This window comes from Salmo salar, chromosome ssa10, assembly GCF_905237065.1.
Source record: "Salmo salar chromosome ssa10, Ssal_v3.1, whole genome shotgun sequence".
Lineage (NCBI taxonomy): Eukaryota > Metazoa > Chordata > Actinopteri > Salmoniformes > Salmonidae > Salmo > Salmo salar.
Genome location: NC_059451.1, coordinates 23,572,170 through 23,860,527, shown reverse-complemented (window position 1 = coordinate 23,860,527; position 288,358 = coordinate 23,572,170). Strand labels below are relative to the sequence as shown.

At 44.0% G+C, this 288,358-nt stretch overlaps 5 protein-coding genes and 1 long non-coding RNA gene across 16 annotated transcripts in view; 2 read left to right on the top strand and 4 right to left on the bottom strand.

Annotated features, from left to right (window-relative positions):
• rgl1 (ral guanine nucleotide dissociation stimulator-like 1) overlaps positions 1–34,176 on the top strand; it is a 37,681-nt gene extending 3,505 nt beyond the window's left edge. Inside the window, exons 1-17 of one of the 2 annotated variants that reach the window (XM_045687538.1) lie at positions 15,224–15,460; positions 17,624–17,734; positions 20,723–20,931; positions 21,240–21,314; positions 21,496–21,689; positions 27,552–27,685; positions 28,213–28,532; positions 28,645–28,729; positions 28,858–28,947; positions 29,087–29,173; positions 29,379–29,411; positions 29,525–29,646; positions 29,781–29,870; positions 30,113–30,299; positions 30,514–30,762; positions 30,871–30,985; positions 31,078–34,176. In XM_045687538.1, the coding sequence (XP_045543494.1) occupies positions 15,416–15,460; positions 17,624–17,734; positions 20,723–20,931; positions 21,240–21,314; positions 21,496–21,689; positions 27,552–27,685; positions 28,213–28,532; positions 28,645–28,729; positions 28,858–28,947; positions 29,087–29,173; positions 29,379–29,411; positions 29,525–29,646; positions 29,781–29,870; positions 30,113–30,299; positions 30,514–30,762; positions 30,871–30,985; positions 31,078–31,265 (2,334 nt within the window). In that variant the 5' untranslated portion in view covers positions 15,224–15,415 and the 3' untranslated portion in view covers positions 31,266–34,176. Of the gene's footprint in view, positions 1–15,223; positions 15,461–17,623; positions 17,735–20,722; positions 20,932–21,239; positions 21,315–21,495; positions 21,690–27,551; positions 27,686–28,212; positions 28,533–28,644; positions 28,730–28,857; positions 28,948–29,086; positions 29,174–29,378; positions 29,412–29,524; positions 29,647–29,780; positions 29,871–30,112; positions 30,300–30,513; positions 30,763–30,870; positions 30,986–31,077 lie in introns of those variants that run through there. The other variant, XM_045687537.1, reaches the window with a different exon arrangement.
• A 13,256-nt stretch (positions 34,177–47,432) lies between these two features.
• On the bottom strand, positions 47,433–53,046 carry LOC106613821 (alpha/beta hydrolase domain-containing protein 17A-like). 3 transcript variants are annotated; one of them, XM_014216467.2, is made up of 5 exons: positions 52,861–53,046; positions 51,532–51,908; positions 49,705–49,899; positions 49,127–49,306; positions 47,433–48,127 (listed from the first exon to the last, which is right to left on the bottom strand). In XM_014216467.2, exons 2-5 carry the CDS (start codon positions 51,900–51,902, stop codon positions 47,902–47,904), a joined length of 972 nt encoding a protein of 323 aa, XP_014071942.1. In that variant the 5' UTR covers positions 51,903–51,908; positions 52,861–53,046; the 3' UTR covers positions 47,433–47,901. The 3 variants fall into 3 exon arrangements, with proteins under 3 accessions (XP_014071942.1, XP_014071941.1, XP_014071940.1); XM_014216466.2 differs by having other exon boundaries at positions 51,532–51,905; positions 52,106–53,036; XM_014216465.2 differs by having other exon boundaries at positions 52,106–53,034.
• A 14,902-nt stretch (positions 53,047–67,948) lies between these two features.
• LOC106613819 (AN1-type zinc finger protein 5) lies at positions 67,949–78,301 on the bottom strand. Of its 2 annotated transcripts, none has more exons than XM_014216463.2 (6): positions 78,149–78,301; positions 73,659–73,863; positions 73,341–73,455; positions 73,015–73,133; positions 72,724–72,828; positions 67,949–70,011 (listed from the first exon to the last, which is right to left on the bottom strand). In XM_014216463.2, exons 2-6 carry the CDS (start codon positions 73,816–73,818, stop codon positions 69,863–69,865), a joined length of 648 nt encoding a protein of 215 aa, XP_014071938.1. In that variant the 5' UTR covers positions 73,819–73,863; positions 78,149–78,301; the 3' UTR covers positions 67,949–69,862. The 2 variants fall into 2 exon arrangements, with proteins under 2 accessions (XP_014071938.1, XP_014071939.1); XM_014216464.2 differs by having other exon boundaries at positions 73,668–73,863.
• A 275-nt stretch (positions 78,302–78,576) lies between these two features.
• On the bottom strand, positions 78,577–91,517 carry plin3 (perilipin 3). 4 transcript variants are annotated; one of them, XM_014216462.2, is made up of 8 exons: positions 91,262–91,517; positions 83,180–83,284; positions 82,685–82,880; positions 82,473–82,552; positions 82,058–82,334; positions 79,881–80,227; positions 79,542–79,760; positions 78,577–79,374 (listed from the first exon to the last, which is right to left on the bottom strand). In XM_014216462.2, the coding sequence occupies exons 2-8, from the start codon at positions 83,246–83,248 to the stop codon at positions 79,234–79,236; spliced, it is 1,329 nt and encodes a 442-aa protein (XP_014071937.1). In that variant the 5' UTR covers positions 83,249–83,284; positions 91,262–91,517; the 3' UTR covers positions 78,577–79,233. The 4 variants fall into 4 exon arrangements, with proteins under 4 accessions (XP_014071937.1, XP_014071935.1, XP_014071936.1 ...); XM_014216460.2 differs by having other exon boundaries at positions 91,334–91,510; XM_014216461.2 differs by lacking the exon at positions 91,262–91,517 and adding an exon at positions 90,575–90,715.
• A 19,420-nt stretch (positions 91,518–110,937) lies between these two features.
• On the top strand, positions 110,938–246,672 carry sema6bb (sema domain, transmembrane domain (TM), and cytoplasmic domain, (semaphorin) 6Bb). Of its 4 annotated transcripts, none has more exons than XM_014216459.2 (17): positions 110,938–111,815; positions 173,840–173,966; positions 175,001–175,115; positions 178,750–178,810; positions 178,946–179,008; positions 193,238–193,336; positions 195,485–195,575; positions 195,944–196,063; positions 196,578–196,666; positions 197,441–197,652; positions 204,731–204,862; positions 205,913–206,062; positions 206,893–207,072; positions 208,655–208,795; positions 210,003–210,080; positions 213,008–213,066; positions 241,181–246,672. In XM_014216459.2, exons 2-17 carry the CDS (start codon positions 173,861–173,863, stop codon positions 242,047–242,049), a joined length of 2,565 nt encoding a protein of 854 aa, XP_014071934.2. In that variant the 5' UTR covers positions 110,938–111,815; positions 173,840–173,860; the 3' UTR covers positions 242,050–246,672. The 4 variants fall into 4 exon arrangements, with proteins under 4 accessions (XP_014071934.2, XP_014071933.2, XP_014071932.2 ...); XM_014216458.2 differs by having other exon boundaries at positions 197,435–197,652; XM_014216457.2 differs by having other exon boundaries at positions 196,578–196,681.
• A 4,304-nt stretch (positions 246,673–250,976) lies between these two features.
• Positions 250,977–252,692, bottom strand: LOC123724392 (uncharacterized). The gene is made up of 2 exons (XR_006756920.1): positions 252,335–252,692; positions 250,977–252,044 (listed from the first exon to the last, which is right to left on the bottom strand). It is a non-coding gene; the product is annotated as an uncharacterized lncRNA (long non-coding RNA).
• Between the last annotated feature and the right edge of the window lie 35,666 nt (positions 252,693–288,358).

Genomic DNA, 288,358 nt, shown 5'->3' with positions numbered 1-288,358 from the left:
TCTGTAAAAACACTGCCATTCAACAAACCTCCCATTGCTACAGTCCGGGGAAGGAAACTGACACTTGATTGTCCTAAATAGAACTGTCTTTCTGTGTTGACCCAAAAGTACAGAAAAAGGCTGACTCCTCCAGTCACATAATTTACCAATTTACCAATTGTGCTAGTATGTGTTTTTTTTTGCGTTATTTGTAACTTATTTTGTACATAATGGTTCTGCCACCGTATTTTATGGTAAAAAAGAGCTTCTGGATATCAGGACAGTGATCACTCACCTCGGATTAGACAAAGATTTTTTCTTCAACAAGCAGGATGTACTTCAGACACCCGACAAGGCCGAAATCCCCGTCATTGGCAAGAGAGCGACAGCAGGTACAGAGGACACATGGCGGGGTGCCTTGTAAGGATACGCCGACGGCGAATGGGAAATCTGCCTTTACTATCAGTATTACTTGCAAACGTACAATCAATGGACAATAAATTAGATGAGGTACGATCACGAATATCCTACAAACGGGACATCAAATACTGTAATATTTTATGTTTCACCGAATTGTTGCTGAATGACGACATGGATATTCAGCTGGTGGGATATACGCTGCACCAGCAAGAAAGAACAGCACACTCCGGTATGACGAGGGGGCGGTCTGTGCATATTTGTTAACAACAGCCGCTCACCCAGAGGCGGCGCTCCAATTGGCCAGGGACTTTAATGCAGGGAAACTTAAATCCGTTTTACCTCATTCCTATCAGCATGTTAAATGCGCATCCAGAGGGAAAATAAATTCTAGATCACCTTTACTCCAAACACAGAGACACGTACAAAGCTCTCCCTTGCCCTCAATTTGGCAAATCTGACCATAATTCTATCTTCCTGATTCCTGCTTACAAGCTAAAATGAAAGCAGGAAGCACCAGTGACTTGGTCTATAAAAAAAGTGGTCAGATGAAGCAGATGCTATACTACAGGACTGTTTTGCTAGCACAGACTGGAATATGTTTTGGGATTCTTCCGATGGCAATGAGGAGTACACCACATCAGTCACCGGCTTCATCAATAAGTGCATCGAGGACGTCGTCCCCACGGTGACTGTACGTACATACCTCAACCAGAAGCCATGGATTACAGGCAACATTCGCACTGAGCTAAAGGGTAGAGCTGCCGCTTTCAAGGTGCGGGAAGCTTATAAGAAATCCTGCTATGCCCTCCGACGAACCATCAAACAGGCAAAGCCCCAATACAAAACTAAGATTGAATCGTACTACGCTGGCTCTGACGCTTGTCTTATGTGGCAGGGCCTGCAAACTATTTCAGACTACAAAGGGAAGCACAGCCGCGAGCTGCCCAGTGACACGAGCCTACCAGACGAGCTAAATCACTTCTATGCTCGCTTCGAGGCAAGCAACACTGAGGCATGCATGAGAGCATCAGTTGTTCCGGACGACTGTGTGATCACGCTCTCCGTAGTTGACGTGAGTAAGACCTTTAAACAGGTCAACATTCACAAGGCCGCTGGGCCAGACGGATTAACAGGACGTGTGCTCCAGGCATGTGCTGACCAACTGGCAGGTGTCTTCACTGAGATTTTCAATGTCCCTGATTGAGTCTGTAATACCAACATGTTTCAAGCAGACCACCATAGTCCCTGTGCCCAAGAACACTAAGGTAACCTGCCTAAATGACTACAGACCCGTAGCACTCACATCTGTAGCCATGAAGTACTTTGAAAGGCTGGTCATGGTTCACATTAACAACATTATCCCAGAAACCGTAGACCCACTGTAACGGTCGTCGTGGTGGATGGACCAAGGCGCAGCGGGTTGAGTGCTCATATTCACTTTATTAGAACACTTAAGAACAAAACAAGAAAAACAAAACAAACGACAAACAGTCGTGCAGGTAACACACAGCTATGCAACGAACAACCTCCCACAAAACCCCATGAAAACAAACTCCTAATTATAGGACCTTCAATCAGAAGCAACGATAACCAGCTGCTTCCAATTGAAAGTCCAACCCCAATAAACTAAACATAGAAATACAATAGACTAGACAGAACATAGAAATATACTAACATAGAACAATTACAAAAAAAACGGAATACATAAACCAAACACCCCTCTACATACACACACAACCCGAACCATATAAAACAAATACCCCCTGCCACGTCCTGACCAAACTACAATAACAAATAACCCCTATACTGGTCAGGACGTGACAGTACCCCCCCCCCCCCCCCAAAGGTGCAGACCCCGGATGCACCTCACACAAAAAAAACAAAATAACCCCCCAAAACAAAATAAATCCCAAAATTACATGGGAGGGAAGGGCGGGTGGCCACCATGCTCCTACACCATGCTCCTACAACACCCCCCTTTCCCCAATACTCCCCCCTCAGGAGGTGGCTCAGGAGCTGGACGCAGACCCCGCTCCACCCCTGGCTCACTCCACTCACACAATGTCTCTACAGCGATGTCCCTCTCCGTCGACCCCGGACTGTAGAGCGACTCTAGGAGCTCTGGACTGTAGGGCGACTCACTCGGTTCCGGACTGTAGGCAGACTCACTCGGTTCCGGACTGTAGGCAGACTCACTCAGTTCTGGACTGCACACTGTTGCCGGATACTCTGGACGGGGCACTGTCGTCGGACACTCTGGACGGGGCACTGTCTTCAGGAGCTCGAGACTGGGCTGACGTACTGGAAGCCTGATGCGTGTGGCTGGTAGTGGAGGTACCAGCCTGGAGACACGCACCTCAGGGCTAGTGCGGGGAGCCGGAACAGGCCGAGTTGGAAAGGGCTGACGCACTGGAAGCCTGATGCGTGGGGCTGGTAGTGGAGGTACCAGCCTGGAGACACGCACCTCAGGGCTAGTGCGGAGAGCAGGAACAGGCCGAGTTGGACTGGGCTGACGCACTGGAGGCCTGGTGCGTGGTGTTGGTATTGGACATGCCGGACTAGGGATTCGCACCTCAGGACCAGCACGAGAAGCAGGAACTGGAAACACCGGGCCATGGGTAAGCAATGGAGGTCTGGAGCGCACCTCTTGCACAACCCGTCCTGGCTGGATGGTAATAGCAGCCCTGCACGAGCAGAGTGCTGGTACAGGGCGAACTGGGCTGTGCAGAGGCCTGATGGTTGCCGTGCGTAGAGCAGGCGTAGGGTTGCCTGGGCCTAGGAGGCGCACTGGTGGCCAGATGCGCTGTGCAGGCATCCTCCTTCCAGGCTGGATGCCTACTCTAGCACGGCACTTGCGAGGGGCTGGGATCGCTCGCACTGGACTGTGCGTGCGCATGGGCGATATCGTGCGCACTACAGCATACTTTGGCACTCTTCGCTCCAAATGCTTCCCATAATAAGCACGGGGAGCTGGCTTAGGGCTCACCCTTGGCCCAGCCAAACTACCCGTGTGCCCCCCCCCCAAAACAGTTCTTGGGGGTGCCTCTCGTGCTTCCCCATCGGCGCGTACAATGCCTCATACCGGCGCCGTTCCGCCTTGGCTGCCTCTATCTCCTCCAGTGGGCGACGGTATTCCCCGGCCTGATGCCAAGGTCCAGCCCCGTCCAGAATTTCCTTCCATGTCCAGGTTTCCAGATAGTACATATAATTCTTCACCTGCTGCTCCTTCCCCCGCTGCTTGGTCCGTGGTAGGTGGGAGGTTCTGTAGCGGTCGTCGTGGTGGATGGACCAAGGCGCAGCGGTTTGATTGCTCATATTCACTTTATTAGAACACTTAAGAACAAAACATGAAAAACAAGCCGAACGACAAACAGTCGTGCAGGCAACACACAGCTATGCAACGAACAACCTCCCACAAAACCCCATGAAAACAAACTCCTAATTATAGGACCTTCAATCAGAAGCAACGATAACCAGCTGCTTCCAATTGAAGGTCCAACCCCAATAAACTAAACATAGAAATACAATAGACTAGACAGAACATAGAAATATACTAACATAGAACAATTACAAAAAAAAACGGAATACATAAACCAAACACCCCTCTACATACACACACACAACCCGAACCATATAAAACAAATACCCCCTGCCACGTCCTGACCAAACTACAATAACAAATAACCCCTATACTGGTCAGGACGTGACACCCACTCCAATTTGCATACCGCCCAAACAGATCCACAGATGATGCAATCTCTATTGCACTCCACACTGCCCTTTCCCACCTGGACAAAAGGAACACCTACGTGAGAATGCTATTCATTGACTACAGCTCAGCGTTCAACACCATAGTGGCCTCAAAGCTCATCACTAAGCTAAGAATCCTGGGACTAAACACCTCCCTCTGCAACTAGATCCTGGACTTCCTGATGGGCCGCCCCCAGGTGGTAAGGGTAGGTAGCAACACATCTACCACGCTGATCCTCAACACTGGAGCCCCTCAGGGGTGCATGCTCAGTCCCCTCCTGTACTCCCTGTTCACCCATGTCTGCATGGCCAGGCACGACTCCAACACCATCATTAAGTTTGCAGACGACACAACAGTGGTAGGCCTGATCACCGACAACGACGAGACAGCCTATAGGGAGGAGGTCAGAGACCTGGCCGGGTGGTGCCAGAATAACAACCTATCCCTCAACGTAATCAAGACAAAGGAGATGATTGTGGACTACAGGAAAAGGAGGACCGAGCACACCCCCATTCTCATCGACGGGGCTGTAGCGGAGCAGGTTGAGAGCTTCATGTTCCTTGGTGTCCACATCACCAACAAACTAGAATTGTCCAAACACACCAAGACAGTCGTGAAGAAGGCATGACAAAGCCTATTCCCCCTCAGGAAACTAAAAAGATTTGGCATGGGTCCTCAGATCCTCAAAAGGTTCTACAGCTGCAACATTGAGAGCATCCTGACTGGTTGCGTCACTGCCTGGTACGGCAACTGCTCGGCCTCCGACCGCAAGACACTACAGAGGGTAGTACATCACTGGGGCTAAGCTGCCTGCCATCCAGGACCTCTACACTAGGCGGTATCAGAGGAAGGCCCTAAGAATTGTCAAAGACTCCTGTCACCTCAGTCATAGACTGTTCTCTCTGCTACCGCATGGCAAGTGGTACCGGAGTGTCAAGTCTAGGACCAAAAGGCTTCTCAACAGCTTTTACCCCCAAGCCAAAAGGCTCCTGAACAGGTAATCAAATGGCTACCCGGACTATTTACAATGTGTGTGTCGTGTCGTGTGTCCCCCCCATCCCCCCCCATGCTACTGCTACTCTCTGTTTATCATATATGCATATTCACTTTAACTATATCTACATGTACATATTACCTCAATTAGCCTGACTAACCGGTGCTTGTCTATAGCCTCGCTACTGTATATAGCCTCGCTATTGTATATAGCCTCGCTACTGTATATAGCCTCGCTACTGTTATTTTTCACTGTCTTTTTACTGTTTTTATTTCTTTACTTATCTATTGTTTACCTAATACCTATTTTTTACTTAAAAATTGCACTGTTGGTTAGAGCCTGTAAGTAAGCATTTCACTGTATTCACCTGTTGTATTCGGCGCACGTGACAAATACATTTTGATTTGATTTGATTTTATATATTGCAGACCCATTTACTAAATATATTTTCTTCAAAGTACACCTCTTTGTTGGCATCCTATTAATTTCACACTCTTGGGTAGCATCTTGCAAGTCTAGCTAGCTGCTCCATGGTTCACACTGTATTATGGGTCCTGGATTAATTGGGGCATAGAGAAGTTGTGTAGAGTCAATAGTCTGGCTATTGTCCCTGTCATCCTCCAGTCCAGGCCTGGGCATCACACATCACACCAGAGGGTCAGATCACTCAACTGGGGCAGAAACTCATCAGACCATAGGGGCACAAGGCAATATGGTGCCCCCCTACTGGTGACACAATTCTGAGTGGTTTTGATACTGTAGCAGCTGTGTGTGCATGTGTGAGGGGGGGTCGATGTTGATCACACACATTTGGATGGGCTTCAGGCTGCGGATGATAGTGGTACAGTGGCTGTAGGCTGTGTAAGCACACTAACCTTTTTTAAATCAAATAGATGTACTAAATCATGCACACGCAAACAAAACCTGGACTGCACACCACAAAAACCCCAGCCCCTGGCAGCTTGTGCAAGAGGACTGCGGTAAACAATGTGAGCCCCCCCCCTCCCCACAACACCCCAGCCTGATCCCAGTCATGTGTCCCAGCTTACTGCGTGTTCTGCCTGAGCAGGCAGACTGTGTGTGTGTGTGTGTGTGTGTGTGTGTGTGTGTGTGTGTGTGTGTGTGTGTGTGTGTGTGTGTGTGTGTGTGTGTGTGTGTGTGTGTGTGTGGAGGAGAGGGTAGAGAGGGGGCCGATGTCCAAGTGGGCAGTGCAGGGTGGTGTACTCAGGACAGTTATTAATATGAATGGTCAGCACTAGTGCAATCTGGCATGTCAGCATCTCACCCACTTGTAGTCTGAACCCTCAGGCCATAAAATGTTTGCAGATCTAGCGTGTCCATTTCTAGGTTTTCAATATAGAACGGAGTGAGTGGTTCTATGCATCCGTGGGTGTTCATCTCAGCAGAATTGTAGTGCTACAGTAGCTATGAGAAACAGATGGCTCTGACTGTAACAGGAGGCCAGACAGGCAGACCCACACTTCTTAATTAGGGCTTATAGGCAGGGGGTCAGGGGTGGGGATGGAGGGCTACTGGGGATACCCCAAGTTACCGTAATGTCTATAAGACATGGCAGTACAGTGTGAGTCATCATAAAACACAGCCTAGAACTGAGGATTATCCTTGTTTTGGTGCCGAGGGCGGCTCAAGCCTATTGACCCCAGATGAACACTGTGGAACACTCCGGATCAGCCTGTAATATTGCCTCTCGGAAAGCTTTGGATAGGCCTATAAGTTGCCTTTAGGCACATATCTAGGATCAGCTTAGGTGGGGGAAAATGTAAAACTGACCTCAGTATCTAGGAGCAATTTCATCTTACTCTTCTCTGGGCAGTTCTAGGATCAATCTGTATAAGCCATGATGTAATGTTGTCGGTGCTCCCAAAGACCTCTGTAAGACACTGCAGCCCCAGCTGGTGGCCATCCAGAGGGAGGGGATGGGCTCTCAGTGTCTTAGTGGGGTTTACTGGCAGTGGTGATGATGTCATTCCTCTGGAGTCTGGCCGGCTGTATGAATCACTATGCTAATGAGGCCAGGAGGCCACTGATAGAGCCTCACACAGGGCCTCACAGGGTAACAATGGATCAGAGACCTCTCCCTGACCGAGTCTGTAATACCTACATGTTTCAAACAGACCACCATAGCCCCTGCGCCCAAGAAAGCGAAGGTAACCTGCCTAAATTATTACCCCCCCCCCATAGCACTCACGTCAGTAGCCATTAAGTGCTTTGAAAGGCTGGTCATGGCTCACATCAACACCATCATGCCGGAAACCCTAGACCCACTCCAATTCGCATACCGCCCCAACAGATCCACAAATGACACAATCTCAATCGCACTCAAAACTGCCCTTTCCCACCTGGACAAAGGGAATGCTGTTTATTGACTACAGCTCAGCGTTCAACACCATAGTGCCCACAAAGCTCATCACTAAGCTAAGGACCCTGGGACTAAACACCTCCCTCTGCAACTGGATCCTGGACTTCCTGACGGGCCGCCCCCAGGTGGTAAGGGTAGGCAACAACACATCTGCCACGCTGATCCTCAACACAGGGGCCCCTCAGGGGTGCATGCTTAGTCCCCTCCTGTACTCCCTGTTCACCCACGACTGCGTGGCCAGGCACGACTCCAACACCATCATTAAGTTTGCTGATGACACAACAGTGGTAGGCCTGATCACCGACAATGATGAGGCAGCCTATAGGGAGGAGGTCAGAGACCTGGCCGTGTGGTGCCAGGACAACAACCTCTCCCTCAACGTGAGGAAGACAAAGGAGCTGATCGTGGACTATAGGGGGGCCAAGCTTCTTGCCATCCAGGACCTATATACCAGGCGTAGTCAGAGGAAGGCCCAAAAAAATTATCACAGACTCCAGTCACCCGAATCACAGACTGTTCTCTCTGCGACCGCACGGCAAGCGGTACCGGAGCACCAAGTCTACATTTACCCCCCCGGGAAATAGCCTCATTTTTAGTACATTATATTTAGTACATATTTTCTTAACTCTATTCATTGAACACCTGTTGTATTCGGCGCATGTGACAAATACAATTTGATTTGATTTTGAGGAGGAAAGAGGAGGAGAGAAGAAGACGGGAGAGAAAGGGGGGAGAGAAAAATGAGAGGTGAGGCGAGAAACATGCACTACAGGGAGATTGGGGGAGACAAGAAGAGGGGGGAAACATGGAAAAGGGGGGGGGGCAACTCAAGAAGATAGGAAAATAGTGGAGAAACATGAGGGAGAGAGCGAAGGAGAGGGTAGAAACATGGAGGAGAGATATGAAGAGAGAGGAGGAACATGAGCAAGAGAGTGGAAACTGTAATCTGCATGGCTGAGAGGTCACAAGATCTGTTGGACCAGTTCCTGACCTGTTAGTGGGCACTGACTGTGCCCTTTTTTAAATGTATTTTTTTATTTCACCTTTATTTAACCAGGTAGGCTAGTTGAGAACAAGTTCTCATTTACAACTGCGACCTGGCCAAGATAAAGCAAAGCAGTGCGACACAAACAACAACACGGAGTTACACATGGAATAAACAAGCATACAGTCAATAACACAATAGAAAAAAAAGAAAGTCTATATACAGTGTGTGCAAATGGCGTGAGGAGGTAAGGCAATAAATAGGCCATAGTAGCGAAGTAATTACAATTTAGCAAATTAACACTGGAGTGATAGATGTCCAGATGATGATGTGCAAGTAGAACTACTGGTGTGCAAAAGAGCAAAAAAGTAAATAAAAACAATATGCGGATGAGGTAGGTAGAGTGGATGGGCTATTTACAGATGGGTTATGTACAGCTGCAGCGATCGGTTAGCTGCTCAGATAGCTGATGTTTAAAGTTAGTGAGGGAAATATAAGTCTCCAGCTTCAGCGATTTTTGCAATTTGTTCCAGTCATTGGCAGCAGAGAACTGGAAGGAAAGGCGGCCAAAGGAGGTGTTGGCTTTGGGGATGACCAGTGAGATATACCTGCTGGAGCGTGTGCTACGGGTGGGTGTTGCTATGGTGACCAGTGAGCTGAGATAAGGCAGAGCTTTACCTAGCAGACTTATAGATGACCTGGAGCCAGTGGGTCTGGCGACGAATATGTAGCAAGGGCCAGCCGACTAGAGCATACAGGTTGCAGTGGTGGGTGGTATAAGGGGCTTTGGTGACAAAACGGATGGCACTGTGATAGACTGCATCCAGTTTGCTGAGTAGAGTGTTGGAAGCTATTTTGTAAATGACATCGCCGAAGTCGAGGATCGGTAGGATAGTCAGTTTTACGAGGGTATGTTTGGCAGCGTAAGTGAAGGAGGCTTTGTTGCGAAATAGGAAGCCGATTCTAGATTTAATTTTGGATTGGAGATGTTTAATATGAGTCTGGGAGGAGAGTTTACAGTCTAGCCAGACACCTAGGTATTTATAGTTGTCCACATATTCTAAGTCAGAACCGTCCAGAGTAGTGACGCTAGTCGGGCGGGCAGGTGCGGGCAGCGAACGGTTGAAAAGCATGCATTTGGTTTTACTAGCGTTTAAGAGCAGTTGGAGGCCACGGAAGGAGTGTTGTATGGCATTGAAGCTCGTTTGGAGGTTAGTTAACACAGTGTCCAAAGAAGGGCCAGATGTATACAGAATGGTGTCGTCTGCGTAGAGGTGGATCAGAGATTCACCCGCAGCAAGAGCTTGGCCTTGGGCAAGGAGCATGACATTTAAAGCTGCAATATGTAACTTCTTGGGAGACCTGACCAAACTCATATAGAAATTTGAGTTGTAGATCTGTCATTCTCATTGAAAGCAAGTCTACGAGGCGGTATATCTGTTCTATGTGCGCTATTTATACGATTCCTATTCTTAAGTTTTGTTTTTGAGTCTTTTACTTTCTATTTTGTACACCAGCTTCAAACAACTGAAAATACAATATTTTTGGTTATAGAAAATATATTTCACAGCAGTTTAGATGGTACAATGATTCTCTACACTATGCAATGCCAATGAAATTAGGGGAACTATTCAAATTTTAGCAACCAGGAAATGGCGGAGCAATTTCTGCATTTTGCACCTTTAACTTTGATTGCTCAGCTTTTAGGTTTTACAAAGCTATAGAAGATCATAAAGTCATAAAAACAACCAACTCCTCTGGCGTTGTGGCTCCTGCACGTTGCATCGGATAAATTCACCATCTTACATATATACCACTCCCTACTGGATAGTGTGGTAAAAACACAAACACAGGCACACACACACACACACACACTGATCTGCATGCGCGGACAGTGTAAATTACACACAGACACATATAGCAGGACACATGGCCCACCCACACACAGGCACAAAGTGTACCTGCCATAACGTAGTCACAATAGTGACAGTAGTAGTGGGAGTAGAGGCTTCGGGGAAGTGATCCCTCCCTGTGTCTCACAGACAGACAGACAGACCGGCATTGGATGCTGACAGGACCTTCCTAGTACTGCTTGTTATGTAATGATGCAATGACAGAGTTTCCACTGGAATCTCTGGCTCTAACAGCTGCCAATACCTTAATAGTGAGGATGAATCTTATTTTTTGCTCATATCAGGCTAATGAAAGGCCATCCTTGTAAATAAGAATTAGTTCTTAACTGACTTGCCTAGTTAAATAAAGGTTCAACTTAAAATTTCCATCCAGCTTGATGTACAAAATATAGTAATTATTCCTAAATTCCCTCTGAATTCCACTAATTATTGTTTTGGTTTAATCTCTTCTGGCTTAAATGGCTTCTTCTGGCTTAAATGGCTTCTCTATGAGCTCTATGAACTCTTTATGACACGAGCACATGCGCTTACACACACGCACACAATCATACACACACACACACAGCTCTGACAACATCCACTAAACAGTACAGTACACTTTCTCTGACAATGACCTCTTGATCCTCTTCACTTAACCAGAGCAGCTTCAAACCATCCTGAACAGTCTGGCTGTCTGATCTGCAAAACCCTCTTGGCTCTGAGATGGATAGTTAGATCCCTATAGTGCTGTACTGAGTGTCTCCTCTCTTCTCTTCTCTTCTCTTCTCTTCTCGGCTCTTCTCTTCTCTCTGTAAGTGAGTGTTCTGATGCAATCCTGTCCCCTTGATGTAGAGTTTTATGGTTCCTGTACTTTTCTTTTCATCTCCTGTCCTGTCCTCTCCTGTCCTGTCCTCTCCTGTCCCATCCTCTCCCGTCCTCTCCTGTCCTCTCCTGTCCTATACTCTCCTCTCCTGTCCTGTCCTGTCCTGTCCTGTCCTCTCCTCTCCTCTCCTCTACTCTCCTGTCCCTCTGTAGCAGTAGTAGTGTTTTATGGCTCTAGCCCTGCCAGCCCCACCCGTCATGTATGAGGACAGCAGGCTCTGTGGAGTCGGGAGGCTGCAGGCAGGAAGTGGGAGATTTCCTGGAATGTGCCTTTTTCCCCACAGTGGTGCAACAACAGCACCGTGCTCCTCCTGTTTTTGTCCGGCTCCACTCCGCGCTGCAGCTCCCTGTCCTGGTTTTGTTGAGACAGAGGGGAAGATGGGGGGGGGGTAGACAGGGGTCCCCCAGAGGGAAGGCTGGCAGCCGGGGGTCCAGGGGTCCAGCCAGGGGGAGAGCTGACCCTTCTGTGCAGTCCCCCAGTCTGTGCTATGATATTGGAGATATATTTTATCCCAGAACTCAGGAAGAACAGCACCCCTCCTCCGGCCCCCCAGACAAACAAACCTCCTTTTCCATAGAGACATGCTCCAGACTATAAGATCTGTTGGAGCAGCAGTAGGATCTTAGTACTGTAAATCAACCAGATATATGGCTTTATTTAGTATCCCCAGCAGCTGTGCCAACACAAACAGTCTCTTATTTAATCTGAACAGTGCAGCACCAAACTCCGTAGATTGCACCAAAGATCTTAGCCCTCTCTCTGCATCCCAAACCAACTCCTTGTGAAATGGGAGATGTGTGCACATCGGTCCAGTAGAGTTGAGCTGTGCCTGTCACATTTGTCAGAAGGAGTATTGTCGCACAGAAGGATGACATCACTCACCTCTGAGAGCAGCACAACAGTCCCGGGGGGAGAGCCAGGGGTCACAACCTTTCCCACTGCCTGTTAATGCTTCCCAGAGCCCTGGAGACTGATGTGGATGGTGGGGCAAGCCAGCCTGGGAACTGGCCTCCAGCCAGGCTACACAGGGCTTCCCTGGACCCCTGGCCCTCCAGGCAGGCAGCCTCTGGCCTCTGGCCCGGCCTGCAGCCAACCTGGACTGGGCTGTTTGGGGAGCAGTGACACCATGGCTGGCCTGTACGTCTGTGGGCACCGACTGACACTGTGTGTGACGTTTGGTGTGATGCTGTGTGACGTTGTGTGTTACATGGGCCTGTGTATGAGAGTCAGAGGACACGGGTCAAGGCATGGCCAGCCTACTCTCCTACAGAGGGCTTCCATTGTCCACTGGAAGTCTAGTCCTACTGGTGCAGTACATGACTCACAGTACATTGTGTGGGCCTTGGTGGCTGAAGTTATTACATGAGACATACTGTTATTGATCATCCTAATGACTTCATAATAACTCTCTAAATGTTTGACCACCTGCTGATTTCTATCTCTCCACTGACAGTGGTTGACAGTGGTGGAAAAAGTACTCACTTGTCATACTGGAGTAAAAGTAAAGATAACTTAATAGAAAATGACTCAAGTAAAAGTGAAAGTCACCCAGTAAAATACTACTTGAGTAAAAGTCTAAAAGTATTTGGTTTTAAATATACTTAAGTATCAAAAGTACATGTAATTGCTAAAATATACTTACGTATCAAAAGTCAAAGTAAAAAGTATAAATCATTTCACATTTTTATTATTTTTTACAATGTATGAATAGCCAGGGGCAGCTCCAAGCATTTGTGTTTAGTGAGTCTGGCAGATCAGAGGCAGTAGGGATGACCAGGGATGTTCTCTTGATAAGTGTGTGAATTGGATCATTTTCCTGTCCTGTTAAGCATTCGAAATGTAATGAGTACTTTGATTGTCTGGGAAAATGTATGGAGTAAAAAGTACATTATTTTCTTTAGGAATGTAGTGGAGTAAAAGTAAAAATTGTAAAAAATATAAATAGTAAAGTACAGATATCCCAAAAAACGACTTAAATAGCACTTTAAAGTGTTTTTACTTAAGTACATTTAAATTTACATTACATTTAAGTCATTTAGCAGACGCTCTTATCCAGAGCGACTTACAAATTGGTGCATTCACCTTATGATATCCAGTGGAACAACCACTTTACAATAGTGCATCTAAATCTTTTAAGGGGGGGGGTTACAAGGATTACTTTATCCTATCCTAGGTATTCCTTAAAGAGGTGGGGTTTCAGGTGTCTCCGGAAGGTGGTGATTGACTCCGCTGTCCTGGCGTCGTGAGGGAGCTTGTTCCACCATTGGGGTGCCAGAGCAGCGAACAGTTTTGACTGGGCTGAGCGGGAACTGTGCTTCCTCAGAGGTAGGGGGGCCAGCAGTCCAGAGGTGGATGAACACAGTGCCCTTGTTTGGGTGTAGGGCCTGATCAGAGCCTGAAGGTATGGAGGTGCCGTTCCCTTCACAGCTCTGTAGGCAATCACCATGGTCTTGTAGCGGATGCGAGCTTCAACTGGAAGCCAGTGGAGAGAGTGGAGGAGCGGGGTGACGTGAGAGAATTTGGGAAGGTTGAACACCAGACGGGCTGCGGCGTTCTGGATGAGTTGTAGGGGTTTAATGGCACAGGCAGGGAGCCCAGCCAACAGCGAGTTGCAGTAATCCAGACGGGAGATGACAAGTGCCTGGATTAGGACCTGCGCCGCTTCCTGTGTGAGGCAGGGTCGTACTCTGCGAATGTTGTAGAGCATGAACCTACAGGATCGGGTCACCACCTTGATGTTAGTGGAGAACGACAGGGTGTTGTCCAGGATCACGCCAAGGTTCTTAGCACTCTGGGAGGAGGACACAAGGGAGTTGTCAACCGTGATGGCGAGATCATGGAACGGGCAGTCCTTCCCCGGGAGGAAGAGCAGCTCCGTCTTGCCGAGGTTCAGCTTGAGGTGGTGATCCGTCATCCACACTGATATGTCTGACAGACATGCAGAGATGCGATTCGCCGCCTGGTTATCAGAAGGGGGAAAGGAGAAGATTAATTGTGTGTCGTCTGCATAGCAATGATAGGAGAGACCATGTGAGGATATGACAGAGCCAAGTGACTTGGTGTATAGCGAGAATAGGAGAGGGCCTAGAACAGAGCCTTGGGGGACACCAGTGGTGAGAGCGCATGGTGCGGAGACAGATTCTCGCCACGCCACCTGGTAGGAGCAACCTGTCAGGTAGGACGCAATCCAAGCGTGGGCCGCGCCGGAGATGCCCAACTCGGAGAGGGTGGAGAGGAGGATCTGATGGTTCACAGTATCAAAGGCAGCAGATAGGTCTAGAAGGATGAGAGCAGAGGACTTTACACCACTGGTGGTTGACTATGTGTACAAATACATAAACAGTGGAACAGTTGTTAACTATTCTCACACACACACCCTATTCACATAAACAATACACAGTCGTGACTGCATCTCCAGCCTTCTAGTATTGTCTCACTGGAACAAGGACTATCTGGTTTAAAGGGCCAATCCTTAGTTGAAACAATAACAAAGCGTTACCCCACCTCTGTTTTGGTTAAAAGCTAAAGGGTGGGCCTGGAGAAATGTAACCACTCATATTCATGGCCAGAGCTAGGACTGACCATCCAAGATATACACATTATAGTTTCAAGCATGTTTTGGGGTTTCTGATGGCGTTTGATAGTTGAACTAAGCTCATGAGGCAATTATAAATTATATTCTTCAATAATCAATATGTATATATTATTAATGAAAGTCCAAAAATGGATGAAGGAACTTCAGATTGACCCTTTAAGCTTTACACACAAGCATGCATGCGTAATATCAACGAAAATCTCGACGGGCACTAAAATACTATCTTAAATTTACTGTCAGATTGTATCTTTCACATAATGTTCTTCCTGAAAATGAAAAATCTAAAGAAAATGGTAACGGGATGGGTTATTGGGAGGACCGCGAGTGCAGTGGGCGGAGCTCAGCCATTCAACAGGGGGCTGAGGAAGAGGGGAGATTGAAAGAGAGGAGGACGACACAGACAAGAGAGCTGTGACGGATTGTGTAGTGAAGAAAATATTTTACAGAGCAGGACCGCACCGTATGTCGCTGGGGACTGGAAACATGTATTGCCTGGGTTGATTGTTTATACCGTGTTCTGATGCAGTCCCCGGATCATGAGGGAAGCGCTGACCATGAGATTCGCCTGCAAAGCTAAGATGGTAAAAAGAAGTTCCGCTGTTTCCGTGCTGCAGACTGTTGCTTTTGTGGTTTGAGAGTCAGCTTTCAGAGAGGCTGGAGAGGGAGGGGGTATGCTTGGGAAAGTAGCGGATAAAGGAAAGAAAGAGGGGGGGCGGCGGGGGATGAATTTGAACATTGAGTTTTAATTGTTTTCTCTCCCTCAACGCTCTCGTGGTGCACTTTAAATGGTCTGTATCGCCTGCGCGTAAACGTTCTGCGTAAAGACGCGGCCGCGCTATGGAAATGTAACTAGTGTCCGAATAAATATGATACCATTCGTTTTTACCCATAGAAATGAAAAACTTTTGTCTCTGAGCCGAGAGTGAAATGGTAGAACAATTGCCTTGGCCCTGGGGCGTGAGCTCCTTTCACGGGTCCCTGCAGCTGCGTCTGGAGCAAGCACAAAGCCTACGGATCAGCCCAAAGACTTGACACCGTTGTTGTTATCTTGAGCGTATTGTTTTCACTTGGCTCAACACTAGTGTTCTGTGATGTCAGCAGAAGCGGGTCGGAGACAGACTGTTATTTGCCCGAGTAAATAGTCAATTCTGTAGTCGGCATCCTTCTCCGCTGATTTGGAGCATCCTTCCAAACTGAAGCCTGTCCAGCAATTATGAAATTGGAGTTAGTAAACAAGCCATCTTCTGTTTATATCCTGGAGTCATTTATATGCCATGTAGTCTCTAAACTCATTCCTATTCACAACCATGTTTATCTCAGCTTTTGTATTATAGGCCTATTAGATGACACACTGAGCTGGGTCCTTTTAGAGGCTAAAATGTCCCCTGTGACAGAATAACTTGTTTGATCTCTCTTTTTATAACTCCCACCCGGGGCCTTTGGTACACCATAAGCTCCAACTTGGTCCACAAAGCAGGCAGGCCTTTAAACCCCAGTCTGAAAAACATTTCTGCCTGGCACAAAGAGCAGGCTCTGTGCAAACTGTGGACTCAGCAGGCTGGGCCACAGAGCAGAAATACCTCCTGCTATTGTTTTGGAGTGGACTGGACTGCATAACTCACTGAGTGAAGTATTTATCTCGCAGGCAGAGAGGCAGCACTGTACAGGAAACGGATGGAAAATACAGACCTTCTGGCCTGTTTTATCTCCTGCACTCAGTTACTCCACTGTGGCCCTCTTTCTCTCTCTATACCAGAGCCCATTGCCACCCCACACTGTTAATCAGTGCCTGACTGATTGTTTGGGGTGGGTTCCCTGCATGGCCCTCTGTGCTGTGTTTTTGTTAGAACCCAAACATCCACCCACAACAGTCCCGGGCTAAGTGCCACTGGCCTTAAGAGCTGGCGTTTTAAGCCTGTTAACGGCCAGCCGTAACCTTTGACTCTAGCTGCCACCACTCTGTCTGGGGAGGGAGTGGATATTGCCATTGTCCTGTTATGGCAGCGGTGGAAAGTGAGAGTTTGGACTTGCTGGAGTGCTTCTGTCCTCTAAACAGCTCCTCTTTATGGGATTGAAATTCGATCTGGTCACCGTTACACTGCATGTGGCTGCCTTCCTTGACTGGGCAGATTTGAGTGAACTGCAGTTCTGTGTGTGCTCTGCATAGCTGAGAGGCAATATGGATTCAGAGCCAGAGAGTAGACTACATTGTGTGTGTGTGTGGAGCAGTGAGCAGTACATGTACTGTATTTCCACCAGTTCCAGGCTCTGGGAGGGAGGCTTCAGGTTGAGCCAGTCTCAGACAAGCAGGCGATCTTTTATTGTCTTTAGTCTACAGACAGTTCTCAGCTTTAGCGCTCATCTCCTGCGCTCCAGTGGCCCTCTCCAGCTCTGACCTCCGCTCTCAGAGAGGGCGAAAGGTATGGGGGTGAGGGAGACAGTCTCTCCTACTCAGTGGCACTCAGCTCAGTATGGGTTTCATTCTCTATCTCTTTCGCTCTGTCCTTGAGTCATAACAAAACTCCTCCTCTTTTGTTTCTAGACACACTTCTTTTTAAATGTGATACATTTTGCTACAGTTTTGGTTTGTTCAGCTTTGTTGTGGTCCTGTGTTCTAGAGGAGGGTTTGTCTGTGTGTCAACAGCTCAGTACGGAAATAAATGTATGAAATGTATGCATTCATAAGTCGCTCTGGATAAGAGCATCTGCTAAATGACTAAAATGTAATTATGTCTCTCCCACAGAGCTCGGTGCAGGACTGGGGGGAGGAAGTGGAGGAGGGAGCAATATACAACGTGACACTGAAGAGGGTCCAGATTCAGCAGGCTGCCAACAAGGGAGCAAGATGGCTGGGGGTGAGTGGACCACTCTGCTCTTTCACTACAACACACTGGTTGAAAGCACGCAAACTTGAGAACTTGTGAGAGACTTTATCAGGCTCAAACAATAACCCTGATCAATGCATTATATCTATAAACAGATTGAATCTTTCCATTGGAGAATTGATTATATAATCACTAGTTAACATGGCAACATAGGACAGATTGAATCACTTTGCAATTATATAAGTCTATAGTTCTTTGTGAAAGGAGAGGGTTACAATAATAGTTTCGTGGATAGAGCTTGTCTGTTTCATTGTAAGATATGCAGTAATGTCAATTTGCAATCACTGGGTGTTTTAACGTTTAAACTGTTGAATTCTCCCATTTTTGCCAACACCCTGCGCAGGCCATATAAAAACCTTTACACAAATAGCCTACTCAACTGTTTGTCAAAGTCATGTGATTTCCTGATTTACCAGTTCCATAGAGAGAGAGTACTCTGGTGCCCAAAAGCCTGTTTTAGCACTGGCAGCGCCATTGAGGACTTTTACAATTTTGAAGTAGTCAACTGGGAGGGACTTCCTATGGGTTAAGGAAGAATCACAAAATTCCATCCACATCATCAAGAGGGATCAGCCAATGAATTATACTCATGAATTATAATCAATTATACTCACATTCCATAACTGCAGGTGGCAGTAAAATGCCAACCTTGGCTTTATACCTGTTCAAACGGCACATTCCAGGTGGCAGTATGCACCCTTTCAGTTTGTATACCAACTCATAGAAGTAGCAGAATAAGAAAATGTACTACTTCAAAATGGAGATGGCCACAATGCCAATGCTCTAACAGATGCCATAATGAAACAGGTGCAATGTTGCGTCCTCTAATTATCTCTGTCTGGTTCTAATTAGGTCATTCCATGTCATTTCAGCAAGCCTTGACAACCACCATCTCAGATTATTCTGAAATTGTTTCTGTAGTTAGAAACAGATAAGATAAGCATTCCGGAAACATTATTTTGTTGAAATATAATTTGATCTCTGATAAATGAAGCTAATTGATTGCATCTAAATTGTCCATTTTAATTTATAGGATTAATGTAATATTCTATAATTATAGTACCTAACATCTGATTTGGACCAAACCTTTTTCTAACAATGAGTTAGACATGAGGAATCCAAAGAAGTGGTCAAAAGCCATCCACGGACGCCCAACACCCCACGCCAATCTCACCCCAACAACAAGTATATAGTATCAGTTCTCTGTTTGACAACTAGTATGGAGCTCAGAGTATTGTTTTTTTCCATCCTATGTAATGTATTCTCAGTGAATTTGTCCCACCCCGCCTGTTCAGACAAATGAGTCATTAAAGTCACTGTTTAAAATGCAAACTTTTTTGAATGTTTGTCACAAATCCAATGCAAGTCAATGGTACTTATGTTAGCATTTTCTTGCAAATCATCCTAAAGTATCTAGCAATAGATTGTGTAACTCAAGGATATTGCTTACAGATTTTTGGGATATGAATTGCAGAAATGCTAATATAGTTACCATTGACTTGCATTGGATTTGTGCCACAAATGCCAAAAAGCAACCAAAGCATGGGTTGCTGTCATACCTGGCCCAAAGACTGCTTACAGGGTAAGAACACAATATAATGTGTGTATGTAATGTATGTAATGTATGTATGTATGTATGTACGTATGTATGTAAATGTTGTGATTTGGGTGAACTATCCCTTTAACAATGGGGGATTCTTAAAAAAAAAAAGCCTAATAGCAGGAACAGCACCATCTAGTGGTCAGAACCTGGTATTATCAGGATGTAGGATGGGACATACACCCAACAACTTCAATTACTAATTTCTCTCCACAGGGGAAAGAAACCATCACCAAATTCACTGAGAAGTCATGACATAGGATTAAGAAACAATACTCTGAGCTGCAGTGGCATACTACTTGTCAAACATAGAGAATTGATACAACAGGCTATTGACCACCTCTTTTGAGTCCTCATGTCTTACACATTGTTAGAAAAAAGTTAGGTCCAAATAGGTTGGGTACTATAATTTTTGAATATTGAATATTATATGAATCCTATAAATTAAAATGGTCAATTTGTGTGCAATCAATCAGCTTCATTTCTCAGGGAACAAATTATATTTAAAAAAAAAATAATTTAGCAGGAATGCTAATCATATGTGTCTAACAACAATCTGAGATGGTGGGTGTTGAAATTGTCTTTCTTGTGCTTTTTGAAGTGGAACGACCCAACTGCCACCACAATTCTTCTTTCCCTGCATGTTGCATCCTGTAAAAGCAAAGCATATGGATGAGAACAACTACCCCACATTATCATATGGCAGTATACATTTAGAGTGCTTGTTTATTGTAGCCCCTGAGTGGGAGGGAGTGGGAGTTCTGTATATGCGAATGTATGAGTAAGCTAGTGAAAACAAGACTATTGTCTGTTCTGTTGATTGTCTCTTTGTGGTTGTTGGTGATTGTAATCCCTTCATTTCTTTAGTGGCAAAGCAAGATGATGTAAACAGCGAGCCACACTGGCGCTTTGTTTACTGTTGTGGCACTGCCCATGGAGTGCCATCTGAAGAAATGCTATACAAATGTGAATGTATATGTTTGGTACTTGACAGTCAGTACATTTGTGGTGAGATTTTGCCGGAGAGCAGTACTGACTTTGAGAGTGGAGAGCTACTGTGAGTTGAACTGAGTCTGCTGTCCTCTTTGCCTCCCTCTCTTAGCCAGAGGACAGGGTGGAGGAGGGGTGCTCCACTCCGTGATTAGAAGCAGATTGGAGAGTTTCCTGTTTTAGTGAGCTAGCAGCACCAAATATCTCTCTTCTAATTCTTGTCCCAGCAGACACAATACTCATACCCATCTGCTTAAGAATTAAATATAGGGTGCCTTTGTCTCAACACCTCTGTCTCTCCCTCCATTTCTCTCCCCCGTTCTCATCATTCTAATATCCTTGGTTCTTTCAATCTTGTCTGATCACAGGCGGAGGGGGACCGGCTGCCCCCTGGCCACACAGTGAGCCAGCTGGAAACCTGTAAGATCCGGAGTATCCGGGCGGGAACGCTGGAACGGCTGGTGGAGACCCTGCTGACGGCGTTTGGGGACAATGACCTCACTTACACCAGCATCTTCCTGTCCACGTACCGCGCCTTCGCCAGCACACACACCGTGCTGCAGCTGCTGTTGGACAAGTACGTCTGGGTCTGGGGGCTGTAGTGTACAGCAGAGGCTGGCAAGTCCTGGTCCTGGTGGGCCCAAGTGTGTTCAGGCTTTTCTCCCAGCCATAGTGCTATAAGACCTGGTTCAAATAATTTAGCTAATCAACATGGTTTTTATGAGGTCAATTGTATGTATAAGTGATGGGCTGTGACACACTGTGACTGAAGAACACTACCGCTCTACATTGAGAGGCTAAGGAAACTTATTGGTCTCACTTCTTTTACAGACTGATGGTAGACATTGGTGCTGAAATGTTATTTTCTCTTGTTTTCTTTCTCAGATATGGAATTCCAGAGGATAGTGAAGGACAGATGGAGCGATGTAGACCCTCTGAAACCAAAGGAGCCGTTCGAACGTAAGATTTCTCAACATCTCCTACTTTCTTAGTCTGTCTGTCTTTGCTTACTTTCCATATGGATTCAACCCGAGTTGTTACTGTGTAGCTCCTCAGTCTGCCTTTCCCTCTGTCAGCAGCAGCTTGCTCCCAGCAGGCTTCCTTGACTTTATCTCTGCTCCCCTTCCCTCCTCACCCTCAGTGCCCTGGCCTCCATCCTTCGAGTCTGGCTGGACCAGTGTCCAGAGGACTTCCAGGAGCCTCCATCTTACCCCTGCCTCCACAGAGTCATGGCCTATCTACAGAGGGCCCTGCCTGGATCGGAGCCCATTCGTAGAGCCCAGAGTCTACTGGGGCAGCTACAAGCCGAGGCCAGTCTGGATCCAGACTCCGAGGGTGGGTGAAGAGTCTAAGATATCTAGTTAATTAGTACTCTATCCTCCCTCAATTCTTTAGTCTTTTTATCTATGTCTCTATCCCTCTCCTTCATTTCTCTCTATTTCTATCTCCACCTCTTTCTCTCCATTGGGCGTGTGTGAGACACACTTGACCCTCTTCTCATGCATTGAAAAAAGTAGGCCTGCTGCTTTCATTTTCTGATGAATACAGTGTATGTTCAGTGTGTTAACTTTTCAATTGTGCCTCCAAATCGGTGCATATGCACCTGCAATTCTACAGTTGAAGTCGGAAGTTTACATACACCTTAGACATATACATTTAAATTCAGTTTTTTCACAATTCCTGACATTTAATCCCAGTAAAACTTCCCTGTCTTAGGTCAGTTAGGATCACCACTTTATTTCAAGAATGTGAAATGTCAGAATAATAGTAGAGAGAATTATTTATTTCAGCTTTTATTTCTTTCATCACATTCCCAGTGGGTCAGAAGTTTACATACACTCAATTAGTATTTGGTAGCATTGCCTTTAAAATGTTTAACTTGGGTCAAACGGTTTTGGGTAGCCTTCCACAAGCTTCCCACAATAAATTGGGTGAATTTTGGCCCATTCCTCCTGACAGAGCTCGTGTAACTGAGTGAGGTTTGTAGGCCTCCTTGCTTGCACACGCTTTTTCAGTTCTGCCCACAAATTTTCTATAGGATTGAGGTCAGGGCTTGTGATGGCCACTCCAATACCTTGACTTTGTTGTCAAGCGCCCCCTCAACATGATGCTGCCACCCCTGTGCTTCACAGTTGGGATGGTGTTCTTCGGCTTGCAAGCCTCCCCCTTTTTCCTCCAAACATAACAATGGTCATTATGGCCAAACAGTTCTATTATTGTTTCATCACACCAGAGGACATTTCTCCAAAAAGTATATTTTTCCTCATGTGCAGTTGCAAACAGTAGGCTGGCTTTTTTATGGCGGTTTTGGAGCAGTGGCTTCTTCCTAGCCGAGCGGCCTTTCAGATTATGTCGATATAGGACTCGTTTTACTGTGGATATAGATACTTTTGTACCTGTTTCCTCCAGCATCTTCACAAGGTCCTTTGCTGCTGTTCTGGGATTGATTTGCACTTTTCGCACCAAAGTTCGTTCATCTCTAGGAGACAGAAGACGTCTCCTTCCTGAGCGGTATGACGGCTGCGTGGTCCCATGGTGTTTATACTTGCGTACTATTGTTTGTACAGATGAACGTGGTACCTCCAGGCGTTTGGAAATTGCTCCCAAGGATGAACCAGACTATTGGAGGTCTACATTTTATTTTCTGAGGTCCTGGCTGATTTCTTTTGAGTTTCCCATGATGTCAAGCAAAGAGGCACTGAGTCTGAAGGTACTCCTTGAAATGCATCCACAGGTACACCTCCAATTGACTCAAATTATGTCAATTAGCCTATCAGAAGCTTCTAAAGCCATTACATCATTTTCTGGAATTTTCCAAGCTGTTTAAAGGCACAGTCAGCTTAGTGTATGTAAGCTTCTGACCCACTGGAATTGTGATGCAGTGAATTATAAGTGAAATAATCTGTCTGTAAACAATTGTTGGAAAAATTACTTGTGTCATGCACAAAGTAGATGTCCTAACAAACTTGCCAGAACTATAGTTTGTTAACAAGAAATGTGTGGAGTTGTTGAAAAACAAGTTTTTATGACTCCAACCTAAATGTATGTAAACTTCCGACTTCAACTGTATATCATAAGCGTTGTAACTGCAGCACCTTCACCCGGGAGATCCATAATTTTCCTACCACCACATTGTGAACTGCAGCAGATTGAAGCTTGTGATTGGTTTAGTGAGGGTCCAGGACCAAGCCGATTGGATGCGCGTTGGTTAAAAAAAAATGTCCCTCACGATTAGCGTGGAGCAGCCTTTCTATTGGGGCACCACGGCAGACTGGACAGGCACGTTTGTTCTCCGCTGATCAAAGTTTGTGAACAACATTTTCAGAACTGCAGCATGGCAAATGGTAGCTCTGTTTTCTACACATAATTGTCAACAAGTGAATTTTCTGTCACTCCTGTCACAGAATGTTTCCTTTTGACAGCATGTGATAATATAGCTTAGCCTACTATAGTGATTGAATCCACCACTTGCATGAGCCCAAATCCATATGCTACATTATTTACTTTGTTTGGTCGTTAGCGATTTAGCACACGGTTCATTAGGCTGTAACAATGAAAAGGCGGCGTTCAGCAGGAATCTTGGTAAGGTGACTTGATTTGTATGTATTATAAACATTATTTTGCACAAATAAATTGTGAACCCAAATGTGTAAATGATTGTTGTGGGGGGACAACAATACATTGAAAGATAATTTGGGTTTGGTGTAGGGGCGGATTTAAGCTATGTCCTCTTGTCTTCAGGAGATTTTAATCTCCGTTTTAATTTATTTTGACTTTTACAATAGCTGCTGTAAGTCATTAGAACAATTACCATCCCCTACAATGGGCTAAAAATGATGAGACTGCGCTATATTGAAATGCCCCTTGCCTCAAATATTCTGTTTTGTCATTTTAGTATTGTGCACAAGATGGTAGACACAAATGGAAAAGATCTTGCCTATGTAGAATAAGATGATAGCAAGGTTTTGCAAATCAGCCTTATCCACCTGAAGATTGATATTCATGAGCTTTTTCTTGAATGTGGGGTACTGTGCAGAAATCAAATGAAGTCACGTTAATATATTGAAACCCCCAGTTTTTGGGAAACATAGATCAGGGGTGGCCAACCCCCTTGGAGTGATACTTCTAGGCAGGATTTTCTATGGTCCTATTTTAAAGGGATAGTTCACCCAAATGAATGACATATTTACATGTTTGTTTCTTATGGAGTGGTTAGTGGTTAGCCACTGCCGCCAACCATTGATATTAGCGTTTTCTTTTCTTTTTTTGGTATTTTTCACCCCTTTTTTTCTCCCCAATTTTGTGGTATCCAATTTGTCTCATCGCTGCAACTCCCGTACAGACTCGGGAGAGGCGAAGGTCGAGAGCGATGCGTCCTCCGAAACACAACCCAACCAAGCCACACTGCTTCTTGACACAATGCCATCCAACCCAGAAGCCAGCCGCACCAATGTGTCGGCGGAAACACAGTACACCTGGTGACCGTGTCAGCGTGCACTGCGCCCGGCCCGACACAGGAGTTGCTAGTGCGCGATGAGACAAGGATATCCCTGCCGGCCAAACCTGGACGACGCTGGGCCAATTGTGCGCCGCCCCATGGGCCTCCCGGTTGCGGCCGGCTGCGACAGAGCCTGGACTCGAACCCAGAATCTCTAGTGGCACAGCTAGCACTGCGATGCACTCAGGAGGCGAGTATTAGCATTTTCTAACCAAACACCAATGTAAGTCAATGTTACCCAGCTAGCATACTCTAAATTCCATGCCCAAATAATCTCAAAGTAACTTCAAACCAAGTCATCGGGTTTTGAGTGTGTATTTGTGGACTACAGGAAAATGAGGGCCAAGCATGCCCCCATTCTCATCGACGGGGCTGTAGTGGAGAAGGTCAAGAGCTTCAAGTTCCTTGGTGTCACATCAACAACAAACCATCATGGTGCAAACACGCCAAGACAGTCTTGAAGAGGGCACGACAACCCCTATTCCCCCTCAGGAGACAAAGATTTGGCATGGGTCCTCAGATACTCAAAGTTCTACAGCTGCACCATCGAGAGCATCCTGACTGGTTGCATCACCGCCTGGTATGGCAACTGCTCGACATCTGACCGGAAGGCGCTACAGAGGGTAGTGCTTATGTCTCAGTACATCACTGGGGCCAAGCTTCCTGCCATCCAGGACCTTTATACCAGGCAGTGTCAGAGGAAGGCACAAAAAATTGCCAAAGACTCCAACCACACTAGTCATAGACTGTTCTCTCTGCTACCGCATGGCAAGCAGTACCGGAGTGCCAAGTCTATGTCCAAAAGGCTCCTTAACAGCTTCTACTCCCAAGCCATAAGACTGCTTGACAGCTAATCAAATGGTTACCCGGTCTATTTGCATTGACACCCAACCCTTTTTTTGTTGCTGCTGCTACTCACTGTTTATTATCTATGCATAGTCATTTTACCTCTACATACATGTACATAAACTCAGCAAAAAAATAAACGCTCCTTTTTCAGGACCCTGTCTTTCAAAGATAATTTGTAAAAATCCAAATAACTTCACAGATCTTCATTGTAAAGGGTTTAAACACTGTTTCCCATGCTTGTTCAATGAACCATAAACAATTAATGAACATGCACCTGTAGGACGGTCATTAAGACACTAACAGATAACAGCTTAAGCAATTAAGGTCACAGTTATGAAAACGTAGGACACTAAAGAGGCCTTTCTACTGACTCTGAAAAACACCAAAAGAAAGATGCCCAGGGTCCCTGCTCATCGGCGTGAATTTGCCTTAGGCATGCTGCAAGGAGGCATGAGGACTGCAGATGTGGCCAGGGCAATAAATTGCAATGTCCGTACTGTGAGACGCCTAAGACAGGGAGACAGGACGGACAACTGATCATCCTCGCAGTGGCAGACCACGTGTAACAACACCTGCACAGGATCGATATATCCGAACATCACACCTGTGGGACGGGTACAGGATGGCAACAAAAACTGCCCGAGTTACACCAGGAACGCACAATCCCTCCATCGGTGCTCATTGGCTGAGAGAGGCTGGACTGAGGGGTTGAGGCCTGTTGTAAGGCAGGTCGTCACTAGACATCACTGGCAACAACGTCGCTTATGGGCACAAACTCACCTTCACTGGACCAGACAATGAGTCGCGGTTTTGTCTCACCAGGGGTGATGGTCGGAATCGCTTTTATTGTCGAGGGAATGAGCGCTACACCGAGGCCTGTACTCTGGAGCGAGATCGATTTGGAGGTGGAGGGTCCGTCATGGTCTGGGGCGGCGTGTCACAGCATCATTGGACTGTGCCTGCAATGACAACAAGCGATCTCAATGCTGTGCATTATAAGGTAGACGACATCCTCCCCCATGTGGTACCCTTCCAGCAGGCTCATCCTGACATGACCTTCCAGCATTGCAATGCCACCAGCCATACTGCTCGTTCTGTGCGTGATTTCCTGCAAGACAGGAATGTCAGTGTTCTGCCATGGCCAGCGACGAGCCCGGATCTCAATATCATTGAGCACGCCTGGGACCTGTTGGATCAGAGGGTGAGGGCTAGGACCACTCCCCCCAGAAATGTCTGGGAACTTGCAGGTGCCTTGGTGGAAGAGTGGGGTAACATCTCACAGCAAGAACTGGCAAATCTGGTGCAGTCCATGAGGAGGAGATGCACTGCAGTACTTAATGCAGCTGGTGACTTTTTTTTTTCTTTTCTTTTTTTGCTGAGTTTATTACCTCAATGACCTCGACTAACCTGTACCCCCGTACATTGACTCGGTACCGGTACCCCCTGTGTGTGTGTGTATGTATCCTCGTTATTTTGTTACTTTTCTTTCTTTATTTAGTAAATATTTTCTTAACTCTTATGTTAACTGCATTGTTGGTTAAGTACTTTGCAAGTAAGCATTTCACGGTAAGGTCTACACCTGTTGTATTTGGTGCATGTGACAATGATTAGATTTTTTTTCAAACTGTACGAGAATCTTGAATAATAATAAAAAAATAACAATTATTCCACCCTGGTCATGGGCCTAAGCCATATGAAAATATGTAGAAATGCAGGAAATGAACTTTAACCACGGCTATGGGTTGGAGCCAATGACATTCACGAAAGGAGATCGCACTCCAAGCTATCTCCAAAAGTTGGCAGCCCTGCCATTATGAATGAAATCATTTGATCATTTCTCCTCTTGGTAGGTTTCTCTGGCGGTTTCCATGGCAACAGCTCCTTCTGCCTGGGTGAGGATGAGGAAGTGGAGATCGAGGTCCAGGAAGACTTCCTGTCATTTGATGCAGATTTGGTGGCTGAGCAGCTAACCTATATGGATGCGGTAAGAGAGGCTGAGGGAGGCTGGGTGGGAGTATGGGCTGCCAATGTATTTGAACAATATAGGATAAATATACATTTTAAAGTAACTGTCCAGTATTACCATATTTCTATGAAATACGAAATATAAATAATTATAATACGAGTGAAGTAGTTTTCCTTGTTAAAAATGCTAATTAAGTAGGTTATAAATCAGCTTTTCTGTGTTGTGATGGTGTGTGCGGACCCCCAAAAAATATTAATGAGAGTAGACCGCTGATTTGGCCAGCTCAACCAATGAGCCAACATGACTTCATGTTCTATGAGGAAATAGCAAGCATTTTTATGATACAATTTTTGAGGTGAGTTTTTATTTAAGTGTTTTTGTTTTTTGTTTTTTTTGCCAATTTATGCTTTGGCCACATACGATATAGGTCAACAACAATATTTTGGTATGCGTTAACAGAATAACTTTTTTGAAAGTAATATTTTCACTGGACAGTTACTTTAAAAGTTTGAATGCTAATAGTCTCATTGTTTGTCTGTTTCCAGTTGTTGTTCAAGAAGGTGGTTCCTCACCACTGCCTGGGCTCCATCTGGTCCCAGAGGGATAAGAAGCAAAACAAGCACAGTGCTTCCACCATCCGTGCCACCATCACCCAGTTCAATGCTGTGGCAGCATGTGTGGTCAGCACCATACTGCACCGACGCCAGATCCGCCCGCACCTCAGGGCACGGGTCATCCAGCGCTGGATAGACATCGCTCAGGAGTGTCGCATGCGTAAGAACTTCTCCTCGTTGCACGCCATCGTATCTGCACTGCAGTCCAACCCACTCTACAGACTGAAGAGGGCCTGGTCCTGCGTGCACAAGTGGGTCTTTCACAAGCTGAATGCATATGAACTGATCAGTCACTCACAACTCATGTGATAGAGTTCTTATGCATTCCCAATTAGTTCTAACCTTTCTCTGTCATTTCCACAGAGACGGCATCTCTACGTTCGAGGAACTATCAGACATCTTCTCAGATCACAACAACTACCTGACTAGCCGAGAGCTGCTAATGAGGGTGAGACTCTGCACTGGGAATGCCTGCATACCAGACATTGTGGATGTTGAGGAAGTGGTTAATTGATGATGAATTGATTGATTTTAGTAGTGATTTGATATTTACACAATCTACTCTTTCCCCTACAGGAGGGCACCTCTAAGTTTGCCAATCTGGAAGGCTGTGCTAAGGAGCACCAGAAACGCATTCACAAACGACTCCAGCTGCAGAAGGAAATGGTGAGCAATGGAGCAAGTTACAAGCCACTATGAGTTTGCGGCCCTGTTTGTTTCCATTTCAGGAAGGGGGTAAAAGTGAGTAGCTTAGCTGTGCCTGCTGAGTGGTATGTTTTAACCTATGCTTTGTCTCTCCTCCCAGGGTGCCATGCAGGGGACGATACCTTACTTGGGCACCTTCCTGACAGACCTGACCATGTTAGATACTGCTCTGCCAGACCTAGTAGAGGTGAGCCTTACTATCATCCTACTCACTCCTTCTGTTTGGTTGTAGAGACTTGTATGTTGTGACCACTGTTTGCAACTACAGCATGAGTTTCCATGAGTATGTGAGGAATTAGTTTGGCAGTTTTTGGAGAAGTCCACTGCTGTTTGTCTAGCCAGCCCCGCGTGGGATGAGAGTTCAGTCTTTCAGTGTCCTGTGTCTTCTGCAGGGTGGGCTCATCAACTTTGAAAAGAGGCGAAGGGTGAGTGTCATTTTCAACCTGTTCTAAACCACTAATTAGGTGATTAGGAAAAGTCATTAATGTTGGTAGTGTCAGCTCAATTGACATGATTGACATTGATCTCTCTCTTGCAGGAGTTTGAGGTGATAGCTCAGATCAAGCTGCTGCAGTCTGCGTGTAACAGCTACTGTCTGAGTGCTGACTCTGCCTTCCTGCGCTGGTTCAAGAGCCAGCCCCAGCACAGCGAGGAGGAGAGGTACAAACATCATCAGTCATTCACACTATATATCACCACCACATCAGCTCTTGCTATCCTCTCTTTTTGATTGATTCTCAGGCTAAGTGGACTGGTAGCAGTGATGTCATGATTCTTTTCGGTTTCTCTTGCAGCTATGCTATGTCTTGTGACATTGAAGGAGTAGGAGACAGCAGTCCTACTTCACCCAAACCTCGCAAGAGCATGGTCAAGAGACTTAGCCTGTAAGCACACTCTAGAGGAATTCTAACATATACTGTACTTGATATTTTGACTTACAATACATCTACCCTGAATAATATAGACATTATTGTAATGGTGTAGAATTCTACAATCAGTTGTGGAGCCTTTGCCGTAATATTGATGTTTTAACAGAATTCCATTAAATCATTGTTTATATTAGATCTGACAGATGTTGGTCCTTTTTGTTTTGTGATGTTTTTTTGTTGACTTTTTTCTCTGTCAGACTGTTTCTGGGTGGAGACTCCTCGGCAGTGAGTTCCCCGGTGAGGGAAACACCTCGGTCGCCCCCTACTGGCAGCTCTGGGGAGAGCATGGACTCAGTAAGTGTGTCGTCTAGTGACTCCAGCCCTTCAGAAAGCGAGGGCATGGCCATGACACCTATACACACCTCCGACACTCAGCAGAACAAGGTATGGCACTAAGATACTTCACTTTTTTTTGCCTTGATACATTTTGTTGTATTTAGTTGGTGGGGGTTTTGCACAAGCCCTATTGTTTTATTTTCTTTCTATTCTGTATTTTGTTTACCAATGTGTGCAAATAAAGTTATAATTCTATCCAAAAGGTTGGCAATATGAAGGTCGAATATGTGCTAATTACTGTGCATCATCTGTGTCTCTCCAGTTGTCCGAGTCTTCTTCCTGTACTTCTCTGCACTCCATGGACACCACCTCATCCTCAGCCAGTGTTCCAGTGACCCCGGCCTCTCCCTCTCTCCCTGGGCCACCCTGCATGCACCGTCGCTCTGTCTCCCTGACACCCATGTCCCCCTCCTCCCCCCTGCCCCCGGCCTACAACACCCAGGCCCAGGACGCCTGCATCATCAGAGTCAGCCTGGAGCAGGGCAATGGCAACCTCTACAAGAGCATCCTGGTACGTCTCATGTTAAGATGTGAGATTATGAAAAAGGTGTTTCAAAAGTGACGATTCATCCTGATTTTGATTTAATTTTCATATTAAAATATGTTGTTTCCTCCCCAGTTGACGAGTCAGGATAAGACTCCAGCAGTGATCTCTAGAGCTGTGACCAAACACAACCTGGAGAGTGAGCCTGGGGAGGGATACGAGCTGGTGCAGGTCATCTCTGACGAGAGAGGTACAACATTCTCCCTGACACTCTTTTTAGCCTTTGAGTTGTGATGATAATGTGAAAAAGTCATTTAAAAAAATAAAAACGTCCTTTTTCAGAGCTGGTGATTCCAGACAACGCCAATGTCTTTTACGCCATGAACACCTCAGCCAATTTTGACTTCCTGCTGCGTGTGCGAGGCACCGCGGGGAGGCCGGTCCAGCTGAGAAGTCGCTGCGCCTCCACACTCCCCCGCGCCCAGCAGCGCTCCAGCCTGTCTCTGCGCCTCAGCAAGGTCACACTGTGACTCCCAGGACAGGGGCACAAGGACTGGAGGGACCACAGACTGGAGGGGGTGGGAGACTGAGAAGGACCAGGCATGTGGGAGTGAGTTGAAGTCAATGAGACTCTGAGTACCCTATTCCCAAAACCCCTGTCCCCAATCGGACCCCACCTCTCAGTGCCCACATACATCCCCCAACTCCAGAAGCAGCCTGTGGCCTTCCAATCCCTGTCCCTGCCACCCCACCCCCCTATGGACTATTATGGATGTGTAGTGGGACTTCAGTGCCATATAGAATATAGATGCCTTTGGCAGAGCGAGACAGTGCCCCCCCCCCCAACCCTCCGCTCTCCACATGAAGAGGTTTTGCACACGCAGGAGGAGTGACTCCTGCCCTCCATCAGTATTCAGCTTTTTTATCAACTCTCTTCTTTCCTGTGATGCCTGTTATGTTTCCCATTCGGAGGGAGATGGGAAGGAGAGTGAGACTGCGATGTCCAGTCCTGTTGCCTTTATTATTGATGATGAACTCCTGTGTCAGTGTTAATCTGGGTGACTGATTGACAGGAGCTGTGTGATGTCAATATCTTTCTTCTTTTGTTTCCTTCACCTCATTATGTGCACTGTGTGTAACACACCGGACTGCGCCTCTAATATTCTGAGCTGTGTGACGAATACCATTATAGAGGCATTCTGATAGGTTCCTACTTGGTTTTAACAAGTCCTTTCCTTTTGAAATTGCTTAGCTGTCCTATCTCATCTGTAGGGTGTAGTGACACATAGGATGGGTCTCTATGTGAGGCCCAGATTGAGCGGCCTGCCGCGCTGATTAGCAGTCCTGATAGAGATGCACTTGTTGGTGGCTAGGTGACGTCAGGAGGTGGGAAATAGGTGGAATGAGTGACCTGGTCTTCTTCTTTTCACTTCTGCACAAAATGAAGTATAGTTTTGTTTTCCTCTGATTTGTTTTTTACAGTGCAGAATAAAAAAGTATATGTATCAAACTTGGAGAGGATTCCAAAGGAGAATGATCTTAAATTATATGTGAATTCAGATTGTCAGAAAAAAGCCAGTGCCAGATTTGCTGTGCTGCATTTGGAATCGTGACAGAGGGACAGACTCCCGCTCTAGTGCTCAGTGGGTGCACATTACATTAATGAGTACTGGGGCTTATTCAGGAGGGTGCAGGGTTAAGGTCTATCCGCTGAACACTCCGTCACTTATCATGTGCACTTGGGTGGAGTCAGATTTTTTTAGAGCAGCACCTTTTGTCAACATGATACCCTCGCCGGTCCATATGTTCCTAGACCCCCGATTTTATAAACATTCACAAGGCTGCAATAGCAGAGATTTTCTTGTCTTCCCATTTGTGATAAAACAAAGAATCACATTGAAAACTACCACTGTTGGCTAATTTAAAAGAAAACCAACTGCATTTTTGAATAATAGCTAAATGTAATGAACGTTTCGGTTTGTTTTACGTTACCTCATTTTGTGCCTGCCAGTTGGCTGTAGGCTAAAAACAGCAAGCAAGCTAGCCTTTCCATCTTCCCACATCTTCCCAATTTATAATTAAATAAATTCCCTGGCAAATATTCTTATACTTGCCAGTGTAACCTACAACATTATTCCAGTTTAATCTGCTGCTTGAATGTATTCGCTCCCATATCAGCTAAAAATAGAATGTCATCCTTTTTGCTCATGGAGAAAAAGCACATGGCTAGCAGCTATTTTACCATTTAGAAATAGCCTTAAATCAAGTAATTACTTCTAAACAAAATATGTTTTGTGGGGGGATTCAAATAAGGCTATAATGTTTGGTTTGTTTGAACAGTCGCTGAGATTATATTTAGTTATCAATGCACAATAGGCTACTTTAGTTCATAGCATCAGATCACTTTTGTTTTCACGGATTTATAGCAAAACTGGTGCTTATTTCTAGAGCAAATTGATCATGTAGAGTTAATTATTTAGTGAAACCAGTGGTGTAGCGAAGGGTAAATGTTTTGCGGGAAAATTAATTGAACGTATAAGGAGCTTTACTTTTCACTGCAACCCCACTTTTTTTACCACTACATCAGTGTGTGAAACAACTGTGCCAAAAGAGAAAGGAACAAAATCAAATTTTTGGGGGGTTCAATTTCAACCAAGTGAGTTTGGTTGTAAAATACAGCCTCATTATCTACACAACAGTGCCCCCACCCTCACAAAAGGAATAATATGTTGCATTTCAACATTTTTGTGGAGAAAATCGGCGTAGCAAGCGACTAGGCAGGCTTACGTACTACAAGGAGCCGCCCATTTTTGTGGTGAAAAAACGACATTCAAGTACTGCGTTGCGCTCCGTTTGCGTAAACGTTCAGATGGAAATTGTCATTCAGAATAGGCAGTCATGTCTGCTCTTACAACATTCTCAACATTGTAGCCCCCTGTGCACCGAGCCTCAGCCAATCACTCACTCCCAATAGTTTGAGTCACAGACGATATGAAAAAAAAAAAAATCACACCATCCCACACTATGACACTAACTCAGTTCCTCCTGAGCCCAGGCCTCTACACACACACACACCTCCCACTTTAACAGAAACCCATACCGGTTCCCACACACTGCCTAACCAGCATTAACACCACCACCCCATCTGTCACACACACACACACACACAATGCTCTCCCTACTGTGCCATAAATACCTATTCTCTCCTTGCACACGGTGGTTATGGCTATAACACTCGTTCTCTAATACTGACATTCTGGCCATCTCACTGAGCGCAATGTACTGGTCTGTTATTGGTCATACTAAAGGCTGGGCAAGGTTTACTCTGTGGTCGATTTCCTCCTATCTTGATTCTCATTCAGCACTTGTGATTTTTCTCATGAACTTTGTGTACTTCTTCACTGCCAAAGAATTCTCTACCTAAATAAATTATTATCATTACTATGATTGTCTTTTTGTTTGACCTTGAACAAAAAAGATTTCCAGAGTTGAACGATAGTTCAAATTATTATTCTGGTACAAACTATTAATGGGTTATTACTCTGTAAATACCATTTAACAATATACTTGGTCATTTCTTTACCATAAAATGTTAGAATGAGATGACAAGTAACTATGAAGTCCTGTAAAGCTAGTGTACCATATCATTTGTAAATCGTTTAAGACATTTCTACTGACTTCAATGCGGTCATGACCTCTCCTCTCGAAGCTACGTCCTGCTCATGTGCAATTTCATAGAAATTCATTGACAAATGTGTTTTAAAGGATTTTGAGCAAATTATTTAACCCTAAGAAAATATACATAAATACCCTAGAGCCAAGTCGATAAAGAGTATACATGGAAATCTAATACGCAATATTTTTGTTTGTCGTCAGCGAATAAGATAATTCAGTGAACATATTTTCATTGTTGAGATCACCTCCATGAAAAATAAATATGCTTATTTTGAAATCAGTTGGATATGTTCAGAAATACAATACCAGTCAAACGTTTGGACACACATACTGATTTCAAGGGTTTTTCTTTATTTTTGACTATTTTCTACATTTGTATAATAAGTGAAGACATCAAAACTATGTAATAACACATGGAATCATGTAGTAACCCAAAAAGTTTTAAATCTATATTTTATAGGGTGTGCAAAGCTGTCATCAAGGCAAAGGGTGGCTACTTAGAAGAATCTAAAATATATTTTGATTTAACACTATTTTTGTTACTACATGATTCCATATGTGTTATTTCATGGTTTTGCAACAGTAAAAAGTGAGACATTTGCAGATGTGCACTTGAGCAAGGCACTTAACCCTAATTGTTCCTGTACGTCACCCTGGGTAAGAGTGTCGGCTAAATGACTAAAATGTAAATAATGGTGCTCTGCAAAACAAACGTTAGAGGTGCATGCTGCCCCCTAGTATACTGGGGTTTGTGGTCAATCACAGCTTATAGACTTTCGAATAAAAGAAAACAAACATTAAAAAAAAAAATCTTACCTAATCATGTGCTACTAAGACCATACAAAAGATCCCTACTAACTTATAACATTTGGCCTCACCTCTACCCAATGGGGCATGAATATAAATTGTATCTTGTTTTAAAGCCCTCTTGGCTACTTGGTCTTCAATTAAATGTCCTCCCACACCTGAATGGGCTGGGACCCAGTAGCACTACTACACCCAGTCTCTCAATTCTCCATAGCAGAGTTAATGCTTCCAATAGTAGATCACTCCTATTAGAGTTACCAGAAGATAAACTACACAGTACAAAGAATCTAAGCTAGAGAGCCACTACCATTGGCAACAGTCAGCAGAGTGTACAGATGGTCCATCTGTTTGTCTTTTCTACATATCTGCACATCAAATTCAGGAATGTAAACTCCTGCTCCTGTGTCCACTATCAGGATCCTAGGAACCATCTGTAAAAACTGGTAAATAAGCATACAATCTTCTAATGTAATTTTCAACCAGTTCTCTTATCAGGTATTCACAAACTGGGCTATGTGTACCCTTGGGTATGCGCAATGCCGTTGGGGGTATGCCAAATAAAAATATGATTAACATTTTAAAAAGTATATATTTTTTTGTTTTGTTTAAAAAAAAATCTTCACATTCAAACAGTCCATTGTATATTTTCCAACGGGACTATACATTTGGGTGAGGTTTTTTTCTCGCCTGAGTAGCCTCGTTTCACTGCCAAAAATAACATTTAAACCATCTAGTGTTCAGCGAAATAACAACACAATGTCAAATACAGGTAGCCTAGTCAAATAATTAACATCCAATCACATTAACCGTTATTCTCTCGCAGGAATTCCACTAACGGTCCGTATGTAGCCAAACATAGCTCCTGCTCATTCTGTTTGCTCGAAAATGGTTAAAAAAGTAAGGCCCGCATCCATAGAGACACATACCAGCTCTAGTGGTAGTATTGCTACTACCAGCAGTACTGCACCTGTCAACAACACAAGTTGGTCTGCTTCCACGAGCACAACCACTGCTAGCATCAGTAATTCTACATTTGTTGTTAGCCCAGCTAGCATGGACACTGACAGTTGTGAATCTGATGCAGCCGAAGAGCTACTGCCCCCTTACCCGGGAAAGCACCGAACAGACAGGGACATTGGACCATCGAAGAGGCGCAAATATGAGAACTACATTGAATTGGGGTTCAATTATACTGGGAGTAGTGCCTTTCCTCCGCCACAGTATGTTGTATGTGCAAAAGTACTATCTCACAGCTCAATGAAACCTTCACTCTTGCGCAGACATTTAGAAACAAATCATGGCAATTTGACAAATAAGCCACAGGAGTTTTTTGAGCGAGAATTAAGACGACTTTCGAGTAGTAAGACATGTATAAAAGCAACAGATACCATTAATAAGAAGTGGCTAGAAGTGTCTTATATGGTGAGCTACCGAGTGGCTAGGACAGGCAGGCACCCTACTATTGTGGAGGACTTAATTCTTCCTGCTGCCACGGATGTGGCTGGAACAATGCTGGGGGAAAAGGCCCAAAAAACTATACAGACATTGACTTCATCAAACAACACTGTTTCACGACGCACCAGTGACATGGCAGGAGATGTTTTGAAACAATTACTGCTTTGCCTACAAGCCAGTGAATTCTATGCGTTACAGCTGGATGAGTCAACAGACGTGGCGGGCCTGGCACAGCTCCTGGGATATGTCCGTTACGTTTATGGGGGGTCAATTAAGGAAGACATCCTCTTCTGCAAACTACTGGAAACCAGGACAAGAGGAGAGAATATTTTTCAAGTACTGGGCAGCTTTGTGACATCAAATGGACTTTGGTGGTCAAGATGTGTTGGTATCTGTACTGATGGCGCAAAAGCCATGACAGGGAGACATAGTGGAGTGGTAACGCGCGTGCAAGCAGTTGCTCCCGACGCCACTTTGGTACACTGCAGCTTTCACAGAGAGGCTCTTGCTGCCAAGGGAATGCCTGACAGCTTGAAAGACGTTTTGGACACTACAGTTAAAATAGTTAACTTAATTAAAGACCCCTGACCTCTTGTGTATTTTCTGCACTATGCAATGATATGGGCAGCGACCATGTAACGCTTTTACAACATTCAGAAGTACGCTGGTTATCAAGGGGCAAAGCATTGACACATTTTTTTTTAAATTGAGAGTTCAAGTTTAAAGTTTTCTTTACTGGCCATAATTTTCACTTGTCTGACCGCTTGCATGATGACGAGTTTCTCACACGACTGGCCTATCTGGGTGATGTTTTTTCCTCGCCTGAATGATGTGAATCTAGGATTACAGGGACTCTCCGCAACTAAATTCAATGTGCGGGACAAAATTGAGGCTATGATTAAGAAGTTGGAGCTCTTCTCTGTCTGCATTTACAAGGACAACACACAGGTCTTTCCATCGTTGTATGATTTTTTTGTTTGCAAATGAACTCAAGCTTACGGACAATGTCAAATGTGATATAGCGAAGCACCTGAGTGAGTTGGGTGTGCAATTACGCAGGTACTTTCCCAAAACAGATGACACAAACAACTGGATTCGTTATCCCTTTCATGCTCTGCCTCCAGTCCACTTACCGATATCTGAACAGGAGAGACGCATCGAAATTGCAACAAGTGGTTCTGTGAAAATTGAATTTAATCAGAAGCCACTGCCAGATTTCTGGATTGGACTGCGCTCAGAGTATCCTGCCTTGGCAAATTGCGCTGTTACGACACTGATGTCCTTTGCAACCACGTACCTATGTGAGTGTGGATTCTCGGCCCTCACTAGCATGAAAACTAAATACAGGCAAAGACTGTGTTTGGAAAATGATTTAAGACTGAGACTCACGCCAATACAACCCAACATTGCAGAGTTATGTGCATCCTTTCAAGCACACCCTTTTCATGAACCTGTGGTGAGTTATTCACGATTTTTGATTAACAAATAAGGTTTTATATGTAAGATGGTTAAATAATGAGCAAAATGATTGATTATATTATTATTTGTGCCCTGGTCCTATAAGAGCTCTTTGTCACTTCCCATGAGCCGGGTTGTGACGACAACTCACACTCCTTATGTTTAAGAAATGTATCCTATAGTGTGTGTGGCAGGCTTACAATGATGGCAAAAAAACTACATTTGAGAGTGCGCTGACCCTGGTGCTAGAGGGGGTACACAGCTGGAGGTTGAATGTTTGAAGGGGTACGGGACTATAAAAAGTTTAGGAACCACTGATTTCTGACCAATCTTTTCTCTTATCCACCAAGGTTAAATCAATAACAGATGCCAGGAGTAACCACAGAGGGACATCCCCTATAACCACAGAAGGCCCCACCTCCAACTCCCTCATTCCTCAGCAAGCTTTTCAACTATGCAACCAGATCCACTGCCTTGTTGACTAGCGTACTCCTAACGTTTGTCTAGAACAGTGGTATTCAGTCGGGATCGCGGGGTAACGGCAGTGGGATCGTCCAAAAATAAATAAGAGTAAAGATTCTTGTATGGGACAATATACAAATGTTTTTGAGAAAGATAATTGAAAAATAACATTTTATTGAGTAAATATATTTATTGGTTTCTTTCCATTTTGAAAATGTAATGAATTGGTTATTTGTTGATGTAAAAATCAAAATGTACCGATTTTAAGGTTGTGTCGTTAGATTTGGGAAGGGGTCGCGAGATATTCTTGCGAGAAAATGGGGTCCCCTGAAATTCTGGTGAAAAAAATTGTGTCCCTGCTGAAAAAGTTGGAATAGCACTGATCTAGAACAATACCAGTGGGATGGCCAATCTCACAGCCTTTCAGTCTTGGGTGATTCTGGAACTTCGAGCACTTTGTCTTTCAGAAATGAAAACTTATTCAAACACCATTTTACCAGTATTGTACTTCTCTTTGATTTGTCTAGAAACTAAATCTGATAATGGCTGCAATCATACTATTCAGGAATTTATATATTTTAGTAATTTTTCCCAGACAGCCATAGACAAATATAATTTCCATCACGTCATTAAACATCCATTTTAGTTGAAAATCAAATATCATACAATTGATTTATAATGGATATGTTATACATTTGTACATGAACTTGTATTGAATATTATTTGAAGTGATTTTTAAGGTTTTCCTAATATTGATAATTCAACACAACGCCTGAATGTAGAAACTTTCCTTGGTGACAGCTGAAAACATTTATTTATCATGAAAAATAATATATTTCAATCCAACCTTTTTGTGAGATTACAATAACAACTGTATGATTTCCATATCTAAAACAAATAAATGTATGTAAATTATACATACGGTACTCATTTACCTAAAAAATATGGATTGTGATGGAAATGACAAGGTGTGGTGGAAATGACATCTATGTAAAAAAAACTAAGTAATCAACATGAAAACAAAGTGAAGTGCCTGGATTTCACTGGTGTATTTACACAGGTAGTTCTCTGCAAAGTCAATATGCACAATGATCTCCTCTTTCAGCAGATTCTCTTTTAATTCTCTGTTTGGAGTATTGGTGTCGAATGTTGTACACGTGTTTCCCCAACTTATCTTTCAATCCTTTGGAGAAGTCCTCCAATAGAATCTGCAGTGTGCCACATACCTTTTCTTTTACTGTCAAATGTACAGTGAACTTCTCCATGTTTCCCTCTCTCTCTTCTCTCTCTCTTCAGCTTTGTTTTTCCACTCAAACCACCATGTCTGCTCACCAGCATCAACGGTAGATCTTTTAAGCTCTTTTGCTTGGCAAAGGGAGCACTCTGTGTACATGCACTCTTTCTTCAGGTTCTCACAGCACAAAGACTCAATAAGGTTCTCATTGTTGCTGCAGCTGATCACTTTGTGATGCTGTAGTTTGTCCACCATGAACTGGAGGTTGGCGTGGGTTTTGCAGAGGCATGTCTCCCTATCCTGGACTGCTGGCTTGACAACCCAAAAAGGACGTATTTTGCACAATTCACTGTAGGAAATTACAATTTCTGAATATTCCCTCTTAAACTTCTGATAAAGGTTCTGAATTGTGCCATTCAAGAAGCGCTTCTGCTTTTCTTTTTTGTTCCTCGTTAGTGTGTCCTTTTTCCCTGTTGTTGCTCTACTGTTGACATCACGTTCATTGAATCTAGTGATTTTCTCTTCTGTGGCTGTGCTAATTATGTTACACTGATTTTTCCTGGAGTATTTAAGATTTGTTGGCCTGTTTTCATTTGCCCTCATTGCTTTTGCTGAAAATCCAAATTCTCTGTTTGCGGCTTTGACCAGACCATACTTTCTCAGGATGTTGCCTCTGAGCATTTTTGAAGCCACTTGTTTGTCCTTGGCACTGCAAAAAAAAATTATACTTTTGTTTTAACTCTGCAATGATGGCATTTTGAAACAATAAAATCCTTCTCAAGTTCTTTGGATTTCCCTTCATTTGGTGTTTTGTCTTTGTCTTTGGGGAATCTTGTCTCTCCATTTTGTTCATCTGTCGATCATACCTTTTTTTGTATTTCTCAGCTTTCCGTAAAGCATTATCAAGTTTGACATTTGTCATAATAAGATCTCTGTATGCTTTTGAGCGACCTCTTCCAACCTTTTTCCTTCCAGCAAGTATTAGACTTCTCATTCCTGTTGCAGACGATGAGGAAGGGGTATCAGGGCGTACATCAGGGCAGGTAAGTTAGGGGCAGGTATGATGGCCTCATGTTCTGGCTGCAGGTCATCTGGTGACTGAGGTGGTGTGTTGCCTGATAGGTAGGTCTCCATTGCAACTGTTCTCTTTAAAGTCTGTCTTCTATTCCGTTGGTTGCATTTCCGTTGCCATCTCTTGTTTCTTTGTTCTCGCTTTGTGAGCTCAGAGATAGATTTCACTTCTCCCTTCTCTTTTTTCTTCGTATCTCTCCCTGTCTTTTTGCAGATGTTCCTGGTATTGTATAGGATCTTTTTATTTTTTATATATATATGTATGTCTGTGACCTCTGTGCTGTTTTATGCGGCATCTTCAAAAAATAAAGACAAATACTACTTAGTTTTCAACTTGTGCACACCTTGGAGCATTTTGTAGATTAAATCAATTTATAACATGATTAAATAAGCCTAAAGTAAAAAAGAAAATAAAGTTAAAATGAATAAGATAATCGATTTTTGTCGTTTCCACCACACTTAAGTTTGTGATGGAAATGACTGTGATGGAAATGACACTTCTACAGTTTCTGGAGACAATTGTCAGACTGCTTAGCATGCTTTGGTTAGTATTACAGCTAGCACATCGTTTACACTAAATATATAAAATATTTCAAAAAATCAAAGGTTCTACCACATATTAAAGAAATTATAGCCTGTTTGGAAATGACTGACAATTAAAATATTCTCTACACAAGCAATATTTACCTCGATTTTTCTTCAACTTCTGGACATCACATCTGGAACAACTGTCCACTGTAGCCATGTGCTTCAGTGTCACAATATGTTTCCATGGTAACTAAATTAACATTCTCTTGAAAAAACTTTATTAATAAGGAATTTGTCCTCAGTGGTGGAAATGATACCACTCCCAAAGGACCGGTATATTTTGTGTAAAAAAAAATATAAAGGGCATACTCACAATAAATATTGATATAGATTTTATTTAATTGACTCTTTCTGTAGTACATAATATTATATAATGTGTAATTATTAATGTTTTCTCATAGAAAAACATAGTAGAAGCTTAAAAGTCTGAGTCTGGGAATAGGGCAAAATAGTGAATTTGAGGTGTAAAATGCATCTGAAAAGTAGCTAAAATACTTGATAGAGAGGTGTTTAAATAAGTATGGGGTGATTCCAGTGGGAACTTAACATACAAATATTTGTATTTGTTTTATTTTTTATAAAAATAAAAAAAAAGATTGACGCGAGGACATAGAAGTGCCCGTGGTTGCAGAATCCCCCTCTTACCCAATATGCTAGTGACAGTTTTCTATCACATGTCCAAAGGCATTTCACCTGCCTCAACTAGTAAGGCACTTACAGGTCTTGATTTGAATGATGATGAGTGATAAAGATATAGACGCACAAATATCATCCCCCTCCCACCCCAAAATGCTAATCTCCCCTGTTAGTGTAATGGTGAGAGGTTAGCATGTCTTGGGGTATGATATTTGTGCGTCTAACTTTCTCACTCATCATTATTCGCGATTGATTCAGGACTATCTGCAATCAAGGAAATGTTTAGAAACATATTCTATTCTTATTTACAATAAAAGTGACTCTAAAATGACACAATACATTATTTACCGTTAATTTCTATTGGCCACAAAATAATCTGAAACACAACCTTAAACAAACAGCAAATGTCACAAGCTTGATGAAATCATTGCGTGCTAGGAATATGGGACCAAATACTAAACTTGTGACCACTTTAATACACATAAGTGAATTTGTCCCAATACTTTTGGTCCCCTAAAATGGGGGGGGACTATGCATAAAAAGTATTGTAATTTCTAAATGGTTCACCCGATATGGATGACAATACCCAAATTAAAGCTGTCAGTCTGCAGTTTAGCCTCATAATAATTGTAGAATTTGACATCCAAAGTGCTGGACTACAGAGGCAGAACAACAACAAAATGATCACTGAATAATTACAGAGGGCACTGTATACAATGTTGTCCTACGTCATACTTCCGGGTCTTGTCCCCTAATCTTTTGAATTGGCTTGACGATTATGTCATCAAATTTGTGAAAACAAGGTAATTTAAGATATATACAATTATATTCCTGTTTGAGGAATTTACTTCTGCCAAATAAACTTTTTTCCTATTGTATACCATTCAAAAAGCCTACAAAAGTTCAAAAACTACAAGGCTATTTCCTGGAAAACGACACATCACTTTAAAAAATACATCTGATGTGCCCTGCAACAGGGTCGGCTGTGGCTCAATAATTTTAACTTGAGTCCACAATCCTTTCCTCATGTCCTTTCCTCCATGAGCGCTGATCTGGCAGAATATGCCAGGTGGCAGCAAGATGGTCTATTCGGCCATCAGTATCAGTGACATTAATGGAAAATATTGAGGCACAGCCTATATGGACTTAATAAAATTACAAACATCTTGCATTAATTTATGTAAAGAATGTATGAACAGTTCTGACTGCTCTGTCTAGCAAAAAGGACACACTTGCTATTTGCAATAGTAGTAGCAGTACTATTACTAGTAGCAACCTGCTAGTTGCATGTCTAAGTTAACATGGATGCATGGATTGTCCATGTAGACTGTATAAGTGCAAGGTGGTGACAGTGGGTGTGATTGTACTGCTACAGTGGGTCACTCAGTCTCTAACTTCCTATTGTGCTGTTTGCAGCCTGGCAGAAGGGGAGTGCTGTTGCATCTGCCTTAATCTCTGTGCCAAACGATAAGCGCATTTGTGGGAGAGAGACTGTGTGCTCATGTATGTAGCCCATTGAGAAGAGTTGGGAGAAGTGTGCGTGTGTGTGTGTGTTTGTTTGCGGGAAGGGGGAGCAGCGCTTAAGTCCCATCTGGCAGTGCTACATCCCCCTACTCTTCATCCTAGCCTGCGAAGAGAGGTTGGACAGACTGAAAGGGCTTGTACTACAAAAATAAAACAGACAGATTATTTTAATATTTTTGTCACAGATAAATAGCTAAGCCTATTTTTATGGGCTCCCCATTCCCCAATACAATGCCCTGTCACCTGGTCACCCACCAGCCGTATATGTATAGCATCTGGTAGACTAGTCCTCTGAAACCTGATCCAACACTCATTCTGTTCTTTCTTCAGAGCATGCCAAAGCTGAATCACAGAGATGAAAGGGAAACTGGTGAATAGAGTGGACTTTACCTTTCATTTACAGAGAGCTGTGCTACACCAATGGGGTAAACATCATAGAAATTAAGTCAGACATGGAAGTCAAATTTGATCAATTCATTATTTTATTTTCTAAGATGTTTTTTTTGGGGGGGGGGGTGAGGAAAACAACATTTTAAACTAAATATAACAAAGTTGTAAATAAACAATGCATAACTGGATACAATAACATACCAACCCCCATCATCCACTTGGATCCTAACCCTCAGCAAAAAAATAAACAATCAGCAAACAATGTAATATAGTAAATACATTTGAATAAAAAATACATTTCTATAACTTAGTTTCTTAAAACAAAAGCTCTGAATGTGTGTCTGGAACTCCCAATACTCGAAGTACAGTCCATCATCTGCTACACACACTCCTATCTCAGGCCACCCAGACACACAAATCTGCTGTATTGCTTGTATTCTCCATACAATCGTCCATAATAGGGAGTAAACACGCTTAAGCTGTCCCAAACCAAACTATAAGCAGCTTGAACAAGAGCATATCCTGGCTGATTCAGGGCGTACAACTTTTGTTCCCTAACTGTTTATGTGGTGATGGACAATAAACCCAAGTACTATGGGTGATGAAGGACTTTCTTTGGTTCTGATGAACATACCAATATAAGAGCTATGCTTTGTTCAAGACAGAACATTTACTGTTAAAATTTGGTTGCTGTGTACAAGTAATCCTGACTCCCCCAAAACCCAATCCAAACAAAGGACCTCCACTATCTTGTGAGTGGTGGTGGACCCTGTATGCCAGAGAAGTTGGGCATTCGGTCGACGTTCACACCATCGGTCAGAAATTGTGGAATCTTAAGTCTGTCTGAAATAGTGTGGCAACAGTAGGAAGTGAGTGAAAAGGGCTAGTTGGAGCTGAAAAGGGAGCCTGCTGGAAATAAACCTAGTGAATAACAAATTAGAGCACATCCTATTCCATAGCTCTACTAGTGTTATAATGAAGTGTTATTACCCCTAAAATGAAGCAAAAGAGCAACCAATCAAACATGCAACATGACACCAGCAGAGAGTACTGTACATCACTGGATCCATTCCACTGTACAGCGTAAAATAACATGTGACTGTTACATTTCCCCTCAAACTAAGCAGCATTAATGTATACAATGGATGTGGAGGGTTTGACCCTTTTCAATCCATTTGATTCTTATCTTTAGCAGCAAGTTCAGTTAATACTCCATCCACCCAACCAGCTTAATCTCAACTGACCTGACCCAATTTACTATGCGAATGGCCATTACCAGCATAAGCCTTGTAATTTACAATGATTTTGTGTTTTTAGAGGGATGAAATAACTAAAGTGAAATTGAATATGTACAACTCTGTAAATCACTTACAAAGATGTTAAAAAGCCTTTGGAAAACATCCCATATAGAAACCCAGTAAGAGGTGAATTGAGTTCCGTGTGAGTAAAGACCAACTAATGCCTCCTTAACTCAGAGAACGTGGCAGGACTTAGTTTGTGTTCTAAAGGTAAACTCACATGTCCATAACATCAATTGCAGTACAACTACTGTAGAATATGGATCAGGGAGTGAAACATGAGAGTGGTTGCCGAGTTAGAAATCAATCACGTCTTAAAGAGATGTTAGCGACTTAATGATGCTTTTGAAACAATTAATTTGGCAGAGAGGTTTTGGACTTTAGCCAAAGCAATATTCAGCAACTTTTTTTAAATGATTCTTGCTCTAATCACTTTTTAGATTAAAATTAAACCATGCTTAATAATTATAAAAACTTAAAAGATGTATGTCTATTGAAAGAAATGATTCATAGACATGGACTATTAATCGGACAGCTTAATTGTAAATGAGACAGAGAGGAGAGAGGAAGAGAGAGGAAGAGACAGGAGGAGAGAAAGAAGAGAGGAGAGAGAGCAAAGAAAAAAAGATTCCACATGAAACATTAGCAACTAACCTGCTTTCAAATAGGACACAGTTATACTCATACGTCAACACCACAGGATTTATAAAGTAGTGGCTCAGTGTCATCGTTGTGTTAGAAAAGAGAAATACACACATTCCCCATCCAAATTAAATACCAAAATGTCAGTGCTCAAAACAGACTTTCATTACTCAATGATTTGCCCATGTTAGGGTTGTTAGTTAAAATTCAATCATGTGTAAACATCTCAGAAGAGGATAAACAGTACATGTGTTTAAAACACCTAGCCTGTTTGAGGTTGTTTTTGCCTGGGGTAATAGAGAGGGGCTTTAGACAGACAGTAATAAAACAGGCAGAAGGTAGAGAGCCCTCCATGCCTGGGGTAATAGAGAGGGGCTTTAGACAGACAGAAATAAAACAGGCAGAAGGTAGAGAGCCCTCCATGCCTGGGGTAATAGAGAGGGGCTTTAGAGAGACAGAAATAAAACAGGCAGAAGGTAGAGAGCCCTCCATGCCTGGGGTAATAGAGAGGGGCTTTAGACAGACAGTAATAAAACAGGCAGAAGGTAGAGAGCCCTCCATGCCTGGGGTAATAGAGAGGGGCTTTAGACAGACAGTAATAAAACAGGCAGAAGGTAGAGAGCCCTCCATGCCTGGGGTAATAGAGAGGGGCTTTAGACAGACAGTAATAAAACAGGCAGAAGGTAGAGAGCCCTCCATGCCTGGGGTAATAGAGAGGGGCTTTAGAGAGACAGAAATAAAACAGGCAGAAGGTAGAGAGCCCTCCATGCCTGGGGTAATAGAGAGGGGCTTTAGACAGACAGTAATAAAACAGGCAGAAGGTAGAGAGCCCTCCATGCCTGGGGTAATAGAGAGGGGCTTTAGAGAGACAGAAATAAAACAGGCAGAAGGTAGAGAGCCCTCCATGCCTGGGGTAATAGAGAGGGGCTTTAGACAGACAGTAATAAAACAGGCAGAAGGTAGAGAGCCCTCCATGCCTGGGGTAATAGAGAGGGGCTTTAGACAGACAGTAATAAAACAGGCAGAAGGTAGAGAGCCCTCCATGCCTGGGGTAATAGAGAGGGGCTTTAGACAGACAGTAATAAAACAGGCAGAAGGTAGAGAGCCCTCCATGCCTGGGGTAATAGAGAGGGGCTTTAGACAGACAGTAATAAAACAGGCAGAAGGTAGAGAGCCCTCCATGCCTGGGGTAATAGAGAGGGGCTTTAGACAGACAGTAATAAAACAGGCAGAAGGTAGAGAGCCCTCCATGCCTGGGGTAATAGAGAGGGGCTTTAGACAGACAGTAATAAAACAGGCAGAAGGTAGAGAGCCCTCCATGCCTGGGGTAATAGAGAGGGGCTTTAGACAGACAGTAATAAAACAGGCAGAAGGTAGAGAGCCCTCCATGCCTGGGGTAATAGAGAGGGGCTTTAGACAGACAGTAATAAAACAGGCAGAAGGTAGAGAGCCCTCCATGCCTGGGGTAATAGAGAGGGGCTTTAGACAGACAGTAATAAAACAGGCAGAAGGTAGAGAGCCCTCCATGCCTGGGGTAATAGAGAGGGGCTTTAGACAGACAGTAATAAAACAGGCAGAAGGTAGAGAGCCCTCCATGCCTGGGGTAATAGAGAGGGGCTTTAGACAGACAGTAATAAAACAGGCAGAAGGTAGAGAGCCCTCCATGCCTGGGTAAATTCTTGCACTGTCCAAGGGGCGGGAGGTGGACTAGATTCTCTGACCAGGATTAATGACAGGTGACAGAGACAGAAAAATAGGAAAACAACTAAAAGACAGGGCTGCCGAGCATCCAGACAAAGTCGCCCCAAAAGGTGAAGGATCATTCATTCTGAGAGCCCAGCCATCCATTCCTCCTGACCCACTTAGACCCAGGGGAACAGAGGGGAACCAGAGGAGGGTTGGAGCCTGGAGGCGGTGTGGGGCTGTTCAGGCGTGCTGTGCGGCCAGCTCCTGGCCAATGAAGCGGCGCAGGCGCTCCAGGTACTGGCTGTACAGTTCGATGTCGTTGTGTCCCGCCCCCTCCACCCAAAGTGGCTCCACGGCCTTGGGACAGCGCTCGAACAGAGCCAGACCGTGGGAGAAGTCGATCACCTCGTCCTCAGTCCCGTGGATGATCAGCACCGGTGACGTGATCTTAGACACCTTCTCAATGCTGACAGAGACACAATGGGCAAAGAAGTTAGTGACTGGGGATAAGGGAAGCAAAGGTAGTCCCTAGACGGCAATGTACGATAGGAATTATGTAACAACATTGTTATAACTAATGGGCAAGTATGTTCTTAAAGAGTAACCGTGGATAGAAAGCATTGTACAGTCTGTTCTAGCATGGCCAGTTAGTGCAAAATGCCCTGCAGCTGTGAGCACTGAGCAGCAACTGTTCTCTAACAGGTAGAGGGACAAACAGGACAGGAAGGGGAGAATAATGAGAACACAATCCTGCTGCATGTAAATGCATCTCCCAGATCAACTCCATCTGCTAGTTCAGATGGAAGAGAAAACTTTCAGTCCTCCATCCCCCACATAACAGCAAATACAGATCTGAACCAAGCTAGTATCACATCACTTGGAGTCCACTCTGACTAGATGGAGTATTGAGTATGGGAGCTGAGTGTTGTGTGGGCTGGGGAGTGCCAACTGGGCAACAGGCACAGGAGAACTCAGGAGGGTGGAGGAGAACACCGGAGGCTTTCACCACAGATAAGAGGCATCCCCAGCTCCCTCCCCACCACCTACTCTACTCCCACACTGCACTGCCTGGTACTGGAACTGGACTGTAATGGAATCCTATTCAGTGAACCAGCATGTGATCCTAATGGTTCAGATACCACACGACCACATTTGACATAATAACGGGTGATGATATGACAAATGACTGGAGGAGTCAGTGTTTCTGACACCTGCTTATGATCTGATGCAGAGCGAGAGATGACTCAGTTATGTAGTAAGGCTGATTCCCCAGGGAGGGAGGGAGGAGGGAGAGAGGCTGAATAATAGAATACGTGGAAGCTATGAAAGAGATTGCAGCTCTTCTTTTAGTTGGACAGAAATATTTTGCCACTGACATTTCTAGTTCTATAATGATCTGCTAATCTTGACAAGTCTGCAATGATGTGAAGATGGAGACAAGAGGAAGGTGTGGTAGATGACTCACTTGGGAAAAGCATCAAAGCAGTAGGTCTTCTTGGTGTCTGGGAAGGCCACCCGCATGCCAGAGGTGAGGGGGGAGTGGAGCACCACAGCGGCACACTCATACCGTGATGCCAGGTCGACCGTGGGAACGGTGCCAATGCTTTGCCCATACAGGATTATGTTCTCTGGGCTGATGCCATATCTGATCACAACCAGGAAGAGAGTGGAATAAAATACAATAATGTCAAGGAAATGCTTGTAGTGGCAAACGATTTGAACATAAATCACTCCTATGAAACCTAAACTGTGATAATATGGAATGATAATATATATTTTTATCACATAGATCCAGGAGTTGACGGGTAACAAATGTCTGCAAACATGGCACGCCTAATACAAAAACCAGCTGTAGCCCCATATCTCTAACATCCAGCCAAGGGCAGCCGTTGATAGCAAAGCATCCCATCAATCTAATGAGACAGTCCATTAGCTGCATGAGCCCTTCCTGGTGTGAAATTACTCCACCCACACCACCCCTCCTCCTCTCTCTGTAAGGTGACATCTCCCACACTGACTGCGTTGTGGCGGTGCCGTATGTACCGTGTGCGCAGGGCCTGCCAGGCGGCTTCAATGTCAGCGTAGAGGTTCTTCTCGGAAGGCTTGCCCGTGCTGACACCGTAGCCGGAGTAGTCGTAGGAGAAGATGTTGCAGTTGATGCGTGTGCCCAGGCCGATATAGAAGCTGCTCATCTGGCCCATGTCCACCGCGTTGCCATGGGAGAACAGCACTGTAAACCTGGTGAGAGAGGCCACAGAGCAACGACTAGGTTAAAAAGATGGATGCTACCATAGCCGCAGGAAGATGTTTTGAGTTGAGGGTGCAACCAAAAGCCAAAGCCAATGAAAAGAGGGGAGACACAAAGATTGAACAATATTAGGATGAAATATAAATAGGCTACAGTACTACAGGCTACTTAATAAACTATCGAGTGGCACCGACCCAATGATGAAGATAGCATAGGCTACTCACCGGTGATGGCTAATATTCCTATGCTAAAGATGTAGAGTTGTTGTGAAAACATTTGGTAGTTTCTATAGACAGATTAGTCTACTATTTTCAGCAGTAGGCATTTGCTTTATAAACTATGTTTTTCCCACGATTGTATTTAGAAATGTGCAAAAGGCAGATTATAGCTGTTCACTTGCAGCCACAACCACAAAAATAGAATCCATAGAACGGAGGTTCGGATTCAAGTCATGACTGGCAACCATTGTGAGTGTACCCATGAGTTTACCAGTCAAATTGCCAGGGTTAGAGATTCCAAAGCCATTCTATAGATTATATTTCTATGGCTGCATAGCAACAAGTACTAGGCGCTGTCTGCCCAAATTGCGGCTCTCTGGTGTTTTGAATGATTTTGTTGATGTCTGTAGGCTACAGACAGAAGTAATTAGACTATATAATTTTGGCAAATGCATTTAAATTTATCAGAGGGCGCTGCAGCACCACCAACACCCCTATTTCCTGCGGCTATGGACTCTACCTGGTATTTTTACCTATCCTAACCTGTATTGTGTGAACAGCAGATTTCCATTGAAACCTCAGGAATTACCTCTTTGCATGGGACATGAATGTGCTGTATAAGGTAAATTGGTTATGGCCACAGACTTAAGAGAGGACTAGTTCACTAAGTTTGAATCAGGTCTTCTTGCTTGTTCTGTACTACATGAATAATAGGGTTGCTATAACCCAGGCATTATCCATGTGCTTTATATTCATGAATGTGAGCTGTGCTCCCTAAAGCAACTGGATACTCTCTATTCTTTAAATAGACTGGGCCTCTCCCATACAGTAAGGTATATCTTTGCTCTTGGGCGTTTTGCTCAAAATGTGACCCTGAACAAGGAAGACGATATTACATTGCATGCGTGACACTGATATTACTGAAGTGTAATAAGACCCAGTCCATGTCTTTGCAAAGCAATTTAGTTGATTACTGAACGCCACAACTAGAGAAACAATTTTGCTACCTGAAGTCATACAATATGAAGACATACAGAGGTATAAACTCAGCAAACCAGACTATCAAAGACCAATTGACAAATCTGACAAGACCACAGGCAAACATTTTAGCATAAATTGGGGTAAGAATAAGTAGAATGGTATTTGTAGGTCAAAAGAGAAGGCCTAAACAAATGAATGCCGAAAGCAGGAAGAGGACAGATTTGAGATAGCCACACACAATGAGGATGCCAGTACAGGAAGTAAGGAAATAGGACACAAGGGAGTGGAAAAATAATGGCATTACAAAAAGACGAGAGGTAAAGGGGCAAGTTCATCAGAGGAAGCGGGACACATGGTCAGACAAAAAGACCTAAATGAGCCAAGGTACATGCACGTGCACACACACTGTTCTGCGCGACTAACCTGGCAGTGGGGGCACAGCGGATGTACATGCAGCCCACTCGATTGCCACGGCTGGAGCGGCTGAAGAACACTTCTGTAGCATCCAGCTCTCTCTGGGAGTACTGAAACTCAGCTCGTTCTGTCAGGTGGAGCTTCCATTTTCCCTCTGCAGGACCAGTGCTGCCTGAACCCCCTACAGCTGCTCCAGGTACCCCTCCCCTGGATCTCAGCCCCGCAGACCCTGCTGTCCCTGGTGCCGCAGACCCATCGAGGTCCGGCAAGAGGGAATATGTAGGCTCAGGAGGCAGGAAGGCAAGCTTGGCGGCAATACGGCTCGGACAGGGAGGGCAGCAGAACAGGCAGCATAGCTCACTGACAGATAGGCCATTCATTTTCTACTGTGGGGGCAAAGACGACATTGTATGTTGATCTGATTTCAAAACAAAGGAGTACAACAAAATGTGATATGCAAAGTTGTATTTACAATTACACTACTGTTCAAAATGTTCAGAAATACTATATGTAGTTATCGTCAATTCTAACTAACAATAAAACGAACACATTTAAGGTTAAAAAATAAAAAAGTTCTGCCTACCTGTGAGAGGATATTTGCAAAAAAATGAACTATAACACATGCAAAAATCAACAATTGATCCAAAGCCAACCCCTACTCTCCAAAGCAAAACATGAAAGTTTTCCTGTCAGCAAAAATCTAAAATTAAGACGGTTGTCTGAAAATGTTATTTTGAAAGTAGAATCAGGTGATTATGTAGTATAGCTGAAGTCCACATGAAATCCATATTTCCAAGTATTCTGTTATTATTGAGGTGTTTTCGTAGTGATCGACTTAATCATTGTTGGAGAGAATCGAATAAAGTTAACTTCAGCCAACACTGGGTATGGCTTCCTGTTAGCTAATGACTAGCTAACTAACTAATGAGCAACTGTGACTCTGGATAGCTGAGGCCCCCACTCTGTTTACATCTCATATCGCATAGCCTAACAGTAGCTTTACATCTCATTGCGCATAGGCCTAACGGTTTGTTGAGAAGTATTCCACTATAGTTAGCTGTAGCTGGCATCAACAATATTGACCTTCTACTGCTAGTACAGCCAAATGATTCAAAGCGTAAAGTCGTGCCTGCAACGGAATAAGTAAACACATCCCGGCAATGCTAATGACGACACACACAAACAATATTATTTTTAACTACAAAAACCAAACCCAAGCTTAATTTTCGACACATTTTCTATCGCTAAGTAGCCAGCTAACGTTAGCTAAATTAGGTCACAGAAATGTATCAGCTAAGCAGCTAGCATTGGGTGGCTAGCTAGTTTAGTTATCCAGACCTGAAAACACCAATTTTAGGAGGACAGTCATTTGTGGACACTGACGCAAATATATAGCCTGGGAACCAAAGAAAAAAAAACAAGCGTCACGAATATCCGTTTTGATAATCAAATCGGTTTTTAGTGGTTGAAATGATTAGCAGCTACTGTCATTTATTAATCCATTGGATGTGCAGTGTTTTTTCATCTCCGGAAATGACAGGGACAGGACGTGACGGAGAGGGCAGCTTCCAATGGATAAGCAGGGGGAACTTCGTAACGTTATCAAACAGATTACAATGTACAGTATAATTTTTAGACCTCAATAGATACACTCCATGAGCAATGTATCCCTATTGTTTCTCTAACTACCAGATCAGATGGGCTGATGACATGGGAATCACTTACCATGATATACAATCATGACATGTGAGTCACTTAATGTTCAATTTATTCAATTGTTTTTTTTAATCTCAAATTAATCCTCTTGTTGATTTAAATTAAAAAGTATTCCTGTGTGGAGTGACAATGTTATCTTTGTAAGATACAGTTTGCTTGTAAAGATCCATTGACTCATTCTTAGGACTTCATAAGGAACTGCCATGAATCAAGGTCTACTCTTGAAAACAGTAACCACACTTGAAGGAATGAAGGAAGCAAGAGGGCTTGGGAAAGGTTGGAGGAGGAGACTGACTAGCAGCTCTGGCATTCTTCTGGTGAGAAAATATTTCCTGTAGTGAGGTACAAAGGAGGGGGGAGGGGGGTTCTGGAGTTTTACCATTTCTCTGGAAAATAGTTGTCAGCATATTTTCACTATCTTTTGTTGTTGCATGGACCTCTTCCAGCACATAGAAGTTAGAAGTTATGTCTCCTAGGTGATATATGTATAGTAAATGCAACTCAACACACATAAAACAGATGAAAGGCAAGGTATTCGATCACCATTAATGGTTGAGTGTTCCATCTCCAAAACAGAAGTCACATCTATGAGGTAAATGACAGGAGTGGTCAGCATTGAAGTCACTAGACCCGGGCTTTGGTCTCAGCCCCGAGTCTTTTGCCCTGCTGGGATGGTGTAAAACAAGCTAGGCTACACTCCAAACATAAGCGCTGGCCTGCCATGCACTTTTAGTGTGTACTTTAGGAGGGGGAGTCAAAGTGATTTTCCAAAGTGATTTTTGATTCGTCCAAATAAATTATATTTTGGCGCACGCGGGCAACTGTTCATTCTCTGGGGGAGAGAGACAAAGATGAGAAGGAGAACCGGAGGTAAACTTTGTTAGCTTGCTATTATTATAGCCCATGAGGATGTTATTCAGAGTTATTGACCTCACAGTAAGCAAGATTTGAGTCATTCACATTTCAAGATGTTGACTCAAAAGCTGCACTGACAGATAACAATAAGCTAACTAACTTATGTGAGGGACTACCCAGTCTAGATAACATTAGAAGTGCTGCTTCATTAACAACCTAACACATTTTATGAGTAGGGTTTTGACAGTTCAGTTATAGATTAGATATCTGGACACTGAAACCAACTGCTGGAACTCTGTTCACCACCCGACAAAGTATCATTAACTTACCAATTATTGTCTAATCAATTACTGTCCAAATATGCTAAAAATGACTAATAAACTATCTAGTTAACTTAAGGCTAACATGACGTTAGCTACTTTTGGTAAAGGCAGCTCAATTAGCTAGCTATCTGTTGAAAAACCAAAGCTGGATAGCTGAGTTAATTTTTTTCTCAAATTAATTTATAGAAGATGGACATACGGAATTCCTTGAGAAAGAGGGCGAGGGATGCAGCTTATCAAACACAGACGGTTGTTGTATTTGCAGGAGTGGAGGAAGAGGAGAAGCGAGAGGCGTTACTCGCCCAAAATCTGTCTCTTCAACCTCACACACACAAATGGGGAAACAGCAAACTACTGTTCTAGGAGAATTCCATATTGAAATATTCCTGGCACAGAATAATTCTTTTTCGGGATAATTTTTTGGGGAACTGATGCTGTGAGACGGCTCTCAGCGCAAGATATTGTCTTTGGACTGCAATATTTTTCTTTGGCCTCTGTGTATTTGCTAACTCTTTGTGTGGTGTGAAATGCTGCTGAGGGATCAATGCTGGGTGACTGACAACTATGGAAACATGTGTGTTCATGGCCACACATTAAGATATAGCAAACTGGAGAGAGAGAGACACAGATGCATGTGAGCTTTCACATATTTCAACATGTTTTTTAGAAAATTATAGATTTGGAGTTAGATAAACTTGCATTTTTCAGGCAGGGACATTTGCAGGATGCTACCTTCCACAGCCTGGCAGTCCAACAAGTGGCAGGAGCCTTTGAAGCCCCCTCCCACTGTTCAAAGACCATTCACTGGCATTTTCTACAAGAAATCTTCTTCCAGAAATAAAAGCATCTCCCTACTCCCGTTGCATGCTGCACTGCTGCTTGGATTCCACCTGGCAATCTGTTCACCGTCTGCCCTGTCTCCCCCTCTCTGGTACAGGTACTCCCACCACACTCTCGAGCTTTCGCTCACCCCCAGCACACACGCACTGTTGGGGCGAGTGACTCTGAACTTACAATGGCTAGCCGCAAGTCGTTATATATTTGATTTTTTTCTTGTGCATTTTGCCATTTGCCTCATGACTCCTGCATACTTTGTTGACTACAAACTTTCTTTACCACACCGTGGGACAGACTGTTTGTTCCCACACTTGGGACTCTGACTCTCTATTGGTTACACAGACTTTTGGCCTCCCATCCTATTCTAACCACCTCTTGCTTTGTATTCATGTTACCTGATAAAATTGCTGTACAATGTGATCTTGTTGCCATCTGATGCACATTCAGATGTCATAAATCAGCACTGCAGAGCTCTTCCTGTCCTATGCCGTGCCTTGATTGTATTACTGTTGATGATATCAGGAAATGTGCATGTACACCCTGGCCCATCTACTGTTGCAAGCCCCAATTCTGACTTGTGCTCTGATATCTGCTTCACTGATTTCTGCTCTTGTAAAAGCCTGGGTTTTCTGCATGTTAACACTAGAAGCTTATTACCTAAAATGGATCAATTGAAAGTGTGGGTTCACAGCTCCAATCCAAATGTGTTGGTCAGTATTGAGACGTGGTTAAGGAAGAGTGTTCTGAATACTGATGTTAAACTTTCTGGTTATAACCTTGTTTGGCAAGACAGATCTTCCAAAGGTGGGGGAGTGGCAATCTTTACCAAGGATCACCTTCAGTGCTCGGTTGTCTCCACCAAGTCCGTCCCCAAACAATTTGATTTGCTGGTTTTAAGCATTAAACTTTCAAATAGCTCTTTGTTGACTGTTGCTGGGTGCTATCGTCCTCCATCAGCACCAGTCTGTATCCTACCTGCCCTAAGCTCTCTCCTGCCCCCCTTACATTAAGTCTGAATTTCTCCTGCTAGGTGACCTAAACTGGGACATGCTTAAACCACCTGACCAAGTCCTAAAGCAATGGGACTCCCTAAATCTTTCTCAGATTATTACCAATCCCACAAGGTATGACTCCAAACACTCATTCAGGCAAATGAGAAATAAGTGCACTAAATCTATCCGGAAGACCAAAGTTAGTTACTTTAAGGAGCAGTTCTCTTTCTGTGGGTCTAACCCCAAGAAGTTCTGGAAAACAGTTAAAGACTTGGAGAATAAACCCTCCTCCTCACAGCTGCCCATGTCCATTACTGTTGATGATGTGGTTGTTACTGACAAGAAGTACATGGCTGAGCTCTTTAATCACCACTTAATTAAGTCAGGATTCCTATTTGACTCAACCATGCCTCCTTGCCCATCCAACATTTCCTCATCTTCCACCCCTTCTTATGCGACTAGCCCCAACGCTTCTCCCTCTTTTTCCCCTGCCCCGCTGCAAAGGTTCTCCCTGCAGGCAGTCACTGAGTCCAAGGTGCTAAAGGAGCTCCTGAAACTTAACCCCAAAAAACCATCTGGGTCAGATGGTTAAGACCATTTCTTCTTTAAGGTTGCTGCCCCTATCATCACCAAGCCGGTCTCTCCTTTCTGGGGAGGTTCCCATTGCTTGGAAGGCAGACATGGTTTGTCCTTTATTTCAAAGGGGGAGATCAAGCTGATCCTAACTGTTATAGGTCTATTTCTATTTTGCCCTGTTTATCAAAAGTGTTGTAAAACTTGTCAATAATCAACTGACTGGCTTTCTTGATGTCTGTAGTATTCTCTCTGGTATGCAATCTGGTTTTCGCTCAGGTTATGGATGTGTCACTGCAAGGTCCTCAATGATGTCACCATTGCCCTTGATTCTAAGCAATGTTGTGCTGCTATTTACTGACTTGGCCAAAGCTTTTGATACGGTAGACCATTCCATTCTTGTGGGCCGGCTGAGGAATATTGGTGTCTCTGAGGGGTCTGTGAAGGCAGGGCTTTCTCCTATAGAGCTCAATTTTTATGGAATTGTCTGCCTACCCATGTGAGAGATGCAGACTCAGTCTCAACCTTTAAGTCTTTATTGAAGACTCATCTCTTCAGTAGGTCCTATGATTGAGTGTAGTCTGGCCCAGGAGTGTGAAGGTGAACGGAAAGGCACTGGAGCAACGAACCACCCTTGCTGTCTCTGCCTGGCCGGTTCCCCTCTCTCCACTGGGATTCTCTGCTTCTAATCCTATTACAGGGGCTGAGTCACTGGCTTACTGGTGCTCTTCCATGCCGTCCCTAGGAGGGGTGCGTCACTTAAGTTGGTTGAGTCACTGACGTGGTCTTCCTGTCTGGGTTGGCGCCCCCCTTGGGTTGTGCCGTGGCGGAGATCTTTGCGGAGATGAGTCTTCAATAAAGACTTAAAGGTTGAGACCAAGTCTGCGTCTCTCTATACTCGGCCTTGTCTCAGGATGGTAAGTTGGTGGTTGAAGATATCCCTCTAGTGGTGTGGGGGCTGTGCTTTGGCAAAGTGGGTCGGGTTATATCCTGCCTGTTTGTCCCTGTCCGGGGGTATCATCAGATGGGGCCACAGTGTCTCCTGACCCCTCCTGTCTCAGCCTCCAGTATTTATGCTGCAGTAGTTTGTGTCGGGGGGCTAGGGTCAGTCTGTTATATCTGGAGTATTTCTCCTGTCTTATCCGGTGTCCTGTGTGAATTTAAGTATGCTCTCTCTCTAATTCTCTCTTTCTCTCTCTCGGAGGACCTGAGCCCTAGGACCATGCCTCAGGACTACCTGGCATGATGACTCCTTGTTGTCCCCAGTCCACCTGGCCGTGCTGCTGCTCCAGTTTCAACTGTTCTGCCTGCGGCTATGGAACCCTGACCTGTTCACTGTGATTACTATTATTTGACCATGCTGGTCATTTATGAACATTTGAACATCTTGGCCATGTTCTGTTATAATCTCCACCCGGCACAGCCAGAAGAGGACTGGCCACCCCTCATAGCCTGGTTCCTCTCTAGGGTTCTTCCTAGGTTATGGCCTTTCTAGGGAGTTTTTCCTAGCCCCCGTACTTCTACACCTGCATTGCTTGCTGTTTGGGGTTTTAGGCTGGGTTTCTGTACAGCACTTTGATATCAGCTGATGTAAGAAAAGCTATATAAATACATTTGATTTGAATTTGGCCTGGTTTGCTAACTACCTCTCTCAAAGAGTGCAGTGTATAAAGTCCGAATATCTGCTGTCTCAGCCAATGCCTGTCACCAAGGGAGTACCACAAGGCTTGATCCTAGGCCCCACGCTCTTCTCAATTTACATCAACAACATAGCTCAGGCAGCAGGATGCTCTCTTGTCCATTTATACGCAGATGATAGTCTTATACTCAGCTGGCCCCTCCCCGGATGCTGTATTAAACGCTCTACAACAAAGCTTTCTTAGTGTCCAACAAGCTTTCTCTACCCTTAACCTTGTTCTGAACATCTCCAAATCAAAGGTAATGTGGTTTGGTAAGAAGAATGCTCTTCTCCCCAGAAGTGTGATTACTACCTCTGAGGGTTTAGAGCTTGAGGTAGTCACCTCATACAAGTACTTGGGAGTATGGCTAGACGGTACACTGTCCTTCTCTCAGCACATATCAAAGCTGCAGGCTAAAGTTAAATCTAGACTTGGTTTCCTCTATTGTAATCACTCTTTCACCCCAGCTGCCAAACTAAGCCTGATTCAGATGACCATCCTACCAATGCTAGATTACGGAGACATTTATAGATCGGCAAGTAAGGGTGTTCTCGAGCGGCTAGATGTGCTTTACCATTCGGCCATCAGATTTGCCACAAATGCTCCTTATAGGACACATCACTGCACTCTATACTCTTCTGTAAACTGGTCATCTTTATACCCGTCGCAAGACCCACTGATTAATGCTTATTTATAAAACCCTCTTAGGCCTCATTCCCCCCTATCTGAGATATCTACTGCAGCCCTCATCCTCCACATACAACACCCGTTCTGCCAGTCACATTCTGTTAAAGGTCCCCAAAGCACACACATCCATGTGTCGCTCGTCTTTTCAGTTCGCTGCAGCAGGTGACTGGAACGACCTGCAACAAACACTCAAACTGGACAGTTATCTCAATCTCTTCATTCAAAGACTCAATCATGGACACTCTTACTGATAGTTGTGGCTGCTTCGCCTGATGTATTGTCTCTGCCTTCTTGCCCTTTGTGCTGTTGTCTGTGCCCAATAATGTTGCTACCATGTTGTGTTGCTGCCTTGCTATGTTGTCTTATGTCTCTCTTTATGTAGTGTTGTGTTGTTTCTCTTATCGTGATGTGTGTTTTGTCCTATATATTTTTGTATTTTTAATCTCAGCCCCCGTTCCCGCAGGTCTTTTGCCTTTTGGTAGGCAGTCATTGTAAATAATAATTTGTTCTTAACTGACTTGCTTAGTTAAAGGTTCAATACATGTTTTTAAAGTGAATAGATTGTGTTTACAATAATTATTTAGCATCTTGCTAACATAGATGGTTGGCTGATGTCACGAAAACGATGTGCGCTGTTCTATGGGGCATAAGTCAGCCTGTTGTGATTCTGGATGGCCAGATTGCTAGCAAGAATGACACTGCCATGTGGGGAATCATAAATGGCTTATTTCAGCATGTTTCATGTTATTGATACCATGTCTTGTTTTGAGGTGTTTTGATTGATTTCATGTCAATGCCACTATTGCTAAAATTCACTAGGTAGCTAACCAAAAATGAACAATGTTGTTTCAAATACAAGTGGTCATTGTGCAAATGTATGTTTTCAATAAACATTGGAGACTAAATATGTGGCGGGTAAGACAGTTGAATGTTAATCAAGTTTAAGATTGAGAGAACTGCTTATCATTAAGGAATATAAATTATCCCAGATTTGACCGTTAGCTCAATCTAGGTAAAAAATGATTGGCCTGCTGTTCAAAGTGTGTGTGTATTGCTTCTGTGTGTGTTGGTCTGTTCAGAATACTCCGTATTGCTACGGCACTGATAGTATGCCATCTCTGTAATAATGTAGGAGATCCAGGAAAGCAGAACTTCAGACAGCAAGGAAGAGGGGAGCAGACAGGACAGAGTGAGTACGTAGAGAGAGGGGAGGCCCACACGTGAAAAACATGGCATATTCCTCTCAAGCCAGAGAAAGTAGTTATTGCTAAACTTTACCTCTCAAAAAAGAAAGATACCACTTCTGACATGTCCTGTGTGTATAAACTGTTAAACCCAGATATGTTGAAAAAAGACGTGCTGGCGCTCACCCAGAGAATTATTTTATGTAGAGGTGTTGACTAATGGCGATTAAACTATAAGCTATAAAAAAAAAAGTTGCACACTCTATATATACTGCTCAAAAAAATAAAGGGAACACTTAAACAACACAATGTAACTCCAAGTCAATCACACTTCTGTGAAATCAAACTGTCCACTTAGGAAGCAACACTGATTGACAATAAATTTCACATGCTGTTGTGCAAATGGAATAGACAACAGGTGGAAATTATAGGCAATTAGCAAGACACCCCCAATAAAGGAGTGGTTCTGCAGGTGGAGACCACAGACCACTTCTCAGTTCCTATGCTTCCTGGCTGATGTTTTGGTCACTTTTGAATGCTGGCGGTGCTTTCACTCTAGTGGTAGCATGAGACGGAGTCTACAACCCACACAAGTGGCTCAGGTAGTGCAGCTCATCCAGGATGGCACATCAATGCGTGCTGTGGCAAAAATGTTTGCTGTGTCTGTCAGCGTAGTGTCCAGAGCATGGAGGCGCTACCAGGAGACAGGCCAGTACATCAGGAGACGTGGAGGAGGCCGTAGGAGGGCAACAACCCAGCAGCAGGACTGCTACCTCCGCCTTTGTGCAAGGAGGAGCAGGAGGAGCACTGCCAGAGCCCTGCAAAATGACCTCCAGCAGGCCACAAATGTGCATGTCTCTGCTCAAACGGTCAGAAACAGCCTCCATGAGGGTGGTATGAGGGCCCGACGTCCACAGGTGGGGGTTGTGCTTACAGCCCAACACCGTGCAGGACGTTTGGCATTTGCCAGAGAACACCAAGATTGGCAAATTCGCCACTGGCGCCCTGTGCTCTTCACAGATGAAAGCAGGTTCACACTGAGCACGTGACAGACGTGACAGAGTCTGGAGACGCCATGGAGAACGTTCTGCTGCCTGCAACATCCTCCAGCATGACCGGTTTGGCGGTGGGTCAGTCATGGTGTGGGGTGGCATTTCTTTGGGGGGCCGCACAGCCCTCCATGTGGTCGCCAGAGGTAGCCTGACTGCCATTAGGTACCGAGATGAGATCCTCAGACCACTTGTGAGACCATATGCTGGTGCGGTTGGCCCTGGGTTCCTCCTAATGCAAGACAATGCTAGACCTCATGTGGCTGGAGTGTGTCAGCAGTTCCTGCAAGAGGAAGGCATTGATGCTATGGGCTGGCCCGCCTGTTCCCCAGACCTGAATCCAATTGAGCACATCTGGGACATCATGTCTCGCTCCATCCACCGACGCCACGTTGCACCACAGACTGTCCAGGAGTTGGCGGATGCTTTAGTCCAGGTCTGGGAGGAGATCCCTCAGGAGACCATCCACCACCTCATCAGGAGCATGCCCAGACGTTGTAGGGAGGTCATACAGGTACGTGGAGGCCACACACACTACTGAGCCTCATTTTGACTTGTTTTAAGGACATTACATCAAAGTTGGATCAGCCTGTAGTGTGGTTTTCCACTTTAATTTTGAGTGACTCCAAATCCAGACCTCCATGGGTTGATAAATTGGATTTCCATTGATTATTTTTGTGTGATTTTGTTGTCAGCACATTCAACTATGTAAAGAAAAAAGTATTTAATAAGATTATTTATTTCATTCAGATCTAGGATGTGTTGTTTAAGTGTTCCCTTTATTTTTTTGAGCCGTGTATAAACTCCTAGTAATTTATTGGGTAAATCAATGTTTCAGCATCACTGTGCCTTCTTCAGGGTAATGTCACGAATGCTTGAACCATGTTACATGTAATCTTTTGGTTCAACCATAATGCATAATAAGCATCATCAACAGGGGGAACATATTGGGTGTACACTGATGGGCTTTAGAAAGAATATAGCCATTTATAAGACTTGTTCATAAGAGAATTGTTCATAAGAAGACTGAGATCAAAGTAAACTCTCTTTTATGAACAAGTCGCTAATAATAATAATAATGCAAAATTATCGGAACAATTTGATATACTCATTCATTGCAGCTGCAGTGCTGGTTGTAGCGTGAGTGGACGTAGGGAGAACACACATTTTATGGCTTATAAAAGTGTTGAGCAAACAAAGGTACTCATAAAAACAATGTTTTTGCTTTATTTGTTGAGTCTCTCTCTAGTCGTGGTTTTAAAAGTTTTGACATTCAAGGTTTCTTTTTACCATCTATGGCTCAGAGAAACTTTGCACTGCAGAAAAGGGGATCTGAGCGGCGAGCTGTAGGCCAACAGCTGCACATTATTTGCTCTCTGGGCTGCTGAATCAAGTGCACCTCACCTACCGCCAACAGCGTGAAAGGAATACAAAAAATAAGAATGCAACACTTTATCATTGGGTTTTTTTACAGAAAAGTTTGGTGATCGACTAGGAATGCCTTGGAGATCGACCAGTCGGTGACCATTGGTGTAAACCCATGTCTCAGTTAAATGTAATCGACGTAACCCAAAAAAGCAATTATTTATCATGAGGGCCATAAATAATAACTAGTAATGATGCATATGCAAAGGTTAAAATCTCAACTTTCTGGTAAAAATAGTTATACATTTCTGAGGGATAGTCACTTGAGGACACAAGCTCAAGTACACAGTAAAAATGAAATATTTTATATTTCTTATCCAACAAAACAATGAAAATGGTTGGAAGTGACATATGCTTTTTAAATATAGCATAATCACATTTTAAAATGAATAACTAATATTTCACCTTAACTGTAAAATACATATGTATGTTTAGTGTTAAAGAAAATTTGAATATTTTCTAAAGGTCTCTCTTGATCAAAACGTCTGCCCCCATCACTGTTAATGTCTCACAGAGCTCTAGCTTGGCTTCCTGAACTCACCTTTCATCTGATTTTATTTAACTAGTCAAGTCAGTTACGAACAAATTCTTATTTACAAAACGCTGGGCCAATTGTGCGCCGCCCTATGGGACTCCCAATTTTGGCCGGTTGTGATACAGCCTGAATTCGCACCAGTGTGTCTTTAGTGACGCCTCTAGCACTGAGATGTATTGCCTTAGGCCGCTGCGCCACTCGGGAGCCCTCATATTAACCCTGTTCATCTATGACAAACGGAAAGTGTTTTGTTTAAAAATATGATCTATTTTAGGTTAATGACTATAAATCGATCTCTGAATGTCTACCATGATGAAACCACTCTACTGCTGCGCTACGATATAAGGATTGCAGGCATATGATTTGCCTGTGATGTAGGGTTCAGCCAGGAGTTTATGGACAGTCGGAAGAGCGAATTAAATGGTTGGAGGGGCATCCCAGCATGAAGTGGTTTCAGGTCTAACGTCCTACATCACACAGGCTCAGAAAAAAATACTGTTTCTGTGAGAACCAATTCAAGCCATTCCGATGTACGGTATCCACAGATCAATTTTTAAGAACATGTCGGTCAGACTTAATACAGGCTACTTACTGTATTAAGTGTTGTCCATTGAATACTGCAGGTGTTGGAAGGTAGTGATGTAATGTTTGACTTTTTATAGGATTAACCCTTCGAGAGGAAAGTCTGAACCCATGCGAGAAAAATGCTTTTGGCATTCCAGGGCTGCCTCTGCTTTACCAGATTTGTACTGCTTAACCTCAGTTGTACAAATAAATACAAAAAGTCAGTGTCAATTTAAAATAAACTGATTTTATTTTTTTATACTTCCTCTTACAGACCATACAGTCCTACATTTTAAAAACAAAAAATATATCTGTGTGACTGGTGAGCCAAAGGACTTCACTGCACTTCTGCAATTTCCTGCAGGACAGATCTACTACTTGGAACATTCTGGAACTCAATTATTGTCCACGCTATCATTTCTCATACATCAGTGAAATGAGTAAAGTACTTCACTGTCATTTATGGTTAATCAGTTCTGCAGTGACACATTGAGAAGATATTGCCAGATTTGGTCACTCATCGTCACGGATCAAAAGCTTTGTAGTAATGATCTCAAAATGCAGACAATGATTATGTTGTGCTACAAACAAGCTTCATGACATTGTTAAAAGGATCGTAGCCTTTTTTCCAATTTTTGCCTGAAATGACATTCAGGCAGTTAGATTTGGGTAGCTCAGGACTGGAAGCAAGGATATGCATATTCTTGATACCATTTGAATAGAAACACTTTAGGGTTCAAACTGTAGAATCAGTTCCTACATTTTAATATAAAAATTGATTTGATCAAACAAAACCACGCTATATTTTATCTCTGGGACCCTCAGGATGACAAAGCAGAGGAAGATTACTGAATCTAAGTACATTATTTACCTTCAGAGGTGAATGTATCAAATCAGTTGCCGTGATAAGTTTTGTTGTGCACTCTCCTCAAATAATAGCATGGTCTTTTTTCACTAATAGCTACTGTAAGTTGGACAGTGCAGTTAGATTAACAAGAATTGAAGCTTTCTGTCCATATAAGACATGTCTATGTCTTGAGCATGACGTTGTAAGTAACAAGGAAATTTCCCAACAGTCCTGCGGTGGGACACCGATCCTGTAGAGGTTTTAAAGTGCAACAGACTGAAATTGTAGTGGATGTTTTCGTAACATCAAGCGCCGATTCTGATCTGGTTAAGTTGATTCATTTACATACAATTGCAACGATCCAACAGGGGCTCCCGAGTGGCGCAGCACGTCTAAGGCACTAGACGTCCCAGTGCTAGAGGTGTCACTAGACACCCTGGTTCCATTCCAGGCTATATCACAACCGGCCATGATTGGGAGTCCCATAGGGCAGCGCACAATTAGCCCAGTGTCATCCGGGTCTGGCTTTGTTCTTAACTGGCTTGCCTAGTTAAATAAAGGTTAAATTAAAATAAATATTTTTAAGCCTAAAATAAACCCAGTGGACCCCACAAGGAAGGCTTCGTTTGGTCAATTCCAGAGCTAAAAATAGCTTGATAACCCTGTTGGTAACATTCAAACTGCTCACCTTTTTTAAATGCTGGGGTAGTTTGAGTATTCAAGGGAACTATCAACCTGCGAAGCATCACAATTGCAAAGAAGACAAATCAGCCAAACTGAAGGACAAGCCAACTCTGTTCCCTTGGCCTAAAACAGGGTATACTCATCAGGTAAACTCGAGACCACATCTCTGCCCTCTTTAAAGCCAGTTTACTGCATGCCCTTAAAACAGTAACATCACAATAGGGAATAAAACCTACAGCAAAGTAGTTTTTTTTATCTCAGACGGGAGTCTTGTCCATCATACGCATACCTCTTCTCAGGTGCCCTTCTTACATGGTATCACTGGCACTACACCATCTCCACTCAGATACTTTATATAGTGGGAACCTGAAGATCCAAGTGCCTAAATTCCAAATGAGAACCTAGAAGCCGCATCTCTTGCCACAGGGGCTTTGAGCTCCTGGCTTGGCTCAGCAACAGCCAACCTTGGTATTTGCATGCCAAGACTTTGAGCCATTTTAGACCTGTCCTTCACCAAGACGTTCTTTAACTGGCAACACTACACAGGCTAATGCTCCAATCACAGGTCCATCTAAATCCAGACCAGGCACCACATCCCCATAGGGATTTTTTTCTCTCTTAATCATATCACAAATCAACTTTTACCAGTTGAATGTTGACACACAAAATACTTTTGTATTACATTTGAGTTAAAAAAAAATAATATATATATATATATATATGCAAATAAAGGTGATATCATTAAATATGCTCATATTTGCATAAGACATACATTTTTCTGGACAATGGACGAAGTCCGAATAAATATTTTTGTTAAAGATTCCAGTTGTGGGTCTTGGCCAGAGCCGATTGTGGATAAATACTTTATCCATCTTTCTATCTGTAAAATAATAAAGACATGTACCTAAAAATGTATTTTTGGAACATTCTTCCAAATTAAAACTATTAACTAGAAAAAAGAATTCAAGACAGCACAAACAATTCCCTCTGGGCATGTCGGGAGAATATACACTATATTTACACAAAAGTATGTGGACACCACTTCAAATTAGTCGATTCGGCTATTTCAGCCACACCTGTTGCAGACAGGTGTATAAAATCAAGCACAATGCCATGCAATCTCCATAGACAAACATTGGCAATAGAATAATCCGTACTGAAGAGCTCGGTGACTTTCAACGTGGCGCCGTCATAGGATGCCACCTTTCCAACAAGTCAGTTCGTCACATTTCTGCCCTGGTCAACTGTAAGTGCTGTCATTGTGAAGTGGAAACGTCTAGGAGCAACAACTGCTCAGCCGTGAAGTGGTAGGCCACACAAGCTCACAGAACGGGACCGCCGAGTGCTGAAGCGTGTAAAAATCATCTGTCCTCGGTTGCGAAACTCAGTACTGAATTCTAAATTGCCTCTGGAAGCAACTTCAGCACAACTGTTAGTCGGGAGCTTCATGAAATGGGTTTCCATGGGCGAGCAACCACACACAAGCCTAAGATCACCATGGGCAATCCCAAGCGTCGGCTGGAGTGATGTAAAGCTCGTCGCCATTGGAAACGCACTCTCTGGCGTGATGAATCACGCTTCACCATCTGGCAGTCCGATGGACAAATCTAGGTTTGGCAGATGCCAGGAGAACACGAACTGCCCCAATGTATATTGCCAACAGGAATGGTTGGTGGATGAAGAATAATTGTCTAGGGCTGTTTTTCATGTTTCAGGCTAGGCCCCTTAGTTTCAGTGAAGGGAAATCTTAATGCTACAGCATACAATTACATTCTAGACAATTCTGTGCTTCTAATTTTGTGGAAGACCCTTTCCTGTTTCAGCATGACAATGCCCCCGTGCATAAAGCGAGGTCCATACAGAAACGGTTTGTCAAGATCAGGGTGGAAGAACTTCACTGCACAGAGCCCTGACCCCATCCAACACCTTTGGGATGAATTGGAATGCCAAATGCGAGCCAGGCCTAATCGCACGACCTCACTAACGCTAATGGCTGAATGGAAGCAAGACCTTGCAGCAATGTTCCAACATCTAGTGGAAGGTCTTCCCAGACAAGTAGAGGCTGTTATAGCAGCAAAGGGGGGGGGACGACCAACTCCATATTAATGCCCATGATTTTGGAATGAGATAGTCACAGATATCCACATATTTTTGGTCATGTAATGCATCTAAGGATAACCACAACATTTGGTGAACGCAGATGCTTCTGAAGCTGAGAAAAATGTGTTGGTGTGTGGGAAGAGTCTGACTTTCGGGAAATGACAGTTAAAAGGCAAATACACTGAATTAGGACTACCAAACGCCAAAAGTCTATTCAGACCCAATCACCAGCTCTTGAAAGTAAGTTGCTAAATGTAGTCCAGTTTGTAAATCTCTATGAAATGGGCTTTGAAATTAATGATGCATGTCCATTTTACAGTGGTTAAAATGAATAACAATTGATGTCAGTAGTATGACAAACTAAAGAAATTATACATTTTCAGCAAGTTTGAAATGGTTTACTTTGTGAAAATAGAAATAATGGACCAAAAATGCCAACAAATCTCAATCAGTAGATGCAAAAAATGTCATTTCAACCTGTGGTGCCTGGCGTCAAGTCCAGATTATTTCCTGTTCATATAAGAAAGCTCATTCAGTTCAGACTCTCTCTCAAAAGGGCATCGTTGTTTTGCCAAGTGTCACACTTGATGTTTTTCAGTATCTGCTTTTTTCCACACAATCTTTCTCAATGACATTCGCTGTGTTATGAAACAAAACAAAAGCATGAAGAATCGGAAATCAATGTTTGATTCACCTAAAAATGCAAAACTAATACTAATTATATGGAACCAACTAGTGTGACCAATCCTCAAAAACAACCACAGGGACACGAAGGCCCTTGCTGAGGATTGAGACGGTACCAGTACTTTGGACATAAGGGTTGTGTTTGGCTGTCTATTGATTCACCAAATGTGGGCAGTCAGGAGGAACAGGAAAGCAACCTAGAATTACACCGTTGAGAATAAATGCCATCCAGGGTGATTTTAGCCCTTTAACTAAATTTCACCCCCTGTTCGAAGACACAGGAAGTACCTGTGGGTGAAAGAAAATACAAGGAAAAGAAAGCAGTGCCACGGCAGATCTTTTAGGGTAGTTATGAAAACATTATTACACACACACACTAATATTTGGACTAATTGCCAACCAGTTCTGTTATCATTCAGCATATCAGCTGGTGGTTAAGGAACAAGGTGGCTCACTGTGTTGGCTTTATGGAACAGAAGAGGGCATTCAAGGAGAACACTACATTATGTTCTGCCTGGACTGGCAGAACATGCTTTATTCTCTGTAGCCAACCTGCAGAGAGAGATCAAGCTAAACTATAAAGACCCGGATGCTGAAGAAAACTGAGTAAGTTAACTTGCACATTCAATGTCTTATGCTCTGCAGTTGAAACTTTAATTGTTGTGCTTTGATTCCATAATAATGGAATTTTCTGCACGGTCCTAATCTGAACATATCAACAGGACTCCACTCCATCACACATCAGAAGTTGTATTTTTCAAATGGTTACATAAATCAGATGGAAATGCTCAAATATAATTGAAAAGGTTAAGTACAAATTAAATTATTTTCTGACATGCTGCCAATCCTCCAGTACAAACCAACCAAATTATATATATATAAAAAAAAAATAGAATGCAATCACAATTCAAGCTAACAATATATTAATATAGATCTTTTGATGTCATACACTCATAAAAACAATCTCAATCACTCATATATCGAGGCTCTTTCATGCACCCAATATCAGTAAGTCAAAGAACATTTCTTGAAAAAATGTTGCCATGTTGTGAACTATTCACCTAAGGGTCAGAAGGGAAAGAAAAGTTACAACAAAAAGGCCCATTTGACAGAAACTGAACAAGGGTTTTTCTCTGGGAGTAAATTCATCTGAAGCCCTCAAAAGATATTGCTGAAACACAGGAACTCACAGGATGATCTGAACTTGACCTCCTGATGTCCTTATCGGAGATGTAGCATGCTCTTAAACATGTTACTTCTGGCTCATTTTAACCACCACACGGGGGTAATATAAAAATTAACTCAAGTCCCCCCAAGTTAAGAAACAATAAAAAGGGTAAAAATGAAATGTCTTCCCGCCCCACAGTAGACTTCTAATGCCCACCAAACCCTACTGCACACACACACAGACCATCTCACCAGAGGCATTCACACTCAAGCAGTCACTCTAGGAGAGAGGGAGATGTTAATAAAGGAAGTGGCTGGGCAGGGGTTGTGACTCCGCCACCCCATCCACCTTATCCTACCATGATACAATTTTATCTGGTAATATTCCATGCCGCCATTGTTCCACAATTTGCACGTCAGAGACTTTTCTACTCAGTCCTCATAACTTCTGGATCTTCTCAGCCACCACGATAGGGTTCTCCTTGCGTATGCGTGCCGCGGCAGCACCTCGATAGTCGTAGGGACAGTCATGTTTGTCAGAGTAGCGGTGAACGGCGCAGAACAGGTTACCACAGCGACAAGCGAAGCCTAGTGAGTGAGGAGATGGACAAAGTTTTAAATTAAAATGGCTTCTTAACAAAGAGCAATTTCTCAAGCAAGTATTTTGCTAGGACTGTCTGGGAGTGGTTTGAGTAGAAAGGGGAAAACTGAACATGAGCTGTTACTGGTAGAGCGGTTTGGAATTCTTTATTGGTCTATTAACTAATTTACCACACAGTGATGTCAACATGGAAGGCCAAAACTCGCTCCCACCAAAACAGGCTGAAACTTCAGGCGGTCTTTTCAATCAGCTCTTACACTAAAAAGGGCATTATAACAATTTTCACAGTATTATTCAAACCTTAGTGTGGAAATACAGTACCAATCAAAAGGTTTGGACACACCTACTCATTCAAGGGTTCTTAATTTTTTTCCCATTTTCTACATTGTAAAATAGTGAAGACATCAAAACTATGAAATAACATACAGAATCATGTAGTAACCATTTTTTAACAAATCAAAATAATGTTTTCTATTTTAGATTCTTCAAAGTAGCTACCCTTTGCCTTGACAGCTTTGCACACTCTTAGCATTCTCTCAACCCGCTTCATGAAGAATGCTTTTCCAACAGTCTTGAAGGAGTTCCCACATATGCTGAGCACTTGTTGGCTGCTTTTCTCGGTTAAGCATTTATTTGGGCTGCAATCTGAGGTGCAGTTAACTCTAATGAACTTATCCTCTGCAGCAGAGGTAACTCTGGGTCTTCCTTTGCTGTGGCGGTCCTCGTGAGAGCCAATTTCATCATAGCACTTCATGGTTTTTGCAACTGCACATGAAGAAACTTTGAAAGATATTGAAATGTTCCGAACTGACTAAACTTCATGTATCAAAGTAATGATGGACTGTCATTTCTCTTAGCTTATTTGAGCTGTTCTTGCCATTACTTGGTCTTTTACCAAATAGGGCTATCTTCTGTAGACCACCCCTTCCATGTCTCAACACAACTGATTGGCTCAAACGCATGAAGGAAATAAATTCCACAAATTAACAAGGCACGACTGTTCATTTAAATGCATTCCCGGTGACTACCACATGAAGCTGGTTGAGAGAATGCCAAGAGTGTGCAAAGTTGTCATCAAGGCAAAGGGTGGCTACTTCGAAGAATCTCAAAATATATTTTGATACTTGATTCCATATGTGTTATTTCATACTTGATGTCTTTACTATTACTCTACAATGTAGAAAATAGTAAATATTAAGAAAAACCCTGGAATGAGTAAGTATGTCCAAACTTTTGAACGGTACATTCTAAAATTATATCAAACAATAGGTTTAGGCTACATTTCGGTATCAACTTTCATTGACGTAATAATATATATATATATTTTTTTTTTAAGAGTTCCGGTACGCCCCCCCAAAAATAACACTACATCACCGATTGTCATGCTCCGAAAAAGCTAAGTCAAAAGCAAGAAAGAAGCAAATTTAGGCAAGTGACTGGTTACGGCAAAGAGGCCAATATGGATTGTCAATTTTGCAGACAGAGCTCGAGGTAAGAACAGGTTTAAATAAGACTTGTAACATAACCCAGGAGACCAGCTAGCTTGTGTGTGTGTGTGAGTAGCTAGGTTTACACCCATTGGCGACAGATTTTCATGCAAATATTAAAACTACACGCATTTTCCCAACAGAGATGTATTTCCATCAAATTGACTTGTTGCAGATAAAAGGCTGTGAGTGATGACGTAGTGCACATAAATTCCCTTGTACCGAATAAAAAAAATACAAGTTAAATGGGTTTCCATCACATTTATTTCTACTAATGGTTTTCTCCCCCCAAAAATGTGCATTATATAGCGTGCCCTCTCTGGTCTTGGCACGTGCACTCTAGTTGTATCTGTGCGCTACTGGCTAGAGCGCACGTATAGCCTACATGAGATTATTATCGACAAAAGAGCAAGATTTTTATTTGTCAAACGGCAGCCAAGCATCGATGATCATGTCATCAGAATAAGACCCTTGATATTTATTGAAAAGGAACATCCAGCTCATCACCTTGCACTTTCACCACCCTGTGAAGTTCATCACTTATTTTATTTGTAGCCTCCTAATAAACTGCATGCTTTCCTGGTGAGTCGTAGTGGGGGACCACACAACATGACATTGCGTGACTCCACCTTTACTTCAATATGATGGTTATATCAATAATTGCTCATAAAAGTGTTTCCACCGGCATTTCTGGCCGAATACATTTTACCGACAAAAAGATCCCACCTTGTCTAGCGTATTTTGTTTTGTTGACTTTTGCAAAGTTCAGCAAAAAATGTTACGTTTCCATCAGGGCTGTCATAACATTATTTTTATCCAACATGTACTTTACTTGTATAAAAAAGGTTGGACGAAACATGGTTAGAGATGAACTTGTAATGTAGGTGAAGAGAACAATTTATTGCCCCGAGTAGCTGCTATTGGCTGATGGTGAGAAATGCCTCACATCTGCTCTGAGCATTGTTCACACTTCGCGACAATGGTCGATTTGAGGTAGAATATATTCAACATGTTAAATTATTGGGAATGCCCAAGTACACGGGAGCCTATTACAGCAATCAACCGCAAATCAAGTATGCGCTTACACTTTTACAAGCTGCAGCTCTAAGTTTTACTCCAATTTGAAAAATGTGCCAGGAGCCAATGAGGAGCCTGTAGATCAGACTAAAAACGTGTAGTGTCCAGCTGGCTTAAAACCCTCTTCAGTCTTACCCGTCAGGCCCACTTTCTTCCGGCAGGTGAAGCATCGGTTCTTCTTATTTTTGTCAGGGGTCTGATCACCATCAGACAAGGTCTGGGCTGCCTCCCCCACTGGCTCTGTTAAAATACAACATCTGACTGAACTTCAAAGATAGATACCCATATAAGACTGTTGCTGCAGTGTAGTTATGTATTACAAGACAAGGCAGGAGGCATGCCATATAACGTTACTGATGATATAGACATGGAAAACAGTTTGGAAACCAAGAAAGTATTGAGTTTCCCCCCCCCAGTTGTTCTAACCTGTGTTTTTGGATGTCCCCTCCTCTTCCCCATTAGCCTGGTCTGAGTCAGTGGCTCCAGTATCCTGGGAGATACTCATGGCTGTCATTTGCTGGGTTACTGGGCTGGGGGAGCTGGGACTAAAGACACACATACACACTCAGACCAATAATGAGTTGATCAACTGAAACCATAATCCAATATTCAGCCCAGGAGGAAGACTAGGGAACTCAAACACAATGATAAACCAAAGCCTCTTGAGCAACAGCTTACTGTCAATTGAATGGATTCCATTTAGCAGTCTGTGTGTTTGTTTGCAGAGACAAGCTGATTCTCTGTCAGCATACCTGGATGTCCTTTCCTTGGGCGGAGTGTCCCCTTCCGCGCTGGGTTCCGCTGTCTTGCGCTTCACCGACACACCAGCTGCTCCCGGGGACCCCACTGGCGATGAAGCAACCGAGCCTGTAGACAAACCACATGTTTATTGTTTGTGACTATGAATGACCTTTTACTTATGTTGAATGATGGCTTCAATGAACAAACAAAAAAAAAGTGGTTCACAAACTGATAAATCACTATTGCTTTATAATGCCAAGGTTTTGGTCGTGATTGCTACCTCCTTCTCCAGCCCCCCCCCATTTTGTGTCCCTCTCCCATCTTCCTACCTTTCTCACCTGGGGGGCTGGAACAGCCCACACCCTGTTGTCTCTGCAGGTGTTCCTTGTAGCAGACGGAGCACATGCCGTTGGTGCGGGGATTACCATAGAAACCGCAGCCCATAGTGCAAAGCATTGGCACTTGCGTCTGATTGGTCTCCTGAGCCATGCTCTCTGACAAAGGGAGGGGGGAGGGGGGGGGGACAGGATATTCCTGAAATGAGGTTGAAGAGTTAGTCAAACTAGTGGCCATTTGTTTACATGAACATTCTTAACAAACGGGCTAAAAGAGCTTGGAGACCAGTTTTGAGTGGTTCTGCTAAGAGTTAGTGGTTCTGCTAGGAGTAGGTACGAATGATTGATAAATGGTTTAGTTTATTAGAGATGATCTTGACAGTATTGGTCATGAGTGATCAATTTGTTAGATACAATACAAATAGCGTTTCTTGTTACTAGCAGGGAGGCTACCCAATCCAGAGGCTGTACTTACTCTGTTAAATTAGGTTTAGAATTTGACACCCATAACATACAGTAGCTTTCAAAACACAAAATCAACGTATTCACTTCACTTGAATGGTCAGATATCATTGACAGTGGGAAAACCAGTGGCTACAGTGCATTCGGAAAGAATTCAGAACCTTTAACTTTTTCCACTTTGTTACGTTACAGCCTTATTCTAAAATTGATTCAATTGTTTTTCTTTTCAATCTACACACAATACCCCATAATGACAAAGCAAACAGGCTTTTAGATTTTTTTTTGCAAATGTATAACCCCTCTCCCCCAGAACTATCACATTTACAAAAGTATTCAGACCCTTTACTCAGTACTTTGTTGAAGCAACTTTGGCAACGATTACAGCCTTGAGTCTGACGCTACAAGCTTGGCACGCCTATATTTGGGGAGTTTCTCCCATTCTTATCTGCAGATCCTCTCAAGTTCTGTCAGGTCTCTCCAGAGATGTTCGATCGGGTTCAAGTCCAGGCCACTCACGGTCATTGAGACTTGTCCCGAAGCCACTCCTGCTTGGTCCGGCTTTGTGCTTAGGGTCGTTGTCCTGTTGGAAGGTGAACCTTCGCCCCCAGCCTGAGGTCCTGAGCACTCTGGAGCTGGTTTTCATTAAGGATCTCTGTACTTTGCTCTGTTCATCTTTCCACTTGATCCTGACTAGTCTCCCAGTCCCTGCCGCTGAAAAAGATCCCCACAGCATGATGCTGCCACCACCATGCTTCACTGTAGGGATGGTGCCATGGTTCCCAAAGACATGACGCTTGGCATTCAGGACAAATAGTTCAATCTTGGTTTCGTCAGACCAGAGAATCTTGTTTTAGGTGCCTTTTGGCAAGCTCCAAGCGGACTGTTATGTGACTTTTACTGAGGAGTGGCTTCCGTCTGGCCACTCTACCATAAAGACCTAATTGCTGGAGTGTTGCAGAGATGGTTGTCCTTTTGGAAGGTTCTCCCATCTCCACAGAGGAACTCTGGAGCTTTCAGAGCGACCATTGGGTTCTTGGTCACCTGCCTGACCAAGGCCCTTCTCCTCTGATTGCTCAGTTTGGCTGGGTGGCCAGCCCTAGGAAAAGTCCTGGTGGTTCCAAACTTCTTCCATTTAAGAATGGAGACCACTGTGTTCTTGGGGACCTTCAATGCTGCAGAAATGTTTTGGTACCCTTCCCCAGATCTGTGCCCCGACACAATCCTGTCTCGGTGCTCTACGGATAATTCCTTCGACCTCATGGCTTGGTTTTTGCTCTGACATGCACCGTTAACTGTGGAACCTTATATAGACAGGTGTGTGCCTTTACAAATCATATCCAATCAATTGAATTTACCACAGGTGGATTCCAATCATGTTGTAGAAACAGCTCAAGGATGATCAAAGGAAACAGGATGCACCTGAGCTCAATATCAAATCCCATAGTGAAGGGTCTGAATACTTATGTAAATATGGTATTTCCGTTTTTGTATTCAAGACATTTGCACAAAATTATAAAACCCTGTTTTCGCTTCGTCATTATGGGATATTGTGTGTAGATTGATGAGGAACATTTTAATTTCACCAATTTGAGAATAAGGCTGGAACGTAACAAAATGTGGAGAAGGGGAAGGGGTCTGAATACTTTCCGAATGCACTGTACATATCGCAATACCCCTATTCATCTTGTATCGAATACAACCGACTTCTCCCTCATTTGTGTCTGTGTGTCAAAAAAGATACGTATCAATTAGCACTATTTGACGTGTCACATAAGCTTGTTGACCAATCAGGACCTAAATACACAATTTAACAAGTTCATACATTTTTTTACGTAGATATTACACAACCACTCGTATTTCATATGTCACAACGATTCATATGCTATGATGCTGGTAAAGTTGTTTCGGGCACCTACAGTGTTGTTCATTAAAAAAAACTTTAAAAAAAACCTTGCTAGCTCATGGATGAAACAATGTTCTTTCCAAAAAACGACAATCTCTTTCAGTAGCTATTGTTAGCTAGCTAACTATATAGCTAGGTGTCATCTAAAATAACCCTAATGTAAAAGACAGTTCTTAATGGTGTTCAGACCCATCTATGTGAAGCTAGCCACAATAAGGATTAGCCACAATAGTGGACTTTGCGGTTAGCCTTCAAAATAAGTGTAATTGAAAGTGATGCAAATGAATACAAATAGAACTATGCCATAATTGAATAGATCATGCTAAACGAGGTTGAAATATTATATTAAATAAATACACAATAATTTGTTAATTTGCCAAAAATCTGTTGAAATCACACTGGATGTATTAGACTGTAGAATTGCATTGGGGGCCATACTTATTTCACTGTACAGCCTTACCTATGGAGGGTGGATCAATGACATGGGGTACCAGTCTACTCAGTGACACCCAGAGAACATCAGCGTCGTAGCCCTTATTGTGGGACTCTGAAACAACATTTATTGTCAACCTATATGTATTGAACACTATTCCAGAGGAAAAACAATACCGCGTGGATGTTTTGGAGTCTGATAACAGGACGTTGGGGGGGGGAATACACTGGTTATTGAGTAGACTGCTATCCAATCCTTAGGTAAAGCTGTATAGTGCAATATGAATGTCAACACACAATAGGCTGACTGGGGAGGTGATTTCACAGTGTCGCTATTAGTGTTGTAGCTCTTATATTTGTGTAAAGTCTTCAGTTGTGTTCTGTGGGTGTCACCGAGTAGACATACAATTTCATTGATTCACATTCCAACCTTGTTTAACAGTATTCCAAATATGGCACGAGTCCACCAATTCTAACCTTCATCACTTTCAAAGAGGTACTTTTATTTTGAAGCGAAACCGCAAATTCCACTAGTGTGCCTAATCCTTATTGTGGCTACATTCACAACCATTAACCCAGTCTGGTTGAGCCTCATGAAGCAAACTGGCTGCTTATAAGGTTAGCTTTGGGCAACACGGTTTAGTAGCTGGCTATCTATTCATTTTCATGAACTGAAGTTCAATTTCAATAAGTGCACAACAATACTTACAAGGATTCCTAAATCATTTCTAAGAATAATGAAGATGACAGCAGTTTCTACTGGTCATTGTTTTCAGGCTGGTTGTATTGGTGCTAGCTAGGTACCAAGCTAAAGCTAACCCTCTACCCCAGAAGTTGTGGTCCAACACATTTTACAATTAAACGGTGTTATTTAACATGTCAAATTCTGTTATTTGACGTGTATCTTTGACACCCAAACGGCGTTCCATACTGTAATGTGCCAATTGAATCTGTTTACATTGTATGAACAAAACAAATGAGAAAAAAAGTCGGTGGTTGAATTCGCTACGTTTATTAAAAGTATGAATTTCAGCACACCGCGGAAGGACTGCAGTTCTACAGAACAAACATAGGTACAGGTAAGCGTCTTCAGAATTGACATTTTTACAAGAATCGACTGATGGTGACTTCCGGCGACCAGTTATCAAAACTCAACACTTCCTCCATAGCCCGAGTTGAGCGGTCCATAACTAGGTCTCGGACAAGCAAAATTGAAAACAAAATGTCTACATTATCTTGCCAACTAGTAAGCTAGCTAGACTTCTTGCCATATACTGACAATAATAAAAATAGCTCTGGCTGGTCAAATTAACTAGCTAAATTAGTAACTACAGCTGACTGTCATTAACCCAGGTCGGGTTTGGCTCAAAACAATTCCTTCCTCTCAGCTCATAACGACGCCAGCCAACAAATAACTTTAGCCTGCCCTAGAGACCTGCTAACGTTAGCTGATTGAAAACAAGGACAAGGGAAGTAATTTATGTCCTAGTTTACCTGGGTAAGGTCTGAAATGAATTAGACGGATTATCTTGCAAATATAAACACGACTTTCGCTTAAATCAAGTGGATAAAAACGAACGTTGCGTTAGCTGGCTAGCTATCATGAAGCTCTAAGCTAGTCAGAGAATGCATCGAATCGGTTTACATTAACGAAACCTTCTAATTTTTTACGACAGCAAAACAGTACCTGAAATACGAAGTGCTGCAGATGTCGACGACCTTGCTCTCCAGAATGTAGTAATAACCGTTCCCTTCTGTGCGCGCGGCCTCTTAACGAGCGCTAGCTCCCGACATTCGAAACAACGACCGTGACGTCATTGTAAGCCTTATTTTTCTCACATCTGCCAAATACAATAACATAAATAAGCGTGCTATAACCAAAATGCTTGTTAATGAGTCTTGTGACATTGAACATTGTTGTCAATATCAGCAATGACAACAGGGTTATAATAAGTTACAGGTTCTTGGAAACATGTTTGAGTTATAGGAATAAAGAAATGACAGCAAAGTACAACATAATTCTAAATATTCACTTGGCAGTATGAACTATAATGAGTGAAAGATGCAGGTAAATTAAATCCTATATAACTAAAATAATGGAATGGAAGCCCAGGACCAGAGCCAAAATGACTTTATTTAGCCTACTGTATCAGTACTCAAACAGCAAGACCCTGCTGGAGCTTACACATACAGCAGAGAGGACAGACAAATGTCACACCAATTTGTAAATTTGAGAGGACTAAAGATCAGTTGCATGTGAAGTTTATACTGCATTTCATACAGTTTCAGAAACAAAATTACTATTTGTTTTTAAATCGTTTCTCAACATTCACAGATTGGAGTGTGATCTAGACCCCAAATATGGCAGTTTTATGTTGTAGATTACCCTTATAACACAGCATTGTGATTTCCATATGTTACCGTCAGGTAGCCTAGTGCTTAGAGCGTTGGGCCAGTAACCGAAAGGTTGCTAGATCGAATCCCCGAGCTGACAAGGTAAAAAAAAAAAAGTTGTTCTGCCCCTAAACAAGACAGTTCCTAGGCCGCCATTATAAATAAATTGTTCTTAACTGACTTGCCTAGTTAAATCAAGTAAAATAATAATAAATACAAAAAAAAAAAATCTGCATATCTTATGGATGCGGGCAGTAAGTTCTTAGAAAGCACATTTACTGCACTGTACAAAAAGATGCAGGCATGCCAGGCCTCGGAGATGAAAAGCACAAGCCTTTTTGGAGTAATCTACTCCAACCTCTCAGTCCTCCTCTAATCCTAGTTCTGAGGGCCCCCCTTATCTGCAGCCCGCCCGCCCTCCCCCTTCTCTGTGATCTGAGGTGCAAAGGGTCCCACCAGCCAGTTGAGAGGAGTGTTATTGAGCAGATACTCTACGACACCATCCAGAGACTGTCGCACCTGTGAACATTTAAAATGTGTCAATCAACACAAATAACAGATAATTATGAATCACTCTGAGGTGATGATGTACAAACACTGTGTTGGTTGAAATATTGAGAACCCAACAGCTGGTGTATTCATAATGAATGCACACAGGAGAAATGGAGCAACAGAGTTTGGTATACCTGTGTTAGATGGTGACGGGTCTGCTCCAGGAGGGGGCGTGTGAGGGTGCTAGTGTTGCCCAGGGAGGAGTGCAGTTCTTCAGCCGCTTTCCGTGCATTTGACAGCTGGTCCTGGACAGCACCGGGTAAGCCCTGGGCGCTGGACACCACCCCAGAGCATGCAGACCGCAACTGGTCACTGAGACCACGCACCATCGAGAGGGTTCGCCACTCCAACAGCTACACAAACATAGGCATTTACAGTTATCTGTGGAAACTATAATACAGTGTTTATAAAGTTCCAAGTACATTCATTCACATGGCTACTTGGACAGAAAATACTAACGCAGGACTCCCTACCTCAGTCTGGTCTTTGGGAACATCCACCTCCCCCATATCTACCCCTCCATCTTTAGGCTGTTTCTCCTGCCACTCCTTCCAGCGCTGCAGCAGCTGCTCTGGTGCCCCTCCCAGCTGGTGGTTGGCAGTGGCCAGGGTGGAGCGGGCTTTCTCCAGCAGGTCCAGGGTGCTGGTGATCTGTGTCAAAGTTGCGTATGTGGCATCTCTGGCGTGTCGGGCTCTCACCAGGGACTGCTCCAGGGCCCGCTCCTGCACCTTGGAGGACAGCTTGCCCAGACGGACAAAGTAGCTAGAGCCCACCACTGGTGCAGGAGCCACCTCACCTGTTGCAGGCTCCGCCAAAGCAGCTGTATGCGGAAAAAATAACGATAATCTATAAACAATAATTCACAGTCTGAGATCAGAGCCATGGATTTTAGTGTCGCCTTGTCTACATATACAGTTGAAGTAGGAAGTTTTCATTACACCTTAGCCAAATACATTTAAACTCACTTTCACAATTTCTGACATTTAATCCTGGGGAAAAATTCCCTGTCTTAGGTCAGTTAGGATCACCACTTTATTTCAAGACTGTGAAATGTCAGTAATAGTAGAGAGAAATATTTATTTCAGCTTTTATTTCTTTCATCACATTCCCAGTGGGTCAGAAGTTTACATACACTCAATTAGTATTTGGTAGCATTGCCTTTAAAATTGTTTAACTTGGGTTAAACGGTTTTGGGTAGCCTACCACAAGCTTCCCACAATAAGTTGGATGAATTTTGGCCCATTCCTCCTGACAGAGCTGGAGTAACTGAGTCAGGTTTGTAGGCCTCCTTGCTCACACACGCTTTTTCAGTTCTGCCCACAAATGTTCTATAGGATTGAGGTCAGGGCTTTGTGATGGCCACTCCAATACCTTGACATTGTTGTCCTTAAGCCATTTTGCCACAACTTTAGAAGTATGCTTGGGGTCATTGTTCATTTGGAAGACCCATTTCAGACCAAGCTTTAACTTCCTGACTGATGTCTTGATGTTGCTTAAACATATCCACATCATTTTCCTTCCTCAACATGCCATCTATTTTGTGAAGTGCACCAGTCCTTCCTGCAGCAAAGCACCCCACAACATGATGCTGCCACCCCGTGCTTCACGGTTGGGATGGTGTTCTTCGGCTTACAAGCCTCCCCCTTTTTCCTCCAAACATAACGATGGTCATCAAGGCCACATTTTTTTATTTTTGTTTCATCAGACCAGAGGACATTTCTCCAAAAAGTACAATCTTCATCCCCATGTACAGTTGCAAACTGTAGTCTGGATTTTTTTATGGCGGGTTTGGAGCAGTGGCTTCTTCCTTGCTGAGCGGCCTTTCAGGTTATGTCGATATAGGACTCGTTTTACTGTGGCTTCACAAGGTCCTTTGCTGTTGTTCTAGGATTGACTTGCACTTTTCGCAGCAAAGTATGTTAATCTCTAGGAGACAGAACGCATCTCCTTCCTGAGCGGTATGCCGGCTGCGTGGTTCCATGGTGTTTATACTAATTATCGGTACTATTGTTTGTACAGATGAACGTTGTACCTTTAGGCGTTTGGAAATTGCTCCCAAGAATGAACCAGACTTGTGGAGGTCTACAATTTTTTTTCTGTGGTCTTGGCTGATTTCTTTTGATTTTCCCATGATGTAAAGCAAAGAGGCACCAAGTTTGAAGGTAGGGCTTGAAATACATCCACAGGTACACCTCCATTTGACTGAAATTATGTCAATTAGCCTATCAGAACCTTCTAAAGCCATGACATAATTTTCTGGAATTTTCCAAGCTGTTTAAAGGCACAGTCAACTTTGTGTATGTAAACTTCTGACCCACTGGAATTGTGATACAGTGAGTTATAAGTGAAATAATCTGTCTAAAACAGTTGTTGGAAGAATTACTTGCGTCATGAACAAAGTAGATGTCCTAACCAACTTGCCAGAACTATAGTTTAACAAGAAATTTGTGGAGTGGTTGAAAAACTAGTTTTAATGACTCCATCCTAAGTGTATGTAAACTTCCAACTTCAACTGTACATAGCTACACATAAATTAACCATCTTGCAGCTCTAGACCTGACTCAGCAGCACCCACACCAGGGATGGGTTCAATTCCATTTAAGTACAGTCAATTCAGAGGTTATTAGTTCATTTTGTCATTCATACTGACCCAGCTCTCTGTCGCTGAGAGGCAGGTTATGGTCCACCCAGTTCTCAGAGTGGCTGAGGGCCAGGCCCACCCCACTGCTGACCATCTGGCCCACACCGGTCACCATGAATGAGCTGAACAATCCACTGGCTGCTACTTGGGTCATCTCCACACCCCCGCACACTGCCGACATTACAGCCCCAGTCATGGTTTCCTTGGCCCCGGTTACAGCCCCAGTCATGGCCTCCTTTGTCCCGCTCACAGACTGGTACATCATGCCTATTGTATCTGAAACTAGCTGAGGGAGAAACAATTAAAAACCTGTTATGAATATACAAGGTATTACATCAAGTAAAGTGTTTTCTTGGGGACTTCAGTTGAATTGGATGCATGAGGAAGCATTGTTGACTAGTCAACACTAGATTTGGAGACTCACCTTATCAGCTGGCTGCTGGAGGATTTGTAGTTTTTCCATCTTGTCCAGTCCCATCATAGCATAATGATTCACCACAGAAACTGCAACAAATCATTCATTAACTCCGAATAAAAAAGTTATCCACTAAAATAAATGTTAAAAAATAATTATATATATATATATATTAGTTTTTTTGTGATGTCCGTCTGTGGTCACTACGCAGCAGAACTCACTCTGTGGCTCCAGTCTGTCCAGGAGTGGCTTGGAGCCGGTTGTGGCAGCTGCCCCAAGAGTGCGCACCCCGCTCTCAGCAGCCTCCATGAACCCTTTCAGCAGGGGCACGCTGTCCTTAGTGCTGCTGTAGGCGTTGGACACTACACCACACGCAGAGCTCACCAGGGGGATGCTGCCCACACGGGACACAACACTCTGGAAACAAAACACAATGGTTAGTATTTAGCCTGAGTTAGTAGAGGGGAAACAGCCTTTGTGTTGCCAATTTCAGCAATTGCATGTTGCATATTTTTGTTTGATTTGTACTGATCACTCAATCTGCACCTGGAGTTTTTTGGTGTACATGCACATATTATACTTGAGTGCTTGAATATTTCCAATTTATCCACTTGAGTGAAATACTGAATGCTGGTTTCAATGTTATTTGTGTATCAAACCCTTCATCAGAGCTGTGTTGTATGGTAAACTAATGTCATAGTCATGGTGCTCCTCACCCGCTGGTCTCCATTAGTTGGCTGGGCTGGGGCTGTACTGGGCTCATTAGTCTTCCCGCTGTCGGCCATTGTGCAGGATGTGTTTAAGGATGTTTCTTAAAATTTCTGACATGAAAAAGAGAAGATTCACCTCAAATTACATAGTTTATGAGACAGAACTTTTACTTGCTTCATAAGACAAATATTATTATGCAGCTGAACAGCAGTGAGGGGATTTATTGTGTTGTCCCTCCATCTATCCGTTTGTAGACAACCCAGTCATGTCTGCTTCATTTGTCATGCAACAGGATACAGCCGGGATAGAACTGGATAGGGCTGAATTATAGAACGATTCACGTCACTAGACAGAAGTTGGACTGAACAAGGATGCCCTGTCCCATCTGGACAAGAGGCATACCTATGTAAGAATGCTGTTCATTGACTATAGCTCAGCATTCAACACCATAGCTCATCATCAAGCTCGAGGCCCTGGGTCTGAACCCCACCCTGTGCAACTGGGTCCTGGACTTCCTGACGGGTCGCCTCCAGGTGGTGAAGGTAGGAAACAACACCTCTTCACTGATCCTCAACACTGAGGCCCCACAAGGGTGTGTGCTTAGCCCCCTCCTGTACTCCCTGTTTATCCACGACTGCGTGGCCAAGCATGGCTCCAACTCAATCATCAAGGCTTGATTACCAACAATGATGAGACAGCCTAAAGGGAGGAGGTGAGGGCTCTGGGAGAGTGGTGCCATGAAAATAACCTCACACTCAACATCAACAAAACGAAGGAGATGATCGGGGACTTCAGGAAACAGCACAGGGAGCACCCTATCCACATTGATGGGACCGTAGTGGAGAAGGTGGAAAGCTTCAAGTTCCTTGGCGTACACATCACTGACAAACTGAAATGGTCCACCCACACATACAGTGTGGTGAAGAAGGCACAACAGCGCCTCTTCAACCTCAGGAGGCTAAAGAAATTTGGCTTAACACCTAAAACTTTTACAGATGCATAATTGAGAGCATCCTGTCGACCTGTATCACCGCCTGGTATGGCAACTGCACCGCCCACAACCGCAAAGCTCTCCAGAGGGTGGTGCGGTCTGCCCAACGCATTACCGGGGGCAAACTTCCCACCATCCTGGACACCTACAGCACCCGATGCCATAGGAAGGCCAAAAAGATCAAGGACATCAACCACCAGAGCCACTGCCCAGCTATCACCCAGAAGGCGAGGTCAGTACAGGTGCATCAAAGCTGGGACCGAGAGACTGAAAAACAGCTATCATCCCAAGGCCGTCAGACTGCTAAACAGCCATCACTAACACAGAGGCGGCTGCCTATATACAAAGATTAGGAATCACTGGCCACTTTTAGAAATGAAACACTAACCACTTTAATAATGTCTCTGTTTCTTGCATTACTCATCTCATATGTGTAAATTGTACTCTATACTATTCTACAGTATCTTAGTCACTTTAATTATTTGTACATATTGCATCACCCATCTCATAGGTATATACTGTACTCTATACTATGCCACGGTATCTTAGTCCAATGCAGCTCTGACGTGTATGTATGTATATATATATATATATATAATGACCTTCTTGATCCTAATCAGTCAGGTTTCAAGACTGGGCATTCAACTGAGACTGCTCTTCTCTGTGTCACGGAGGCTCTCCGCACTGCTAAAGCTAACTCTCTCTCCTCTGCTCTCATACTTCTAGACCTATCTGCTGCCTTTGATACTGTGAACCATCAGATCCTCCTCTCCACCCTCTCCGAGTTGGGCATCTCCGGCGCGGCCCACGCTTGGATTGCGTCCTACCTGACAGGTCGCTCCTACCAGGTGGCGTGGCGAGAATCTGTCTCCGCACCATGCGCTCTCACCACTGGTGTCCCCCAGGGCTCTGTTCTAGGCCCTCTCCTATTCTCGCTATACACCAAGTCACTTGGCTCTGTCATATCCTCACATGGTCTCTCCTATCATTGCTATGCAGACGACACAAAATTAATCTTCTCCTTTCCCCCTTCTGATAACCAGGCGGCGAATCGCATCTCTGCATGTCTGTCAGACATATCAGTGTGGATGACGGATCACCAGCTCAAGCTGAACCTCGGCAAGACGGAGCTGCTCTTCCTCCCGGGGAAGGACTGCCCGTTCCATGATCTCGCCATCACGGTTGACAACTCCCTTGTGTCCTCCTCCCAGAGTGCTAAGAACCTTGGCGTGATCCTGGACAACACCCTGTCGTTCTCCACTAACATCAAGGCGGTGACCCGATCCTGTAGGTTCATGCTCTACAACATTCGCAGAGTACGACCCTGCCTCACACAGGAAGCGGCGCAGGTCCTAATCCAGGCACTTGTCATCTCCCGTCTGGATTACTGCAACTCGCTGTTGGCTGGGCTCCCTGCCTGTGCCATTAAACCCCTACAACTCATCCAGAACGCCGCAGCCCATCTGGTGTTCAACCTTCCCAAGTTCTCTCACGTCACCCCGCTCCTCCGCTCTCTCCACTGGCTTCCAGTTGAAGCTCGCATCCGCTACAAGACCATGGTGATTGCCTACGGAGCTGTGAAGGGAACGGCACCTCCATACCTTCAGGCTCTGATCAGGCCCTACACCCAAACAAGGGCACTGCGTTCATCCACCTCTGGACTGCTGGCCCCCCTACCTCTGAGGAAGCACAGTTCCCGCTCAGCCCAGTCAAAACTGTTCGCTGCTCTGGCACCCCAATGGTGGAACAAGGTCCCTCACGACGCCAGGACAGCGGAGTCAATCACCACCTTCCGGAGACACCTGAAACCCCACCTCTTTAAGGAATACCTAGGATAGGATAAAGTAATCCTTCTAACCCCCCCCCCATAAAATATTTAGATGCACTATTGTAAAGTGGTTGTTCCACTGGATATCATAAGGTGAATGCACCATTTTGTAAGTCGCTCTGGATAAGAGCGTCTGCTAAATGACTTAAATGTAAATGTACTTAATCTATTCCTTACTTAGATTTACGTGTATATGGTGTGAAACTTAGATATTACTGCACTGCCGGAGCTAGAAGCACAAGCATTTCGCTACACCTGCAATAACATCTGCTAAACACATGTATGCGACCAATAAAATATGATTTGGATGATTGAAGTCTTTCTGTTTCCAAATAAGGGACAGTACGTCTCCCACAGCCAAAATATATCATTATGATGGAGGCAGATACAATACTTGCTAATATTACAAACAGTAGCACTAGGAGCTCCTCCACTACACATTTGTCTGGGCCCTAGCTCTGTTCACTGCAGACCAAAGTTACTCATGTAGGCCATCAATTTGATGTTTGTTTTTATAATAATGATGTGGCATTTTGATCATGTGATTTTTCAGTACCTTAAACTAAATGCTTGGCAAAATTTTATTTTATGAAGATTCTGAAAAATGTTGGCAAAAATGTAAATTGGATGACATCACAATTGAACATTTAAATCCTGGAGAACTTAATGTCATGGTAATTCTTAATGTGATCGTTATTCAAATGTAAAATTGGATGACAACAATTGAATGTTTGGGCCAAGAATGCGCTGATTGTTTATTTCTGAACTCAGTTTTGGCGGTAACAAATTTGAAACCAAACTAGCTGGTACACAGATTACCGATTTGAATATATATATATATATATACATACATACATTCAGGTAATTGATCAGTGTGTACCATTGATGGGGCAGGGAGATCTTCCAGCAGGACCATCTACTTTCATCTATAATGCTAAGACCATTTTATTCCTCTGCGGAGGACAGGGCCATAGCTCATTTTTGTGTACTGCTCAATATTCCATGTAAAAAAAATGCTATGGTGATGCTGTTGCTTTGTCTAGTCTTAGGATTGTGGAATGGCAGTAAGTCATTGATGTGTCATTGAGACGTAATTGGTATACAATTACCACGTTTCCATCCAGTTTTTATACAAGTAAAGTCATACTGTAAAAAAAAACTGCTAAGATGGAAACTGGAAGTTTCAGTACAATTTTATAAACGCTGACAGATAGTTTGACGTGTTGGCATCTTTTTGTGTCAGTAAAATGTATTATGCGAGAAATGGCAGTGGAAACGCCTTTATGCGCAAATATTGATACACTACATAACCAAAAGTATGTGGACACATGCTCGTCGAACATCTCGTTCCAAAATCATGGGCATTAATATGGAGTTGGTCCCCCCTATGCTGCTATAACAGCCTCCACTCTTCTGGGAAGGCTTTCCACTAGATGTTGGAACATTGCTGCAGGGACAAGTTATTAGATGGGGTTGAGGTCAGGGTTCAGTGCAGGCCAGTCAAGTTCTTCCAAACGGATCTCAACAAACTATTTCTGTATGGACCTGGTTGTGCACGGGGGCATTGTCATGCTGAAACAGTAAAGGGCCTTCCCCAAACTGTTGCCACAAAGTTGGAAGCACGGAATGATCTAGAATGTCATTGTATGCTGTAGCGTTAGGACTTCCATTCACTGGACCTAAAGGGCCTAGCCCGAAACATGAAAAACAACTCCAAACCATTATTCCTCCTCCACCAAACTTTACAGTTGGCACTAGGCATTTGGGAAGGTAGCTTTGTCCGTCGGACTGCCAGATGGTGAAGCATGATTCATCACTCCAGAGAACTTGTTTCCACTGCTCCAGAGTCCAATGGCAGCGAGCTTTACACCACTCCAGCCCAGCCGACGCTTGGCATTGCGCATGGTGATCTTAGGCTTATGTGCGGCTGCTCGGCCATGGAAAACAATTTCATGAAGCTCCCGACGAACAGTTATTGTGCTGATGTTGCTTCCAGAGGCAGTTTGGAACTCGGTAGTGAGTGTTGCAACCAAGAACAGACCATTTTTACACGCTACAGCACTCTGCGGTCCCGTTCTGTGAGCTTGTGTGGCCTACCACTTCGCGGCTGAGCCATTTATGCTCCATGACGTTTCCACTTCACAGTAACATCACTTACAGTTGACCGGGGCAGCTCTAGCAGGGCAGAAATTTGACAAACTGACTTGTTGGAAAGGTGGCATCTTATGACAGTGCCACGTTGAAAGTCACCGAGTTCTTCAGTAAGGCCATTCTACTGCCAATGAAGATTGCATGGCTGTGTGCTTTATTTTATACGCCTATCAGCAACGGTGTTGCTAAAATTGCCAAATCCACTAATTTGAACGGGTGTCCACATACTTTTGTATATATAGTGTATAATAACCATCATATCGAAGTAAACTTGGAGTTACGTGATGTTATGGTGCGTGGTCCTTGTACTGCGACTCGGGAAACCACGCAGTTTGAGGCTACAGATTAAATGATGACTTCACAAAGTGGTTAAAGTGCATGGTAATCTTGATGCGCCTTTCCAATAAATATTGAGGGTCTTATTCTGGTGACATGATTATCGATGCTTGACTGCCATTTGACAAATACAAATATTCTCACTCTTAGTAATCTCATTTAGACTAGCCTACCCGCTGTATCTGCAAGCTGTTGGCTAGAGAGCACAAGCCAAGACCAGAGTATGACCAACAGTTAACACAACATTTTGTGTGACAAATCTATCAGTAAAGTTGAAAATGCAATGGAAACACATTGAACTTTAGATTTTTGTTTGGTACATGAAAACTTAAGTGAAAAGTATATTTTGTGTGCACTACATTCACACACTGATTTTTATCCACAACAAAAAATTCACATTTTTTTCATATTCGCATGGAAATCTGTCACCAATTGGATGGAAACCTAGCTATTGATGACAAAATCTTTGGATGTCACTATAGCCAATTGCCAAAGACAGTTGAAAACCGTATTCTGATGTCACCAAAATCTTAGATCTTCAAAGCAATTTGAAATCCCTACTGTCTAGATAAGTGTTTATTTTATTGCACATGGATGTGTCATTTTCAGGTCAAACCAATACTGTGGCAGCAACCAGCCCTGTGGCTCTGGTACTGGCCCTGTTCACCAGGCCTCACTGGTGGATCCCCTAACCTCTGTGGGACAGGCAAACTGCCACCCACCTCAGAGCAGGCCCCAAAGGTAAAGGAGACCCATCCAGACACCCATATCCGATATGTGGTCATCATGAAGGATCTTCCACATGCCTCCTCTCTCTCATCAGTCGTCTGAGCTCTCTAAAGGGTCTGAAGGTCCAGCCGGATGAGCCTCTGACACTGACCTACCTGGGAACGGTAAACCTCCCTCAGGCTCCTGACCAGGCCTTACCTCCACAGCAGCCCAAGAACAGCCCTCTGCTGAGCCCACTCAAGGCAGTTTCTGACATAGGGGAAGGAAGCAGTTGGACATCCCCAGCTCATGACCACAGCAGGCCCCTCTCCTGGTCCATGGCAGGCCCCTTCATTCAGTCACCCAGGGTGCTATAGCCAGGAGGAGTACTGGCAGAGGTGCATGCAGTACTACCAGCAGCTGTCTGACCAGAGAAGGTGGAAACACATGCTACTACATGGACATGAGCAGAGTTCCCCACTAGGGAGTTCTACATGTGCATTCTGATGCAGCTGCCTGCACTTGGCCATGCTGAGGATAGTGTGGCGGAGCCTTCTACCAGCAAGCAGCGTGGTAACACCACTTTAAATTATATTAAACTCGACATGGATGGTGGGGTATGCAAAAATGCATATACCCCACCAAAAATGGGTCAACCTTGAACAACTTTGTCTTGTATGTTTTTCCATATCAGGTAAAAAAAAATATCTATATACAAATTCTGAACACTTCTACAAGGGACAAATATGTATGGGAGGTTTCATTCAAATCAAAAAGTATTCTGTCAAAATGTGAATGAATTCAAATGGATTTACCCCTCTGTGTGTAACCCCTGAAGCCAGTAGAGCAGGCCTAGATGGCAGTAAGTTGGTATGCAAGCAATGACTGACTGTATGAAGAAAGACTTGGTCACAGCCATATAAATTAATGGTCCCAGCAGCCTACAACGTTCCAATTCCAGTCAAATCATTTACAGTTGACAGGTGAACGTAAGAAAAATACTACTTCACAAAGAAGCAAATAAGAGGTCTGAGGGCCCTAATGACAATTGGAAAATAAGCCATCTTTAAAAGTGTTTTGAAAAATTGGGCCATAGTTCTGCCGAACTTCACCCCACAAAAGGGATTTTCCCAGTACCGTAAAATGAATAGCTTCTCTGGTAGATGTGACCAACTAGCCTACAGTAGTTTGATTAACTTCTAACTAAATATACATTAAACAGGCACTTAGGCGGACATCTAAAATAACAGTAGAGTTTGTTAGCAAGCCTGGTCAAAGACGACGCTAGAAGGTTACAAGTTGTTATCCTAATGTTACCGCATGTTACAGCTCTGCATGCTTTTCTAAATATTAGTTTCCAGACAGGTTGTCAATTTAGTCACTGACCTCGCTGATAATAAAAATAATATATTTGGCATGCTCCTGTCCTCCGTTGACCTGGCTGTGAAGTTTAACCCAGACAGCCGTGTCCCGACTGAGCCCTGACAGCACACTTGGCAAAACATGGGCAGAGCAAAGGCGGGGTTGTCAAATTGTTCCTGAAAGTTAACCAATCACTGTAAACTGAAACGAAATTAGCTATACGCAATAGTTGCCAATGAATGTAGTTAGGTTACATGAAACCATGTAGCCTAACAATTACGATATCAATAGTTGTGCCTGTATGATTATATATTTTGGAATATCCAGCGTCATCTATAATGTCTGGATTTCTATTTATGTTAGTGTTGTGTTCATGTCATAATTGATGATGAGACTGATTATTGGTATAGGCTAATACATTTAGATTATAAATAGATGGGGAACACAACCTCACATTGCATCATCAGGTGTTGAAAAATGTCACACAAAAGTGAGTTTTAATGACTTCATAAAGCCTGGTAAAATCACAGAACATCTGTTGTGATTATTAGGCCTACCCTTCAATGCAATCAGGTGCCTCACATCTTCAATGAAATCTGGTTTAAGGGTCAATAAATGATTTAGACCTGGCAATATTTAATCATTTACATCTTGAAGACCCATAAACTGTTACCCTACAACGTTTACAAAAGTTGCAGTTGTGGTTCTTACCTCAATTCACGTTGTATGGTATTTTGTTCTATGCAAAGTAGCTGTATATATAATTTATGTTTTATAGCCTACCTGCAATAAATAGGAACATCGGCCAACCAAATATGTTACCCTATGTCTTGAAAGCTAATTGCCTATGGGGACGGTTTATTTTACGCCTGCTACATTTAGGTTAATGTTGACGCCTGATGAGCAGCTTTCAACCTGCCCCAATGACGGAAATCGCAAGGTGCAGGTAGGCTAAGTGCCTCGTTCATGTACTAGTCGGAACTAGGAAACTCGGACTTCCTTAATCGTTGAACGCGGCACGTGTATAACTACAACCAGTTAGTAAATCGGAAATGTCCGGCTTTCCTAGTTCTGATTAGCATGTAATCTTAGTAAATCAGTAAGTAATTTAAGTATTTGTTTTTATGACCGTGTTTTTCTTTCTGCTTATATTTTGTATGTATATGCTGATGTGTGTATTTTTAGTATTGTATGTAATTCAGCACTCATCTGTAAAAAAAGACCGTGATCTTAGTATGACTCCCTGATAAAATAAAGGTTAAAGTAAATCAAAATAAATACAATCTCTCGTGGAAAGTCTGACGTGGTAGACAACGTTTCGTATTTCTCATTTCTTCTTCTTCTTCTTCTCTTCCATGCCTAGAACCTAATCTAGTAGTTAAGGTGATATTTTGCTTCTGGGTTGCCGTGATTAAAATTCGAGCAAAGATGTGTATAACTTAACCAAGATAGACCACAGCATATCGTTTCCAATGGGAACAAATGAGTCATAGTGGGCAGAATAAGTAAGGAGGTGGGCAGAGCCAAGCACGAAATAGCGAGGTCCTATTTTCCTGTTCCAGTAAACATTTGCATATTTCCGTTAGGGAACGCCTACTCTGTTAAATGCGCGTGTGCAATAACTCAATTCGTCTTTGCACTCCAAAACAACGCGATTTTTTAACAAACCTTAGTCCACTCTGTTTAAAACAGATTCTAGTTATGGGAACAGAAAACTGTATTGAGATCAAATGTTTCATTGATGAGAAAAATTACAGAATGTCGGCCAAAATCCATCTCCTTTCATCATTTTCCTACCAAATTTGGTAGTGAGGTGAAACGCCAAGCGGATGCTTCACATTTATACATCTGGTGAAATATCTGTCTCATTGTTCTATCTGTGACGCAAGTAATAATTACTACAGCATCAAGAGTGGCTTTGTATTTCTGTATAATGCAGTGTAACTGCAATGGGTAGCTACACCTGAAGAGGGCAATCTTTACCCACAAAGAGAGGCCAAAGTGCTGCAGCCTCACTCACTGTATGTGGCTGAACCTCTGCAAGGTCTTTCAAGTCTGCTTGGCACCCATATTGAAGACTTGTTGAGAGGATCCTTTTTTATCAAATTATAACTACAAGTTCTATATTTATATTTTAGAACAAAGAGTAAATCCACTATGAAGCCGATGAAAGTGAAGGGCATGTGGATGCATTTATAAATGCAAGTGTGAGGCTTACAGAAAATGTATGGGATACATATGTAGGCTATCTCTATAAAATAAATCTAGTGAGGATTGTCCATAGGAAGATAAAAAGGATATTCATGATTCCCTGACATGTGGAGTTCATATGATATAAGCTCTTCCTATTGTTTTAAACGCTAGAACAATGTGTATCTCTGTTTGGCTGGCAGTGGTGTGTATCCATGGATGCCAAGAGAAGCCAGGCTTCCAATTTTTTTGTTGTTGCTTTCGTCTCTCTGTGTTTTCAGAATTTTCTTCAATTCGCAAGAGGCTTAATATAACTCACCGGAGAAAGTGTCCGAGCAAGAGAAACAGCACCCCTCTGTTTCTGTGTTTGTAAGCCATCTATCTGATGCTGTCTGGTCATAAAGAGTATGACATTGTTGCCGCCTGTAGCGTTGAATGCAAGGGAAGCCAGCGAGCATTTGGCCTCCCTTAATAAGAAAAAAAAATATATAAAATAATAGCCAATCAGAGTTGAGCTAAACTGAACGAGCTCAACTGTGAATAGTCCTGGCTCACCAACAAAATGTGTCAAGGGAAGCCAGTTTGGATTTGGCTTCACTCCTATCGCATCAAGAGAAATATGTAATTGACAGAAACAACTTGAATTGTTGCACCTCGCTGTGTTGTTGTCCTCCTGTGACTAGCTAGCTAGCTAGCTAAAATTGTCCCTTTTCTAAATTAGCCATGGATGGAGATAGGGATTTGGACTTCTGGATTTACTTAATTCTCCTTATTGGCCAATGATTATAACAGTGATCAAACCATAAATTCATACACTGTGCCCCTGGACTGAGAGGATGGACATTTAATATGTACAGTTGAAGTCAGAAGTTTACATACACTTAGGTTGGAGTCATTAAAACTTGTTTTAAACCACTCCACAAATTTCTTGTTAACAAACTATAGATTTGGCAAGTCGGTAGGACATCTACTTTGTGCATGACTGAAGTAATTTTTCCAACAATTGTTTACAGACAGATTATTTCACTTATAATTCACTGTATCCCAATTCCAGTGGGTCAGAAATTTACATACACTAAGTTGACTGTGCCTTTAAACAGCTTGGAAAATTCCAGAAAATGATGTAATGGCTTTAGATGCTTCTGATAGGCTAATTGACATCATTTGAGTCAATTGGAGGTATACCTGTGGATGTATTTCAAGGCCTACCTTCAAACTCAGTGCATCTTTGTTCACATCATGGGAAAATCAAAAGAAATCAGCCAAGACCTCAGAAAAAAAATTGTAGACCTCCACAAGTCTGGTTCATCCTTGGGAGCAATTTCCAAACTCCTGAAGGTACCACGTTCATCTGTACAAAAAATAGTACGCAAGTATAAACACCATGGGATCACGCAGCCGTCATACCGCTCAGGCAGGAGACGCGTTCTGTCTCTTAGAGATGAACGTACTTTGGTGCGAAAAGTGCAAATCAATCCCAGAACAACAGCAAAGGACCTTGTGAAGATGCTGGAGGAAACAGGTACAAAAGCATCTATATCCACAGTTAAACGAGTCCTATATCAACATAACTTGAAAGGCCGCTCAGCAAAAAAGAAGCCACTGCTCCAAACCCGCCATAAAAAAGCCAGACTACGGTTTGCAACTGCACATGGGGACAAAGATCGTACTTTTTGGAGAAATGTCCTCTGGTCTGATGAAACAAAAATAAAAAAATGTGGCCTTGATGACCATCGTTATGTTTGGAGGAAAAAGGGGGAGGCCGAGTGGCGCAGTGGTCTAAGGCACTGCATCTCAGTGCTAGAGGTGTCACTACAGACCCTGGTTCAATTCCAGGCTGTATTACAACCAGCTGTGATTAGGAGTCCCATAGGGCAGCCAGCGTCGTCCGGGTTTGGCCAGAGTAGGCGGTTATTGTAAATAAGAATTTGTTCTTAACTGACATGCCTCGTTAAATAAAAAAAATATATGTATTTAGCTTGACTAAATTGTTTTTGTTATCTTTTAGTTGTCACTGTATTAGACTAAGCATAGGTGATTTGATGATGTTGAAATTGTGCTGGAATAGTGGAGACAGCTCCTGTTTTCTTTGCGACTTGCGGTAACTCTACGTGGTTCTAAATTAATATTTGTTTAGTAGTCCGAAAATGTCATAAACATTAACTTACTTGACCCTGCTTTAGGTCATGTAACTGTTTGTTACATGCAATATGCTTTGTGGACTTAATTGGACAGAGGTTGCTCTCCGGTTTTGTAATGAAACAAATGTGTGGTTGAATTTATTCTGCCACTCTGTCTTCTCATTGTCTCGGCCTTAGGCCTATATATCACGGTTGCAAGGCATATGAACTAACAGGTTTTAGAGCAAACAATGCAATTATCACAACACAGGTTGTAATATGTTTTGTTTCTGGCTTGGCTTCCCCAGTGATTTTACCCACGCACGGCTACTGGTGGCTGGTAATATGTTATCTCAGCATGCCAGGCACAATCATTTCCATTACCATTATTTGTTATGCAGGATTCCATTTCCACAAAAACTCCTCCATTTCATTAGGAGATTCTAATCACGATAAAATATGACCCATTATAATTTTCATTATCTGCCCTTTTATATTTTCACAGCTATTAGGCCAAAATGCAGAGAGAGATTACTTTAATATTGCTATCAGAGATACTCTGAATGGCTTCCGCAGTTACATTTTGGTTCATGTTTGAAGTGAAATTAATTCTGTGGTTACATTTATAATCACCAACCCTTCTGAAAGTAAACATATTCACACAGCATGCAGACATATTAACAAATGAGAGATTAAACAAGTCTGGTAGCTGGAGAACAGTGGGGTGTCTGTGTTCCTACCCCTCTATCATATATATTTCACTTATTAGTTTGTGTGTTTTTGGAGAGTGTGGGGATTTATTGTTCCCCAGTGTCCCCCTACTTCCTCCTCCTTCAATTTCCCCAGACTGGGGTTACCAGCATGTGCCCCGGAGGCCCGTAGTGTCATCTGTTTCTGCTTAACTCTGACTCTGCTCCACTGGATCAATTGATTGTGGCCCAAATTGTTCTGGATATTGAGTAATTGAAGATTAGGAGATAACAACAAAATGACTGATCCCTTAGGACAATTAGAACTTTCCCTGTGTCTGAGAACATACCATTCTAGATGAGCAGACTAAATTGGCAACATAGCCAGGTTGCTAGGGTTGTATGGTGCAGCAGCTGTTAGTTTTATCAGCAAGATTGTATATTACTTTAGCATTACTGAACATGTCTGGGTCAAATTAACCAAGCCCAGGGTTTTAAAAATCTGATTTAGGATTCTATTTATTTTACCCAAACCCAATAAACTGACTAGTGATGAGGACACATCCACCATAAAGGTTTCAAGGAGGCCCAAACAGGTCGAATTTATAAACTTCTTTGCATTGGAAGATGAATTGGTCCAAGGGAGGCGTTGTGAGGTAATGTTAGTGTGATCACTCTGCAAAACAAAAATGCAGTAGAATTATAAAGTAATGATTCATGTTTACATAGAAAAACAGATGGTACAGGTGTGTCACACGAAGAACATAAAAAAATCCCCGCTTTATTAAACTTCTTGCATTTGAATTTTTTTGCAAATGCAACACTTCAATGTTGTTTCTAAGGTCAAAAGAGCTGCATCTTAAATCTATTTGAATGATTTACCATCTGTCCATTTTATGCCCATTTCAATTCAAGTCTGTTTAAGTAAGATCGACCCTCTACACACCATCAGCAGAAATCCTATTTTCAATGCACTGCAACATATTTTGGGCATCCTGGCTGCAACATCGGGTATCAGTAACATGGACCACACCATTATAAATCATCTCAAGGTTGAAACTTGATATGAGCTTTTTCCCTGGAAATTTATGGTGTAATAACACATTAATAAGGTGTAACCTTGGCTGAGCTGATGTAGGTCTTAGACATGAACAGGAACATAGCTCATGTGGAAGGGATATAGAGAGCAGAGGTTGACCATGCATCAGAGGTGGTCAAGTCAACCACACGCGTACTATACGGTTAGTATACTGTAGCCCTGCCTGCCTCCATCTACCCTTATCCTCTAAGAGAGTACAATATCTATTTTATATTTATATTTTTATATCTCCTGTTCCAATGAATGAATAAACATATTGATTACATCTCACCAATGATTCAATGTTTTTTGGGGGTTTAATGATGTGGCTTGTCAACGCGTCATGATAACTGAAACAGCTTTGAGGTTAGTGTGTCTAATACTCTCTTTCTCTTTCTAACGGCTTTTTTCCCTATTCTACTTTTGTACAATGTGTTCAGATTAAAAATCATGTCTTAGAAATAGTGGATGGAAAAACTGTCCTAATTATGTGCATCAGGGGGCATTCAAATTTGACATTTTCAAGAAGCATGAACTCATCCTTATTCTTTAAATATGAATACTCATCATAGTCATTAACTGTATTTGGCTCTGTGTGAGTGTACGTCTCTTGTATCTTTTCAGTTATAACCACAAAGGCCTCTGTTGAGGAAGTTGGAACAGCCTGAGACTTTAAATAAGCTACATCTTTTCCAGGTTGTACGATATTGACAATATGATTCTACTGAGTCTCTGTTGGCTCTTTAAAACAACAAACTAGAAAAGCCCCCAAAACAACATACAAAATGAAAAGTAACAAATAAGCTAGTTTCCTCCCTGGGAAACAATAGCCTCCTAATTGATGACTTTTCATCATGTCTGAAACACAGGCGAATGTTTATTCTAGTGGGATTATTTGGGCAGAGGGGGTTGCCAACGGCATAGAGGCAACAGCAGAGGTGCTGTGAACACGGGGGAGACGACTAGCCCTAAAATATTCATTGTCTGGCTGGGATATGACTGGATCTGTCCTGACAGTGATGGCCTACAACTGTGTTATCCCCAAACAAAGGACGGATGTGTTGCAGTACGCTGAGTGACTATAGCAAGGTGACGTACTGTAAAATAAATGGGGGGCTATGTCCAGAATGGGGTTAAAACGGCACCTATATTGGTCAGGAAGAAGTCTAAACCAGTCTAATTGGAATGAATGGCAGGTGGCATAATCCTGGTTTTACTTATGCAGGCAAATAAAACAAAGGCTTGTGATATATCAGGAATTGTGTAATATGATTGTCAACCTAAAATAGTCACATAATCATAAATACAGTTTATTCGGGTTTTATAAACATTTTCTGTATAAATAGCCTCTAAAATATATGTAAACAGACCATACATGTCTCAATTTAGTGTTCTTGGAAAGCTGAGAGTGCTATTATTGTAACGGGCGTCGTAAGGATTAGACCAAGGTGCAGCGGGAACGTGTATACTCATCTTCTTTAATAAATCAAAAGAAGGAAAAAACAAACAAATCACGGATACAAACCAACGACCGCCACTAACAGTCCTGTCAGGTGCACAGACACAAAACAGGAGACAACTACCCACAAATCCCATTACAAAAACACCCCTATACATAGGACCTTCAATCAGAGGCAACGAGGAACAGCTGCCTCCAATTGAAGGTCAATCAACAAACCCTAAACATAGAAGTAGAAAACTAGACTGAACATAGAAAAACACTAACCTAGAACATAGACCAAAAACACTCTAAACAAACACCCCTCTTACATAATACCATAGCCCAACAAACCCCGAACCACATAAAACAAACACCCCCTGCCACGTCCTGACCAAACTACAATAACAAATAACCCCTTTACTGGTCAGGACGTGACAATTATATGATACAATATCAGTACTTGTTGCATTTACAATTTGTCTGAAGTCTTATCATCTACTGACTTCAGCCAGTGTATGGCAGTGGATTGACTGCATCGTTTGAATGGAATGTTGTCATATTGGCAGTTAATTTTAAAATGTTATGGAATCATTCCTTTAAAACTGGATGGCTAGCTAGCTAACAAACATACAGTGCAGATAAATTCTTAAAATTAATTATTTTACACAATATCTTATCACAGCACTAGCAAACCATGGTTGACCAACTCCCTGACAAATATATCCAACCTTTATCCCATCATAGGAAGGTTCATGTCCATTCTATTATTCTAATTCCTAATTCTATCAGGGTGACTTCCAGGGGGACTCCAACACAATAACAACAACAACAACAAAAGTCCAGAGCCTGTGTGCCCCCCCCCCCCACGCGGGGGTTGTGTGGTATGCCAGTGGCCTTCTCCTCTTCCCCCTGTCCTGTCTTTCATCATCTCTTCCCCTGCTGCACGCTCCACTCAAACCATGGCTACCATCAGAGGCGTCATGCCCATAGGGGGCACAGGGGGGCATCCACCCCATTAGATTTGAAATATTTTACTTTTGAATTTTTATTTATTGGTGTTGTTGTTTCTCTGTAGTACTACTAGCCACCAGGCAATTTTATGAAGTTGGCTTTCGCTAGCCCAGATAGGTTCCCAACCGAATAACTATGTACAAAGAAGCCATTTCAAGCTATCAATCAAGTTAGAGTAGCTAGGTTGTCTAACTATCTCAGCTAGCATGCGTGTTGGCAAGACTGGTATCCTTTAAAAAAGCAAGCAGTTACTATATGTATTAAATAATACTCACATTCCTTCCAATCTGCAACCCAGATTTTAGCAGAGATGCAGAGAAGCATATTTGCATATACAGACAGCTCAAGGAGTATGCTTAGATATACAGAAAAATATATATATTTTTGACATAGAATTAAGCATAATGATCCTCACGTACTTTGTGCCCCCTCAGATTTTTTGGGGTGCATGACACCCCTGGCTACCATGACAATGCCCCTCTCAGAGAAATACCAAGTGGTCAGACATCAGAAAGCAGAGCACTTTTATCAGCTCTGGATGTCTACCAAGAGAAAATCACCAGTAATTGTGTTAGCATTAGTAAAGCTCAAGTTAATGGAGAATATATCCATTGGAAAGTGGGTCATTATACTTGTTGATTTAATTGGTGCATGTGCTCATAACTATGGGCAACAGTCAGGATAAGTAAAGGCTGTGCAATAGAAATGATGTATGAGAGTAGTGGACAATTCCCTTTTCTGTTTCTCTATGCTGTGTGTAAAGAAACATGGCAATGACATCTAGCCAATGACATGAAACTACTCACTTCACAGGTTTGTTTACGAAGCATGTGACTAATAAAATATAATTTGATTTCAACACCTTAGCTGCGTTGGCAGAAAGCGGGTGTTTCTGGTTTTCAGGGAAATAGTATTTTCAACCTAGTGGGGACTTTGCTCAGGCTTCTTTCTATGCCCGCTACGTTAGATTACAGTTTGAGTTTATTGGTTTCACAGAGGAAGCAGAACAAATCTAAAGTTTGACTGGATGACTTACTGTTCGTGTGACAGGGAAAGATATTTAGACTAGTGCGCAAGCCATGTTATTTGGGAGACATCTTTCAGCAGATTCATCAACTGCAATAAAACACTGTGCTTTCTCGACAAACCATTGCAGGACAAATGCTTGATAAGAGAGAAAGATAAGGTGCATAACTTGTGGGGGGCGGACAAGGGGAGGTGATCATGAAGCCCAATATGGTGACTGGCATATGGGGGAGTGGGTGTGTCGAAAGGAGTGGGTGCATGGAAAGAGAATCAGCTAATTGGGCGGATTTGTTGCCACTCAAGACTGTTTTGCGTGGCTGACTGGGCAGCATGACGAGTCGATAAGCCGGTGACCAGTGCACTGGTGTATAGACATGCCTGCTGACCTGAGGTGCTTCATACTGGGCAGCTGTATCATGGGGGTGTCACCGGCGATAGCTAATGTGGCCATTTTTTTCCCCTCCCATTATTTTATTTCAAGTAGGATAGGAGCCTACACAAGAAATAACTAATATTGATAACTATCTAGATGTGACCTTGATACATACATTGTCTATTTCTCAATGGGGAGGGCATGAATGGCAACACCAACGGGACACAGTGCCCTTCACTCCCACTTGCAAGAACTACTGTGGCACACTCAGCTCTCGGCCTGTCCAGAGTGTCCGGCCTCCTCATGCTCAGGTTCTTGTGCCTCCTCCTGAACATTTTCCAACACCTCTTCCCCACTGGTGAAATTGTCTCCCCTGGGTACTGAAACCTAGAATAGAATATAACTTAATTGTCCATCCAGAATGAAAATGTGTCTTTTGGCATCATCATACACATTCACATTTAAGGTCACACACATTGAGAACAATCAGTCCAGTATTCTGCATACACTAGCACATAAAACACCAAATGCCTGCACATTTTGTCTGCGTAATTCACCAGCCTCTGTCTGGTGAAGGGAAAGATACAGTACTGCACCAGAGAAGTTTCATCCTCTGGTGCAAGCAATGTGGATAGTCCACTACGACAACCATGGGTCACCCGGCCGCTCAGCCTGCCAGGGTCTGCCAAGGTACACCATGCACCTTGGCAGATAAAAAAAGAAAAACTGTTATTAGCAGAAGAAATTCACATGCCCGTGTTAATCTCCTCAAAACAAAAGAAGACTAACCTTGGCAGCCTGGGGGATAGCCATCCCTGCACCGCAATCCTCCGTGGCTGCTGCCTTTTTACTTTCTCCATGCTCCAGTGGGAAATACATTTTGCTAAATAACTTGGCATAATATACTCATTTTAGAAAGATAATTTCAATATGTATAAACATTTACAATTCAAAACTAAGGTATTGAAATTTGAAGATGAAAGGTTTCACAATAAACTGAAAGTATACTCACGTTTTTTGTTTGATGTTGTTATCTGTAATTAAAATTGCAGTCACAAATAGTTTAATATTGATGCATACATTGTAGCTAACATTTTACTAAGTACAGCCTCTATGTAGCTGTTGTAAGATGAAACATAACCAACACAGTGATAGGTGTCAAAAAGGTTAATGGTTCAAAGTTCATTCTTGCAGATTGTGCAAAACGCTTCAAATTTGAAACGGTAAAGCTTGACAACATTGCAGATTGTGCAAAACGCTTCAAATTTGAAACGGTAAAGCTTGACAATATATGATATGTATTATCTAACACTTAAAATTTATTTATTTATCATTACTAAACAGTCCTATCAACATTGAGCAAATAAGCTATCACCTTTAGCAAAACCGTTAGCTATAGTTTAGAGGTTAAAAGCTTGATATTAAATGATTTGTGGTCTGTCGCGCAAGTCGAATTTTATGATTTGCAGCGTGTCCCACAAAATGTCAATACATAACTTTTAAAAAACTCTCAAAACCTAACTTAACTTACATAAATTGTAATGACAATTGGTGGTCAGCTAGCTTGAAGGGTGTATTTAAAACTTCCATTATTATCCAGTCCATGAAAATTGTGTCCGAAGTTCAGGGGTGTCCGAAGTTGGGGGAAAATTAGTATGATTATGGCAGGGTTCAAAGACAGGCAATAGAGAGAGTGAGAGAGAGAGAGAGCACTGGTACCGCCCATCAGGGGTGGATGGGCTGGTCCATTTTTAGCCCAGTGTTCCTGTCTAACAATTTTTTTTGTTGTTGCACAAAATGATCATTATCTAGCTAATAATAGGGGGCTCAAGAAAAAAAATGGGCCGATGTGGAGACCTATATGAAATAAATGGCCCGGTATTTTTGAAATGCCAGGGCCAATTTCTGGTCCCAGTCCGCCCATGTAGAGGCAGGGAGAGGATGAACAGGTCATCAGTTGAGAACTTGATTTATAAGGCACTATCAGTTCAGGTCCTCATCTTTGCTGACTGTAGCCCAAGTGCTATAACAAATGTTGTTGCCTACATTCTGATTTAATTGATTGTCACCGCAGGGGTCAGAGACAGTAAAGAGAGAAAGGGCACTGCCATATTGAAGCAGGGAGAGGATGAAAAGGTCCTCAGGTGAGAATTTGAGTTATAAGGCAGTCTGATAGGGTACGTTGCACAGCTATTTACATCGCACACAGATTGGATCTATCGGTTCAGCTCCTCATCTTTGCTGACTGTAGCCCAAGTGCTATAACAAATTTTGTTGCCTACATTCTGATTTCATTTGGTTGTCATGTAGGTTGAAGACGTGGTTGCGCGCTACAATGACAAAAAGCAGATTGAACCATGTTGCCGTTTGTCATATCCACCAGGAGAAGCGGAATACCATAGATAGGAAAACATTATGCCAGAATGTTATTGCTGGTAGTGACAGGCGTAAACAGGTATTTGGTGCATTTAAGTGAATTGAGACTGAAGATCTGACCCCTCTCTGTACCACTATATGCCCACCTTTGTATAAGGTTGCAATAAATGTATGAATTAATACTCCAATTAAATTGTGTAACCAAGTAAGAATTTTCTGATCTCCGATTGCCTCGACTCCTGTTAAGTTAAACTGCAAAAGTGCATAAAGACGGCAGAATTCAGATATGGCGTCATTGTTTTAGCACCATCCACTGAGTTTAAAAACTACGGTCCACGATATGGTTCAATGTGCCAACAAGTCAGCACAGTCTACTTTTTATGCTTTTCAAATTGCCGGAATCTTGAATCTAAAATTGGGATCATTTATACTCTGCTAATGACCATACAAAAAAAGAGCAACAGAGAGCAATGTACAATACGGTGAGCAAAACGAGGAATTTGTGGTAAGTGCATGGGTGCCGCCATCTTTATGCACCTACGCTATTGGGAATAAGAAAGGAGTTATTCAAGACTATGTACGAGCCAAGGGTACAAAGATAGAAAAATGTGTTCTGACATTTAAATGTACTTAAAGGGGTGTGGTGGTGAACTTTCTGAACTGTTAAGAAGAACACAGTTTAAAGTAATATAGACAAATATTGGTATTTCATTTGTGATTGGGGTATATTGACCAAATTATTAGGACATTTTTGGATGCATTTTACATTCAAAATTTACCAGAAACAACCACAAAGCTATTAAAAATATATATACAGTATATATTACAGGGGGAATGCCCCAAACTACTCTAGAGAACCCATTGCTGCTGACCCTGAACCCCACAATATCCAACACAAAGTTACACCCTACATGATACATAACTTCACCAATGTCTGAGTGGTTTTGATTGGCTATTCCTTTATCAAACATGGCATCAGTTCACAAGGAGAGGTGGAGACACGCAGATTGAGACTTGAGATTTGTTACACCATATAATCCAATTGAACCTGATCACTTGAGCTTATTATATTTCAGTATCTTTGCCCATAGTTGAACTACTGTAGGTTTTTACATCTCTGAGGACAACGTGCTGTTAGTGCTCATACTACAAAATTGAGTAGGCCGATCTACATCGACAATAGCCAATGGACTATGCATCATTAACATCATATCCTTCGTCATGACACCTGCCCTATGGGTTCATTCATATCAGGCACATTCTGCAGCAGAACAATAATTACTGCTGTATTCAGTACTGATCTAGTTTTAGCATCTCCTCTTAGAGGAAGCCTGCACTGCATTGCCCTGCCCCTTCTCCCCACGTTGTTGAAAGATTAAAAAGCACAGTGTTCTCTTCGAAGGTCACGATTTTTGCTAAGCCATTTCATTTTCCCATCCCACTCAGCTCTGGTCTTATCTAGCGCAGGTCTACAGCGAGACACTGTGTGGGATGAAAGGGAGGAAGAACAAAACATGTTTTTGGTTTATTTATTGTCCGTTCCCCATCCTCCTCCATCCTTGACAAGAAAGCAAATAGACCAAATTAACAGAAGCTCAATTTTTCTGCTGAATTTGGCGCAAAGTTTCTTTGTCCTCATTTATTACTTTGAAAAAAGCTTAAGTCCAGTCCAGAGAATACCACAATAGACTGAAATTGCAAGTGTACTTGCCCCTTTTCAGAATGTTAGGAAATAAAATACACGCGCACAACACTTAGTAAAAAGTTTCCATGAAAGGCTGGCACACCAGAGCATATCCTTACAGCCATACTTTACATTTTAATTGATTTAAGTGTCCTCGGGTCACTGTAATATTTAAAGTGACTGGCCGTCATTCCAGTTTAATGGGATATTACCTTGTGGAGACCTTAGTTTAGGCTGCGATCCTATCCTCCTATTGAATCTGCTCTTCTCAGGTGTGCTGTGTCTGAGAGGAGAACTCATCACTATTCAGGCCCTGGCCCCAGCATTGCACTGCTTGAATAATGTTGCTGCTGCTTGCCCTGTCCTCCGGTGTGTGGGTGCAGTGATCCACTGGGCCGTTTTCTATAGTCCTACTAGGAAATATACTCTTAGAGGAAATGTAGCCTGTACTTTGTGTGGTACTTTGGCAGCTGCCTTTACATGGTCATGACACAAGTTGTTAATCAGGAAAACTAGTTGACTAATGGTACACTGTGCTTTTATAAAGTATTCATACCCCTTGACTTATTCCACATTTTGTTGTGTTACAGCCTGAATTCAAAATTGATTACAAAAAAGGTCTCACTCATCTACACACAATACCCCATAATGACAAAGTGAAAACTGTCAGGTATGAATGTACGACCCAGATGCAGACAACGTCGAATTAACAATGGTTTAATAATCCAAAAGGGGCAGGCAATAGACAGGTCAAGGCAGGCAGGGGTCAGTAAACCGGAGGTGGGGCAACGGTACCGAACGGCAGGAATGCTCAGAGTAGGTCAATAATCAAGGGGTGGGCAAAGGTACAGGTCGGCAGGCAGGCTCAGGGGCAGGCAGAGTGGTCAGGCAGGCAGGCTCAGAGTCAGGACAGGCAAGGGTCAAAACCAGGAGGGCGAGAAAAAGAGACTGGGAAAAGCAGGAACTGAGGCAAAAACGCTGGTTGACTTGACAAACAAGACGAACTGGCAACAGATGAACAGAGAACACAGGTATAAATTCACAAGGGATAATGGGTGACACCTGAAGGGGGTGGAGACAATCACAAAGACAGGTGAAACAGATCAGGGTGTGACAGTACCCCCCCCCCCACATGGGCACCACCTGGCGTCCTACCTGGGCGTATACCTGGATGTAGCAGGGACCCAGCACCTCTCCTCTGGGCCATAACCCTCCCAGTCAACCAGGTACTGGAAACCCCTGCCCTGTAGTCGAACACTCAGGAGGCTTCTCACTGTGTACACCAGATGGCCATCGATGACACGGGGAGGAGGGGTGGGCCTGGAAACAGAAGACAAAGGGCTGTGAGACACGGGCTTAATCCTAGACACATGGAAAGTAGGGTGAATACGGAGAGTACGAAGTAACAAAAGACAAACAGCGGTGGGGCTAATAACTCTAGAGATGGGGAACAGGCCGATGAAATGGGGGGGGGCAGGTCCCGGGTGGAGAGCTATACCCTCTGCCTGAGCCGATAGCAGGAGCAGGGGTCCGGTGGCGATCCGCTTGTCGCCTATACCTGGATGTGGTCTTCAACAGAGCGGCCCAGGCTCTCTTCCAGGTATGGTGACAACGGCGGATGAGCATCTGGGCAGAAGGATTGCTGACTTCCTCTTGCTCGGGGAAGAGCGGAGGCTGATATCCCAAGGAACACTCGAAGGGCGAGAGACCCATTGCAGAGCAAGGAAGGGTGTTGCGGGTGTACTCAACTCATACCAGTTGCTGACTCCAGGTGGTAGGGTTGGCAGAGACTAGGCAGCAAAGACTCGTCTCTAAGTCCTGGTTGGCTTGCTCCGACTGGCCATTGGATTGGGTGTGGAATCCGGAGGACAGGCTGGCCGACGACACAGTGAGCGTGCAGAACGCCTTTCAGAACCGGGACGAGAACTGCAGACCGCGGTTGAAGACCATGTCCACCGGGAGTCCGTGGATCCGGAAGACGTGCTGCGCCATAAGCTGGATCGTTTCCTTGGCCGAGTGTAGTTTGGGGAGAGGAATGAAGTGGGCAGCTTTGGAAAACTGGTCGACCACAGTCAGGATGGCAGTGTTGCCCTCAGACGGGGGGAGACCCGTGACGAAATCCAGGGATATATGGGACCAGGGACGGTGAGGGACAGGCAGTGGTTGGAGAAGACCAGCCGGAGCTTGACGAAGTGTCTTGTTCTGTGCGCAGACGGCAACAAACACGGCAACATCGGGAACCATAGTAGGCCACCAAAAGTGTTGTTGCATGAAGGCCAGGGTCCGACGAGAGCCCAGGTGTCAGGCAAGCCTGGAGGAATGGGCTCACTCCAGGACCGCGGAGCGGACAGCGTCCCCAATGTAGGTCTCCATAGCCTTGGTCTCTGGTCCCAACAGAGAGTACAGACCTCCGAGGTGTCGTGGTGCTAAGGAGAAGATCAATCCCGCAGTCATAGGGGCAGTGCGGCGGAAGGGATGTGGCCCGGGACTTTCTGAATACCTCCCAGAGGTCCAGGTACTCCGCAGGAATGGTGGAGAGGTCCGAGCCCCCAGGAAGACATCCCGGGGAAGGGTGCACTGACTTCAGACAATGGGCGGGGCAGAACGGACTCCAGCCCATGATAGCACCCATAGACCAGTTTATGAGGAGATTGTGTCACTGGAGTCAGGAGAATCCCAAAACCACTGGAATCTGGGGGGACTTGATGAGCAGGAATTGAATGGTCTCGCTGTGATTCCCTGACACACGTAGGTTGATGGGAGTGGTGTTATGGGTGACCTGACCTATAGAGCGCCCATTCAGCGCTCTAACATCCATGGGAATGGAGAGGGGCTGAGTGGGGATGTTCAGCTCGGAAGCCAGTGTGGTGTCCAAAAGCTCTCATCGGCCCCATAGTCAATGAGGACCCGGAGAGATTTGAGCTCGTTTCCCCACAGCAGAATGCCATGAAAAGGGGTGCGAGTAAGGGAAGCAGAAAAGTTCTCCATATGTCCCACCAGAGTACTCGCTCCTACCGTTGAGCTTGGTCTTTTACCAGGCAAGAGGACACAAAATGACCAAAAGTCCCACAATACAGACAGCTCCTTGTGTTGATTCTGTGTTGCCATTCCGCTGGCGATAGCCCAGCTCTGCCTAGTTGCATAGGCTCGAGAAACAATGCCTCGGCCGTCTTTGGTGACTCTCAAGGAAGGTCAGGAAACCTCGGGTGCTCTCGGCAACGGGACCATCGAGGACTTCGGGGATGTCTGAGGAATCCCTGGACGTGCGAGCGAAATCAAATTTCCTCTCCATCCGTCGTTCCCACAATCACCCATCGATGCGTATGGTCAAAGCGATGAGGGAGTCAAGAGCCATGGGTAACTTCCGAGTAGCAAGCTCGTCCTTAACCTCCTCCGAGACACCGTGCAGGAACATGTCGAACAGTGATTCCTGGTTCCACACACTCTCCGCTGCCAACGTGCTGAAATCCACCGCATAGTCGGCCAACCTGTGGGCGTCCTGCCGGAGCTGGATTAGCTTCCGGGCAGCTTCTCTCCCGGAGAACGGGGCATCAAAAACCTTCACCAAACCCCCGAACCCCTGCAGACTCATGCACATGGCCGGCTGTTCCCATACGGCGGCAGCCCAGGTGAGAGCCCTCCCAGACATCAGCAGGATGAGGTAGGCTATCTTGGAGCAATTCAAGGGGAAGGAGGATTGCTGAAGCTCAATTGAGGGCACACTGAGCTAAAAACGCCCCTCAGTAGCTTGGCTCTCGATTAAAGCATTCTGGTGGAGGTAAACGGGGCTGCCGGGAAGGTGGAGTTCGTACTAGTACTATCTGTACTAGCCAGTTCGTAGTATCCGGTATGAAGGCAAGACCCAGATGCAGACAGCGTCGAATTAACAATGGTTTAATAATCCAACAGGGGCAGGCAATAGACATGTCAAGGCAGGCAGGGGTCAGTAAACCGGAGGTGGGGCAACGGTACCAGACGGCAAGCAGGCTCAGGGTCAGCAGAGGTCAATAATCCAGAGTTGAGCAAATGTACAGGTCGGCAGGCAGGCTCAGATTCAGGACAGGCAAGGGCCAAACCAGGAGGGCGAGAAAAAGAAAGACTGGGAAAAGCAGGCGCTGAGGCAAAAATGCTGGTTGACATAACAAACAAGACGAACTGGCAACAGACGAACAGAGAACACAGGTATAAATACACAGGGGCTAAGGGGGAAGATGGGCGACACCTGGAGGAGGGTGGAAACAATCGCAAAGACAGGTGAAACAGATCAGGGTGTGACAGAAAACATGTCTTTAGACATTTTTGCTAATTTACTGAAGCACCTTTGACAGCGATTACAGCTGGGAGACTTTCTGGGTAAGTCTTTAAGAGCTTTCCACGCCTGGATTGTGCAACATTTGCCCATTATTATTTTCAAAATGCTTCAAGCTCTGTCAAATTGATTGTTGATCATTGCTAGACACCCATTTTCAGGTCTTGCCATAGATTTTTCAAGTATATTTAAGTCAAAACTATAACTCGGCCCCTCAGAAACCTTTTCACTGTCTTCTTGGTAAGCAACTCCTTTGGCCTTGTGATTTAGGTTATTGTCCTGCTGAAAGGTGAATTTGTCTCCTAGTGTCTGGTGGAAAGCAGGGTGAACCAAGTTTTCCTTTGGATTTTGCCTGTGCTTGGCTCTATTAAGTTTATTTTTTATCCTGAAAAACACTCCAGGCCTTAATGATTACAAGCATACCCATAACATGATGCACCCACCACTATGCTTGAAAATATGGAGAGTGATACTCAGTAATGTGCTGTATTGGATTTGCCCCAAACATAACACATTGTATTCAGGACATAAAGGTAATTTTTTTGCCACATTTTTGGCGGTATTACTTTAGTGCCTTGTTGCAAACAGGATGCATGTTTGGAATATTTTTATTCTGTACAGGCTTCCTTCTTTTCACTCTGTCAATTAGGTTAGTATTGTGGAGTAACTACAATGTTGTTGATCCATCCTTAGTTTTCTCCTATCACAGCCATTAAATTGTCATTGTTTTAAAGTCACCATTGGCCTCATGGTGAAATCCCTGAGTGGTTTCCATCCTCTCCGGCAACTGAGTTAGGAAGGATGCCTATAACTTTGTAGTGACTGGGTGTATTGATACACCACCCAAAGTGTAATTAATAACTTCTCCATCCTCAAAGGGATATTCAATGTATGCGTTTTTTTAAAACCCATCTACCAATATGTGCCCTTTGTGAGGCATTGGAAAACCTCATGGTCTTTGTGGTTGAATCGGTGTTTGAAATTCACTGTTCGACTGAGGGACCTTAAAGATAATTGTATGTGTGGGGTACAGAGATGAGGTAGTCCTTCAAAAATCACGTTAAACACTATTATTGACAACACTGTGAGTCCATGCAACTTATTATGTGACTTGTTAAGCACATTTTTACTGATTGACTCAAGACATTTCAGATTTTCATTTTTTAATAATTTGTAAAATTGTCAAACAACATAATTCCACTTTGACATTATGAGGTATTGTGTATAGGCCAATGACAACAATTCTAAATGTAATCTACTTTAAATTCAGACTATAATATAACCAAATGTGGGAAAAGTCAAGGGTGTGACTACTTTCTGTAGGCACTGTATGCCTATACTCAGCTGATCTAAACAATAGTTTGTATCATAACACTGTAGTTCGGTACTATAAGCTAACATCAGCTGTTTAATAGTGTATGTTAATATATTTGGCTAATGTCTATCTGATTTTTTGTACAAAACATGTGTGCTGCATTAACACCATCAAGAGATTATATGTTTGACCTAGGACACAAAGTGTTCTGTTAATTTTTTTTAACCTTTATTTAACTAGTCAGTTAAGAACAAACTCTTATTTTCAATGACGGGCTAGGAATAATGCTGTGCCTCCTGGGGCAGACCAACATATTTTTACCTTGTCAGCTCGGGGATTCGATCGTGCAACCTTTCGGTTACTAGTCCAACACTCTAACCACTAGGCTACTTGTACTTGTAATTTCGATGAATATCCTTAAAATGTTATAATTAATGGCTTTTGGAAAGTGGTAAATCGTATTATGCTATCCATGTGAGGATATTCATCGAGCATGATACAAAACAATATTTTCTATAGCGGGCTCTGGTAGATAGTTTAAAGACTCCAAAAGTCCCATCTGACTATTTGGAACAACTCATTCCTTATTGTTCTTCTGGAGTTACAAAGAGGCCCATGCCTAAAATGTATTGATATGATTTTTACTGTTTTATTTAAGAATAAAATAATTTGCCTAATTAAATATGATTATCTAGTAATCAATTCCATTCCAGTCACTGCGTAATTCTGCTTCAGGTTTTGGTATCGCCTCGTTTCTGTCCCTGTGGGTGACAGGAGGGAGCAGTAGCCAACTGAATAATCTGTATTCCACCGCTAGTAAAGAAACACCCTGTGATCTTCCTATCTTCACAAAGCTCCTGAGGGGTAAACTACAGAAAAAATACATATTTTTCATAAACTGATGAATGGGAATTTTCTACCCGCGGAATCCTGAAGCAGAAGCATACTGGAAAAGGGGCGCATACCAGACTGATGAACAGCCCTTTCTCTCAATGAGACCCGAAGTGAAAAGACGCAGTAATGAATGACAGTATATTGGCAAGAGCAGCAGCCGTGCGCAGCTACATCGAGCACAAAATAACTATTGTGGGGATAGATGATTGATAACGCAACTGCTATAGTGCAGGCCGGGAGAGCGAAACAGATGTAATTTTCTTATGCTACAGCTGGTTCAGTGCCACTGGGTGCTGCATGGATTGTTATTGCAATCAGTCCTTCTACATCAGCCACTGCTACCAGCAATCCCAAATTACTTAGGAATTCCGGACGGCTGTCTGAGGAGCAATATTGCTGCAGAGCTCAACGGGAATGCCATGTGTCGTGGCGCGACATAAGAACCGCTTTGTGGTGTCTTGTCCACCGGGACAGGTGGTGTTGTGTGTGCTGGGGGTTGGTGGGGGTATATGAATACACAACCCGAGAGAGAGTTGTTTTAGGGATGTCACGCCGCCGTACGGGATCAGTTTTTGCCAGAGACAGGTGCGACAGAGAGGAGTAGTAGTTTACAAACGACGTTGGGATTGGTGTTGACGAAAACCTCGGACCTGTCTATCTTCTTACATACTTGATATTAATCCAGGGGACATCATACTGTGGAGGCAAGAACTGTGTAATCGTCGCTTTCCGGGTGCACCTTTTACTCGACAATCAGCGGTAAGTGGGCAGAGCTGTCCAACGTTGGGGTCCGGTGGTTGAGGGTGGTGGTGTGCGCTATGGGACATTGCCTCTCCCGTAGCGCCATGCCGATGCTTTAGGGAATAATGGTGTTCTGAACATAATGAAATGTGATGCATTGTGATGGGTTTGAAAACGTCTCAAACGAATGTGGGGAACTTACTTGAAATTATACGGCATTTTCCCTCTGAGGGAGTGTCACCAGCCAGCCACACTTGTCGACACACATAATTTTGACAATTATAGGCTACAATTTTGTTCAATAGGCTAATATTACCTGGATTTTTCTAGCATTGTGTAGTTTCTTGATTTCATACTGCGTAGCTCCATGTCCAAGCCACATACATTTTTTGTTGTTGTAACAGACAGACAGCACGATTTATTGTTGACGACTATAAGAAGGTATGCTAATCTCTGACTTCCCTATATATTAGGAAAGTAACCGAGACTGACATTTTTTGCTATATTCAAAAGAATGTGCAATAGTAGGCTATGATAATGTATTTTCCCAACTAGCCTACCGATACAATGAATTGAACACTAAAACTGTATTATCATTATTGATTACATAAATGTAATCAAAAAATGTAAATGCACAAAATGACTCATTTTACTCTTCTTTCACACGAAGAGTTCAGTAGCTATGAGAGCAGCAGCCCTCTCTGTGACTGGTGTGTGTGTGTCTGTCTAGTGGCGCTGCTGGTGGTTGTGTATGCTGCGCTGTGATCCTGTCCAAGGCCCGGGTGTCCCTACACCCGTCCTCCCCTCGGACTCTTCTCTCTCCCTTTCCTTCTGTCCTTCTCTTTTTACAGCAGCTGCTGCTGCCTTTACAGTACACTGAGTTAGCCGGCTGGCTAGTGTCAAAATCAAATTCGCGTTTTTCTGAGTTGATGACACTGAGCTAGCTCCCCAAAGTTTCTTATTTTGGGAGAAAGCTGCAGGTTTTTGTTGTGCTCCCGGTTTCAAATTCAAATTGCCTTTGAGCTGCCTTTTGTTGGGTGCTGAGGTTTGTGACTGGAAAGGGAGAAAACTAAGTGAAGTCCCCAAGGGTCAGAGCATTCCAATAATGAGCCCAAGTGTGAGAGAGGAGAGCAGAGCATGAGAGAAAAGGGGGCTAGGGAGTGGAGACAGTTTTGTGAAAGCTAAGATATAGCCAAGGGAATAGCACAAGCCCTCCCCTCACTCTCATGTGTCAATCAGGCTCGAAGGACAAGGGGCTCTTTAATATCCCCTGAAAGCCCTCTCCCTGAATTCTGCCACAGGTTGCATACCTTACCTACCTTCTCTAACCTATACTCTCCTGATGCCCAGATGCTGGGCTGTTGTTCTACAGTCCCAGCCTCGTGCCGCTGTTTTCTTTGCCTGTGTGGAGAGAGAGAGAGAAATGGAGAGAAGAGAAAGAGAGTGGAGGGCTGCTGGCTGCATCTGGCTAATGATTCATCTGTTGGTGCTGTGTTGTGCTGTGTTGTGTTGCGTGCTGTGTTGTGTTGGTGCTGTGTGGTGTGGGGTGCTGTGTTGTGTTGCGTGCTGTGTTGTGTTGCGTGCTGTGTTGTGTTGCGTGCTGTGTGTTCTCCTGGCTAGGGAGTTTCTTTCCCACACCGCTCTCCCGGCTAATGCCTTCGACCTCCTCTTGTACACTCATCATCCTACTGGCACTCGTTACAGAATAAATATCACAAGGAATACATTAGGTGATAAGAACAGAGGAAACGCCTGTCTGATAAACGCTGTGATCTCCTCATTGTACTTTCATTTTTAATTTCCTCGAGCCGAGGAGGATGTATTAAATAAGAGCAAACAGACCCCTATCAGTAGGCCTATGGTAACTTTATACTCTCTCGCTGCTCCAAGGTGGTGCTGATTTCACTGTTTTTTGTGCGACGCTTTCCTATTCTCCAGTGCTCCTCACAGCTTAACAAACTGCCCAGTGAAGCTCAGCTAATCCCCAGCAAGCAGAGCACAGTGATTTATTATAAAGTTACTTAATTTGGAAAGATCCACAACTTCCCTCCCTTCTTCCCTCCCTGCACTCTGGGCCAAAGAACCCCTACTGCTCTCATTGTGGAATTCTCAACTAATTTGCAGGATCTGTCTGAGTGTGTATGTGAGAGAGAGGGGGACCGAGGAAGAAATAAAAAGAAAGGGAGAATATGTTTGTCACAGTCTGTTAGTTTTCCTGTGTGTGTGTGTGATTCAGTGCCGTCCAGGATTTGTTGAATGGGGGCCCTGTTAGCACCCTCTCCATTCTCTAACAGTTGTGCACGCCAGCACCCCCCAAAGCAAGTGTTGTGCCTACTGTGCTAAAATAACAGGTGCCCCTGTCCTGTTGCAGGAGGACTTAATCCTGTCCCCGCCACCCCCTCCTGGGGGTTACGTCACCTGGCCAGAGGAGCCCGATCACAGGCTCTGTGAGAGAGCTGGCGACATCTCCACCACCCTCTGACTGATTGCCTAACACCAATACAATTGAGCTGCCTGCCTGGGGCCCCAAGGCTAACCTGCTCTGCCGTCCCTCCCACTCCCTTTCACCCCCTCTCCCTCCACTGGACCTTGGTGTCAGGCCCTCCCAAGCAGTGTGGTCTCTCTGTGGGTTGTCACGAGAAGGACACTGCCCACTGGGACTGAATGGGACAAATTGACCGTAACAATGTTACCACTTAGCATGTGGAGTGGGGAGAAAGGGAAGGTGAAAGAGAGGCTTGGTGAGTGGCAGGCCGTGCTGCAGAGAGCAGCGCGAGGAGTGAACAGACAGGGCTCCTGTTGCATGAATCAGCAGTGCCTTGTATTATATCCATCTGACCTCGCCATTTACACCCAGCACACAGCAGCCCACCGCTGCTCCCGCTGTTTATGTTTGCCCAAGACTAGTACTGGGGTTGCTATGGCTGCAGGATAAACAGGTTAGCCGGTGACCTCTGGAGCCTTTATTCCCAGGGTCCAATGGGCTTGCAGGGTGGCGGCTGCCCCTGACCTGTGGAGAGGTGCGGCTGGAGCTGGCCAGGGGTCACCAAGCCACCCATTTAAAATGCAATAAGCCCTCTATCCCACAGGGACCGGCTCTGTCGTTTAATCACACTCTCCCTCTCTCTCATCACCCGCACTCTCCCTTTTATCTTCCATCTCTCCCTCCTCTAATAATTTGTATATCTAGTGCAATACCAAAGCAAGGCAGGAGGATAAATGAGTGAAGTTCAAAGAGAACGTCCCCTGAAATAGTCAATAATGAGAGCTCTTTCATTTTCCCTCAACAGCTTTCACATTGCTGCTCTCTTTCGTTTTTGAGTCATTTGTCTTCTGTTTTAATTTGCTGTCTGTGGACTCTGAAAAGTCTCTGAGAAGGTGAAGGGTATCTGTTACATAAGCCTGGGATGATGGAGGAGCACAATGCTACAGTCTCACTGAGGACTGACTAGGCTAGCTGTTGAATAAAGCTCCTCCTCCTCCTATATGGTTAATATATTACTTAGCCATGAAAATCATTCCATGCCTTTGGCGGGTTGATTTTCACGGACGGTTTGCTTGTCATTGAGGCGTTTTCACATGGCTCTCTCCCCTCGGTGCATGAGGCTGGTTGGTCGTGTTTGTGCGACCGCTGTGCTGACATCACCGTTGTAGCGTATAGAGGTTTGTTAACGAGGGGAGGGACTAATGAGGTGCCACCGCAAGGAGAGATGTGGACAGATTGGTCCCCCCTATACTCTCTACACGCACGCACGCACACAATGAGGGGGCTTGCAAGGAGCCTGGCTCTTTCTCATTGTGTTGGTGTTGACTAACAGGTCCTTGTTGTTGGATGTAGATAAAGTGGAAGTAATTGTACAGAGAAACAATGGCATGGACATCCTGAGTCACACTTCAAACATCACCAGCACAGTGTTAAGCTGTGGAAGTATGCTGTGGAATTATGCTGTGGAAGTATGCTGTGGAAGTATGCCCTGTAGGCCCACGGATAGGATGCTCCTCATTTATGTCAGCTTTGGGTTTTAGGGACTATATACTCAGATTGCTCTCTCCGATAGCTTTATGTTTGCTGAGAAACTGTGAGATTGTGCTTGTTTATCATTCTTTACCTAGAGACTCATCTTGCTGCTGTCAGTGTACTGTGGTTCTCTTCATTACCGGGCCGTTCTGTTCCTCTCTGCCTGCATTGCTGTATTTATGTTTCTCATGCACAGTGCCACTTGTTTTCTGCTTTGACGTAATTAATGGCTTACTGCATTCTGTGAACCAGGGGATCCAGTCATGCGTGAGGCAGTCATGTTGAAGAGACTCTGTACTGAGAGGAGGGCAGGGTGAGGGGGTGAGGCACGAGGAGGGACTAGTGCCAAGGCCTGGCTATACTATGTGATAGGTTAAGCCTAGCTAGGAGTGTGAGGTAATATTCTCAAAGACCCAGGGAGGGGCTGGATGGGAGGGGGATGGATGGGAGGGGGCTGACGGTCAGAGTCGGGGCAGGGGTGGAAGACCTGCAGGATTCCACTGGGTGGGCAAAGGCAGAATAGATTCTGGAGACCGCTTACTCAGATGAAATGGGCCCTCGAATGCACTAAATCCACGTTTCACAAGCACCAATTAATGTATGGAGCCGGCATCTCTTGTGTGAGGAATCAAAGGGGTCTGGCTGTGCTGAGCGTCTGCTCTGCCCCCTCTCTGTGGAGCTAGTCAGAGAGCCAGGGTCTGTGAGTCAGAGATGAGGGGATGATGAAAGGAGGATAGGGAACATGTGATGGAGGGATGGAGGGAAGAGAAGAGGGGCCCAGGGGCCATCTGGAGGCAACAGGTCTCAGGACAGTAGGCAGTCTTCAATCAGAGCATCTCATGGCCTGGGTTTGGGCCAGAGTCTGAGCCAGGGTCTCCCCCATCCAAGACCCCCTGTCTGATCCTCTCTTCTAACAGGCCACAATCTGTCACCTGAAATCCTCTATCAGCTCAAGTTGTGCAGTTAAGCGTTATTGATCGGAGAGCTGGTGGTCGACGGGACATGATAATTGTGGGAATTGACTGTGGATGTTTGATTATTAAATGGCATTAACACAATCTTTCCAGATGAGTGGTTTGGCTTATAGGTAGAAAATCAATCTGTGAGTGTTCTGCATGCTCAAAGAACAATTTATATGTGATTGAGAGGAATATGGCTGGTAATTTCCATCTGAAAAAACCCATGAGAACCAACATGTGAAGTTCATAGGAGCATGTCAAGTGAAAGCTAAGAGTCTATTTTTTGGGGACATGAAGGCATAGATACCTTTTTCAGCAATTTTCCATCTTAAAAATGAGGCGTAAATAATGCCCTTGATTTCTGGTCAAATAGATGGAAAAGGGGTCTTAGAAAGTCTTAAACGTTATTAGAAATACATAAAAACCCTATTGTTGAAGTAAAGACCACTGTCAACTAATATCAACACTTATATTTAGTTTTGGATCAATTATTTGAGTTCTGTAAGTTTAAGAAACATTACCTTGTAATTCCTATACCAAAAACCCACATTTTAAAGATATTTTCGAATTTCTCTCCCTCACGAGGAGAGAGGATATTGAAAGTTCACAGAAGTAACAAGTAAAGGTAGACCCACCAAGGACTTACAGTATTTTTACTGAAATACTTTTTGGTTTATGAATTATGACGTGATAAAAACTCGTAATTCTGTTCAGCTCATAACAGTTTTCTCTCTTTCTGTCATCTGGTGGTCAAAGCAAGAGTATGAAAACAGTCTGGACAACCACTCCCCCTCTCTCTCTGCCTCTCTCTTCTCTCTCTCCAGTTAATGTCACCTCTCTCTCTCTTACTGACACCTACCCATGAGCCCCATCTATTTCCATATGCTGTAGAGTACATTCGGAAAGTATATAGACCCCTACACTTTTTCACATTTTGTTACGTTACAGCCTTATTCTAAAATGTATTAAATAAATGTTTTTCCTCATCAATCTACACACAATACTCCATTTATAATTTTATTTAACCAGGTAGGCCAGTTGAGAACAAGTTCTCATTTACAACTGCGACCTGGCCAAGATAAAGCAAAGCAGTGCGACACAAACAACCACAGAGTTACACATGGAATAAACGAATGTACAGTCAATAACACAATAGAAAAGTCTATATGCAGTATGTGCAAACGGCGTGAGGAGGTAAGGCAATAAATAGGCCATAGTAGTGAAGTAATTACAATTTAGCAAATTAACACTGGAGTGATAGATGTGCAAGTAGAACTACTGGTGTGCAAAAAAGTAAATTAAAACAATATGGGGATGTGGTAGGTAGAGTGGATGGGCTATTTACAGATGGGCTATGTACATCTGCAGCAATCGGTAAGCTGCTCAGATAGCTGATGCTTAAAGTTAGTGAGGGAGATATATAAGTCTCCAACTTCAGTGATTTTTGCAATTCGTTCCAGTCATTGGCAGCAGAGAACTGGAAGGAAAGGCGTCCAACAGAGGTGTTGGCTTTGAGGATGACCAGTGAGATATACCTGCTGGAGCGCATGCTACGGGTGGGTGTTGCTATGGTGAGCAGTGAGCTGAGATAAGGCAGAGCTTTACCTAGCAAAGACTTATAGATGACCTGGAGCCAGTGGGTCTGGCGACAAATATGTAGCGAGGGCCAGCCGACAAGAGCATACAGATCGCAGTAGTGGGTGGTATATGGGGCTTTGGTGACAAAACGGATGGCACTGTGATTGACTGCATCCAGTTTGCTGAGTAGAGTTGGAGGCTATTTTGTAAATGACATCGCCGGAGTTGAGGATCGGTAGGATAGTCAGTTTTACGAGGGCATGTTTGGCAGCATGAGTGAAGGATGCTTTGTTGCGAAATAGGAAGCCAATTCTAGATTTAATTTTCGATTGGAGATGTTTAATATGAGTCTGGAAGGAGAGTTTACAGTCTAGCCAGACACCTAGGTATTGGTAGTTGTCCACATATTCTAAGTCAGAACCGTCCAGAATAGTGATGCTAGTCGAGCGGGCGGGTGCGGGCAGCGATCGGTTGAAAAGCAAGCATTTGGTTTTACTAGCGTTTAAGAGCAGTTGGAGGCCACGGAAGGAGTGTGTTGTATGGCATTGAAGCTCGTTTGGAGTTTAGTTAACAGTGTCCAAAGAAGGGCCAGATGTATACAGAATGGTGTCGTCTGCGTAGAGGTGGATCAGGGAATCACCCGCGGCAAGACCGACATTGTATGTATGTGTGTGTGTATATATATATATATATATATATATATATATATATATATATATATATATATATATATATATATAATGACAAAGCAAAAACAAGTTTTTAGAGATCTTTGCAAATGTATAATTCTTTTGAACCTTATTTACATATTATTCAGACCCTTTGCAATGATCATCTAAATTGAGCTCAGATGCATCCTATTTCCATTGATCATCCTTGAGATGTTTCTACAACTTGATTGGAGTCCATCTGTGGTAAATGCTATTGATTGGACATGATTTGGAAAGGCACACACCTGTCTTTATAAGGTCCCAAGGTTGACAGTGCATGTCAGAGCTCCGAGACAGGATTGTGTTGAGGCACAGATCTGGAGAAGGGTCCCAAAAAATCTCTGCAGCATTGAATGTCCCCAAGAACACACCAAGACTCTTCCTAGATCTGGCCGCCCGGCCAAACTGAGCAATCGGAGGAGAAGGGCCTTGGTCAGGGATGTGAACAAGAACCCGATGGTCACTCTGACAGAGCTCCAGAGTACCTCTGTGGAGATGGGAGAACCTTCCAGAAGGACAACCATCTCTGCAGCACTCCATCAATCAGGCCTTTATGGTACAGTGGCTAGATGGAAGCCACTCTTCAGTAAAAGGCACATGACAGCCCACTTGGAGTTTGCCAAAGGACAACTAAAGGACGCTCAGACCATGAGAAACAAAATTCTCTGGTCTGATGAAACCAAGATTGAACTCTTTGGCCTGAATGCCAAGCGTCACATCTGGAGGATCCCTGGCACCGCTCATCACCTGGCCAATACCATCCCTATGGTGAAGCGTCGTGGCAGCAGTGGGGATATTTTTCAGCGGCAGGTATCGAGGGAAAGATGAATAGAGCAAAGCACATTGTGATCCTTGATGAAAACCTGCTCCAGAGCGCTCAGGACCTCCGACTGGGGCGACGGCTCACCTTCCAACTGGGCAACGACCCTAAGCACACAGGTAAGTCAACGCAGGAGTGGCTTTGGGACAAGTCTTTGAATGTCCTTGAGTGGCCCAGCCAGAGCCCGGACTTGAACCCAATCGAACATCTCTGGAGAGACCTGAAAATAGCTGTGCTGTGATGCTCCCCATCCAACCTGACAGAGCTTGAGAGGATCTGCAGAGAAGAAAGGGAGAAACTCCCCAAATACAGGTGTGACAAGCTTGTAGTGTCATACACAAGAAGGCTCGAGGCTGTAATCACTGCCATAGGTGCTTCAACAAAGTACTGAGTAAAGGGCCTGAATACTTATGTAAATAGATATTTTTTACATTTATTTTTAATACATTTGCGAAGATTTATAGAAACCAGTTTTTGCTTTGTCATTATGGGGTATTGTGTGTAGATTGAGGGGGAAAAATTATTTAATACATTTTAGAACAAGGCTTTAACGTAACAAAATGTGAAAAAAGTAATGGTGTCTGAATACTTCATACTCATAATTATGCATATCTGCTTAGTACAGATCAGGGACCCATGATGTAATTCCGTTACTGCAATTCTGTTACCAGGTGTAAATCCACTTCACTTATATTTTTTCAAGCTCAATGTGTCATGTCATAGCTGACACCCCCTTCTTTCTGCAGACATCTATGAATCTCAATTCGGAGCAGATATTTTTGGAAACGTTTTTGGGAAACTTGGTCACATAAAAAAATTGAAGGAGATTTTTTTTCTGTAATTCTGTTAACCAACTTTACATCTGCACAGTTCTTCCAGTAAATGTTTTTTTATTTTTCAGAGTGCGCATCTGATTCACATGTCAGGGATGGCCATTTGAAGCTTGGCAGTTTTTTTGTTGTTTTTTTTACCTTTATTTAACTAGGCAAGTCAGTTAAGAACAAATTCTTATTTTCAATGACGGCCCTAACAGTCCTTATCGTCAGAATGGTACATCTACACCTCCGCTTGAGTAGTTTGACTTTGCAGCATGGGGAGTGAGTTCAGTTAGCTATGACAGTATTCACTTTATTTCAAAGCTGGTCGTACAATGCCATGGAATGATCTCTGCTTTGGACATTTCTCTATGAGGTAGTTTATTGGTGATTTGCTTTGGTCATCACTTCAATTGGTTTTTGGTGTGTTTTTTTTTATTATACTTTTTTTTTTTTTAAACCTTTAACTAGGCAAGTCAGTTAAGAACAAATTCTTATTTACAATGATGGCCTAGGAACAGTGGGTTAACTGCCTTGTTCAGGGGCAGAACAACAGATTTGTTTTACCTTGTCAGCTCAGGGATTCAATCTTGCAACCTTTCGGTTACTAGTCCAATGCTCTAACCACTAGGCTACCCGTCGCCCCCCCCCCTGTGTGTGTCGATAGCCTTGGTGTTTTGCCATCACGTGTGTGTGTGTGTGTGTGTGTGTGTGTATTTGTGTGTGTGTATTTGTGTTTTTGTTTGTTGGCGTGTGTGTACGTGCCTGTATAGGCGTATGTGTGTATACAGTCGTGGCCAAAAGTTTTGAGAATGACACAAATTTTAATTTCCACAAAGTTTGCTGCTTCAGTGTCTTTAGATATTTTTGTCAGATGTTACTATGGAATACTGAAGTATAATTATAAGCATTTCATAAGTGTCAAAGGATTTTGACAATTACATGAAGTTGATGCAAAGAGTCAATATTTGCAGTGTTGACCCTTCTTTTTCAAGACGTCTGCAATCCACCCTGGCATGCTGTCAATTAACTTCTGGGCCACATCCTGACTGATGGCAGCCCATTCTTGCTTAATCAATGCTTGGAGTTTGTCAGAATTTGTGGATTTGATTTTCTACCCGCTTCTTGAGGATTGACCACAAGTTCTCAATGGGATTCAGGTCTGGGGACTTTCCTGGCCATGGACACAAAATATTGATGTTTTGTCCCCCGAGCCACTTAGTTATCACTTTTGCCTTATGGCAAAGTGGTCCATCATGCTGGAAAAGGCATTGTTTGTCACCAAACTATTCCTGGATGGTTGGGAGAAGTTGCTCTCGGAGGATGTGTTGGTACCATTCTTTATTCATGGCTGTGTCCTTAGGAAAAATTGTGAGTGAGCCCACTCCCTTGGCTGAGAAGCAACCCTACACATGAATGGTCTCAGGATGCTTTACTGTTGGCATGACACAGAACTGATGGTAGCGCTCACCTTGTCTTCTCCGGACAAGCTTTTTTCCGGATGCCCCAAACAATCGGAAAGGGGGTTCATCAGAGAAAATGACTTTACCCCAGTCCTCAGCAGTCCAATCCCTGTACCTTTCGCAGAATATCAGTCTGTCCCTGATGTTTTACCTGGAGAGAAGTGGCTTCTTTGCTGCCCTTCTTGACACCAGGCCATCCTCCAAAAGTCTTCGCCTCACTGTGCGTGCAGATGCACTCACACCTGCCTGCTGCCATTCCTGAGCAAGCCCTGTACTGGTGGTGCCCCGATCCCGCAGCTGAATCAACTTTAGGAGATGGTCCTGGTGCTTGCTGGACTTTCTTGGACGCCCTGAAGCCTTCTTCACAACAATTGAACCGCTCTCCTTGAAGTTCTTGATGATCCGATAAATGGTTGATTTAGGTGCAATCTTACTGGCAGCAATATCCTTGCCTGTGAAGCCCTTTTTGTGCAAAGCAATGATGACGGCACGTGTTTCCTTGCAGATAACCATGACTGACAGAGGAAGAACAATGATTCTAAGCACCGCCCTCCTTTTGAAGCTTCCAGTCTGTTATTCGAACTCAATCAGCATGACAGAGTGATCTCCAGCCTTGTCCTCGTCAACACTCACACCTGTGTTAACGAGAGAATCACTGACATGATGTCAGCTGGTCCTTTTGTGGCAAGGCTGAAATGCAGTGGAAATGTTTTTTGGGGATTCAGCTCATTTCCATGGCAAAGAGGGACTTTGCAATTAATTGCAATTCATCTGATCACTCTTTATAACATTCTGGAGTATATGCAAATTGCCATCATACAAACTGAGGCAGCAGACTTTGTGAAAATGTATATTTGTGTCATTCTCAAAACTTTTGGCCACGACTGTGTATGTGACTATGTCTGTGACTATGTCTGTATGTAATGTATGTGTTACGATAATACTTCAGTGATTGCCCCATTCCTCCTGGTGATTTGCTGGTGATTGTGTGGTTGGTCTGTGAGTTCTGGAGCATGCCCAGCTAACTAGGAGACCGTTGGCTGGAGCTGTGTGTCTACTAGGCAGACAGCTCCTCTGCCATGTGACAGGCCTGGAAAATGGCCTTTCTCAGTAGCCTGCAGTGACACCGTTGCACTGCCCAGATTTCTCTGTTGTTTACCCCTTGCTTGTAGTCTAACCTTTTAAACAATTATATGCTTGCTTCATATAAATAGCATAGCTTGTCCCCTCTGTTTTGTTTCAATTCCGGCCTGGTCTATCTCTCTTAGTCATTGCTGTAGCCAAGGAAACTCAATCCCTGAGTCTAAACTAAAGAAATAATCAGTAGAGGCTGAAATGCCTGAGAACCCAGCTCTTACAGGCCTGTAGCCTGTAACCTGTCATAACTGCATGTTCCATGAAATTCTAAGGGCGGGGTAACAAGGGCACGGCAATGTCAGAGTTTTTCCATGTTCACTCAACTCAAGAAGAATAGCAACGAAAAGGGAATAGCAATGAAAATAATAAAATAGTATGTTGGTGTGGAAATTGTAAGCACATGTTGGCACAAAGAATGGCCCAATCATCCTAGAAATATGTAGCTGTAAACATTCTCAACTGCCCCCTTTACACCGCATGCTCCTGGCTTTTAGGGAATGAAACAGTTTTTGGCACTTTTTCTGTGTTGATGAATCTCAGTGAGAGTGTATATAATTGTGCTGCCCCGGGGTTGAGTGCTTAGTTTAAGTAACACTGGAGAGTGCTGTTACTGCCAATTGTTAAAGATGGCAGTTATTTTAGAATGGGTTTTTTATAGCCATTGGACAGTGGTGTTCCCCCCTCTTCTACTTTTTCTTTCGGCCCGGGCATTTCACCCGCTTGGTGCTTCTCACTGCTGTTGTCATCGGCACCATTAACGGTCTCAACAAAGTGGCTTTGAAGCTCCGCAAGGGCTCAGGGCCTTATAGAGGGACAGCTCGGAGGCTCCAGTGTTGCTCCTTCGTTCAGATTTCTGTCACCTCTTATACGATAAGGCCCTCAGGACAGCTGGGCCAATTACTCTCCCCCTGTACTCTCTCTTTCTCTCTCTCTCTCTCTCTCTCTCTCTCTCTCTCTCTCTCTCTCGATCTCTCCCCCTCCCTCTCTCATGCTGTGTGTGACCAGGTGAAACATTCCGCACTTTGAAATGGAATACTTTACAGTTGATACAGTAACATGCTTTGATAGTAACATACAGTATATCAATGTTGAAGACGGAACCTAAAACCAAAATAGGCCCTGAAGTCATGCTTTAAAATGACACACTAACACAGACATGGATCAGTTTTTTAAACGGATGTAGCAACTGTTATCATATTAACATTTTAACATATTAACATTTCTAGTTAAATATCTCTGCCATTTTTAAAGACATGCCCTCCTCTGTCCTTGACTTTTCCTAAATAAGTCTATTTAACACATGTATGTTGTAAGAATCTTTATATCACAAACATAATTTGTGTTATAAACAGTTTTAAGAGGACATGTCCTTTACTTTCCCAGAGTATCAAAAAGGGATTTTGTTAAATTCTCCTACAGTCACATACAAGTAAGATATTTTGATTTTTATATAATATCAGAAATAGCTCATTCTGATGTTTCCAAAACCCTTACCATTACCAAATTACCCTCGAAATTGCAGAGATGAGTTCTATTTGAAAATGACAGTTTTTTTCAAGAATAACCACTGTTCCACGCGCTCCACTGGTGAGCAAGCACGCGCTCCACAGGTACTCATGAAAATGCTATTGTTATTTTATTTTTTTAATCAAGTATTCTGATGTTATCCAAGACATGTATAAACACAACCTAAGAATAATTTTTTTGATAGGATATATGTGTAACGGTCGTCGTATGTAGTAGACCAAGGCGCAGTGGGTTGAGTGCTCATATTAAACTTTTATTTAACACTTAAATAACAAAAACAAGACAACAAACGACAGCTTGACAGTCTTACAGGCTAAACACAGCAGTGCAAAAACAACTTCCCACAAAAGACAGGTGAAAACAGGGCTACCTAAGTATGACTCCCAATCAGCAACAACAATGTACAGCTGTTCCTGATTGAGAGCCATACCAGGCCAACAAAGAAATACACAACATAGAAAACCCATAGAAATACCAAACATAGAACAATACCCCAAAACCCCGGCACACATAAAACAAACACCCCTCTTACATAAATGCATATCCCAACAAACCCCGAACCACATAAAACGAATACCCCCTGCCACGTCCTGACCCAACTACAATAACAAATAACCCCTTATACTGGTCAGGATGTGACAATATGAAATCTATTTATTAGACTGTTAGAGTTAAAATTGCTGCTCATTGGCTCCCTCAAGGCCTGGCTTTTTTAGTGTTAAGTGGATGCCTCGTGTGCATTTACTTGATTGTGTTTCAAATCCTAATCAGATGGTTAATTTACTGTCTTGGGGACATTTACCAGCTGGCAGTATGGAAAGCAGGTTGATCCTATCTTTTTATCCCTGCCTCCTTGTCTCCCAAGGATGTCTCTATGGTTTCCACACGCTCCGTTTTGTTTTGGGAGTCTACTCGTGCTAACAGAGCTGTCCGGGGGGTTTGGGGGGGTTAAATGTGTGGGCTGAATCAGCCATCAGCCCAGCGCTGAGCAGAAAAGGACATGCAAATCCCTGTGTCGGCAGCTGTGTAGAGCCCTTCATTAATATACTAACACTTCATTATTCCAGCGCAGCCCCAGCTTCACACCAGGACCAGCACCGTATCCACATAGTCCTAATGGCTGACCGACTGGCTGCCCTGCTGGCGGGGGATCGCCGTCCGCCCGAAAAACACCTTTATATATTTATATACTATATATTCGCTGCAAGGAATGTGGAAAAGCTGATTATGCTGGCTGCAATCTAATCGGTTTGTCTTTTACTGGGCTGTGCGTTGGCTGCATTGTTACGCTTGTTCCCTGCTGCTGATAAGGAATAATTGCTGGTGTGGCTGTGCTGGGCTCTTCATCGAGAGTTCACGCAGTATCCAGGCTCAAGCAGCCTCTGAGACGCTTTTTGTTCAAACGAAGAGTCTAAATATGAGTCTTTGTCTGCTCCACTGTTGCTGGAGGTTTTCCCATCGGATAATCCCTTTCTATTTTTTCACCTCGAATGAGACAGTGTCTCCTCTTCTCAGTCTGCGAAGGCGTGTCAGATTTCCAACAGCAGTGCTCAACCAAACAGGCTGGGCGTGTGTCTCTGTGTGTGTCTCCCCAGAGCCTCATCTGGGCCCTACTGTCTTACTCCAGGCTCTCCGTTAGTGTGTGTATGTTAATGAGTAACACCTCTGACCAGTGCAGCATGTCTGTTCCCACATTCCAGCCAGGGTCTCAGTCAGCTCTGCCCTCTACCTGGCCTGGCATGGGGGGGGACACCAGGACACTTCCCCTCGCTGTTCCGTTGCTCCGTGGCACTGTGCCCAGCATGGCCTTCCCGCCGCTGGTGCTAAGGTGCATTAATGAGTTACCATGCCCCCCCACCCCCTGTCACAGTGTGTGGCTTATTACCTCCCGACAGAACCCCCCCCTGACCCACATTATCCTTGCCTCCATTCACAGCAGCAAGGCAGGGAGCCCAACTAGAGCCCATTACTACTGCCAAGGAGACCCTGGGCCCAGACACACACACAGCCCAGGAACAAAAATAATTCTGCCACAGAAAAGGCCTTTATAGTGTTTGTGTGATATTGTGGATATTTGTCCTGAGGGAGAGTGTTGCTGTAAGCTTAAACTCCTGCTGTGGAAAAACATCTTAAAGCCATGCGTGCTCTGCTACTTGGTGCACTTTGTTGAACTGCTGACATTAACTCTCCCTGACTAAACCCTATGAGAGTAGGGCATACTCTGGGTGATCCTGCCCTGGAGTCTACAGTTGGTAAACAGAGTCTCAGTCTGAGCTCCATCCCAGCCGTAGTGGAGAGCAGGGTTAACATCAGGCTGATATTGTTATTTAGTCTGTCTGTACATCTCTCTGTATACAGAGAATTTGGTATTGTTGTGAGGTGTCGTGGGGAAGGAAAACCCACGGCATGATTGTTGTAAGGCTTACAGAGTTGCCAGCAAGACAGTAAATCCTCTGCATTCTATTATCATACTCATTAATGTGAATGATTATACACTCAAACCCAGTCAGGAGCCAGCTGCCAGAGGCAGGCAGGCCCACCAACCAACGCAGCGTTACTGGCCAAATAGTCTGGAAAATGAGAATGCCCAATCAAGGTTGAGTGACCTGTGTCAATATAGCTATCTCTCAGTCAGTAATTTATACTGCATTGGAATGTACATCTCCTGTTCTGATAGAGATACTTTGCCACCTCAAATAGCGGTTTGGTAGAATAGTGCATCTGCTTTAGCGCTTTGTTTCTATGGTTATCAGAGAAGTTAAAAGTAGATTGGCATGCTGTTCTTGTGATATGGTGTAATTAACCCTTCTCCTGACCTCGATGTAAAACATGCGTACAAAGAAGTCTATAAATGAGTTTTCTAGCCCACTATCTCTTAGCATACATCCTGTATGTGACAATGTGCCAATCAGGATGTGCCGCAGTAGGGTTGTAGCTCTAGAAGTTGAGTGACAGTATATTTAAGAATTAATATGAGTGTTGTGTTTGTTGCGTTCATTGTTTTTGTGGGTTTTGTGCCTTAGGGAGGAGGACGGTGCAACACCTCTGTCAACAGAGGTGTTTAACCCAGAAAAACAAATAAGGAAAATATTTTCCTGGTCTTCTCACTACTTCATTCATTTTGCTAAGTGATGTCACTGAAGAAAAGAGGGAACGTCATAAACATAACACTTTAAGAATGACTAAGCAATTTTAGTATAATTATCCCAGTGAGAAGCGTGTTTGTTTAAAATGCAGACTTCAGAGAGCGTGGAGAGAGGAGGACAGCAGAAAAACCCGAGAGCAATCACGTCGCCGAGCTACAGCGGTTATGTATTCCAATACAACCGGAACACAGCGTAAATAGCCTGTTATTTCAGGAAGTGTTTTCGTTTGTTCCGCTCAGAATAGCTTGGGAAATTGGTCTGGGACTGTCTATTGTGTCACATGTTTCAGTGTATATTTAATAGGAGCCCCTTAATATAGCGCACAACCCGATCCCCCATCCATTAGCAGGGCTGCTTAATATAGAGATCCAAACGCATCCTTTCAACCAGTCCAGAAACCCCCGTCCACCATCCCTCTTAATGTAATGGTGGGTGTCAGTGTGTGACATACAGCCAGGCTCTTTTACTGGGATATAATAGAACCACTCCTCTGGAAGGCTCAGTGCCCATGGCAAGACTTAGATAGACAGTTAGCCTGGCCAGATTAGCCCTGACAACCAGAGGACCCCCCCCCCCAACCAGTCCTACTATCACTGCCAATTATATAGATTGCATCAACAAACTCGGCCATGCTGCACTGAGCATCAATATCCAAGAGGAGTACCCAGGTCAATATCTGTGAATGAGAGGGGTAATGGCCTTCGACCCTGGTACAGTGTGCGTTCACTCGGAAGGAGAGTGGCCGAGCGAGCGTCTCAAAGTTTCTCCATGGGGACCTGGGGACGGCGCTGTGCTGAGTGGCTTTTTGAGTGTGTAAGAGAGTGCGTGTGTGTTTCCAGTCCAGCGGTCTGAGACCGGCCTGGGCCCGGGGGTTTGGCCTGCGGCCAAGCCAGAGATCCAGTTCCTCTGTAGTGTTCTGCCTGTGGGCCTCTACTGGGCAGGCCAGGGCAGGCAGGAGGAGCCTGGGACATCTCCAGAGTTATTTCCACTGCGGTGTAAGTGAGTTTGGAAGGATGTTGTGTACTGCATGCCAGGAAAGTAAAGAAATAAACGAGCCTAGAGTGAGGGTTTGAAGTGGGTCAGTGGAAGTTGGTTGGTTGGAGTGCCGAAGAAGTCTGTTTTCCAAGACCGAGGAGGAGAGGAAATGGAGGAGTTTGGAGTGCATAGTCGGAGGAGGAAGAGACAATGCTGGCCTGAGTTCAGATGAACCGTTACCCTGAGGAGCAAACACCATCAGCACAACATGAACGAGTGTTCCAGGAAGTAGGGAAAGAAGACGAGAGAGAGTTTTTTTTTACTGGGGTGTGTGTGTGTGTGTGTGTGCACTCACATGCATCTGTGTTTGTTTTTGTTCATGCTCATGTGTGTATTTGAATGTGTGTGTACTTACCCCCTCGCTGTTGCTTTTACAAAGTAATTTTGAGACCAGCAGCGGTCTCCAAAGTTCTGAGACGCTTGGGTGGTTTGATACAGTTTGGCATCAAGTGGAGCACAGACAAGCCCTGGAGACACCAGTTAGTTAATTAACCAAAAAATTACACTGATTCACCAGAGTGATAAACAGGAATAGGGGGAACTCTCACGCCCCCAACTCTCCTCCACCAGAGAGAGGGACTCCAAGTCAGTTCAGGCTATTTGCTCTTCCATCAGCAACAAAGGATGTTAAAAGTAGACATCTTATCTAGTATGAGGAGGTGATGCTGATTTCAGTAATACATCTTCCTTTGTTTCTGAAGTATGATAATTATGATACATCAGCCAATAATTTACTCCATTTATGTAACCTCTGTCCGTGATACATGTCCTCTTTTCATCTGATATAGCACATTTTCTATCATTTGTGGGCATTTGTGCATACCGTGAATTCAATGTCGACTGGCTGTGGATTTAGACTGGCTGTGTGTGTGTGTGCGCCACTCCATGTGTTGTGTGTGTGTGTGCAGCGTGGCAGGAAGATGTTGATGACTGCAGGTAAATAAGCATCACAGGGGGCTGAACAGACAGAGCATGCTGGGATCATGTAAAGTGCTGGTGGAAATGATTAACGTTCTCGCCGTCCCAGAAGAACCCTTGCCTCCTTTACTGTGCCTCATTTGCTGTGAATCCACTTTTGTAAGGGTGTTGGTAGGGAGGATAATTTGGGAAGAGGAGGTAGGGGGGTGTTTGATGACAACTCCCTCACTTCTCTCCCATGGCTGTCTGGCTCGCTCCCTCAGCGCAGACTGGGGTGTCTGGGAGACAAAGTGTACAGTGAGTCCACTTTGAGTGGTGAGAGACTTCCTGATGATGACGCTGGCTGACAACTATCCAAGTGAACAGAGAGAGGATGACCCTATGCCCTCCTTGCCCACTGGCTCCCTCACCCGAGCTGCTCTGTTCAGCCCATTTCTGCTACCTTATACTCTCTCTCCTCAGCCTTTGCTCTGTCTGGCCCATTGCCTTCATGCTGAAATGCTCAGTGCCTGCATGCGTGACTGTGCTCTGCCTCTGCCTATTGAAATATTTCCTTTATTAGAGTCTGCTCTGAAAAGTGTCCTTATATAAAAAAAAATATATATATATATTGTTGTTCATAGAGCTGCAATGATGGAACATAATAGCTGGCTGGCACCTACCTGTGCTCTGAGTGGAGCTGAAGTTAATGATACAGGGATTAGCTAATGAGATGATGAGGGAGATGATATGGATGTCCCATCCTGCGTATGTCCGGGGTTCCTGGTGATTAAATGTGGCATTATCATACAGGAAATCTTCAAAGCACTTATTCCAGAGCTCAAAACCGTGCATATTAGTATTCATAATTAATACATCACCATGTCATAAACCTGTTTATTTTTAGTGCTGACCTACAACATTATTAGAGGTACTGATGGACATCAGAGGGCTGTTCCAACATTTTGTACCTGGCCTGGCAGTCACTGTGAGAGGATTGCTTGGGAGAGTGTTCATGTGATTGTGTGGGATGCTGGACAGACAGTGGGTTACAGTATTTACCCTGGTCCTCAACCCACTCTGCACTGTTTCTGCTCACGCACTGAGCAGGGCCGGCCACTTCATTGAGCCCTGACAGCGAGCAGAACGCATTAGCTGAGACGCTTTACACACAGAAACCTAATCAGAGATTTCCTTACCTCATGCAATCAGAAGTGAGTAGTGGGACTGGCGTCTAGTGGGTTCTGCACATACTATGCACGCAATGGCTCTCACTGTAGGCATACACTGAGTGAAAAAGAACACAAAGAACTTTAACGTCATGGCAGTTGAATGGCCTGATTTCAATACTGCTTGAGGAATACCTTGTACTGCACTTGTACTGCAAGTGTCCCAGTCAACCAAACCACCCCTCAAATGAAATGTACTGTAAATTGTGTGGTTGGATAATGAGATCTACTGAGCTTACATTCTATTCAGGTCTTTACAGCCCTCCTCTGTCACAGGGCTCCCAGTCCAGCTCTTTAAAAACACATTGGAGAGCCGCGGTGAATTAGTTTATAGCCTTTTCTCTCACAGCATTAACCAACGCCATACTCATCACTGGAGGAGAAGCATACTGCTGACTGCAAAGCTGCAGCCTCTCTGAGCTTTTTCATTTAACTTCTGTCCCCCTGTAAACAGTGTAAACACAGAGGAGCATCTGCCATCTCCTGACAGACCACTTACATGCCCCCCCACATGAAGTGTTTCCTTAGGTAAGAGACATCACTGAGCAGTAACTGTGCTCAGGGTGGAAGCCACGGCTTATGGACGAATTGTGTATTTACTACTATACTGATGTGGCCTGGTAGCCAGCCACCAGATCTGGCAGTGCTTTAGCCAACTGTCGTTTCATGGAACTAAAGCACGGTCGGATCCGGCTATTGGGCTATTACTGATGTCCTCGCTCCAGTCATAGATTGTGTGCTCAGTGTGCCAAATTGTGCATCAGATCAATGCATTTGTGAAAATACAGAGAGACAGTAAATAAGGTTGACGGAGAAAACACATGATAAGAATGCTATCAAGGATTGCAATTTTATTATGGTAGGCAAATATGGCCCTCCCAGGCCTGCTTGTACTTTCTCAGAGGCCTCAGCAGTCGTAATCAACCTATCAGATGGGTCCTCTGGCCCAAATCTCTTCACTTACCAGACAGCATGTTGGGCTGCCTCCCTGCAGAAAAGTGCATTTGTTCCCTGACAATTATGTGGACTTTGCTGAATGTAAATGAACATGTTATGCTGTGGAAGGACTGAGCAATGTGAGAGACAGAATAAAGCCCCAACATTTTTGGGCGGAGAGGCGTCTCCATCCCTCTATCATGCTATTCTTCTGTTTGCTGAGTATGTTTCCTTTCACTCAGATCATTCTTTCCCTCCACTCTCCCTCCTGTTCTCTTGCTATGGTGGAAGAATATACATGTAAATGCATATAATAGAGTTTTGATTTATTTGAGCCTTATTTTACCAGGTAAGTTGACTGAGAATACATTCTCATTTACAGCAACGACCTGGGGAATAGTTACAGGGGATAAATGAGCCAATTGGAAGCTGGGGATGATTAGGTGGCCTGATGGTATGAGGGCCAGATTGTGAATTTATCCAGGACACCGGGGTTAACACCCCTACTCTTACGATAAATGCCATGGGATCTTTAGTGACCACAGAGTCAGGACACTCGTTTTAACGTCCCATCCAAAAAACGGCACCCTACACAGGGCAATGTCCCCAATCACTGCCCTGGGGGTGCAGTGCAGTTAAACATGTTTTATGCTGGGAGCAGGCAGCACGGCGGTGGTATGTATGGGGTCTGTGGCTTCCAGGGTCCAAGGTGTGGGTAGATACGCCAGGGGTCCGCAAGCCCAGGCCAGGGAAATACACAGCATTCAGGAACATTCTCCATAAACAGCTATTATGGTTGGATCCCATTCGTCCTGTTAACTTAAAATCCCCTCTTGTTCTCTCTGCTCATGGTTTTGTTCCTGAGTATTGCGCCCTGGGGGTCAAAAGCTCTGATTTAAGGAAACAGAGTTGACCTGAAAGTGCCTTGGCACAAATGAGCGTGAATGATATTACTAGCGTACAGGCTGGTGGACCACCTTTTCCTGCTGCTAGTTTTCCTGTACGTGCACTGTATCAGCTATCTAAAGCTGTGTTTTAATGGGGTCATGACTGAAATCTCGTAACTAAGAAGACGTTTGTTTCCTGTTGCAGCAGCAAGAACACAACCCAACGTTCCTTGTTCCTCCCCCTGATGTGGCTCCAGTTCCCATCACGGGACTTCATCCCACCAGATTGCTTTCTGCTCCTCCAGACGTCAGAAACATTTTATTTCCATGTGTATCATGCTTTAAGGCAGAGGAGACCTCTATCTCACAATACTCAAGCATATCGTGACCTCCTCTAGCACCAGACTGAAAGTTCTAATGGAATGTTGTCTTCTGATAGGCCGGTTGAAGGGGGGATGCTGAACTGTCATCCTATTCTGGAGTTGTGGATAAACAGGGTCAGAGGTTCTGTTTACTCTGCAGATTCCCCATTTCCCTCATGTCACGTCTGGGAGGAGATGTATGGTTTATAGGGGGAGGCGAGGTGAGAGAGCTGTGCTCCATCATCACACTGCCAAACCCATAGACACTCAGTCTAATTGGACAAACAGCCCAGATTGACTAAGCATAGGGAGATCTCTTCAATTTGTCACTTGATAACCCACGAGCCCATGTAGATATAGGCTAACCTGCAAATTACCATTTAAATTGCCTGGCAATTGAATTGAGCATTAAGATATTTAACAAAAGACTTGGTTTCTCCTTTTCCCTCTCCAAGACCTTTCGGTTAGAAGCAAGAAAAGGGTATATTACCCAATAATGCCTGTTTCTTGATAAGATAAAGAACTGTCCTGATTTATTTCCATGCTGCTGTGTGTGCTGCTTTGTCTCAGCAGAATCACTTTTGATGCATCTTGTCTCCGCACCATCACAGTCCCCGTTTTGGCCCCCATCCCTGTTTAAAAACCTAAATGCATTTGGCTACTGTCTGTGGGCCAAAGGTATTCTGGCATAACAGATGTTTGGATTTCTAAATGTTCTGAGTTGAATTTTAAAATGTTTCAGGTCAACAGCAACTCTAGCCACATTAACATAAAATAAATAAATAAAAAAACAGAACAGATTTCACCACAAGACATACTTTGTAAAAATCTTGCAAAGTAGTACAAAAGTTGGCAGCACTAGTCCAAGTTTCCATCTCCATTTTGATGCTGCAATACTCTGAAAAAAAACTTTTTATATATATATATATATATATATATAAACAGTTTTTTAAATAAATAAAATCTACTCTATTAGATATTATTCTAACAAATGCCACTTATAAGTTTACAGTCAATGGGATATTTATCAATGAGATCAGGCCCTTAAATTTCCCTGTTTAACTCTCACATAAACATGCATAAATGTGCTGTACAAAAAACTAAGGGTAAAAGACTGATGTAATCCTTGGTTTACTTATGAATTGTCTAAGAAATTACAGGAACTAAATTTAGCTTGGGCTACGACTAGACGGACTGATTCTACATCTGATTGGCAGTCCTTCAGACATTTGAGAAATGGATGCCTATCCCTGGTTAAAAAAGCAAAGACACAAATCAAGAAGTAGGTTGAATCTGAGAGTGGTGGAAATCCAGCCAACTTCTGGAAAGTGGTCAAATCTTTGAAACAAAACTCCACAGCCTCTGGTCCCATTCTAGACAAAATGGAAATGTATGCTGCTTTTAATAACCATTTAGCTTCAGCTGGCCACCTGTTTGAAAGGATCATCTCTGAAAATGAATCTCATCCCACTAGAGCAGTGGTCACAAACCATTTCTGAGCCAAGATCACGCTCTGAGTAAAAATGCAAGCCGAGATCTAGTGCTCAGGAAAAAAAAAAAAAAAAAAACGTAAACCAATGCAACATGAACCTATTCAAAAACAGATCTGTAGCAATGCGGTTTGTAGTAGGATATATGCCCAAACATTATCACTGCATATTGGCTATGCTTATATTGCCCTGCCAATGTTGTTCTTCTCAGACTGTTGTTTTATTATATTTCAACATTTTAGGTATATGATCACACTGGTAACAGATCATTTGTTGTGTTACTTTTGAGGCACAGCTGAGTGAGCATAAAAATGTGTGTTTTTTAAATAATTTTACTGGACTAATGGCCTGCATATGATGGTCAGATTGAGGGTGAGGCTGCTGCTCTGATGATTAGAGCAGTGATGAGGCTGCCTCTCACCCGATTCACCGTCCCTCCGATCTCCCTCCCTCCGCTGGGAAAAGGGGACACAGTCTTCTACCTGATGGTGAAACTCAAGTAGAACTGCATTATTTCTGCCTCATGCACCAATTCATGTTGTTACTCCCATGTCTAGATAAAGTGAAATATTACAGCTAATAATAACAACGCAAGCTTATTGAAATACTTTGCTATATTCATTGTAGCACATTTTATTGCTTATGAAAGTGTTGAACAACGTGTTGACAGTGCTGAATAACAACTTAAACATGAACTGACTCAGAAAAACAGCAGCGCTTTGCTGTATTCGTTGAGTCTCTTTCTGGTCATGGTTTTAAACTTTTTGAAATCTCACAGTATCAACTTTGCTGTGCACTCAAGGCTTCTTTTGACAGTCTATGGCTCGAGGAAGCTGTGTAGAAACGGTGATCTGAGCTATCTGATTAGCCAGCACAGGCCTGTAGGTGCACTTGGTTTTCTCTCTGGGCCTACCGGGTAGGCGGAGTTCTACCTTCAGGACACAAGGGCTGCTGAATCAAGTGCATCTACTGCCAACAGAATGAAACAAATTAAAAAATAGGAATGCAAGTCTTTTAGCGTTTTCTTTTCTTCCCAGAAATGTTTGGTGATTGACTAGGAATGGCTTGGAGATTGACCAGTCGATTGCGGTCTACCGGTTGGTGAACACTGCATTAGAGGGAGTCCTTTTATCATCTCAGAACAGATTATAGAGAATGATTCACAAACAGACTCATACTTTATTTTCATTTCAACCCTTTGATGTATATGATGTACTAAGTGCTTTGCTAAGGGTTGATGTTAAAAAAAACAGGGTCTTTCACTTGATCCCTTCTTAACGCAGCTCTCTGCCCCACTTATTGCAGAACTACTGACCTACAGTATATTTTTAACTTGACAGTTGTTTCTGGTGTTGTCCCTAAGATCTGGAAAGCAGCACGTCCTCCCCCTACATAAAGGAACTACCGTCCAATCTCCAAATGATCTGCCTTTCCAAACTTTGAGAATCCCTGACCAACTTTCAGCTACGAACTTTTTAAACTTTTTAAACTCACTCTATTCTTAGTCCTGTTTTAGACATGGACATAGCACTGTTTCAGATGCTACACTTCTTTTAGAAGATGTGTAAAATTGCTTGGATCATAAAAATCATTGTGCTGACTTATTTCTAGACCTTTCCAAGGCCTTTGACACTGTTGACCATCACATTCTCATTCAAAGGTTGACTGAAATAGGCCTGGGTCAGTACGAAGACCTGTTCTCTTTACTGTTTATATAAATAATATTGTTCTATTTGTTAAAACTTGTAATATTCATCTGCATGCAGACGACACTGTTATGTATGCCGTTGCCCCAACTGTTAGCCAGGCTGTTAGAGCTGCAATCTGACCTTGTTGCCTTACAGAAAGCCCTGGTTGGTTTAAAACTTGTACTTAATTTGGGGAAGACTAAATACATGTTGTTTTCTAGTTCTCTCCAGAATGTTCCAGATGGACTAGATATTTATTCATTGGATGCTTCTCCCAATGATCGGGTTCCCGCCTACAAATATCTGGGCGTTTTGAATTGACAAAGACCTCATGTTTCAAAAACATACGGATGAGCTAGGTAAAAGGCTGAGATTAAAAGTGGCCTTCTTTTTATAGACGTAGATCTTTCCTCTCCCTGAATAGCAGGAAGTAGATTGTACAGTCAGCTTTCATGCTAGTTCTTGATTATGATGACACCTTTACCAGATTGCAGCAGCCACTACTCTTAAACATTTGGATGCCGTCTACCATAGCACCAATAGTTTGATGGTCTCAACTAATTCAGGTAAATCCTCCTTTAGTTTTAGTGCCTCCCATTGTTGGAAAAACCTACAAAATTCCTTACATCTTGATTCACTGGTGCCACAATGGCAGTTTAGAACTCTCTTGTTGAATGAATTCATTGAGGATCGCAGTTGTTTTGATTGTAGTGGTTTATTTATTGACATTGTGGGGTTGAGGTTGTGCCTTGTGGTTATTTTTATTCTTCTTGTTTTAATTGTAATGTAAATTGTTCTTCCTGTTGTGAGAAAATGTTTATACTCAGGGCACCCAAAGTCAATGTAGTGGGGTTTTATCTGTGTCTCCCAGTGTGCTCTGGGCAGGAACTCTTTGAGCTGCTTCACAGAGAGCTGAGTGTGATTGGCTCAGAGGCACAGGTGTCCAGTGAGAGGGCTGTCAGGATCAAGGTCAGCCTGCTGATCCCCACTGCCTGTGGGGGCTTCTGTTTTATTCATTCTTTAACCCCACCCCTACTGCGTCTCAGCTGTGTTTGTGTGTGTATGCGTGTGTTTTTTATCAATGTGTGTGTGTGTGAGAGAAAGAGAGAGAGGAAGAAGTGAGAGGTTTTCTACCTGATGTTAATGTTGTCAGTGCCTGAGGCAGAGAAAGCAGACAGGCCTTTGATCTTCACCATGATGGATCCCAATCCTCCTCCACTACGGCTCCCAGGTCCCAGCCCCCAATCCTCCTCCACTACGGCTCCCAGGTCCCAGCCCCCAATCCTCCTCCACTACGGCTCCCAGGTCCCAGCCCCCAATCCTCCTCCACTACGGCTCCCAGGTCCCAGCCCCCAATCCTCCTCCACTATGGCTCCCAGGTCCCAGCCCCCAATCCTCCTCCACTACGGCTCCCAGGACCCAGCCCCCAATCCTCCTCCACTACGGCTCCCAGGACCCAGCCCCCAATCCTCCTCCACTACGGCTCCCAGGTCCCAGCCCCAATCCTCCTCCACTACGGCTCCCAGGTCCTAGCCCCCAATCCTCCTCTCCTCCACGGTCCCAGCCCCCAAATCCTCCTCTCCTCCACGGTCCCAGCCCCCAAATCCTCCTCTCCTCCACGGTCCCAGCCCCCAAATCCTCCTCTCCTCCACGGTCCCAGCCCCCAAATCCTCCTCTCCTCCACGGTCCCAGCCCCCAAATCCTCCTCTCCTCCACGGTCCCAGCCCCCAAATCCTCCTCTCCTCCACGGTCCCAGCCCCCAAATCTCCTCTCCTCCACGGTCCCAGCCGCCCGTTCTATCTGAACCCAAAACACGTTCTCCCACTGAGACACTAATCACTGTGTCCTATTTACAGATCCAGCCCAGCACAGGAAGGCAGTCAGGCAGGCATACTGCTTTTGGGAGGCTGCAGTGGGTTAATGTCTTTTCCATGCCTCTCTCCCTCCATCTCACCTCAGACTCTCGCTCCTCGTCCTCCATCTCTCACTTGTCACCCTGTGATTGTAAGTGGCGAAAACAGGAGTTGCCACACTCCCCAACTCATGTCATGTTTACGCTTCTGAAATAATGCAGGTGCACTACACAGTGAGAACAACCGCCCAGGTCTGGTGCTGGATCTGGGTCTGGTGCTGGGTCTGGTGCTGGATCTGGATATGGTTCTGGGGCTGGTTCTGGGGCTGGGTCTGGATCTGGGTATGGATCTGGGGCTGGATGTGGATCTGGGTATGGATCTGGTTCTGGGGCTGGATCTGGATATGGATATGGATCTGGGTATAGGGCTGGGGCTGGGTATGGGTCTGGTGCTGGATGTGGATCTGGGGCTGGATCTGGGTATGGATCTGGGTCTGGTTCTGGATATGGATGTGGATCTGGATGTGGGGCTGGATCTGGGTATGTATCTGGGGCTGGATATGGATCTGGTTCTGTGGCTGGGTCTTGGGCTGGGGCTGGATCTGGTTATGGATCTGGGGCTGGATCTGGTTCTGGGTCTGGGGGTGGCAGGTGGAATCATGGACACTAAATGGGGAGTTTGTCTTCAATGGTTGGTCTTTGTCACTCAGGGACAAATCTAATAAAAAAATTCACTCTCTGAGATGTATTCAAACGATATTGAATGGTAGCATTACTTTCTACTTTCTGTTTAAAAATCATTTCTGAACATCATTATACATTTGCACTGGATGCTGCTATTGCATATATTTAAATTATGACCACAAAAATGTAATTATAACCCAAAGGCGCATATTGGCACATATTTGATATTGAATTAATTAGTTTGCTCACAAAATCACTGGATTGTTGAAGACCAAATCCCATGCTACTCACACGAGTCTCTTTCGACGGCCGCCAGTGAGACTACACAAACACTGAGCAGAAAGCATTTTTACTGTGAAAATGTTAAGCCACCACAAAGTCTATTGTAACACATGGAGCAAATAGCCATTTGGCATGTTTGCAATTGAATTAAATGAAATTGGCATTTCAAATAGGTTGTGCACAAATAGGTTGTGCACAATCTCACTGGATTATTATAGAAGATCAAATCCCAAACTACTTTTAGACTGACTATGAAATAGTTTTACTGTGGAATTGTTATGTTGGAGAAAAACACACCAACTGTTCTGCATGTAATTAGATCAGACTGAATTAGATTTTATATTTGAGCCAAATAATTACATTATATTGTGGTACCTCCTGAACCATCGCTAAGTTACATGCTTTAATGACCATTATGATGGTCATTTAAATGGTTGCGGCATTATTTAATGAACTCTTATTTATACTATTGATTCAATTGCCATTTATTTCCCTTAAATCCAGTCAGCCCCTGGAGTGGTGTTACTAGATAATACATTTACTGTACTAATCAAGTGAAAGTAAGCATTTAATTGGCCTGTTTACCACTGAGCCAGACTCTGGTATATCAGCCTAAAACAGTTGAATTTACATTGTAATTTAGAACATCGTCAACAGATGATTGAGACATTGCTGTAATTCTCCACCAATAGACAAGCTCCAGGGTAAACCCTTTATGGAGTGATGTGAAGATCGCACAGCAAGATGAAGATCAAATCTAGGATTTATTCTCCCAATGTGGCCACTGTGTTGGGGAGTCTGAGAGCGGAGATGCGACTAGGACTGCATAATGGAAGGTCAAGTGAAGGGAGGGACTGATGGAGCCCTGTAACGTAGGCTACTTCCACATTTGTATTCCTCTCACACTCCCAGCCCTATGAACAGGTTGGTACTTTCTGCTCGGACTGTGAAAGAAAGGGGATGGGCGGATGGCGTTGTTATTTCTCCAGGTGGTATCTCTCTCTTGTATGTGGTGTGAACTTTGAGGTGAAACCCCTGCAAAGCCCCTGATTATAGGGCTGTATTGTGGAGCGGCAGATTACTCTCCCTGCCTCTACCTCTCCTCCCCCTCTACCTCCCTGGGGAGACAAAGTGAGAGACTGGGGCTGGGGTTGCCTGGCTGGGAGAGAGACAGACTGGGGCTGGGGCTGCCTGGCTTGGGGAGAGACAGACTGGGGCTGAGGCTGCATGGGACTGGGGCTGCCTGGCTTGGGGAGAGACAGACTGGGGCTGAGGCTGCATGGGACTGGGGCTGCCTGGCTTGGGGAGAGACAGACTGGGGCTGAGGCTGCATGGGACTGGGGCTGCCTGGCTTGGGGAGAGACAGACTGGGGCTGAGGCTGCATGGGGCTGGCTTTGGGAGAGAGATATAGACACCTCCACCTCCTGGGTACAAAGGGATTGGCAGAGTATTAATTGGGCTGGAGACAGGCAGGGAGAGTAGAGGGACTCATGGCTAGAATGGTGGGCAGAAGGATAGGAGCTGGAATGGGGCCAGGAAGGGTGGTCAGAGGGACTGGGGGTTGGGGATATGCAGAGACATTGGGCTGAGAGAGTGATTGTGCTATGAGTAAGAATGAAGGCAGATCTCTGAGAGACTGGATGGAGGGCTAGGTCATGAAGCTGTGGGGATCAGGGTTTCTCACTCTGGCACTCTGTGCCTGCTAGATACAGGGATCAATGAGACTCCTCTGGCTGAGGGGATGAAAGAACAGAGCCTGCCTGGGCCTTACACACATGTCTATAATCACACACACACACACACACACACACACACACACACACAGTATTCAGCCGATTTCTCTTTCTGACGCACATGCAGGAACACACTCTCACAGACGCGCACACAAACTCAAACTCTCACACACACCACAATCTTCAATTTTAAGGAATAGAAATGGAAAGAAGAGGGTGAAACATCTCTGGAGAGGAAGCCCTCGAGTGGTGGAGAGCTGATATACCACAATCTAGTTTCACCTTTTCTCAAAATAAGCCTTTCCTCCCTCTCTCTCTTTCTAACCACCGCTCCTCTCTCTCTCTCTCTCTCTAACCACTGCTTCTCTCTCTCTCTCTCTCTCTCTTTAACCACTGCTTCTCTCTCTCTCTCTCATTCTCTCTCTTTCTAACCACCGCTCCTCTCTCTCTCTCTCTTTTTCTTTCTTTCTTTCCCTCTCTTTTTCTCTCTCCTTGGCACATGCCTATACATCTCACAAACAGACTATTTGGCCTCATCCCCATAACACATAATTGCCAACTCAGGAACAATGCATCCAGCAGCATTACTGGGAGGATCGTCTATTTGAAAGGCGATGTCATTGAGACAGCTGTTTTCTCCCCCACTATGGGCCAAATGAGAGTAACCTGATCCATGGTGCTCATCGCAGGAGTAGTGTGAAGAGGACTTGGCTGAGCCCAAGCCCTCGCAGAGCATGTGCTTGGTATTGATTAGTATTTGATCCTAGCCACTACAGGTGTAGGATTTTAATTTCAGCCAGTTTGCAACAGCAGGAAAATAGTCCTGTAGCAACAGGAAATGTGAATTGTTGTGTGGATTATAGTTAACAGACATTTATGTAGGGGTTGATAGATTTTGCGTAAGGGAAAATCGAGTCTGAAATTTCTAAATGGAAATTACAAACTTTAGAAGCCTTTTTAAACCCCAAATACACTACAAGTTTTACATTTCTTGCATTGCAGGAAAGTTCTTCTGCAACAGGGTGAACACATTAAGATCCTACATCTGTAGCTCCACTCGTGCCTTTCTCCACTGTCCCCCAGGCACCACCGTGACCTTCACTGGCTGTCTGCCTTCCACCCTGTCCCCTATTCCCCTCAACCCCTTATAGACCCAGTATGGAGGACGCCTGGCACTCTCCCCTCTGTTAGTAACACAACTACTTAGGAGCAATGGGAGTTGTGTTAAGAGGGGGTGGGGGGTGTTAAGTAGAATGAGACGAAAAAAGAAAGGGAAAAAGAAAGGAAGAGGGAGAAAGAAAGGGAATTTTGCTTTGGGCATAAGACGGAATGGAGTGACTCATTAGGTCCATTATGGGGCGGAAGATGAGGCATTGAATGAATGTAAATGTATAAGAGGGAGGCATAGTTACATCTGACAATCTGCTTAACCAATTTAGGGCTCCTGGCTCTCCATTGTCTCCATGCTCAGACCTGCAGTACTGTCAGTAATCACGTGTAGTAGGAGTAATTCTATGCAATGGTGGTCTCTATCTTATGCCATTTGCTGTTTAACACATCCTGTTCTTTATGTTTCCACACCTCATCTCTCTCTCATGGTCACACTGACCAGGTATGATTGAATTTCATAACATCCACTGCTAGACTTTCTCTTCCTATTCAATTTATCTTCCACATCCCACATCTCTCTCTCGTTCTCTCTCTCTCTCTCGCTGTCTCTCTCTCGCTCGCTGTCTCTCTATCTCTCGCTGTCTCCCTCTCCCCATCCCCATCCCCGTCTCCCCCCTCCTCTCTCTGACTGTTTTAAGTCATGTTTTATAGTTCTGTTTGTTGACTGAGGGAACTGGAACTGGTTGCCTATCCTCCTCTTGCTATAATAGAATTGCTTTTCCAACAGGGCTAACAGTTTCCACGGTAACAGAGACAGGGGAGAATATGCTGTGAGTGCAGTGGTGTGGTGGAGACAGTTTTATCATTGGGATGTTTTGGGCCCGATACAGCGTAACATAACCATAGAGGTCTGTAAATGTAACTTCTGCAGTCATAATGACCTGTTTCCATTTATGTAATAGCCTTTTTTATAGGCATATGCTATCTTTCACACTAGAATAAAGTTAAGAACAGTTGTTCCATGGAAAGAGTGCCTTTTGGGTCCCTTTGATATTTTAATTGTGCACCAATATTGATTTTTAAAAGCCTGTTATATTAAATGAAGTGCCTTTTAATATAGACCACATAGACAATTCAATATATCTGATTTTTAATATGAATAAAGACTTGCTAATGTGCTAAAATTCAGCATTTTGACATGCCCCTTAGTTCACCCTCTGCGACTTCTAGGAAGATGTCAACCCAACATTTTCACCATCATTGTAAAGTCTTAGTTATTTTGTTTATTTGTTCATTTCTGAAGATTATTTATTTAATGTGATTAGTGATTAATTGTCCCTCATTTTAAGGTCAACTTTGTTACGTGAACGGAACTCTCGTTTTAAATATTTTTTCTTTCAAAAGAAACATCTAATAGTCAAATGATAGTGTAAAAGCAAGTGAGCTGGTTCTACTCTATTTGTCAGGATACTGCTGTTTTGGCTTTTTTTAATGAAGTTGAACATGTGGTGTTTGTGACAGAATATTAAAATTAAGTGAAATCAAAGTTGTTTTTTTAACAAAGTTACAATTCTCAAAAAGCACCGAATTGGTGGAGCGACCCAGTTATGGTGAATCGGATCGTTTTCTCTGGGCTGCAGGTAAGAGCGATTGGCCATTGTAGGAGATAACCCTGATTGGGATTTGCAACAAGTGAGGCTGAGATGCCTTGCAGGGACTCCATGACATTTTCCTAATCACTCCATCTCATTCCTTTTTTATTACCTCAGCAAGTCATTCTCCCGTGGGGGCTCTGGCTGTAGCCAGCGCTGCAAATGTTTTCTCTGCCTGCAGTATTGGACATTTTGTCACCACCAGACAGAGCAAAGGAGACAGACAGACCATAATATAATACTGTCTGTCAGGCTGCTAATCTCTTGTGCCTCCTGTCAATAAGGATTTGCATAAAGCAAAGACACATCACCTCTCATTCATCCAGTCAGTTAGAGGTTTTGATAACGAGTTTTCCAACCAATACAAATATTGATGTTAGCTGGTGTGATTTTCTAAAGATAGACACATTTTAGCACTGTGAACGATTAAATCATGGGTGGGGGGATAACTTCTGATTGGCATCTCACCGGGGCTAATGGAGGAGCATTTGTTATTTCTGGCCAGTATAATGTCATAGTGTCTCTATGAAAGTTATCGGGTTAGGGAAAGTTTAACCCGACGCTGGCTATTATACTTCTACCTACACTATATATATTAAGTATGTGGACCCCTTCAAATTAGTGGATTCGGATATTTCAGCCACACCCGTTGCTGACAGGTGTATAAAATTGAGGACACTGCCATGCAATCTCCATAGACAAACATTGGCAGCAGAATGTCCTTATTGAAGAGCTCGGGGACTTTCAACGTGGCACTGTCATAGGATGCCACCTTTCCAACAAGTCAGTTTCTCAAATGTCTGCTCTGCTAACTGCCCCGGTCAACTGTACGTGCTGTTAATGTGAAGTGGAAACGTCTAGGAGCAACAACGGCTCAGCCGCGAAGTGGTAGGCCACACAAGCTCACAGTACGGGACCGCCTAGTGCTGAAGCACGAAGTGCATAAAAATTGTCTGTCCTCGGTTGCAACACTCACTACCGAGTTCCAAACTGCCTCTGGAGCAACGGCAGCACAAGAACTGCACACAAGCCTAAGATCGCCATGCGCAATACCGAGCATCGGCTGGAGTGGTGTAAAGTTCACCACCATTGGACTCGGTAGCAGTTGAAACGCGTTCTCTAGAGTGTTGAATCACGCTTCAGTCTCTGTCTGAAGGATGAATCTGGGTTTGGCGGATGCCAGGAGACCGCTACCTGCCCCAATGCATAGTGCCAACTGTAATGATTGGTGGAGGAGGAATAAGGGTCTGGGGCTGTTTTTTATGGTTCGGGCTAGGCCCCTTAGTTCCAGTGAAGGGAAATCTTAACGCTACAGCATACAATGACATTCTAGACGATTCTGTGCTTCCAACTTTGTGGCAACAGTTTAGGGAAGGTCCTTTCCTGTTTCTAGCATGACAATGCCCCCACGCACAAAGCGAGATCCATACAGAAGTGTTTTATTGAGATCGGTGTGGAAGAACTTTACTGGGGGAACAACTCCATATTAATGCCCATGATTTTGGAAAGAGATGCTGGACAAGCAGGTGTCCACATACTTTTAGTCATGTAGTGTAGCTCCAAGTGAGGTTTGAAAGATGTACTTGGATTAGGAGTGCGGCTATATTTAGGCTGACCTGAGTGGCATAGGGAAGCCAGGCGGGAGACAGGTGCAGACCAGTCATCATGGAAGAACACAAGAGCCCCACAGGAAGATAATGGAGCCCATCAGACAGCCCGGGCCCCAGCCCACCACTATATTTAGTCCATGGTCAGGGAGGGGGTGGATGGGGGCAGGGTCGTGGAGCCGGGCTGGGGGGCTGCAAAGAGGGAGCTGGCTGGAGACTGTTCCACTGTTAGACTGAATCTCTAGGGTTTCTCAGACTCAGTGTGCGTGTTACTGTGTTTGTTCAGGCTGAGCCCTGTGAGTGTTTTTTACCCAGAAGTAGTCTCAACTGAAAACAAATATGTTTACTGTCTATCTCTAGCACAGAGCGGCCTCTTATATGCCTGTATCTCCTGTCTGGTGTGGACACTGGCTGTGCGGCCTGCGGCTGAGTGACAGTAACGACAGGGAGAGCCATCAGCAGTATCAGCCTGGTTGTTTAAGAGGGGACAGCGACGGCCGCTGATTGGCTGAATACCCGGGGCGCAAGGTGGTTGGAGTTGTCAACAAAGCAGCATGACAGAAATACGATGCCAAGTTTTCAAACTACCGGTAGTTTCTTTGAGAAGATATATATATATATATATAAAAGCAATTTGTGCATTTGAACAACAGCATCAATGCACCTATTTCACTTTAGCATACTATAACATACTACATACGAGCAGCCAGCTCATGAACAAAGGAGTGCACCAGGGAGAACGGTCCTCACTAGTTACCACAGCTACAGAGTCATAAAGCCTGCCTATTTCTACAATTGCTCTTCTTTAAATGTTTTTGTTGTATTTTACTCCCATTTTCATGATATCCAATTGCAATCCAATTACAATCTGGTCTCATCGCTGCAACTCCCCAACGAGTCATGCGCCCTCCGAAATATGACCCACCAAACCACGCTTCTTAACACGCTCACTTAACCTGGAAGCCAGCTGCACCAATGTGTCAGAGGAAATACCATTCAACTGATGACTAAAGTCAGCCAGCAGGCACCCGACCCGCCACAAGGAATTGCTAGAGCACAATGAGCCAGGTAAAGCTCCCCCGGCCAATCCCTCCTCTAACCCAAACTACGCTGGACCAATTGTGCACCGCCCTATGGGTCTCCCGGTCACGGCTGGTTGTGACACAGCCTGGGATCGAACCTGGGTCTGTAGTGATGCCACTGCGATGCAGTGCCTTAGAACGCTGCACCACTCGGGAGTTAAAATGTGATTTTTAACTTAACCCTAAACTATGGGCGAGGGAGAAAGATGGTGGAAATGGATGATGAGTTAAAATCCCCCTTTCCCTTATCCGCACCATGCCGTAGAGCAGGTCTAGAGCCCTCAGGCGGATGGACTCGTCCTTGTCATCCAGACACTGCAAGATGAGGTCCTTGTGGGACTGGACAGACTTGGGATGAGTCTTCAGTATCTTGGACATGGCCAGCAGGCCCAGGTACTTCACTATGAACAAAGACAACACACTCAGTGGCCAGGGCACTATACACTGGGCCTTCTACTCTACTTCCCTATGCACTAGACTAGAGGTTGTGCACTATGGAGACTGTACTACAAGCCATACACCATGCCTTTACACTCCGCAGTAGACATTATCTTATGGCTATAGCCTACCTCCCTGTCTTAGAGCACAAGAGGTCTATTGGTCACCCAAAATATCTTGAATAATCTATGTCTCTTTGGCTGTCTTCACTATCCCCAAAATTGGGGAAGACGGATGTTCTGAATGGACAACACTAGTATCGAAAACTGGAAAAAAAGGACATTGTCTAAAATTGGAGTGGAGGATATGTGTATGAATGATAATGAATCGCTTCTTGTTGAGTACGCATGCATATGTGGGAGACCCGTTTGAGGAGTCAAATGGTATGCGCTGGGAAAAGGGGAGTCTGTCAGAGTGATCAGGAGTGGTCTTATTTTGATTCATTGTATTTCTGAAGAACAGAGGAAGATTGCAGTGAGCCTCAAAATAATCCGGACAACAGAAGTTTTGTGTTTTGAACTTCGGAGTAGAGCAACAGTCAAAGGCGTCATCTCAGGGGTGAAGACTGATGTTCAGGTTGAATACCTGAAGAGAATTCCTGGTGTGGTTGGTGCCCAGCGTCTGACCCGCTGGGTCAATGGAGATATAGAAGAAAGTCTGTCGGTCCTGTTGTTTTTCGATAAAGAGCAAATACTTACTCGTGAAGTTTTGGTAATGTAAGATAACCTGTAAGAGCTTTTGTCCCCAAACCACTGCAGTGTAAGAATTGTAAAGGATTTGGCCATGTATCAGGTGTGTGCAGAAGAACGGTATGTAGAAGGACGACAGTGTTGCAATTGTGGTGGGAATCATGATCCCGAGTTCCTGGAGTGCCCTGTAAGGGTGAAGGAGATTGAAGTGGCAGAAGTTCAATCAAATCTCCTATGCGGAGGCAATTAAAAGAATTGAGAAAGTGAAGCTAGTGAAGATATGTTAGTGGATACACCACAGCCTGAAGTAAATGTTTGCTGCCAGTCATAAGATACCCTGTGTGTTAAAAAGGTGGATTTTGTGGCGTTCATTGCCACAGTTGTATCTTTCTGGGGATAACTAGCTAACATAATGTCACAAAGCATGATGCGCTAGCCAGTTAACATTCATAACTTCATATTTCTTAGTTAGTCAGATTTTAGTTAAGAAAGACTTGAAATTGGCATGGGAGCTAATTAACTAGCAAGCTACCAACTATCAAAGGTAGATAACTAGTTAATTTGACAAGCAATCGACCAAACCATTTCTCAATGTTTCTCACAATTACTGTTGCTGGCTAATCAATATGATCATGCTTTGTGATACACCCGGTTTTATGCTGTTTTAGTCCACTCAACATGTCGCCCTGTCACCTACTGTAGAACATGATGAACAACATGGGGGAAACAAAATTGGCCATGCTTTTTTGTCCTACCAGATCCGCGATAAGTTGTTACCAAGTGTATCCCTCTGTCCTTCGACTCCTGTTTTGAATTTTTTATTTTTTGAATACTTATTTTTTTGTTGACCAATCACAATTGAGATGAGAAAAGATGCACTGTGACACCAGGCAGGATATGAGGTCTTCATAGTGCCTGGTACAGTACAGCTCACCATGGCAATACAAGCAGGGAAGCTCCTGATTAGTCTAACGTATTGGCTACGCTGTAATGAAATAGTACTGTACAGGGGGGGGGCAAACGTCTGTTTCGATTTCACAGAAAAAGGGCACCGTTTTATAGCTTTTTGGGGGGAAATTCATTTTTCAAACACATGCATAGTTGATTTGTTCATTTTTCATTTCAATGTTGTACCACACGGAGAGGAATGAGTCAGTTAGGATGGTGTCATCAGAGATACCACTTTATCTACCAACCACGGCCTGTTCCATGTAGATTAGTGCAACTGTATCTCTGTGTGTAATATTCATGAAGGATTTTCAAACCCACAATAACAGAATTTGTTATTTTGAAAGTTTTATCAAAAAGTTTAGTATGTGGGAGAATTTGATGAACGTTTTTCATACGTTGTGTTATGTTTATTGATGCTATAGGACCAGAGTTATAGGCAGGGATCGGATTAACCGTCGACCTTTAACTAACTCGTAAATGTTCAACCTGGTCGTTCACTCTGGCCCCAGCCTGCTCCGGTCCCACACAGATCCCTCCATTTGCACCATTAGAGGGTAATTTGAGATCATGTGACTGGTCTGGGGGTTTCTGATTTTTATCTGACTGGATTCCATTTCAGCTAAGAAGCCAAGGTCACAGTCAGTTGAGAGGTTAGGGGTAGGAGGCACAATGCATCCTGGGTAGGGAACAGAGCGTGCGTTGAGATGATGGGGTGAATGGAGGCCCAGGGCGAAGAGGGAATGAGAGAGAGAGAGGAAGAAAGGATAGCAGCCAGGGAGATGTGCAGAGGAGATTGAGGATAGCAGGGCCAGAGGAGACTCAGCTTGCCCAAGGTGACAAGGAGGAGCAGGACAGAGGAGGAAGAGGAGAGGTTACAGTGTTTATTATTAAAGGACAGGATGATAGATGGAACACTGGAGTGTTAGGCAAGGAGATCAGTGTGGTATAGGAGGATCCAACTCAGAGGGCAACGTGCTGCAGTCACAACTCCTCTTCTCCATCTCATTTTTGCACAGTGTGGGGAAAGAAGGGAATAGGAGAGAGGGAGGAGGTGAGGGAAAGGCAGAACAGGCACCAGAGACGTGAGACGTGAGGCACAGTGAGCATGTGAATTAAAAGTAACTTCTCCCATAACTATCGTATAACTTTATTCTAATACAATTTTGTAGGATTCTATGTTGAATACATTCAGTAGAAATACAATTCATAATCTGAATGTGAGATCATGGGGCCAATGCTGTCAAATGCTCTGTGCTCCATAGACACTGAACACACCTTGTTACAGAGAGTCTCCGCAGCAGCAGCAGCAGCAGGAGCCAGTAACAGTGAGTCAGGTGCTGGAGCTGTGGATCTGATCAGCCGTCCTAGTTTCCCTGCAGTCCTCCCCAGCAGCACCGTCACACAGCCTTGTGATGAATCAATGGGCATTAGGCAGTGGCAGGCGGGTCACTACACCTACAGATGGGCCCATGCTAGAGAGAAGCAGCCCATCCATCTGCAGCAAACGACCCGTCCCAGGCCCATCTCTTATTAAGTTCGGGGATCCACAGCAGCGGCTCTCTGAAGAACTTTCTGATGATTTCATGAGTGGATATTAAAGGAGAAGTTGAGCCCACATACATATATATATATATATATATATATATATATATATATATATATATATATATATATATATATCACACACAGATCATGAGCCCTGATGCATTATTCTTCTTTATTTCCATCCTTATTTCCATCCTATCTTCCCTTCTTCACTCTGTCCCTCCCCGAGCATATAAAAGTTGGAGTGCTTTAATAAGCGGATAAAAAGGAGAGGGAAAGTTTGTTGCAATGGAGATGTGAGTGGTGATGAAATGGAGATGGATTGGATGTGGATGAAGGGGACAGGTGACAAGCCTCCTCCCTCTCTCTCACTCCGATTCTCTCTCTCCGTCTCTCTTTTTCTTGCTCTCCCGTCCGAACGCCACGGCGCACGACGCGGCACTTGGATAATTAGCGTGCGTTCATTAATAATGAATTAAAACGGGCTCTCGGAGCCTGTGAGTGGGCCTCTCTCAGCACCTCATTAATTAAACATCAGAGTTTCTCAAGCTTTTGATTAAAGATAAAGAGGAAATGGGATGATCAATAGAGATCCGTTAGAGCCTCCGCGGACAGCTCACCGGGGTGAGCTGGATGACTCTCACCATGCCATTTTAGGACGGCAGCAGGTTTTGCGTTTTCGCACTTCATGTGACATCGACAGCTCGGTAGAAGAGACCGGTACACCATGATTGGTTGGATCAGATGTTGTCACTCCGCCTCCACACAGGCCCAGGGTTGGGCTGATGCCAGGCTGCTAGAGTGGCAGAATACCCTCTCCTCAATCCTCCAGGGCTCTAGCCATTCAACCTTCTCTCTCTCTCTTTCCTTCTCTCTCTCTTTCTCTCTCTCTCTTTCCCTCTCTCTCTCTCTCTCTCTCTCTTTCCTTCTCTGACAGGGTTAGCTCACACAGCTGAGCAGGAGGGGCTATCAACACTGTACCAACACTCTGACAGACAGACACAGGGGTCAGGCCCCAGCCCACAACAGCCACTCAACCCTCTGACCAACTGACCATTGGACCATCTGACCGACTGAATAGGAGATAGGAGTTTCATCCCGGCACATTCCAGTTGACATATAACAGAACATCATGACACAGCATGTGGCCTCACTCTTTCTGAGGAGGAGGATGATGGGAAAGAGCTAACACTGAATCATCTTCTGATTGACTCAGATGGGGTTGTTAATTGATGGTGGGTCTGATTATAATGATACTGTGGAGGATTGCGAAGGCTGCCGTCCAATAAGTGTTTGGGGGTGGGAGGGAAGCTGTCATACTGTAGTGTGGATCACAGGGAGAAATCTCTACCCCTCTATCCGCAGGTACAGGAGTGCAGAGAACATGCCCTGGAGAAACCAGGCCGAACTGCCTCCCTAATACTCCCCATTTCCATAGATTTAACAGTCATTTGCATCTTTAGTCAAGGATACATGTGCTACCGGAGAGCGTGATCAGACCTCAAATGTGTTTTCAGTAAGTGTTGCTGTGGACTGAGTAAGGGAAGAGAGAGAGACCTCAACTCTGCAGGTCGCATTCTAAACAACAACTCCTACTTGTCATTACAGTCATGCTATTTTTTCCCAACATAATTATATTTGCATATAACTAGCCTTAAACTGCAGGCTATATTTCAGTGTTATTTGTGAGTAATGCATGAACTGTACATTTTGTAGACGTTTCATCTGACACTCACCAGTCACTTAGTTCTGTTTGGTGCCTTTGATATTCATGCAATCAAAGCTTGGCGAAGAAATTCCCTGTTATCAAAGCACCTCTATTCTCTAACACACCGTGGCTGCATCTCAGCTCTCTGACAAGCCTCCTCCTTCCCAATGTAAGAGGTGGCAGCGTAGCCTAGTGGTTAGAGTGTTGGACTAGTAACCGAAAGGTTGCAAGTTCAAATCCCTGAGCTGACAAGGTATAAATCTGTCATTCTGCCCCTGAACAAGGCAGTTAACCCGCTGTCACTTAAAATATGAATTTGTTCTTAACTGACTTGCCTAGTTAAATAAAGGTGAAATAAAATATTAATGGGATGTAAATCTCAAAATCTGGTCGCCCCAATACATGCATCATACTTACATCCCCATCGCAGCCTGCAAGCCAGAGCCAGGCTCTTCTTGGGATCACTTGAAAGCAGCTCTCTGGGCTTGAGACTTCTGTGTGTAACATCTTTCAGAAGCTCCATAGGATAAGCCTCATTACTTTGCTGCCTCTACCACTGAGCGCCTGTCTCTCCCTGGGCTATGGAGCAGCCTCATTACTTTGCTGCCTCTACCACTGAGCGCCTGTCTCTCCCTGGGCTACGGAGCAGCCTCATTACTTTGCTGCCTCTACCACTGAGTGCCTGTCTCTCCCTGGGCTATGGAGCAGCCTCATTACTTTGCTGCCTCTACCACTGAGTGCCTGTCTCTCCCTGGGCTATGGAGCAGCCTCATTACTTTGCTGCCTCTACCACTGAGTGCCTGTCTCTCCCTGGGCTATGGAGCAGCCTCATTACTTTGCTGCCTCTACCACTGAGCGCCTGTCTCTCCCTGGGCTATGGAGCAGCCTCATTACTTTGCTGCCTCTACCACTGAGCGCCTGTCTCTCCCTGGGCTATGGAGCAGCCTCATTACTTTGCTGCCTCTACCACTGAGCGCCTGTCTCTCCCTGGGCTATGGAGCAGCCTCATTACTTTGCTGCCTCTACCACTGAGCGCCTGTCTCTCCCTGGGCTATGGATTGTCCTGCAGGGCCCTGAGATAAGACCAGGAGCTGGAGCAGGACACTTCAATGGGAGCGCTGCCTTCCGCCCTCAGTTTTTCACATCCTTGAAAGACAAGGTGGAGCTCACTAGTTACTGGGTTTGGTTTGTTTTTCCAGTAAGCAAGAACTCGGATCCAAATCAAAACATTCTGACCGTGCGCTTTTTCACCCTAAGAAAATACTTAGCAATTTTCACATCCTCTGTAAAGGGTTTAAATGAATGGATGCGAATCCTCAGCGATGGTCTGGGAAGTTTGGGATCATTAGAGGTAACTTGTACACTACCATGAGCAGAGGATGGTACATTCTCATTTAATCTAGGCTCAAGGCAGAAATCATCCCCGGCTGACAGGGCAGGATAATGGTTCAAAAGCAGTCAGGGAAACTTGTTGATGGGTTACAGATATAAAAACACACCAAAAAATATGTAATTTAGATTCATTTTTTTCTGTTTTCTTTTCAAAGCAGATGTACTGAAATGGCTTGTCCCATAGGATATGGAATACGTTTGCTTCCCTTGACGTTTTATTTAGGTGATGTAAGCATATTTAGCCTACATACTAAGCCGTAACACATTTAGCATTTATTCCCTATCATATCACACCAGTAAAATAATAGGCAGAGAATTAGACAAACGTTCAGGCAGACTCGCACGTCTCACACTGACACTCACATATGCCGAGACACTTAGAGGGAATGTCTTGTTGCCATAGCGCCCATTGGCAGTGTGGACGCAGCAATCCTGACTGAACGGCAGAGAAATGGGGGCGAGGGAGGCCGGGGGAGTAAGGGGTGGCGAAGAGAGAAAGAGAGACTGCGGGAGAAAGAGAGAGAGGGAGGTTCTTCCTCTGATTGACTCTGGGAATTAGGCGCCATGACTCTGTGTTTGATTTGTAAACTGCAGCCATTAAACATCCTCCAACCCTGCCCTCACTCCTCTCTCTCTAACATGTCTCTTGGAGAATAAATTATTCTGATCTCCTTGGCTGTGGTGGGCAGCCATTTCAAAGCGCATAGCCCATACATTTCACAGGTCTGATCCCTTGTCTACAGCTCTGGCCATCCGCTCTGAGAGAAATGGACCGGGGCCGCATCATTAAGGACTTAAGGCTGTCATAAACCCTGTCTTTAATACAGCACAATGTAAACTGATGTTCTGTGTCTGTTCTACAGCAAATGCCATTAAATTCCATTTAAAGCCAGTGTTGCTTCTCAGTCGCCCCCTCTCCGTCTGTTTTTCTCCTTCTTACTTTAGCTTGAACAATACAATAGCAGAATTTGATAGCTAGCAAACGAGACGAGAGAGGAATTTTGGCAGTGTTATTTAGCCGCCACTCGGGAGGAGTTAAAAAATGGAGGCTCAGGTTGTTGATGGCTGTCCTTATCTTGTCATGAGCAGAATTGTTTCAGAGAGAGAGCGGTATTACCACAGCGCTGGGGAGGCTGCCTTCTCCTATCTTTCCATTTGTCTCCACCACTTTCCATCCAGCTCTCTCTATTTTGGTTTTATCTCCCTCTGTCATCTCTCTGACTCTAAATTTCATTTATGCCCCCGCTCTCTCCCTTCCCTATCGTCTCTCTCTCTCCCTCTCTCTCTCCCCTTCCCTATCGGCTCTCCCTCTCTCTCTCCCCTTCCCTATTGGCTCTCCCTCTCTCTCTCCCCTTCCCTATCGGCTCGCCCTCTCTCTCTCTCCCCTTCCCTATCGGCTCGCCCTCTCTCTCTCCCCTTCCCTATCGGCTCGCCCTCTCTCTCTCCCCTTCCCTATCGGCTCGCCCTCTCTCTCTCCCCTTCCCTATCGGCTCGCCCTCTCTCTCTCCCCTTCCCTATCGGCTCGCCCTCTCTCTCTCCCCTTCCCTATCGGCTCGCCCTCTCTCTCTCCCCCTTCCCTATCGGCTCGCCCTCTCTCTCTCCCCTTCCCTATCGGCTCGCCCTCTCTCTCTCCCCTTCCCTATCGGCTCGCCCTCTCTCTCTCCCCTTCCCTATCGGCTCGCCCTCTCTCTCTCCCCTTCCCTATCGGCTCGCCCTCTCTCTCTCCCCTTCCCTATCGGCTCTCCCTCTCTCTCTCCCCTTCCCTATCGGCTCTCCCTCTCCCTATCGGCTCTCCCTCTCCCTATCGGCTCTCCCTCTCCCTATCGGCTCTCCCTCTCCCTATCGGCTCTCCCTCTCCCTATCGGCTCTCCCTCTCCCCTTCCCTATCGGCTCTCCCTCTCCCCTTCCCTATCGGCTCTCTCTCTCCCCTTCCCTATCGGCTCTCTTGCTCTCTCCATCTTTCCTATCCTTACCTCTGGATTAATATCAAATCTCTGTAACTGATTCAAATCAGACTTTCCTTGCTTGACAGGCGCCCTTCTGTCCTTCAGTTGCATCAGATCTCCAAGTGAGGCATGTTGCAGAATGGTGAATGTTGGGTGGTGATTGATGGATGGTGAATGTTGGATGGTGAATGGTTAATGTTGGGCAAAGTTGGATTTTAGTCAGATCTAACCAGAGCAGTGCCTTTATTCTATCTATCTCCTCTATCTGTGCTGGTAAGACAATAGTCCTGGGAATGATGGATGGGATAGAACCCGAACCAGTGGACTGATAGAAAATGAAGAAACCATTACTAGGGGATATTGAATAGTAGGGGCCTGATTCACACAGACAGAGACCCAGTCTGTAGCTCAATACACAGTATGGCTGTATGGCCCTGGGCGCTCTGCTCAAGTTGAACCTTGGAGATAATCAATAAACAGCCTGCCGAAGTTGTTTAATCAATTGTGTTTACTAGGTCTTGTGCAATACTTCAACTTTAATTGGCATTTGAGCTGTACATGCTTTCCACCAGCTAGGATGTGTACCAGTAGCACACTGTGGATGGTACTGTTCTGTCATTATTTATGTTCTGTTTATCAATAGTGCGGTACCAGAATCTTCAGAAATGATCATTATTTAGCTACTACAATGAGCAACACAAGATGAATGGAAATCTATTCTACGTCTCTATTGAGGAACTTGTCGGAATGTGGGTGTCTGGAGAGAGCTGTGCAGGATGTGTGTTGTCTGGGTTTTGTTTGACCCTCTCCTTTCTGTGTACATAAATTGGTGCATCTGTCAACAGAAGCAGCAGGGAATCTCCGGTCAGAAGGCCCTGGGAAAACACCAATCAATGGCACATCACTTACTCTGTGATTTGGACAACAAATAGGTTTTATACTCTTAAATCTCCAGGAGTAGACAGGGAGAAGAATGGATGTGTGTTGTAAAGCATAGGTCTATCGAGGCTTGATGAGAGGTGATCAATGAGACTGTGTGGGATTGTTTTAGTCATAAATGAGTGTGCCTTACTGTACAGTCATGGCCAAAAGTTTTGAGAATGACACAAATATAAATTTTCACCAAGTCTGCTGCCTCAGTTTGTATGATGGCAATTTGCATATACTCCAGAATGTTATGAAGAGTGATCAGATGAATCGCAATTAATTGCAAAGTCCCTCTTTGCCATGCAAATGAACTGAATCCCCCCAAAACATTTCCACTGCATTTCAGCCCTGCCACAAAAGGACCAGCTGACATCATGTCAGTGATTCTCTTGTTAACACAGGTGTGAGTGTTGACAAGGACAAGGCTGGAGATCACTCTGTCATGCTGATTGAGTTCAAATAACAGACTGGAAGCTTCAAAAGGAGGGTGGTGCTTAGAATCATTGTTCTTCCTCTGTCAACCATGGTTACCTGCAAGGAAACACGTGCCGTCATCATTGCTTTGCACAAAAAGGGCTTCACAGGCAAGGATATTGCTGCCAGTAAGATTGCACCTAAATCAACCATTTATCGGATCATCAAGAACTTCAAGTAGAGCGGTTAAATTGTTGTGAAGAAGGCTTAAGGGCGCCCAAGAAAGTCCAGAAAGCGCCAGGACCGTCTCCTAAAGTTGATTCAGCTGCGGGATCGGGGCACCACCAGTACAGAGCTTGCTCAGGAATGGCAGCAGGCATGTGTGAGTGCATCTGCACGCACAGTGAGGCAAAGACTTTTGTAGGATGGCCTGGTGTCAAGAAGGGTAGCAAAGAAGCCACTTCTCTCCAGGAAAAACATCAGGGACAGACTGATATTCTGCAAAAGTTACAGGGATTGGACTGCTGAGGACTGGGGTAAAGTCATTTTCTCTGACGAATCCCCTTTCCGATTATTTGGGGCACCCGGAAAAAAGCTTGTCCGGAGAAGACAAGGTGAGCGCTACCATCAGTCCTGTGTCATGTCAACTGTAAAGCATCCTGAGACCATTCATGTGTGGGGTTGCTTCTCAGCCAAGGGAGTGGGCTCACTCACAATTTTGCATAAGAACACAGCCATGAATAAAGAATGGTACCAACACATCCTCCGAGAGCAACTTCTCCCAACCATCCAGGAACAGTTTGGTGACAAACAATGCCCTTTCCAGCATGATAGAGCACCTTGACATATGGCAAAAGTGATAACTAAGTGGCTCAGGGAACAAAACATCAATATTTTGGGTCCATGGCCAGGAAACTCCCCAGACCTTAATCCCATTAAGAACTTGTGGTCAATCATCAAGAGGCGGATGGACAAACAAAAACCCACAAATTCTGACAAACTCCAAGCATTGATTAAGCAAGAATGGGCTGCCATCAGTCAGGATGTGGCCCAGAAGTTAATTAACAGCATGCCAGGGCGGACTGCAGAGGTCTTGAAAAAGAAGGGTCAACACTGCAAATATGGACTCTTGCATCTACTTCATGTAATTGTCAATAAAAGCCTTTGACACTTATGAAATGCTTGTAATTATACTTCAGTATTCCATAGTAATATCTGACAAAATTATCTAAAGACAGTAAGTGCATTGAGGATGTTGTCCCCACAGTGACTGTACGTACATACCCCAATCAGAAGCCATGGATTACAGGCAACATTCACACTGAGCTAAAGGGTAGAGCTGCCGCTTTCAAGGTGCGGGACTCTAACCCGGAAGCCTACAAAAAATCCCGCTATGCCCTGTGACGAACCATCAAACAGGCAAAGCGTCAATTCCATGCTAAGATTGAATCATACTACACCGGCTCTGACGCTCGTCGGATGTGGCAGGGCTTGCAAACTATTACAGACTACAAAGGGAAGCACAGCCGCGAGCTGCCCAGTGACACGAGCCTACCAGACGAGCTAAATCACTTCTATGCTCGCTTCGAGGCAAGCAACACTGAGGCATGCATGAGAGCATCAGCTGTTCCGGACGACTGTGTGATCACGCGCTCAGTTGCCGACGTGAGTAAGACCTTTAAACAGGTCAACATACACAAGGCTGCGGGGCCAGACAGATTACCAGGACGTGTGCTCCGGGCATGTGCTGACCAACTGGCAGGTGTCTTCACTGACATTTTCAACATGTCCCTGATTGAGTCTGTAATACCAACATGCTTCAAGCACACCACCATAGTCCCTGTGCCCAAGAACACAAATGCAACCTGCCTAAATGACTACAGACCTGTTGCACTCACGTCCGTAGCCATGAAGTGCTTTGAAAGGCTGGTAATGGCTCACATCAACACCCTTATCCCAGAAACCCAAGACCCACTCCAATTTGTATACCGCCCAAACAGATCCACAGATGATGCAATCTCTATTGCACTCCACACTGCCCTTTCCCACCTGGACAAAAGGAACACCTATGTGAGAATGCTATTCATTGACTACAGCTCAGCGTTCAACACCATAGTACCCTCAAAGCTCATCACTAAGCTAAGGAACCTGGGACTAAACACCTCCCTCTGCAACTGGATCCTGGACTCCTTGACGGGCCACGCCCAGGTGGTGAGGGTAGGTAGCAACACATCTGCCACGCTGATCCTCAACACTGGAGCTCCCCAGGGGTGCGTGCTCAGTCCCCTCCTGTACTCCCTGTTCACCCATGACTGCATGGCCAGGCACGACTCCAACACCATCATTAAGTTTGCTGACGACACAACAGTGGTAGGCCTGATCACCGACAATGACGAGACAGCCTATACGGAGGAGGTCAGAGACCTGGCCAGGTGGTGCCAGAATAACAACCTATCCCTCAACGTAACCAAGACTAAGGAAATGATTGTGGACTACAGGAAAAGGAGCACTGAGCACGTCCCCATTCTCATCGACGGGGCTGTAGTGGAGCAGGTTGAGAGCTTCAAATTCCTTGGTGTCCACATCAACAACAAACTAGAATGGTCCAAACACACCAAGACAGTCGTGAAGAGGGCACGACAAAGCTTATTCCCCCTCAGGAAACTAAAAAGATTTGGCATGGGTCCTGAGATCCTCAAAAGGTTCTACAGCTGCAACATCGAGAGCATCCTGACCGGTTGCATCACTGCCTGGTATGGCAATTGCTTGGCCTCCGACCGCAAGGCACTTCAGAGGGTAGTGCGTACGGCCCAGTACATCACTGGGGAAAAGCTGCCTGCCATCCAGGACCTCTACACCAAGCGGTGTCAGAGGAAGGCCCTAAAAATTGTCAAAGACTCCAGCCACCCTAGTCATAGACTGTTCTCTCTACTACCGCATGGCAAGCGGTACCGGAGTGCCAAGTTTTTTACCCCCAAGCCATAAGACTCCTGAACAGGTAACCAAATGGTTACCTGGACTATTTGCATTGTGTGCCCCCCCCCAACCCCCCTTTTACACTGCTGCTACTCTCTGTTTATCTTATATGCATAGTCACTTTAACTATACATTCATTTACATACTACCTCAATTGGCCCGACCAACCAGCGCTCCCGCACATTGGCTAACCGGGCTATCTGCACTGTGTCCCACCACCCGCCAACCCCTCTTTTTACGCTACTGCTACTCTCTGTTCATCATATATGCATAGTCACTTTAACCATATCTACATGTACATACTACCTCAATAAGCCTGGCTAACCAGTGTCTGTATGTAGCCTTGCTACTCTTATTTTCAAATGTATTTTTACTGTTTTATTTCTTTAAATACCTACACACACATACCTTTTTTTTGCACTGTTGGTTAGAGCCTGTAAGTAAGCATTTCACTGTAAGGTCTACTACACCTGTTGTATTCGGCGCACGTGGTAAATAAACTTTGATTTTATTTGAAGCAGCAAACTTTGTGAAAATGTATATTTGTGTCATTCTCAAAACTTTTGGCCACGACTGTATAGACAGAAGGCCACTCACCCAGTCTTGTGTTGTGCCTAAACCAGCATAGGCTTTAGTACATTCCTGTGAAGTATGAAGGACATCCCTGTTTGTCTCTTCTCTGTCTGACTGACTACAAAATGGAGCTGTACATGTTGACGTGCTGTTGTTATAAATTGTTCTCCTATAGTTTCAGCCTCACCTAGCCTGCCTGGACCCCACAGAGACTTTTCTACAACACTTTTTCTTCTTCTTCATAGAATTGAATTGCCAAGCGGAACGGAGGCCAATGCATTTGGAGTGAAATGGCTTTATTGATTTGATCCGCTCCTTGAGATGCCAGGTAGTAAATGACCCTGTCAAATAACCCTCCAACTGGCAAGGAGCGTGAGTGCAGGGGCTTATGTAAATCAGGGATATTATTGGATGTTTTGATAAAGGAACTCAGGAACTCCCGCTGATATTATTTTGAAGGGTCTGAGGATGTCATTTTAAACCTATTTATTGTGCGGACGGAGCAGAAAAGCCAGCACAACTAAAATAAATAAAAGGAGCCGTTAACCATAATATCATTGTGGAGGGTCTGACAGGATCATTCAGGTCGTAGAAGCGTCTCCTTTAATCCATCACTCAGCTCAGTCTATTGTTTATTATTGTGTGAGTGACTCTTGTGAACTCTCTCTCCTCCATGCATATGTGGGCATTGAATGGGCACGCTTTTTTTCTGACTCTGCACCGCTCTTTTACACTCTCCTTCCCCCTCTCTTTCTCACCCATAGTCCCCCTTTCTTTCTTGTCTGTCTCCCACCCTTCTTCTCTTCCTCTTTGCACTCATTTCTTTTCTCCCCCCATCCCTCCTTCCCTTCCTCCCTCTTTCCCTCCCTCCCTCTTTATCTGTCTGAACATGTGTATGATTATTGCTAACTGTGAATGGCTGCTGCTGCACTTTTATCAGTCTATGATTCTGTTCTGACTAAATCTGTCCCTTGGTTCGAATCTCCCTAGCAACTGGCTCGGTAAACACTAAACCTGGATCAACCTTTTCTGTTTGTCATGTAACATTCCATGCCCATCCAGCCCCCACAACCTTCCTGTCAAGACTGACTGACATGGTTCAATCTATAACCCTCTACACACACATATATATATATATATATATATATATATATATATACACACACACACACACACACACACACACACACACACACACACACACACACACACACACACACCTCTTGAAATCTTTACAGCAACATACTTCCCACCCACCCAGATTTGCTCAGCATAACCCAGTCTCTATTAACGCTGTAGTAAACAGCACAGAGGGGCTGTACGGTGCTGTGTCAGAGAGACAAGAGGAGAGGAGGGCAATAAAACTGTCAGCTAGAGGGAGAGAAAGAGGAATGAGGGATCTTAACGAAGTCCTGCTAAATAAACTATTTACCACTGCCACCACCCCTCCCAGCACAAATCTCATCACACTAACCCAGAGAAAAAAGCATTATTAGACAGGGAAATGGGAGGCAAGGGAGAGAAGAGAAAATAGATGGAACGGTATGGTAGACAGAGGGAGATATAGTGAGATAGAAAGGTGTTAACATGAGAGATAAGGGAGAGAAAGAGACTGACAGAGAGAGAGAGAGGGATAAAGGGGGAGAGAGAGAGGGATAAAGGGGGAGAGAGAGAGGGATAAAGGGGGAGAGAGAGAGGGATAAAGGGGGAGAGAGAGGGATAAAGGGGGAGAGAGGGAGGGATAAGGAGAGCGAGAGATAGGGAGAGAGAGATAATGGGGGAGAGGGAGAGAGATGTGTATGGCTGAGCTGGCAGCCCTCCACCCTGATTAACATGCCTCTCATTCCTGGTGCGGAGAATCAAACCAGCCACAGTCAGAGCTGGGAGTTATGCCTGCATGCTACTCATAGAAAGATTTGTGTGTGAGCGTGTGTATAATTGTGTATGAGTTTGTGTGTCTTATTGTGTGTGAGTGTGTGATCGTCTGCATTCCTGTTGTTGTCTTTGCATAATTGACAATTACAATGTTACTTGATTGACACAATGTGTGGGTGTTACCATTGTACTTGTATACTGTATGTACTATACATGTGCACCGTCTGAATCCTGACATTAATTCAACCAGAGAGAGAAACCAGGCAGGATGCAGAAAGGAAGGCAGGCAGACAGGACTGCACACTCCTCTATTAAAATAGATACTGGGGAATTTATCTCACTAAATTGGATGAGCAGGTGGCTGATTTCTGGATAGAGAGAGCGGGAGTGAGCAGAGAGAAGGAAAGAGGGAGGGGAGAGAAAGAGAAAGATAAAGGGGAATGGATAGAGACAGAGAGAAAGCGAGTAGGGGAGGAGGGGATGGGGGGGAGCAGATGGACAAATGATCTGCTGAATAAATATGTGTCCAGGATGGTGTCTGATTGCATGTGTAGAGTAGTTAGACTGCCTGCAGCAAGGGGCTGTGGTGTGGGATATGATGGCTGTAGAATCTATACACCCCTCTATACCCGTACTTTCCTCTATCAATCTCTGCTTTACCATTGCGTTGTGACTGTCTCAACCAATGAGGGAACAGGATATCCTGCCTTTCTATTACATTTAGTGTCTCCAACCAGACTGTCTAAACTGGGAATTGCTTTTAGATATTGTTTTTGATGAAGCGTGAGATTTCTCCTGAGCTGATTTCCTCCTGGAATATGCTGTTACCGTCTGAACTAGATGTGGAAGACAAAAAGAGAAAGGGAGGATTGCTGCGGTTTTTCCCATTGACTCTGTTGAGATACTGACCACATTCAAGTTATCTTTGCATGTTCTGCTCGACTTGCTGTTGTGTTCTTCTTTCCCGACCATTAGGCAGGCTTCTTCTTATCCTGTTCGTTTGGTGCTGATGGCCAAACAGTACTGCAGTCAGCAGATTCAACCAGCTCTACAGTGAGGAAAGGAGAGGAAGGAAAAGAGGAAGGAAAAAAGGAAGCATGAGGACATTTTGTAGAACTAGAAAAACACAATTAGTATACTGAGGTGTCATTCTGAATCCCATAATGTATACAGCCCTGCCTATCTTTCCCCCACTCTCATTTCCTTCTCCTCCCTCCCTGTCTCTCTTACTTTCCCCTCTGTATCTCTCCCCCTTCTGACATCTCCTCCCCCTCCGAAAAGAAGGGGAGGAGGAATTGCTTACCTTGACAGCTTCGAGGCTCCCTTCCACTCTCCCTCCCCTATACCTCTGACAGGCCAAGACCCAGACCGTTGTTTCCATAATAAATCCATCTCCCCCCGTGATTCACAGAGCGAAAGAGTAAATGGCAGCTGGATGAGAACAAGTTGGGATATTAAGTTTCCCTGTGTATTGACGTATGTAAGACAATACAGGGTCATGGGGGAATTTTAGGGGGATAATCACATCAAGGTTTATTGTGTGTGGTGCTGCAAACCTCACATCCATTAAGCAGGTTTCTCTATTATTTATGACAGGCTGGAGATGATCTCCCCTCTGTAGCCTCTTGCCTGGGTTTCTAGACGCTCATAGTGATGGATGCTACGGTATGGCTGTACTCTCCTGTCACTCTCCAACATGTTTTTCTTTTACTTTTACTGCGTGAAGTAGTCCCCCTTGTATTTCCTGATTGATGTGTAATTTACAAGGCTGATCCCTGACCTGCTAATGATAGCTATAAACTGGGCCGGTTAAAGGTCACTCTAATGTCCTGTGTTGTGATGCGTTTATGTCTGTCTGTGACAGAACATGTGTTCATAATGGACGGATAGAACCGATGACAACCTAAAGGTTGAAATGTCATAATAAACACTATTTTTACCTGATGAGCTTTTACCAATGGTCGTTACTACTCCCGGAAAGAGTGCTGTTCGGACCCTCCTCACCTTGAGATGATACGACTTAGAAACAGAGACCCACAATTAAGCTGCAGACTACTCCAGGCATTCTCAGACATTGGCATATTCTTCCTGGCTAGCTCTACAGTAGTTGTAATGATGATGAGTGAGAAGGTTAATGACATAGGGCTGGAGATACCGCTACAGTAATACCTGGAGATATAACTCCATTCAGCAACAATAAGCCCAGGTATTACTTTTGTACTCCGCCAGGCACGGCTCTGCAATTCTGTCTGCTCAGTGCTAACCACATACCCTCAACAGTGAGATACTGTATATTGTACTAAGATAAATAGTTGAAGATGATGTTAACCCAGCTATGACCTCCAATTCTTGCTCTGCTCTTAACCTGATAAATGCTGAAGAATGATGGCTTGTAACTACAATTAGTAGAAACTAAAGTTCCCAGGGTTTGCGGCTGAGATAAAGAAGTGATGTAGCCGTGCTGTAAGAGGCCATGTATACTGAACAAAAATATGAAGTGGTTCCTGAGCTAAAATAAAAGATCCCAGAAAATGTCCATACGTACAAAAAGATTATTGTTTACAACCCTGTTAGTGAGCATTTCTCCTTTGCCAAGATAATCCATCCACCTGACAGGTGTGGCTTATCAAGAAGCATGATCATTACACAGGTGCACCTTGTGCTGGGGGTAATAAAAGTCCACTAGAAAATGTGCAGTGTGGTCCACAACACAATGCCACAGATGTCTCAAGTTTTGAGGGAGCGTGCAATTGGCATGCTGTCTGCAGGAATGTCCACTATAGCTGTTGCCAAAAAAAATAAAAAATGGTCTACCATAAGCCGCCGCCAACGTCGTTTTAGAGAACTTGACAGTACGTCCAACCGGCCTCACAACTGCAGACCACGTGTAACCACGCCAGCCCAGGACCTCCACATCTGGCTTCTTCACCTGCAGGATGGTCTGAACCATTTAAACTTTCAGTTTGCACAACCAAAGAATTTCTGCACAAACTGTCAGAAACCATCTCATCTGCGTGCTTGTCGTCCTCACCAGGGTCTTGACCTGACTGCAGTTCAGCGTTGTAACTGACTTCAGTGGGCAATGCTCACATTTGATGGCCGCTGGTACGCTGGAGAACTGTGTTCTTCACGGATGAATCCCGATTTCATCTGTATTGTGCAGGTATGGCGTCGGGTGGACAAGTGGTTTGCTGATGTCAACGTTGCGAACAGAGTGCCCCATGGTGGGGTTATGGTATGGACAGGCATAACGAACACAATTGCATTATATCGATGGCAATTTGAATGCCACGACGAGATCTTGAGGCCCATTGTCGTCCCATTCATCTGCCGCCATCACCTAATGTTTCAGCATGATAATGCACGGCCCCATAGTTCCAACTCCATAGATAAACATAGCTATATTCTGTCACTCATGCATAGGCAATGGCTGCCTCCAAAGATGACACACACTAAGAATGCATTCAAAGCACCCAGTATATCTGTTGGTGTTACGGTATCTTCTCCACGGTTCCACCCCACAGACCAGCATTTCCCAAACTAGGGTTTACTTAGATTTGTGTGTATTAGGTAGTTGTGGAATGGTTAGATATTACTGCACTGTCGGAACTAGAAGCACAAGCTTTTCGCTACAAATGTGGATCTTTCTTTTCAACCGTTTAAGCTAACAGAATATTATGACCCATCACTGAAAGATCAGATGTATGCGTCTTCTGTTTCTCTCTACAATGGCCACAAGCCCTCTACAATGCACATTAAAAGATTGGACAAGACCAGGCACTAAATCAGACTTGGGAAAAATAACATCAACAATTATGTTATTTTCTACACAGAAGAGCATACTGTCAGACTGATTTGTAATAGACTGTTATAGCCCCAATTAAAAAAATGTCAACATAGGCCATTGATTACATCACATTTTTACATGGTGGGGTCGCACATTTTTTTGTTGTTGATAAACATGGGGTCATGGGCCAAAAAAGGGAACCTCTGTCATAGACACAAAGTCTAGCGGACGACCCTGTAGTCACATCAGTCTTCATGCAAACAGCCATGTTTTGGTTGAGTGGACTGGATTCCTGCAGTGTTTTTACATGAAGGCGTAAGTGAGCGGAGTGTGTCCTGGTGGGTTAGTGTTTAGAGTTGAGCTGATTGACTTGTCCCTTGGTAGGGGAAGAAGGAGGGAGGGAGAGAAGGAGGAGCGGTTAAGCGTCCCGGGTCACTGGAGCAGATTTAGGGTGTGTTCAGGAAAGAATCAGTCCAGTCTTGGCTCTGTGCTCTTCCGCTCTCAGCAACTTTCCCAGCCTCCAACCTAGGAAAGCATTCCTCACATACTTTGGCTTCACTTTCCATATATCCAACATGATTCGTTGACTGCTCTCTGCTTTACTCTCTGCCCTTACCTTTTCACATTCGCTTTCTCTCTTTTTCTCACTTTCTCCTCATCCCGTCTCTTCCTTCTCATTATCAGTCTCCTCTCACTTTCATTGCTACTTGAAAAGCGATCCAAACTGGATGAGGCTGTCTGTCATTGATTTTACACACTCCATAAAGCACACCCTCCCCTCTCTGATGTGACAATGAGCCGCTATAAGATCTATGAAGTGGGGCTTGTAGCACACAATATAGGGAATCATTCGTAGTGGGGAAAAGCAGAGTACAGTTTTTCACTGGCTCAGGCTTTTCTGTTCCCTTTTCCCATGAAGGTCTGCTGGATACATTTTTACATTTACATTTTAGTCATTTAGCAGATGCTGTTATCCAGATCGACTTACAATAGTGAATGCATTAATTTTCCTACTTGGGTCGTACTGGTCCCCCGTGGGAATTAAACTCACTACCGCAGCGTTACAAGCATCATGCTTCACCAACTGAGCCACACGGACCTATTTAAAATATTTGAAATATTGACCCATGGTATTGAGTTTAGATCGCTGGGTTGTAAAAATCACAGATAAAGGCACTCTGGTCATTAGTGCTTGTCTTTTTGTACCAGAGCTCAGCTATTTACTCCTAGTGGAGATGGTGCTTCTCTTGTCGTGTGATACCACTGTATAATAAGACACGATCTCCTGCAGCTGAATACTGTAACACACCACAAAATATTTAATTATCATTTATTTTTCAAGGACATGTATAATCTGGGTTTCCTGTCCAATCCAAGGTGTGATTTATAGTACAAGTGTCTCAGGGCTATGTATTGGAAGCACTTTCTCAGGAGTGCACATATTATCGCCAAGGCTGTAAGGCAGAGAGAAGAGAGAGGAATCCATGGCAACCATAATAAGGAACAAAAGCATTCAAGTATGAGCTGTGCCATATGCATGCTAAGCATCTCAACCCAGAGTATAGGGTTACTCTCTTTGTTTATCCAGAGCCTGATGCTGCATTGCACACATTCGACCCTCTGCCTCCCTGACTCCCTCCCTGCATGCCTGGTCCCTGTTCCCTGCCTTCTTTCGTCTGTCTGTCAGACCTCTGTTATCCGCTCTATCAGCACAATATCACTCCTCGTTAACAATTTCTAAAGACTTGAGGCGTCATTGATTCTCGCAGTGATTTGTTATCTAAGCCAGTGGCGGCCCCACGTTGGTCATTCTGAAGATATCGCCTGCCGCCACCCCTCCGTCTCAGACCCCCAATGATCTATGTCTTAATGACTTATTTCGGAAATTACCTGGCTAAATGTCTGTAATTACATTGATCTGGGTCTGTGGGAGTGGACGAATGAATGTGTAAATCCTGGTGGTGTGTGTGTGTGTGTGTGTGTGTGTGTGGATTGTAGTAAATACAGTATAGCCTACAACTACAGGATGCTGAGGAGTCCTTTACAGTAGACTGGGGCTACAGTTAAAGTAAGGGCCACAGACTATAATATAAAGGCTAGCCCTGTTCACTGAATTGACTCCACTGCAGCTATTTGTCATAATTATGAAAACACTTTGCTCTGGAACTGTATGCTTCGTTTGGCCCTGGAAGTCTTCTGTGTCTGCTTAGCTTGTTGTCCCATGAAATCTTATAGCCCTCAGTTTCTAATTATGCTAATCAAATGCGGGAAACCTGACATTTAGTCATACATTATTAATAAATAGACACAATGAAATCTCTGGTAATACCGACTTACCACTTCTACTCTTTATTCTCCACATTTATTTCTCTCTCCTTCTCCTCTCTCCTCTCCTCTGACCTCCTTTCTTCTGCTTGTGACTCTCTCCTCTCTCATCCTCCTCTAATTTTGTGGTTTGGGTGTTGAGCAATTAGTGTTATGGGCCTTCTCTTGTTCTGACATCAATGAGGGGAATTTGAGCAATTCCTTGTTAAGATGAGATCTCCTGATAAAGTTGTGTGTGAGTCACCACCTCATAATGATGGCTCTACAATGGCTGCTTGTGTGGCTATGCTGAGGAGAGACAGAGTGTGGGAAGTGTATGAAATCAGTGGCGTCATGCCCATAGGGGGCACAAAGGCATGTGCCCCCTCAGATTGCTCCTGTTTTAAAAATGTTCAGATGTTAAATGAATGACTACACCACCTTTGTGCTCCCTCAGATTGCTCCTGTTTAAAATATTTCAGATGTTAAATTAATGACTACACCAGTGTTTCCTCTGGAAGTATTTGTAGCGGTGGGGAAAAATGTTGAGGAGAGCAGGGTTGTAGCAGGGGTTAGGGATCATTTTTATGTAGAAGTACTGAGAAGCTTAGTTCTGGTGACTTAAAAAAACAACATTGTACTCCAAAAGGAATGGAAAAGAATGATGCTGACACCATCTAAAATATCATATCCACCTCCATAATGAGCCCAAATAACATATTGGTCAAATGATTTGGTTAAATTATATAGCCTATGCATGGTCAATATTATCAGGTATGCTATTAGCAATAAGCATTATCACCTGTAGCCCAACTGATAACAACATAGTGGCTATAAATAAATAGTCTGAAGCATTGGGTTGCCTGTCTGTATTTACCCTATTGAGCTGATTCATTAGTTGGTTAATTAACTAGTTAGCATCATATTGATGAATTTTATGTCTCAAAAAAACTTGCATAAACACAGTGAATATAATGTAAGCCTATGTGTTAGGGTAACTTGGGGTAAAACGCCCCCTGCCTGTACTTCTCACAGAAACCACTTCATCCCCTCCAACTTTCCCTGGTTGCCACTACTCTTGCTCAACTAAAAAATGTAATCTGTCTCTTCAGAATTTAAGTCACGGGCAATTTACACCAAGTTACCCTACAATTAGTCTTGTGTTGCCATACCTACAAAATCATGTCACTATCATGCATCCCTTAGAGGTCTGGAGAATTTTGTATTGCAAAAACGATTGAAATGGTCAGATGGCTCCCAGCGGCAATATTTTGATTGGATGTTATATTTCAAGAACCCTCCCCCCACACACCCATAGATGGGGTGCTGAATGTTATGTGCGTCACTGTTTTCCCTCCAGTAGTTGTTACCTATGCTAGGTTCAAGTGCTAGTTTTCAAATTATCAAGTGTGGCAGACAGTCTGCGATTAATATTTACTGAAATTGTAAGTGGATTACGCTGGTAAAGTCAAATGTCACAACACATTCTAAACCGCTCTGGTGACAGACTTTTTCCCTTGTCTCCATTCGTCCACATGGCAGCTGCCTGCGTTTTGCTACCACCGCAAATATCGTGAAGATTGCCTGTTATTTTCTTTTTGTTAGGACCCAAGAAATGGAGGCAGTGGGAGAACCTATTCAAGTAAATAAATAAATGTATTTTTTTCTTTAAACAATCTATTATTAGCTAGCTGGCTACAGTATGCCACTTTGTAGGCTAACTCAACTGAGCTGCTAGCTAGTTTAAGCTGTTTAGGTAAGTGAATTAAATGTCACACAGTCTCCAAATGTATTTGTAGATAACAGCCATGGAAAAGGGTGAAATTGCAGCTCCAGCTGTCAGTAAAGGGAGAGTCTAGGCTACTGGATAGCCTCGGCAGGTAATTTTTGGGGATGACGTTATTAAAATATTATCGAGTTCCGGTCCCTACAAGGGAAAACTTTGAGGACAGAGATATAATAGCAACATAATATTCAGTGCTGTCTAATTTGAGCAAAATGAAGCCTATTTCTTTGATGTTTTCTGTCCTCAGATATGGAACGCTGTGAAAGCCTGTTTGCAGATGAAGAGGTCCCAATGAATGTCCCATGAGTCTAAGGGCATATCCTATGTGCCATTGGTTATATGTGTAGGCCTACCTATGTTAGCAAATGCTGTATACAAAAATATAGTTAAACCTCACACACAATGTATAAACCTATTACAATTGGAGCAGGCCAACCCTGCTGGAGGTCTGCTGGGTGTGCAGGGTTCTGTTTCAGCCCAGAAATAACACACCTGATTCAACTTATCAAATCTAATGTTGTGTGCTCATAAAGTGTGCTGCTACTGGGCTGGAATATAAGTCTGCTCACCCAGTAGATCAGGGATCAGTGGAGCAAAGTTGTTTTTGTTCACATGAAGTGATGCTTTAGTAATAATAGCCCACTTGTTACTACTCAATTATCTACATTTGAGTTTAAATTTTGTACATTTTAGCAGACGCTCTTATCCAGAGCGACTTACAATTAGGGTTTAAGTGCCTTGCTCAAGGGCACATCAACAGTGATGTGATGAAGGGTTGATTATTTGAAGTGAAGTGTTTAAACTTGTTTTAACTAATATTCCAAATGAACTAGTGTCAATGTTGATTAATCACATATCACAATCCTGCAATAAAGAAGGGAAGGGGTTCTGTCTGTAATGTGTCTGTTTCTGTGTTTTCTCAAATCAACATTTCCTTTTTTTCTTGTTATAAGATCTCCAATCTGTTTTATTTGATTGTGACTCTCTCTCAGTATATGAGCTATGTGAATCCTTTTAGCAGCTTATCATATGGCATATATCACCAATGCCGCCATAGGCCTACAGTATGATTGCATTACTGGCCTTATGGGCATCTGCCATCTGAAGCAGTTAATAGCTAAACCCACACATTGTTTACATGTTCTCAATTTAAAATGATACCAGTAGACAATGTATATGAGGCAAACCGTATACCAGATTTTGTACATGCCTTTTAAGTGCTGACATATAAAATTGTTGAGTGGAAATCCAACCCTTGTAATTTACAGTATGAAAATAAGGAGATGACATTTAGGCTACAGGAGGTGATCATTACAGGTAACATTTAGGCTACAGGAGATGCTCATTACAGGTAACATTTAGGCTACAGGAGGTGATCATTACAGGTAACATTTAGGCTACAGGAGATGATCATTACAGGTAACATTTAGGCTACAGGAGATGATCATTACAGGTAACATTTAGGCTACGGGAGATGATCATTACAGGTAACATTTAGGCTGCAAACCATCTAGGGAAGACTGGTTTGCAACGAGCCTACCCTACAATTGACGAGTGTTACATTCAGCCCCACTGTCCCCTATGCAATCAAACTGAATTGCGGAGTGGTAAATTACTTAACCATGCCTCTGTTAAAAACTCTGGGTTTAAAATGGTGCAGTTCGCACATATTTAGGCGTTGAGAAATAAATAAAGTAGGAATGGAAAGCTGGGAGCCCCCTCTTTTTAACAAAGTCCGTTAAAACGGCTATTTTCCCCAGGATTGGATTATGAATTGTTGTGCATTACCTGCTTGTCAGAATGCATGTTTCCCTCCCTATGGCACTCACAACTTGAGAGAAATATTTTCTCTCTCATAGAACACACAACAAGCCGACTAGGTAAATGGATAAACTATTCTACGATGGGGTTGTCTGTTGTTTCTATTCATTACTCTTTTTGTTTGCAGAGGAAAAGTTAATGTGGACTGTTCTTGCATCTTCAAAGTGTGCCTCGGCAGAAATATATTTTCATGTTCCATATTTCTTTGCCGTGGTGGCAAAGATTTTGCTAATAGTCAGTCCCTCTAGGATTTCGCAAATTTGTTCTGTGATTTCTGCAGCCAAAAATGCTTGATTTTGCGACACGCTCGTTAGCTGTTATTTTTGTTGGCAAATGAGATTTGATTTCTGTTCACTGTACTGCCTGTCAGCTATCAACAATCACCCATCATCTTCGCACGTGAATACGGTGACAGGCCAGGGGGAAAAAACTTTGTTGACTTGTGGTTGGATTGGGCCAGTTTCCATGGTAACAGTGCAGTAATTGGTAAAAATTGCAAACCTGCTTTTGATTGGACCCTTTTATGCGCTAAAAGTGCGGGGATTGGTCAAAATTGCGAGCTCTCAAATAATATGTGCTGATTGGCTGATTTTTGCATTGAATAATGTAATCGCTGAATCCTGGAGGGACTGAATAGTGCAGCAACACAACTAAATGACTACAGCGGAAACACTGTACTAAACTTAATTTTTAAAGATGCTCCGCAACTACTAAGTAGGCCCAAAATGTGTTTAGTTATTGGGTTATAATACTATATACCAGTGTGACAGTTGTACTAAACTCCTAAGGCATAAAAGTTATAAAATAATCAAAAGTTATTAAATAATCATTAATTAAATGACAACTGAACAGGTAAAGAGGTATGCTTGATAACCTATGCAGAAAATAGACATATGTTTTACATATAATTAGGCATAATGATTATGGCTATAGATTGCAGGAAAAAAATCCATCTTCAAGTACTTCATGCCCCCTCCTAAAATAATGGGTGCATGACGCCCCTGTATGAAAGTGCTCTTATTTGCATCTACAGTATGTCAATGCAATGTGTTTGTAACCACAGTAAAATATGAAAAGGGTTTTGAATAAAGAAATCCAACCTTGAAGATTCAAATGTGATAATGGCTACAGCACTACACCACTGAATAATACCCAAGCATTCAATCATTTGTTTGTGCTGCCAGACACTGTGACTGACAGCGTTTTCTTTAGATTTTCAAAGCAAATTATTGACTGTATAAACAGTAATAATGTAAAAAGCTAAAGAAGTGGCATCCTTTTCATTTTTGAATAGTTCATGTTTTGTTCAGGTGACACATTTTTGTTCCGGTGACACATTTTTGCTAACATCGTCACGCTCAGCTTTTATGTGAAAAGAACAGAAGCATAATCATCCAGGAAGAGAGGCAGAGATGGATGCGATGATAAGCATGGAGAGTGCTATGTCTATTATACATAATAAAGAGACACTACACAATGTACTTTACCTCCAGCACTAAGAGTGGCTCTGTTCTGCTCTGTGATGGGGTTTGAGGTTTATGACAACAGTCAATAGCAATCCCCAAGGCTTTCCTCCTCCTAAGTGCAGGAGTAGTTTTCTCGATGGATTGAGTGCATTAACTTAATTTGGCTATCATTTGTATTTTCATGTGCATTACATCCTCTCCCATCCTCTCCTTATTACTCAGGCTGCTGTAGTACGGCTTCATAAGAAAATACCTGCCGTTTACCAACTGCCAAAGATCTAATAAAGTACTATCTCATCTTAATTTGAGTAAACAGTCACCTGACACGCCTCACTCTCCCACTTCTCCCTGTCTCTATATATGCGTCTCTCTTTCTCTTCCTATCTGTCTGTTTCTCCTTTTTTTCTCCTCACTCCCTCTCTCTCTCTCTCTCTCTGTCTCTCCATCTACTGCCCTCTTGTTGTAAACCACCCTTCCTCCACTGTGTCTCATGTGTCATTGGGCTCCTGTGGTCAGATCTCTGCTCTCCCCCAGTGATCAGACTATTCAGGCTGACTCTCTGTCCAGCTGTAGGGAGAGATGTTGTGGGAATGCAGATAGGGTACCTGCTTTGTCTGGACAGTCAGTCAGTGTGTGTAGTGCATGGTAGTGTGAGCCTGTCACACTAGGTGTGTGTGTACTGCTCTGTCACTGTTACGGCTTAATCTGACTGACTGCTCTCTGTCTTTCTCTTTATCTTCACAGACGCTGTATTTTGCTGCCGCCATGTCAACCCTGGCATCACCCTTCTTCCTGTTGTTCTGGCTCCTCCGATTGGCCAGCTCTGCGTTTCCAGAGGAACCGGGGCCTCTGAACTTTATCTCCATTGAAGGTAACACCTCTCTCTCATACTCAGTATGTATGGGTTTATTCTCACTCACAGGGTGTACAGCAGGGTTCCCCAACTGGCGGCCTGTGGGCCGAATTTGGCCCGCTGGCGGTTTTCTTTGGTCCCCAGAGGTTTCTGAGCCAAAAATATTGTATATATATTTTTTGTTTTGCATTTTCATTGTTGGACATAAAAGACTGTAAAAACACCAGGAAATCAGCTCTGAAATCAGGTCAAAAATAGTCAGGGCCTCACACGGAAGGTGTGGAGTAGTATAAGGGTGTAGGTTATGGAAGTAGGGTTAGAGTCTCACACGCAGGGTGTAGCTTGTAAGAGCGAGGTCAGGGCTGACATGCGTGGTGTGAGGAGTAGGGCAGTCAGTGAGTTGTGTGGGTGTGAGGTCAGAGTCAGGATTGAGGTCAGACCGATCCCACAGACGGCCAGACTCTGAGCCTCCTTCAGACCAGAACAGAGCTGACTATGATTGATCACAGCTCAATAGTGTCTTCCAAACATCTCCCAGCTGAATTCAGACCATTCTCAGGCTATCAACGCTAATACGTAGGACCAGAAGGGTCTCTGAAGTCCTGCAAGTCCTGCATGATTAGGGCAGTGATTAGGGCAGTCTATGCGGCCCACTAATCTACCCATCTTTGATGTGCAGAATAGATATGGACAGATATGGACAGAATAGATATGGACAGAATAGTGGGAGGACAGGACACAGAAGAAGGAGGAGGATAGGTTTTTCTTTACTCAGTCTCATATAGAGCCAGCAGTCTAGGCCTTTATCTGGGATGGGTAGATAGGGAACAGAGATGGACAGAATAGTGGAAGGACATAGCAGAAAAAGGAGGCGGCCAATGAGAGATGGCAGATCCTGTCTCCCATGGTAACCCAGCTGATGTATGGATCTCCCTCCCCTGTGTCCTCCCTCTGCTCTCTCCCCTCTCCGCTCACCCCCTAGAGAACTACTATCATGATAGGAAGGTGATGTAACTCTCTCTCTCTCTCTCTCTCTCTCTCTCTCTCAACAGTGGTTCACCGGTACCCAGTGTTTCTGGGTCGGCCACATCGTTCATCCCTGAGACAGGAGCCACTGCATATTCAGAGAGTCCTCAAGGTGAACCGGACCCTCTACATTGGAGCCAGGTATGTTTCTAGCCACAAGCAACCAAATGTATTCAGCCATCTTTTATAACCCTGCATTGTCGGTGTATCCTCAGTCACATATTCAAGTAAATGCAGTAATCTGTGGTGGGTGGGGTCGGACCAGAGGTCACACAGGTTGAGGAAGTCATGTTGTCTGCCCTCTCTAACCAGGAGCCAACCAGAAATAGAAAACACAAATCAATCTTCTTCTAATTCTCCAAAAGATGACTTAATGTCACAGACAATCTCCGTATTACTGGGAACTTATTAAAAAGACTCTATATATATATATATGTCCATGTAGGGCAGACATATGGTGGTGGTTACAGCAGAGGAGGTAGCTAGGCCATATACATCCCCAATTAGAAGCCCCATACTGGGTCATGAAATGACCCGATCTATGGCCTTTGGCGTTTCTCTAACTTCAAATCCAGAGGCCTAATAATAAATATGTAAATTCCTGCAGCATTTGGCTCCAGACACTCTGGCTACACAGCCTAATAATAAAACCTAAAGCCAAAATACGGGAGGGCTATAGTCACTGCTGCCTGTCTGACTGCAGGTTAGTGATAAAACGTAACCACATCCAGGAGACACTTTGACACATCTTTTAGTACCGCTGTTACAGGATAGAAAAGGTAAACTAATGCCTATGTCGCAGTGAACCGGATGATAGTGAAATCCAATAGCTTTATGGGACGAGAACGCTACCGTTGTAACAACGATGTATATTTATATATTTCTACATAAGTAGTGGTTAATAGCAGTCTTCGCAGTACCGACAGAAAGTGATCTGATTGGAAAGCAGGGGATTTATTTTGCCTGACTGTGTGTGTGTGTGTGTGTGTGTGTGTGTGCGCACCTGTGATGGTGTGTGTGTTGAGCTGGGCAGCCGAGTGCCAAGCAGTGAGAGATTTAAAAGTGCGAAGGCGCCTTTGGGGAGTACCTGTGGGGAGGCCGGCTGATTGGTTGAAAGCTGTAGCAGAGTGGCTAGCCTGATAAGAGGCTCCAGTGAGCCCAAATCCTGTCACCATTAGCATAGGTGTTCATACTGCAAGGACTATTAAAGCCCTGCCCGAGCCCCAAGTACTCGTGGGAAGCTACCACCGCTCTGTCACTCTGTCCTCTCCCATTTACTGGCTGATGACAGATGGAGAGAGAGGGAGGGAAAGAAAGAGAGAGGGGGAGAGAGAGAGTACACACACCTAGTCTCTCTACTGTATTAGCTAACCACGCTCCAGCGTTCTCCTCTCTGTAATCAGATGTGTGGACTCCCTGAACCTGTCACACAGCTCCAGATCCACTGGACTAATCCACACAAATAAAGCAATTGAGCAGTGTTCACCCGAAGAAGAGAGAGGTTACCAAGGAACGTGGCCAATACATGATTAATTGGTTTGCAATTGTGGCAAACCGTAAGATGATTTTACCATATGCAGCAGGAGGGAGGAAGTAGAATATATCTCTCCATTAGAGGCTGAAGAGTGAGAGTGAGCAGAGCCACTGGTCGTGACCATAGCCGTGGAGAGACACTGACCTCAGAGGTCACCGGGGGGGGGGGTCATCTAGAGCAGTGGTTCATAACCTTTTTTGTAGTGTAGGGATACCTTGATGGGATAAAACATTCTGTTGCACACCTAAAATGTCTCTATTCATTTATTTAGTGGTAATGACCTCAATCTTATCTGATCCATACTGCAAATCATCGATTTTCTTTGAAAAACATTTTTATAGATTAAATACTGTTGATTTGAACTATTTACATAGTTGGCATAGTCCCTTACTCATGATGATTAATTTGTGTGTACACCTTTAAGAGCATCCTGCAATCTGTGCCAGAAATATAAAAAATGTTGCTCCTGTAAAATAGGTCTTTAGTTTTGAACGTTTTGAGCTAGATAACCTGCGGTTTTCTACAAAGCGAGGCTCCGTTTGTTTCTCAGTTTGTTTTCAGTTTCATCTATTTGTGTGGCGTTCTCTGCAAAGTCAGTGTCTGCCGACTCAGAAAGGCTCAGAGAAGCTCAGTGTCTGAACGGCCCAAAAATAACCGTTTTTTTGTCAATTTTGGACAGTTCACAGGGTTCTTGCCTATAAATACGAGCGGCGATCCACACACATCTGTTAACTCAATTTGCAGGTCTTCAAATACCAGTCAGAAGAATTATGAGTGGTTGTCAAGGAGATTGACGGCCCAGCCTGCCTTCTGAGCATCCTGCAATATAAACAATGTAAAATGCAACAGTAAGGCAGAGATGGAGACAGAGTCAGATAGGAGAGACAGCAGAACAATCTTCAAACCTCTTCAAACCACAGCAGCCTTGGCTGCTCACCACACCGACTAGGAGGCCTGTTCACATTTTCATATGTTAATACTGGACAGGGCTGAAGTGCTCTAGATGTGATTATGCCACACAAACTGCTCTACTTCAATGTTTGTAGCCTGCTTAAACTTTGACTCAGCCCAATGAGCGAGGCACAGAGTAAGTGTATAGTAATTCTATCCACACTACTTAGCCATGTCCTGCATCGTGAGGGAGGTAACCTAGGGAGGGAATCATTTAGCAAACCTAGAGGAGCCACCAGTGAATAATTCACTAGAGTAGCGCTAAGGCTTACCCTGTTCCTCACCAGAGACACACACACACATGCACGCACACTCTGACGCGCACACGCACACATGCATGCAAACTCTGACACACACACAAACACTCAGAGAGATCCTGCCTTCTGCTGATGAGAGGAGTAAGGCAGAGCAATGCCGATGGGAGGAAGAGCAGGATCTAGGAGATAAGATCGATACTGCTGCAGTACAAGCTATGGCAGATCTACAGATTAGAACATTCAATGCCTGGTGTCTGAAAGGAGCTCAGCACAGCATGAGCCTCCATCTTATTCATGGTAAATACAGGTCTTTTATCAATATGCAACATCAGCTGTTAGTGTCTTCCTTAAGGTTCCTACCCTAACTCAGATTCCAAAGACACTTTCACAGGCACGACAACGTTATACAAGAATGATTAATGCATTAGCAGTGAGTGCAGTGCGGGGCAGTGAGTAGCGTGAATGCATGGAGATGGTATTATATGATGGGTCCTCTCATTGGCATTGTGTGCTGCTGTGTGGGGGTGGGTTATGAACGCGGGCAAACTGCTTGATTAAATCATCTATTAATTAAATTTCTTCCCAAGTGAGACAGATATGGAGAATTCAGGCCTCCCAGCAAAACCACATTTTGTCAACTCAAATGAGACTAAACAAAACCAAGGGGAAAAAACGAGTTCTTATTATGCAATTCTACATTTTTATTCATCACCCATAGCCTGAAATGCATCACATTACAGAACCACATTATACAGAACTGAATACAATTCCGTTTTATTCAGATTTTATTGTAAAATGTTGCATAGATATAGCCCACATATGTCATAGCCTACAGTGTATGAACAGACAAAGATGATGTGGATTCTTACATTTTCTCCAATCATTATTCTGTAGCATGTCCAGAATTGTCCATAGGACAGTAGAGTATTTGTAGAGGCATTATGTGCAAGAGCATGTGGACTGCAGTTGAGTGCCTGTCTAAGACTTAGCTTTGTCTTACTGTTGGCTGACTGCCATGCTCTTTGTCTGTCAGAGATGACCTTTTCCGTGTGGAGCTGGACAATGTGGCGGGAGACGAGATGTTCTACAGTAAGGTGAGGCCCTCTCCATGCACTCACACCTCAGTGACATCTTACAGTACTATCTGACCAGCTTAACTGACACTGTTGGACTGTCTGTCTGTGGCTAACTACTCTGTCCTCTGTCCTCTCTGTGTCTGTCTGTTGTAGAAGAGAACATGGGAGTCCAACAAAAATGACATCAGGACCTGCCGAATGAAGGGCAAGCACGAGGTGGGCTGGGGAATGCATCATCGTGCATCGCGCACACACAGACACACACACACACACTTACAGATTTGCACACATGCACACACGCACACACACAAACACACACTGAAACATGGCACAGGCCCCACTTTGCCACCTGGAGCAGGGCATTCATGGTGCCAACGGTTTGACTGGCATCCTGCTGGCTCTACCTAGTGGAGGGGGCACGACTATGTGTCACCCCAGTGTTCCTGCTCACCTAAATCATTACACACTTCACAGGTCTGTCCCTCCCACCCTTTACAAACATGGCCGCCCCGCAAACATTCCAGTTGCGGTGTGTGCCCTCACAAAATGGAGGGGAGCAGTGAAACCAAGGAGGTGAGCTGAGATGTGGTGAAGAATGAACAGTGAAACAGTCCCCACAGTCAACCCAACCCACGCATGACTACCTCAGCTATCTCTCACACACCCACTCTCTCTCCTCAGCCCTTCTCTCTCCCAGCCACCACATAGCGGATCAGTGCCTTCCTGTCTGACTTCAAACACATTACCCCAGCTCACACACCAACCGACCAGAGAATTATTGAAAGGTGTCTGTGTGGGAAAGTAAGGGGAGTGAAGGCAGTCCAGGTTGAGCCCCACCAGGCAGAAAAAATGACTGATTTAACACTGAAAATAACACCTGACATCAAATCTGTGTGAGACACCCCGAGACAAAGGCACAATGGAGAATGGGGAGAGGGAGGTGGAGGAAACAAAGACGGGTATGGGGGAGAGAGGGGGAGTCAGTCCCACCTGCATGCCCCTAAGGGGGGCCACAGGCCTGACTGAGAAGAATAAAAGGCCATCCTGGCCCTAATGACTGTGGTAATGCAGTGAGTCACACGGAAATGAGGCAGAGATAAGAGCACCAGGCCCCTCATCCTGATCTCTGTGGCCTGGCCTACACACACACACACACACACACACACACACACACACACACACACACACACACACACACACACACACACACACACACACACACACACACGCACACATGTACTGTACAGTGAGGTCCAAAATTATTGACACCCTTGATAAAGATGAGCTGAAATGACTGTATAAAATAAATAGGTAAAATACAGAGCTAAAGTCACTAGTGAAAGTCAACACACAGTCTTCACATTTTGACGCCTTAAAAATAAATCTTAAAAGGGATTACATTGGATTTTTTCCTACCAATTTTTTCTACCAATCTACACTATATATATATATATTAAATGAAGATGTGTTGATTGCATATGTCTTCACACCCTGAGTTAACACTTGGTGGAAGCACCATTAAAAGCTGTTAGCATCTGTGAATCTTTTTGAATAAGATTCTACCAACCTTCCACATCTCTTAGGGCAACATATATCCATTATTTATGTCAAAATTGCTCAACCTCAGTAAATTTGTTTGGGAATCATTGATGGACACTAATACTCAAATCTTGTCTCTGGTTTTCAAGCAGATTTAAGTCAGACTGAGACTGGACTATTCAGGAAAGCCGCTGGTGTGTTTTTGGCATTTAAATGTGTGTAATTGTCCCACTATCCCAGGGTTAGGTTTTCAGAAGACTACTGTGGGTTTTCCTCTAACTTTTTACCTGGGCCATGCTTTCATATTTATTTTAATCATGACAAACTCCCCAGTCCCTGCCGGTGACCAGCATGCCCATAACATGATGCTATACCTGAAAATACAGAGAATCAACAACTTTGCATTCACTCCACATCACTGGCCTGTATGACAAAATGAAAAGAAGGAAGCCTGTGTAAAAAAAAAAAAAAAATCCACTCCAAATCATACATTCTGTTTGCAACAAGTACTTTAAGTAATACTGTAAGACAAAGAGGGAAAAATAAACCCTCTGTATTGTAGTGGCAGCATTATGTTATCGGTATGCTTCTCACCAACAGGGACTGGGGAGTTTGTCAGGATCAAAACAAATATGAAAGGAGCAAACCCAGGTAAAACATTACAGGAAAACCTTCCTATGTCTTCTGAAAACCTAACCCTGGGATAGTTTTTTATTTTTCAGTGAGACAATTACACACATTTTAATGACAAAGACACAACAGAATGGCTGTCCAAGAGTTGTTAAGTGTTCCTGAGTGGACCAGTCTCAGTCCTGAAGAATTGAATATTGCTATCGATCAATGACTCCCAACCAAGTTTTCTGAGCTTGAGCAGTTTTGACAAAAACAATAGACATACAGTATGTTGCCCAAAGAGTTGTGCTAAGTTGGTAGAATCTTAGCCCGTTTTCACATTGACGATAGCAAAGGGACATTTTCGGGAGGTTCTCGAGAGGCATCAAATCTCGAGAGACAGTACTATTGTGTAAACTTGTGAAATGATCACCTCTCGCTCAAAAATTGGCCCCTCCCAGCAGGGCAGTGTGAACAGAATTGTCTCATTGAGCGCAACACTCCCACAGTATAAATGGTAATAGCAGAGCAATGTTTTTGAAACAGAGCAATGTTTTTTTTATGTCGATACTATCTCAAAATGTTGACATATGTAAGTCAACATTTTGAGATATGCAAGTCACACTACGTGAACATTTTGAGATAGTAGATTATACAAATATATATATATATACTGCTCAAAAAAATAAAGGGAACACTTAAACAACACATCCTAGATCTGAATGAAAGAAATAATCTTATTAAATACTTTTTTCTTTACATAGTTGAATGTGCTGACAACAAAACCACACAAAAATAATCAATGGAAATACAATTTATCAACCCATGGAGGTCTGGATTTGGAGTCACACTCAAAATTAAAGTGGAAAACCACACTACAGGCTGATCCAACTTTGATGTAATGTCCTTAAAACAAGTCAAAATGAGTCTCAGTAGTGTGTGTGGCCTCCATGTGCCTGTATGACCTCCCTACAACGCCTGGGCATGCTCCTGATGAGGTGGCGGATGGTCTCCTGAGGGATCTCCTCCCAGACCTGGACTAAAGCATCCGCCAACTCCTGGACAGTCTGTGGTGCAACGTGGCGTTGGTGGATGGAGCAAGACATGATGTCCCAGATGTGCTCAATTGGATTCAGGTCTGGAGAATGGGCGGGCCAGTCCATAGCATCAATGCCTTCCTCTTGCAGGAACTGCTGACATACTCCAGCCACATGAGGTCTAGCATTGTCTTGCATTAGGAGGAACCCAGGGCCAACCGCACCAGCATATGGTCTCACAAGGGGTCTGAGGATCTCATCTCGGTACCTAATGGCAGTCAGGCTACCTCTGGCGAGCACATGGAGGGCTGTGCGGCCCCCCAAAGAAATGCCCCCCCACACCATGACTGACCCACCGCCAAACCGGTCATACTGGAGGATGTTGCAGGCAGCAGAACGTTCTCCACGGCGTCTCCAGACTCTGTCACGTCTGTCACGTGCTCAGTGTGAACCTGCTTTCATCTGTGAAGAGCACAGGGCGCCAGTGGCGAATTTGCCAATCTTGGTGTTCTCTGGCAAATGCCAAATGTCCTGCACGGTGTTGGCCTGTAAGCACAATCCCCACCTGTGGACGTCGGGCCCTCATACCACCCTCATGGAGTCTGTTTCTGACCGTTTGAGCAGACACATGCACATTTGTGGCCTGCTGGAGGTCATTTTGCAGGGCTCTGGCAGTGTTCCTGTTCCTCCTTGTACAAAGGCGGAGGTAGCGGTCCTGCTGCTGGGTTGTTGCCCTCCTACGGCCTCCTCCATGTCTCCTGATGTACTGGCCTGTCTCCTGGTAGCGCCTCCATGCTCTGGACACTACGCTGAGAGACACAGCAAACCTTCTTGCCACAGCTCGCATTGATGTGCCATCCTGGATGAGCTGCACTACCTGAGCCACTTGTGTGGGTTGTAGACTCCGTCTCATGCTACCACTAGAGTGAAAGCACCGCCAGCATTCAAAAGTGACCAAAACATCAGCCAGGAAGCATAGGAACTGAGAAGTGGTCTGTGGTCCCCACCTGCCGAACCACTCCTTTATTGGGGGTGTCTTGCTAATTGCCTATAATTTCCACCTGTTGTCTATTCCATTTGCACAACAGCATGTGAAATTTATTGTCAATCAGTGTTGCTTCCTAAGTGGACAGTTTGATTTCACAGAAGTATGATTGACTTGGAGTTACATTGTGTTGTTTAAGTGTTCCCTTTATTTTTTTGAGCAGTGTATATGTATTTTTTTTACATTTCTAACATTGTGTGGTGATTTCAGAGGTGCCACCACAGGTCACAGAGTGGTGGGTGGGGGAGTTGATTTCCTAACCAGGTAAAACTCTGGGTGTGACATTAGTAATACATCAGCTGTAAAAAAACGGTTTATATGGGCTATGATGGGACCAGATTTTTTCTAATCAAGTCATATGTTGTTTTAAAAAAAACTTTTAAACAACAGTACTTTGCCCATCTTCCCAATGCTTTTGTGCCAATATATTTTATTAAATCAAATCAAATCAAATTTATTTATATAGCCCTTCGTACATCAGCTGATATCTCAAAGTGCTGTACAGAAACCCAGCCTAAAACCCCAAACAGCAAGCAATGCATGTGAAATCAAAAGGGCTGGGGAAAATGCCAACTCGCCACACGTTTGCCAGTGGCCCTGCTGTGCTGAACTCTGCAACATGGATTGATGGAAATAGCCACACAATGCTACAAATCAAGAAACAGAACCTATATATATGATTTATATGTATCTGCAGTGTATATGTATTTTATTTTTGGGTGGGGGGAATGGTCTTCCACATAATAGCTCAACATCTCAACACGTTTTCAGTGGCAATTTGATTTTGCCACATGTAGCCTAATGATTTGCATGATATTTATAAAAATTAGGTAGGCCTACTGCACTTTTATATTTGTATAAGAGGGTTAATTGTTCATTTTTGATAGGATAATGTTACTTGATGAAGATATGTTGTTAGCTTTAGCTAGCAGTAACTGTGCTTTTGTCTTAGAGCTACAGACGAGAAAATAAACCCTCTAATTGTCTGCACATTCTTGTGAATTGTTGCATTATTCAAGATTGTAATATGGTTTTGTTGCAATAATGATGAGTCTATATGGTAGATAAATTAAGAGTTGCTCTCTTGACATTAGCTAGTAGCTAGCTAGCTAGTAGAATCGTTTTCAATGCTTAGCCTCCTGGCTAGTGGCTACTGTGACATTTACAGTACTTTTGAGCTGCAACGCAAGCATGTCTTTCGGTTCATGACATTCCCATCACTAATGTGAATTCATTCACAGCTGTAATTGCTGCCAAAGGTGCTTCTACCAAGTATTAACTCTGGGGTATGAAGACATACGCAATCAAGACATCTTATTTTTTGGGGGTTATTTTCTACTCATGCATTCTCATTTCGACACCAAACCCACCAGAGCTTTATTTTCATGTCACCCAACAAATGTTAATGCTTGGAGTTTGCTAAACAACATTGGCACTGGATTGGAACCGGTGCTTTGTTGAAAATAGAGCTCTTTGGCCATACATACCAGTGGTGGGTTTGGTGTCGAAATGAGAATGCATGAGCAGAAAATAACCCCACGCATACCTACTGTAAAATACGGTGGTGGATTTTTGATGGTATGGTGATATGTTGCGTCCACTGGTCCTGGGGCCCTTGTTACGTTCAACTGCATCATGAACTTAACCCAGTACCAGGATATTTTAGCCAAAAACCTGGTTGCCTCTGCCTGGAGGCTGAAACTTGAGTGCAAGTGAATCTTCCAGCAAGACAATAACCCTAAGCACACATCAAAATCCAAAAAGAAGTGGTTAGTTGGCCAAGAAAATCAACATTTTGGAATGGCCATCTCAGTCTCCGACTTGAAACCCATTGAAAACCTGTGGTTTGAATTGAAGAGGGCCGTCCATAAGCTCAGACAAAGGATATCAAGGATCTGGAAAGATTCTCTATGGAGGAATAGTCTAAGATCCCACTCAATGTGTTCTCCAATTTCATAAAACATTTAAGAAAATGGCTCAGTGATGTTATTGTCACAAGGTAAGGTATTGAAACATATTGAAAACAGTGGTGTCAATAATGTTTCCCCTACCATTTAAAAAATATATATTACTTGTAAAACAAAATCTCTTTCTCTGAGAAATTCTATCAGTATAAAATAATATAATTTCCCATTTTGGGGTGGCATACAATATAGCTCAGTATTTGAATAATTTATCTTGTACTGTATTTTCTACAGTAATTTCTTATACAGTCATCTTTATCAAGGTTGTCAATCATTTCGGACCCCACTATACATACACACACTCAGGGCTGGATTAAGAAATCATAGGCCCAGGCTCTTTTTTTTTTTTTTTTGTAGCCCCCCCTTTTAAAACGCATTTCATGCGATTCTACATAATTTACATGACAAAAAAAACATTAGCTGAATCTTTTTTAATACCACCGAAATGAGTGGCTGCTCTGACTGAAAAACTGAGATCAATCTGGTCTTGAATTCAAACCAACAATAGCCCAGGCTAATGAAGTGACGCACTGTTGTACAATATCAGGAGGAAAAATATATATATACAGTATTTATAGCATAGGCTACAGTAGGATACTTAACACAGTACCAGTCAAAAGTTTGGACACACCTACTCCTTCCAGGGTTTTTATTTATTTTTACTATTTTCTACATTGTAGAATAATAGTGAAGACATCAACACTATGAAATAACACATGGAATCATGTAGTAACCAGAGAAGTGTTAAACAAATAATTTTATGTTTGATATTCTTCAACGTAGCCACCCTTTTGCCTTGATGACAGCTTTGCACACTCTTGGCATTCTCTCAACAAGCTTCACCTGGAATGCTTTTCCAACAGTCTTGAAGGAGTTCCCACATATGCTGAGCACTTGTTGGCTGATTTTGTAGAAAATAGTACAAATAAAGAAACCCCAGTTTTTTTTTACTGGTACTGTACAATTACCAGTGGCACACTGACTCACCTAATGATGAAGATGAAGCCTTAGGCTACTCACGGTGATGGCCGATGCACTTGTTGTGGAAATAGGCTATCTCAAGATGAGCTACTTTGAAAATCAGTGCCTATGTTAGCTAAGAGTTGTTGAGAAAAAAATGTATATTGGTTCTCTTTTCAGCAGTTGCTTTCCCAACTGTACGTTTTTCACGCAATTTCACGAATTTTTCACGCAACCAACCAGTTCCCATTCAAATCAGGACTGGTATCCTTTGCTCGTGTACCCATGGGTTTAACTGTAAAATTCCCAGGTTAAGAGGTTACAAAACCCTTCTATGTATTATATGTCTATGGCCACAACGCAACAAACTGTATATTTGACAACCATGCTGCCCAAACTGTGGCCTTCCCAACTGGCAAACCGGTAACTGCCAAAATAAAGGAAACACTTGAGTAAACAAGGGATACAAAGTATGTTACTGTATGTTGTGGGGTGCATTTTCCTGGTACGGTTTAGGTCCATTTGTAGAATCTATTCCAAGGCGCATTAAGGCACATCCTTTATTTTGGCAGATACATGTTTGCATTTGTGATAAAGCTTAATCCCTAGTTATTATTTTATAAATGATTGCTCCTCTGTGGCTAAATTATGCTATCTGGTGTATTTTGAACATTGAGAGCACACTCCTATGGTTGGATAAAAAAATATATAAAAAAATAACATTATTTCTTAATATTTTGCCTCTTGGGCCCCTTATGGGATTGGGTTCAGCCCCTGACACCCAACTAACCAGTCACAATGAGGGCACCACCCCCCTCTCCTCTCCCCATCTGATGATTAGCAGAGCGACACCAGGCAGCAGCAGGTTGTCTACACCTGAGTCCTCCTGTGGTTGGCGGTTGCAGTAAAAAAAATACGATATACAGTACATGTGTGTATGTATGTATGCATGTATGTATGTGTGTATGCATGTATGTATGTATGTGTGTATATATATGTGTATATATATGTGTATATGTGTGTATATATATGTGTATGTGTGTGTTGTATGTATGTATATGTATGTGTGTATGTATGTATGTATGTATGTGTGTGTGTGTGTGTGTGTGTATATATGTATGTATGTGTGTGTGTATATATATGTATGTATGTATGTGTGTGTATATATGTATGTGTGTGTGTGTATATATGTATGTGTGTATGTATGTGTGTATGTATATATGTTTTGCTTCCTCTTGGGTGCCCCACAGGTCTGGGCCCAGGGGCTTCATCCCCGGTAAACCCCTGCATTAATCCAGCCCTGCACACACTCCCTCAAGCCTCTATCCTCTAGGCCCCTGTCACCCACTCACCCTCTGCTCTCCTAATCCTCCCTCCACTCACACCCTCCACCCCAAACCTCCACTCATCCACTGTACCTCCTGCAAATGTCCTGTCCTGCTCCCGGGATGGTTTTGTCCAATGTGATACATTCGCCACCAGAGTAATTGGTTTTGTAATTAAATGTTTCCGGGTTGGTTGATCACACAGAAATGTATAAATCAATCAATCCCTGGCCTCCTTTGGCTCAATGCCAAGGGCATGGTCGACCCGGAATGCAAACAAAGGAAACTCCATGTAGGCTTTTTAAAGAGCAGTTTTGCATTCTTATGTGCAGCACTTAGTAAGATTGTTTGATCAATATGTTGATAATACCAACTCTCAGAGGGGGTCTGCACCATGATATGGTTTCACATCTTATTGTATGTTTGTTGTATTGTGTTTCTGCAGATGCCCTAAATATACCAACTCTCCAGCTGAACATGAACATGCTTCTCATTTCCTTAGCAGGCCACATACTGCAGTAATTTGGGTTAAGTGTTTTGGTCAAGGAGAGACCACAGTGTACCCGACAGGGAGCTGACCCTGCAACTCTGGGTCAGCCGTCAGGTGTCCTAACCATTACTGCCACATAGCTGCCTTAGATAGTCTCTGAATCTCACTCTCCCTCCTCCCCTTCCTCCTTCTCTTCAGGGGAGATGTTGATGCTGGCCTGTAGTGCATTCACACAGGATTAGCATCAAACAGCCTCTGTGAGATACAAGAGGAGCTTGGGAGAGGATTAGTACTAACATGCTGAGTAAGAGAGGACGTGGGCAGGAAGTGCCTTTTTACGGGCAAATTTGTTCTAATTTAGCACTGCTGTTAATTTGTCCTCCGTATTCGCCCTCCGCCCCCACCCTCTCGTGCCCCAGTCACTCTGCCTTACATCAAAGTCTAAGTCAGAATGTTGCCTTGAAATGACAGATCTGCTTCTGATGATCAGAGTCAAGCGTGGATCATCCAAGGAGAGGGAAGTGAGAGGAGAGGAGAACAGAGGGGAGGAGAAAAGGAAAGTAGCCTGCTGGAGCGTGGAAAGAGTTCTGTCTCTCTCTGAGCTCTTGGCAGGTCCCAGCAGTGATGGGTCCATTCGAGCATGCTAGGGAAACTTTTGAGGCTTTAGTGAGAAGCTGTGATGGTACGATGTTTCCCCTATATTCATTTAGCTGTGGCGGTCTCAAAAATATGATTAAAAAATATACAGTACCAGACAAAAGTTTGGACACACCTACTCATTCAAGGGTTTTTCTTTATTTTTACTATTTTCTAACACATATGGAATTATGTAGTAACCAAAAAAGTGTTAGACAAATTAAACAAAATATATTTAAAATTCAAAATACAATTGCGTGAAAACGTACAGTTGGGAAAGCAAATGCAAACTGCTGAAAAGAGAAGACTAATCTGTCCGTAGAACCAATATACTTTTTTTCTCAAAAACTCTTAGCTAACATAGCCACTGATTTTCAAAGTAGCTCATCTTGAGATAGCCTATTTCCACAACAAGCACATCGGCCATCACCGTGAGTAGCGTAAGGCTTCATCTTCATCATTAGGTGAGTCATTGTGCCACTGGAAATTGTACAGTTCCAGTCAAAGGTTTGGACACACCTACTCATTCAAGGGTTTTTCTTTATTGTCCAAACTTTTGACTGGTACTGTATATATATTTATTTTAAATATTTTTGAGTTGATAAAGTATGTAGAAAATATAATTTAAGTATATATTTTTGAGAACTAACTATCACCAAAATAAAAACTAGACGGTCAGGAAGAATCTAAAATTCCAAAAATGCCATGGCATGATTTGGTTTTAATGTTTGAGTCACTGATAGCATCAGAACACTGCATAAGCCATGACAAAAATGTGTAGAATTGCAGGAAACTAGCTTTAAAAATGTACAAAATGTATCTCTGCCCAGTGTTGTTCGAGCATTTCTAAACTTGGCTATGATAATTAGCTCATCCTCAGTTGAGTGAAAACATCATGGTCCAAGGAAGTCCGTTTCATTTAGTGGAGTTTCTTAAGTCTCTATGCTTAGTTAATAGCATACTGTAGGTTTATGAAACAAAGGGGAGCCACACTGGGGACGTGTGCAATTGTGCAACCAGTTCAACATCAGGAGGATTAGATCAGTGGAAACCAGATGCACTGGGTGGAGGGAGTCTTCAGTAGTAATGCTCTCTGACTGTGGTGTGTTGGTGGAGGGAGTCTTCAGTAGTAATGCTCTCTGACTGTGGTGGGTTGGTGGAGGGAGTCTTCAGTAGTAATGCTCTCTGACTGTGGTGGGTTGGTGGAGGGAGTCTTCAGTAGTAATGCTCTCTGACTGTGGTGGGTTGTTGGAGGGAGTCTTCAGTAGTAATGCTCTCTGACTGTGGTATGTTGTTGGAGGGAGTCTTCAGTAGTAATGCTCTCTGACTGTGGTGGGTTGTTGGAGGGAGTCTTCAGTAGTAATGCTCTCTGACTGTGGTGGGTTGGTGGAGGGAGTCTTCAGTAGTAATGCTCTCTGACTGTGGTGTGTTGTTGGAGGGAGTCTTCAGTAGTAATGCTCTCTGACTGTGGTGGGTTGGTGGAGGGAGTCTTCATTAGTAATGCTCTCTGACTGTGGTGGGTTGGTGGAGGGAGTCTTCATTAGTAATGCTCTCTGACTGTGGTGTGTTGGTGGAGGGAGTCTTCAGTAGTAATGCTCTCTGACTGTGGTGGGTTGTTGGAGGGAGTCTTCAGTAGTAATGCTCTCTGACTGTGGTGGGTTGGTGGAGGGAGTCTTCAGTAGTAATGCTCTCTGACTGTGGTGGGTTGGTGGAGGGAGTCTTCAGTAGTAATGCTCTCTGACTGTGGTGGGTTGTTGGAGGGAGTATTCATTAGTAATGCTCTCTGACTGTGGTGGGTTGTTGGAGGGAGTCTTCAGTAGTAATGCTCTCTGACTGTGGTGGGTTGTTGGAGGGAGTCTTCAGTAGTAATGCTCTCTGACTGGTGGGTTGTTGGAGGGAGTCTTCAGTAGTAATGCTCTCTGACTGTGGTGGGTTGTTGGAGGGAGTCTTCAGTAGTAATGCTCTCTGACTGTGGTGGGTTGGTGGAGGGAGTCTTCAGTAGTAATGCTCTCTGACTGTGGTGGGTTGTTGGAGGGAGTCTTCAGTAGTAATGCTCTCTGACTGGTGGGTTGTTGGAGGGAGTCTTCAGTAGTAATGCTCTCTGACTGTGGTGGGTTGTTGGAGGGAGTCTTCAGTAGTAATGCTCTCTGACTGGTGGGTTGATGGAGGGAGTCTTCAGTAGTAATGCTCTCTGACTGTGGTGGGTTGTTGGAGGGAGTCTTCAGTAGTAATGCTCTCTGACTGTGGTGGGTTGGTGGAGGGAGTCTTCAGTAGTAATGCTCTCTGACTGTGGTGGGTTGTTGGAGGGAGTCTTCAGTAGTAATGATCTCTGACTGTGGTGGGTTGTTGGAGGGAGTCTTCAGTAGTAATGCTCTCTGACTGGTGGGTTGTTGGAGGGAGTCTTCAGTAGTAATGCTCTCTGACTGTGGTGGGTTGGTGGAGGGAGTCTTCAGTAGTAATGCTCTCTGACTGTGGTGGGTTGTTGGAGGGAGTCTTCAGTAGTAATGCTCTCTGACTGTGGTGGGTTGTTGGAGGGAGTCTTCAGTAGTAATGCTCTCTGACTGGTGGGTTGTTGGAGGGAGTCTTCAGTAGTAATGCTCTCTGACTGTGGTGGGTTGTTGGAGGGAGTCTTCAGTAGTAATGCTCTCTGACTGTGGTGGGTTGGTGGAGGGAGTCTTCAGTAGTAATGCTCTCTGACTGTGGTGGGTTGGTGGAGGGAGTCTTCAGTAGTAATGCTCTCTGACTGTGGTGGGTTGGTGGAGGGAGTCTTCAGTAGTAATGCTCTCTGACTGTGGTGGGTTGGTGGAGGGAGTCTTCAGTAGTAATGCTCTCTGACTGTGGTAGGTTGTTGGAGGGAGTCTTCAGTAGTAATGCTCTCTGACTGTGGTGGGTTGGTGGAGTGAGTCTTCAGTAGTAATGCTCTCTGACTGTGGTAGGTTGGTGGAGGGAGTCTTCAGTAGTAATGCTCTCTGACTGTGGTGGGTTGTGAGCAGATGTGTTGTGGTAACAGAGGGTTGTTGTTCCTCTGAGCAAGGCCTGAGTCTGACTGAAGGTAAAGACTGAGGGATGAGTTACAGGCTGGAAATCAGCAGGGAGACGAATGCACTTGTTCAGGTCAACATCTGTAGAGGAACGAACCCTCAGTGTGTTCAGTCCCACACACACATCTGGCTCAAAGCTCAGAGTCATACTGAACTATAGCCCTGCTGCCTATGTGCTCTGTTGAACCCTGTGGTAGCACACACACATGCACACGCACTCACGCGCACACGCACTCACGCACTCACAATACCACAAACACCAACGTGTTTGTATTCATATGTGCGGCACACTGCATAATTCATCCGGGCTGCTCTGTATTAATAATGCAGTGGTGTAACACAAACAGTGAGAAGTGGAGCTGCGATCATCTGGGTCTGGGTCAAGTGAAAGAACTGCCAGCCAGCACAGGTGGCGCTTTGTCTGGAGTGTGCCCAGGGAGAGGGAGGGGTGAGAGGGGAGAGAAGAGGAGGGAAACAGGGGGAAGGAGAGCTGAATGTGGCACTATATACAGTACTGTAGACTCCAGGCAGTATGGTTTAATATAGGAGCCAAATAAAATCTGTATATGAAGGCAGATTATGACAATAAAATAAAAAAATAATATAAAGTCAAGCAAATAAAGCGATACACCATGGATCACAATGATGTAAGAGATGAGAGGCTTCCAAACAGTATAAATCCCTGTTGTTTATACTGCAGACATCCTGTATTTCAATTTACGCTGCAGGGCCATGCCAAAAGCCCACACTTTGTGTGTTAGTTAGGCTTATGTGCTCTTATAAGTATTTATTGATTTTGGCACTGCGTCTCGTTTGTCATTAAGCGTGCGTGTAGTGTGTTACATCTGGCTGTAAGCTTCCGCTCAGACTGCAGTCCCACTGAAAAACAAACATGCAAATCACACTGACACGAACACTGAATCTGTGGAGTGACACACACACACACACACACACACACACACAGACACACAGATACAGAAATACGCACAAACACACACACACAGTCATGATTTAGTATGCAGTGAGCAGTGGCTCCTCGTATGTCACTCGTCTCCCTGTCTAGTACCACCGCAGTGTGAGGAATTCTCACCACGCCTCACGCTACACATTTTGCCGCCCCCCCCCCCCCCCTTCCCCCCGGCCGTGGAAAAATGAGAACCCTGTTGGGACTGGAGCATCTGGAGTATCAGCCCCTCCCCCTCCCATCCCCGCTCCCCCTCTCCCTCCAATGACATCAGAGGCTCTGCTCGGTGAGTGGACCACCGTGGTGGAGGGTCAGAGGCTGAGGCACCAGGTGCAGGAGCTGGAGCCACGCTCCCTGGGACAGGAGAGGGGAGGGAGAGGGGAGGGAGGGGGATTTACATGTATAGGGATAGTACTCACTGCACAGACACACTCACACAGGTGACAGGAATAATATACATGGTCCCTGTTCAACTACCAATGACATGTTGGATCTGCTAGGGATTGGCATGCTGCTCATTAACATGACATGGTAATAAGGGTCGTACTACTGCAGTTAAACGAGTGCTGGTTGAAAACTCAAGGTTAGCTGGGATTACCATCTGTCAATCAATAGCTGGTGTGAGCCAATGGAAACTCTTTGATGCGGCAGGCATGCAGACAGGGAGCCTCCATAGGGCTGAATAATGAGGTGATTGACAATGTTAATGATGTGATAATTCCTCCCATCATGCATTTAGAAGCTTAATTTCACCTAGCAGTAGGATAATAAGTCACAGACGATCCATACTGATTTCTACCCCCCTTACTTCTCCCTCTCTGTCTCCTATCAGGACGAGTGTCGGAACTTCATGAAGGTTTTGCTGAGTCGACAAGGAGGTCTGTTTGTATGTGGGACCAATGCCTTCAATCCGCTGTGTGCCAACTATACTGTGAGTACCTATAGAACACACGCACACACACATACACTATCTCTGTTACTCAAACAGCAGTCATTACTGCTTCGGGAAGCTGAGCACATCTTTACCTGTCAGCAGTTCAGTCAGGCATCAGAGTTTAATGATTGGTGCGTCATTGATAAATGGACTATGATTTTTTTTCCTGGAACCTAGAGCTCAATCACAAACGCCATTAGGCATATTGCTTACTTGCACATTTATATCTTATTTGCCTCATTTGTTCGATACCTAAGGCAGAGAGAGATAGAGGCCCTTAGCAAGGCAACAAAGGCCCGCTTTCCTCAGATATCGGTTGCTGTTGTTCAATGCTTACACTTGTATGTGGAGCTTGCAGATTGTTGGGTTCTGAAAATATGAAATATACTTATTCATGTCACTGAGGGAGAGAGGGGAATGTATAACGTTTACATTCTGTCCAGATATGTTACTGTTAGCCTTCAGGGATCCTATGGGAGGAAAAGAGACACAGTCTGGTACGTGTCAACATGCCAGCCGTGAGTTGGGGAGGAGTGAGCAGAAGTCAGGTCAGATGAAGTGAGGAAGAACAGGTATCACTAAGGTTCTGTCTAGCAACAGAGATGCATTGGCTGTTCAGATGTGTAGGAGGAGACTCAGCATAGGAGGTAGGGTTAAATATCAGTGCTTGTGTGAATGTGTTTTTTGTCTTATGCAGCTATATGACCCAATCGGGGAATTAACATGGTTTGAGCTTTATTAAGCGTCTGTGAAATTTTGTAAGGTTCATTTGTAACCTAACAAGATGATCAGAGTACAGAGACGAGGGCTGGGAGAGTGTGAGCCAGAACTAAGGAGGAGGCTGTGCTTATGATGTATCTGGGTGGTTAGTTTCTTCCCCTCTGGTGAAACCCAGCCGGGCCAGTTGGAAGGAAAACGCTAAGTGGTTGCACTGCTCATGTACCTGGAGCTGCTCACCACCCGACCCACTCTGTCCTGAAAGAGCCCTCTTCAGACATACCCCATTTACCTGCTCCATATCACAACCACATCCTTGCTCTGCCAATCAGACAACAACAAAAACGTGTGAAATAAATATGAATCATTTGCTCAGTTGGTTTCTCAACGTTCCTCCAGAATATCTATTAGCGGAGAGAAACAGGGAGGGAGAAAGGAGGAGGTGGATGGGGGGGGTCCAGTTTCACCATCAAAGGCTTTCAGATAAGTGATATGTTCACTCTGTCATGTCTCCAACATACCAGCACACTGACTCCCTCCTCTTTACCTGGCCCATTATCTCTGGCTGTTAATGACAGTGCAACCTGCGCTGGGCTGACGTGCTTAGGGCTTCTCCTGGGACTAGTTAGCGAACCTAGGATTTATTTATAGCTAGTTTTAATGGCAACCGCAGTATTTCATTTATTTAATTAATTTTCAATCGGTGATGGTGTGTCTGTGTGACGATTTTGCCTGTGGTTGTTTAGCTGCATGCGTTTCAAAAGGTTGCGTTTGTGTGTATTTGTCCCATTTGCATAATTGCAGAGGGTGAATCATAATATTGTGAATATTTTATAATATATGCTAATTGCCATACTCTGTGGGCATGTACAGGTAACTGCCAAAATAATGGAAACACTTGAGTAAATGAGGGATAGAAAGTATATTGAAAGCAGGTGTTTCCACACAGGTGTGGCTCCTGACTTATTTAAGCAATTAACATCCCATCATGCTTAGGGTCATGTATAACCATTTTGGGCAGGCCATTATTTGGCGATTATTTTGGCTACCATGGCTATGCCCCCATAGGATGACAATGTCCCCATCAACAAGCCACGTGTGATCACTGAATGGTTTGTTGAGCATGAAAATGATGTAAACCATATGCCATGGTCATCTCAGTCACCCGATCTCAAACCAATTGAACACCTACAGTATGAGAGATTCTGGAGTGGCGACTCAGACAGCGTTTTCCACCATAGAGTTCCAGACACAGCATTGAAGCTGTTCTGGTTTCTGGTGGCCCAACGCCCAATTAAAACACTTTATGTTGGAGTTTTCTTCATTTTGGCAGTTGCATGTATGTTTACTGTATGTGAAGGTGAACTTCACTCTGTTTTCCAGCAACGTTATACAGTATAGTGAACTGTTTGTGTGCATGTTTTCCAGGGAGACACTCTGGAGATGGTGGGAGAGACAGTCAGTGGGATGGCCCGCTGTCCCTATGATCCTAAACACGCCAACGTGGCTCTGTTCGCAGGTTTGGAAACACTCATTGTTTTAAACACCTCATTGTGGAGCTGCAGTCGTTCCCCGTCATCACATAATCTTTGGCCGTGGTTGAAACAATAGGAAGTCTTTATTGCACATTACTGAGCAGTAGAAATAGAGTGATTTGTCCACTCTGCACTAGAGGCTCTGTTGCACCACTGTAATTATCTCTAATGTACTTATACATTGTTCATTGATCAACAGTCGAATGCATTGAGTTGTGTAATGTAATGTCAAACTACCTTCTGCGATGTTCTATGCTGTGATATGAGCTGTTACTATACTGTGATATGAGCTGTTACCGTGCTGTGATATGAGCTGTTCCCATAGTATCTGACTGTGTGTGTTTTTTGCCAGAGGGGAATCTGTTTACGGCCACTGTGACGGACTTCCTGGCGATAGACGCTGTGATCTACCGTAGCCTGGGGGACAGTCCTGCACTCCGCACAGTCAAACACGACTCCAAATGGTTCAGAGGTACTTCCACGTGTATATATTTGTGTGTGTGCGTCTGTGTGTGTGCATCTGTGTGTGTATGTGTCCACCTGCGTGTGTGTGTGTTTGTATTTGTGTGTGTGTGTGTGTGTGTGTGTGTGTGTGTGTGTGTGTGTGTGTTGCCTCTGTTGTTAGAAGGCTCTGTTTATGTCTATATCACTTACTATCAGGATCAATATCCGTGTCAGACTCACTACATTGCCTTAGTCAACAGCATCCCTGCTGAGGTCAGAGGATCCAGGGCTGAGAGATCAGGTCTGCTCTGTGTCTGTATGTGGCTGGATGGCCTAAGTAGTATTCAGTAGGCACCAAACAATAACAGGTTTTGAAACTGACAACGAAAATGAGCCTCAATGCTCAAAGTGTATGCCTGCTTAACAACGCTGGTGTTTGTGTCTGGGATTAGGGATCTGACTCTGTCTCTTACAGCTCTATGCAGATGTGTTTGTTCAAGCTACTCTTGCTGTGTAACATGGTCCTCTCCCGTCCTTTCCAGAGCCCTATTTTGTCAGTTCAGTGGAATGGGGTCCTCACATCTACTTCTTCTTCAGAGAGATGGCCATGGAGTTTAACTACCTGGAGAAGGTACGAGACAAAATGGTAAAGCTTTGGACACGCTTCCTCTGTGTCGTGTGTCTGCCTGCCTGGATGTTCCACCTCATGTTATTATTCAAATGTCAATACCAGCCTAGGACTTCTGATGACCTTTTTCCTTGTATTTGTGTTTCTGTGTATCTGTGTTTCTGTGCTGTTGCATATCTAGACGGGGAAAAGCTTTTTCATAACCGCTCCAAATGGCCTCAGTCATATCAGAGTGGAAATACGTGCTCATGCAAAAAATATGACCATAACAAGAATCCTTTTTATCTAATAAATTAGCAATTCACATTTGTTGGAAATGTGCTAGCGCAGGCATTTGGTGCTGCATGTTTGTAGGGCTCACAGTAAGTGGATACTTACACTGTACCACGGTAGTTTGGGATGAGATTGTCCAAAGAAGCAGTTTTCAAATGCACTGACATTTTCATGAATACTAGATCTTAATTTACCATTTTAAAACAATGATCTGTCAAATGTGGTATCATGCATCGCAAATACTTAACATTTTTATGAGTTCACCCAAGGGCTAAAAAGGTTTTTATCTTCATTTTGAACGATTGTTTTGACTTAAATCTGTCAAACTTTATTATACATTCTCCATCAATATGAAACCACTAAATCTCCTGTGTGAAATATGTGTGCTTCCAACTGTCCCAGCGCGGAAAACTCTGTGCATAGTCATTGATGTGTAGTATGGTGCGAGTTCATTGACTGTTCTATCTGTTCCACGTGCTTGCGTGCACGTGTGTTCAGGTACAGGTGTCTCGGGTGGCGCGGGTGTGTAAGGGGGACCTGGGTGGTTCTCAGAGGGTGTTGGAGAAGCAGTGGACGTCGTTCCTGAAGGCCAGACTGAACTGCTCCGTCCCTGGAGACTCCCACTTCTACTTCAACCTGCTCCACTCCACCAGCCCTGTCATCAGGATGCACGGCAGGGACATCATCCTGGGAGTCTTCTCCACCCCCACCAACAGGTACACACACACCGACAGACAGACAGAGGTCCCTGGAGAGAGGGAGATGGTTAAGGCTTATGGGGGAAGATACAGTTCTCGATTAGGCGGAACACATTTATTTGCTTCATGGGTTTGCTTTTAGAGAGGAAGACAGTTATGTTAACAGATTGGAGTGATGAAAAGGAACGAGGGATGCTGCTGGGTAAGAGGAGGATTAGATGAGGCTGGAGATGGTTGCAGAGAAAGCATGAGAGAACACAATAAACAGACGGAACAGCACAGAGGAAAGATGAGGGTGGTGTGTGAGCGGACGCCTATATACACACATGCATATGTGCCTCCTGTGTTATATACCATATATCATGCAGAAGTTTCAGGCTATCGTGTGTGTGTGTGTGTGTGTGTGTGTGTGTGTGTGTGTGTGTGTGTGTGTGTGTGTGTGTGTGTGTGTGTGTGTGTGTGTGTGTGTGTGTGTGTGTGTGTGTGGTGAATACAGAGCAGACTACTAGGGATTCGACGCAGGTCTCCCATGCAGATGAGCCAGCAGGATGCCTATCAGCAGAGAGCAAACCTCAACTAATGCCAGCTCTAATAACATCCTCTACTCATAATGGCTGCTGTTGTGGCAGCCAGGAGAGGAAGAGAGGGAGGGGGGAGAGAAGAGAGAGAGTGGAGGAAGACCCTCTCAAACCCGTTCAAGGACAAGGAAGTCAATAATGGGAAACATCTGCAGCGCTACCCCCCGCCACCCTTTAAGAGTTAAAACTGTTTCATCAGCTGCATCTTATCTTTGGGCTGGGAGGGCTGGGAGAGGGATGGGGGCTGGATGGGAGCGGTGCACCTGCAGAGAGAGATGGATGGTTTATACAGGGCCAACAACGGCTTACAGATAACACTGTGACCAACGTGTCAGGGAGAGGCCCAGCTGAACACACACTACCTGCCTAGGCACCGCGCCGCCGCTGTGCTCCATTATAAATCAGAGAGAGAGCGCGAGAGAGAGAGAGAGGTACGCTGTAAACCTCCCCAACACTGTGTGGTCCGCTGCAGCATACTTTTAAAGCTTTTACCAGACATATTGCTTTTGCCGGTTGCGTGTGGTGAGCACAGCAGGGAAGAGGGTTTGGAAATCTGGAGTGGCCATTTTCAGATAGTGTATCATCTCCCGCATGTGCACATTTGCTACCAGTGTGGGAATTGTGGAAAAAGAGCTCTGGTTTAATAGTTTCCCACCATTTTATCATGCCTACAAACCCAGGATAGAGTTTACAGCCCCATGAAGCTTCCTGGTCTGTGGCGTTAGCTAGCTAGCCTAGCAACTACACCAAATCCTCCTTGGTTGACTGTTTGACAGTTCAGTGTGTCCACCACTCCTACCTCTGGTCCTTCCTGTCTGAGGAGATGAACAGGAGGCTTGGGTTTCTTCTGAGCACCTGATCCTTCTCACTGCACAGCCCAGCCAAACCTCCCGGAGCTGCAGGAGGTCAGGGAGCTACAGGAGCAGTGGAGGCTATGAGAGGAGGATATGAGAGAGCCTCTGAGCCTGCAGGTAAAGGGGAGGGGTGCTTTTTATAGCAGCAGGATAGAGAGACAGACTATTTGAGAAGATAACATGGAGGTGAGCCAAGCCCGGCTAGGCTATGCTATACACTAGCCTGGGGCTAGGCTACTTGGCTACTGGGCAAGGTGGGCTTAGCAGGACTAGACATGGCCTGAAAAGATGGTGCCTGGGCCTCGGCTGGAGAAGTTCCTCCAGGGAAGTGCAGGGCTCTGGGGTGAGTTAGTCGCTTACGCTGCTTTTTATTTTTCAAAACGTGGCACCGAGGGTCCAACGCTGCGTACAGAGCCCTCAGCGCACCGTAGGCTACAATAGCCTACCTCGACTTTCCCTCCATTTTGACGGGAAACAGATGTGAAGCGAGCTGTAGCCTATTGCGTGTTTATGAGTCTGTTATTAAAGGATGTGAAACAATGTTGCGTATGAATTACAGGGGGCAGTTTGAAGAAGCAAATCCCATTCGAAGCATCCTTGCTTTCTCTGTTAAATCTTACTAGATGCTGTTTTAAATCAAACAGGCAATAGCAGATGACCAACAGCAATTTAGGGATATTGACTACTTGTCCCGCTGATGGCCCATCAGGTGTCGATGTGGGCTGTTAAAGTATTCAGATGATTGGTTAGAATAATCTTTCAGAACACACACACCTAACCTATGGTCAATCAGCACACAGTTGTCTGGACACTTTCCTATCTGTCCAGGTCAGTCACATTCTGTCTTCTTTTCGTATCGAAAACAAATGCAACTGGGAGTCTATTAATAGGCTACAGTCAGACTTGACATATTGGTGCCAATCACTAGTAGCCTAATACTCCTCCAACGGATGAAGATTTCGGTGTGCTGCTGACAAGTTTGAGGGGATCGGCCAGAACAAGCCTTGCTGAAGGCACTTCCTATCCAACTTATGCTGTCTGAGTCTAGTTTTCAATTAAATACCCTAGGCCTAGTTTTATTATTGATAATAATATTATATTGCAAATTGTAAGAAAATAAATCACTACCAGGTTAAAATAACTTTTCTCTCAGTTTCTTTGTTTCTTCTAGACTATTAAATATGTGCATGTTTTTTCTGTATTAATTAATGAATGTATTAGTAAACTTACGGATTAGGCTAGTACATTTTTCAAGTAATTCTCACAACCATGTTTTATTCTGTCTACAAAGAAGGAAATGAAAGGATTGCATATGCTTCCTGTTCAATCACATGCAGCTCAGATACATTTTTATAGACAAAGATATAGTATAGACTGTTTTCAGTCAGCCGTGTGCACGTGAACGAAAGAGTCGCCTACGAAGGAGTTCCGCTTCCTCTGCAGCATTCACTGTAAAATCTAACGCTTTGTGGCGGTGCTTCGGAGTTAGTCAGAGCAGGAGGCCCTCTGGAGACCCAGCCTCATAGGAGCTATTAGGATGACATGGTGTCAGAGGGAGCCGTCTCCAGTTGACAGGAGAGTAGTGAGGCTGTGCCACCAGGGAGATGCGGTGGCAGTCACAGCTGGATACCTCCCCTGGGTCCTGCGTTGAGGCAGGAGCTGAATACATACTTGGGCCTTACCAGGTGGAGAGACAGAAAGAGGCGGAGCGAGAGAGAGAGAGAGAGAGAGACAGAGAGAGGCGGAGAGAGGCGGAGAGAGACAGAGAGAGCGGAGAGAGACAGAGAGAGGCGGAGAGACAGAGAGAGGCGGAGAGACAGAGAGAGGCAGAGAGACAGAGAGAGGCAGAGAGAGGCAGAGAGACAGAGAGAGGCGGAGAGAGAGAGACAGAGAGAGGCGGAGAGACAGAGAGAGGCGGAGAGAGAGAGACAGAGAGAGGCGGAGAGAGCGAGACAGAGAGAGGCGGAGAGAGCGAGACAGAGAGAGGCGGAGAGAGCGAGACAGAGAGAGGCGGAGAGACAGAGAGAGGCGGAGAGACAGAGAGAGGCGGAGAGACAGAGAGAGGCAGAGAGACAGAGAGACAGAGAGAGGCAGAGAGACAGAGAGACAGAGAGAGGCGGAGAGAGAGACACAGAGAGAGGCGGAGAGACAGAGAGAGCGGAGAGACAGAGAGGCGGAGAGAGCGAGACAGAGAGAGGCGGAGAGAGCGAGACAGAGAGAGGCGGAGAGAGCGAGACAGAGAGAGGCGGAGAGAGGCGGAGAGACAGAGAGAGGCGGAGAGACAGAGAGAGGCGGAGAGACGGAGAGAGGCGGAGAGACAGAGAGAGGCGGAGAGACGGAGAGAGGCGGAGAGACGGAGAGAGGCGGAGAGACGGAGAGAGGCGGAGAGACGGAGAGAGGCGGAGAGACGGAGAGAGGCGGAGAGACGGAGAGAGGCGGAGAGACGGAGAGACAGAGAGAGGCGGAGAGACAGAGAGAGGCGGAGAGACAGAGAGAGGCAGAGAGAGAGAGAGAGAGAGAGAGGCGGAGAGAGAGAGAGACAGAGAGAGGCGGAGAGACAGAGAGAGGCGGAGAGACAGAGAGAGGCGGAGAGAGAGAGACAGAGAGAGGCGGAGAGACAGAGAGAGGCGGAGAGACAGAGAGAGGCGGAGAGACAGAGAGAGACGGAGAGACAGAGAGAGAGACGGAGAGACAGAGAGAGGCGGAGAGACAGAGAGAGGCGGAGAGACAGAGAGACAGAGAGACAGAGAGAGGCGGAGAGACGGAGAGACAGAGAGAGGCGGAGAGACAGAGAGAGAGACGGAGAGACAGAGAGAGGCGGAGAGACAGAGAGAGGCGGAGAGACAGAGAGAGGCGGAGAGACAGAGAGAGACGGAGAGACAGAGAGAGGCGGAGAGACAGAGAGAGGCGGAGAGACAGAGAGAGGCGGAGAGACAGAGAGAGGCGGAGAGACAGAGAGAGGCGGAGAGACGGAGAGACAGAGAGAGGCGGAGAGAGGCAGAGAGACAGAGAGAGGCGGAGAGACAGAGAGAGGCGGAGAGAAAGCAGATGAGAGAAGTATAGAAAGACAAAGCAGAAAGTTTGAAGAAGGTAAATCTGTGTGCAGAGAGGGGGAAGAGACATAAAAGATGTAAAGACCCAGGTGGATAAAATAAAATGAACAATCCTCTCACCTTTCCTTGAACCTTGGCCTAGACTGAAGAACTCATTCCCCTCCACTAGCCTCCATCAGCTGTCATGCTGTCACTGGAGCTGGGCTATAGAGAGCTGTCAGTCTGCTGGTTAAACTGTGAGGATGTGGTCTGGCATGAAGTCTGACCCCTCCACTAGCCTCCTACAGCCTGTACTGACTGTCAGTCAACCCTTCTCACTGCACATCAAATTTGAACGACCTTTATTTGCACAATTCAACAGCTGTACATAGCCAAACTGATGCCAATTCATTTCAAACAAATGAGCAAAGAGAGATCAGAAGAGAAACAGAGGATGAAAGAGATGAAGGAGAGAGGGGATGAGAGGGAGAGCAGGAGAGAGAACAAGAAAGAGCAGAGAGGACAGAGAAATGAAACGGGGAGAGAAGAAGGAGAAGAGAACAGAATACAGAAATATAGAGGCAAAGGCAGGGTAGACTGCCAGACAGTTGGAGAGAGGTTGACCTGGTCAAATGATGTATTAGGTTAGCATGTCACCCTGCTGGAAAAAGCCTCTGGTTTCTCAGCAGAGAGAGGCAAAACTCAGACAGCTTACCCAAACAAACAGTTCTCAGAGGATCCCTGGATACCTACTCCAGCAGGCCTAGGGGCACAGGGGCAACGCAGGGAGAGAGCCCATAAGCCCATCTGTCGGTTTGTGTCAAGACCTGAGCACAGGCACTACTTGACCTTAACACTGAAGTAATGGAGTGTTGGAGTGAGCAGCAAAGTGAGAGTGAGAGAGCCTTTCTCTCTGCTGCTTTCTCTTTCTCTCCCCCTTTCTCTGCAGTGCTCTCTCACTTTCTCTCCCCCTTTCTCTGCAGTGCTCTCTCTCTCTCTTTCTCTCCCCCTTTCTCTGCAGTGCTCTATCACTTTCTCTCTCTCTCCCCCTTTCTCTGCAGTGCTCTCTCACTTTCTCTCCCCCTTTCTCTACAGTGCTCTCTCTTTCTCTCCCCCTTTCTCTGCAGTGCTCTCTCACTTTCTCTCTTTCTCTACCCCTTTCTATGCAGGGCTCTCTCACTTTCTCTCTTTCTCTACCCCTTTCTATGCAGTGCTCTCTCACTTTCTCTCTCTCTCCCCCTTTCTATGCAGTGCTCTCTCACTTTCTCTCTTTCTCTCCCCCTTTCTCTGCAGTGCTCTCTCACTTTCTCTCTCTCTCCCCCTTTCTCTGCAGTGCTCTCTCACTTTCTCTCTTTCCCCCCTTTCTCTGCAGTGCTCTCTCACTTTCTCTCTCTCTCCCCCTTTCTATGCAGTGCTCTCTCACTTTCTCTCTTTCTCTCCCCCTTTCTATGCAGTGCTCTCTCACTTTTTCTCTTTCTCTCCCCCTTTCTCTGCAGTGCTCTCTCACTTTCTCTCTTTCTCTCCCCCTTTCTATTCAGTGCTCTCTCACTTTCTCTCTTTCTCTCCCCCTTTCTCTGCAGTGCTCTCTCACTTTCTCTCTTTCTCTCCCCCTTTCTATTCAGTGCTCTCTCACTTTCTCTTTTTCTCTCCCCCTTTCTCTGCAGTGCTCTCTCACTTTCTCTCGCTCCCCCTTTCTATGCAGTGCTCTCTCACTTTTTCTCTTTCTCTCCCTCTCTGCAGCTCCCTCTCACTCTCTCTCACCCTCTCTCTCACCCCCCCCCCACTCTCTCAGGACGTAGTGTCAGAGTTAGGAAAGGGAAAAGAGAGTAGGCGTGAAGTGCTCGGCAGGCACTGAGTCACTCCCTAAGGTTCACTTTGTGCTGTACCAGAGAAGTCCTAGTCACTCAACAGACTCACACAACTTCTTAGCAAAAACATGAGGTCTCAAAGGGAAGAGAAGCTCTCGGAGCAGGAGACGAGAGAAAGAGAGACGCTAGTATTCACCCCCTGTTGTCCTGACATGGCTCTCTCCCTCCATCTCTCTGGTGTACACCTCCATTAACTACCACACTCGACACTACAGTAACTGTATTGTAGCTCTTCGTTCAGTGTGGGGGGACTTAGCTTCTTTTCACAGCAGATGTTCCATTCTGGGTCAGTGAGTTCAATAGGAGTTTAGCAGCAGCCAAGGTATGCAAGCATTTTACTGGAACATGTTGTGTGGTCTCTACAGTATTTCCTCTGAGTATTTCATCATTTGTTGATTACTTATTTCCTTTGTATTCCCGGATCCTAACACAAAACTTCCATTTTGTATGCCAACTTCAATGTCATTCAGGATATAACCTTTGTCCATTTATATATTTTTTAAAGGTAACCTTTATTTAACTAGGCAAGTCAGTTAAGAACAAATTCTTATTTACAATGATGGCCTACCCCGGCCGAACCCGGATGACACTGGGCCAATTGTACGCCGCCCTATGGGACTCCCGATCACTGCCGGTTGTGATACAGCCTGGAATCGAACCAGGGTCTGTAGTGGCGCCTCTAGCACTGAGATGCAGTGACTTAGACCGCTGCGCCACTCTATCCACCCCTGCCTTATCCACTGTATCTGGTTCTCTCTCTGTAGTATCCCTGGTTCGGCTGTGTGTGCCTTCGACATGGAGCAGCTGGCTGGGGTGTTTGATGGGAGATTCAAGGAGCAGAAGTCACCTGAGTCTATATGGACCCCTGTTCCTGACGAGCTCATTCCCAAACCAAGGTACAGTATTGCCTTACCTGGCAATCATCTCCTGTCTCATATTGATGTACTTTATGTTAGTCTAAAGTGTAAGAGTGTAAGACACCATTAACTGACCACAGATAACACTGAAATGGGTCAGTAAAGGGGAGCCTGGGCCTCAGTAAGGGTCAGCCTGGGCCTCAGTAAGGGTCAGCCTGTGCCTCAGTAAGGGTCAGCCTGTGCCTCAGTAAGGGTCAGCCTGTGCCTCAGTAAGGGTCAGCCTGTGCCTCAGTAAGGGTCAGCCTGTGCCTCAGTAAGGGTCAGTCTGTGCCTCAGTAAGGGTCAGCCTGTGCCTCAGTAAGGGGGAGCCTGTGCCTCAGTAAGGGGGAGCCTGTGCCTCAGTAAGGGTCAGCCTGTGCCTCAGTAAGGGTCAGCCTGTGCCTCAGTAAGGGGGAGCCTGTGCCTCAGTAAGGGTCAGCCTGTGCCTCAGTAAGGGTCAGCCTGTGCCTCAGTAAGGGTCAGCCTGTGCCTCAGTAAGGGTCAGCCTGTGCCTCAGTAAGGGTCAGCCTGTGCCTCAGTAAGGGTCAGCCTGTGCCTCAGTAAGGGTCAGCCTGTGCCTCAGTAAGGGTCAGCCTGTGCCTCAGTAAGGGGGAGCCTGTGCCTCAGTAAGGGGGAGCCTGTGCCTCAGTAAGGGTCAGCCTGTGCCTCAGTAAAGGGGTCAGCCTGTGCCTCAGTAAGGGTCAGCCTGTGCCTCAGTAAGGGGGAGCCTGTGCCTCAGTAAGGGGCAGCCTGTGACTCAGTAAGGGGGAGCCTGTGCCTCAGTAAGGGTCAGCCTGTGCCTCAGTAAGGGGGAGCCTGTGCCTCAGTAAGGGGGAGCCTGTGCCTCAGTAAGGGTCAGCCTGTGCCTCAGTAAAGGGGAGCCTGTGCCTCAGTAAGGGTCAGCCTGTGCCTCAGTAAAGGGGAGCCTGTGCCTCAGTAAGGGTCAGCCTGTGCCTCAGTAAAGGGGAGCCTGTGCCTCAGTAAGGGGGAGCCTGTGCCTCAGTAAGGGGGAGCCTGTGCTAAACCCTGTGTTTCACCCTCCTCCAACAGGCCAGGTGGCTGTGCTGTTCAGGGCTCCAGGTTCAACTCATCCAATGGTTTCCCTGATGAGATGCTGAACTTTGTGAAGACCCACCCCCTGATGGACGAGGCCGTGCCCTCACTGGGACAGAGGCCCTGGATTGTCAGGACCATGGTCAGGTGAGGCTCTGTGATCGCATCAGGGGACATCACAGACTCAGAACTAGGAAACCTTTCGCACACACCTTGTGCTGTTTCCCTGCATCCTGTGCTGTTTCCCTGAGACATGTACACTTGTATGGCTTCATACCATTAGACACCATAGGAGTCTACTGCCATGTCTCAGGGCAAACTCATACACATACACACACATATTTGCATGGACACAAATTAGCCTCTGGGCTGGTTCTCCTTCTGTTTATGCCGGTCGGTTGATCCGCTCGCTGTGAGAGTTTGCTGCAGGAGGCAAGCAGCTGGGATGCATCAAACTACAATGGCCACCAGCCGAGCCAGAGGGAGGAGACTATTACTGTGACAAGTTGTATGTGGAATATGAATTACCCAGTGGAACGACTTGTTCTATTTTAGAACATTGACTCATACACACAGACTTGTGTAGTTCAGCTACGGTGCTATTGTTTCAAGACAAGTCCATTCATCTGAATGATATTAATGACTGCTCTTGGTAATTAGTTCTGTATGTAAATTGGATGAATATTTTACTGTGTGAATTTCATTTAGTGAATGACAGTAAGAGGTATGCAGATTGGTTGTGTCCCAAATTGAGCCCTAGACCCTACCCTATTTGATAGGATCATGTAAGCTTAGTTATTGTAACAGAAGCTCCACTATGCCGTTTGATAGGCTAGATGGAATTATCTCTATATTGCTAAGTCAAATCCTGTCAGATCAACACAATAGCCTATTGGTTAATCAGGACGAGGAGTCAAGAGAGGATTGGGTGAAAAACACAGTGTCTCTATATCATCATCTTGTCTTCTTCCCCTTAGGTACCAGCTGAATAAGATGGTGATGGACACGGAGGCTGGCCCCTACAGAAACCGCACAGTGCTCTTCCTGGGCTCCAGCCGGGGGACCATCCTCAAGTTCCTGATCGTCCCCAACCGGGACAACACCGTGTCCAGCAGCAATGTCTTCCTGGAGGAGCTGGAGGGCTTCATCCCTGACAAGTAAGGGTTAACGGGTTACAGACAGTCTCTAATGGGTGCTGTTGTGATGGTCTTATTAATTATCTCTAAGTGTTTCACTGTAACACATGCATGGGACCGCAGGGGGCGATAGGAAGCAAACAGATGGGGTATTACTTGGTTATCTTTCAATGAGCCCAATTAGAAATGTTTAAGCAAGAGTCTCCTAACTAGAGCTATGGCGGCGACGCTGCTAATTGTGCCCCCTGATCTATTCTCTGCTCAGACTGAGGGGAAAACGGGGCTCATTTACTGTAGTAAGAAACACTAGCACAGCAGCACAAACCTCGTTGGCAGGTGAAAGGAGATTAAAACCGTTACTTCCCACCCTTCAAAACAACGCATTCATGTAGGCGTCAATGTGAGGTTCCATTCCACAAACAACTAAATGGGGAGCAGAGGAATCAGATCAGAGGGCAGATGAGTTAAGGCTGCAGGAATAGCGGCGGTGGTGCCGGTGTTTGAGTGTGTTTGGGGGTGATTTGCTGTGCTGTGATAGTGGTGTGGCTGTGAGCCTGGTATAGGGGTGTGCGACAGGGCTGGCAGTCCCTCTCACAGCATGGAGCCAGCTAATCAGGAGAGAGGGAATGGAGTAATCAGATCAGCCTTCTCCCACCCTGCCCTTTCTTAACCCCAGACCAACTCCCCTAAAGGGCCCAGGGTAGATAGACGGCCCCCGCCACCATCGCAGGGGCAACGGGAACACATCACAGATAGAGATCCTCAAAGCCCAAATTGTTTTTTGATTGGCTGTCTGACATAATGATTATATGTTATATTTTCGACCTGGTAATGAACCATGAAATGCCCCGGGGGAAACGGAGAAATGAATGGGCCACACTTTCATTATTTCTCAACCTGTCTCCATTTTACTTATTTTGTTTACTTGTTTAGTCGTTCTTTCTCTCTCTCCATCTCTCGCTCTCTTCCCCCTCCCCATCGCTCGCTCTCTCCTTCCGTCAGTCTGGTTTCTCACATAGTTTGTTTGCTGTGAGGTATGACTAACAACTTGGTACTGTAGTGTGTGATAGATTCCCCCTAATGACTCTTCAGCTGTCAGCCATGTTTATTACCATAAGCCATCCAAATAAGCCCATGCAGGAGTACATGTATATATGTATATAAATATATATAAATCCAGCCTACAAAGGCAGGTGTTTGGATAATATGGAAGTGCTAAGAACCAATTAGAGCTAATGCAGGGTGTAGCTGGTGGCTTTGATGCCCATCCAACCCCAGGTCTCAGTCATCAGCCATCAACACACTGCATACTAAAGATGACACTGTGACAAGCAGGCATTGCCATGCTTCCGAAGGCCTTTTCCTGCTTTCACTTTTATTGTTGTGCTTTTAGTCATAAACTGGTTTGAGTTATACTTAATGAAGCAGTGATGTGTTGTGTTGATATGATGTGCAGTGAGATCATGTAGAGTAGTGTTGTGTTCAGTTAGTGTGTGATATAATGAGGTCAGTGTGACCTCATCATGGTGTGGTGCGGCTTAGCCGACTGTGTGTTGTGCAGGTGCAATAAGGCAACACTCTCACTGTCTCTCTGTGTTTTTAGGTGTGGGGAGGACTCTCCGCAGGCGAGGCAGTTGTTGTCCCTGACTCTGGACTGGGTGAGCCAGTCTCTGCTGCTGGCCTTCCCCTCTTGTGTGGTCAGGGTCCCTGTGGCACGATGCCAGCTCTACTCACGCTGCATGAAGTAAGTCACACACATCACACACACCTTTCAGCTCCACACACACACATCACACACACCTCTCACCCACTCCTCTGTAGCCCACACACACCTCTCACCCACTCCTCTGTAGCCCACACACATCTCTCACCCACTCCTCTGTAGCCCACACACACCTCTCACCCACTCCTCTGTAGCCCACACACACCTCTCACCCACTCCTCTGTAGCCCACACACACCCCTCACCCACACTTCTGTAGCCCACACACACCCCTCACCCACACCTCTGTAGCCCACACACACCCCTCACCCACTCCTCTGTAGCCCACACACACCCCTCACCCACACTTCTGTAGCCCACACACACCTCTCACCCACTCCTCTGTAGCCCACACACACCCCTCACCCACACTTCTGTAGCCCACACACACCTCTCACCCACTCCTCTGTAGCCCACACACACCTCTCACCCACTCCTCTGTAGCCCACACACACCTCTCACCCACTCCTCTGTAGCCCACACACACCTCTCACCCACTCCTCTGTAGCCCACACACACCTCTCACCCACTCCTCTGTAGCCCACACACACCTCTCACCCACACTTCTGTAGCCCACACACACCTCTCACCCACTCCTCTGTAGCCCACACACACCTCTCACCCACTCCTCTGTAGCCCACACACACCTCTCACCCACTCCTCTGTAGCCCACACACACCTCTCACCCACTCCTCTGTAGCCCACACACACCTCTCAGCCACACACACCATATCTGTAACACATCCTAAGCCCCGCCCACTACCAATCATTACAATCACACCTTTAGTCAGGCCCTAAACCATCTGCCAACTTATACAGCCAACCCTCGGTGCACCAAACTACTTTACCACATCCCCAAGTGCTCTTCGACAGATCAGTAAATCTATTCGGCGCAGTAGTTCAGCACATACACACGCACATACACAAGCACATACACACGCACACACACACGTACACACACACGTACACACACACACACACACACACACGTCTTACTTGCTTGCTCTTTGGCCTTGCTGACGACTCACCACTGAGTCGTATTGCCTTGATGCCAGCAGACTCTAAACCTAGTGAAGCGTGACATACAGTAACCTATATGTCAAACGTGTAATGTGTTCAATGAATCCATGGTGTCTATCTGCCCTGGGTGGTGCATCACTAAAGACTGTGTTTACTCTGTTTATCTCCAGGAACTGCATCGCCTCCAGGGACCCCTACTGTGGCTGGACCAGAGGAAGCACCTGCTCCTTCCTCAGGCCCGGGACCAGGTGAGGCGCTGGGGGGGAACGAGGGCACAGCACTGGCCTCTGTCTGGTTCTATGTCTGGTCCCTGTCTGCTATTGACCTGCCCCGTGTCTGGCCTGTACCTTTGTCTTGTTTCTGTCTGGCATCCGTTTGACCTCTGTCATATCTATACCTGGTCTCTGTCTGGTCTCTGTCTGCTTCTCTGTCTGGTCTCTGTCTGGTCTCTGTCTGCTTCTCTGTCTGGTCTCTGTCTGGTTCTCTGTCTGCTTCTCTGTCTGGTCTCTGTCTGCTTCTCTGTCTGGTCTCTGTCTGCTTCTCTGTCTGGTCTCTGTCTGGTCTCTGTCTGGTCTCTGTCTGCTTCTCTGTCTGGTCTCTGTCTGCTTCTCTGTCTGGTCTCTGTCTGGTCTCTGTCTGCTTCTCTGTCTGGTCTCTGTCTGCTTCTCTGTCTGCTTCTCTGTCTGGTCTCTGTCTGGTCTCTGTCTGCTTCTCTGTCTGGTCTCTGTCTGGTCTCTGTCTGCTTCTCTGTCTGGTCTCTGTCTGCTTCTCTGTCTGGTCTCTGTCTGCTTCTCTGTCTGGTTCTCTGTCTGCTTCTCTGTCTGCTTCTCTGTCTGGTTCTCTGTCTGCTTCTCTGTCTGCTTCTCTGTCTGGGTCTCTGTCTGCTTCTCTGTCTGGTCTCTGTCTGCTTCTCTGTCTGGTTCTCTGTCTGCTGCTCTGTCTGCTTCTCTGTCTGGGTCTCTGTCTGCTTCTCTGTCTGCTTCTCTGTCTGCTTCTCTGTCTGGTTTTCTGCCCAGTTCTCTGCCTAGTCGATGCCTGGACTACCTGGGTTGCTGTGACACTCTCTATTTATACTGAGTGTTAGGCCTAAGCTCTGACAGAGCCTACAGTTATAAGCCTGCAACACAAGCTGTGGCTAGGCAAACATGTCCTCATTTAGTTATCCTGTCAGAGCGAGCTGTGTACATTTATTCATCCAGGATATCTGCTATTGCCATTGTGTGTTCACAACAATGCTGCATTCTTCAACACAGCTTGATATCCAGAGCTGGGTGTACATCTTTGTCAGGGTTGCGTTGCTCTTGTACGCCTGCCACAGAACGATTCCTGGCTGTCTTGGCAGCTCACCTCTTGTTCTGGGCTGTAAACCCTCCCACTCCCTCCCGCTCTGCCTCACGTCCGCCCAGCCCAGTGAAATCAAATCTCTTTTTAGAGAGGCTGCTTATTGAATTATGTGTGCAAACACAGGTAGAGTGCCAGCAGTTACAGACAACAGAGCCTTAAAGAGCACCTTACGGCCTCACCGTTATACAATTAAGGGCCCTGTGTTGTGATTTGATTTAGCAAGGGCGGTCAACCTGTCCATTGATCCTGTATCAAGTGATGTTCCAGTTTGAGGATAGATTCCATTTGGAAAAGTGAAAACAATGCTGGGTGATGGAATGGAAGACTTTAACATGGACTATATTGGAACAAAGATAATTAGGTTCCTTACTGATTAGTCTATCTGTTGATATTGTTTTATTACTGTAGGTGTTTTGCATCTGTTTATTAGCCTTCATATTTCTTTCAATCATAACTGTACCTGTAATCTGCTCTCCTTTAGACTCGGGGACAATAAATCCTTAAACTTATTCACATTCTCACCATTGAGGGTATTGTGACAAAACATTGCCTTCTTACCCAGCTGCACTAAAGATTACAGCCTGCAGCTTTCATTTACCCAACACAATATTCCCTATCAGGGTGAGCAATATATCCACAATAACCCTCCAACCACTCCAGTGTAAACTTACTTCTCAAAGTTATTCTCAGGCAGTGAAACACTCAGTTGGCCTGCTTGTTGTTTGGGCCTTTTCAACTAACTGTAGAGCTGGAGAAACATCCCAGTGAGCTGTCTCTGGCTGTGGCGGTGGCTGTGGCGGTGCAGCCTTCCCTCTAGCCTTGAGCACTTCCCATGTTTAAATGACCTCATTGGACAGGGGCCATTTTGACGCACAAACTGCTGTTATTTCTCCTCTTTAGAGGACCTTTATGGTATACATTCACGTCTAACTAGCTGATGTTTCTGTGGATATGGGCCATGACTAAGAGTGGCCTGCTGTCTCCAGGGGAGGTCAATGCACCTGGTCTGGTCTCACTGCCGTTGGAACTCACCCGTTTTTATTTTTATTTTGTCGCTTCTTCATATAATGTCAAAGCCCCTTTTGATTTTCCAAGGTCTCCTATTAAAAAAGTAGAAATGGTAAATTATTTTTTTAAGCACGAATTGAAAGATCCAGACCTGCTTTCAGAGTTGGGGACATACAATACAGTATTATTTCTCTCAACTCCACACAAAAAAGTATTCCTGTCCTTTGCTGGTACAATGTTTTGTTTACCAGAGAAAAGCAGAGGTTTCTGTCAGTGACCAAAGCTTGCAGTAGGCCTATGTCACAATTGTCGTTGGTAAAGGAGGACCAATATGCAGCAGGACTGTGTATGCTCATCTTGACGTTTATTTAAACTATAATCAAGTGAACACCAGAACAACAAACAAACAAACAAAACGAACTTACGATCAACGAACAGTCTTGAAAGGCTCACTCACGCTAAACAAGAAACAATCTCCCACAAAATACAAACACACCCTAATATATGGGACTCTCAATCAAAGGCAAATAGACCACACCAGCCTTCAATTGAGAGTCTCCACCCCAATTACCTAAACATAGAACCAGACTCACTAGACTAAACATAGAATTACATGAATATCAAACAGTGCCCAAAAACCCCGGAATACATAAATCAAATGCCCTCCTAAATAACACACCACCCCGAACCACATAAAACAAATACCCTCTGCCATGTCCTGACCAAACTACAATAACAATTAACCCTTATACTGGCCAGGACGTGACAGCCTATGTGTTGGTAATGTGTGAATTGATAAATGACCGTCTTTCCCCTCTTCCAGACTGCCGTTCGAGCAGGACATAGAACACGGGAACGTGTCCCACTTGGGCGACTGTGATGGTAAGAGAAGTGTTTCTTTCTGTTTATTGCCATCCTCTAATGTTAAGCAGTATTTGTGTTGATTCAGTGTTTCTTACATAACTGCCTACTCTAGGGTAGAACATCATACATCTACATTTTACATTTAAGTAATATAGCAGACGCTCTTATCCAGAGCAATTTACCGGAGCAATTAGGGTTGAGTGCCTTGCTCAAGGGCACATCAACAGATTTCTCACCTAGTCGTCGCTGGGATTCGAACTAGTGACCTTTTGCCCCAGCGCTCTTAACCTCTATGCTCCCTGCCGCTACTACTGCTGTCTAGCTCCATATCATAATTAATCAATCAATCAAATGTATTTTATAAATCCCTTATTACATCAGCAGTTGTCACAAAATTCTATACAGACCCAGCCTGAAACCCAAAGCGCAAGCAATGCAGATGTAGAAATCCTCATGTATGTTTTACCCATATTTGTTTTCTTCTCTGTTTACTCTGTCTTATGACAATGTTCAGAAGCTCTCTTTTTGCTCTTCTGTAGCTTTTCTTTGTAGTTGTTTCTACTTCTGGCTAATTATTATGCGTCTCTGGGTAGCCTCGCCTTGATGTTTTCCTAGTTGTTTTCTGATATGAAAATGACGGCGGCACAGCAAAGCAAAGCGATCCCTCAGACAGAAATCTCCTCGACTCCCTGGCTCTTTTGATCCCACCACTACTTCTGATGAGGCATTCGTGCAAATGAATCCTCCGCCTCTTCAAGTTCTCCAAGTTCATCTGCCATGCACCTGGAGAGCCACACATATCAATATTACATAACAGTCTTCAGAGGGGCTGTTTGGAGATGCTCCCTCACCCCTGGAGCCCTCTGCACCCCCCTGGTCCCTGTCTGTCTGTCGGTCGGTCGGTCGGTCGGTCGGTCGGTCGGTGGGTGCTGGTCCGGTGGCTTGTGAGTCTTCCTCTAAGCTAGCTTGACCCTGTGTCGGCCAGCATACATAAAGGTGCATTAGCCTCAGCACCCAGCGTCTCTTTGAGGATGTTGCCAGGATTCTCCCATCTGATCTGTCTTAGATAATGGTTCTGATACTGACATGACAAACGTGTTGCGGTCCTGACTTCTGCTGAGAAAGGTGCTGTTGGTTGTCACAAGATGAATGGTGCTGAATAGCCCTGTGTACGCTTGCCAAAAGGATGCGCAAGCATCATATGGGCTGCCAGAATCATTAAGCGCTGTGTCTTAGAAAGTGATGAACTTGTGCTTCAATTTCTTCCTCTGTCTGATATTGATGCTATTTTAGTTTTTACAGCACATAGCTTCCCCAGTGTACAACACTCAGAGATGGTCTACACAGATCTCTGTAGCCATCAACAGACTCAATAGACAGTCTGAAGAAGACAAAAAGCTGCAAGTAGAAAGGAAACGAGTTATGACTTTTATCATAAAGTGTTACTATTTGAAACCTGTGAATTGTCACATCAGTCCAACACACACACACACACACACACACACACACACACACACACACACACACACACACACACACACACACACACACACACACACACACACACACACACACACACACACACACACACACACACACAGGTGTGAGTCTGCAAATCTCTGAGGTAGATTAGACAGAAGAATCTCAGCTCAGTCCATATACCTCTATCTGACATATCCCACCTGTCTGAATCTCCAGCAGGCAGATAGAAGAGAGCCTGCCATGCTCCATCCGTCTCTCTATGGGGTAATGCAACATTCATCACCCTCTCCCTCCCTCCCTCCTCACTCTCCCTGAGTGAGGGAGCATAGCTGGGCTCTGCAGCTCCTCAGTGGTGACACTGCACACAGCCGAAGCTACAGCCAAGCGCAAGCCAGACCCCACTCCCTCCCCCCAGTCCAGGCCCGTCGGCGGCCCACAGAGGGAGATGGATGGACAGCTCTGATAACTTGCCTTTAACTGCCTCTCCCTCTCCTTAGCCAGAGAAAAGTAGCCGCACGAAGGAAAGGAGGGGGAATCGATTTTCATCTGCTCTTTGGCTCGATTTGAGTCAAATAAATATCAGGAGTGAATCTATAAAGCAGTCTGCAGCCATGAGGATGAGGGAAGAAGGTGATGAGGGGAGAGGGTGAGGGACAAAGGTGATGAGGAGCGAGGGAGAGGATGAGGGAAGAAGGTGATGAGGGGGGTGAGGACGGAGGCGTGGCAGAGCTTGGGGTCCTGGACAGGGGCGTAACAGATGGAGTGAGGAGGCTACCGCCGTCTCTGGTGTCACCAAGTTGTCAATGCTCCCGTTACCGACAGCGTGACGAAGCAGTAACTCTGCCAGGTGACACATGAAGGCTGCCTGCTCCTACTCTCTCACCTCGCTTTTGCTCCCACCTCTTTCGCTCTCTTTCTCACTCTCACACTCTCTCGCCCTCTCCCTCAACTTCTCCCTCTGTTGTATCAAAGGTTCAGTACATGTACAGTATATCCCATGGTGGTCTACCTCAGCCCAGTCCAAGATAAGAGGGTCACTGTCTCTCTTCCTTTACACATCAACACAGAGATCTTCTTCAGAGATCAGGACAGGAGCTTGTTATGCCTGTCTCCTCTAAATCAGACCTGATCAAAGCAGATGTAGACAACACAGCTTTTAATTGAGCTGACCTGTGATGAAGGGCTGCTCAGTCAGTTGAGTCCAATCAGAGCTGTGTGTGTGTGTGCTTTTGCATGCGCGTGGCTCTGCATGCTGAGGGCCTATCCTACCTCGCATCAGGCCGACAGCCTACAACTCAATCACTCTGTCCCCAGAGCTTCCTAAGCCAAATGCTGGATGTATACTTCTAATCATGTTTACATTGAGCCCAGTCAGTTCTGAAACCTCCTCTAAACATGTCAGGTAATAAATTCCAGAGGTGTAAAAACAATAATGAGCAGGATTTATCCCTGGCGTCAACGGATGATCAAACATGTCAGCTCCACTTACCAGCGGTTATTGCCCCACGCGGCCGCAGAGTTCAGGTTTTCCAGGTCGTGACCTGCCTGGCAGGAGTATTGGTTTCAGCAGGGTAAGCTCGGCTAAGTGTCGGGCTAGACTTCAACCGTCTACTATTTCATTTGTTGTAAGGGACCTTTAGCTCTCGCAAAATGTTAAACAAAGTCAATAAGAAAAGGCTAGAACCCTAAAGTAGTGTCCCAGCTAACAGTTCTAGGGAGAGAGAATGTTTTTGTAATGTAATCCCTAATGTTCGGGTGTCCAGTTTTCCGTTAGTTATGGGAACATTCTATCTACAGTTGAAGTCGGAAGTTTAAATATACATTAGCCAAATACATTTTAACTCAGTTTTTCACAATTCCTGACATTTAATCCTAGTAACAATTCCCTGTCCTAGGTCAGTTAGGATCACCACTTTATTTTAAGAATGTGAAATGTCAGAATAATAGTAGAGAGAATGATTTATTTCAGCTTTTATTTCTTTCATCACATTCCCAGTGGTTCAGAAATGTACATACACTCAATTAGTATTTGGTAGCATTGCCTTTAAATTGTTTAACTTGGGTCAAACGTTTCGGGTAGTCTTCCACAAGCTTCCCACAATAAATTGGGTGAATTTTGGCCCATTCCTCCTGACAGAGCTGGTGTAACTGAGTCAGGTTTGTAAGCCACCTTGCTTGCACACGCTTTTTCAGTTCTGCCCACATATTTTCTATAGGATTGAGGTCAGGGCTTTGTGATGGCCATTCCAATACCTTGACTTTGTTGTCCTTAAGCCAATTTGCCACAACTTTAGAAGTATGCTTGGGGTCATTGTCCATTTGGAAGACCCATTTGCGACCAAGCTTTAACTTCCTGACTGATGTCTTGAGATTTTTTGCTATAATATATCCACTTAAATTTCCTTACTTATGATGCCATCTATTTTGTGATGTGCACCAGTCCCTCCTGCGGCAAAGCAACCCCACAACATGATGCTGCATGCTTCACGGTTGGGATGGTGTTCTTCGGCTTGCAAGCCTCCTCCAAACATAACGATGGTCATTATGGCCAAACAGTTCTATTTTTGTTTCATCAGGCCAAAGGACATTTCTCCAAGAAGTACGATCTTTGTCCCCATGTGCAGTTGCAAACCGTAGTCTGTTTTTTTTATGGCAGTATTGGAGCAGTGGCTTCTTCCTTGCTGAGTGGCCTTTCAGGTTATGTCGATATAGAACTCGCTTTACTGTGGATATAGATACTTTTGTACCTGTTTCCTCCAGCATCTTCACAAGGTCCTTTGCTGTTGTTCTGGGATTGATTTGCACTTTTCGCACCCAAGTGCGTTAATCTCTAGGAGACAGAACGCGTCTCCTTCCTGAGCGGTATGACGGCTGCGTGGTCCCATGGTGTTTAAACTTGCGTACTATTGTTTGTACAGATGAACGTGGTCCTTCAGGCATTTGGAAATTGCTCCCAAGGATGAACCAGACTTGTGTAGGTCTACAATTTTTTTGGCTGATTTTTGGGGGATTTTCCCATGATGTCATGCAAAGAGGCACTGAGTTTGAAGGTAGGCCTTGAAATATATCCACAGGTACACCTCCAATTGACTCAAATGATGTCAATTAGCCTATCAGAAGCTTCTAAAGCCATGACATCATTTTGGGGAATTTTCCAAGCTGTTTAAAGGCACAGTCAACTTAGTGTATGTAAACTTCTGACCCACTGGAATTGTTATACAGTGAATTATAAGTGTGTTAATCTGTCTGTAAACAATTGTTGGAAAAATGACTTGTGTCATGCACAAAGTAGATGTCCTAACCAACTTGCCAAAACTATAGTTTGTTAACAAGAAATTTGTGGAGTGGTTGAAAAACGAGATTTAATGACTCCATCCTAAGTGTATGTAAACTTCCGACTTCAACTGTATGTTAGCAAAAACCTTCTGAGAACATTTTAAGCATGTTTTCGTGTTAACGTTAGGAGAACTGTCCCTTAATGTCAAACAGAACTTATCTAGAATGTGGTTAATGTTCTCAGAATATACAGTATTAATGACTCGTTTCATGAGACTTTGCAAGAACATTCATGTGTCAAGTTCTCTGAAGGTTATGACAATGTTCCACCAAAAATACACAGAACATGATTACCATGTTCTCAGAATATAAGATATTAATGTTCTAGACACGTTTTATGAGAACGTTGCAAGAACATTCCTGAGTTCAGTTTTCTGAGGATTAGGAGAATATTCCATCAACATCCCACCAAGTATAAACATCCATGCTACATCCATTTTTGTTACTTTTCAATTTATGATATACATAGTATGTGATGTGGATTTCAAGAAGATGATGGAGATTAATTGAACATGCACAATGTAATCATGAATGTCATATTGTGTCAAATATGTAAGTTGAAAACACAGTATGTTAAAAGCATTGTGTGGGAGTATCCCTGACCTTGCCAACAGACAAAGAGCTATGAATGGATCAATAGTTCACCAATCAGGGCCTTGATTGGCTTGGCAACAGTAACAAGACATGTTGTGTAATGATAAAAAAAAAAAATGTGGACACGAATGTTCTTGCAACATTCCCATGAAACATGGCTAGAACATTATCTTATGTTCTGAGAACGTGGGAACCATGTTCTGTGTATGTTTGGTGGGACATTGATGAAATATTCTCCTCGCCCTCAGAAAACGGGACACATGAATGTTGTCGAAAAAATGTGTAATCACCTTATAAAGTCATTATGTGCTTTAGACTGTGTAATAGACTACTGCGATGGTAGGCTATTCAATAAGTAAGTTATTTCATCTAAGATGTCTAAGCAGGTATCCATGATACAAGATATTTTGATGTGCAACATCATCCAGTGATTGTCGGGGGAGAGAGAGAGTCTCACTCATCACAGCAGCAGGCCCCAGTGAAACATGCCCCGGGGAAACATGCCCCAGTGAAACAGGCCCCGGGGAAACAGGCCCTAGGGGCTGAGCTGACACTTTCATTACAGGAATCATGAGGATAATACACTTTACTGTTTGACCAAATAATGGTTTTAACTGCCAAAAAAATGACAACGTTTTGAGACATTTGATTGCAGTGACCTTTTAATGAATGTTCAGCTCGCACTGATGCGACTAATTAAATGTTTTACTCGTACAGCCAAGTCAAAGGGTTGCAAAATGTGACTAAATGGTCGCAGTCTTGACCATTTAGTTATACTGTAGCTATATTGTAATAAAAGTTGTGTCATAAGTAGTGGTCTGATAGGTTGCAACAACCAACTAGCTAGAGTTATCAATCGGTGTCACGTCCTGACCATTGTGTGCACTTATTTTCTATGGTACAGTAGGTCAGGGTGTGACTGGGGGGTTTATTCTAGTAAAATTTTTCTATGTTTGGGTCTAGTTTCTGTTTTTCTATGTTGGGGTTTTTGGATGATCCCCAATTAGAGGCAGCTTGTCATCATTGTCTCTAATTGGGGATCATATTTAAGTAGTTGTTTTTCCCACCTTTGTTTTGTGGGAGATTGTTTTGAGTTAGTGCATGTTGCACCTCTGTTGTCACAGTTTGTTGTTTTTGTTTAGTGTATGTCTTGCATAGTTTCACATTATAAATAAATATGTGGAACAATATTCACACTGCGCCTTGGTCCGTTCCTACACACAATCGTGACAATCGGTTATTACCTGAGATTATATATTGGAATGATGTACTTTCAGATGTCTCTTGAGTCAACTTGTGGGTGCAAACACTGTCTTCTCCTGTAGAAACATTGCATTTGATCTTGTTTGAATTGGCTCGATAAGTAAAGTGGTTCTACTTTTCTACCTGGAGCTTGTACCACCGGGAGAGTAGCCATGGCGTGTGCTTTATTTGCATCAATGATTTTTTGCTGCCAGATTGGAGTACAGTTGCTGGGCAGAGAGGTGACTCATGAATGACCTGGGCATGATATTTGTTTTCTACTAATAACAGCATTGCAACATTGCAATAAGAAGCCTTACAATTCTGCTAATGTCATGCATGCTTTTGATTGGAGCAAACAAATAACACTGAAAAGCAAAAACTCTTGTGCAGTCGACTTACTAGGCAGAGTTTAGTCACAGAGATGATTTTGTCTTGTCTCGTTTTTGTCTACTGAAATGAACAATTATTTTAGTTATAGTTTGTTCTGAGTCTATTTAGTCAGTTATTGTCTTGTCAATTGCCACTGAGAAATAGGTGTTTGTCACATATACTCCCTCTCCGGCCTCTAGGTCGTCAGGCTGCTAATTTTCGTGCACACCTGTCACCATCGTCTCACACACCTGCGCCTCATGACACTCACCTGGACTCCATCTCCTTGATTATCTTCCCTATATCTGTCACTCCCCTTGGTTCTTTCCTCAGGTGTTATTGACTCTGTTTTCATGTCGGTGCGTTGTTTGTATTTCGTGGTCATTGTTTCTTTTATTTATTAAAACACTCACTCCCTGAACTTGCTTCCCGACTCTCAGCGCACTTGTTACAGTTTGACAAATATGTTTGTCAGTATTTTCATAGACGCAATTAACACTGAGTCCCACTTGCAAAATCCCTTGTTGTTCCAAGTCAGCACATTTCAAATCTGCCTTTTTCCAGAAAGACGTCACTGGGAAGCCAAGTGGGTTTCCGTCTGTGTGAACCAGTGGCATGTATTCAAAATGACAAAAAAACTAACAAAAAAGAACATATAAAATTATTTATCTTTTGGCTCTCTGTGTTTCATAATTTTCCTTCAATTCACAAGAGGCTGAATGTATTTCACCGAAGAAAGCATCCGAGCGAGCAAAACAGCGCCCCTCTGTCTCTGTATGTGTAGACCATCTATCTGATCCTGTCTGGTGCAAAAGAGTATGATATTGTTGTCACCTCAACTGTGAATGGTGCTGGTGCACCAAAAAAAAGTGTCAAGGGAAGCCAGTTTGGTTTTGGCTTCTCTCCAATCACATCGCATCGAGAGCATACGTCATTGACAGAAACAACTTGAATTGTTGCATCTCTTTGTGTTTCTGCCCTCCAGTGGCTAGCTAGCTAGCTAAAACTGGCCTTTTCCTAAATGATACATGGATGGAGCTGTCAAATGGAGCTAGCTGTAAAATGGCTCCAGAGAGGAAGGCAGACGTCCCCAACCTATTGTTTTTTGTTTGTTTATTTCCGTTGTTTGTAACTTATTTTTTTACTTATTTTGTACATAATGTTGCCGCTACCGTCTCTTATAACCGAAAATAACTTCTAGACATCAGGACTGCGATTACTCACAACGGACTAGCAGAATCCTTTTTTTCCTTTCACGAGTCTGACGAGCCCAACGCGAAGGATATACTGCTTTCTCGGGAACAGGCCCAGATCCCCGTGATTTGCGTGAAGAGGAGGTGGAGAAAAAGGGGCCAGACGGCAGGCTGCCTTCTGATAACTCGTAGGCGATCGAATACACCCCGCTTCCTTCCATTCTTCTAGCAAACGTGCAATCTTTGGAGAATAAAATCGATGATTTATGCGGAAGATTAAACTGCCGACGGGACATTTTAAAAACTGTAATATCTTATGCTTCACGGAGTCGTGGCCGGAGGTAGAGTATCTCATCATAAGCTGTAGACCACACTATCTACCTAGAGAGTTTTCATCTGTATTTTTCGTAGCTGTTTACATACCACCACAGTCAGAAGCTGGCACTAAGACAGCATTGAATGAGCTGTATTCCGCCATAAGCAAACAAGAAAAGGCTCACCCAGAGGCGGCGCTCCTAGTAGCCGGGGACTTTAATGCAGGGAAACTTAAATCCGTTTTACCACATTTCTATCAGCATGTTAAATGTGCAACCAGAGGGAAAAAACACTGGACCATCTTTACTTCACACACAGAGACACATACAAAGCTCTCCCTCATCCTCCATTTGGCAAATCTGACCATAATTCTATCCTCCTGATTCCTGCTTACAAACAAAAATTAAAGCGGGAAGCACCAGTGACTAGATCAATAAAAAAGTGGTCAGATGAAGCAGATGCTAAGCTACAGGACTGTTTTGCTAGCACAGACTGGAATATGTTCCGGGATTCCTCCGATAGCATTGAGAAGTACACCACATCAGTCATTGGCTTCATCAATAAGTGCATTGATGACATCATCCCCACAGTGACGGTACGTACATACCCCAACCAGAAGCCATGGATTACAGGCAACATCCACACTGAGCTAAAGGCTAGAGCTTCCGCTTTCAAGGAGTGGGACTCTAACCCAGAAGCTTATAAAAAATCCCGCTATCCCCTCCGACAAACCATCAAACAGGCAAAGCGTTAATACAGGACTAAGATCATATCGTACTACACCGGCTCTGATGCTCGTCGGATGTGGCAGGGCTTGCAAACCATTACAGACATGATGTAAAGAATGTTTGCTGGTCTGGGGTGTGTAATGAGGAGCAACCAGATGCTGCACTTGATGCATTTATGAAACGACTCATTCCAGTTACTAATAAGCACGCACATTAAGAAAATGACTGTAAAAACTGTTAAATCTCCTTGGATTGATGATGAATTGAAATATTGTATGGTTGAGAGGGATGAGGCAAAAGGTATGGCATTAAGTCTGGAAGCCCAACTGATAGGCAAACGTACTGCAAAATAAGAAATCATGTGACTAAACTAAATAAAAATAAACTACACTATGAAACAAAGATAGATTAAATAAAGAATGATAGTAAAAAGCTTTGGGGCACCTTAAATAACATTTTTGGGAAAAAAGCCAACTCAGCTCCTTCATTCATTGAATCAGATGGCTCATTCATCACAAAGCCCACTGATATCGCAAACTACTTTAATGACGTTTTCATTGGCAAGATAAGCAAACTTAGGGATGACATGCCAGCAACAAACGTTGACACTACACATCCAAGTATATCGGACCAAATTATGAAAGACAAGAATTGTACTTTTGAATTCCGCAAAGTCAGTGTGGAAGAGGTGAAAAAATGATTGTTGTCTATCAAAAATGACAAGCCACCGGGGTCTGACAATCTAGATGGAAAATTACTGAGGATAATAACAGACGATATTGCCACTCCTATTTGCCACATCTTCAATGTAAGCCTACTAGAGAGCGTGTGCCCTTAGGCCTGGAGGCAGCTAAAGTCATTCCGCTACCCAAGAATAGGAAAGCCCCCTTTACTGGCTCAAATAGCCGACCAATCAGCATGTTACCAATCCTTAGTAAACTTCGGGAAAAAAATGTGTTTGACCAGATACAATGCTATTTTACAGTAAACAAATCGACAACAGAATTTCAGCATGCTTATAGGGAAAGACACTCCACAAGCACAGCACTTACACAAATGACTGATGGCTGAGAGAAATTGATGATAAACTGATTGTGGGGGGACTGTCTTGTTAGACCTCAGTGCAGCTTTTGGCATTATTGATCGTAGTCTGCTGCTGGAGAAACTTAAGTGTTATGGCTTTACACCATATGCGAGGATGTGGATAAAGAGTTACTTGTCTAACAGAACATAGAGGGTGTTCTTTAATGGAAGCCTATCCAATATAATCCAGTTAGAATCAGGAATTCCCCAGGGTAGGCCCCTTGCTATTTTACATTTTTACAAATGACTTGCCACTGACTTTGAGTAAAGCCAGAGTTTTTATGTATGCGGAATGACCCAACACTATACACGCCAGCTGCTACAGTGACTGAAATGACTGCAAAACTCAACAAAGAGCTGCAGTTAGATTCAGAGTGGGTGGCAAGGATTAAGTTAGCCCTAAATATTTCTACAACTAAAAGCATTGTATTTGGAAAAAAACACTCACTAAACCCTAAACCTCAACTAAATCTTGTAATAATGTGGAAATTGAGCAAGTTGATATGACTAAACTGCTTGGAGTAACACTAGATTGTAAACTGTCATGGTCAAAACATATTGATGCAGTAGTAGTTAAGATGGGGAGAAGTCTGTCTATAATAAAGCGATGCTCTGCCATCTTAACAACACTATCAACAAGGCAGGTCTACAGGCCCTAGTTTTGTTGCACCTTGACTACTGTTCAGTCGTGTGGTCAGGTGCCACAAAAAGTGGAAAATTGCAATTGGCTCAGAACAGGGCAGCACAGCTGGCTCTTGGATGATCACAGAGAACTAATATTAATAATATGCATCTCAATCTCTCCTGGCTGAAAGTGGAGGAGAGATTGACTTTATCACTACTTTTATTTCTGTCTAAACTACTGGCACACAGCTCGGACACCCATGCATACCCTACAAAACATGCCGCAAGAGGTCTCCTCACAGTCCCCATGTCCAGAACAGACTATGTGAGGTGCACAGTACTACATAGAGCCATGACTACATGGAACTCTATTCCACATCAAGTAACTCATGCAAGCAGTAAAATTACATTTAAAAAACAGATATAAAAACACCTTATGGAACAGCGGGGACTGTGAAGCAACACAAACATTGGCACAGACACATACACACACACACACACAATAACAGACGCACTATACATACACATGGATTTAGTACTGTAGATAGGTGGTAGTGGTGGAGTAGGTGCCTGAGGGCACACAGTGTGTTGTGAAATCTGTGAATGTATCGTAATGTTTTAAAATTGTATAAACTGCCTTAATTTTGCTGGACCCCAGGAAGAGGAGCTGATGCTTTGGCAGCAGCTAATGGGGATCCATAAAAAATACAAATACAAATACAGACTACAAAGGGAAGCACAGCCGAGAGCTGCCCAGTGACACGAACCTACCAGACGAGCTAAACTACTTCTATGCTCTCTTCGAGGCAAATAACACTGAAACATGCATGCGAGCACCAGCTGTTCCGGAAGACTGTGTGATCACGCTCTCCGCAGCCAATGTGAGTAAGACCTTTAAACAGGTCAACATTCACAAGGCCGCTGGGCCAGACGGATTACTAGGATGTGTACTGCGAGCATGTCTTCACTGACATTTTCAACCTCTCCCTGTCTAATACCAACATGTTTTAGGCAGAGCACCATAGTGCCTGTGCCCAAGAATGTTAAGGTAATCTGCCTAAATGACTACAGACCCGTAGCACTCATGTCTGTAGCCATGAAGGGCTTTGAAAGCCTGGTCATTGCTCACATCAACAGCATTATCCCAGAAACCCTAGGCCCACTCCAATTTGCATACCGCCCCAACAGATCCACAGACGATGCAATCTCTATTGCACTCCACACTGCCCTTTCCCACCTGGACAAAAGGAACATCTATGTGAGAATGCGATTTGATTTGATTTGATGGAGATAGGGATTTGGACTTGTGGTTTTACTTAATTCTCCATACTGGACAATGATTATAACTTGTGGTTCTGATCCAACCATTAATTCATACATTGTTGTGCCCCTGGCTTGAGAGGATGGAAGTTCAATATGTAGCTAGATGTAGAAAGCTAATGTTAACTAGCTAACGTTGCCCATCAAATTAAGTTAGGCTAGCGAGAAAGCATTTCAGCCAGGTAGCCTAGGACAACAACAAATAAAAGTGTGTACTGTATGACAGAGTGATAGACCGTTTCGTCAACATGAAAGAGAGAAGGATGGCACTGGTGTTACTCTACAAGTCAGGGGAGTCAACATTTTTGTACTTGCACAAACACACAGGCTTGCGCACAGACACACACACACAGAAATCAGATCCATGGACAGCAGCATCATATTTAGCTTATGTTTATTGGACTAAATTGTTTTTGGTATCTTTCACTTGTCACTGTATTAGACTAAGCATAGATTATTTGATGATGTTGAAATTGTGCTGGAATAGTGGAGGCAGCTCCTGTTTTCTTTGTGACTTGCGGTAACTCTCCGTGGTTCTAAATCAATAGTTGTTTAGTAGTCCGAAAATGTCGGAAGCATTAACTTTCTTGACCCTGCTGTAGGTCATGTAACTGTTTGTAACATGCAATATGCTTTGTGGACTTCACCGGACTGATGTTGCTCTCCGGTTTTGTAATGAAACAAATGTGTGGTTGAATTTATTCTGCCACTGTGTCTTCTCATTGTCTCGGCCTTAGGCCTATATATCAGGGTGGCAAGGCATATGAACTAACAGGTTATAGAGCAAACAACACAATTATCACAACACATAGGTTGTAATATGGATTTTATTCTGGCTTGGCTTCCCCAGCGATTTTTACCCACGTACCACTACTGGTGTGAACAAAGACAAAAGGCAATAGTCAACTCTTACGCTCCTTCGTCACTCTCTCGCCACTTGCTCCTTCCCCACCGCCGTGAAAGCACTCAGGCATAATGACATGCCTTCACCAGCGAGTCGAGCAGTTACAGATGGAAGCAATTATGGCACTGTGAAAATATTTTCAGAAGTAAGCCGGTGTTTTGACTTGGAGAACAGCGGGTTGCAATCAGTTTAATTGAGGTCCACAGCACATCAATGAAGCGAGAGCATGAGTGAACCGAAGCAGTTGCGTGATGTTAGTGGGTGACAACTGCAGAGCAAGGACTCCGGGGGAGTGGAAGCGGGAGGGAGAGAAAATTAGTTGGCAAATTTACGACATCGGGTCATTCTAATTGGTGCGAGTTGGTGTGGGTTAGGGAGTGTTCCTCTTTGAGGCCTGAAAGGAGCCAGTAAAGACTAGTGCTATATATTTACATTGGGATAAAGATTAGTGCTTTATATTTACATTGTGGGAGTAGTAAGTACAGCATTTAAACCTCCAGATGACAAATGGGTTCCCTGACGCTGAACCCGGCTGAGACACTGCAGAAGTCCATTTCTGTCTGCTATGGGAGGGCTTGGTGACCTTGACTATGCTGAAATCATCCCTGCTTGGCTGTCTTCGCTCCGCTCCTCACACAACGAGAGGGAGGGTGAAGCGACCCACACACAGCAGACGCCAGCCTACCATTCCACTCACACACATCTCAGCCATGGAGCAAAGATCTGAGATGCTTGAACTGCAGCTCTGACTGACGCCCCTCGCTACACAAGAGGTGCGGGTTTGTGAAATGTGAGGGCCTACGTTCCTCTGCAGAGGATGAGCGGGGGGTGGGTGCAGTTCGTTTCAAAGAGTGCAGCATCAAACCTGAATATCTGGAGAGATGTGAGAACTCCTGGAGGGCTTCTTCTCTTTCACGTGGGTCTCTCCTGTGAGGAGTGTGGTGAAGAGAGAGAGGCAGGAGAGATGGAGTCATCTGTCAGCCACCTGCAGGAGAGAGAGAGCAGGGAGAGCAAAGAGAGACCAGATAGGAGGGTGAAAACTGATAGGCTAGCAGCTCTCATCCGTCAGCTGGTATCAGAGAGAGCAAACAGCGGTCGTGAGGGGCCCTACCGCTGGCTAACACACCACCATTGGGCTGCTGCATGTCAACAGGAAATAAAGAACCCCAATGATACACATTCATGTCGAACTGCAGAGTGCTGATCTGGTGATGATAGCTGCTTCCTACAGATGTCAGATCTTAATTTGACCCCTTTAGTGCAGGAGGAAAATAATTCTGCAGCAGGAAGATTTGAATAGCTGAAAAAATATTTATAACCACCACCAGGGGGCAGCTGGAAGTGGTGTTTGTATATACAATGCCCACCATACCTCCATTGTACCTTATGTAGGGTACATGCAGGCTACAGCGCATCTCGTGTGAATTCTAATGTGGATTATAATAAACTGACATATTTGTAGGGGGTAGATGTATTTTACGTTAGGGAAAAGCAATTGTTTTAGATCGATTTGTTTTATTGTATGTTGAAGGCACGCAATAGGCAGAGTCAATTATTGGTTTTCCACAATGCCTGTGTCTTCCAGCGGTTACAGCCACTGACCCGGCACACATATGCCAGAGTCAACATGGGTTTGAATCCGGCCTACTGCCCTTTGACTCATAGATTAAGGTCTATTTTTGATGCGTTCATTCTGTGTGGTTACAGGGTTAATTCCGCATGGATACAGAGTTAAAACAGAAGAAACTCAAATGTTAACAGTTTAGGCATTAATTGCGAGTGGTTAAGGTTTCGGGAAAGCTTAAAACACAATCATAAAAAAAACAACGCACCTATATATCATCAGTATTCATAGTATTCTTAGTGCTTGCTAGAGCATTGTGAACTGCCGTAGTGCAGTGGTCTACGTAGCGCACTCCAAGCCTCATGAGTTCACACCCAATGCTGAGCGATTATACTGTAGTAACCAGCCTGAGCCTACATTAGGTCAAAAAGTTAAATGTGTTTTCTTTGATGTGTAAATTATCAGACTATTCATTTTACTTCTTAAAAAGATTGAAATAAAGTGTCTCAGCTCACCAAAATTGTCTTTGGATAGACTCAAATGCATAAACAACTTGACAGCTTTATGAAATGAAATATTAAAGCCACAGAATACAGGCTTTCAATCCACACCAAAGACCAGAACTATATTGATAAATTATACATAGCCTGCTGCCTAACTATAAAACGTGGATGAGCATCCACACTGGAGAAAAGTGTATCATTCTACAGTAGGCCTACATCTGTCAATCAACTGATGGCCCAAATCAGCTCATCAACTCAGCCAGGGAAACACAGTAGCCTATTATTAGTTTTCACACCTTTCATTATGTAACAATGGATAGGCTAACGGTTAGCCTACAGAATGTAGCCTAACGGAAAATAAACCAAAATAACAAGCGGCCTATTGCAACCATCGATTGCACTAAGATTATCACAAGCTGATGTCTCGTTAAACCATCAATACACGCTAAATTCACCCGCACAGCTGATCTCAATTGCAACCATTATTGGTCACCTCTACCGCTCCCTAAAAGATGTCAGTGTTACCTTAGTCCTGCTTGCAACCAAAGTCTTTCAAGATACAGTACCAGTCAAAAGTGTGGACACACCTACTCATTCAAGGATTTTTCTTTATTTTTACTATTTTCTACATTGTAGAATAATAGTGAAGACCTCAAAACTATGAAATAACACATATGGAATCATTTAGTAACTAAAAAAGTGTTAAACAAATCAAAATATATTTTAGATTTTAGATTCTTCAAAGTAGCCACCCTTTGCCTTGATGACAGCTTTGCACACTCTTGGCATTCTCTCAACCAGCTTCACCTGGAATTCTTTCCCAACAGTCTTGAAGGAGTTCCCACATATGCTGAGCACTTGTTGGGTGCTTTTCCTTCACTCTGCGGTCCAACTCATCCCAAACCATCTCAATTGGGTTGAGGTTGGGTGATTGTGGTGGCCAGGTCATCTGATGCCTCACACCATCACTCTCCTTCTTGGTCAAATAGCCCTTACACAGCCTGGAGGTGTGTTGGGTCATTGTCCTGTTGAAAAACAAATGATAGTCCCACTAAGCGCAAACCAGATGGGATAGCGTATTGTTGCAGAATGCTGTGGTAGCCATGCTGGTTAAGTGTGCCTTGAATTCTAAATAAATCACTGACAGTTTCACAAGCAAAGCACCACCACACCACCACACCTCCTCCATGCTTCACGGTGGGAACCACACATGTGGAGATCATCCGTTCACCTACTCTCCGTCTCACAAAGACACCGAGGTTGGAACCAAAAATCTCAAATTTGGACTCATCAGACCTAAGGACAGATTTCCACCGGTCCAATGTCCATTGCTCATGTTTCTTCTTATTACTGTTGTCCTTTTGTAGTGGTTTCATTGCAGCAATTCGACCATGAAGGCCTGATTCACGCAATCTCCTCTGAACAGTTGATGTTGAGATGTGTCTGTTACTTGAACTTACTTGAGCATTTATTTGGGCTGCAATTTCTGAGGCTGGTAACTCTAATGCTCTGCAGCAGAGGTAACTCTGGGTCTTCCTATCCTGTGGCAGTCCTCATGAGAGCCAGTTTCATCATTGCACCAGTGGTTGGCAAAGTACCCAATTGTCATGCTTGTGTAAAAGTAACGATACCTTAAAAGAAAATGACTCAAGTAAAAGTGAAAGTTACCCAGTAAAATACTACTTGTGAAAAAGTCTAAAAGTATTTGGTTTTAGATATACTTAAGTACCAAAAGTAAAAGTATAAATCATTTCAAATTCCTTATATTAAGCAACCCAGACGGCATGATTAAAAAAAATATGTTTTTACGGAAAGCCAGGGGCACACTTCATCAGTCAGACGTAATTTACAAACCAAGCATTTGTGTTGAGTAAGTCTGCCAGATCAGAGGCAGTAGGGATAACCAGGGAGGTTATTTTGATAAGTGCGTGAGTTAGACAATTTTCTTTAGGAATGTAGTGGAGTAAAAGTAAAAGTTTTCAAAAATAGAAATAGTAAAGTAAAGTACAGATATCCCCCAAATACTACTTAAGTAGTACTTTCAAGTATTTTTACTTAAGTACTTTACACAACTGCATAGTGCTTGATGGTTTTCGCAACTGTAATGTTCCAGATTGATTGACCTTAATGTCTTAAAGTAATGATGGACTGTCGTTTCTCTTTGCTTATTTGAGCTGTTCTTGCCATATGGACTTTGTCTTTACCAAATAGGGCTATCTTCTGTATACCACACCTACCTTGTCACAACACAACTGATTGGCTCAAACGCATTAAGAAGGAAAGACATTTCACACTTTTTTGGTTACTTCATAGTTTTGATGTCTTCACTATTATTCTACAATGTAGAAAATAGTAAAAATAAAGATAAACCCATGAATGAGTAGGTGTGTCCAAACTTTTGACTGGTACTGTATATTCGCCCTCTAGTTGGTATTGGAATCGGAACAACTTTTTCAAACAGACTAAGGGCGATTTACAATAGAAATAAAGTATTTAATCGTTTACCATGTCAAATCTACTGTATGAATGGAAACTGTTGGTGTAGCCTATTTGTTATTATTTTATTATTAATCTTATGTTCTTAAATGTAAAGTCCCCATATTTGGGGACCCTATTTGATTTAAAAAAAATAATAAATTCAGTCTGGTATGAGAACGGTAGCCCCTATCTGCAAAAGCAGGGTGTCTGTGGAAAGCTGAGTATATTGACTATTGATCGGGACCTTCAAATCTTTGGTATGACTTACTACCATATATGGGCAAACACATTTATAAGGGCAGACCGAGCCGATGACCTCATTTCAAGATGGCTGCTATCTACATTCCGGTCAGTGTTGTGAAGCATAAACAAAATAAACACAGAATTCGTTGATACACACTGAAAGCCAGGACTCCACAGATCATGAGGATATCTTATTTGTCTGCCTGTGACCTGCTGTTATTGATCAGCAAACATTCAAGGTAAGCTTTGATATGTTCTGTGTTTGAGCTCTAGCTACATGGGGGGTATCAAATTAATCTTTAGGTTGGTTGGAATGTATGACTTAATTGCAACATCGAATGTCCACCGAGTGACTATATCTTTGTGCATCAAAAATATGATGTTGCCTGCTTACGCGCTGTAGGTATCCATATCCCCTGTATGTCCCCCAACACCACCACAATGTTTGAGAGAGGTTGGTGTTGTAGAAATTTAGTTTTTATAGTAAAGTGTAACCTTTAGGCACATCCAGTGTGTAAAAACAGTGCAATTACCACATTCGGACACTTTGGAGAGGTTGAAAGGACACTTGAATGTATCCTGGATACCCCATAACACCACAATGTTTGAGTGAGGTTGATATTGTAGAAATTGTGTTTTTATACTGAACAAATGGCATTTAGGGATTGCAAATATGTAATAGCACTGGAATTATCTAATTTACAGACATATGCTACTTTGGAGAGGTTTAAGGACACTTGGAAACGTCCCGTGACCACACCTGACACCACTTATTAACACATCTGCCCATTTCTAGTTGTTAGGTCTAACAATCCCATTTTTTTCTGACATTGTTCAGATGTTGTGGAAGCCATCTGATGTGTTTCCAGCTCTAGTCATCAATAATTCACTTATAGCTTGTCAATGAAAAATGTTAACCTCTCTAGGGTCGGCGGGACGAAATCGTCCCACCTACTCAACAGCCAGTCGAATCCCGTGGCGCGTTATTCAAATACCTTAGAAATGCTATTACTTCAATTTCTCAAACATATTACTATTTTACACCATTTTAAAGACAAGACTCTCGTTAATCTAACCACACTGTCCGATTTCAAAAAGGCTTTACAACGAAAGCAAAACATTAGATTATGTCAGCAGAGTACCCAGCCAGAAATAATCAGACACCCATTTTTCAAGCTAGCATATAATGTCACATAAACCCAAACCACAGCTAAATGCAGCACTAACCTTTGATGATCTTCATCAGATGACAACCCTAGGACATTATGTTATACAATACATGCATGTTTTGTTCAATCAAATTCATATTTATATCAAAAACCAGCTTTTTACATTAGCATGTGACGTTCAGAACTAGCATACCCCCCGCAAACTTCCGGTGAATTTACTAAATTACTCACGATAAACGTTCACAAAAAACATAACAATTATTTTAAGAATTATAGATACAGAACTCCTCTATGCACTCGCTATGTCCGATTTTAAAATAGCTTTTCGGTGAAAGCACATTTTGCAATATTCTCAGTAGATAGCCCGGCATCCCAGGGCTAGCTATTTAGACACCCACCAAGTTTAGCACTCACCAAAATCAGATTTACTATAAGAAAAATGTTATTACCTTTGCTGTTCTTCGTCAGAATGCACTCCCAGGACTTCTACTTCAATAACAAATGTTGGTTTGGTTCAAAATAATCCATAGTTATGTTCAAATATCCTCTGTTTTGTTCGTGCGTTCAAGACACTATCCGAATGGTACAGAAGGGTGACGTGCACGACGCATTTCGTGACAAAAAAAATCTAAATATTCCATTACCGTACTTCGAAGCATGTCAACCGCTGTTTAAAATCAATTTTTATGCCATTTTTCTCATAAAAAAAGCAATAATATTCCGACCGGGAAAGCGTGTTTACGTTCAAAGAGAGAAAGTAAAAACATGGGATCCCCTCGTGCACGCGCCTGAGTTTCATAGTACTCTGACCGGCCACTATCCAAACGCGCTAATGTTTTTCAGCCAGAGGCTGGAATTACATCATTCAGCTTTTTCCCGGGTTCTGAGAGCCTATGGGAGCCGTAGGAAGTGTCACGTTACAGCAAAGATCCTCAGTTTTCAATAAACAGAGCCAAGAAGAACAAGAACTTGTCAGACAGGCCACTTCCTGTAAGGAATCTTCTCAGGTTTTTGACTGCCATATGAGTTCTGTTATACTCACAGACACCATTCAAACAGTTTTAGAAACTTTAGAGTGTTTTCTATCCAAAGCCAATAATTATATGCATATTCTAGTTACTGGGCAGGAGTAGTAACCAGATTAAATCGGGTACGTTTTTTATCCGGCCGTGCAAATACTGCCCCCTATCCCCAACAGGTTAAACGGGTATTATTTTGATCGCAAGCCCCGATCCCAATGACTCGACTGCCCCCACATGGAGAGAAAGAGAACTGCTCTTTTTCAGGGACTCATGAGACTCATTTGAATTTCCTGATGCAGCAGGAAAATTCTCTTTGACAAAAGAGTGATCAAGTTAAGATCCGACATCTTTATGCTGCATGGCTGAGAAATGGTGTTCTTAACAGCAGTTAGTTGGGTCCCAGAGCCCCATAATGCCTCATTCTTAACCCCCACAGAGTGACATCCTTTTGAGACCCGTGGGATTGGCACTATCCCTAATCCAGCACTCTGTTCGCAGGTAACAAATCAAATAAAAATGTATTGGTCGTGTTTAGCAGGTGTTATAGCAGTGCAGCGAAATGCTTATGTTGCTTCATCCTAAGAATGCAGTCGAATGTCAAGAATGTACAGCAGTACATAAAATGTAGAGTGAGCTATGTCAAGAATCCAGTATATAAATAAATATCCAATGTGTATAAACAGTGTAACTAAAATACAATGTACAGTAGAAGAAATATTAGAATAAGCTATGTCGGGGATACAGTATTTAAATACACAGTGTGAAACAGGAATTGACCAGTGGTTCAATGTCGCTATAACATGTGATAGCAGCGTTGGCTGTGTGTGTGTGTGTGTGTGTGTGTGTGTGTGTGTGTGTGTGTGTGTGTGTGTGTGTGTGTGTGTGTGTGTGTGTGTGTGTGTGTGTGTGCGTGTGTGTGTGTGTGTTTAAGTGTATGTGCGACTGCCCCGCAGAAGAAATACAATATCAACCCACAGAGAAGCACAAGATTGAACTTCACTCAACTTTCTAGAGTTTTCCCTGTTAACACTATTAACGTTTCCTTTTACTGTGGGAATTGTAATCGAATCAACGCAATACTAGCCACTTCCAATGCAACATACCAAAACAAAACGAACTATGCAAGACTTGGAATGCAAAACTAACTATGCAAGAGATTTTGTTGTAGGCAGAACGCATTGGAATAGGATTCTATTGCATTGACAAGCACCACTCAGCCGGTACTCTACACAGACGGTGCGGCATAACCAATCAGAGCTGCAGTAGGCCTACATGCAAATAGACCATTGCCACATACTGTATGGATCTGTGCCATTTTATGAGTAGATGCGCTTGTTTTGAAATCAAAGCGAGAGCTGCATGTAGCCACGTGTGCACATTTTGTTAATTTCATTTGTTAGTTAGTGAGTTATTAGCACAGTTATAGATCATTTCTAGTCAGCAATAGGGGAGTGATTGCTTCCTACAAGAGCACAAAATGGGTACATTTCTAGACATCTTTGAAAAGCCAGTCAGGTAAAAGAAAAATTGAGGGGCAGTGTTGTATTTTGAAGAAACTAAGTAGCCAAAAGGCAGAGGATAGCATAATTTGTCAGATTTTCTGTAATAATGGTATAGGAATAATAATGCATTTTATTTTGGAAAGGGGTTTCTTGCATCAAACAACAACATTTTCAGTCACCTCCTTGTCTGAAGGACAAGTGGATAAACAGGTTAATGTCAAGCCTTGCATGTTTTTAATTTAACTGGGCAAGTCAGTTAAGAACAAATTCTTATTTACAATGACGGCCTAGGAACAGTGGGCTAACTGCCTTGTTCAGGGGTAGAATGACAGATCTAACCACTAGGCTAACTGCCGCTCCTTATGGAATGTAGGCTTACATTGAACACCACACATTGGCTGCTACTGTAGATTGAATGAAAGAACAGCTATTTCCATGTTAAAATGTAATGGGATACATTAGCTCCATTGTTTTGGTGGTAGGCAACTCTGGTAGGCCTACATTATGATAAAATAGCCACAGTAGGCTACATGGCCACTGTTAAAACTGTAACTTAAAGCGGGTACAGCCTCAGTGTTCACAGGAAACGCACGCTGGAAGTTGCACAGCATTTTCACAATGTTCAAATTTGCACTCAGCAGACTTGAAATTTGCTCGGTGCCTGAAAAATATGGGGAACATTGTTCGTGAGTATGATGTGTGTGTGCTAGCTTGTGTGTGTGTGTGTGTGTGTGTTTTGTGTGAGTGGGTGTGCATCACCTGGTAGACCGCTAGTGATGGCTGTTAAACAGGTTGATGGCCTGGTAATAGAGGATCTTAGGGGCCATGACAAATTTCTTCAGCCACCTGAGGTTGTAGAGGTGCTGTTGCGCCTCTACAACTTGATGATTGATTTGGAGTCGTGCGTGGCCACTCAGTCATGGATGAACAGGACGTACAGGAAGGGGCTGAGCACACACCCCTGGGGGACCCCCGTTTTGAGGATCAGCTTGGCGGAGGGAATTGTTGCCTACCCTCACCACCTGGGGTAGGCCCGTCAGGATACAAACTAGGTGTCTGATGCCTCATCTTTCTGAGGATTGGCCTCATTGTGTACAGGAGGAATTTTTAGAGCCAGGACCCATGGAGGAGTGGAGGTATGGTGCAGGAGACATTTTATAAAACGTGTGTCGTAAATAAGAGGAGGAGGGCAGAGGAAAAGATTCAATCAGTCAACCAGATGGGCTGGAGTCTCAACCAAGGCTGGATGGTTTAATCAGCCACCTACTAAACCTTCAGCAATGTGTGATGGGAACAAATCCAACACTTCAACACTGAGGTGTTAACCTCAACAAATAGTAGTGCGTTTTCCCCTGCGGTCATATATCATGGTGCATACAGCCATGGCACACTAGATGTATGTGTTTAGCATGTGAGAAAGATTAAGTTGAAATTGCGAGGTACGTGATTAGGGAATGAGAGATTGGAACTCCCGGTGGATCGTTAGACTAATAACACGGCCCAAGTTTATCATTTATTGCCTGTGACGTATCTCCTGAATATTTATTAATAGTTTACACGGTGTTCTTTTCCTTTGCACCTAAATTGAGGATATAAATTACTACCCAACGCCAGCCAAAACCATAACCGTAGGCTACAGGGTGTTATTGGAAACGGCATCCCTTCGAGACACACTTTTCTGAAAAACAATCCACAGCCCAGCTGTTTTATTTGGATTGAATGCAGCTGAAAGTGCTAACAGCATCCACCTTGTTAAGTTGTTGCAAAAGGCTGGCATGATATGAAAAGCAAGGTTAGAATGTATTAAAATAAAAAAATCATGCTTTGTATAACACAAACGAACCACTTAACTGACTGACAGTTTACCGCTCAACAAATTGTCCACAGAATGGGAGGGAGCTAACTTCCTGCAATGGATTTGAATTTAACACACCCTTATTTAAATCAACTGTACTCTATCATTTACCCCAAGCAGCAGAGTGGGCATTGTAGCAGCACAGTGGACTACTGAGTGGATGCAATTAGAACAGAATTAGCTACCTTAAGTAAAACTTTAATATGTCTAATAGAAATGTGAAAGCCTGATTCCAATAGCAGATTTTTGTGGAAATGCTATGGAATTTTAATTGAAAACACATGCTGGGGTTCATAAATGTTTTGCCATATTGATCAGTAAAGGCACCTAAGACCAGACCTTATAAGGTTCTACACAACCTCCAGCAATCTCACTCAGTCACCTCTCTACCTTGGTAATGAGGTCAGAGGAACTATATGTGCCATGACCACCAGCCCTATGAGTAAACACAGTGTTTATGGTGTAGCAAGGCTTAGACTCTGAAACTCCAATTTGTCTGACCGAAGAGCAGTGGAGGAGGGGGACCCAGATTACAGCAGGAGAGCGAGAGAGAGGAAGAGGTTAAGAGGGAGAGAGAGCAACCCAGAAAGAGCCTGCAGACTTCCAACAGAGTAAGAGGGAGCGAGAGAAAGACAGAGAAAGAAAAATAGAGACAAAGAGAGAAAGTAGCAAGATAGAGCCTGCAGTCTGTCTGTTAACAGAGAGAGAAAGAATGGTAGCAAGATAAAGAGAGGATAATGAGCTAAATCACTGAACCATGAGTGCAGTCCCTTATTCTCATCTATTACACACACACACACACACACACACACACACACACACACACACACACAATCACGTCCATATATACAGTACACACATGCACTGACATGTGCATGCACAGGGTACATACCAATACATTGCCATGTAGAGAAACAGTAGGTTCCTAGATCAAAGTCCCTCAGATCATTTTATAACACCGATAATATCAGTCCCACTCAACCTCAGATATGTTTGTGTCATATGCATGTCCATCGGGAGTGTGTTGCTGCTTTTGTGCTGTAGTTTTGAAAGCAGGATGTGTTTCATGTGTGAGCCAACCCACTCGCTGGTACAGTAGTTTCTATCCCCCTACACTGCAGCAGGCAGCATCACAGTTAATAACTGCATGTTTCCAGTCACCACATACCCGGCCTCACTGACACCATGTTGGGTTTGAAAATCAATAACCCCACCGCTAAAAGGCCAGCCAATTTGCAAGCATGGGCAGAGCAAATCCATACGCTGCCAGTGTTTTAATGAAGGGAATCTTAACCAAGAGCCAGGGCCACTGTGGCTTTTCATTAGGCTGGGCTACTCCGAGCCAGGGTCCATGGGGGAGAAGGAGAGGGAGAGGGGGCAGGAGGGCGCGAGGCAGGGTTGAGATGGAGGGTGGAGGAATGGAGGGAAGGAATCAGAGGCATATCCCTGGAGATGGAGAGAGAGACGAAGATTAAAGGACATGCCACTGGAATGGAGGAGAGAGGAGGAGAAGATCAGGGAAGCGAGGGAACAGAAGACGGTGGTTGCAGACGAATGGAGAGAGAGATGGGGAAGATTAACCACAACATAGAAATGAAAGACTGTGAAAGAGTGTGAGCTCCGTAGCTTGGTGACTACCCCCTGAAAGAAACACAAACACATGGCAGTTAGGTAGTCTGCCTTCATAGCGCCATATCCCTCCGCCTGGCCCATTCCTCCCCATCTCCTCCACTAACTAGGCTTCTCCTGCCTCAGTGTTGTTCTCCTGTAATTGGAGCTGCAAGCCCAAGACGTGCTCAGTGTTCGTCAGGCTGACAGTCAGGGCGGCTTCCATTAAGGTTTAATAAGTGAGTCGGCGAGGAGAGGGTTGCTGTCAGCCCGGTGGGACAGAGAGAGAGAGACCTGTCCCCCTCCCCTCACCTCCCGCTTCACCCCTCCCTGCTCCAGCTGCTTTGTCTCCCCCAGCCATTGACACAAAGCAGAGTGGCTCCAAAGGCGACAATCACTAATGGCCTAGGCCTTTCAGAGTGCGATGTGCATCGTCTCTCTGTGAGGAGAAAAAAGGAGACACATTGGGTCTGAATAGGAGGAGAATGATGCTGCTCCAGATAGGGAGAATGCATTTCAATGGTGGTTCAGTATCATTACCAGGAAAGGGCAACCCTCCTCACCGTATTCTCCAGTTGAGGTGTGGGAATACAGACGCTCATCACAACCTCTCCCCACACCGAGATGACAGCGTATAATTGCACCGTACAGAATTGAATCTGAAGTTCCATAGTGAACCCCGGCCGTGCATTTTCAGGGAGAAATGTGAAAGGGAAAAAGGAATGGGAACTCCTCCTCAGTGTAAGTGAAGTATGAACATTTCCAGATGTGGATGAAATTATGGTCCTAAGTTGTTAGAGAGCCATCAAGGCTTGTGGTTTTTAGGAATGACCAAACCCATGAACCAATTCATTACCTCATTGGTTTAGGAATAAAACAGAGGCCACAGTAAATAAATATGACAGCAGTGCCATATCCTGACAATGTCATTTTTCCCACTGTCTCTCTCTGCTGCCTGGCTGCCACTGAACATCATCATTTAGGAGCACAGTACTTTCCAGAGTAATATAATAGATACTGGCAGTGAATCCAAGTTGAATATTGGTCCGAAAAGAGAAAATAAATAGTGTATGAATCAGGGATATTTTTAGGCTACCTGGGTGATGATGGATCAGGGATATGTTTAGAGAGAGAGAGAGAGAGACAGATAAATGAGTGTTTAACAGAAAACACAAGCACAATGGGAAGGACTATGCTTAGCCAGCAGAATGATGAGCTCTCTATGTGACAGATAGAGGGAAAGAAGAAAAGGGAAAATCAGTCACGTTAATATGAATCCAAAAACCCATACAGGTACTTTGTGGATATCCACTCTATAGTTGAAGATGCAATAGACACACAACACATAATTCACTCACTGTAACTATGGTACCCAGCGATCCGCCATGTATTTCCAAGGTCTATTAAATAAGTGATCAAACACTAATTAGAGTATAAAAGGACCTAGATTGACCAAGATGGCAACTTGATTAGCACTAAATCCTTTTCACTGTGGCCTTTCAATTCGCACCTTCTATTGTTATGGTTTTTAATGGAGGCTGTCCCCATTCCCTGCCTCGTGTCAACGAATAGAGAATAATACTCTGTCTCGCCAAGCCCCAAAACCCACTAATTAGCTACTAGCTAGTTTCTCCTATCTGCTCCTAATTATTGCCATTTGTCTCCATTACAATAAATTTGTCAGATGATAAAGGTGTTTGTTTAAAGCAGACCTCTGCTCCCTGCATTCTGGCATGTTCTTTCTCTGCTTTCTTTGCGGGGTGAATAAGTGGCTCCCAACATCCATCCATTAATGACATCCATCTATTTCCTGTGGGCCTTATCTTATCTCCCTGACACACCCATCACCATCCCTTTGCTGTTCTAGTAATTTAAGAAACATTTACCGTTTGTCTGGGGCCTCTATTGCAGTAGTTTGCTGAATGCCTCTTTCCTCTTTCTTCATCCCTCACTCCTCTCTCTCTATCCCTCTCCCTCTCTCTCGCTATTCTTCTCTCCCTCTCTCTCATTCTTCCTCTCTGTCTCTCTCTCTCTCCCTCTGTCTCTCCCTCTCTCTCTCACTCTGTCTTGCTCTCCCTCTCCCTCTCTGTCTTTCTCTCGCTCACTCTTTCATCGTTTTTTCCTCATTTCTTCATCTGGCTGGGAGTAAGCTCTTTGTTTTCTATTGGTATTGTCCCTGGTGCTTGCACTGCAAAGAACAAGTTTTCTCCTGACATTTTCTTAATTGATCCATGGCAGCAGCTTTGTGCTCTACTGTTTTTCCACTGCTTTAGTAATTCATATATTCCATTCTCCAGAGGAGCTTCTCTCAAGTTCTTTGCAGGGAAAATAAGCATATTGTCGTAGTCCTCTTTCAGATGTGATTGTATTTTTAAAAATCATTTCTCATGCCGTTAGAAGAAAATAACTTTGAAGTGCATGTGTTAATACAGTATGCAACTTAAAGCAATTACTCACTATTAAAGGGATAGTTCGATTTTAAAAGGATAGTTCAATAAAGGCCTTTATCCACTTCCCAGAGTCCCGGACTATCCCTTTAATTCCGGAATGCACAGGCATCTTCCGCTGCAAAGTAAATGTTCCGCAACGCTTCGGGGTTGGGAGATATTCTCAATCAGGAAGACAGTTATTACAGCCATTAAAATCACCATCCACTTTAGGTAATGAACACAATTAGCCGTTACACCAATAGCATATCTTCGCAGAAGAGCATTCCTCCCCACCCACTGAGGCACAGGGAAATAGGCCACTTTCTCAAGCTGTAATCTCCCACTTTACTGAGATGATGTTAACTGTGCTCTGTCTACTGACTTTAGAACCCTGATGAAGGCTAAATGCAGAAATGTATTGTTGTTTTATAATGTATTTTTCTCTTCAACATTATTGTTCCCCAGGAGTGTCTGAACCCTCTTTCACATATCCACTTTATCCACTGACTTATTGACAGCCTTTTCTGTGTCTCTGTTCATCTGTCTGTCTTTCTCTTTGTCTGTAGGTCTCCTGCAGGAGTCTTTCATTGACGAGCCAGATGGTCTGGTGTCAGTCAACCTGCTGGTTGTGTCTGCAGTCTCAGCTTTCGCCACGGGGGCGGTGCTGTCGGGCTTGGCTGTCTGCTGGATCATGAGTCATCGCCACCGCACACGAGGGGCAGGAGCCAACAGGAGCCGTAAAGGGGACAAGGAGCAGAACATGCTGGGTCAGGGCCGGAGCGGCTCAGTGATGAGCGTGACACGTACCAGCGGTAGCGAGAGACCCCGGTCACATTCCCAGGCAGACAACCCGTTCGTAATGCCCAACGGCTGGCCTAAAGGAGAGATGGATCCAGGCCTACCTACTCCAGAACAGACCCCCCTGCAGCAGAAACGGCCTCCACCCAGCATGAGAGATGTAGACTGGGACCAGAGCCAGACCTTCCTCACCTCAGTGGGCATGCCCTGCCCAGCCAACTCCGTCATCTACCTGAGCTCCAAGTTCCTGCAGGAGAGAGGTGGCAGGCACGAGGGCCCAGGGGATGTGGGGGCCACCAACACGGAGCGAACACGTTACCTGGTCCTGGCCAGCAACCGGGAGCCCCATGGGGGACAACCCAGGACCACCCTGAGGAACTCTGCAGGTGAATACAACTACCCAGCCACGCCACAGGACTCCCCAGACCGCAGGAGGGTGGTCTCAGCCCCCAGCACCCAGATGGACTTTGGGGAGCCTCCCCGCTGGACTCACGAGGGACTCAATTATAACAGCAATAACGGAGCTCCCTACCCCTCCCAGCGCCCGGGCCTGATCCGGGCCAACCACCACGGCCTTGCCGACTTCAGTCACCTAATGGGAAAGAGCGTGGGCGAGCCTACCCCTAGTGGCCAGTGAAGAGAAGAGCGCAATGAACCCCCCTCTCTGAAACCCATTTCCCCTCAGCAACTGGAATACCCCTCAGACTCACTCTCCCTTCCCGAAATCTGCCCTGTCTGTCCTCTCTCACTGTCATTCAATGTTCTGACATCCCCCGGCGTGAAGCCTGACTGTCTAACTGACTGAAGAGACTGGGTCTCCAGAAGCCAGCAGTTTAGAGAGAGAAAGAGAGAGAGAGTTAAAGAGATGAGGTTATTCTCCTCATGGCTGCAGCTCTGCTATCACCCTGAGAGGTGCACCCCTCTGCTCCGTACGTGGTTTAACCCACAGAGCATGGACTGGACACCATAAAACCAACCTCAAGGACTAGGAAGGGGTGCAAGGGAAGGGACATTTTGTGAAAAAGGAAAAACAAAAAGAAATGAGAACCGCTTCACTGATAATTTAGTTCAGTTCCAGTGGTGAAAGGTCTCATTCTACTATCTTGTGCTCTGCAAGTCATTCTTTGGGTGTGACATTTTTATTTCTGCTTTGCTTTTGTGCCAGCATCCAGCAGACAACCATGTGCTTTTCCTTGTTTGTTTTTTTCTGGCCACCTCTATCAGTCAGCTCTATCAGTCAGCTCTATCAGTCAGCTCTATCAGTCAGCTCTATCAGTCAGCTCTATCAGTCAGCTTGTGTTTGATAGATATTAGCAACGCCAGGCGGCACTGGATCATGCAGTATGGGAAAGGGTTCCTGTCTTAATGTGGGCATACAACACACTGGATCATGCAGTATGGGAAAGGGTTCCTGTTTTAATGTGGGCATACAACACACTGGATCATGCAGTATGGGAAAGGGTTCCTGTCTTAATGTGGGCATACAACACACTGGACCATCTTATTGGAATAAGCTTGATAATGATGTCAACGATCCATCCCATTGTGTTAACAATCATGGAAAAACCACACATTTCTAGTGTGTTTCTAAAGCTCTATTATGTATTTAGAATCAGACCTTGTAACGGTTTCCTCCCCCAGTCTGCAGCCCAGATCTAGCAACAACAGCACTGGACTTGAACATGTCAAGGTGGAGGGGACAAAAACTATCAGGGAGGAGATAAGAGAGGATGGTACCTTAATATCTCTGTTTCCTTGGAGAAGTGGCGGGAACAGCGAAACACAGTCAGAGGGCACAGCGGTATAAGACAACCTTGTCCCTCCCACTCCCTTCCTCCTTCTCTGTCTGTCTCTCCCTGGATCTATGTGACCTGAGGCCTGGGCTACCCGGCAAGCCAGCGGACAGGAGAGAAGAGCACATAGCCCATGTAGGGGAATGTGAGCCTGGCTGTGGGAGTTAGCGGGCCCAGGGCCCTGCCACTGGGGAGCTCCATTCAGGCTCCTCTCCCTGACACTGAGCCTCTTTGTGCCCCGGAGCAGGAGGAGATGGCTGCAACAAATAGCCGTTAAGAGTCAGGGCCGGAGGGGCGAACCCAGTGCCCCAGCCCAGCGGAATATCAATGAGGACAGCAGCGCCCCCCTGCCCATCCCTCCGGCCCCCTCACAGACACTGGCACCGTTTGGGACTGGGGCTGGGACCAGTCAGGGTGGTAGGCCAGGGATGGGCCGATGGGGCTGGGAGACTGGCATCATTCAGACTGCTATCACTTCTATATCCCTGCCTTTCAGCGTTTATACACAAGGGACACTGGCTCAACAAAGCAAAGTAGAACTGTTTGGGCGTGGATTGTCTCCCTCCGCTCTCTCTCTCTGTTTGATGTTCTCTTTTTGTCCGCCTCTCTGCTCACTCCCCTGTCTGTAGATCCGGTGGCTCGTGTTTTTTCATCCGTGTCATGACTTGTGTGTGTGGATGCTGCTCTGTTTCAGGCTACAGCGGAAGCTGTCCATAATCTCCTTGTTCTCCCCCTAGTTCTCTGGCCCGGTAGCCATTATCTGAGTGATTTCTGCCGCAATCCCCCAACATTCACAAATCAGTGTTAACTGCACCCTCACCCTGAGCGCTGGTCGGCAACACGCATGGGAGCGCATAGACTGGCTTCATTAGTGGGTCTGTGGGCTGGGAGGAGCAGAGGAGGAGAGCAGGAGAGAGATGGAGCTGGAGGGGCATGGGAGGAGCAGAGGCTGGGCTGATCTGGGTAGGACTGGTAGAGAGTGGTGTTAGAGAAACACACAACAGAGCCAGAGAGCACGAACATACATCTTAGCAGGGCTTAAATACAAAGCTATGGCTACATTCAGAACTGCTCTGAAACAGGGGGAGCAGATAGAAGGGAGGCCTGGCCAGCTGTGTGGTGGGCTGAGGAGAGGAGCCGGGTTGGACGGTGGATTTGTTTGTCTTAATGTAAAGGGCTAAACCACTGAGGTAGAATACTAAAAGAGATTCATGGAATGTAAGCACATGATCTAGCTGGGTAAAAAGACCCACTCATGGCTGAGTCCAGGGAGACAAAGCAACAACTGAATGCGTGTGTATGCATGTGTGCGTTCATGTGAGTGTGTTGGTTTTTGTGTACTTGAAGTATATTAGTAGTGAGTGTTGCCATGAATGAGTAAAGTAGTTGGTGGGTTGGGGAGTATATTGAAATAGCACATTCCATACTGTAGTAGACAAAACCACTCCTCCACGTTGTCGTCGTCGTCCTCCTATCTCCATTATAGCCCTGAGAGGAGTGTTGGTTGAGAATATGGGGCCTTGAAGCAGTAGTGGCCCCCTGGTTCCCCCTCTCGTCTCCTCTCTTTCTCCCAGCCAGTGGTGTCCCCTAAGTGCAGTGTGTGATTGAGGCCTACTCTGCCTGCCCAGCCAGGCGTGCTCCAGCTCCCTCTCTTACACTGTTTCACTAAACATGCTTGATTAGGCAAAGTACATCCCAGCCCCTAATGGCGTGATGAGCCCCTGAGAAGATTAGCACAGACACATCAAGAGGGTGACGAGCACCCACTCTCCTCTGCAGCTATCCCCCCATACACACACAGTCACACAGTTACACACACATAAACATACACACACTTAAGACACACACACTGCGCCCTAATCAAATTCAGGATCCAATTGAATTACGATCTGCTGTTATCCCCAGGCCAGGGAGGAGGGAGGCCAAACTTGTGGCTCAGACCCAGGGATTTGCTCGTTGGAAGAGCCACACATGATTATCTTAGTCCACCATGACTAAACAGTTAAGGAATCTGTGGTTCCCCATAATACAACCCTTCAGGCTTGCACACAGACAGACAGACACATACACACAATCAGCCTTTCCCTCTCTGTATGTTGTATTAGCAGCTACAATCAAACAGAGGTAGTTTTAAATGTGTCAACACCAGAATGAGAAATCTGGGTAATTTACTGTGAAGCGCTCAAAAATCTTTGTTCTTTTGAAATCAGTTTTTAAATGTTTTAACCCTTTATCTACATTTGCAATCCGCTGATGCAGTAAATTGCTTTCTTTGGAAGCCATTACTTTCTGCTGGACATGATATGTAGCTCACAGAGTGTTCCTCTCTCTCCCCCCACCCCCACCACCCACCCCCAACCCACATGACCTGATCTGTGTGTATAAATATCATGGACTGTGTGTGTCCCTGAGACCATGCCATTGTTTGTTGTTGGCTTGTTTTCCTGAGTAACCCAGTGATTTAGCTAATGCCACCCAGCCAGAAACTGCCAATGCCAGGATGGGATGCCCTAGAAAGACCCAAACCAAATAAGAAGACATGTAACCCAATCTGCTGAGGAATAAACACGGGCAGCAGACATATTTATCATCGAAAGATAAGCACAAAAAAAGTTAGCATTTTTGTAAAGTTGTAGAGAGCATTCTATTTAGTCGGCACTCATTCTTGATCATTCTTGTCATGTTTTTTTTGTTTGTTTCTGTGGTAATATTTGGTTTGAGTTTTTGGGATTTGTTGTATTGGATTTTCTATTTCCTCTTTGGTGTGTGAGTTTGATGATGATGATGAAGTTGATGAAGATGATGATGAAGATTCTGTACTGTGAACAGCATCTCAGTATTTGCTCCCACTCTGATGCCTGTGCTGTGTCTGAGTTGTGTCTGGGAGGAGAAGAGGAGAGGAGGAGGCGATACAGACTGGAATCACAACAAAGAGAACTTTCCCCCTTTCCCACTCCTCCAGAGTCGAGTCTCCTGCTACAGTGACAGACTCCCGCAGTCCTGTGGCTCTCACCAGAGGCTGTCTGTCCCTGCCTGTGACCAGGGACACTGTCATTAAATGACACAACGTGTCCCTGTGTGTACATAATCTCAATGCTTAAATGTAATTTAAGTGCAGTAGCTGCATGACACAGCCTCTGTGTGTACAGAAGTAGCAACGTGTGAATTTATACAGTACATGCAAGTGTGTGTGCTTGTGTCCGCAAATCTGTCCATCACACAAACACATGCATGCACCCTCAAACAACTGCACACACACACACACACACACACACACACACACACACACACACACACACACACACACACACACACACACACACACACACACACACACACACACACACACACATACCCTTCAGCAGTTGAACACCATTTCTACATTGTCCTCAGCTCTGCCTGTCACTTAGCATGGAGACTTTGCTCTCTGTCAACTTTCTTATTCTAATAAATAACTCAGACATTAACTATCTTCTTTTACTCCAGTTATTTTGACTATTTATTCTCCTCCTCAAGGATATATATATATATATATATATACAGTACCCGTCAAAAGTTTGGACACACCGACTCATTCAAGGGTTTTTTCTTTATTTTTACTATTTTCTACATTGTAGAATAATACTGAAGACATCAAAACTATGAAATAACATATATGGAATCATGTAGTAACCAAAAACTGTTAAACAAATCAAAATATATTTCAGAATTCAGAGTCTTCAAAGTAGCCATCCTTTGCCTTGATTACAGCTTTGGACACTCTTGGCATTCTCTTAACTCCCGAGTGGAGCAGCGGTCTAAGGCACTGCATATCAGTGCTAGGGGCGTCACTACAGACACTGGTTAGATTCCAGGCTGTATCACAACTGGCCATAGGACGACGCACAATTGGCCCAGCGTCGTCCGGGTTAGGGTTTGGCCGGAGTAGGCCGCCATTGTAAATAAGAATGAGTTCTTAACTGACTTGCCTAGTTAAATTAAGGTTAAATAAAACACAAAAATGAATACTTTGCTGTCACTTGTGTCAAATGCATAAGTACACTTCTCTTTGTAGCTCTGACGTAGTTTGAAAATACCCCCACTGTCCAGCAGATGGTGCTGTTGGTCCATCAACGGCCTTTGACAGCCATAAAATAAGGCCTGGACCATGCCTCTTCGTATGCCATGGCAGTCCAGTGTGGTCCTCCACTTTGCCAACATGAGTAATACCACTGTTGACAATTCTGAGGATTACCATTGAAAAGCATCAGAATGAATAATAGAAATGTATTCAAATAGCTTTGTCAGTATTAATGATATGAGCACACTTCTCTCTCTCTCTCAGGGGAGTATATGAGACAGTACACATCTGTTGACAGGTAAAGGGGCTGTGAGGCCTGTCAGAGCCACCCATTCCCCGGTGCTGCTTTATGGGTCCTCAGCCCCTGGTGCTGCAGTGTGGAGCTGGAGCCCTGCCTGCCCTGCAGTCCTCCCTCCCTCTGCCACCGCAGCCCTTGCTGGCCATCACGTTATCATAAATCTCAAAATCAATCAGCTGAGCCAGGGGCACATTCATGTGATGAATCTGATTCATTAATGGATTGGACCAATGCCAGCTCAGCGGACACTGTCAGGTTGACCCACAGCTGAGCTCACTGCAGGCTAACTCACAGTTTCACAGCCCTGTTCTGTATATTCAGATTCCAGCCACACCTTGTCTTTTTGCATTCATTACAGGGCTGAATGGTGTTAACACCATGAACATGATACAAGACACAGTGTGTAATTTGAGGCCCATCTATCTGACATATTTATCAGGCACCTCTGAGAGAGAGAAGGAAAAGGTCATTCTGTTTAATGCTCTATCTGTTTGCTTTCAGGCACCAACACAGACAATCAAGCACAGAGGGCCGGACAGATGTACAGTAAGCTTGACAACAACACATCCAGTGAAGGACTATAGAATTACACAGTCAATATAAGTGTGGACATTGGTCTACATGCCAAATAAATTATTAAAATTAAGCACATTAATTCGCTCTACAAGGGGTGTAGAGCCTAACTGGCATACAAGCAGCGGGTGAGTTTCAAGTTTGGGGAAGATAATTTTCACCATAAAAATGCACCTTTATAATAAAAGCATTTTATGCATAATCTCATTTGTGGTCACTTTTGTTAATAGTGTTTTCCCGGTAATGGAACATTTGTGCTTATAGACTACTGCAGTGTGTGCATTGCTGCGCTTATAATGTGAAGAAATAGACAAATAGTTTATCAACATTTTAAACTAAATGTTCTGATCTGTTGCTTCAGCCTCAATGCGTAAAAACGTTTTTTTTTTATGCTAGTGGTTGTATTAATTTGGGATCTATCGCATCCCACAACTGTCCCAGACTACTTGTTGGAATATTTATTCCTCGCACAGAATAGAAGAGGTGAATAGAATAGGTCAACTTTTGTACTATGAGGGATAGTAGATTGACATAGGCTAGTGCTTTTGTTAGGCCTACTCATCTTGTTGGCTGACAAAAAGTAAATGTGGACAGTTCATCCAATATCTTCAATATGCACCTCGGGAATTGGATAAGGACGTGCCGAGTTGCATCCCTGAAGTGTCTGTCTTCACTTGTAGCCTGTGAGAAAGACCCGATCACCTGATGGAGAGCCATGTGAGTGAGAGGTGCTTTGGAGTACGCAGCACTCAGGGAGATGGGGACAACGGCCACTGGCTGCAAAAGGCATTGATTTGTTTTGGGTGCATCATGGCCACACAAAGGGGATGCCACTGGGAAATTTGAGGCATTATCAAGTGCTTGTCAAATTGTGAATGAGAGACTATTACAGCATGTGCAAAAAAACAAAGCAGAGCCATGTCTTTCAAGCAACCTTTTTCAAATCATCATTAGAGTCGCATCATGCAGGCTTACAATGTATTAAAAATCAACACATATAGCCCAATGTTTGCCCAACGTAGAACAACTAAAGTTACATTAATAAATCTAAATTAAGCATATAGGAATACCTATTTCTTTAACTGCTCAACACAGAATAGCCGTATGTGCGCACTCCCTCAAATTATTTGGAGAAAATATCCTTTCTATTTCATTCAGCTTTGTTCAATTGTATTATTCATACTATAAAATAATATATATAAAATATATATATATAAAATGTCATGCCACGGAATTCTAAGCAAATCTTGTCTGCTAAATGAACTAGTGTAGCCCACAGCCATTTGGCATAGCCAGATCAGGACCTGACATAAGGACAACTCAGAGTATGCTATTCTGTTCTTCTGAAATATACTACATTTTCTTCATATCATGTTTCCTTAGACCTGTCTAAAATAAATAATGGATTTATTGTGAAGGTGCAGGCTATATTACATAGATTTATTTGACTTTTTAAAATGTAGATGTTCCAAAGGTCTGCATCAGTGGCTTGTAGGCTATGTGTGGAAGCCAGGATGTGCTAAATATGTTTGTTAATTAACGGTCAATTACCGTGAGACGGACAGTTATTTACTTGACAATCACCGGCTGACGAAATTTCGTGACGCCCTAGCCAGGTGCACCGGTTTGTGTCAAGAACTGCAACGCTGCTGGGTTTTTCACTGGGTTTTTCACACTCAACAGTTTCTTGTGTGTATCAAAAATGGTCCATCCAGCCAACTTGACACAACTGTGGGAAGCATTGGAATTAACATGGGCCAGCATCCCTGTGGAGCTATTTCGGCAGTTAACTCAATATTAGGAAGGTGTCATTAACATTTTGTATGCTCCGTGTACATGACTCTCTTTCAATGTTGAGTGTACAGTTGAAGTCGGAAGTTTACATACACCTTAGCCAAATACATTTTATCTCAGTTTTTCACAATTCCTGACATTCCTGTCTTAGGTCAGTTAGGATCACCACTTCATTTTAAGAATGTGAAATGTCAGAATAATAGTAGAGAGAATGATTTATTTCAGCTTTTATTTCTTTCATCACATTCCCAGTGGGTCAGAAGTTTACATACACTCAATGAGTATTTGGTAGCATTGCCTTTAAATTGTTTAACTTGGGTCAAACGTTTCAGGTAGCCCTCCACAAGCTTCCCACAATAAGTTGAGTGAATTTTGGCCCATTCCTGATGTCAAGCAAAGAGGCACTGAGTTCGAAGGTAGGCCTTGAAATACATACACCTCCAATTGACTCACATTATGTCAATTAGCCTATCAGAAGCTTCTAAAGCCACAACATCATTTTCTGGAATTCTCCAAGCTGTTTAAAGGCACAGTCAACATAGTGTATATAAACTTCTGACCAACTGGAATTGTGATACAGTGAATTAGAAGTGAAATAATCTGTCTGTAAACAATTGTTGGAAAAATGACTTGTGTCATAAACAAAGTAGATGTCCTAACCGACTTGCAAAAACTATAGTTTGGTTGAAAAACGAGTTTTAATGATTCCAACCTAAGTGTATGTAAACTTCTGACTTCAACTGTATATAATTTTTACAATTCTCACTTATATTGCCTCAACAATTTTTTTCAGATTTTAGAAGCCATGTCAATATCTATTATCCAATATAAACAATGTCAATATTGATTATTCAATATAAACCATGTAAATATCTATCGTTCAATATCAATGAGAATGTATTTTAGCATAAAGCAGGGTGTGATGACCAGCCTGAACACAAGGGGGGAGACAATAGCCTGCCAAAAGTTAAGTCCAGAAAAACAGAACCGTTTTTAACATAAGCTACCCTTCAGTTGTTCAAACAAGACGACACCGGACACCTACATAGCTGGAAAATATGTATATAATTCATATATCTGTATAACCATCAGATTTTTTAGGATTTTTCAAGTGACAGCATTCACTAGGCCAAAACAGAATATACAGTAGCTGATAATTCCTCTCCATTCCTATCCGGTTCTAGAGAGAGCAATTCTCTCTGGAGAGTCTCGGTTCTCTCTTTACACTGACTTCCCTGGGATCAGTTCCTTGCGGAACTCCTTTACCAAGAAGAAATATCCAATAGCATCTAAACAGCAGCTTGTTGTGGCAATCCCTTCTGAGACATGATAGAAGTTATGCATCAAATTATACTGTTGGCAGTCAGTTGGGACTTTGTAGGCAACATAGAATTTCATGAAAAATGCTGTATGGATAGGAGTGTAACAGATGAAAAAGACTATCAAATTGGCTGATATTATTCTAATATGTTTCCTGTTGTCCTTATATGAGTGCATGTCCTTGTAGGCCAGCAGAGTGCAGATTGACTGACATGAACAAAGCAGCATTGTGAGAACAGGAACCACATAACCCAGTATCTCCAGAGTCAGAATGTAGCCCAGTGGAAACAAATGGAATTCCCTCTCAAAGCAGGCTAGATTGTGCTCAGGTCTATTGTGCTCCCTGAATATCACACATAGGACCACAATAGTTACCCATATCATCACACACTACAACAGCCACTTGTTTCTTGGAGCCCATTCTCCTGGAGTGGAAGGGAAACTGAATGGCGATGAATCTCTGAACACTGATAGCCGTAACAGTGAAAATACTAGCGTACATGTTGGTGAAATGAATGAGAACCAGAACAGCACAGAGGCCAGGAGAGGTAATGCTGAAGAAGGTGTGGTAGATCCTGAAGGGCAGGAAGGTGATGAAGGCGCAGTCGGCCACAGCCAGGTTGAACATGTAGATGTGTGTGTCTGTAAAGCTGGCTCCCTCAGAGCAGAGAGGGTCAGGGCCAGACCCAGCAGAAACACAGGGCTGTACACAACCCTTTGGAACAGCCTCACCTCCTCCCACATGTTGGTCTTACAGAGGTGTGGTCCATATGAATGGTTGGACATCATTCTCACTATGGTGAAGAGCATGGTCAGTTAGTATGATATTATGATGTTTTGCTGATGAAGGCTAAAATTGTGGTCTTTACATTCTTATGAAGTTGGTAATGTGTTACAATTTCAAGCATGTATTACTAAAAGTCAAAGTTAGTCAACATCAGTGAGCTGACTGCTGTTTTAGGGTTCAGAGGTTAAGAATCGTGACATAACCTACTATAGCAGTTCTCACTTGGTCTGTACCTCCCACTTCAATTAAAAACACATCGTTCTTTCTGTTGGTTCTGACTGTTAATAAATGTCCTACCTTAAAAGGAGAGGAACTCTGACAAAGGCAGTTTTTTAATGTGATTGACAGCCACCAAGCATACAGATGTTTTTCACCTGTAAGTTAAGAGTCCACTTTTACTGTGTCCTTCTTGAAGCAGTGTGAGAAGCTAGACGTTTCTTTCAAGCAGTTTCCCCTTGACAACAGAAAAAGGAAGTTGCGTTTGATAGACTGCAGTCTATTTGCATTTTAAAGTATAGAACTGCGTAGGTATACTATCACTAGAGATTAACAATTTGACAGAAATACATTAAAGCCTAAGAATATTTCAACAATAAGGAAGAGACAAAAGATCTGAAATTGCCTAGATCTTTTTCTGTTTTATATTACCTCCTCACTATACACAGTCACAATAGGAGAAGTACTTTTTACTTCAAGACAATGCTATTTCCTTTATATGGTCTGTAGTGTAAATGGTTGGGAAATTTAGACTGTTGGGGTAATATTTGTGTCTCATCGTGGTTTGGAGATTCACTTCTAATGTCTTTCTGTTTGTGTTGAATGTTCAATAACACATGACAAGATGCATGATCTATCGAAGTCAACTGGAGAAAAACGTGTTTCCAAAACAACTGTGGTCCATGATTTATAAATACAGTATATGCATGTACATGTCTATTTACACATTCTAAAATCCGGTGTTGGGGAAACTACTCCGAAAATGTAGTTTACCAAGCTACCAATTACGTCACACTTGAAGAAGTTAAGCTACACTAAAGCTACCCTTCAAAAAGATAGTTTTCTTAACTAAAGTTACTTTGAAAAAGTAATTCACTACATGAAAACAACTTCGTGAAAAATTATCATGTATAAATCTGAAATGTCATAGCCGATAAATTGCAAGAGCAGAATGTGTAATTTAACCTATTAAACACAAAAACTATGTTTCAAGTGAGAATTATACAGGTCTGATGCCGAAAAAGAAAGGAAAGTATTGCCAATTTCACCCATATTTTATTTTCTTAAAAAAAAAAAAGTGTAATGTGTAGTTCCAGTAGTTAGCTACACCACATGGAAAAACGTTATTAACTACTACCTGGATTTGAATTTTATTAAACTACCACCAAGTTACTGCAAAATGTAGTTAAATTACTAGTTGAACAACATGTAGTTCACTACTCCCCAACACTGCTAAAACCACATAGGACTAACATTGTAAACATTGAAATTATGGTAAAACTTGACTGACTAACAGGTTGTTACAGCAATCTAATGTCAACATAATCATCAGAACTATGTATATGTTGAAATTGCGTTGAAAATTCCAAGTAGAAGCATAAAAAATGTAATTTGAGTAAAAATATTTTATTTGACCTTGTTTCAATGTTGATAATAATCTGGTTTCAGAGCTGGTCATGGGTGCACCTCAGCCACGCTCAAGGTCCTAAACGATATCGTAACCGCCATCGATAAGAAACAATACTGTGCTGCCGTATTCATTGACCTGGCCAAGGCTTTCGACTCTGTCAATGGGCCAACTCCTCATCGGCAGACTCAATAGCCTTGGTTTCTCAAATGATTACCTCGCCTGGTTCACCAACTACTTCTCTGATAGAGTTCAATGTGTCAAATCGGATGGCCTGTTGTCCAGGCCTCTGGTAGTCTCTATGGGGGTGCCACAGGGTTCAATTCTTGGGCCAACTCTTTTCTCTGTATACATCAATGATGTCGCTCTTGCTGCTGGTGAGTCTCTGATCCACCTCTACGCAGACGACACCATTCTGTATACTTCTGGCCCTTCTTTGGAGACTGTGTTAACAACCCTCCAGACGAGCTTCAATGCCATACAACTCTCCTTCCGAGGCCTCCAACTGCTCTTAAATAAAAGTAAAACTAAATGCATGCTCTTCAACCGATCGCTGTCCGCACCTGCCCGCCCGTCCAGCATCACTACTCTGGACGGTTCTTACTTTGAATATGTGGACAACTACAAATACCTAGGTGTCTGGTTAGACTGTAAGCTCTCCTTCCAGACTCACATCAAACATCTCCAATCCAAAGTTGTCACAAAAGGTGCCGTGTTGAATTGACCAAACTGCAGCGGGTATGTGGATACTCATTCTTTTAATGAAAAAACACAAAGCATCCACAGGAAAAACCAAACAATAAACGCTACTCACGCCCAAACAGTGTGGCAGGCTAAACAAGCAGTGCTCACAAACAATTACCCACAAACACACAGACAAACACACCCTACTAATATAGGACTCCCAATCAAAGGCAACTCAACACACCTGCCTTCAATTGGGAGTCCAATCCCAATTAACTCTACATAGAAAACAAACCTAGAACCTATACCCACAACTAACTAACTAAACCTAGAAATACATAAACACAGAGCAGTGCCCAAAACCCCCGGAGTACATAAATAAAACAACCTACTACCTACACCACCACCCCAAACCATATAAAAACAAATACCCTCTGCCACATCCTGACCAAACTCCAACAACAAATAACCCTTAACTGGTCAGGACGTGACAAAAGTTAAATCTAGAATTGGCTTCCTATTTCGCAACAAAGCATCCTTCACTCATGCTGCCAAACATACCCTCGTAAAACTGACCATCCTACTAATCCTCGACTTCGGCGATGTCATTTACAAAATAGCCTCCAATACCCTACTCAATAAACTGGATGCAGTCTATCACAGTGCCATCCGTTTTGTCACCAAAGCCCCATATACTACCCACCACTTGGACCTGTACGCTCTCGTTGGCTGGCCCTCGCTTCATACTCGTCGCCAAACCCACTGGCTCCAGGTCATCTACAAGACCCTGCTAGGTAAAGTCCCCCCTTATCTCAGCTCACTGGTCACCGTAGCAGCACCCACCTGTAGCACGCGCTCCAGCAGGTATATCTCTCTGGTCACCCCCAAAGCCAATTCCTCCTTTGGCCGTCTCTCCTTCCAGTTCTCTGCTGCCAATGACTGGAACGAACTACAAAAATCTCTGAAACTGGAAACACTTATCTCCCTCACTAGCTTTAAGCACCAGTTGTCAGAGCAGCTCACAGATCACTGCACCTGTACATAGCCCATCTATAATTTAGCCCAAACAACTACCTCTTCCCCTACTGTATTTATTTATTTTGCTCCTTTGCACCCCATTATTTCTGTTTCTACTTCGCACTTTCTTCCACTACAAATCTACCATTCCAGTGTTTTACTTGCTATATTGTATTTACTTTGCCACATGGCCTTTTTTGCCTTTACCTCCCTTATCTCACCTCATTTGCTCACATTGTATATAGACTTATTTTTCTACTGTATTATTGACTGTATGTTTGTTTTACTCCATGTGTAACTCTGTGTTGTTGTATGTGTCGAACTGCTTTGCTTTATCTTGCAATTGTAAGATAAAACTTGCCTACCTAGTTAAATAAAGGTGAAATACATTTTTTTTTAACTAAATAAAATGGTATGTTTGAATCAACATCGCTTTAACGTCATGCCATCAATCTAAATAAAGAGATACATTTAAATAAAATGTCAAGCCACAGTCCAACAATTCCTTACTGAACAGTGACTCCGACTGGTATATGAGGGATAATGCACTTCAGTGAGAACAAGTCTACCATCCAGATGCCTACCTACATGTTGCTTAGCAAACAAACTGTGTTCGATTCAGCTGAGCTATCATGTCAACACATTTTGACATTAATTTTATTTGTCACATAGACCGAATACAACAGGTGTAGACCTTACCATGAAATACTTACTTACAAGAGATGGCGCCGGAGGAGATGGCTGCCGTTTTACGGTCCCCTAAGCACGTTATTTGTAACTTATTTTGTATATAATGTTTCTGCCACTGTCTCTTATGACTGAAAAGATATTCTAGATATCAGGACAACGATTACTCACCTTGTACTGGAAGAAGATTTTTTCTTTAACGAGTTGAACGCAAAGGATTTACTTCAGACACCCGACAAGACCCTTATCCCCGTCATTGGCAGGAGAAAGAGACTGAGATATCGGGGACGCAGGTCTGAGTGCCTTGTAAGGATCTGACGGCGAGTGGGTAATCTGCCTTCACCATCGGTCCTATTAGCCAACGTACAATCATTGGATAATAATATAGACGAAGTACGAGGAAGTGTATCCTACAAACGGGACATTAAAAACTGTAATACCTTGTTTCACCAAGTCGTAGCTGAATGATACCATAAATAACATAGAGCTGGTGGGTTTTACGCTTTTTCGGCAGGATAGAACAGCAGCCTCTGGTAAGACAAGGGGTGGCGGACTATGTATACTGGTAAACAACAGCTGGTGCACAAAATTTAAGGAAGTCTCGAGGTTTTGCTCGCCTGAGGTAGAGTATCTCATGATAAGCTGTAGACAACACTATTTACCAAGAGAGTTTTCATCTATATTCTTCGTAGCTGTCTATTTACCACCACAAACAGATGCTGGCACTAAGACCGCACTCAATGAGCTGTATACGGCCATCAGTAAACAAGAAAATGCTCATCCAGAGGGGTCGCTCCAAGTGGGCGAGAACTTTTCTGCCCTAGAAACTTAAATCTGTTTAACCTAATTTCTACCAGCATGTTAAATGTGCAACCAGAGGGGAAAAAAACCTCTAGACCACCTTTACTCCACACACAGAGACATATACAAAGCTTTCCCTCGCCCTCCATTTGGCAAATCTGACCATAATTCTATCCTCCTGATTCCTGCTTACAAGCAAAAACTAAAGCAGGGAGCACCAGTGAGTCTGTCAATAAAAGAGTGGTCAGATGAAGCAGATGCTAAGCTACAGGACTGTTTTGCTAGCACAGACTAGAATATGTTCCGAGATTTGTCCGATGGCAATGAGGAGTACACCACATCAGTCACTGGCTTCATCAATAAGTGCATCGATGACGACCTCCCCACAGTGACTGTACGTACATACCCCAACCAGAAGCCATGGATTACAGGCAACATCCGCACTGAGCTAAAGGGTAGAGCTGCCGTTTTCAAGGTGCGGGACTCTAACCCGGAAGCTTATAGTAAATCCCGATATGCCCTCCGACGATCCATCAAACAGGCAAAGCGTCAATACAGGACTAAGACCGCTCGTCCTATGTGCAGGGCTTGCAAACTATTACAGACTACAAAGGGAAGCACAGCAGCGAGCTGCCCAGTGACATGAGCCTATCAGACGAGCTAAACTACTTCTATGCTTGCTTCGAGGCAAGTAACACTGAAACATGCATGAGAGCATCAGCTGTTCGGGACGACTGTGTGATCACAATCTCCATAGCCGATGTGAGTAAGACCTTTAAAAAGGTCAACATTCACAAGCTGCAGGGCCATACGGATTACCAGGCCGTGTACTCCGAGCATGCGTTGACCAACTGGCAAGTGTCTTCACTGACATGTTCAACCTGTCCTTGACTGAGACTGTAATACCAACAGGTTTCAAGCAGACCACCATAGTTCCTGTACCCAAGAACACTAAGGTAACCTGCCTAAATGACTACTGACCCGTAGCACTCACGTCTGTAGCCATGAACTGCTTTGAAAAGGCTGGTCATGGCTCACATCAACAGCATTATTGCAGAAACCAAAGACCAATTCCAATTTGCATACCACCCCAACAGATCCACAGATGATGCAATCTCAATGACTACAGCTCAGCGTTCGACACCATAGTGCCCTCAAAGCTCATCACTAAGCTAGTGATAAGGGTAGGTAACAACATATCTGCCACGCTGATCCTCAACACGGGGGGCCCTCAATGGTGTGTGCTCAGTCCCCTCCTGTACTTCCTGTTCACTTAAGACTGCATGGCCAGGCATGACTAAATCAAATCAAATCAAACGTTATTAGTCACATGCGCCGAATACAACAGGTGTAGACCTTACAGTGAAATGCTTACTTACGAGCTGTCACATCCTGACCATAGAGAGCTCTTATTTTCTATGGTAGAGTAGGTCAGGGCGTGACTGGGGTTTTTTCTTGTTATTATTTTCTATGTGGGGTTCTAGTTTAGTTTTTCTATGTTTGTGTGTTTGGTATGATTCCCAATAGGAGGCAGCTGGCTATCGTTGTCTCTAATTGGGGATCATACTTAAGTAGCATTTTTTCCACCTGTGGGTTATGGGATATTGTTTTGAGTTAGTGCACGTAGCATCTCTGTAGTCACGGTTCGTTTATTTCATTTATTGTTTGTTTGTATTTTGATAAGTTTCACTTTATAATAAAGATGTGGAACGCTACTCACGCTGCACCTTGGTCCGACCAGCATTATTATTCCAATGAACGTGACACGAGCCCCGACCCAACAATGTAGTTTTAAAAAATACGGATAACAATAAGAAATAAAAGTAACAAGTAATTAAAGAGCAGCAGTAAAATAACAATAGCGAGACTATATACAGGGGGTACCGGTACAGAGTCAATGTGTGGGGGCACCGGTTAGTTGAGGTAATATGTACATGAAGGCAGAGTTATTAAAGTGACTAAGCATCGATGATAACAACAGTGAGTAGCAGCGGTGTAAAAGAGGGGGAGAGGGTGGGGGCAATGCAAATAATCTGGGAAGCCATTTGATAAGGTGTTCAGGAGTCTTATGGCTTGGGGGTAGAAGCTGTTTAGAAGCCTCTTGGACCTAGACTTGGCGCTCCGGTACTGCTTGTTGTGCGGTAGCAGAGAGAACAGTCTATGACTAGGGTGGCTGGACTATGACTAGGGGGGCCTTCCTCTCACACCGCCGGGTATAGAGGTCCTGGATGGCAGGAAGCTTGGCCCCAGTGATGTACTGGGCCATTCGCACTACCCTCTGTAGTGCCTTGCGGTCAGAGGCCGAGCAGTTGCCATACCAGGCAGTGATGCAACCAATCAGGACACTCTCAATGGTGCAGCTGTAGAACCTTTTGAGGATCTGAGGACACTTGCCAAATCTTTTCAGTCTCCTGAGGGAGAATAGGTTTTGTCGTGCCCTGTTCACGACTGTCTTGGTGTGTTTGGACCATGTTAGTTTGTTAGTGATGTGGACACCAAGGAACTTGAAGCTCTCAACCTGCTCCACTGCAGCCCCGTTGATGAGAATGGGGGTGTGCTCGGTGTGCTCAGGGAGTACAGGAGGGGACTGAGCACACACCCTTGAGGGGCTTCTGTGTTGAGGATCAGCGTGGAAGATGTGTTGTTACCTACCCTTACCACCTGGGGGCGGCCCGTCAGGAAGTCCAGGATCCAGTTGCAGGGGAAGGTGTTTAGTCCCAGGGTCCTTAGCTTATTGATGAGCTTTGAGTGCAGTATGGTGTTGAACGCTGAGTTGTAGTCAATAAATAGCATTCTCACAAAGGTGTCCCTTTTGTCCAGGTGGGAAAAGGCAGTGTGGAGTGCAATAGAGATTGCATCATCTGTGGATCTGCTGGGGTGGTATTCAAATTGGAGTGGGTCTAGGGTTTCTGGGATAATGGTGTTGATGTGAGCATGCCCAGCCTTTCAAAGCACTTCATGGCTGCAGATGTGAGTGCTACGGGTCGGTAGTCATTTAGGCAGGTTACCTTAGTGTTCTTGGGCACAGGTACTATGGTGATCTGCTTAAAACATGTTGGTGTTACAGACTCGGACAGGGAGAGGTTGAAAATATCAGTGAAGACACCTGCCAGTTGGTCAGCGCATGCTTGCAGTACAATATATCAATCAATCACATTTATTTATAAAGCCCTTCTTACATCAGCTGACGTCACAAAGTGCTATACAGAAACCCAGCCTAAAACCCCAAACAGCAAGCAATGCAGGTGTAGAAGCACGTGGCTAGGAAAAACTCCCTAGAAAGGCCAGAACCTAGGAAGAAACTTAGATAGGAACCAGGCTATGAGGGGTGGCCAGTCCTCTTCTGGCTGTGCCGGGAGGAGATTATAACAGAACATGGCCAAGATGTTCAAATGTTCATAGATGACCAGCAGGGTCAAATAATAATAATCGCAGTGGTTGTAGAGGGTGCAACAGGTCAGCAACTCAGGAGTAAATGTCAGTTGGCTTTTCATAGCCGATCATTCATAGTATTTCTACCGCTCCTGCTGTCTCTAGAGAGTTGAAAACAGCAGGTCTGGGATAGGTAGCACGTCCGGTGAACAGGTCAGGGTTTCATAGCCGCAGGCAGAACAGTTGAAACTGGAGCAGCAGCACGACCAGGTGGACTGGGGACAGCAAGGTCTCATCAGGCCAGGTAGTCCTGAGGCATGGTCCTAGGGCTCAGGTCCTCCGAGAGAGAGAGAAAGAAAGAAAGAAAGAAAGAAAGAAAGAAAGAAAGAAAGAAAGAAAGAAAGAAAGAAAGAAAGAAAGAAAGAAAGAAAAAGAGAGAGAATTAGAGAGAGCATACTTAAATTCACACAGGACACCAGATAAGACAGGAGAAATACTCCAGATATAACAGACTGACCCTAGCCCCCGACACATAAACTATTGCAGCAGAAATACTGGAGGCTGAGACAGGAGGGGTCGAGAGATACTGTGGCCCCGTCCGACAATACCCCCGGACAGGGCCAAACAGGCAGGATATAACCCCACCCACTTTGCCAAAGCACAGCCCCCACACCACTAGAGGGATATCTTCAACCACCAACTTACCATCCTGAGACAAGGCCGAGTACAGCCCACAAAGATCTCCCCACGGCACAACCAAAGGGGGGACATCAACCGGACAGAAAGATCACGTCAGTCCTAGGGACGGCATGGAAAAGCAGCAGTAAGCCAGTGATTCAGCCCCTGTAATAGGGTTTGAGGCAGAGAATCCCAGTGGAGAGGGGAACAGGCCAGGCAGAGACAGCAAGGGCGGTTCGTTGCTCCAGTGCCTTTCAGTTCACCTTCACACTCTTGGGCCAGACTACACTCAATCATATGACCTACTGAAGAGATGAGTCTTCAATAAAGACTTAAAGGTTGAGACCGAGTCTGCATCTCTCACATGGATAGGCAGACCATTCCATAAAAATGGTGCTCTATAGGAGAAAGCCCTGCCTCCAGCTGTTTGCTTAGAAATTCTAGGGACAGTAAGGAGACCTGCGTCTTGTGACCGTAGCTTACGTGTAGGTATGTATGGCAGGACCAAATCGGAAAGATAGGTAGGAGCATGCCCATGTGATGCTTTGTAGGTTAGCAGTAAAACCTTGAAATCAGCCCTTGCCTTAACAGGAAGCCAGTGTAGAGAGGCTAGCACTGGAGTAATATGATCCATTTTTGGGGTTCTAGTCAAGATTCTAGCAGCCGTGTTTAGCACTAACTGATGTTTATTTAGTGCTTTATCCGGGTAGCCGGAAAGTAGAGCATTGCAGTAGTCTAACCTAGAAGTGACAAAAGCATGGATTAATTTTTCAGCATCATTTTTGGACAGAAAGTTTCAGATTTTTGCAATGTTCCGTAGATGGAAAAAAGCTGGCCTTGAAACAGTCTTGATATGTTTGTCAAAAGAGAGATCAGGGTCCACAGTAACGCCAAGGTCCTTCACAGTTTTATTTGAGACAACTGTACAACCATCAAGATGAATTGTCAAATTCAACAGAAGATCTCTTTGTTTCTTGGGACCTAGAACTAGCATCTCCGTTTTGTCTGAGTTTAAAGTAGAAAATTTGCCACCATCCACTTTCTTATGTCTGAAACATAGGCTTTCAGGGAGGAACATTTTGGGGCTTCACCATGTTTCATCAAAATGTACATCTGTGTTGTCCGCATAGCAGTGAAAGTTAACATTATGTTTCCGAATGACATCACCAAGAGGTCAAATATATAGTGAAGTACACATCCTGGTAATCCATATGGCCCTGCGGCCTTGTGAATGTTGACCTGTTTAAAGGTCTTACTCACATTGGCTGCGGAGAGCGTGATCACACAGTCTTCCGGAACATGCATGTTTCAGTGTTATTTACCGAAGAAACGAGCATAGACTCGTCTGGTAGGCTCGTGTCACTGGGCAGCTCTCGGCTGTGCTTCCCTTTGTAGTCTGTAATGGTTTGCAAGCCCTGCCACATCCGTCGAGCGTCAGAGCCGGTGTAGTACGATTCGATCTTAGTCCTGTATTGACGCTTTGCCTGTTTGATGTTTCGTCAGAGGGCATAGCGGGATTTATTATAAGCTTCAGGGTTAGAGTCCCGCTCCTTGAAAGCATCAGCTCTAACCTTTATCTCAGTGCAGATGTTGCCTGTAATCCATGGCTTCTGGTTGGGGTATGTATGTATGATCACTGTGAGGACGACATCATCGATGCACTTATTGATGAAGCCAATGACTTATGTGGTGTACTCCTCATTGCCATCGGACGAATCTCGGAACATATTCCAGTCTGTGCAAGCAAAACAGTCCTGTAGCTTAGCATTTGCTTCATCTGACCACATTTTAATTGATCTAGTCACTGGTGCTTTTTGCTTGTGAACAGGAATCAGGAGGGTAGAATTATAGTCAGATTTTCCAAATGGAGGGCAAGAGAGAGCTTTGTATGCGTCTCTGTGTGTGGAGTAAAGGTGGTCCAGAGTTTTTTTCCCCTCTGGTTGCACATTTAACATGCTGATCGAAATTAGGTCAAACGGATTTGAGTTTCCCTGCATTAAAGTTCCCGGCTACTTGGAGCGCCGCCTCTGGCTGAGTGTTTTCTTGTTTGCTTATGGCGGAATACAGCTTATTCAATGCTGTCTTAGTGCCAGCCTCTGTGGTGGTATGTACTACAAAAAATACAGATGAAAACTCTCTTGGTAGATAGTGTGGTCTACAGCTTATCATGAGATACTTGACTTCCTTATTTACAAAAATACATAATCCGCCGCCCCTTGTCTTACCAGACGCTGCTGTTCTATCCTGCCGGTACAGCGTATAACCAGCCAGCTGTATGTTGAAGTGGCTGTTTATTTGATCGCCTACGAATTCTCAGAAGGCAGACCGCCCTTTGGCCCCTTTATCTCCGCCTCCTCTTCAAGCAAATCACAGGGATCTGGGATTGTTCCTGAGAAAGCAGTATATCATTTGTGTCAGACTTGTTAAAAGGAAAAAAGGATTCTGCCAGTCCATGGTGAGTAATCGCAGTCCTGATGTCCAGAAGTTATTTTCGGTCATAAGAGACGGTAGCGGCAACATTATGTACAGTCGTTGCCAAAGGTTTTGAGAATGACACAAATATTCATTTTCACAAAGTATGCTGACTCAGTGTCTTTAGATATTTTTGTCAGATGTTACTATGGAATACTGAAGTATAATTACAAGCATTTCATAAGTGTCAAAGGCTTTTATTGACAATTACATGAAGTTGATGCAAGAATCCATATTTGCAGTGTTGACCCTTCTATTTCAAGACCTTTGCAATCCGTCCTGGCATGCTGTCAATTAACTTCTGGGCGACATCCTGACTGATGGCAGCCCATTCTTGCATAATAACGCTTGGAGTTTGTCAGAATTTGAGGGGTTTTGTTTGTCAACCAGCCTCTTGAGGATAGATCACAAGTTCTCAATGGAATTAAGGTCTGGGGAGTTTCCTGGCCATGGACCCAAAATATTTTTGTTTTGTTCCCCGAGCCACTTAGTTATCACTTTTGCCTTATGTCAAGGTTCTCTATCATGCTGGAAAGGGCATTGTTTGTCACCAAACTGTTCCTTGATGGTTGGGAGAAGTTGCTCTTTATCCTCTTACATCTAGACGTTCCGCTAGCGGAACACCTGCTCCAATATCCAATGATAGGCGTGGCGCGAATTACAAATTCCTCAAAAATACAAAAACTTCAATTTTTCAAACATATGACTATTTCACAGCATTTTAAAGACAAGACTCTCCTTTATCTAACCACACTGTCCGATTTCAAAAAGGCTTTACAGCGAAAGCAAAACATTAGATTATGTCAGCAGAGTACCAAGCCAGAAATAATCAGACACCCATTTTTCAAGCTAGCATATAATGTCACAAAAACCCAGAAGACAGCTAAATGCAGCACTAACCTTTGATGATCTTCATCAGATGACACACCTAGGACATTATGTTATACAATACATGCGTGTTTTGTTCAATCAAGTTCATATTTATATCAAAGAACAGCTTTTTACATTAGCATGTGATGTTCAGAACTAGCATACCCCCCGCAAACTTCCGGGGAATTTGCTAACAATTTACTAAATTACTCACGATAAACGTTCACAAAAAGCATAACAATTATTTTAAGAATTATAGATACAGAACTCCTCTGCACTCGATATGTCCGATTTTAAAATAGCTTTTTGGTGAAAGCACATTTTGCAATATTCTAAGTACATAGCCCAGCCATCACGGGCTAGCTATTTAGACACCCGGCAAGTTTAGCCTTCACCAAAATCAGATTTACTATTATAAAAGTTTGATTACCTTTTGTTGTCTTCGTCAGAATGCACTCCCAGGACTGCTACTTCAATAACAAATGTTGGTTTGGTCCAAAATAATCCATCGTTATATCCGAATAGCGGCGTTTTGTTCGTGCGTCCCAGGCACTATCCGAAATGGTAAATAAGGGTCGTGCGCATGGCGCAATTCGTGACAAAAAAATTCTAAATATTCCATTACCGTACTTCGAAGCATGTCAACCGCTGTTTAAAATATTTTTTTATGCAATTTATCTCGTAAAAAAGCGATAATATTCCGACATTTATATTGTATTTATTATTATTATTGTTTTTTAAACCCAGGCCCCCGTCCCTGCAGGAGGCCTTTTGTCTTTTGGTAGGCCGTCATTTTAAATAAGAATTTGTTCTTAACTGACTTGCGTTGTTAAATAAAGGTTAAATACATTTAAAAAAGACAAATTTAGATATTGATCAGCTTCCATACTCATTTCCATAGGCAACCTAAATAGCATTGAATAGTTGAAAGTAACTCCTCTAACTTACACAAGATGTATGTAAAAATAAATTCAGAGTGAGGTTGGCAGTGGCGATTTTAGCATGTAAATCTTTGTGGGGCAAAAAAAAATAAGATGTGGGATGCATGCCAGCAAAGCCACAACACAACACTTAACAATACATTAATTGCACTATAACGGTGACAAACGGTGCCCACAAACTGTTAGGGCCTACATAAAGCTGTCCCAACAGCAGAGTCCCAACAGCAGTCCCAGCACCTTACCACCGCTACCCCTGGCTATCAGTGGAGCCTTGTCTGGCAGCGAAACAGTTCATACAGCCTCATTTACTGCCTTTTAAAAAACATAGCTGATATGGCTGACTTGCTTAAACAAATGTGGTTTCTACTGACAATTGAGATGTACAAACTATGGCATAAGGGGCGACAAGCAGATAAGAGGCAATCCGTAATTTCGATTAAGACATTAATGAGCGTGCTAGGACGGACGTAGTCAATATAACTATTTGTTCCGCACTTTTGAAATGTACAGCGACAGATTTCAGAACATGGCCCGTTCTTACAGTATTCTCCCTGTACATCAAGTCAGAAGCTGCAACGATGTGCACTGGGAGTCGGGAAGCAAGTTCAAGGAGTGAGTGTTTTAATAAAACAAATAGAACATAATACTAAACAAGAAACACGAACAGCACACAGACAAGAAACAGAAACAGAAACAATAACGCCTGGGGAAGGAACCAAAGGGAGTGACATTATAGGGCAGGTAATCAGGGAGATGATGGAGTCCAGGTGAGTCTGATGACACACAGGTGCGTGTAATGATGGTGACAGGTGTGCGCCATAACGAGCAGCCTGGTGACCTAGAGGCCTGGAGAGGGAGCACATGTGACAGAAGCATAGGATAAAGAGGGCATATAAGCAGACAATGAAAACTCTTACAATATTCGATGATTACATTTCTCAAAAACAGATTACAGGCTACATGTGCACCACCAAGTCAGAACAGTAGGTGAAATTAAGAGGTGAAAATAGGCTAAATTATTAGGGTGAGGCACATGGGCTACTAACAGCCTACTACACAACATACACTTAGTATTACTTTCTTAGCTACAGTGTACATATCTCCCTGGCATATTACAGAATTTATGCAGCAGCATACAATACATTTTTGGACTCACCTTGTTGTGTTGTACTCACTTGAACAGGAAGGTGGCACAGCGGTCCTTCGTGGGCAAATTTTGTCATCAAACTGTCATCAAAGTCTGGCATTCTCTGGATTTATGGTGCTTTCAAGAAAAATGGGAACTCTGGGGGAAAAAAGGTTGAATCATGATGACGTCAGTGATCTTCAGGTCATAGCTCTAGAAAGAGGCCCGAGTTCTGAATTTACAATTCCAAGTTGGATGAAAGTTCAAAACGTATTTTCCCAGTCATAGCTCGTTTTTCCAGAGTTCCCAGTTGTCTTGAACTCACTAAAGTCAGATTTTGCAGTTCAGAGTTAACAGTTGTTTTGAGTGCGGCACAAGTCATGCTTCATTGACAGCATGTCCAATGGTGAATTTTTATCATTTTAAACCAGGAAAAGAGACTCTTAATCTTAGACTTGAGATCACACCACCACTCCACTGTATAGTAGGCTAATGATTGCTTTGCAATGCTTGCAGTTAGCCACTGATTCCTTCCAAACCACTCATTGTTGAATTTTCGATTTCCAACTTATGTTTATGTCCAATGGCCGATGAGCACCAATACGTTTTATCTATAATATCTCTTCATTATTTCTCATCATATGACAAGGATTAAAAAGGATTTGCCAGTAGATTGTCGACTTGATTCATGATGATGCTAGCTAAGATTTTAAAGTATGATGTTGACATGATCAGTCCAATCAAAGCTACTGTAGATATAATGTGATTTGACATCATTTTATTTGTGGCCATTGACCTTGAGTATTCTTGGATGGGCACTTCTAATGTAACTCTATGGCAGCATCCAAGGGGCTTGAATTTTCTAGCTCTACCCTTAGACTTGGCGGTGACGTAGTGTCCCCATGAGTGACAAAATACTGAGCCAATCACAGCGCAACGCTCTGTATTTTCTGTTGGCTTTCCCCACCACCACAGAAAGCACTGAGCTAGGCTGAAACACCCGCATTTTGGAGCTGCCTTACTCAAGAAAACATAAAAGAGACCATGTTTGTGTAACCAATGTGAAATGGCTAGCTAGTTAGCGGTGGTGAACGCTAATAGCGTTTCAATCGGTGACGTCACTCACTCTGAGACCTTGAAGTAGTTGTTCCCCTTGCTCTGCAAGGGCCAAGGCTTTTGTGACGCAATGGGTAACGATGCTTCGAGGGTGGCTGTTGTCAATGTGTGCAGAGGGCCCCTGGTTCGAGGCAAGGAGAGGGATGGAAGTTAAGCTGTTACATTGATGCTGTTGACCCGGATCACTGGTTGCAGTGGAAAAGGAGGAGATCAAAAAGCGGGGTGAGTGTAACCGATGTGAAATGGCTAGCTAGTTAGCAGTGGTGAACGCTAATAGCGTTTCAATCGGTGACGTCACTCGCTCTGAGACCTTGAAGTAGTTGTTCCCCTTGCTCTGCAAGGGCCGCGGCTTTTGTGGAGCGATGGGTAACGATGCTTCGAGGGTGGCTGTTGTCAATGTGTGCAGAGGGTCCCTGGTTTGGGGCGAGGAGAGGGACGGAAGCTAAACTGTTACATTTGTATGCGGCTTTATTAACTCAATGATATATTGTTTGCATTGTTTGCAAACTGATATGTGACCCGAATGAATACCAAAATAACATGCAAAACAGGAAAGCCCTACATAAGCCACATTTTTTGCTAAAAATGTGGGGCTCAAAACGGGTCGACACTGGATATTGGGTTTATGTAGGTTACATTGACAACTGATTTGCCCAACAACGGACACCATAATTTCAACTTTAGCATACTATGTATACTATCATTCATCCATGGTTTATTGGATCTTTGGAAGTTTAGAAGTAGTTACCATTAGCCCTAGACCAAAGGTTGGCAGATGATGATATTGATCTGGTATTGATGGCAGCCGGCAATACACTCATATCCCCCGTGGACAGGTTCGTACTTAAAACATTCTCCATTCAGGCTGCATTGGATTTCCTCCTTAACTAAATTTAATGGTGAGAAGGGGGAAAAAACAGGCAAGATATGCATACTTTCTTTATGAAACACCATTTTCCACCAGCTTGCTAGTTGCTACTTCCTGATGTTGGGCCCTGCATTCAGCCAGGCGTAAACAACAGACTGCTGCAACCTGATTGTCTGAACGCAATACGCAACATCCGAGACTAGCATTTCTTGGCATTAGCCACTTTAGCATGGTGGTGGAAAATGGTGTTTCAATAAGAAAGTACTCATATTGCCCCCTTTTTTCTGCGTTCTCGCCATGAGAATTAGGCAGGTCTGATACCGAAAAAGAAAGTAAAGTATTGCCTATTTCAGCCATATTTTATTTTATTTTGGAAAAAAAGTGGGAAGTAACATTTTTCAAAGTAAGCTCAGTTAAGTAAACTATACATATTTTTTAAGCTTTAGTTTAAGTTTATAACTTCTTCTAGTGTGAAGTAACTGGTAGCTTGGTGAACTCCGTATATTTTCAGAGTAGCTTTCCCAACAGTTTGATTCTTTGATTCAGTTTGACACACACAGGAAGATGTTGAGCGTGAAATACCCAGCAGCATTGCAGTTCTTGACAGAAACCGGCGCGCCTGGCACCTACTACTCTGTTCAAATGCACTAAAATCTTTTGTCTTGCCCATTCATCCTCTGAATGGCACACATACACAATACATTTTCTTGAACTGCACTGTTGGTTAAGTCAAATCAAATCAAATGTTATTTGTCACATGTACCGAATACAACAGGTGTAGACCTTACAGTGAAATGCTTACTTACAAGCCATTAATCAACAATGCAGTTTTAAGAAAAATAAGTGTTAAGTAAAAAATTAAAAATAACAAATAATTAAAGAGCAGTAGTAAAATAACAATAGTGAGGCCATATACGGGGGGTACCGGTACAGAGTCAATGTTTGGAGGCACCGGTTCGTCGGGCTAATTGAGGTAATATGTACATGTAGGTTTGGTTAAAGTGACTATGCATAGATAATAAACAGAGAGTAGCAGCAGCGTAAAAGGGGGTGGGGGGGAGCAATGCAAATAGTCTGGGTAGTCATTTGATTAGCTTATGGCTTGGGGTAGAAGCTGTTAAGAAGTCTTTTGGACCTAGTCTTGGCGCTCTGGTACCGCTTGCCGTTCGGTAGCAGAGAGAACAGTCTATGACTAGGGTGGCTGAAGTCTTTGACAATTTTTAGGGCCTTCCTCTGACACTGCCTGGTATAGAGGTCCTGGATGGCAGGAAGTTTGGCCCCAGTGACCTCTGTAGTGCCTTGCAGTCGGAGGCCGAGCAATTGCCATACCAGGCAGTGATGCAACCAGTCAGGATGCTCTTGATGATGCAGCTGTAGAACATTTTGAGGATCTGATAACTGTGATAGAAAAATGACATATTTACCTGGTTTATTTGATATTAATGGTTAACAATTAATATTTAACTAATAGTAAGACATTTCTGTCCTGCTAGTGTCTGTGTTTTCATGGGCTCCACTCTAGTTCCTTGGAGCTAATCTGGGCGTATGGTCCCTGGAGATGACTTGAGCTGACAAATGAGTTAAAGACTGTATTACATAGACAATAATGTGTTTTACTAGAGATAGCTTAGGAGTAGAACAATCCCTCATTGTCTCAAAATCATCCTTGCATCGGGGAAACTAAGTCAGGGTGGGGTTAAGACAACAACCCACGTGCAGATAACGACAGGATGAAGCCAGAGTGTCTTATGATGCTCCTTGGTCTGCATGAGGGGTGTTGAACCAACCATGACTGAGCATTGTTAGTGTCAGCTATGTATAGTACTCTGCATTTGTGTAAAGGTTAGGTTACTTGGTCCAACACTCAAGGGTGGGGGGTCGACCAGCCTCATTATTGCAATAATTAATCAATATTAAATAAAGATGATTGTTTGAAGAAATGACCAAATCTCTCTCAGTACTGAATTTCCACAATAGGACCCATGCCAAATCTTTTCAGTCTCATGAGGGGGAATAGGCTTTGTCGAGCCCTCTTCACAACTGTCTTGGTGTGTTTGGACCATGATAGTTTGTTGTTGATGTGGACACCAAGGAACTTGAAGCTCTCAACCTGCTCCACTACAGCCCTTCCAATGAGAATGGGGGCATGCTCAGCCTTCCTTTTCCTGTAGTCCACAATCATCTCCTTTCTCTTGATCACGATGAGGGAGAGGTTGTTGTCCTGGCACCACACGGCCAGGTCTTTGACCTCCTCCCTATAGGCTGTCTCATTGTTGTCGGTGATCAAGCCTACCACTGTTGTGTCATTGGCAAACTTAATGATGGTGTTGGAGTCGTGGCTGGCCGTGCAGTCATGAGTGAACAGGGAGCACAGGAGGGGACTGAGTACGCACCCCTGAGGGGCTCCTGTGTTGAGGATCAGCGTGGCAGATGTGTTGTTACCTACCCTTACCACCTGGGGCAGCCCGTCAGGAAGTCCAGGATCCAGTTGCAGGGGAAGGTGTTTAGTCCCAGGGTCCTTAGCTTATTGATGAGCTTTGAGGACACCATGGTGTTGAACGCTGAGCTGTAGTCAAAGAATAGCATTCTGACATAGGTGTTCCTTTTGTCCAGGTGGGAAAGGGCAGTGTGGAGTGCAATAGAGATTGCATCATATGTGGATCTGTTGGGGCAGTATGCAAATTGGAGTGGGTCTAGGGTTTCTGGGATAATGGTGTTGATGTGAGCCATGACCAGCCTTTCAAAACAGTTCATGGCTACAGACATGAGTGCTACGGTCTGTAGTCATTTAGGCAGGTTACCTTAGTGTTCTTGGGCACAGGCACCACACCCTAATAGAGTATTTTTCCCCCTTAATCATATCACAATAAACTTTTTTTACCAGTTGAAAAGACACATCCAATTTAATACTTTTTTGTGTTGCAACTTTTCTGAATTAATGTATAAAAATATGCAAATTAGGCGGTATGTCATTAAATATGCACATATTTGCATGTACCACAAATCTATTTTTCTGGACAATGGATAAGGTCAGCCTAAATATTTTGGTTTAATTTTATTAAAACACTCCAGGACCGGACTTGTATAGAGCAGATTTTCATATTTCTATCTCTAAATACTAAAGACATGTATGTAAACAACATTTTGGGCACATATTTCCAAACAAAATGTTATCCTGAATCCCTGAACAAAAGGGGGTCAAAATCATAGGTAACAGTCAGTATCTGGTGTGGCCACCAGCTGCATTAAGTACTGCAGTGCATATCCTTCTCATGGACTGCACCAGATTTGCCAGTTCTTGCTGTGAGATGTTACCCCAATCTTCCACCAAGGCACCTGCAAGTTCCCGGACATTTCTGGGGGGAATGGCCCTAGCCCTCACCCTCCGATCCAACAGGTCCCAGACGTGCTCAATGGGATTGAGATCCGGGCTCTTCGCTGGCCATGACAGAACACTGACATTCCTGTCTTGCAGGAAATCATGCACAGAATGAGCAGTATGGCTGGTGGCATTGTCATGCTGGAGGGTCATGTCAGGATGAGCCTGAAGGAAGGGTACCACATGAGGGAGGAGGATGTCTTCCCTGTAACACACAGTGTTGAGATTGCCTGCAATGACAACAAGCTCAGTCCGATGATGCTGTGGCGTACAAATCATGGACAAACTGAAATGGTCCACCCACACAGACAGCGTGGTGAAGAAGGCGCAACAGCGCCTCTTCAACCTCAGGAGGCTGAAGAAATTTGGCTTGTCACCAAAAACACTCACAAACTTTTACAGATGCACAATCGAGAGCATCCTGTAGGGATGTATCACCGCCTGGTACGGCAACTGCTCCGCTCACAACCGTAAGGCTCTCCAGAGGGTAGTGAGGTCTGCACAATGTATCACCGGGGGCAAACTACCTGCCCTCCAGGACACCTACACCACCCGATGTCACAGGAAGGCCAAAAAGATCATCAAGGACAACAACCACCCGAGCCACTGCCTGTTCACCCCGCTATCATCCAGAAGGCGAGGTCAGTACAGATGCATCAAAGCTGGGACCGAGAGACTGAAAAACAGCTTCTATCTCAATGCCATCAGACTGTTAAACAGCCATCACTAACATTGAGTGGCTGCTGCCAACATACTGACTCAATCTCTAGCCACTTTAATAATTACAAATTGGACGTAATAAATGTATCACTAGTCATTTTAAACAATGCCACTTTATATAATGTTTACATACCCTACATTACTCATCTCATATGTATATACTGTACTCTATACCATCTACTGCATCTTGCCTATGCCGTTCGGCCATGGCTCATCCATATATTTATATGTACATATTCTTCTTCATTCCTTTACACTTGTGTGTATAAGGTAGTGTTGTGAAATTGTTAGATTACTTGTTAGATATTACTGCACGGTCGGAACTAGAAGCATAAGCATTTCCCTACTCGCATTAACATCTGCTAACCATGTGTATGTGACCAATACAATTTGATTTGACACACTGCCCCAGACCATGCCGAACCCTCCACCTCCAAATCAATCCCGCTCCAGTGTACAGGCCTCGGTGTAACGCTCATTCCTTCGACGATAAACGCGAATCCGACCATCACCCCTGGTGAGACAGAACCGCGACTCGTCAGTGAAGAGCACTTTTTGCCAGTCCTGTCTGGTCCAGCGACAGTGGGTTTGTGCCCATAGGCGACGTTGTTGCCGGTGATGTCTGGTGAGGACCTGCCTTACAACAGGCCTACAAGCCCTCAGTCCAGCCTCTCTCAGCCTATTGCGGACAGTCTGAGCACTGATGGAGGGATTTTGCGTTCCTGGTGTAACTCGGGTAGTTGTTGTTGCCATCCTGTGCCTGTCCATCAGGTGTGATGGGATGTACCGATCCTGTGCAGGTGTTGTTACACGTGGTCTGCCACTGCGAGGACGATCAGATGTGCGTCCTGTCTCCCTGTAGCGCTGTCTTAGACGTCTCAGTACGGACATTGCAATTTATTGCCCTGGCCACATCTACAGTCCTCATGCCTCCTTTCAGCATGCCTGAGCACGTTCACACAGATGAGCAGGGACCCTGGGCATCTTTCTTTTGGTGTTTTTTCAGAGTCAGTAGAAAGGCCTCTTTAGTGTCCTAAGTTTTCATAACTGTGACCTTAATTGCCAACCGTCTGTAAGCTATTAGTGTCTTTAATGACTGTTCCACAGGTGCATGTTCATCAATTGTTTATGGTTCATTGAACAAGCATGGGAAACTCTTTACAATGAAGATCTGTGAAGTTATTTGGATTTTTACAAATTATCTTTGACAGACAGGGTCCTGAAAAAGGGGTGTTTCTTTTTTTGCTGAGTTTATATAAGGATAACCACACAGAATTTGGTGAATGCAGGTCCTTGTTGGCATGTGGGAAGAGTTTGACTTTTGGGAAATGGCAGTTAAAGAGAAGTACAATGAATGAGCAGACACACACACACACAGCATATAACGACTCTCTCACTCACAATATAGTTAATTAAAGAGCAATGTTGTTGAGGCTGCTGGAAATGTGTGTCAAGGCTTGGCTTGCTGATTAGCGCTGAGTGCTGTTGTGTTGTAATCTAATGAGGGTTAGAGTAATTGAAAAGCAATCCCCTCTGATTCATCAGGGATCATGAGATGTGGTGCACCTTTCCTATGTCTCAACATAGGACGCAGGAAAGAACATTCAGAGGCCACAGAGTTTGAGTGGGGAAAACCTATCCTGAGAAACACATTAAACCTTTTTTTCTCAGAACTCAACCTCCTGCTGATCTGTATTATTTTGGGTGTCTGCTGTTGTAAAGCATCTTTTCGTTGAGAAATAAAAGTTATTGTTTTTCTTATGTTCTGTCTGACATTTAGACATAAAATAGAACAGGAAACTGGGTTTCTGCCTCTAGGTTTTCTTGTTGACATTTACCGTGATGAGGTGACACAAGAAACCCCAATGAGAAAAGAGAATGAATGCCCCTGCCAGTGCTCCACTTGGATAGATAATACCACAACAACACACCACCACAGCCCTGCCCTGTCTTACTGACTGATCAATGTTCATGTACTGTTGAGCCGATGAGCCACTCTCTTAGACAACTGTTAGAAGTTCCAAAAATCATGCAGTTTAGTAAGTATGAGTTAAATTGTCCTTGGCTAACATTTAAATAAAATGTTTTTCAATGTACTTCAAGCAAATCTTTATAACGGGTCTTCAAGCACTTGGCTGTTAGTCAAAAACACAGTGTACTCTAAATACCAGAGGTGGGACCAAGTCATTGTTCTACAAGTCACAAGTAAGTCTCAAGTCTTAGCACCCAAGTCCCAAGTCAAGTCCCAAGTCAAGACAGGCAAGTCCGAGTCAAGTCTCAAGTCAACTTAGAGTTTCGAGTCCTAAACAAGTCATAATGTGCTCTTCACCAAATGTAATACCATTTCATATTTTTAAGAAGAGTAATAGGTAGTATATTACATTTACGCAAATTATGAATGTTTTTAAAAATATCTATATATTTATTACTTGACAAATAAACGTTATATTTCCATGGAAATACATGGGTAGCCATGAGAAAGACCCCCCCCCCAATAGTGATCGACTATCGAAGATCGACTATCACCTACAATGTAGGCTTGTACACAGTCGTCCAACCTTAACACACACACTCTCTCTCTCTCTCTCTCTCTCTCTCTCTCTCTGTGGTTACAGTAGTATGTCAATGGTTTTAGGAACAGCAGTAACATCAGGCAGGATTTAGACTACCAACTGTCTAGCCAGTTGTAGCTCAATCTTTGGTTTAAGGATCACGTTCCCGCACTGACTGACTGTGTGGAGGCTCATTGATTTAATGTTACGTTAGCCTACATGCTACACTAGTAAAGTTATAAATTATATAGCTGTCGGCTATATTAGCCACGACTTACCGTTCTTTGTGCAGCTTCAAATGTCGAACAAAGTTGGAAATTGTTAAGCCTCCATCTGTAATTTCCTTCCCGCATGTTTTGCAAGTTGCAATCCGTTTTTTGTTGATACAGCATCATCTTTATATCCGAAAATAATAATTTTGGTATCATCTTTCCAAGGGCTCCATCTGAATTCACCCGCCGACATTCCTCTGCACTGCCACGCACAACTTTTTCTCAGCTGGCATAATATGATTGGCTGCTGTCCGATTCAAACTGTAATCCGTTAAATGAAGAGTTTATGCGCTGCACACTTTTTTTAATAGCATCATTTTTAACGTTTGGGCTTGGGGAGGTTATCAAGTCAGGTCGAGTCATAAGGCTCAAGTCCAGGTCAAGTCACAAGTCATTGGTGTCAAAGTCGAATTGCAAGTAGAAATACCTCATGTGACTCGTAATAAGACTAAGCAATTAGCTCATTCAATGAATACATTTTATCCACAGGATTTATAGGAATATGCAAGGAGACTATGGTTGAGTTAGAGTAATAGGAAATGAAGAAATGTCTGAGCGTGTCTGTATATAGTTACTTCGTAAAATGTATGGATTCACATACAAGGCACAAATTAAGTTACAAAGCATTAACAAGTATTACAAGGCATTATTCTAAGCATGGTCAGAGAGAGAGAGAGAGAAACCATAGCCTGAAAGGCCATGCCCCAAAAGTTCATGGGGTGGAGAGAGAAAGAAAGAGTATCTCACCACAGCAGGTCAGGAACAAATAAGAGAAAGAACAATGCATCTTAGACCCTTTTATAAGCACCTGAGTTGTTTGGATTCAAAACCTGAGTTGTTGACCAATAGTATCACTGTAAAGTTAACCTCCAATCAGTTATCAGACCTCAATGATGTAACCTCTGCTTCTCAGAGGTGTGACACTGGGGGTTGGCAAGACCAACACGGAGAAGGTTGAATTCCTAAGACAACACAAAGCAAATTCTTGCATTCAGTTGATAAGAAGAGTCACTTCTGGGGCTGGGCTCCCCTACCATACGTGCAGTCTGGCCTGTGGAGAGAAACATCATGAATGATTGAAGACCCCCGGTGGAGAGTCAGCAGAATGGGACGGCAGCCAGCCAGCAGGTTAACGCTCCCATCTTGTTGAGGTGTGAATCAGGGTCATTCTACCCACATGTTGCTGAAGACGGGGCGACTAGCCTTGGCTCTCCTTCAAGGTAGTGTTATGAGCTGGCCTACTGTAGCACTGTAGCTGTCATTTCATTAAAAGCTACTCTCAAGGTCAGAGGGGTGGGAATGCCTGCTCATAATCCACTGTGTTCGTTTAAGGTGATCACTAGAAGTCAGAATGATGCTAGCCTGGCCCCTTTTCTGGGACTTTACAAATAAACATGACTCAAGTTTTAAAGGTGTTGAATTGTCACCATAACACATGTGAGCTGAATGACGCTGGTGTCATACAATAGAGTGTGTTCCAGGGTGGCGTTACTAAGAGTGCATTTATCCCTTGTACAGATGTACTGTCACGCCCGGACCTTAGATTTCCGTTTATTTTCCCTTTTTTGGGTTAGGTCAGGGTGTGATGTGGGGTGGGCATTCTATGCCAGTCTATGTTTTCTATTTCTTTGTGTTGAGCCGAGTATGGTTCCTAATCAGAAGCAGCTGTCTATCGTTGTCTCTGATTAGGAATCATACTTAGGCAGCCCTTTTGCCCTCCTTCAGTGTGGGATCTTGTTTTTTTACAGCTTAGTTAGCCTGCAGAACGTGAGGTTCGTTTTCTGTAGTTGTTTGTTTTGATTTAGTGTTCTGAGTTAAATAAAAATTAATCATGAGCACTCACTACGCTGCACTTTGGTCTCCTCCTTTCGGCGTCACATTATGTCGATATAGGACTCGTTTTACTGTGGATATAGATACTTTTGTACCTGTTTCCTCCAGCATCTTTACAAGGTCCTTTGCTGTTGTTCTGGAATTGATTTGCATTTTTCGCACCAAAGTACGTTCATCTCTAGGAGACAGAACGCGTCTCCTTCCTGAGCGGTATGACATCTGCGTGGTGCCATGGTGTTTATACTGTTTATAAACAATTGTTGGAAAAATGTATTGTGTCATGCACAAAGTAGATGTCCTAACCGACTTGCCAAAACTATAGTTTGTTAACAAGAAATGTGTGGAGTGGTTGAAAAACGAGTTTTAATGACTCCATAAGTGTATGTAAACTTCCGCCTTCAACTGTATATAAAACTTTTTTTTATATCTAAATCTGCATAGAGTTTCTAGCCAGAAGGAGGGTATTTTCTTGTTCCCCACTCATAGTGTTTCAAAATCGCTGTTTATAAAATGTTTTGAACTTTTGATGATGTCAATGGGTAGAACATAAAATCATTTTTTTGTATACAAAACCTTGTCAATTGAAATGTTTCACATTTTAGTCATTTAGCAGACACTCTTATCCAGAGCGACTTACAGTAGGGAGTGCATACACTTTCGTACTTTTTCATACTGGTCCCCCGTGGGTATCGAACCCACAAATCTGGTGTTGCAAGTGCCATGCTCTAGCACACAGGACCCAATGTTGATGTGTTAACCTGGCCACTCACATCCTCTCTATCCCCTTATTACAATGTGGTATCCAAACCACAAAGTTATCCTGTCAAGTAAGCATATGTGACTGCAGCAATGTCATATAACTGCACATTTAGCCTTATTTAGCCTTATTTAAAGTAGTCTAGTTTTCTAACTCCATACACACTTCCTCTTTTTATTCTAATTGTTCTGTTTCTTAGTTGCTATATCTTCTCTTCTATCATATTCTGTGTGGCTCAAGGATTGTTGTAGTCTTCACAGTATTTTGAGTGTGTTGTGCTACATGGCCCCAAATGCGGTAGCCGGGCCCTGCCGCACACACACACACACACACACACACAAAATAATTTCTGAATCACCAGTCAGCACAATTGTTCAGGCAATAATTACACTGTCATTCCCCACAAAATTGTATACACAGCAAGTCCAACAGGAAAAAACACAGACTCCTAGTAATTTGAAACAGATTGTAGACTTAGACAGACTTTACCAGATGGAAATTAATGTACTGTACTTGCAATGAAAGGTTAATTTAGTGTGTGTTAACTCCTGTGTTTGCTACCTTACATAGGTATGTATGTGTAATGGGGTTTGCAGTGAGTGGTATAGGAGACAAGGGCTGGTGGACTTCAGGAGACACCATGTCCTGCTTTCCAAACTCAGTGGAAAAGCGTGAAATGGAGTGGAAGTGTGGTTTCACACAGGAGAGGGAGGAGAGGGGACAGGAACAGGGAGGGGAGGGGACAGGAACAGGGAGGGAGGGGAGGGGACAGGAACAGGGAGGGAGGGGGACCGCTGCTCTGACCTACTTACAGCAACAGTGCAGTGAGAGGAAATTCACCATACTGCTGCACCATCCCTCTCTCTCTAACACACACACACACACACACACACACACACACACACACACACACACACACACACACACACACACACACACACACACACGCCAATGGATGGACACAATAGCTGTCTGAAACTGGGTTATAAATGTAATCAGTGAATCTGATTTTCCAAGGTTGTTTTTGTAGGAATTACCTGTACAGCTGTAAAAGCAATTCTAGATGTTTTGTTTTGAAATCATTACTCTCTGACCCCTTTAACATTTAAGGGTAATTATATTTCTATAATTTATGTTTCTAGATTAAATTGTGGTAATAATACTATTATTTCAAATATGTGAATAAGTCCCACCTAAACTGTTCTCTTTTTCTATGATTTTTTTCTGTCAATTGAAGATAAAATTATATTACTAAAACAATTGTGTAGGATATGTAATTTCCTGCTAATAGATCTGTTGGTTAATTTCAGAAATTCCCCAGATGGGTTAATTTAATCCTCGTCGGGGAGATTTAATTTAGAACTAGATTAGATCTCCAGTGACACAATGGCCACTTTATTGTCTTTTTCATTATTTGCAGCCAGCCAACAGGTACCTGTAGACGAGAGGTATCTGCATTTATTTTATTTCTCCCTTGAACTCAATGCTCCCATTCTGTAATAAACATACTTGACGTTCCAATTCTATATGATACTTGACCTCTTTTATTACCTTTCTCATTCACTGCATCTAAGAAGACACCTGTCGGGATCTGTATTTCTGACACAGAAATCCATGGCATACTTTTATTTACTTCTACTGCTATATGTTCTCACTGTTTGACACTTATTTTGTCTTTTCACTTTTATCTTTATTTTCTGCTTGCCTTTTATCAAGTGGTGTACACTGTGCTGTGTAGTCTACACTGTCATGTAGTCTGTGACGTGCAGTTCAATCAAGGGACATTTTCCAAAGAGCACTGGTGGTTTGAGCTCTCTAGAAGATGTAAGCATTACTTACATTATTAGTGTGTGTAGAATTTCATCTTATGCAACGCCTTCTAAATAAACAATCAATTAGTGTGGCTCGATGCAAGCCTTGCCAGAAGCTCTGAATAATACATTGATGTTGTCAGAGAATAGCTTGGATAACCAGGATGAGGATTACCTTATTTATCAAGCCCTCTGCATCATCCTGAGGTCCTATAATAACCCCATTCACTCTCATTCCCTCTTAAGCCCCATTTATGCCTGGTTCTAACATACCTCCTTTGCCCTGATCTTGTCCACATTCTAATTGTGCACACATTTTTAGACAGGTGTAGACAATTAAAAGACACATTGTGATCTGATTGTGATTAGATCTTCCTGACCACCCTCGGAGGTAGTCAGACAGGCATTGTGTCTGGATACGTTATCTTACAACTGTGGTCGGATCTGGACAGTGAAACCATTTAAATCATAATTTGTCCCGCCTCTAAATTCATTGACAGGTGACGCCATTGACTCATATTTGTCAAATCATTTGCATACAGGGAGAGACTAGGATATCTGGTCACAATGCAGATACAGTAGATGGATAAGAGACACATTTTACTACCATGTGTAGATTCAATGGCTACACTGTGGGCAAAATCAGAATGTGGATAACTTCAGGACAAAGGATGCATGTTAGCCCCGGCTATAAACAAGGCTTTAGTTCCTCTACAATGTATAACAAACAGATAATATCCAATATTATGTGAAATGTAGCACTGTCCTCACAGGCTGGCACTGAGCAATGAGAACACACAAGACAACAAGGGCTGCACTGTTGTGTCTGTTATGTTGTGTTTAGAGGCCTTGTGATTATTAGGAATCTTGTGATCAGACCTTGTGATCAGTTTTACTGTTTGTGACTAAATGCAGTGAGCGTACAAATTGAGAAAGACTCTATGTCATTCATCTACGATGGTAGAGGAGAGGGGAGTGGGGTGGGGGTATGAAAGGGCAAACCTCAAAGCTTCAGCCTGGTCTCATAGACTAGACATAGTAAACAAAAATCTGGGACACTCAAATGAGTATGACATGTTACGTTTGGTATGGTTACATAAGACAGAAGGTTACTTAAGGCAAAAACAAATGGAAGGTGGTCGGTCGGGTTGCATGTTTGAATCTCATCACGGACAACTTTAGCATTTTAGGTAATTAGCAACTTTGCAACTACTTAGCATGTTAGCTAACCCTTCCCTAACCCTAACCGTAACCTTAACCTTAACCCTAGCCTAGCTAACGTTAGCCACCTAGCTAATGTTAATGTTATCCACATAGCTAATGTTAGCCTCATAGCTAATGTTAGTGTTAGTCATATTAGCTAACTTTAGTGTCAGCCCCTTAGCCACCTAGCTAACGTTTGCCACAACAAATTGCAATTTGGAACATATCATAAGTATAGCAAATTCGTAACATGTCGTACGAATTGCAATTCATAACATATCATAAAAATTGTTATTCGTAACATATCATACAAAATGGAGGATGGACATCCACAAATTAATACATACCATACCAAACGTAACATATCATACTAATTTAGGAATCTCTGATTTTCGTTTACTATGTTATGTCTACACCTGAGTCCAGGTTGATGGCTTCTACAGGGGAAGATTTAATGAACCTACACATAAAGCACAAACACAGGAAACAGAATGTACTGTATGTTCCCATAGAATAGGTTGAGACAAGTAAAAAAGCCATCAGAGTGAGTGTCTTACAAACGGAGGAAATAGATAATTGATTTACAGGGGTTATACAACAGAGCCACCTGTCACAGCCCTAAACTCGTACTCCCCCATTACCAGTCATGGTCTCTCAGAACCATCTTCAGAGTAACATGCAGGCTATCGACTCGGTTATCTCCCACTTTCTACCTCTCTCTTTCAATCGTCTTCTCACTCTCATTCTCTCTTTCTCCCCTTCTCTCTCTGACCTCTTTCTTATTATCACTCCATCAGCATAACATTTGTAATTAAATTGTTAGTTAGAGTGTTCTATGGTTATGTTTCTCTGCGTCACAGAGACATAAGCCTTGTAGTGTCTCGATCTTATCCAATACACCTGCTACTAGGTCAGTTAGCCTGTGCCTTGTTATCGTCATAGTCATAGAGATGCAGTAAATGGCGGTCCGGGTAATTAGAAGTAACATGGGGATCAATGACCAAATACTTCACTAATTGACCAAGTGCTTCTGGATAGCTGTGCCTACCAATGAGATAACATGGCCTATCATTACCTGATCCCGGGCATTGTGTTTGTTCAACATATGCTCATGAAAAAGGGATACAATAGAGGGTACAACTGTTGTTCCCACCCAAATTAAGCGCGTGTAAATGGAAAGTGATCCGTTTTTATGCACTTTTCTCTCTATGTATATTCTGATCTTGAATTTAAGCATGGGAAAATCATGCTATTCACCCGCTATTCGTTTGGGGTGGAGATCAAGGAAATGAAGGTGTGGCAGAGGTGTGTCTACAGATAATGCTGTATTCTGACATTGACTTAATTCCCTCATAATTCCACCACCTTTACTCATGATGAAACGATGAATAAGGTCAAGCAACCTGTCAGTTCCAAGTGGAACAACATCTACTTTCTTTGTTCTGATGGAAATAACACCATTCTCCATACACTGTAATTTACAAATTGATAAGAGCCAGGTAAATGATTAAGCTGTTTGGATAATGGGATTGTAAATATAAATTACACTTGTTTCAGATCTATTTTACGACCAGCTACAACATGCATGGTCGTTTTGTTAGATAAAATCCTTCTTTATATCCCAAAAAGTCTGATTTGAGTAATCCACTCGTTCAACATGCAGCGAAAGGAATCCAGAAATCTACCACTAAACTTTGTTAACTTTTAAAACAAGTCAAAATACATTTCTATTTAATCCTCAGGTACTCTAAAATGTAATTAAACTATCAAATTTAATACGGAAAGAAGTATGTTCAATAGGAAAGTAAAATTAGCAAGTGCGTGTCCTCTTCGTCACAAGCGCATAGACTGATTTACCAAAACTCAAACTTTTTCCTCGTTTGGGAAGAAACAAGCCTGAAACCTTGAACAAAAACTGTTGCCATCTAGTGGAAACCATAGGAATTGCAATCTGGGAGCTGGAATTGCATTTGCCCCATAGCTTTCCATTGTCAGAGCATCGGCTCTCTCCCCCAAAAGATTCTGGTTGGTTTTTCTTTGGATTTTCTCCTACCATATAAATTGTGTCATAGTCTCATACATTATTTTAATATTTCTATAAACTTCAAAGTGTTTTCTATCCAATAGTACCAATTATATGCATATCCTGGCTTCTGGGCCAGAGTAACAGGCAGTTTACTTTGGGCACGTCAGTCAGACAGGAAGTGGAGAAAAATAGACCCTAGCCTGAAGAAGTTTTAAAGCTTTTCACCTTTTCCACTGCAGTCCTGTCGATGTGGATAGGGGCATGCTCCCTCTGCTGTCTCCTGAAGTCCACAATCGGCTCCTTCGTTTTGTTGACGTTGAGAGGTTATTTTCCTGGCACCACTCCACCAGGGCCCTCACCTCCTCCCTGTAGGCTGTCTCGTAATTGTTGGTAATCAGGACTACTACTGTTGTGTCGTCTGCAAACTTGATAATTATAATTGAGTTGGAGGCGTGCGTGGCCACACAGTCATGGGTGAACAGGGAGTACAGGAGGAGGCTGAGCATGCACCCTTGTGGGTCCTCTGTGTTGAGGATCAGCGTAGTGGAGGTGTTGTTTCCTACCTTCACCACCTGGGGGTGGCCCGTCAGGAAGTCCAGGACCCAATTGCAAAGGGCGGGGTTCAGACCCAGGGCCCAGAGCTTAATGATGAGCTTGGAGGGTACTATGGTGTTGAAGGCTGAGCTACATTCAATGAACAGCATTCTTACATAGGTATTCCTCTTGTCCAGATGGGATAAGGCAGTGTGAAGTGCAATGACGATTGCATCGTCTGTGGATCTATTGGGGCAGTATACAAATTAAAGTGGGTCTAGGGTGTCAGGAAAAGTAGAGGCTATATGATCCTTAACTAGCCTCTCATAGCACTTAATGAAGACAGAAGTGAGTGCTATACAGCGAGATAGGCATTTAGTTCAGTAACCTTTGCTTTCTTGGGTACAGGAACAATGGTGGACATCTTGAAGCAAGTGGAGACAGTAGACTGGGATAGGGAGAGATTGAATATGTCCGTAAACACTTGAGCCAGCTGGTCTGAGCATGCTCTGAGGACGCGGCTTGGGATGCCGTCTGGGCCGGCAGCCTTGCGAGGGTTAACACGTTTAAATGTCTTACTCACGTTGACCATGGAGATCGAGAGCCCACAGTCCTTGGAATTTTATTTATTTATCTAACCTTTATTTAACGAGGCAAGTCAGCTAAGAACAAATTCTTATTTACAATGACGGCCCACCAAAAGGAAGCGGGCTGCATCGGTGGCACTATGCTATCTTCAAAGTGGGCGAAGAACATTCTAAATTAAAGAAAATTTCAACCTATTATTTAGTATATGTAAAGACAAGATTAAATGAAGAATAGTCTGATGGGTGAATGATGCCCAGCTTGTGTGTAGTAAGGCAAGAAACAGCGCATGGGATCTATTGCATTCCACAACTATCCCAGACTATGTTTGGAATATTTATTTCTCGCACAGAAGGACAAGTTGACCAACAGAATAGGTCAACTGTTGTACTATGGGGGATAGTAGATTGACATAGGAGAGTGGACAGTTCTCCCAACATCTTCAATATGCCCCTTGATAAGGACTCGCACCCGATGTGTCTGTCTTCACTTCTATCCTGTGAGAAGGACCCGATATTGCCTGCGAGAAGGACCCGATCACATGACCGCATTGGCTAATGAGAATTGAGATATCTAAAAGGGAGCCATTTGAGTGCGAGGTGTTCGGAGCATGCAGACGGGAGAAGGGAATTATAATTATTATGTTCTGCCCACGGGCACAACGGCCACTGGCCGCAAAAGGCATTGTATTTCCTTGGTGAGCATTACGGCCACACAAAGGGGATGCCGCCTGGAAATTCTAGGTATTATCAAGTGGTTGTCAAATTGTGAATGAAAAAAAACTAAGCAGAGCTCATGTCTTTTATGCAACTTTTTTCAAACCATCATTAGAGTCACATCATGTAGCCTTAGAATGTATTAAAATTCTAAATATATAGCCCTACGTTTGTATCACAACACAATTTCATCACCGCCACGGCCCTAGCTCTGGAAGGGACCTTCGTTTTTACATTTATATTTTAGTCATTTAGCAGATGCTCTTATCCAGGTGTGAGGAGGGGGTGCAAGGGCGGTGTTCTGTGAGATTATTTAAAATACTCTTTGAAGAGGTAGGGTTTCAGATGTTCTTGGAAGATGGGCAGGGAGTCTGCTGTCCTAGCTTCAGGGGGAAGCTGGTTCCACCATTGGGGTGCCAGGAAAGAGAAAAGCTTGGGCTGGGCTGACCTCGGCTGGGAGGGCCAAGAAACTAGAGATGGCTGGGTTGGTGTGTAGGGTTTAAGCATAGCCTGAAGGTAGGGAGGGGCAGTTCCTCTTGCTGCTCTGTAGGCAAGTACCATGGTCTTGTAGTGGATGCGAGCTGCGACTGGAAGCCAGTGGAATGTGTGGAGGAGTGGGGTGACATGGGAGAACTTGGGAAGGTTGAACACCAGGCGTTCGGGATAAGTTGCAGGGTTTCACGGCACAAGCTGGGATCACAGCCAACAGTGAGTTGCAGTAGTTCAGACGGGAGATGACAAGTGCCTGGATTAGGACCTGTGTCACTTCCTGTGTGAGGTACACCTCTCAAGCTCAATCCATGTTAATCACACAAAGTTGGTACCAACGGATGTAGAGTTTGTAGCACAAACACACAATGTTTAAAAAGGGTTAGAAGTCCAAATTGCGCCAGCATAGCGGTGGGACCAATTTTATACTGCAGTTACCAACCAAGTAGCACCAACCTTAGTCTAGGACTAAACTTGTCCTGCTCTGGTGACGGTTAGCACCAACATTTTATGGCTAACCAATCAGAGTTCTGTGGCCTCATTTATAAAATGATACTACAATGGTATTTTGATTGGAAATTGTGTGTATGATGATAAAATATATCTTGAATTTGACATGAAAATATGCAACTGATTCATTTTGCATGACATTTTGTGATTTATAAATTACAATTATTTCTGAATGTTCCTACACAACTTTATTAATGGGTTTAGACATTATATAAAATAAATGAACCTACACAGAAATGTTGTAGGCTATACAAACTATGGACAGATAGCCCTGGGTATAGTCTAGGATTATCCTGAGGACACGCATGGTGAAAAACCCTAAACAATGTGTCTTTGTGAGGTAATCGGAACCAAATGTGACTTTATGCCAACAGTGTGTTGGCATCAGGAGACAGCAGGCATGAGCTTCAGTAGCTAGGCAGTAGAACAATATCAGAGTAGTACACTACATGACCAAAAGTATGTGGACACACGATCTTCGAACATCTCATTCCAAAATCATGGGCATTAATAGGGAGTTGGTCCCCTCTTTGCTGCTATGACAGCCTCCACTCTCCTGGGAGGCTTTCCACTAGATGTTGGAACATTGCTGCGGGGACTTGGTTCCATTCAGCCACAAGAACATTAGTGAGATCAGGCACTGATGTTGGGTGATTAGGCCTATTTGATGGGGTTGAGGTCAGGGTTCTGTACAGGCCAGTCAAGTTCTTCCACACCAATTTTGACAAACCTTTTCTGTATGGACCTCGCTTTGTGCACGGAGGCATTGTCATGCAGGCATTGACCATTATTCCTCTTCCACCAAACTTTACAGTTGGAACTATGCATTGGGCAAGAAGCGTTTTCTTGGCATATGTCAAACCCCCAAATTCTTCAAGCTCTGTCAAGTTGGTTGTTGATCATTGCTAGACAGCCATTTTCAAGTCTTGACATAGATTTTCAAGCCGATTTAAGTCCAAACTGTAGCTAGGCCACTCAGGAACATTCAATGTCGTCTTGGTAAGCAACTCCAATGTATATTTGGCCTTGTGTTTTAGTGCAAAGTACAAATTATGTCAAGTACAAATTGATCTCTGAGATTTCTGCCATGCGATTATACGTGCAAGGGAGGGTCCGAAAACACATTAGGGACACTGTCATCAGATCTTAGAATGCGCCAATGTTTGTGAACGATTCCCTTAATTTGTTCAGAGCACTTTGAATAGCGCAGACTGGCTTTGAAAGAGATCATGTCTTGATTGATTTTGGATTTTCTCAATGGCAGTATTGATCTGACCATTGTTGTACCCCCTTTTCGCCTCAGCCATGTTTCTGTCGAAATCTGATAGTTTTTTGCAAATTCTTTTGTTTCGACTGTCATGTCCTGACCAGTAAAGGGGTTATTTGTTATTGTAGTTTGGTCAGGACGTGGCAGGGGTGTGTTTGTTTAGAGTGTTTCGGGGTTTGTTGGGCTATGTTCTGTTTTGAGAGGGGTGTTTGTTTAGAGTGTTTCGGGGTTTGTTGGGTTATGTTCTAGTATGTCTATTTCTATGTGGTGTTTGTTGGGTTGATCTTCAATTGGAAGCAGCTGCTCCTAGTTGCTTCTAATTGAAGGTCCTATTTAAGAGGGGTGTTTTCTATGGGATTTTGTGGGTAGTTGTTTCTTGTTTAGCTGTGTGCCTGACAAGACTGTTATCGTCGTCGTTGTTTTTGTATACGTGTGTTTTGTTTCGGTTTTCCTTCTTTCTGCCTATTAAAAAGAAGATGAGTATACACATTCCTGCTGCGTTTTGGTCTAATCCTTACGACAACTGTGACATCGACAGAATTGGCTGTAGGGCAAACTGTTTTTCAAGGGAAGAGGTTGACAGCTATCAGCCCTCTTCAAACTGTTACAATCAGTAGGTTCCCTGTAAAGATCAGTGTATAGAACATTATCCTCTCACAAAATCTAAAGATCAAGGAAACTGATTTGAAGTATCTCCGATTGCATAGTGAATCTCAGGTGCTCAGAACAAGAGTTAAGAAAATCATGTAATGCCTGGAGCTGTTTGTGCAGTAACTACAATGTTGTTCATCCATCCTCAGATTTTTCCTATCACAGCCATTAACTCTGTAACTGTTTTAAAGTCAGCTTTTAAAGAAATCCCTAAGTGGTTTCCTTCCTCTCCGGCACATGAGTTAGGAAGGATGCCTGCATCTTTGTAGGGATTGGGTACACCATCCAAAGTGTAATTAATTATTTAGGCATGCTCAAAGGGATATTTAATGTCTGCTTTTTTTTACCCATCTACCAATAGGTCCCTTCTTTGGGAGACATTGGAAAATCTCCCTGGTCTTTGTGGTTGAATCTGTGTTTGAAATTTTCTCACCACCTCATCGTCGTCAACAAACTTTATGATGGTGTTGGAGTCGAGTGCGGCCACGCAGTCGTGGATGAACGCGGAGTACAGGAGGAACTAAGCACACACCCCTGAGTGGCCCCCTTGTAGATGATCAGCGTGACAGATGTGTTGACCTTATAGATAATTATATGTGTGGGGTACAGAGATGAGTTAGTCATTCAAAAATCATGTTAAACACTATTAGTGCGCACAGAGTGATGCAACTTAATATGTGAATTCTTAAGCACATTTTTATTCCTGAACATATTTAGGCTTGCAATAACTAAAGGGGTTGAATACTTATTGACTCAAGAC

Bases quoted from the DNA above. Each gene is read 5' to 3' on its own strand.
- LOC106613821 (XM_014216467.2), bottom strand. From the start codon at position 51,902: ATGAATGGCCTATCTGTCAGTGAGCTATGCTGCCTGTTCTGCTGCCCT. The intron at 49,900-51,531 runs GTTAGTCGCGCA...CTCTCTCACCAG, and splicing joins CGCTGTGCCCCCACTGCCAG to GTTTACAGTGCTGTTCTCCC. The intron at 48,128-49,126 runs GTGAGTCATCTA...TGTCTCTGTCAG, and splicing joins TGCTTTGATGCTTTTCCCAA to CATTGAGAAGGTGTCTAAGA.
- LOC106613819 (XM_014216463.2), bottom strand. From the start codon at position 73,818: ATGGCTCAGGAGACCAATCAGACGCAAGTGCCAATGCTTTGCACTATG. The intron at 73,134-73,340 runs GTATGCTGACAG...GTGTGTCTTTAG, and splicing joins CCCAAGGAAAGGACATCCAG to TCCCAGCTCCCCCAGCCCAG. The intron at 72,829-73,014 runs GTTAGAACAACT...GTATTTTAACAG, and splicing joins GGGGACATCCAAAAACACAG to AGCCAGTGGGGGAGGCAGCC.
- plin3 (XM_014216462.2), bottom strand. From the start codon at position 83,248: ATGGCCGACAGCGGGAAGACTAATGAGCCCAGTACAGCCCCAGCCCAG. The intron at 82,553-82,684 runs GTGAGTTCTGCT...GATTTGTTGCAG, and splicing joins GGACAGACTGGAGCCACAGA to TTTCTGTGGTGAATCATTAT. The intron at 82,335-82,472 runs GTGAGTCTCCAA...TTTCTCCCTCAG, and splicing joins TCCAGCAGCCAGCTGATAAG to CTAGTTTCAGATACAATAGG.
- sema6bb (XM_014216456.2), top strand. From the start codon at position 173,861: ATGTCAACCCTGGCATCACCCTTCTTCCTGTTGTTCTGGCTCCTCCGA. The intron at 195,576-195,943 runs GTTTGGAAACAC...GTTTTTTGCCAG, and splicing joins CAACGTGGCTCTGTTCGCAG to AGGGGAATCTGTTTACGGCC. The intron at 213,067-241,180 runs GTAAGAGAAGTG...CTTTGTCTGTAG, and splicing joins CCACTTGGGCGACTGTGATG to GTCTCCTGCAGGAGTCTTTC.